Genomic DNA, 288,358 nt, shown 5'->3' with positions numbered 1-288,358 from the left:
GCTCCCTTGGTGCATCTCCCCACCTCCCTGATCTGTGATTATTGGAGGGCCTTGGGCTGGTGCCTCAGTCTCCTTCCTCCTTGTTGCCCTCACTGCCTACGCAGTCTCAGCATTGCTCTTCTACACGGATGGCTCCTGACTCCAGACCAAGATATCCCACCATCTGGCCAACATCTCCCCTCGTTTTGCTGACAGGCACTTTGGACTTAACTGGCCCAGAGCTGAGCTTCTGATTCCCTCCAGCCCTCACCTGCTCCCACTGCAGTCATCCTGAGAGCTGTTCTCAGTTTTTCCTTTTCTCTCACACTTTGCAGCGAATACTGCTTGCTGTCCTTTTGAAGATCTCCCCACCTGCACCCACTTTCTTTTCATCTTGAGATCTGGCCTTGTGTTTCCTACACCCCTAATATGACAAGCCTGCTCTCCCTTAGAGTTCTGTATCTGCTCTCAATCTGCCTGGGGTCCTTCCACAGGGATTGCCATGGCTAGTCCCTTGGGTCACTCACCCACTTTATGCAGGCTACGCCTGATGTTTCCTCATCAGAGGGGTGCCCATCTGACCCTCTTTATACCCCTCCCCCAATAAGTATCCCCCTCTGATCCCCATCTGCTCCTCTTGGAAACACTTATGGACACTGGGCATATCACACAAGGGTGCATTTACCATCTGTCTCCATGAGAAAGGGGCTTTGTTCACTGAGCATTGCTAGTGCTTCAAGCCCCACCCAGAACACAGGAGAATGTCTGTGGAATAAATGAATGAATGTAACTCTAATATCCCCTCTGAAGATTCAGTTTTCTGGGTTAAACCCCATAAATAATTCAAGCATAAGAATTCAAGTTAATTCACATGACTCAGATCCTGTCTGAAGGGGAACATGGTCAGCCTGCTATAGATCAGATCCTATTTCAAATGGGCTTCCATGTTCAAAAAACCCTCAATGGCCTGAGTGGCTAGTTATTCTGGGACTTACATTGGGCCACACTTGCAATTGGGAGCAGAGTGGTAGGTGATTGAGGGGAAGCTGGTGTCTGGGCAATGACAGAAACTTTTGCAGTGGAGGGAATTCCAGGTCTCACTCATTACAAAAATGGATTAGTAAAAGGTTTTTTACTGTTGTTGTTGTAGTTTCCATTCCTATTGTATTAGTCAGGGTTCTATAGAGAAACAGAGCCAATAATAGATTCTCTCTCTCTCTCTCTCTCTCTCTCTCTCTCTCTCTCTCTCTCTCTCAATCTATCATCTATCTATATCTGTATCTATGTATCTATGTATCTATGTATCTATGTATCTATGTATCTATGTATCTATGTATCTATCTACGTATCTATCTATGTATTTATCTATGTATCTATCTATGTATCTATCTATCTATGTATCTATCTATCTATGTATCTATCTATCTATCATCTATCTATCTGTCTATCTATCATCTATCTATCTGAGGTTTTTCATAGGAAATTGGCTCACGGGATTTTGGAAGATGAGAAGTCCTACCTTCTATCATTTGTAAGCTGGAGCTCCAGGAAAGTTGATAGTGTAAGTTCCATTCTGAAGACAGGAGAAGACCAGTGTATCAGCTCTCACAGTCAGAGAGAGTGCATTCTCTCTTCCCCACCTCTTTGTTCTATTCAGGTCCTCAGTGGATTGGGTGCTGCCCATCCACATTGGAACGGGCAATCTGCTTTATTCAGTCTATGGATTCAAATGTAAATTTCATGTGAAAACAACCTCACAGACACACCCAGAAAAAATGTTTGGCCAAATATTTGGACACCCTGTGACCCAGTCAAGTTGACACATAAAATTAGCTATTGCATATATTTTTCAAATTTGTATTTGTACTGTGTTCCAACAATATGCCCAACTTGTATGGATGCTGAAGATATAAAAATGAATAACAAATAGGACCTGCCTCGAAGGACACTGTAATTCACAGAAACAGATTTAGGTGGGGAATCCTTATAAATCTACATGTAAGTTCCTGGAAGTAATCAGAGGATGCTGATCAACCTAGGGGAGGCCTGGTGGGTGTGGCTTATTCAGAGATGATTTCCTTGAGAAGTAGGACATTCTGGAGCTGAGACTCAGTGACAGACTGTGGAGAAGCTGGTAGAAAGGGGTGGACAGGCCAGAAGGGACATGTGTGCCATGGGCCTTAGAAAGTGAGTTGATGGGATGCTCTGTTAGGCATGGTTTCAGTCTTGGGTGCCTGTTTCTCAGGTAGAGTCCTTCATAGGAACATCCTGTGAAGGGAAACACTAATTAACCTGCACCTGACTTTGCCCTCACAGTCACTGGCTTATTTTTAACCCTCTTACAGGGTTGTGGTCACTATGGCTTCCAACTGAAACATTAATAGTTGGGGAACTTCCTGACACTCATTTCTAGAGTCACTTCCTTCATGCAGGCCCACTCATCCTCCCGATGCCCTGGTAATTCGTCACCCTGTCCTCCCAAATCCCAAGCTTCCTTTTCCTTCTCTTTTTCTGGAGGAAAAAGTGCATGACTCTCGGTTATATACTTTAAATCTTGCTGCAATTGAGCCTACAACAATGAGGACTTCAAAATATACAAAATGCACCCATTTTAAACTTTGTTGACTATGTAAGTCTGAAGCTTGGTGACATGAGATGATGTTACCAAGGGTGCCTGTCTTTACTAAGCCAGGTCAGCCCACATGGAAACCAGAGGACCTGGCCATGTACCCATGAGTTCTTCAGTAAAACTCACCGCAGGGGCTGTCTCCCACCAAAGTAATCAACCCTACAGGTTCATGAGGAGAAGCTATTTGACATGCCCATTTCAAACCATCTTTAGTGTTTTATTTAAGCTGAATCCATGTTCTATTCATATTTTTATATTCAGACCATGTCTCTTTCATGTATGAGGTGCACAATAAATATTAATGGAACTAAATTAGAATACTATTTGAAGATCTTTAAAATTAAATAAGTTTAATATTTGCATAAAAGGCAGTGTTTTCTGACCATTGGATTGATGATTAATTGATTACTTCATTACTGATTCAATAAATATTTAGCAAGGATCTACTGTTTGTCAAGCATTATGTTATTTTTAAGACAGATGAGCCCTTGTTCTCATGGAGTTTACATTTGAATGTAAACAAATAAACAAACAATAAGAGGAGACACTCAGAAATGTTTGAAAGTTAATTCTACTTGGGCTGAACCATTCAAGATTGCTGCTATTTAATCACTGGGACTTACCTAACATGAAACTTCATGTAGTTCCACCTAATATTCAAGGATGGAAGTAAAATCAGAGTGGAATAGTAAAAACTAAAGGTTGAATGTGAGCATTTCCTTATTATTGCTTCATGATTTTCTTGGAACCAAATCACACATAGTTTATAAAAATATTTAATCATACTTTTAAAAATGTGTAGTATTCATTACCACAGAGAATGACAGTTAATATGTTACATCAATTACCAGGTGTGTCCAACTAAGCTGGTATCTCTTTAGGGGTAGACCTGTGTTCTAATCTTATGCATTGGTGTATTGTCAGGACTAGGACATGCCTGGAAGAGAGTCAGTGCTTAATCAATATTTTTTGAATAAATTAATAATTAATTGAATAAATCATGTAAATAAAGAATTAACACTATTTTTCTTCTTAAAAAATAATGTAATGTGTAGTATCGATATCTTAAACATACCATTAATTAGGAGTTTATTATTTGGGCAATTTCTTGGAGAAGGTGGATTGGGTAAACACTATGCCTGCTGTCTCCCAGGGTCACATTAAAGTTACAACTAAATAATAGAACAATCAACCTCAGAATGACATGAAGAGTAGCTGAATAGAACCTCTTTAACTAAGGATATAAAGAAGAGAGCACATTGAGATGAGCAGAAGTGGCAGAGATGTGAAATGGGCTGACCACAAACCCACAGGTAGTGGTGGAACACTGGGCAGGACACCTCAGTAGCAGGGGTTCCCCCTAAAGAAAGAGGGGTCCCAGCACCATAATGGACTTCCCAGCCCAAGGGTCCTGTACCAGAAAGAAAAGTTCTCACAATATCTGGCAGTGGAAAGAAGTGAGGAACCTGTCTACTAGTCTCAGTAAGATGGAAGGCAGCTGGAAACCCAGATGTCCTCTTAAAGGGCCTGCACATGGACTCATTCACTTGCAATCACTCACCTGGGCTCTGGTGGAAGGGTGGCAACTTGAAAGTCACCAGAGACATACGGAGAAAGATTGAGTTGTGTGGCTTCGAAGTGAGGGCTGGAGGGACAGCCACCATGGTCTCTGTGTAGAGGCTGTTTCATGTGTAGCCTACAGGAAGGAGGGCTCCATCTTTTCTATGTTGAATGCATCCCCCAAAGGGCCAAATCTGAGACTACTTGATCTGGAAAAAGCCATGCATGCACACCACCTTGCAGATACCTTGGGTCCCCTCCCCACCCAGCTAGTGCTGCATTGCTGGGGGGACTCTTTGTGCCTGCCCCACAATCTGAGAAACTATTTTGCAGCAGCAAATGGCCCATGACAACCTAGGGAACTTCCGGTGGTGAGCAGTCAGCCGCAACTTGTGCTGTAGCCTTCTTGTGCAATTCTCAGGAATCTGCGTGTGTGAGGTGAGAGGAGGCTGGTCTCAGTGTTCTCAGGGCATTTTCTGAAGTCATCACAGGCCCACAATTGGTACAAGAACTGAATCTGCATTAACTTTGCAGAAGCCACCAACCATGCCTTGTGACTCCCTGCGACCCTGCCCCACCCAGCTAGTGCTACATCTCTGGGGATACTCTCATCACTGGGTCAATCATCCCAGCCCATGTCCCTATGGAGGCTCTTTCAATACATGAGCATTATGGGCAGCCAGCAAGTGGCAACAGGTTTGGGGGCCTGGACCTTTTGCTAAGTTGTCCCAGGCCCAGTAATGATCAGCCAGCCGCAGTTCACAGCAAGGCCACCCCCACATGCCTCCATGTGCTATAAAAGCAGCAACCAACTGCATATAGCTTTGTAGCTCCAACCAGGTAGCCCTGACTAATTCACCCACAAGGATGAAATTGGCCTGCATGGGAGGCCCTCCCAAGAGATACCAGAAACAACACACCAAGAGGTCAGCTTCAGACCACATCAGAGCACTACTGAGTTAGCCCTGTAAGCAGCACACCCAAAGAGTCATCTCAAAAGACACAAGAGCCCACTGGGTGAATCCCTCTCTGAGGGATCAGATCCCCACATAGCAGCACATACACTGTGAGTGTAGCCAGTCCTCATAGCCAATCAGCCTGGGAGTCAATTCAACCCACTGATGTGCCAAAAGCAATCAAGACTCAACTACAACAGGAAAACACACACAATACACACAAGGGACACTCCTAAAACACACAAACAGGTGATCAGGGAGACTGTACCACTGGACCACACAGGACTCATACTACACCTGGCAAAGACTGAGAGACATAAAAGGTCTACTTAATACATGAAAGCAAATACAGAAAGGCAGCCAGAATGAGAAAACAAAGAATCATGTCCCAAATAAAAGAACAGGAGAAAACTCCAGTAGAAGAATTAAATGAAATGGAGACAACCAACCTACCAGAGACAGAGTTCAAAACACTGGTTGTAAGGACACTTAAGGAAGTTAGCAAAAACTTCACCTAAGAGATAGTATGCATAAAGAAGGACATAGTAGCCATAAGAAAGAACAAGTCAGGAAAGAAAAATACAATAACTGAAATGAAGAATACACTAGAAGGAATCAACAGCAGATTAGATGAAGTGGAGGATTGAATAAGTTATTTAAAAGACAAGGTAGTAGAAAACACCCAATCAGAACAACAGCAACAAAAAAGAATAAAAAATAGTGAAGACAGTTTTGGGACAAATGAAGTGTAACAACACTTGCATCATATGAGTACCAGAAGGAGAAAAGAGAAAGCAAGGGATCATGAACCTACTGAGGAAATAATTACTGAAACCTCCCTAACCTGGTGAAGGAAATAGACATACAAGTCCAGAAAGCACACAGAATCCCAAACAAGATGAACCCAAACAGGCCCACACAAAAATACATTATCATTAAAATGGGAAAGGTTAAAGACAAAGAGAGAATCCTAAAAGCAGCCACAGAAAGACAGCTAGTTAGTTAAACAAGAGCTCTCATAAGACTGTCAGCTGATTTCTCAACAGAAATTTTGCAGGTCAGAAATCATTGGCATGAAATATTCAAAGTGATGAAAAGCAAGGACCTACAATCAAGACTACTCTACACAGCAAGACTGTCATATAAAATTAACAAAGAAATGAAGAGCTTCTCAGACAAGAAAAAGCTAAAGGAATTCATTACTACCAAGCCAATATTACAAGAAATGTTGAAAGGACTTTTTTTTTAAGAAGAAGAAGGGGGAAAACAAACAAACAAAAGAAGGTCAAAAATATGTATAATAAGGGCCAGCCCAGTGGCTCAGGCGGTTAGAGCTCCATGCTCCTAACTCCGAAGGCTGCCGGTTCATTTCTCACATGGGCCAGTGGGCTCTCAACCACAAGGTTGCTGGTTTAACTCCTCGAGTCCCGCAAGGGATGGTGGGCTCCGCCCCCTGCAACTAAGATTGAACATGGCACCTTGAGCTGAGCTGCCTCCCGGATGGCTCAGTTGGTTGGAGTGCAGACTCTCAACCACAAGGTCGCCGGTTGGACTCCTGCAAGGGATGGTGGCCTGCACCCCCTGCAACTAACAACGGCAACTGGACCTGGAGCTGAGCTGCGCCCTCCAAAACTAAGACTGAAAGGACAACAACTTGAAGCTGAATGGCACCCTCCACAACTAAGATTGAAAGGACAACAATTTGACTTGGAAAAAAGTCCTGGAAGTACACACTGTTCCCCAATGAGGTCCTGTTTCACTTCCCCAATAAAATCTTTTTTTAAAAAATGTATAATAAAATGGCAATAACTATGTACCTATCAATAACTTTAAATGTAAATGATTTAAATGCTACAATCAAAAAACATAGAATGGTGTGGGGATGCGGCCCGCATCTGCGGCAGTGGAATCATGGGCGACATCCGTAGCTGCAGAGATGCAGGGGATCCCAGGACACAGCAGAGAACATAAAAGCCAGGAGGTGGGCATTTTCCCTGCTTCCCACAGCTGATCCCTCCCGCCGAGGAGGCAGCATATCCAGCATTTGAGGCAATAACCTCAGCTGATACCTCCAGTTAAGCCCTAGGCTGGACAAAGGACACAAACTCCATACCTGGGACCCTCTCCACACTCTTCCAATCCTACCCCCATCCTTCCAGAGACTTGAACTGGCCCCTGAACTGAGGAGCAGTGTCAGATTACAGAGGAGCCTTGGTGCTCGGGCTCTGGGAAGACTGGTGGGCAGCTCTGGCCCAGAGAGGAGGCCGGGAGGAGTGTAGATTTTGCTGGGCTAGGAGAGAGGGGACGCCTCTGCCCCCAGCCACCATATTTTCTGGCTTATGGGAAGAGTGTGACACAGCTGGGCTGGGAAAGAGAAGACCCCTCGATCCACAGCCCCCACCCTTTCTGGCCTGCCTAGGGCACAGCAATTACATCTGCGGAGGCACTCCCAGGGATCAGCAGTAAGCTGCAGAGGCAGCTCCCAGCTTTCAGCAGCTCAGAAATCTCCCGCCCGCCACACACACACACACACACACACACACACACACACGCGGAAGAAGTGCCCTAAGACTCAGGAGAATTGGACACAGGGCTGGTGGTGCTACTCTCAGTGTGCATATGTGCAGGCAAGGGCAGAAACTGCACTGACTTTGTAAAAACTACCATCCAGACCCCTCAGCCCCACACATCTAAATCTGCAGTCCCAACATCACTGTGGGCACCAGGTGACCTGCTCTGCCTGCACAATACGCAGGGGACTCTTTGGTACAGCAGAGGACAACCTGGAGATTACTTGGTGGGCTTAAGCCAAGACTGGCACTGCTTTCTGTTTTGTTTTGTTCTGTCTTTATACCTTTGATATCTTTGCCTGTGTTGAGTGGGGGTTGTCTAGTGTTTTTACATGTGAATGTATTTGATTTTTTAGTTGTTGTTGTTGTTGTTGTGCTTGGTGATTTGCTTTGTTCTGAAATTGCCCTACCACGGCCCAGCTTAAGAGGCACAAGATTCAACATACCCAGTGGACAACTCCAGACCAAACCAGAGTACTACCAGGCTTGACCTAAAAGTGACAAACCCAGAGGGAATTCTTTACAGGTACAAGAGCCCATAGAGGCCAAACCACATTTAAGCGGTTAACCCTCACGCAGCAGAACACCTTGCAGTGGACAGAGCCAAGTCTCACAACTAGTCAACCTAGGAGTTAACCCCACCTACTTACAAGCGAAAAACAAAGATATTCTTTAACAGAACAATATACACAACACAAGAGTCACCTTTGGAGCACACGCAGAGAAGAACGAAGTAGTGCAAGTCAAATATAAAGGACACATACTACATAAGATAAACCAGCAAGAACTAAGAACCCTAGGGGATCTACCTAATACATTGAAGCAAACACAGAGAGTCAGCCAGAATGTGGAAACAAAGAAACATGTCCCAAATAAAAGAACAGAAGAAACCTCCAGAAATGGAACCAAACGAAACAGAGGTAACCAACCTATCAGAGACAGAGTTCAGGACACTGATGATAAGAATGTTTAAGGAGCTTAGAGAGGACATCAAGAAGGATGTAGAAATCATAATGAACAACCAGTTAGAACTAAAGAACACAATTACCGAAATAAAGAACTCACTTGAAAGAATTAACAGCAGGTTAGATGAAGCAGAGGATTGAATCAGCGACTTAGAAGACAAGTTAGCAGAGATCACCCAAACAGAACAACAGAAAGAAAAAAGAATAAAAAACAAAGAAGATGGTTTAAGAGACCTATGGGATAACCAAGCGCAACAACATGCACATCATAGGAAAACCAGAAGGTGAAGAGAGGAAGCAAGGGATTGAGAACATATTTGAAGTAATAATGTCCGAAAACTTCCCTAATCTGATGAAGGAAACCAACATACAAGCCCAGGAAGTGCAGAGAGTTCCAACCAGAATAAACCCAAACAGCTCCACACCAAGACACGTTATAGTTAAAAAGGCAAAGGTTAAAGACAAAGAGAGAATCCTAAAAGCAGCAAGAGAAAGACAGAGGGTTACATACAAGGGAACTCCCATAAGACTATCAAATGACTTTTCTGCAGAAACATTGAAGGCCAGGAGGGAGTGGCAGGAGATACACAAAGTGATGGAAAACAAAGGCCTACAACCTAGGTTGCTTTATCCAGCAAGGTTATCATTTAAAGTTGGTGGAGAAATAAAGAGATTGCCAGAAAAGAATAAGCTAAAGGAATTTATTACCACCAAGCCAGCATTGCAAGAAATACTAAAAGGACTTCTGTAAATAGAAGAAAGATGAAAACAATTTAACTACAAATTTAAAAATGGCAATAACTATGTACCTATCAATAATCACTTTAAATGTAAATGGATTAAATGCTCCAATCAAGAGACATAGGGTGGCTGAGTGGATAACAAAGCAAGACCCTTGTATATGCTGTATACAAGAGACTCACCTCAGATAAAAAGACACACACAGGCTGATAGTGAAGGGTTGGAGTAAGATATTTCATGCAAATGGAAATGAGAAGAAAGCTGGAGTTGCAATACTTATTTCTGACAAAATAGACTTTAAAATGAAGAAAATATTAAAAGACAAAGATGGACACTATATAATAATAAAGGGATCAATTCGACAAGAGGACATAACCCTAGTAAACATTTATGCACCCAACATAGGAGCACCTAAATATATAAAACAGACATTGGCTGACATAAAGACAGAGATCAACAGTAACACTATCATAGTAGGGGACTTCAACACACTTCTGACTACAAGGGACAGGTCTTCCAGACAGAAAATCAATATGGAAACAACAGCCTTAAATGATACATTAGACCACTTGGATTTAATCAATATTTTCAGAGCATTTCACCCCAATGCTGCAGAGTACGCGTTCTTCTCAAGCGCACATGGAACATTTTCCAAGATAGACCATATGTTAGGCCACAAAACAAGTCTTGATAAATTTAAGAAAATTGAAATCATACCAATTGTCTTCTCTGACCACAGTGCTATGAAATTAGAAATGAACTACAGGAGAAAAACTAGAAGGCACACAAATTCATGGAGTCTGAATAACATGTTACTAAATAATGAATGGGTCAAGCAGGAGATCAAAGAAGAAATCAAAAGATATCTCGAGACAAACGAAAACGAAAACACGACGACCCAAAATCTATGGGATGCCGCAAAAGCAGTCCTAAGAGGGAATTTCATAGCATTGCAGGCCTACCTAAAGAAACAAGAAACATCACTAATCAACAGTTTATCTTTACACTTAAGTGATCTGGAAAAAGAACAACAAAATAAGCCCAAAGGGAGTACAAGGAAGGAGAGAATAAAGATCAGAGTGGAAATAAATGAAATAGAAACCAGAAAAACAATACAAAAGATCAAAGAATGCAAGAGTTGGTTCTTAGAGAAGATAAACAAAATTGACAAACCTTTAGCCAGACTCATTAATAAAAACAGAGAGAGGACACAAATTAATAAAATCATAAATGAAAGCACAACAGAGAAGTGACAACAGACACCAGAGAAATACAAAAAATTTTAAGAAATTATTATGAGCAACTATATGCCAACAAATTTGACAATCTGGAAGAAATGGACAATTTTCTAGCGGCGTACAACCTTCCAAGGCTAACTCAAGAAGAAACAGAAAACATGAATAGACTGATCACCACCAGGGAAATTGAATCAGTAATCAACAATCTCCCAACAAACAAAAGCCCTGGACCAGATGGCTTTGCAGGTGAATTTTACAAAACGTTCAAAAAAGAATTATCACCTATTCTCCTCAAGCTCTTCCAAAAAATCCAGAAGGAGGGAAGTCTCCCAAACACTTTTTACGAAGCCACTATCACCCTGATCCAAAAATCAGACGGACACCACAAAAAAAGAAAACTACAGGCCGATATCGCTAACGAACATAGATGTAAAAATCCTCAACAAAATATTAGCGAACAGAATTCAGCAATATATTAAAAGGATCATACACCATGATCAAGTGGGATTCATCCCTGGTATGCAAGTGTGGTTCACCATCTGCAAATCAATTAATGTGATACACCAGATTAATAAAATGAAAAATAAAAATCACACGATCATATAAATAGATGCAGAAAAAGCATTTGATAAAATCCAGTAGCCATTTATGATGAAAACCCTTAAGAAAGTGGGAATAGAGGGATCATATCTCAACATAATAAAGGCCATCTATGATAAACCCACAGCTAACATCATACTCAATGGGGAAAAGCTAAAACCATTCCCCTTAAGATCAGGAACAAGGCAAGGTTGCCCACTTTCTCCACTTCTATTCAACATAGTGCTGGAAGTTCTAGCCACAGCAATCAGACAAGAAAAAGAAATAAAAGGCATCCAAATCGGTAAGGAGGAAGTAAAATTTTTACTATATGCAGATGATATGATACTATATAGAGAGAACCCTAAAGACTCCACCAAGAAACTATTAGAGGTGATAGATGAATTTAGTAAAGTAGCAGGATACAAAATTAATATTCAGAAATCAGTTGCATTTGTATAAACCAATAATAAAACATCAGAAGGAGAAATTAAGAAAGCAATCCCATTTACAATTGTTCCAAAGACTATAAGATACCTGGGAATAAATTTAACCAAGGAAGTAAAAGATCTGTACTCAGAAAATTATAAGACACTGAAGAAAGAAATGAAAGAAGATACAAATAGATGGAAACACATACCATGTTCATGGATAGGAAGAATTAATATAGTTAAAATGTCCGTACTGCCTAAGGCAATATACATATTCAATGCAATTCCTATCAAACTACCAATGACGTTTTTCACAGAAATAGAACATATAATCCTAAAATTTATATGGGATCATAAAAGACCCCAGATAGCCTCAGCAATCTTGAGAAATAAGAACAAAGTGGGAGGTATAACAATACGTGACATCAAATTATACTACAAGGCTACAGTAATCCAAACAGCATGGTATTGGCATAAACAGACACATAGATCAATGGAATGGAATAGAGAGTCCAGAAATAAATCCATGACTATATGGCCATTTAATTTACGACAATGAAACAAGAATGTACGGTGGGGTAAAGACAGTCTTTTCAATAAATGGTGCTGGGAAACCTGGATAGACACATGCAAAAAAATGAATCTGGACCACCTCCTTACACCATATACAAAAATAAATTCAAAATGGCTTAAAGACTTAAATGTAAGATCTGAAACCATAAAGTTCCTAGAAGAAAATATAGGAATAAACTTCACAGACATTACCTGGAGTAAGAATTTTACTGATATATCCCCTTGCGCGAGGGAAGTTAGAGAAAAAATAAACATATGGGATTACATCAAACTAAAAAGTCTTTTCACAGCAAAGGAAACCATCAATAAAACAAAAACGGATCCTACTGAATGGGAAAAGATATTTGCCAATGATATATGGGATAAGGGGTTAATATCACAAATTTATAAAAAACTCACTCAACTCAACTCCAAAAAAACAAACAACCCAATTAAAAAATGGGCAGAGGACAAGAAGAGACATTTTTCTAAAAAGGACATACAGATGGCAAACAGACATATGAAGAAATGCTCAACCTCACTAACCATCAGAGAAATGCAAATAAAAACTACAATGAAATACCACCTCACCCGAGTCAAAATGGCTGTCATCAATAAATCAACAAACAACAAGTGCTGGTGCGGATGTGGAGAAAAGGGAACGCTTGTGCACTGTTGGTGGGAATGCAGATTGGTGCAGCCACTATGGAAAACAGTATGGAGGTATCTCAAATATCTGAAAATGGAACTACCTTATGATCCAGCAATTCCACACCTAGGTATCTATCCGGAGAAATCCAAAACTCCAATTCAAAAATCTTTATGCACTCCTATGTTTATTGTAGCACTACACACAATAGCCAAGACATGGAAACAACTGAAATGCCCATCAGTAGATGACTGGATTAAGAAACTGTGGTACATTTATACAAGGGAGTATTACGCAGCCATAAAGAAGAAAGAAATCTTACCATTTGCAACAACATGGATGGACCTAAAGAACATTATGTTAAGTGAAATAAGTCAGACAGAGAAAGACAAATACCATATGATCTCACTTTATATGCGGAATCTAAAGAAAAGAATAAGTGAATGAACTAATCAGAAACAGTTTTGGAGACATAGAGGAAAAACTGAGGGTTGCTAGCTGGGTTGGGGGGGTGGGGATAAGGGGGGAGGTGAGGGGTTTTGAAAATTGTCGGTAACCACAAGATGGCCACGGGGTTTTGAAAATTAATTTGGGGAATGTAATCAATAATGTAAAGGTTTTGTAGGGTATCCGATGGACACGTGTCCCATTTGGGAGACCACCTCAGGGGTGATGTAGATGCCTGATCTCTGCACTGTACACCTGAAGCTGAACAATAATGAATGCCAACTATAATTAGAAGGGGAGTACAGCATTAGGAATAGAGACAGTGGAAATGTAATGGCTGTGTGCGATGTCAGAGGGATAGTGGATGGGAGGAGGGGGGATCACACAGTGTGCGTGATATAAATGATAAATGTCTAAGTATTGCTTTGTCTTGTGCACCTGAAACTAATAAAAATTAAAAAAAATACAATTAGATAACAATAAAGTCACAGGATATAAATTTTTTTAAAAAAAGACAATAGTAAGTGTTGACAAAGATGTGGATAATTTGCATTTCTTATACACTGCTGGTGAAATGAAAAATGATGCAGCCACTTTGGAAAATAATTTGGCAATTTCTCAAAAAGTTAAACATAAAGTTACTATGTGTAACTTTGGTATGGTTATCCTAGGAATGTATCTATGAGAAATTAAAACATATGTCCACACAAAAATCTCGTACATGAATGTTCATAGCAGCATTATACCTGAGAACCAAAAGGTGTAAACAACCCAAGTGTTCATAGACCTGATGAATAGATAAACGAAAGGTGGGATAGCCATACACTGGAATATTATTCAGCCACAAAAAGGAATGAACCACTGACTCATGCTACAATATAAATGAACCTTGAACACATTATGCTAAGTGAAAATAGCCAGTTACCAAAGGCCATGTTGTATGATTCCATTTATACAAAATGTCCAGAATAGGCAAATTCATAGAGGCAGAAAATAGATTAGTGTTTTCCATGGGCTAAAGGCAGGATCCTGGTCATGGGAAGTGACTGCTAATGGTGTTTCTTCTGGGGGTGGTGAAAATGTTCTGGAACTAAATAATTAATGGTGATGGTTTCACAACCTTGTAAATATATTAAAAACCACCAAATGGTATGCTTTAAAAGAGTGAATTTTATGTGAATTATATCTCAATAAAAGACACTGTTGTGGAAAACAAACAAACAAACAAAACATAGAATGGAGGGGCTGGCCTGGTGGCTCAGGTGGTTGGAGCTCATACTGTTAATGCCGAAGGCTGCTGGTTCGATTACCACATGGGCCAGTGGGCTCTCAACCACAAGGTTGCTGGTTTGACTCCTGCAAGGGATGGTGGACTGCGCCCCCGGCAACTAACAACTGGCAACTGGACCTGGAGCTGAACTGTGCCCTCCACAACTAGGATTGTAAGGACAACAACTTGACTTGGAAAAAATCCTGAAAGTACACACTGTTCCCCAATACAGTCCTGTTCCCCTTTTGAAAAACAACAACAACAACAAAATGCAAAAACATAGAATGGCTAAATGGATAAGAAAACAAGACCCATATATGGGTTGTCTACAAGAGACCCACCTCAGATTGAAAGAAACACATAGACTGAAAATAAAGGGATGGAATAAGATACTTTATGCGAATGGAAAAGAGAAAAAAAGCTGGGGTAGCATTACTTATATTGGACAAAATAGACTTGAAAATGAAGATTATAATAAGAGACAAAAAAAGTCATTACATAATAATAAATGGATCAAACCAACAAGAGGACATAACCCTAGTAAATATTTATGCACCCAAAACAGGAGTGCCTAAATATATACAACAAATATTGACTGACATAAAGGCAGAGATCCATAGCAACACAACCATAGTAGGGGAATTTAACACCCCATCAACACAAATGGACAGATCTTCCAGACAGAAAATCAACATGGAAACAACGGCCTTAAATGCCACACTAAACCAGCTGAATTTGAGATTTTTAGAGCATTTAATCATAAAGTAGCAGAATATATATTCTTTTCAAGTGAACACGGAACATTTTCTGAGATAGAACACATGTTAAGCCACAAAATAAGTCTCAATAAATTTTAAAAGGTTTACATCATATCAAGTGTCTTCTCTGACCACAATGGTATGAAATTAGAAATCAGTTATAAGAAAAAACCTGAAAAACACAGAAACACATGGAGGCTAAGGAATATGCTACTAAATAAAGAATAGGCCAACAATAAGATCAAGGAAGAAATCAAACAATATCTTGACACAAATGAAAATGAGAACACAACAACCCAAAATCTATGGGATACAATGAAAGCAGTCCTAAGAGGGAAATTCATAGCAATGCAGGCTTCATACTTAAGGAAACATGAAAAATTTCAAATAAACAGTCAAAATTTATACCTAAGAGAACTAGAAAAATAAAAACAGCGAACAAAGCCCCAAGTGAGTACAAAAAAGAACATAATAAAGATCAGAGCGGAAATAAAGTGTATATATATATATATATATATATATATATATATATATATATATATACAGAGGGTATACAATATATGCAGTGGGTGCCAAAAAATGTATACACATTTTAAGAAATGAGAAAAACTGTATTAAAATTATGCTGACAGTAACCATTTTGAGCACCTCTTGTAACTGCATGAGTCAAATGTGACTTGTATTTATCTTTTGTTATCAGTGTATATTGAGTATTATAATTTTAATACTGCTTTTTCCTTTATTAAAATGTGTGTACCTTTTTGGGATATATATATATATATATATATATATATATATATATATATACACACACACATACACACATATATGTGTATATATATATATATATATAGCTATCACCATGGGATGTAAAGTACAGTATAGGGAATATAGTCAATGGTATTGTGACAGATATATATGATTTCAGAGGAGTTGGGGAGGGTTAAATGTCTAATCATTATGTTGTTTTGTACAACTAAAACTAATGTAATAAAAAATACAAAAGACAAATGAAATGAATAGCTGTTGTCTTTTGAACACATACACAAAATTGACAAACCTTTACCAGACTCAACAAGAAAAAAAGAGAGAGGACCAAAATAAATAAAATAAGAAAGGAAAGAAAAGTGACAACAGACACCACAGACATATGAACATTTTAAGAAAATATTAGAGCAATTATATGTCAACAGACTGGACAATCTGGAAGAAATGGATAAATTCCTAAAAGCATACAATCTTCCAAGGCTGAATCCAGAAGAAACAAAATTTGAACAGACTGATTATTACCAATGAAATTGAATTAGTAATCAAGAAGCTCCCAGCAAACAAAAGTCCTGGACAAGATTGCTTCACAGGTAAATTTAGCAAACACTCAAAAAAGAATAAACACCTATTCTTCTCAAAGTATGCCAAAAAAATCAAGAGGGGGGAAAGTTCCCAAGCTCGTTTTATGGCCACCATTACCCTGATTGCAAAACCAGTCAAAGACATTACCAAAAAAGAGAACTATAGGCCAAAATCCCTAAGGAACATATATGCAAAAATCCTCAACAAAATATTAGCAAACCAAATTCAGCAATACATTAAAAAGATCATACACCATGATCAAGTGGGATTCATTCCAGTTATGCAAGATTGGTTGAATATGTGCAAATCATTACTGTGATACACCACGTAAACAAAATAAAAATCATGTTATCATATCAAGAAATGCAAACAAAGCATTTGACAAAATTGAGCATCCATTTATGATAAAAACTTTCAGCAAAGTGGGGATAGAGGGAACATATCTCAACATAATAAAGGCCATATATGACAAACCTACAGCTAACATCATACTCAGAAGGGAAAAACTAAAAGAATACTCCTTAAGATCAGAAGAAGACAAAGATCTCCACTTTCACCACTTTTATTCAACATAGAACTGGAAGTCCTAGCCACAGCAACAAGACAAATAATAAATAAATAAATAAATAAATAAATAAATAAATAAATAAATAAATAAAGGCTCCCCAAATTGAAAAGGAAGACATAAAACTCTCATTATGTGCAGATATGATACTGTATATGGAGAACCACAAAAAACTACTAGAACTGTTAAATGATTTCAGCAAAGTAGGAGGATACAAATTAATTTTAGGAAATCTTTTGCATTTTTATCCCTTAATAATGAACTATGGGAAAGAGAAATTAAACAATTCCACTTACAATTGTATCAATAAATATAAAATGCCTAGGAATAAATTTAACCAAGGCAGTAAAAGACCTATACTTAGAAATGTATAAGACATTGAAGAGAGAAATTAAATAAGATAAAAAGAAATAAATGGAAACATGTACCATGCTAATTGATAGGAAGAATTAATATAATTAAAATGTTCATACTACCCAAGGCAGTATATCAATTCAATGCAATCACTATCAAAATACCAATGCCATTTTTCACAGAACTAGAACAAATAATCCTAAAATTTATATAGAACCATAAAAGACCCTGAATAGCTACAGGAATTCTGAGTAAGAAGAACAAAATTGGAGGCATCATGCTGCCTGACATCAAATTTTATCCCAAGGCCATAGTAATCAAACAGCACGATATTGTCATAAAAATAGACACATAGATCAATGAAACAGAATAGAGAGCCCAGAAATAAATCCATGCCTATATGGTCATTTAATCTATGACAAAGGTCACAAGAATTTACATTAGCGGTAAAGACAGTCTAGTCAATAAATGGTTCTGGGAAAACTGGACAGACACTTGCAAAAAATGGAACTGGATCACTTTCTTACTACAAGAATAAACTCAAAAGGGATTAAAGACTTAAATGTAAGACCTGAAACCATAAAACTCTTAGAAGAAAATATAGGCAGTAAACTCACAGACATTACCTTTAGTCATATTTTTACTCATATATCTATCGGGCAAAGGAAAGAAAAGAAAAAACAAACAAATGGGACTACATCAAACTAAAAAGTTTTTGCACAGCAAAGAAAACCATTAACAAAACAAAAAAACGTGCTACTGAATAGGAAAAGGTATTTGCCAATAATACATAGGATAAGGGGTTAATATCTAAAATATATATAGAAAAAACTTATACACCTCAACATTAAAAAAACAAACAATCCAATTAAAAAATGAGCAGAGGACACGAATAGACATTTCTCCAAAGAGGACATACAGATGGCCAATAAACATATAAAAAGCTGCTCAGTCTCTAATTGTCAGAGAAATGGAAATCACAACCACAATGAGATATCACTTCACACCTGTCAGAATAGCCAGCATCAATAAATCAACAGATAACTAGTGTTGGTGACGATGTGGAGAAAAGGGAACCCTTGTGCACTATTGGTGGGATTACAGATTGATGCAGCCTCTATAGAAAACAATATGGAGGTTCCTCAAAAAATTAAAAATCGGACTACCATAGGACCCAGCAATTCCACTCCTGGGTATTTATCTAAAGAAATCCAAAATACTAATTAGAAAAAATATATGCACCTTTATATTTACTGCACCATTATTCACAATAGACAAGATATGAAAACAACTGAAATGCATATCAATAGACAATTTGATAAAGAAATAGTGATACATATATACAATGGAGTATTACTCTGGCATAAAAAAGAATGAAATCTTACCATTAACAACAACATGGATGGATCTAGAGAATATTATGCTAAGTGAAATAAGTCATAATGTGAAAGACAAACACTATACAATCTCACTTATATGTGGAATCTAAAGAACAGAATAAATGAACAAACAAAACAGAAATACACTCAGAGATACAGAGAAAAAATTGATGGCTGCTAGATTGGAGATGGATTGGGGTTTGGGTGAGAAAGGTGAAGGGATTAGGAAGTACAAATTGGTAGTTTCAAAATAGTCATGGGGATGTGAAATACAGTATGGAAATATAGTCAATAATATTGTAAAAACTATAGGGTCAGATGGGTACTAATTGGTGGGGATCACTAATAAATACATAAATGCCTAACCACTATGTTTTACACCTAAAACTAATGTAAAATGATATTGGATGTCAACTATAATTCTAAAAAAATATGTAGTCATGTGACATAAAATATAGCATGGGGTCAATGCTATTGTAATAGCTATGTACGATGTCAGAGGGGTAGTAGACTTTGGGGTTATCACTTTGTGAGGGGTGTAAATGTCTAATCATTATGTTGTTTTGTACATGTAAAACCACTAAAAAATTTAATTTATGTGTTATATATATTTGGGCATTTTCTTGCTAAGCTTTTTATTTCTCAGCTATTCAATGGAGAATAAAAAATGTAACTTGAGTTAATTCCTTAGCCTCATATTCTTCTAAGTAGTACTCGTAACAGAGGAAGCAGCATAACCAAGCTCTTGACTCAGGTCTAACCTTTTACTTTCCTTGCAACACATGATTTGGAAGATAAGGACAAAGGTAAATGTCACTGGGCTGTTACAACTGTCTCAACATGGAGACCAGTGGTAGGGTCTCTGACACTGCTTGCTAGAACCTTCACACTGCAGTTCTTTTGCCTCCTGTCCCTCTTTTGATAACCTTTCTCAGCTTCTGCCCCTGAAGTACAGGTCTGCAGGATTTTCACATGGACAGTTGATGGTGTGGGGGGTACTTTCAAGATCTCTGAAATCTGGTTCTTTTTGCAGTTACTTGACACATGGAAAACTCTCACTTTCCTGTTCCCTAAACAGATGTAATGCACTTCACTGAGCTGCAGTCCACTCCACTGACCCTCTGCCTTGGAAATAGGCACCATCTCTGTGCCCACATGGGCCACCCCCATAGCTCTAGGGCACATAACTCAGGAGCTGCCACTAATTTGACTTTTTAACTATCCTTAAGTCCTGAAAATTTTCTCCTGTGATTTTTCTAAAATTTCATATTTTATATTTATGATCAATTTTGAGTTACGTTTGTTTTTGTTGTTTTTTTTTTTTTTTTTTTTAATAACATGAGGTTTAGATCAAGGTTCTTTTTTTTTTCTTTTGCCTATAATGTTCAATTATTCCAACATCATTTGTTGAAAAGCTATCATTTCTCCATTGAGTTGCTTCTGCATTTTTGTCAAAAACCAGTTGAGCATATTTGATGGGCCTATTAATGGGTTCTCTATTATTTTCCATTTGACTGTGTGTCTACCCCTCCTTCAAGACCACACAGTCTTTACTAGAACTATGTAATTCATCTTGAAATTGGGGTGAAATTGATTACTCTGCCTTAACCATTAACATTCCATTGCCTTTCCATATAAATGTTTGAATAATCTTGCCTATAGCTACAAAAAAAAGACTTGCTGGGATTTTTATAAGAACTGGGTTAAACAGATATATCAGTTTGGGGAGAACTGTCATCTTTACTGTTTTGGGTCTTCTAATTCATGAATGCCTTCCTTGATCTCATTGAGATCTTCTTTGATTCTTTCATCAATGTTTTGTAGTTTCCAGCATACAAGCTCTCTATATTTTTTGTTAGATGTAAGATGGAGTATTTTATTTCCTTGTTAGATTTACAGATTTAAATGGTTGTATTTTCCATTTCAGTACCCATGTGTACATTGCTAGTATGTACCAATACAATTTATTTTTGTAGGTTTATCTTGATTCCTATGATTTTGCTGAACTCACTTACTAGTTCTAGGTATTTACTTGTAGAATCCTTAAAATTTTCCATATAGATAATTATGTCATCTGCATATAGGGACAATTTTATTTCTTTATTTCCAATCTGTATGCCTTTTAATTCCTTTTCTCATCTTTTACAGTGGCTAGAATATCTAGCACCTTTTTGAATACAAGTAGTGCGAATAGACTAACTTTCCTTGTTTCTCAAGGGAAAAGCATCAAATTTTGCACCATTAAGGATTATGTTACCTGTAGGTTTTCTGTAAATGTTCTTTACCTATTTGAGTAATTTCTTTGCTCATAGTTTACTGAAAGCTTTGTTTCTTTGAGTCGTGAAAGAGTGTTGAACTTTATGAAATATTTTTTTCTGCATTGATATGATCATGTAATTTTTTCTTTAGCTTGTTAATATGTTGGATTACTTTGATTTTTAAATATTGACCAGTCTTTCATCTTTGGAACAAACCCTACTTTGTCGTGGTATATAATTCTTTTTATATATTGCTGAGTTCTATTCCTTAATATTTGATAAGAATATTTGCATCTATATTCATGAGAGATATGAGTCTACAGTTTTCTCCTTTCAATTGAGTTTGGTTTTGCAATCAGAATAATTGCTACCTTCAAAAAGTGAATTGAGAAGTGTTTCCTTCTCTTTTATAACCTGTAAGAAGTGGTATAGAATTGGAGTTAAGACTCTATAAGTTTCAGAAAGTTCCCCAGTGAAATTATCTAAGCTTAGAGATTTTTAAAAATATGTATATTTATATATATGTGTATATATATTTTTAAACTGAATCTTTTTTTTTTTTTTTTTTTCTAGTTGGGGAAGGAGAACAGGACTTTATTGGAGAACAGCGTGTACTTCCAGGCCTTTTTTCCAAGTCAAGGTGTTGTCCTTTCAATCTTAGTTATGGAGGGTGCCATTCAGCTTCAAGTTGTTGTCCTTTCAGTCTTAGCTGTGGAGGGTGCAGCTGAGCTCCAGGTCCAGTTGCCGTTGCTAGTTGCAGGGGGTGCAGCCCACCATCCCTTGTGGGAGTTGAACCGGCAACCTTGTGGTTGAGAGGACGCACTCCAACGAACTGAGCCATCCGGGAGCTCAGAGGCAGCTCAGCTCAAGGTACTGTGTTCAATTTTAGTTGCAGGGGGTGCTGCCCACCATCCCTTGCAGGACTCGAGGAATTGAACCGGCAACCTTGTGGTTGAGAGCCCACTGGCCGATGTAGGAATTGAACCGGCAGTCTTCGGAGTTGGGAGCACGGAGCTCTAACCGCCTGAGCCACTGGGGCGGCCTGAGCTTAGAGATTTTTGAGTGAAGTGTCCAGATCAAGAATTCAACTTGCTTAATAGTCATAGGGCTATTTATTCTATATATTTAATATTGGGTGAGTAGTGGCAGTTAGTGTTTTTTGAATAGTTGTCTAAGTTGTATATTTATGTGTGAGCAGTTGTTTGTAGCATTTTTTTGTTATCCCTTTAATGTTTGCAGGAACTGTGGTACTGTCTTCTGTTTCATTCCTGATATTAGTAATCTGTGTCTTCTTACATTTTTTGTTAGTCAGTCTTGCAATAAAAATGCCGCAAAAAAAAAAAAAAAGTTTTCCCAAAGAATAAGTTCTTTGTTTCATTGTTTTTTCCTATTATTTTTGTTTTCAATTTCATTGTAGTCTGCTCTATTTTGTTTCCTTCCTTCTGTTTGCTTAGGATGCACTTTGTTCTTTTTCTAAGTTCTTGAGATTAGAAAAATAGATTATTGATTTGTGATGTTTCCTCTTATCTAATGTGTGAATTTAATACTATAAATTTTCCTTGCAGCATTATTTTAGCTATGTCTCACAAATTTTACAGGTTGTATTTCCATTTTCTTCCAGTTTAGTGTATTTTAAAATTTTGTATTAATCTTTAACTATGGAGTACTTAGAAATGTGTTCTTAGTTTCCATGTGTTTGGAAACTATCCTGTTATTTCTTTTACTGATTCCTGGTGTGGTCAGAGAACACACTTTGTATGATTTCAATTTTTTAAAAAATTTCTGGTTGGTTTTATGGCCCCAGATAATGTCTACCTTAGTATGCATTCCATGTGCACTTGAAAAAAATTTATTCTCCTATCGTTGGGTTGAATGCTCTATAAGTGTTGATTAGATCTTCTTGGTTAAGTTTTTCTATATCCTTACTATTTTTCTGTTTAGTGTGCAATCAATTGACGAGAGAAGTATGTTAACATCTCTAACTATAATTGTGTATTCTTTATGTCTCCTTTTAGTTCATTCAGTTTTTGCTTTATATATTTTGCTTCTCTGTTGCTTGTGCATACACATTTAGGATTGCTATGTCATCTTGGCAGAATGGTCATTCATTTTATCATTAGATAATGTCCTTATCTGTCTCTGGTAATTTTCATTACTCTGAAGTCTGCTTTATTTGATAGTAACATAGCCATTCGTGTTTTCCTTTGATTAATATTTGTTTGATATATCTTTTTTTATATTCTTTTACTTTCAACCTGCCTACATCATAATATTTGAAGTGAGTTTCTTTCACACAGGATATAGATAGGTCATGTTTTAAAATCCACTCTTCTAATCTGGTTTTTCACTTGGTGTATTTAGATCATTTACATTCAATATAATTGTTAATACATTACGACATAAGCTTGTGCCCATTGAGATTCCCACAAGACTGGGATTTATGAGGTAAAAAGAAAAATTCAGTAAACTTTCCACCATATTACTTCTCAGGTCTGAGGTCCCTAGTCAGTCTCTCTCCTTCACTATACTTTCAGAATCTTCCTATGTTTTCTAAATAACAGTCAGGATTTTCAGTTTTTCTTAGGTAGACGAATAGGAAAAATATGTCTTTTGTCACATCCTAGATGTAAAATGTCCAATGTTAAATTATCCCTCTACTCCCAATTCTGCTCAGATTTATGTATCATATTTTTTCCTCATGCTGAGACTTCTTTAGCATCTGGAAAGGGTCCATTTTCTTTCATCAGCTCAAGTATGGGATGTCTTCAGCCAGGAAAATATGTCATTCCTTCAAAAATCCCAAAGTTGAATTGATCTGGCCCATGATCTCTGGCCTCATTTTATGATGAATATAAACAGTTAAAAGAATGTATATAAGTATCATAATATTGGCTTCACACCCAGAAAATGAAAGATAAAACAATATTCCTCAGCTCTTAGAAAGTTAACCCAGATAATGTTACTTAGAAAAAATGCCAGCTCCCAAACAACATGTGCCTAAAAATTCAATGGAGTTTGAAGGAAGGTGAGAAGGGGGTAAAATTTCCTTTGTTCTAGCCTCTCCTAATCCCTCTGTATTATATCTAGGGTTTATGACCTGTGCACCTAAACACAATTTGGATGAGTATGGACGAGTGTGAAGTACAATGGCCTAGATTTAAGGAAAAATTGTGATGTAACTCAATGAGAAGGATGGGGTTCTCTGAAGGTGAAAAAATAAGGGAGAGATGTGATGAGAGATATGAAAAGGCTAAATCACAATCTCACGTAAACCTGTATTAACAAATGATGTGTGAACGGTCAAGATGATGGACTAGGAGAATGCTGTGCTCACCAACTCCTATGACAACATCAAAATTACAACTAAATTATACAACAACCACCCTTGAAAAACACCCAAAGACTAACTGAACAGAACTCCTATAACTAAGGATATAAAGAAAAAGCCATGCGGTGACTGATAAGAGGGACAGAGATGCAAATGGGCCGTTCATATATTCATGTGTGGTGGTTAAGAATCAGAAGGGATATCTCAGTTGTGGAGGTAGCCCCTGAGGAGCAAGGGGTCCCAGCCCCACATGGGATGCACAGCCCAGAGCACAAGCATGAGGAAGATGAGTCCCCACAACATTTGGATGTGAAAATCATCAGGAATTCCACCTGGGTGAGATGGAGGGATGCTGGAGTCCCAGGCTTACTTCTTAAAGGGCACACAGATGGACCAACACGCTGACGGACTCTCTTGCTCTGAGTTCCAGCACTGGGGCAGCAGTTCAAAAAGCACTAAAGACATACGGGCTGGAAATGAGTTGTCTGGCTTCAGGGCGAGGGATGGAGGGGCCGCTCTCTCTGGCACTAAAAGTGCTGGCAGGCACCATTGTTCCGTTGTTGAGCCAACTCCCCACAGACCTGACAAGTGGGTTCCTTTGTTCCTTTGCTGATGCCTCTCCCCATCCAGCCTGCAGGCAGAATTGGACAACAAACTTGCCCCACACTGGTGATTCCCTAAGATCAAATCCCTCAATTCTCATACAGGCCAGAACCTCTTTCAGCAGCTGTTACTAGTGGCTTGCCTCAGTCAATGCTATGGACTTCCCTAAAATCTCTGAAATGTCCACAAGCTCCAAACAAGCATTGGCTGGTCTCACCATGCCCTGTACCACTTGCTAAGCAGCCCCTGACCTGGCACTAGTAACAATCAGTCTTGGTTGCAGCATAGCCTCCCTCAGGTACCTCCAAGCCCAGCAAAAACAGCTAACACAGATAATAACTACAACTGCAGATCACTCTGTAGCTCCTACTAGGTGGACCCAGGGAAGGCAAGGCAGTGGCCGACTTAGGCCTGCCCCAGAGCACCTCCCAAGGGCACCAAAACCAACACTCCCAGTGCTGACTTCAGACTATACCAGAGCACCACCCAATTAGCTCCACAAACAACACACACAAAGGGTAGACCCAGCAGACACCAGAGCTCCACTACAGTGAATCCCACTGTATGGGTCAGCCCCCACTCAATGGCTCACCCACTGTAGTCATGTCCAGTCCTCAGACCTAGTCAGCCTGAAAGTCAACCCCACCCACTGACATGGCAACAGCAACCAAGGTTCAACTATAATAGGAGGGCACACACAACACACACAAGGGACACACCTGGAGCACCCAGAGCAGGTTATCAGGGACACTGCACCACTGGGCCGCACAGGACACCTACTACCTAAGGCCACACTGCCGAGACTGGGAGCTATAGCTGATCTACAAAATACATGGAAACAAATACAGGGAGGCAGCCAAAATGAGATGAAGAAACAGGAAATAAAACTCCAGAAAAAGAACTAAATGAAATACACAAGCAAACAACCATATATAGAGTTCAAAAAACTGGTTACCTTCCCAGAGCTCACCTCTCCTCACTCTGTCAGAGCTCTCAGTGGGCCCAGCAGAAACTGTATCAGGGTGATGGAGAGCATCGAGTTAGAGAGCACACTATCTACAGCCCTGAGACTGAGAAGCAGAACTATTCCTCCCTGATGAGCAGGCACACACTGCAGCTAGTTCCAGTGACAAGGATAGAGATACAAAGGTGTAGCAGCTGAGGTCCGGCCACTATCATTACTGGGAGGAAACAAAGCCACAAAGACATAAACCAGCCTCTACCAGCCCAGGCTGACACCACCCATCACAGTGGAGCCCAGTGGAGGTACCTGGGATACCTCAGACAGTACAGCACTGCTTGCAGTATCTAGCTGCAGGAGGCATCACTGGTGTTTCATGGACCCATAACCCCATCACCCACCATACTCCCCCATGGGGGTGATGCCCTGAGACTGATGATTCATGGTCACAAATGAGACTCCAACCTCCTCAGGGAGTACAGGGCATTTTCCCACTGCCTCCCAGAGATCAGTGAAGGCCAAGAACTACAAGAGAAAATAAAAATGTTCACTTCAACGCCATCTACTGGAAACAAAAGAAAGACCTCTTCTTATCAACCTGTTAAATAGAGAAGCGCTAAACATTTTTTTAAAAAACAAATTTGGGGAGAGGAAAAATGGCAGCGTGAGGTGAACCTCTGTAAAGCTCCCCTGGAATTTACAACGAATCGAACAACAAAAACTCCACAAAGCAGACAGGCAAGACGAAGAGGCCGACTACCGAAATCACCTACAGGTGGGAGAATCACGCGAGCGGGGGAGGAGGAAAGGGAGAAGTGCGCGGAGACGGAGATGCGTGGGCACAGGACGCAGATCTAGCTCAGTGCTCCGAGCTCGCTGCTTCCCGGAACTACCGCAGCTGCGGGAGAGGGAAGAACTCGGACTGCTAGGGCTCCGCTTACGGCCCACAGGGCTGGGGGGACAGCATATAACATGGCTGAACCCAACGCTCACGGCAGAGACCTGGGAGCAAAGACTGAGGGAAGAAGGCTGAAAACGGTGGTTTAAGCCCGCACTGCTGAGCAGAGAACGGAAGCCTTAGGCACTGAGACTAGCCGCCCCCTCCCTCCCCTCCCAGAGCTCACCCTGCCCCCACCTGCCTGGTGCTAGAAGCGGAACAGTAGCAGTGTCAGATCAAAAGAATAGAATATTTGCTGTTCTGAGAACTGTGGACTGCAGACACAAATTCGCAGCCCAACTAGTTCCGGCAAAGGGGAGGGAGCTGTGGAAGCAGGACTGGCTGTGGTGGTGGTTGCCGCCATTGCTCTAGGCCACCTCTCACAGCTCACCCCGCCCCTGACCCCACCTATCTGGGCGGATCACTGCAGGAATAAACAGAACTGCTGAAACATACGGACTCTGAATCAGGAGCTGGAAGAGCTTTGGAACATCAAAAGCTCTCCGCATACCCACCGGGACACTGCGCCCTGTGACCTAGACGAACTATTAACAGAGGAGAAGCCTGTCTCCCAGGGAATCCCCCCATTGTGTGAGAAGTTGGAATAGTACAGAGAAAACATAGCACTACCGTGTGGGAGAAGAAAAATAAGCTGCAGTTGGAGAAAAAATAAAACATTCTACCGACAAGTACTGGAAAACAAAAGAAAAACCGCTTCATATCAACCTGTTGCAGAAGCCACTCCTGTAGATGTCTAGGAAGAGAAATAGTAAATCAGTAATTACCATGAATAACTAAGGCAACAAGATAGCTCAGAAAGAAAGTGAAAAATCTCCAGAATAAGCACTTAAATATACAGAAATATGTGACTTAAATGACAGAATTCAAGATTGCAGTTCTGAAAAAACTCAACGAGATGCAAGAAAACACAGATAGGCAGTTTAATGAACTCAGAAATAAAGTCAATGAACAAAGGGAGTATTTTACCAAAGAGACTGAAACTTTAAAAAAATAACCAAATAGAAAATCTGGAACTGAAGAACTCAATAAAAGAAATGAAGAATGAACTTGTGAGATTGGTAAACAGAGCTGACTAGATGGAGGAAAGAATTAGTGATATCAAAGATAGAAATCTAGAAATAATGCAAATAGAAGAAAAGATATTTGAGAGTAAAAACAGCAATAAAACTCTACAAGAACTATCTGACAACATCAGTACTAGCAATATAAGAATAATGGGTATACCAGAAGGAGAACAGATGGAGAAGGGAACAGAGAGCCTATTCAAACAAATAGTCAATGAGAACTTCCCAAACCTTTGAGGAAAGAGCCAAGAAGGAAACAGTACATTTAATTATCTCAGTTAAAAAAGGGTTCTCCAAGGCACATTATATTATATTTAAAAAATGTCAAAAATTAATGACAAAAAAAGGAATTCTCAAGGCAGCCATAAAAATGAAGACAGTAACCTATAAAGGAAACCCCATTAGAATATCATCAGATTTTTCAGCAGAAACCCTACAAGCTGGGAGTTAGTGGAATCAAATATTCAAACTATTGAAAGAAAGAAATTACCAGCCAAGAATATATATTCAATGAAGTTATATTTTAGATATGAAGGAGAAATAAAGACTTTTCTAGACATACAGAAGCTGAGGGAACCTACTACTGTAAGACCTTCATTACAGGAAATAGTGAAGGGGGTTAGTCTAACTGAAACAAACAGACAAAAGGATACAAAACTATGAGTAAAATGACTAACAGACAGACAGACACAGAAAATTGCAACTTCTATTCAGAATAGGGTATTATACACTCAAATATAACATAAAAGTTAGAGGAAGTAAAAACATTTAGAAAGAGAGAGAAGAAGAAGACAATAGCTACTGCATTTTGGAAATAAACTCACTGCATGAAAGGAATAATTTGTGACAACAAAACTTAAGAAGGGAAGGGGTAAAGGTCTGAATTTGCACAGGGAAATGGAGATAAGATGCATTCAGAAGAAAAACAGGCTACTATGTATATGGAACTTTCTTTTATATAAACTAAATGGTAACCACAAAAGAACTAGAACTGACACACAACGTTAAGAAAGAAGAAATGGAAGAAAAAAAATGTAGAATGCCACCAACTATAATAACAGGCAGAAACACAAGGAAAAAGAAAATGGAAACATGGAACTACCGCAAAACAAACGATAAAATGGCTATAGGATATCCTCATACATTAGTAATCACCATGATTGTAAATATACTGAAGTCACAAATAAAAAGGCACAGAGTAATGGATTGGATCAAAAAACAAAACCCAACCATACGCTACCTTCAGGAGACACATCTCAGTTATAAGGAGAAATACAGGAATACATAAAACAACAAGAATATATTGATAACCTTAACTAAATGGCAGTTAAATGAATTCCAGCTTAAATGTTCTATAGTGGATGAAGGAATGAAAAAAATAAAATAAAATAAAGGGGTGGGGGTTTGCCAGACAGCCTTGAAGAACTAAGTGGCCATCTTGGGTTTCCCATTGCCCCAACTATTCATTTAATTTAAAATTATTATTTACCCACAAAATATACCCTACAAGTTTATCATTATTTATTTTACAATGCTTCCCAAGCAATTTGACATGCCAAATACGCCTAATTAGTTTAAAATTTCTCTTTTGTAAGGAGAGAAAACTAATCTTTTGACATGTTCCAGGGGCTCTTCTGGAATCCTTAAAGTTATTCCTTGGTCAAGACTTTATAATTTGAATTTGGGCAAGTTTTTTGAAAATATGCCAAAAGGTTGGACATTTTACTAAGTAGGATAACTCATAATAAAACATTACTAATTATCAATTTAACCAAAGTAACAATAAAATATTTCAAAAAAATATATAGAAATTTACATAATTGTTAGCAAAATTTGGTTCTTACTATTGAGGAGATTCAATTTTCTTAAGTAATCAAGGAGCTGATTAAGACAACATAAAACACAGAAAAATATTTTGATAAAATACAGTATCTTTACTTTCTAGGCAGAAAACTTTTTCATAATATCTTATCAGTAGCAGACCAGTAGTCTAAGAAAATTTTGTCCTTTTATTAGAAAGAGAGAGAAGCAAACTCTAATTATGCATCAGCTTAGTTTTTTTTAATTAGTTTCAGGTGTACAGAACAATGTAATAGTTAAACATTTCACCCCTCACAAAGTGATAACGCCCCCCCAATCTATTACCTCTCTGACATCGTATATAGCTGTTAGAATTCCATTGACACTATTCCCTATGCTGTACTCCATATCCAGTGAATATATATATATATATATGTATATATATATATACATATATATAATGTCAACTATAATTGAATATGCACATATATATGAATATGTGCATATTCAATTATAGTTTACATTCAATATTATTCATCAGCTTACTTTTGATATTTAAATTGATTTACTTGATTAAATTGATTTCAAACTTATTCAGCTTGACCATAAATTAAGTTTTCTTTCTCCAGATTCCTTTTTTCATAAGATTTCTACAACTTTCAGTGTATTAACTTTTACTTTATCTCTTCTCTTACCCATTCAAAACTAATCACAAAATTACTTCATTTCCCTTAAAGGAAACACATATCTATCTTATACATTTTTTAAATCCAAAACATACGCTCTTTCTCTTGTCTACACAGTTGTTTTCCCTATCATGACAAGTTTTTGTAGCTTTTATTACATATATTAAAATTCTTAACCGTTAAAAACCTTAATTTCTGGTGAAAAGTATGAAGTAAGCAATTGTGAACTGTCTGTTACACCAGTATTCTTGATATTGACAAGTTTATAAACACATTTCATAATTTGTAGAAATATATATTTCATATATATATATATATATATATATTCAAAATACGTTTTTAATGTGGCACAAGATGTGTTTACTAAGAGACTGAGATGTCTTTAGTTCCTCTCTAATAACAAGCAAAAAGTAGATATGCCTATGTTAAGTAATCAATGTTTCACTATTTTATCTCATTTTGAAATGATCTAGATATTCAATGACTAGCCATCATTAAATTTTAGCTAGCAAAACTTTAAAGTTTAAGTTACCAGAGAGATTTAGGAAACCATTTTAAGTATATATATACAATATGGTTATTGTTAACAAGTTCAGCTAAAAAGAAACTTTTACCCGACTTACATTTAATTTATTTGCTCTTTAAAATTATGTTTAGATTATTTATGGAATTTCATCATACCAAGTTATTTTCTTGCTGACACATTTTGCAAAAGAGATAACATTAGTTTATTTGATAAATAAACTCATGAAGAATAAAAGTATTATACTTAATTCTGATGACTCCAGAGGCATGCCTATTTAAATAAAATGAAACTCAAACCAGCTTTATAGTAAATATTTTCCCAGAACATGTGATTCTGAAAAGCACTTGGGTTAGTTTCTGTTACATTTTTCAGAATTCTTATGTAAACAGTTGAACGTTCAATCCAATTTAACAGAGCTCTTTTATAAATTATCAATACTATCCAGAGGTAAAAAATACCACACAACACATATGAATACAGACAGACCAAACAAAGAGCTCCTAGCCTTCATTTTAAAATTGCTGCCATACAACAAGCATAATAATGTAACAGACGATAGTTTAGTGGTTCCCAGAGGGTAAGGGAGGAGGGGGTAGTAGAAGACTGTAAACGGGGTTAAATACATGTGTGGTGATGGAAGGAGAACTGACTCTGGGTGGTGAGCACACAATGTGCTATATAGATGATGTATTACAGAATTGTGCACCTGAAATCTATGTGACTTTACTAACAATTGTCACCCCAATAAACTTTAAAAAATAATAATAATAATAATAATAATGGATCTAAACTGCATTTCTGGCAAATGGAGTAAGGTAAGGTTACCTGCTTAGATGGCTAAAGCTTTTTTTGAATTAATATTTGTAGAGAAAACAATTAATATTGGCATTTGTCCCTGGCAAGAGAGCCTTGCAGCCAGAGAAGCATAGTCTGTGCTTTCAAAAGGCTCTCGTCTACTTTTTTTCCCCCTTCTTAGGAATTGGGGATGATAATGACAGGTGGGCTTTGAACTGCTCCTAGAGATGCATTTTTATTTCCCAAATATTTGTAAGATAAGAACAACTGCTCTCAATTTCTGAAAGGTTGGCCTTCTTGTCTAACTAGATAATCCCTAATTTGCTTTTTTCTCTCTGGGTGTGTATAGTTTTATTTTAGCTTGGGGGAAGATGTCTTTGAAACAATTCACATCAGATTCTTGAATCTTCAGCTTTCAAATTTTCCAAATTTCTGATAGAAAATCAATTCAAGCATCTTGCCAGATTTCAGCTGGGACAAACACCAAGTGTTTTTGGCAGTACTGAAAATTTCCATGGACTCAAGAGGGTGCAAAAGTCACTGCCTTCAGAGTCATTCTTTCTGATACCCCAATGAAAGAACTGAATGCCATCATGTCCCATGAGGGACAATATCTATTTCCACAATACAATCAGGTCAAAGAGAAGCAATCACTCCATATAAAGCCTATGCAAAATATACCAAGTCATCTGTAAGCTTTTACCTTGTCAACAGGTTTTGGTTTTATAGGACACAATATCCATTCCCATAAAACATTCAGGTATAGTTGACATAACTTTTCTTAACATAAAACCTGTTTCAACATTCCAATTTTCATAATCTTAGCAATACTTACATTTCTATGTTCTCTTAATCTAATTGTAGCTTGAGTCAGAGCTTCACCAGTGCACTTTGGTACCACAGTTTATGAATTCTCATATCAAGAAATTCTGGAAATTTCTCTTTCTGTCCCCTGACCATTTTAAACATTCTTGTACAAGAAGGTTTTTGGTCCCCAGTGAGGGGGGTCAAGTCAAGGGACCCTGGTCTGCTATCAATCGCTAACTTGATTTAAATGGCCTGACTGCTACTACGTAATTGCTGGTCAGATTTCTCATTGTAATCTCTGCCTCTCAAATTTCTTTTTTTTTTTTTTTTTTTTAATTTTATTTTATTAAATTTATTGCGGTGACAATTTTTAGTAAAATTACATAGATTTCAGGTGTACAATTCTGTATTACATCATCTACAAATCCCATTGTGTGTTCATCACCCAGAGTCAGTTCTCCTTCCATCACTATATATTCGATCCCCCTTACCCTCATCTCCCACCCCCCACCCCCCTTACCCTCTGGCAACCACTAAACTATTGTCTGTGTCTATGAGTTTCTGTTTCTCATTTGTTTGTCTTGTTCTTTTGTTGTTTTTGGTTTATATACCACGTATCAGTGAAATCACATGGTTCTCTGCTTTTTCTGTCTGACTTATTTCGCTCAGCATTACTCTCTCAAGATCCATCTATGTTGTCACAAATGTTCCTATATCATCTTTTCTTACCGCCGAACAGTATTCCACTGTGTATATATACCACAACTTCTTTATCCATTCATCTATCGAAGGACATTTTGGTTGTTTCCATGTCTTGGCCACAGTAAACAAAGCTGCAATGAACATTGGAGCACACGTGTCTTTATCTCTAAATGTTTTCAGATTTTTTGGGTAGATACCCAGGAGAGGGATTGCTGGGTCATATGGCAATTCTATTCGTAATTCTTCGAGGAACCTCCACACTGCCTTCCATAACGGCTGCACCAGTCTGCATTCCCACCAACAGTGTATGAGGGTTCCTGTTTCTCCACAGCCTCTCCAACATTTGTTACTATTTGTCTTGTTGATGATAGCCATTCTGACTGGGGTGAGGTGATATCTCATTGTGGTTTTGATTTGCATTTCTCTGATGATTAGTGATGTTGAGCATTTTTTCATATTTCTATTTGCCATTTGTATGTCCTCTTTGGAGAAATGCCTCTTCAGGTCCTCTGCCCATTTTTCAATTGGGTTGTTTGTTTTTTTGTTGTTGAGTTGCCTGAGTTCCTTGTCTATTCTGGATACTAGCCCCTTATCGGAGGCACTGTTTGCAAAAATCTTCTCCCATTCAGTTGGTGGCCTCTTTATTTTGTCAATGGTTTCTTTTGCTGTGCAGAAGCTTTTAAGTTTCATATAGTCCCATTCGTTTATTTTAGCTTTTACTTCCATTGCCTTTGGAGTCAAGTTCATAAAATGCTCTTTGAACCCAAGGTCCATAAGTTTAGTACCTATGTTTTCTTCTATGCAGTTTATTGTGTCAGGTCTTATGCTTAAGTCTTTGATGTATTTTGAATTAACTTTGGTTACTGGTGACAAATAGCAGTCCAGTTTCATTCTTTTGCACGTGGCTATCCAATTCTCCCAGCACCATTTATTGAAGAGGCTGTCTTTGCTCCACTGTATGTTTTTAGCTTCTTTGTCAAAAATGATCTGTCCATATTTATGTGGTTTTATTTCTGGGGTCTCAATTCTATTCCATTGGTCTATGTGTCTGTTTTTCTGCCAATACTATGCTGTTTTGATTATTGTAGCCCTGTAGTACAAGCCAAAGTCAGGAAGTGTGATACCTCCATTATTGTTCTTTTTTCTTAAGATTCCTTTGGCTCTTTGGGGTCTTTTGTGGTTCCAAACAAATCTGATGATTTTGTGTTCTATTTCTTTAAAATATGCCATTGGGATTTTGATGGGGATTGCATTGAATCTATATATTGCTTTGGGTAATATGGCCATTTTAACTATGTTGATGCTTCCAATCCATGAGCACGGAATGTCTTTCCATTTCTTTGTGTCTTCTTCAATTTCTTTCAAAAATGTCTTATAGTTTTCAGCATATAGGTCTTTCACATCCTTGGTTAAGTTTATTCCTAGGTATTTTATTCTTTTTGTTGCAATTGCAAAAGGAATTGTTTTTTGTATTTCTTTTTCTGAGATTTCATTGTTGGTATATAGGAAGGCAATGGACTTTTGTGCGTTGATTTTGTAGCCGGCAACTTTACTGTATTCATTCATTGTTTCTAATAGCTTTTTGGTGGAGTCTTTAGGGTTTTCTATATATAGCATCATGTCATCTGCAAAGAGTGATAATTTAACTTCTTCATTCCCAATTTGGATGCCTTTTATTTCTTTCTCTTGCCTGATTGCTCTGGCAAGGACTTCCAACACGATATTGAAAAGCAGAGGTGATAGGGGACATCCCTGTCGTGTTCCTGCACGTAGAGCAAAGGGCTTCAGTTTTTCTCCATTAATTATGAGATTAGCTGAGGGCTTGTCATATATGGCCTTTATTATGTTAAGGTATTTTCCTTCTATACCTATTTTATTAAGTGTTTTAATCATAAATGGATGTTGTATCTTGTCAAATGCTTTTTCTGCATCAATTGATATAATCATATGATTTTTGTCCTTTATTTTGTTTATGTGATGTATCTGCGTATGTTGAACCAACCTTGTGCCCCGGGGATGAACCCCACTTGGTCGTGATGAATAAGCTTTTTAATGCATTGTTGTATTCGATTTGCTAGAATTTTATTTAGGATTTTGCATCGGTATTCATTAGAGATATTGGTCTGTAGTTTTCTTTTTTTGTGCTGTCCTTACCAGGTTTTGGTATCAGGGTAATGTTGACCTCATAAAATGAGTTAGGGAGGACTGTCTCTTCTTCAATTTTTTGGAAGAGTTTGTGCAGGATTGGTATTAGATCCTCTTTGAAGGTTTGTTAGAATTCACTAGTGAAGCCATCTGGTCCCGGACTTTTGGTTGTGGAAAGATTTTGGATGACTGATTCAATTTCATTACTGGTGATCGGTCTGTTTAGATTTTCCAGTTCTTCATGGTTCAGCCTTGGAAGGCTATATGTTTCTAAGAACTTGTCCATTTCTTCTAGGTTGTTGAATTTGGTGGCATATAGTCCTTCATAGTATTCTTGGATGATCCTTTGTATTTCTGTGGTGTCCGTGATAACTTCCCCTTTTACGTTTCTGATTTTGTTAATCAGTGTCTTCTCTCTTTTTATCTTATTAAGTCTAGCCAAGGGTTTGTCAATTTTGTTAATCTTTTCAAAGAACCAGCTCTCTGTCACATTAATTTTTTCTATTGTCTTTTTGTTCTCTATTTCATTTAGTTCTGCTCTAATTTTTGTTATTTCCTTTCTTCTGCTGACCTTGGGTTTTACTTGTTCTTCTTTTCCTAGTTCTTTAAGGTGTAACATGAGGTTATTTATTTGGGAGTTTTCTTGTTTCTTGAGATAGGCCTGTAATGAGATAAATTTCCCTCTTAAAACTGCTTTCGCTGCATCCCAAAAATTTTGGTAGGATGTATTTTCATTGTCATTTGTTTCTGTGTATCTTTTGATCTCTCCTCTAACTTCTTCTTTATCCCAGTCCTTCTTTAAAAGTGTGTTGTTTAATCTCCATGTATTTGTGTTTTTTCCCGCTTTCTTTTTACAGTTGATGTCCAATTTCAAAGCCTTATGATCAGAGAATGTGCATGGTATGATTTCAATCTTCTTAAATTTGTTGAGACTGATTTTATGTCCCAATATATGGTCTATCCTTGAGAATGTTCCATGTACACTAGAAAAGAATGTATAGTCTGATGTTTTAGGATGAAGTGCTCTATAATGTCAATTATGTCCATTTCATCTAATGTGTCATTTAGGGCTACTATTTCGTTATTTATTTTCTGTTTGGATGATCTATCCATAGCTGTCAATGATGTATTTAAGTCCCCTAGTATAATTGTGTTTTGGTCAATTTCTCCCTTTAGTTCTGTTAGTAGTTGCTTGGTGTATTTCGGTGCTCCCTGATTGGGGGCATAAATATTGATGACTGTTATGTCTTCTTGTTGTACAGTCCCCTTCACCATTATGAAATGTCCATCTTTATCTCTTGTTATCTTTTTCACCTTGAAGTCTGTTTCATCTGATATCATTATGGCTACACCTGATTTTTTCTGGTTACCATTTGCTTGGAGTGTCAATTTCCACCCTTTCACTTTGAGTCTATGCTTGTCCTTGTAGCTGAGATGTGTCTCTTGGAGACAGCATATGGTTGGGTTTAGTTTTTTGATCCAATCTGCTACTCTGTGCCTTTTTATTGGTGAGTTCAGTCCATTCACATTTAGGGCTGATTATTGATATGTGAGGATTTCCTGTCATTGTATCTTTAGTTTTCTGGTAAGGCATTGTTTCTTTGCCTTTTTGTTGTTTTCTATTATTTCTGTGTGGTGGTATTCTATGATATTTCCCTCTGTTTCTTCTTTTTTTTCAGTATATATTTCAATTCTGGATTTATTTTGAGTGGTTACCCTTAAGTTTATGTAAAAGAAAGTTTGATATTTAGAGTATTCCATTTTCTTCAGCACGCTTACTTTCTCCATTCCCATATTTCGGTTCAGGCCTTTACTCTCCCCCTTTTTGAGTTTTGGTTGCCACAAATTGTCCCCGTTGATGGTGGTCGAATAGCCTCCTTTAGTATTTCTTGTAGTGCAGGTCATGTATTAGAAAATTCCCTCAGCTTCTGTATGTCTGGAAAGGTCTTTATTCCTCCTTCATATCTAAAGGATACCTTTGCTGGATATATTATTCTTGGCTCATGATTTCTCTCTTTCAATAGTTTGAATATTTGGTTCCACTCCCTCCTGGCTTGGAGAGTTTCTGCTGAAAAATCTGATGATAATCTAATGGGCTTTCCTTTGTAAGTTACCGTCTTCTTTTCCCTGGCTGCCTTGAGGATTCTTTCTTTGTCGTTGATTTTAGACAGCTTCAATACAATGTGCCTTGGAGAAGGCCTGTTGGGATTGAGGTAACTAGGTGTTCTATTTGCTTCTTGGATTTGAGGGTCCAGTTCTGTCCACAAATTTGGGAAGTTCTCATCGACAATTTGTTTGAATATATTCTCTGTTCCCTTCTCTCTTTGTTCTCCTTCTGGTATGCCCATTATTCTTATATTGCTCTTTCTGATGGAGTCAGAAAGTTCTTGTAGAGTTCTTTCATTTCTTTTAAGTCTCAAATCTCTTTCTTCTTCTATCTGTGTCATTTCCAGGTTTCTATCTTCGATGTCACTGATTCTTTCCTCCATCTGGTCAACTCTACTACCTAAGCTGGTTATTTCATTCTTAATTTCTTCTATTGAGTTCTTCATCTCCAGAAATTCTCTTTGGTTCTTTTTTGAAATTTCAATCTCTTTCGTAAAATGCTCATGTTGTTCTTTGATTGTGTTTCTGAGTTTATTAAACTGCCTTTCTGTGTTTTCTTGCACCTCATTGAGTTTTTTCAGAACTGCAATCTTGAATTCTCTGTCATTTAAGTCACATATTTCCATATCTTTAAGTTCCTTTTCTGGAGACTTTTCACTTTCTTTCTGAGCTATCTTGTTGCCCTGGTTATTCATGGTGATTACTGGTTTACTATTTCTCTTCCTAGACAACTACAGGAGTGACTTCTGCAACAGGTTGATAGGAAGAGGTCTTTCTTTTGTTTGCCAGTACTTGTTGGTAGAATGTTTTATTATTTCTCCAACTGCAGCTTATTTTTCTTCTCCCACACTCTAGTGCTATGTTTTCTCTGCACTATTCCAACATCTCACACAATGGGGGGATTCCCTGAGAGACGGGCTTCTCCTCTGTTAATAGTTCGTCTAGGTCACAGGGTGCATTGTCCCGGTGGGTATGCAGAGAGCTTTTGATGTTCCAAAGCTCTTCCAGCTCCTGATTCAGAGTCCGTATGTTTCAGCAGTTCTGTTTACTCCTGCAGGGATCCGCCCAGATAGGTGGGGTCAGGGGCGGGGTAAATTGTGAGAGGTGGCCCAGAGCAATGGCGGCGACCACCACCACAGCCGGTCCTACTTCCACAGCTCCCTCCCCTTTACCGGAACTAGTTGGGCTGTGACTTTTTGTCTGCGGTCCACAGTTCTCAAAATAGCAAATTTTCTGTTGTTTTGATCTGACACTGTGTCGTGTGGGAGACCCTGCTCGCTGCGCCATTTGTAATGCAGGGAGGCCTGCGGGGTTTCTGCTCCTGCTACCCACACAAGAACGCAGGATATGGTGAGGCCAAAAAGGAACATCCACGGAGCCATAGATAGGGGAGTCATACCACTATTTTCTCTCTGGCGGCACTATACTCTCTCTGGAGGCTGGATCCACACTGTCCGCAAACCGCCATCCACGCTTGCCAGCCCAGCCGCCATCTTCTTGCTAGCCCCCATTCTTTCTCTTTCTGCTAGCGTAGCCACAGCAGTTATATTAGTGGCCAATGGCTCACTGGTTACAGCTGACGGCCAACTAGCCACAGCTGATGGCCATGCAATCACAGTTGCTGGCCATTTACTACCTGAGCCAGCACCTGTCTATGTGAGGCCGAGAGCCTGGAAACTACTTTCTGGGGCTCTGCCCCCACACACTGCTACTGTTTCACTTCTAGCACCGGGCAGGTGGGGGCAGGGCGAGCTCTGGGAGGGGAGGGAGGGGGCGGCTAGTCTCAGTGCCTAAGGTTCCGTTCTCTGCTCAGCAGTGCGGGCTTAAACCACCGTTTTCAGCCTTCTTCCCTCAGTCTTTTCTCCGAGGTCTCTGCCGTGAGCGTTGGGTTCAGCCGTGTTATATGCTGTCCCCTCAGCCCTGTGGGCCATAAGCGGAGCCCTAGCAGTCCGAGTTCTTCCCTCTCCCGCAGCTGCGGTAGTTCCGGGAAGCAGTGAGCTCGGCGCACTGAGCTAGGTCTGCGTCCTGCGCACGCGCGGCTCCGTCTCCGCGTGCTTCTCCCTTTCCTCCTCCCTCCACTCGCGCGAATCTCCCACCTGTAGGTGATTTCAGTCAGTAGTGGGCCTCTTCATCTTGCCTGTGTGCTGTGCAGGGAGTCCTTTGTGGAGTTTTTGTTGTTCGATTCTTTGTAAATTCCAGGAGAGCTTTACAGAGGCTCACCTCACGCCACCATTTTTCCGGAACTCCCTCTCAACTTTCTAAATTTCTCTAAACTGAGGTTAATAGAGCCTTTTGGGGGCCTTTAATGTTGGGGGATCATCAGGGAGTTTGGCCCATCCACTCTTTAGTAGTGCTATATTAAAACTTTTGTTTTAACCCTATCTATGCCCATTTTATTTATCCCATTTTTTTATAACCATCTAAAGATTTCTACCCTGCTGGGATAAGTTCTGTGACTCCGTTCTCTTTGTTTCACATGTATCAATATTTTAAAGTAGATATATCATTCTGTTTATCATTTGGAAGCCATGAAGCCATACTTTTCAAGTACACTGTTAAATGATCTCATATAATTGGAACATTTCTCATAGCTGCCATTATAATTTTAGGTTATAACTTCCTTGAAGTCTGGCAGCCCACATTTTGTTTGTTTTGTTTGTTCATTTGTTGTTTTCTCTTTTATATCCCACATATGTGTAAAATCGTGTGGTTCTTGTCTGGCTATATACTGGGAGTGCCAAAAAAATGTATACAAGTGGACACTTTGGTCAACATTGATTAAGCAGTAATTCACCATAATCAGAAGTGTCTGGATGCTTCTGATGGTAACTACTTTGAGCACCTCTTATAATTGCAGAAGTTAAATGTGACTTGTATTCATCTTTTGTTATTGGTATATATTGAGTATTACAATTTTAATAGTTTTCCTTCCTTAAAATGTGCACACTTTTTTTTTTCTTTTTTTTTTTTTTTTTTTTTTTTGTAGATTGCAATATCTACAATGTGTTAATGGAAATTGTAAGGGATCTGAGTGGAGTTTGATTTTGGTTCTAATTTTTGTCCTTCATCTAATCAAAGAGATCTTTAAATTTTTTTGTTCTTTGTTTTATTGAATTTATTGGGGGTGACATTTGTTACTAACATTACATAAATTTCAAGTATACGATTCTATAATACATCATCATGTGCTTACCACCCAAAGTCAAGTGTCCCTCTAGTCACCATATGTTTGACCCCCTTTACCCTGTTTATCATCCCGCCACTCCCAGTCCCCTCTGTAACCACTACACTGTTTTCTGTATCTATCAGTTTGTTTGTTTTGTTTGTTCATTTGTTGTTTTCTCTTTTATATCCCACATATGAGTAAAATTGTGTGGTTCTTGTTCTTTTCCATCTGAGTTATTTTGCTTAGCATGATAATCTCAAGATGCATCCATGTTGTTGCAAATGGCAGTATTTTCACATTTTTTATGGTCAAGTAGTATTCCATTGTATATACGTACCACATCTTCTTTATCCAATTACCCATCAAAGAACACTTAAGTTGTTTCCATGTCTTGGCTACCATGTATAATGTCGCAATGAACAAAGGGGTAAATACATCTTTATGAGTAAATATTTTCAAAAATTTTGAGTAGATACCCAGTGGAGGGATTGCTGGGTCATATGGAAGCTCTATTCTTAATTATTTGAGGAACATCCACACTGTTTCCATATGTACCAATTTACATTCCCACCAGCAGTGTATGAGTGTTCCTTTTTTCCCACAACCTCGCCAAAGTGTATTATTTCTTGTTTCATTAATAATAGCCATTCTAACAGGTGGGAGGTGGTATCTCATTGAGGTTTTGATTTTCATTTTCTTTATAGCTAGTGAAATTCAGCATCTTTTCATATATCTGTTGGCCATTTCTATGTGTTCTTGGAAAAGTGTCTGTTCAGGTCCTCTACATTCCTTTTTTTTTTTTTTTTTTTTCAATCATCAAATGTATATGGAACTACAAAAGATCTCAAATAGCCAAATCAATTCTAAGAAAAAAGAACAAAGACAGAGGTATCACCCTCCCAGATTTCAAATTATACTACCAGGCTACTACAATCAAATCCCATTTTTAAAATAGGAATGCTATTTTTGTTTGTTTGTTTTTTTGTTTTTTGTTGTTTTTGAGCTGTATGAATTCTTTATATATATTTTGATATTAGCCTCTTATTGGAGGTATTGTTTGCAATATCTTCTCCCATCCAGTTGGTTGCCTTTTTGTAATGTGGGTGTTGATGTCTTCTTTTGCTATACAGAAGCTCTTATATTATAGTTTGATGTAGTCCCATTCACTTAGTTTTCTTTTCTTCCCTTTCCTTTGGGGTCAAATTGATAAATTCCTCTCTGACACTAAGATCCATAAATTAAATACATATGTTTTCTTCTATGTGTTTTACTGTTCTAAGGCTTATATTTAAGTCTTTAATCCATTTTGATTTAAGTTTAGTGCATGGTGTCAAATAGTAGTCGTTTCATTCTTTTGCATGTAGCTTTCCAATTTTTCCAACACCATTTATTGAAGAAGGTTTCTCTTTTTTTATTGTATATTTTTGGATTGTTTGTTAAAAATTATTTGCCCATATACATGTGGGTTTATTTCAGGGCTCTCAATTCTATTTCATTGGTCTATGTGCCTGTTTTTCTGCCAATACCACATTGTTTGATTATAATAGACTTGTATTATAGTTTGAAGTCAGGGAAGGTAATATCTCTGGCTTTGTTCTTTTTCACAGAATCGATTTGGCTATTTGAGATCTTTTGTAGTTCCATATACATTTGATGATTTTTGTTGTTGCTCTGTCTCTGAAATATGCCATTGGGATTTTGATGGGGATTGTATTAAATCTGTATATTGCTTTGGGTAATATGGCCATTTTAACTATGCTGATTCTTCTAATCCAAAAGCACAGAATATCTTTCCATTTCTTTGTGTCTTCTTCAATTTATTTTTAAAAATGTCTTGGAGTTTTTCAATGCTCAGTTTATTCCGTCCATTGCTAAGTTTATTCTGAGGTATTTTACTGTCAAAAATGAAAATGGAATTGTTTTTTTATTTCTTTTTCTGAAATTTCATTGTTAGTATATAGCAATGTAACAGATTTTTATACATTGACTTTGTATTCTGCAACAGTACTGTATTTGTTTCTAGTAGTTTTTTTGGTGGAGTCTTTAGAGTTTTCTATATATAGAATCATGTCTTGTGTAAAATGTGACAATACTTCTTCATTCCCAATTTGGATGACTTTTATTTCTTTATCTTCCCTAATTGCTCTGGTGAGGACCTCCAGTGCTACATTGAGTAACAGTGGTGAGAGTGGGCATCCTTGTCTTGCACCTAATCTTAGAGGGAAAGCTTTTCATTTTTCTCCATTGAGTATGTTAGCTGAGGGTTTGTCGATATGGCCTTTATTATGTTGAGGTACTTTTCTTCTATACCATTTTATTGAATGTTTTAATTATAAATGGATGTTGCATCTTTTCAAATGCCTTTTGTGCATCTATTGATATAATCAAATGCTTTTGTCTTTTATTTTGTTAATGTAGTGTATCACAATGATCAATTTGTATATGTTGAACAATCCTTGCACCCCTGGAATGAGCCCCACTTGATTGTGATGTATTATTTTTTAAAGTATATTATTGTACTTTATTTGCTCATATTTTTATTAAGGATTTTTGCATTTATATGCATCAGAGATATTGATCTGTAATTTTGTTATTTTGTGATATCTTTGCCAAGTTTTGGTATCAGGGTAACGTTGGCCTCATAAAATGAGTTAGGAAATATTGCCTCTTGTTCAATTTTTTTGAAGAGTTGTAAAAAATAAGACACTAAATCTTCTTTGAGTGTTTAGTAGAATTCACTAGTGAAGTCATCTGGTCTTGGACTTTAATTTTTTGGGAGGTTTTTGATGAGTGTTTTAATTTCCTTACTGTTGATTGGTCTATTTTGATTTTTGAATTCTTCATCACTCAGTCTAGGTTGATTATATGTGCGTAAGAACTTGTCCATTTCTTCTACATTATCGAATTTGGTGGTATATAGCCTTTTATAGTATTCCTGCATAGTCTTTTGTATTTTTGTGGTATCAATTGTAAATTCTCCTCTTTCATTTATGCTTTTGTTTATTTAAGTCTTTTCTCCTTTTTCTTTAGTGAGTTGAGCCAGAAGTTTGCCAATTTTTAATTTTTTTTCAAAGAACCAGCTCTTCATTGCATTAACTTTTCTATTGTCTTTTTGTTCTTTATTTCATTTAATTCTGCTTTAAATTTTATTATTCCCTTCCTTCTACTAGCTTTAGGCTTTGTTTGTTCCTCTTTTTTTTAGTACTTTAAATAAAATTTTAGGTGGTTTATTTGATGTTTTTGTTTCCTGGGGTAGGCCTGTAATGATATAAACTTTCCTCTTATTATTGCTTTTGCTGTATCCCCAAAGTCTTAACATATCATATTGTGATTCTCATTTGTCTTTATGTATCTTTTGATTTATTCTTTTAGTTTTTCTTTAACCCAGTCAATGTTTGGTAACATGTTGTTTGATCTCCATATATTTGTGGTTTGTCCAGCTTTCTTTTTGCGGTTGATTTCCAATTGCAAAACATTGTGATCAGAGAACATGCTTGGTATGATTTCAATCTTCTTGATTTTGTTGAGTCTAGTTTTGTGTCACAACATATGGTCTATCCTTGAGAATATTCCATGCGCACTAGAGAAAAATGTATAATCTGGTGTTCTGGAATGAAAGAGTATTTAAATATTGATTATGTCTGTTTAGTCTAATGTATCACTTAAAGCAGATATTTCATTATTGATTTTTTGTTTAGGTGATCTCTCTATTGCTGTCAATGGGTTATTTAGGTACCCTTCTATAATTGTATATTTTCTGTTTTTCCCTTTAGTTCTGCTATTAGTTGCTTTATATATTTTGGGGTTCCCAGTTTTGGTGCATATATAATTAATAAATGTTGTCTTCTTGATGCATTGTCTTCTTTATCATTATAGAATGTCTATATTTTTCTCTTGCTATCTTTTTTATCTTGAAGTCTTTCTTTTTTACTTTTTTTTTTTGTCCTATATAAGTGCAGCTATGCCCACTTTTCTCTGGATGCCATTTCCTTTGAGTATAATTTTCCACCCCGTCATTTTCAGTCTATATTGGTCTTTGTAATGAGATGTGTCTCGTGAGAACAGCATATATTTAGGCTTTAATTTTTAAGCCATCCCACTACTCTGTGTCTTTTAATTGATGATATCAGTCCACTTTTATTTAGGGTGATGACTGATATATGAAGATTTCCTATAGCCATTTTATCTTTTGTTTTCTGGTAGCTCCATAGTTTCTTCTCCCTTGTGTTTCTGTCTGATATTTTAGTTAGGTGGTATTCTATGATTTTTCCTAAGTTTACTCTTTTTTAATGTCATGTTTCTCTGTTCTAGATTTTTGTTTAGTGGTTACCACTAGGTTTATGCAATAAAAGTTTCATGCATACAATTGTTCTTTTTCTTCTGGTTGAATCTTATCTCCATTCATCTGTGTCAGATCAGTGTTTCTCCCCACCCCTTTTAAGCTTTTTTTGTCACAAATTATCCCTTTTAATGCTGTGCATTCTTTTCTAAATTGCTGTAGCTCTTGTCTTCTTCTTTTAAGCATTATTTTATCTCCTCTTTCCTTTATGCTATATTTACAAATTTAATACCCTATTCTGAACAAGAGTAGCATCCCTGCTTCTCTCTAGCTGTTAGCCATCTTTCTCACAGTTTTGCATCCTTTTGCCTTTGTGTTTCAGGTGGAAGACCTAACATTTCTTGTAATGCCGGACTTGTGGTGGTCAATTCTCTCAGCATCTGGATGTCTGGAAAAAACCTTTATTTCTCCTTCATATCTAAAGGAAAACTTTTCTGGATATATTATTTTTAGCTGAAGATTTCTCTTTCAACAATTTGAATATTTCATTCCAATCTCTCCTAGCTTGTAGGGTTTCTGTTGAAAATATGATGATATTCTAATGGGGTTTCCTTTATAGGTTACTGTCTTCTTTTCTCTGGCTGCCTTGAGGATTCTTCCTTTGTCATTAATTTTTGACAGCTTTAATATAATATGCCTTGGGGAAGGCCTTTTTAAATTGAGATAATTAGGTGTTCTGTTAGCTTCTTGGATTCAATTCTTTCTATAGTTTTGATAAATTCTTATCAATTATTTGTTTGAATAGGCTCTCTGTTCACTTCTGTTCTCCTTCTGGTATACCCATTATTCTTCTATTGCTCTTTCTAATGGAGTCAGCTAGTTCTCATAGATATCTTCCTCTTTTTTTTTTTTTTTTTAATTCTCAATTCTCTCGTCTTCCACCTGAGTCACTTCTAGATTGCTATCTTCAATATCATTAATTATTTCCTTCATCTGTTCTGCTTTATTTCCTAATCTCAGAGTTCATTCTTCATCTCATTTATTGATTTCCCCAGCTCCAGAATTTCTGGTTGGTTCTTTTTTATAGTTTCAGTCTTTTTAGTAAAGTATCTCTTTTGTTCATTGATTTCATTTCTGAGCTCATTGAATTCATGTTCTGAGTTTTCCTGTATGTTGTTGAGTTCTTTTTTCAGATTTGAAATCATGAATTCTCTGCCATTTAAATCATAGTCTTCCATGTTTTTATATTTATTTCCTGGGGTTTTTAAATTTTCTTTCTGAATTCTCTTTTTACTTGGTTATTCATTTTACTTGATACATTATTTCTCTGCCTGGATATTTGTGGGAATAAAATATGTTTTTCTCTCTTTTTAGAGTATTTGACTGTTCAGTAGGTTGATAAGAAAAGATTTTTCTTTGTTTTCCAATAAGTGATACTGAAGTGCAAGTTTTAATTTTCCCTTAGCTGCACTACTGGGCTTCTGTGATATCTGTAGGGTGGTGATCCAAGGGTATGGAAAATGCTGTGTATTTTGCCCTGAAGAGGTGGGCATCCTCTTTAACACTTGGTTGCCTAGGTCTTAGGACATCACCCCTATGGTGAAAGTGGAGAGCTATTGCCCTCCTCACCAGTGTGTTCCTGGTTCCATATTCTTGTAGCCAGAAGCTTCTGGCAAAGCCGTTCTGCCCGAGTTCACCTGATTGTGTCTCTTTGGTTCTGCCATGTTGGGTGAGGAAGGGGTAGGTGGATGGAGGGAAGTGGGTCCTTTCCAGTGGCTTTAACTGCAATGAATACAGACTATTCAGACTGGAATTTTTTCCTGCTCTTTCATGATCTACCAACTGAAAATTTTACTGCTGGACAGGCCACAGAAGATGGAGTAGGCAGGCTCCTGAGTCTGCAGAGTCCTTTGTCCAGTCATGTTAGGTTGTGAAATTATACCACCCTTAACACCACTTCTCTGCCCCTGACACTGGGCTCAGCCTCAGTGTGTTCTGGCCACCCAGGCCTAACTGCTGTTTCTGCCCCATGGCTTGCCCAGTGGGGTCTGCACCTGAACCCTTCACTGCTATTACCTCCACTGGGGTGATGCAAGCATCAGATTGCATCTGCAGCTCCTGTCTCTGTTCTTTCCCCACCCCATCTTCCCTGTTCTCTCCAATAAACCCACCTTCAGATGTCTCAATGCATGGCTCTCTCAGATTTGTTTGTTCATTGAGCAGGGAATTGTTTGTTGAATTATAGCTATAAAACTTGTTGTAAATTCAAGGGGAGAGTCCTGGAGTTCCTCTCATGCTGCCATGCTGTTGATGTCACAAAGAGAAACTTTATGACTAGCCATTATAAAAATATGAGAGCTAGCTAAGGAAAAAAAAAAATCTATGGTTCAGTTTAGAAATGTTTTTATTTCAAAAGATCCATTATCTTGTCTCGATGAACAGAATCTTAATAGTGACTCAAACCAATAAGCCTTTTATGGCTTAACTAAGGAAGAAATAAAATATTCATAGAAAGCAAATACTTTTTTTGCACAGGTGGAAAAGATAGTTTAGCTTCAGTCTTCCACAAAACTGTGAGTTTCTTCCAGCTGCAAACCCACTATTCATGGCACCAGGCAGGCAATGATAGAATGGGATTTTTCCAGCACAAACAAGCAACAAAGGTTGGCATGTCACAGGCCCATTATTGACTAGAACCCCTGATGACAAGCTCCCCTGAGAGTTGGCATGTACAGACAAAAATTAATAAGACTTTCATGGCTTAATCAAGGCTTGGAACTCCAGTCTATTCACTGGCCACCAAAAGCATCCCAGTAAGTATACCTTCCAGATGGTAGAGGTCTGAGAAAATAGTCTCACTGGTCATAAACGTCAAGCCAGCAGAACATATAAGAAGATGAAAGGAGAGACACCAAACAAACAAAATATCTTAGACACAAACAAGAGTTTAGTGGTTACCAGAGGGTAATGGGGGAGGGGAGGTGGTAGACGAGGGTAAAGGGGATCAAATATATGGTGATGGAAGGAGAACTGACTCTGGGTGGTGAGCATGCAATAAAATATATGGATGATGTATTAGAGAATTGTACACTTGAAACACATATAATTTTACTAACCAATGTCACTCTAATAAATTTAATGATTTTTTTAAAGGAGAGACATCAGACAAAGCAAAGAAAAAAAAAAAAAAAAACAGAATTAATCAAACCCATGAATACCAAATAACCAATGTTGCTAAGCCCAAGACACTAGTTTCACAAACATTTTCTCCTGCTAATCTAAATTTAAAAAAGGAAAAAAATAGGACTCTCACCACTCTGCATCCACCAAACTCTGTAGGAAGAAATCCAAGAGATTGACTTTGCAGGAATTCTTATCTTTGCCAGCATGTTATAGATCCCATGACCTTTGTACGGAAGCAGCCATGGGGTGAGCAGTGCCCAGCTGGTGAGGAACCTTGCTTGCTGTATCACCTGTGGGGAGGAAGATACCTTCCCTTACCCTGAAGTTTTTTGGCTAGTCTAATAATTAAATAAACATGAGACAGATTCGGAAGTGACAAAATTTAATTACATACATATTATGGAAACTCCATATACATCAGAAATTGAGACAGAAAGAGAAAATGAGGTATATATGACATTCTGAGCTAGGGGTAAGGTAAGGTACCTTGGGGCCTCAGAAGGCAAATACAGGGAGAGCACATGTTCACTAATCAGTAGTTTACCCTGCCCTATAGCTAGGTTATGTCTGATAATCTCTTAATGTAGGCAAGGCCTCTAAATCAAATTCCTGTAGATAGTTGAAGGAGAGGCAGAAGTTCCTCTTGAGCCCACAGGGTCTGTGCTATCTTTAGCTCAAAACAATTTGCATACCACTGAGGCACATGTTGGGGTGGCTTGTTCTGAACCTCTACAATAGAGTGCATGCAGACAAAAAATCAGGTTTTGTTTTGTGAGTCACTGTCAAACGAGAATCAAAAAAACTGAATGTTGCTGTCTGTAAAACTGAGCACATGCTTCTCAAAATAAAATCAGTCATTAGCTGTGCTTCTCTACCCTGGAAAAACATTGCTCTCAGTGTGAAGGTCTAGTGTTCTCTGGGCTGACACTAAATGCTTTGATTCAGCCCCTTGTACCTTTTCCTAGAAGATGGGTGTCCTGTACCTCAGCAGCCTCTGGTGCTCTTTGTTAAATAAAAGAGGTCAAGAAGGACCTATGAATTTCTCAGAGACTTGTCAGACAGAGTCTTTCTGCCAGGCAGAAAACCAAGAGGACCTCACAGGACGGGCTGAGTAGACAGGAAATCCTTTCAGAGGCCACTCCCCAAGGGTTCCAGCAGTTGGTAGACCAAAAGATCTGCCAGGTAAATATAGGGAACTCGTCACCTTACAGCAAGATGAGTGTGATAAGAGAATCTCAAATGGTGGCTACAGGTTAAAGGTTCAGACACACATAGGCAAACATATCAATACACAATTTGCCAACTATGTTTTTACTTATGTGAGCCTGTTTTTTCATACATAAAATTGATGTAAAAATAGGGCTGTCATGGCTATAAAATGAGACTATCTGTACAATATGCTCAGTAAAGCACCATGTACAGAGCAGCCCTTGGCCAGTGTTAAAAGCATAGATGGGGCGGAAGGCAGTATATTTTAATTCTGTGATCATGAACAAGTTCCTTGGGTGCGAGACTGGGGCTATGGGGATTAACAGCATTTTGATGGTGGAGGTAGAGAGGCAAGGCTGAGTTCAAATGTGACCTGACCAGAAGATCAATAATAAAAGCCACTCTTTATGAAGCTTGGACTCCATGGCCCTCCCGGGCACTGCACATACATTCTCTTCTCTCTCGAGGTAGGCAAAGGTCCCTTGCTAGGAAGCACTCACACTGATAACTGTGTTCATACTTGAGCCTGCCTTGTTTTCTTGTTTTCCACCAACTACAGTCCTGAGAAGGCCACTGGCCAAAGTCCGTGAGGCAGGCAATTCTTTGGGCAGACAGGGACGTTTCAGCACAGTTTCATGCTGCTTGGTGGGCACAGGCGCCCCATTCCCGTTATCGTGCTGACTTGAAGTCTCTGTTTCTCCGTGCCACTTCCCCACACTCTACTGATCCCTTTTTTCCTGCAAACATCTCAAGAGAGGTAAGCAGTGCAGAAGTGCCTGTGCTACTCCTCCTGTCTGAGGTTGCTCCAGGGGATACACAACCAACTGGGAGAAAAATACATTAATTTGGACAGTGTGTCTCTCGAAAAATTTTGGTTGCAAAAGGAGTTTGAATTAAACACTCATATATTCATCAATTCATTTATTGATTCACTCAGTCCACACGTACTTAGGAAGCATCAAACCCCGTGCAGGATGCTGAAAATGCCAAACCCAAAGGGAGCGCTATGTAATGCAGTAGAAAGTTCATAGGCCTTTGGCACCAAACCAACGTAGGTTTGAATTTGGATTCCATACTTACTGAGTGTCTGGAATAAGCCACTTAATGTGTCTGAGCCAATGTCTCTGAACCTCAGCTGCTGCATCTGTAAAACGAGAATGACAACAGCTACCGTCCAGGGTCTGTTACTATATGAATGTGTCAAATGCCTGGGGTTCAATAAATAGAAACTGCTATGATTATTAGCATCAGTATTATTGCTACTGTTCTAAAGAAATACTAGGCTGCCCTTAGGGAAGCCACAAACAAGTCAGAAGTGGCATTTGCTATTATAACCTATTATTTCACAGAACTCCCTTTCTAGAATGTGAGAGGGAGGGTTGTAAAAGCCAGGAGACATTCACAAGACAGAAACTCAGTACTTTTAGTACCATGCATGCGTGGCTTATCCTTTCTCTTATATCTGCCAGCAACTATCACCCTCAATATACTGTTTATTACTCAGCTTTGTGGGCCTGAACAAAGAAAATTTAATAGGCCTGTGGTAAATACCTCCATACGTATAGACAGGTAAAAAAGTGGCCTAGGTCAGAGTGTACCACAAACTGAGCATAAATAATCAAGTGAAACTGTGAATACAAAGGCAAATGTGCCCAGGGGGGTGTAAATGGGACATGTCTCTACTCCAGCAGGCCCTGAATTCAGCACACAAACACATTTTTAAAATAATGTCATTAATATACCAGGGAATTGAGATCATCTTTGAGTGCTCATTGTATGCCAGGCATTATACCAACATTTTAACTCTATTTTACTATGTAACACAACAGCCATTATCATCTTCATTTTACAATTGAGGGCACAGAAGGATCAGAGATGTTGAGCTACCTGCCTGAAGTCACACAGCTGGTGAAGTGAGTAATCATGCAGCTTTCTGACCCTACAGCAGGGTCTTTCTACTGACACACTGCTTCCTCATTGTGAACTCTTCCATGGATGGTGTGGGGACAGAGCCCCAGAGAGCAGTTTCCAGGCTCTTGGCCTCACGTGGAAAGGTGCTGGCTCGGGTAGTAGATGGCCGTCCGCTGTGCCTAGTTGGCCGTCAGCTGTAGCTGGTTAGCCAATTGGCCACTGATATAACTGCTGCGGCTGTGGTGGAAAGAGAGTCGTCGGTTGGTTGGCAGAAAAGCGGAGAGCAGGTCGCACGTTGTGTGAATCCAGCCTCCAGTGAGACTATAGTGGTATGACTCCCCTACCTATGGCTCCGTGGATGTTCCTTTTTGGCCTCACCATATCCTGTGTTCTTGTGTGGGGAGAGGGAGCTGAGACCCCGCAGGCCACCCTGCATGACAGATGGTCACTCTGTTTCACTGCGGGAGTGGGGAGGGGATATGCTTGGTACATTGTAAACACACTTCCTAACTTGAAAAAAAGAGGTGACCTCTCTTATACGAATTATTGGTACTATGATTCTGAACTTAGCAGTATTTGGGCAGCAGTGATTCTTAGAAAATGCTTCATAAACAGCTGTAGCCATTTGATATACGTAAAAAGACCTACTATTCTACTAATCCTGGTTGTTGCCTGAATTCCCTTTCTTTAATGATTTTTGTACTTCACTAGAAAGGATGAATTCCTAATCCTACTTAAAAGTGTTTAAAATTTTATGCTGCTGTATGCTACTGCCTGAGATAAATTGGTTACCTTCCAAGTTCGATGTGTGAACCAGCATTGTGCAAGCAAAAGGTGCACGCTCACTCACACTAGATCTGATTTAACTCGTACACAAATTCCCTGGAGCAGTCGCTGCCACTCCACTTTACAAATGAGCAAGTTGAGGCTTATAACAGTTGAACATTTTCCAAAGATCTCTCATTTCATTAAGTAATGCATTTGAATTTGAACCCCGGATGGACTGACTCGACTACCATACACCCTTCCTTCATACATACCTGTCACGTCCTGCACAAAAAGAGCTGTGGGAAGCAAGAAGGGCGGCACAGGGTTAAGAAAGACAGTAGCCAAGAATAAAGTGCAAGCGAAGCCAAGGGACTCAAGCCTCAAGGACTGAGCCCCAAATCACATACTGTGCCTTCACACACACACGCACAACCCCAGGGGATGGAGTCATTGTTCTGAAACCATCCATTAAAGGGGAGTGACCGATATCATTCCATCGGTCTCAGTTTGCTGAGACATCCCCTCAAGGAAGCTTTACTGATATCTCTCCATCCAGCCTCAGTTGCTGAGGCACTCCCTTGTGATATCCTGGGACAGCTGCGGGAGAACAAGCATTCGGCAGCTGTAAGACAACACATACCTATTATTTTTTTATCAGAAATTCCTGATAAAGGCCCAGGGTGTTGATGTTTTGTAAGTATCATTAAACTGGACCTAACTCATTATAAGTCTTGCATAGTCATGATGACAATGATCAATCTGGCCACCCTTACTGAGATACTTATGGTGAGGCCATGGTTGGGAGGTAGGTCCCATCTTACCTCATAGAACCTATGAGAAAACTAACTATGGAAATTTTACTTTTGCTAAAATCAAAGCAGTACTATATACAGCAGCACATTTTCCTACAGGCTGGGAACCCACAACACCTCTTATGACAAGGCCCTCTTTTCTTTGCTTCCCCCATAACAGTGTACAGAAGATTGTGCCCCAAGAGTAGAAAGACTTCCAACCTTACACTTCCTTCCCTCTTCCTTTAATTTTGGCTCAGTGTGGGGCAGAGTCTGGATGAGGCCACCTTGGTTATCTAGGATGCTTACAGTTACCACCACTTTGTGTTTCTGGGATATGGATTGATGTATATACACCAATTCTCATTTTCACAGGGCTCTGCTGAGGCATGGATCTGGGGATTCCTCTGCTGTGGTGGTTTATTTTCCAGAGCTGCCCAAGGAGACTGCGTGTCCCAGAGAACACTGACGTTTCGTTTGGTTAATTGAGTCCATATCTGCCTTCTTTGGTATCAGAGCCCATCTTGGCTAGCAAGTCCCCAGATTGCTATCCTCAAGCAATATGGTTTCTTTCAGAGTGAGAGGAAAACAAAATAAATGAGGTAATAACTTCACAGGCTGGGTCAGCAGGTGAAGGAATGAAGAGCCACTGGCAGGTCCCCTGACACATCAGGGACGCAAGGCCTGTGATGAGAACGGGCTGTGTGGTTGGACCCTCCATACATAAGGGATGTAGGTCATCCCACACTTTTCCCCTCCTGCAGACACAGATCTGTTTCCCGAATTCCAGGCCTTCTTCACCTTGCTCATGTTCCTGTCATCAACTCTCACCTTTTTTTTTTTTTTTTTTTTTTTTTTTTTAGGTAAAATCAATCCATTTGGTTTTATTTTCTGCCCATTCTCTCAAAAACAATAATTTCCCAATTAGTTGTTCTGCCATGATACACATACACAGGCAGTAAAAATTACGGGCTGTTTGGAATGGGCAGGTTCACTCTAGCTCCATCAACACTTATCAAGCAACTATGATAAGCCACGCTCTATCCTTTGCTTAGCTACACAGAGGAGGATTGGACACAACTACAGCCAAAAAAGCATATATGGACTAAGCTGGGTATCTTAGCCAGCATGGACTACTGTGATAAAATACCACAGGCTGTGTAGCTTAAATAAGAGAAACTTATTTCTCACAGTTATGGAGCCTGGAAGTCTGAGATCAGGTGCTAGCATGATCAGGTTCCAGTGGGACCTCTCTTCTTAGCTTGTAAATGACCATCTCCCCGCTGTGCTCTCACATGGTGGAGAGAGAGGTGAAGCTCTTTGGTATCTCTTTTTATAAGGGCACTAATCCCATCATGAGGGCCCCACCTTCATGACTTCATCTGATCCTAATGAACAAGATCTCATCTTCAAATACCATAGATTTGGGGTTAGAGTTTCAACATGGGTTTTGAGGGAACACAAACAGTTCATTACAATCCAGTCTTCCCCCGCCCACCCCATTCATGCTCTTCTCACATGCAAAAACACATTCATTCCATCCCAACAGCCCTCAAAGTTATCCCAGAATCAACTCTAAAATTCAAGGTCCAAAGTTTCATCTAAATACAGTCATGTGCTGCATAATGAAATTTTGGTCAATGGTGGACCAAATATACAACAGTGTTCCCATAAAATTACAATGGAACTTAATTTTTCCTGGAGCTTAATTTTTCCTGTGAGAAATGGAAGGGCATGTGATTCAGGAGGATTTCTTTTTCTCTGATAGGAGCAATACCTGTGGTGCTTGGCAGTAGATTCCCTGTCATTCACAGCAACTCAGTTTTGAGTGCATGGATTACATCAAAATCAGTCTAATCCCCCCAGTGCTACATATCCAGAGAGTGCTACAACCTTCTAGATCTAGCCTGATGGTCTTCAGAGTTGTGGCTGTAAATGCTTTGCTGAGGACCTCAGATCCTGCATGAGGACACAGGTCCACAGGAGCTATCCTAACTAGTATTGAGTGTCTCTGCCACTTTAGTGAAAACTTTCTGTGGTAGTGCAGAGCCAGCCTGTCGGAAATAGTTTCAGATTGTGGTGATGTAAAGCATAGATAAATTTTAGTTCTTCCATCAGTTCAATGTCAGAGAGAGCCCTCAATGGAACAAAAAACAAATTTCCAAAGTCAAAATATTGAGTCTTCAATTCTACAGCCTCTCCATATTAAACACCTTCTGTTTTTATGAATACTACAAAGTTATTTTTTTTCTAGTTGACCACTGCTCCAACATGCAGTTGCCAAAAACACATTGTAACACATAACAATCCCCTGTGGTCCTTCATCTATCTTTCCATCTTGATTTCTTATTCCTACTGATCCTCAGGCCATCTTTCACTCCCTCCTGACAGTTACTTTCATGGTAATCTATACGTTAGCCAGCCACTTTCTCCTCAGTATTTCCAATCAATTCAGCCCATATCTCTGTTCGTGGAGCAGCACTGACAGTTCGATGTTCTATTTCTACCAGGGGAAGATCTGTGGAACAATGTTTATAAAGCCAACAGTAGTGTACAGTAATATTCTGGGCCTTCACATTCACTCACCATTCTCTCACTGACTCACGCAGAGCAACTTCCAGTTCTGTAAGCTCCATTCGTGGTAAGTGTCCTATACAGATGTGCCATTAAGAAAAAATATTTTATACTGCATTTTACTGTATGTTTAAATATATTTAGATACACAAATGTCATGGTGTTACAATTGCCTATAGTATTCAGTACAGTAACATGCTATATAGGCTTGTAGCCTAGAAGCAGTAGGCTGTAACATATACCCTGAGTATGCGGTACGTTGTACCATTTAGGTATGTGTACATGCACTCTATGATGTTTGTATAACCACAAGTCATCTAATCACACGTTTCTCAGGATGCACATCCCCATTGCTAATGCATGACAATATCATCTAAATCAGATGTGGGTGACGCAAGGTGTGATTCGTCCTAAGGAAAAATTCCTCTCCAGCTGTAAACCTGTGAAACCAAACAAGTTGTGTGTGTCCAAAACATAATGGTGGGGCAGGCATAGAATAGACAGTCCTATTCCAAAAGGGAGAAACAGGAGAAAAGGAAGAGGTGAGAGTTCCCAAGCAAGTCCAGAACCCAGCAGGGACAACTTCATCAGCTCTTAAGTTTTGAGAACAATATTCTTTGGCTTAATGTTCTGTCCTCCAGGCCTACGTACGTTTTGTGCCAAATACAAAACTGCAGTGACCCAAATTTCAAAAAACAGGACCCCTTCAGTCAGTGACTGAGGGTATGGGGCTGCCAGCTCTTTGCCCTTCCTTGATCACAGTTGTTTCTGCACTATCCAACATGCACACATCACAAATCAATTGTATAAATCAAAAAGGAATAATTAGACCCATATCAAGATTGTTACCAATGTAGGGAGGACAATACCAACTGCTCAGGGACCAGCTCTGTTTAAGTGCAAATCCTCTTAGGAGGCTGCAGATGTCTGATAAAACAGAGAGAAGGAGGGTGAGAGAAGAGATTTTAAATCCTGTTCTCAATCAGTGGGCCTTGTTAGAATTGCACATCTCTGTGTCAACATAAGAAGTGTCCAAACCTGAAGAGAACTTTAATGAGTTTATTTGAGGCAAACTGACGACAATTACCAGGAAGCAAAATCTCAACGGATTGAGAAAAGGCTCTGGAGAATGGCAGTTTGCAGCTTATTTTATACATTAGAATCAAAGGAGGAGACATACAGGGAAAAGAGGTTTTGGAGCCTATGTTGTAAGGGCGTTATTGCAAAAAAAATTGTCTTCCCAGTCTCTGTGTCTAAGGGAGGGGAGACAGCAGAGAAGAGTAAGGTAAAGGATAGGGGGCAAAAGGAGGTCAAGTCTAGACCCTCTTAATCACCCAGATGACAAGGGAAAATGGCAGGGCATCCCGCTGTCTGTTTCCTCAGGTCTGGCGGAGGGAGAAGGTGCAGACCAGGGCAGGCGTCCCTGCCTACGGCTGACCCAGGGGCTTCGCCCCCAGATACAGTCAGGCCTAGCGTTCGGTTTTGTATCTGATGGCAAATCTGACCAAGTCGAAGGGTGAAGAGGGAAGCTTTACCTAACTAAGGGTAGCAAAATGGGCTGAGGAAAGTTGGAGTGTGTTGGTGGGGGGGGCGAGGGGGGCGCAGTGGAGGCGGGAAAGGGCAATCGGGAGGAGGGACGTGGATAGCAGGGGTCGTTTTCTGGCAGAGGTAAGCCAGGGGCCCTCCCAAATGGCTCCCTGACGGGTAACAGGCTCCGGAGAGCCCAGGAGTGTGGCCCTGCAGTGCCTCCCTATCAGCCTTGTTGTTACCAATGGCGACAAGGCCAGAGCCCCTTTGCTGGCCCCAGCAGTGTATAACGGAAATAAGGGGAAGAAGCAGCATGGAGAATCTTAAAAGGGTGCCCCTCTAGGGGACATAAGAGGGGTAGGGTAGCCATGGGGTGAGAAACTATCCCGTTGACCCCCATAATCCAGACGAGAGAGGGAGAGAGCTTGCCTGAAAATTCGGGGAGTGCCGAGTGAGTGGTCCACGTGTCTGGAAGGAAAGAAATGGGTTTATCAGCAACAAGGAGAGTTACCTGTGGTTCTGTCAGGCATATGGTGGACGTGGAGGCCTGTGAGGAGACCGGGCCCCTTCATTCTTCATCAGTGCCGAGGATCCCCAGGAAGGAAAGATTAGTTCCATCTGCTGGTGCCATGGCAGGTGTGGTGTTTGGCCGGGGCCAGAAAGTGGATGTTCCTGAGCTTTGATGGGCACCAAGGCAATCCGACTTCCAGTGACCACCACGGCTGCACAGTGGGGGAGGCTTAGTAGGAGGCCTTGCGTCAGGGCAGCTCCAGTGTCCCTGGAGGCCACGTTTAAAGCCGGCATCTGGTTGATTAGGCTGCGCAGAGGATTGGGGTCCTGGTTCTTTCCTTTGGGGCCGGTCCGGGCTAAAGGCCTGGGAAACTGCTGCGGCTGCCATCTGTAGGCCTGGGCATGGGCCTGTCTACTCTCCTCATCATGATTATTGAAGACCTTAAAAGCCAGTTCTAAAAGATCTGTCTGGGGGGTGTGAGGGCCCTTCTCTAGTTTCTGAAGCTTCTTGTGAATATCAGGGGCCAACTGGGAGATGCCTAGCTTAGATTCAATCTGACTCAGGTCCATCATTGAGAAAGGGACATGGACATTAACAGGGCCTTCGGCACCTGCCACTTCCCTGAGAGGCATCTGGGTGACTGGGGGTGCATAAGGCTGCCCGGATCAGGTGTGAGGAGGGGAAGAATGGTCAGAAGCAGGCGGAGCAGCAGTGGAGGGAGTATCGGATGGTGAAGCCGAGGCAGCGGGTTGATACGATGTGGGGAGTTGAACTAGCAGAGGTCAGGGAGGAGAGAAAAATCAGGGGGGTCCAGAGCAGAGGGAGAACAAGAGTTTGAAGCTAAACCTAAGAGGCGTGATTCACCCTTAGGTGGGAAATTTGTCCTTCCCCCATCACAACTCAAAGAAAGCCAGGAGGTAAGGGACCTCGCTCCATTTACCCTGCCAGCAGAGACAGTTGTCCAGATCTCGGAGAATGTCAAGGTCAAGAGTTCTGATAGGCAGCCAGGTTCGCCATTATCAAGTTTATATTGTGGCCAGGCCACAGTTGAAAAGGAAATAAGGTGTTTAGCCTCTAAAATGGGGAAGTCCTCTCTTAATGAGGCCCAAAAGGATCCCCAAAGGGGAGTCCCTGGGGTAAGAGGAGGAGCCGGAGCCCACTGTAATAAAGGAAGGGAATAGGGGGCAAAAATGGTAAAGTGGAAAAAAAGAAAAAAAGGAGGAGACATACAGAGGGTTACATGAAATCCATTGGTGGTAGATTAAGGGGGTAGGAGAAAGCAAAGCATGGAATCTCTGGGATTGGATAAAAAGTAAAATGGAGAGACACACACTTCTTTTATACTGCTGGACACAGGAGAGTAAACAGTTAACATTTTACAGCACATAGAGATGGTATTTGGAAAACAAGATAACAATGAAGGGTTTCATGGTTTCGTGCTCTGGTGGCTCTAGTGTGGTGGGTTGTACCCTGAGGGATCCAGAAAAAGGGGATTACTTTGACATTCCAAGGGTATGTTATCTCAGATGCAAAAAGACAATAAATCAGCTCACTTAAGGTAAAGATTGGTCTTTGTCAAGGAAGCTACAGGCCTAAGGTGTGACTATCCACCAAGACTCACTTTTAGTCAGGAATTTTTATGTTCTGACCATCCTATGTGGTCTCTGGGTTTGTAGGGCCTGCAAATACAGGCTTCCCCTTAGCTGGTCAGGTTTTGTATGTGGCCATTTTTCATAGACATCTGTATAGTTAACTTCCATGTTTAGCAGCCAGACCTGGGCACAATAAGGAAGGGGACCATGTCTTAATCACCCCTAAGTAACCATATTACCTGACAGAGACCCACAGCAATCCTCTTAGTTAGGAAATATTATTGGCATTTTGTGAATAAGGGTACTAAAGATAAGCAAGATTAAGAAGTAGTTCTGTTGGGAGGGTTTTTTCCTGCAGGCACGGTTAGGAGCTCCATCCCCCCTCTTCCGATACTAATCGGAGCTGCCTCTGGCATGCCCCGCTTGGAGCTCCATCCCCCTCCTCCTCCCATACCTTATTATCGGAGATGTCTCCGGTAGGCACCATAGTTAAAGGCCTCCCCGTCAAAACAATGTTAGCTATCACAGCTGCTAGGAATGGACCTCCCCAGCACCGCGGCCAGATTTCCCCCCAACCCGGAGGCCTAACCCTATAAAACAATGTGCCCGACCCCAGTAAGTGCTCAGTGTTTGGGAACAATCCTGCTGAGCCCACCGGCATAATAAAGCTGTGTTCTCCCTGATCTCTGTGTGCCGCCTGAGTCTCTCAGTCCTTGTAATTTTTCCACAACAGTTCAAGGTCACAGAGCCAATGAGTGGCTCAGCCACATTTCTCGTTCTTTGCATCCACTTTTCTAAAATATACTCTAGAGTACACTATCTGTCCTGTGAAAAGGGGCCTGTAGTTACTGAATCTCTTTCAATTAGCGTTCCAAGAAGGACATTAGCATAGAAAAGGCTCAAAGAAGGCCTGGAGGAAAGATCTCATTTACCTTTGTTTAACTCAGAATTGCTCCACTCCTGAACACAGAGATCTTTATCACATCAAACACACCTTGAAAGACTGAACCAACCTCCTGTGCTTCCCAAACACACCCAGCAAAAGGCTGTTTCTCTGGTCAACAAGCATGAGAAAAGCAACCCAAGAGTTAACTGCAGTAAAAGCCATGGAAAGAGTCTGGCAGATCCAAGCATCCATATGGAGGGGAGTGGGCTTAGGCCAGAGTCATTGACCACATGTACGTGTAAAAAATTAAGTTTAAATTCACTATAATTAACTAAAATTTTAAATTTCTGTTACCTTGTCAAATAGGACTTGGCTGCTTGTATGCTAGCCCAAAAATCAGAAGACAAGTTTGATGGAAAGAAAAGCAGGTTTATTCCAAAATGCCAACATTAAGGGGAGACAGTGGACTCCCTGTCATAAAGACTGCCTTCCTGCTCTTAATACGACCAAAAGGTTTTATAGACATGCAAGTTGGGGCAGAATAAAGGAAAGCAGACATTGGTCAGGCAATTCCTGAAAAAAAGAGTTTCCCAGAGACTGGTCTGATGAGGCAGAAAAAGAGTTAACAAAAAGCGAGCCTGAGGGGGATTAGCAGGAGATAATTAAATAAGTTCTTTGCACTGGCCTAGTCCAATCCCCAAGGATGCCTAGGCTCAGCCCCTAGAGATGTATTTTTCTGTTGAGACACCCCTAGAAAGTGGAGATAGGACCCCGACCAGAATTTTCTAGGTTTTGGCGCCTGCGCAGACCGCTAGAGTCTAGCCTTAGCTTGAACTCCGGCCTCATTATAATACAATTAGAATGAAATGAACATTATGGCTTGCTCCCCACTCCAAGGGTTTTTCTGTATGCATTCTGGGTAAGAACATGTGCCGAAAGAAACCAGTTATATAACCTGTGCATGTCAATCAAGTGACCTCAGTCAATACATCACATCCTGTGCTGTAAGAAAATTACCTATACTTTCCTCTATAGGAAAAGCAACCAGAAGATCGGTGCAGTTGTCTGCTCTATCTAGACAGCCCGGCAGTTTCTCTGCTGGTGCTTTTCTTCAAAATCAACTTTCTAACTTCTGTTCCTTTGTGCTCTGTGAATTCTTTCACAACCTGCTAGTGACCACAATATGGTCTGTTTCAGGGATGAGAGTGGATCTTATGCAGATGTAAAAACTTCTTTCAAGTCATTGTCCCGGAGGTTTCCTTGAGTAAACAGGGTCATTGAACCTCGTATGCATATGGTCTGGAGTAAACAGAACCATTGAAACTGGTATGGAGTAAACAGAATCGTTAAAATTGGCAGGAGCAGGGGGGCAAAGAAAAAAATCTTTTAAAATGTCCTGAAGTAAATTACATTGTTAAATTGAATTGCATTAGTGAAGCAAGGCCTGGTTGGGACCCATGTAGTAGAGGCTTCACAACATCCCTGGCCTCTAGTTTCCTTGACGTATAGTTTAACAATAGATCATCCCCCTGTGGCTTGAGCTTGGAATGTCCCCTGTCTCAGTTCCCTGTTTTAGAAAATTACCCCAAGTCTTATTGATCACAATCTCTATGGTCTAGGTTTCTTTCCAGGCTACTCTCATCATTGTTCCTGGGTTGCTGACATCCCCAAAGAACCACGGTGCCAAAGGGAATGCTGTGTGCAGACCCCACAACTGTCACATAGTCTCTGGAGGAACATCAGACTTTCCCTGTAGTACCCTAAGCCGGTCTGAGGATGTCAAGACAGTTTTTAGAGGTGTTAACCTGCTGCCTTCTCAGATCACCGGTGCTCTGACAATAAACGCTTATCCTATAGCCCGGCTCCTATGTGGGACTATTGGCTGAGCAGCGCAGGCAGCACGAGCCCCAGACTCTGTTGCCTGTCAGTTTCACTAGAAGATTAAATCTCAAATTAGAAGTTACAGTGTCACCCTTACATTCCTTAGCCATATTTCAAGTCTACGAAAGCCAGATATGGCTAGTGAGTGCCATATTTGACAGCTGAGATACAGAACATGAGCAAATGGCATAAGCTCTTTTGGACAGAGGAGCACATTTATGTGTGACCTAAGCATGGACACAGATGACTGCTTGGTAGAATTAGCTCTCTGGTTGGGTCATTAAGATTCCAGGTTCTGTCCTCAATGGCCGTTCTTAAGCATGGGAAAGGGCTTAAATGCTGGCTTATTTTTCCTCTCTGAAAATGGGACTATTGCCTGCGCTTTTTTACTTCTTATGGGTGATGGGAATAAAATGTAATGATATATACAGAATTTGGATTCGCATAACATATTTCTGGCTAAAACTTAAAGTATGTGCTTCTAAGCGCTATGCTGTGTCCATATTTAGAAATATACATATTCAGATATCTATGCAATCCCTTTTGAATGAAGACCTACATTTATATGACTTAAAAATATCCCACTACTTTTTATTGGCTCCATTATCAAAATGATGCTCTTATAGCTATCTTGCTTACCACTGCCAGAAAATTTTTCCTAAAATATTCATTTTCCATGCTCTCCCATGTTCAAAAACCACGAATGGCTCCCTCCTATGTTTAACTGTGATTCCTCATCATTCAGGACTTCCAGCCAGCAATGTGGCCCTCCCCCATTCCTGTCCCACTCCCTATCCTCACTCAACGTCACTGGCACTCATCAGTCAGCCTCTTTAATAAACAGCCCAGAAAAGCACAGAGTCATGGACTGTCTGCCCCTTGAGAGACACTAATGATTAAGAACAGCACCTCAGAAAATAGGAGGGGAAACCGAGGCCACATTTCCAACCCTTTAACTTTGTTCACAGCCCTCACACTTGGGACATTGTTCAAATTTATCAGGATCCACACAAAGTGGGTCTGGAAACAGGAAAGTCTGTAGGCAGCAAAACCGTTTTTCCCTGACTTTTCTTCCCCAAGTGTCTTATCAAATGTACAAGTTTGCTAAGCACCACCCTTCTCAGCCTTAAGAGGACTTGTGTCTGCATCTACTCTAAGCCATGCTTCCTGCACCTTTGGATCAAGACCCAGAACCTCTCTTTGCTCATGTCCTTTTTTCACATGTAATCCTTCAGTGAATTCTCTTGCCCTTCTGCGTAAAGTCTCAGACTCAGCCTGGCTTTCAAGGTCCTTCATTATCTGTCTCTTCAGTCTCATCTCCATTACTCCTTGTACCTGAAATTCCAGCAAGATTAGGGTGCTCACTGTCCTTCGGTGCATCCCAGTGCCATTACTTCTGTTTTTCCTCCAAAGCACACTGGGCATCCTTCTCTTTTGTATCTCTACCTCCAGCTTCAAGGCCTGTACTGACTTCCTTTTATACCCAGAATGAAATCCAAACTCCCCACTATGCCTGTAAAGCCCTCCTTGGGTGGGTCCCATGGGCTTCATCAGTCTCATCTTGTGCCCGTGTCATGTCATTCACTGTTCCCTTGATCATAAGACCACAGCCACACTGAGCTTTCAGTCCTTGACTGAGCTAAGCTGTTATGACCCCAGACCCTAAACATTTCCTGACAAGGAAGTTCTGTCCCACTCCCTCTCATTCACAGCACTGTGGTATACTTCACTTACAGAAGCATCACTGTTTGACATCATTCATTGTTTTATTTGTTCAGAGTGTGGGCCAACCCCAAGTCAAAGTGACAAGAGTCTGGGATGGGTCTATTGTGACCTTTGTTGTATCTTAGACCAGTGCCAGCACACAGTGAGTGCTCAATAAAGATGTGTTCAATAATTGAATGGGGCTTCCATGCAAGAAACAAAAAGCTCAGTTTTAAATTTTTATTTATTAGTTTGTTACATAATAATCAAGGATCCTCTATTTATCCCAAGTGTGACTGTCAGCATACCATGTATTAATTTGTGGACCTCATAGGCCATGAACCTACTACAGCTGAGACAGTATCCTGGTCATGTGTGCTTTCCTACAAACTGTGCATGCCTGACATGGAGGAGATGGATGTACATGAAAGTGAAAGTACCAAACACTGAAAATAATTGACATACTTCAAGGGTAATGTGGGAAAGAGAATGAAAAAGAAATAAACATAGCACATTACAGGTGTAAAACTTGATTTACTTATATGTTGCATTTTTCAAATATTGGAGTATCAATGAGCAAAACAAGTCAATCAGAAGATATCACTGTTGGGTTCCTTTTAATACAGTTCAAACTTAGGCAAAATTACGGTTAAAATCAGGATAGCCATTAACTTGGAAGCTGCTCCCACCGAGGAGGGAACGTTAGGAGGTTTTCTATGATGCTGATTGTGTTATGATTCTTGGTCTGAGTCCTGTTTACAAGTGTATTTATCCTCTGCAGATTCATCAATATGTATTCATGTTATACTCCAACTAATAGTGCAAGAAAAGGTGAATATGCAATTAACTAATTTCAAATGAAGAAAAGTGAATGTCTATGTTCCCAGCACATCTACACTAAAGGTGTTCTACAGTAGAAGAAAAATGTCTTACGATGGAAGCTCAGTTTATTTACTATCTTTCCTACATAACAAAGATAATATCTCAGTGGCTTACAATCACAGATATTTATTACACATCATCAGTGATGCGATAAGAAGGAACAGCCCTTATGAGGAACATGCTCATTCTATGGAAGAGGTGAAAAGCAAACTATGGAGCTGGTCTACACAATCACATATACAGCCTCTGCCCAAATATGGTATAATCACAACTGCTCATATTTCACTGGCCAAGACCAAAGGCAATAGTGTGGTTGTGAAGAATCATAAGCATCATGCAATTAATTACCTTCAGATGCAGAAGAGAAGGAAGAACAGTACTAAGGATAAATCTAAATGACTACCAACCAGTTAATACAAACAAAACTCCAAGTATCTTGTGACACATAACTACGTTATGGAAATGTAAATTCTCAAGAATTATATATGGGAAGTGGGTAGGAGTCTCCAAAGTCTTTGCACTGCCCACAAAATGAAAAGGACTAATTTTATTCAACTTTAATGTCAGAAATGAATATTGTGGTCTCTATGAAATTGCTCAAATAATAAGAATATATAGCTAAAAAGAACATAAGTGGAATATGTAACAGTAAAAATGAATGTAAAATAAGACAAAAAGAGAGGGAAAAAGGAACTGAGAGGAGGAGGGACAACTAGAGGTGAGAATAGAAAAAAATATATTAGCAATTATTTTAAATGTTAGTGGACTGAATATTCTAATTAAACACAAAGATTATTAGTGTGGATTAAAAACAGTAGCAATGCATTGTTTTATAAGAGATATAAACAATATATTTGTAAATAATATGAATGCAAAATAATTGAAAGGAAAAATAAAAAATACTAATCAAATTCAAATCAATGTGCTTGTATCATTATCAAGCAAAGTGGACTTTAAGGCAAGAAGCATTACTCAAGATAAACAGAGATAAAAACATATTTCAATTCATCAGGAATATATAACAAATGCAGACCCTGAATGCATACAAAAACATAGCCTCAAAATACATAAAGCAAAAACTGACAGACCTAAAAGTAGAAATAGAAAAATAAGTAATTATAATGGAAGATTTTAACACAATCTTCCCAATAATAGATTTTTAAAAACCATAAAAATATCAACAAGTATATGAAAAATTTCAATGTAATTACCAAACTTGATGTGATTCATAAACATGAATACTGAACCTAGAGTTTCATTCAAGTGTGCATAGAGCATTTACCAAAATCAACCATATATTGAGCCATAAACCTCACTATATTTCAGAGGATTGAAATCATAGAGTATCATCTCTGACATAAGTGGAATTAAAGTAAAATTCAGTTAAAAAAAGACATTAATGATTTGGAAATTAAGCAACATACTTTTAAAAATAATGTATTAGATAAATATTTAATAATGGAAACTAGAAGTTTTAATTTAATCTTAAATTACATGCCAATAAAATATATCATCAAAATGTGGAATGAAGTAAATTCATATTTAGAGGAAAATTTATAGTTTAATGTGTACCTTAAAAAAAAGAAGAAAAGCTGAGAATCAATGGTCTAAGAATCCACTCCAAGAAGTGGTAAAAAGAACAGCAAATTAAATCACAAGAAAACAGAAGGAAGGGAATTATAGTTCCTGATTAAGGTCTGTGTTCTAATTAACAGTATTGTACCAAAGCCAAATTACTGGTTTTGACACTACACTACCATTATTGAAGATATCACTTATTAAAGGAAGATGAGTGAAGGGTTCAAAGGATTCTATTATTTTTGTAACTTGCTTTGAATCTTCAATCATTCTAATAAATATATTTTTGTTAATTAAACTGATATCACCTAGAAAGACAGAAGTAGAAAATGTACAAATTACCATTATTAGAAGTAAGAAAAGTATATTAGTACAGATATTAAAGATATTTTTCAAAATTTGTAGAGGAGATTATGAACAACTTTAAGCCAATAAAATGTAAATTTGTAAGAAACTATCCTACAAAACCCCAACTCACCAAAACTGGCACAAGAAACAATTATTCTGATGATTTATGTATTAAGGAAAATAAATATGCAGTTAAAAAAACTTCCCATAAAGAAAAACATCAGAGCAGATAACTTCAAAAGTGAATTATCTAAATTTTAAGGGAAAAATAACACCAATCTTACACAAACTCTCAGAGAATAGAAAGAGAGAGAAAGAAACTACTGTCCAACTAATTCTATGAAAGAAGAATACTCTGGATGCCAAAAATTAACAAGGACATTAGGAAAAAAGAAAATAACAAGGCTATATCTCTCATATTGCAAGTCCAATAACACAGGTACAGAAGTTCTACACAATATATGTGTGGATCAAGTTCAATGAAACATAAAAAAAAAAAATCAAAACCAAGTTAATTTCATTCTAGAAATGCAAAATTCTCAAAGACAAAGTTGGTTCAACATACAAAAACGAATCAGTATAATTAACTACATCAACAAAATTAAAGAAAAATAATTATATGCTTTGTCAGTAGATGCAGCACTTGATTTGATAACGTTTATCATTTATGATAAAAATATCTTTACACATGTAAATATACAAAGGCAAGTATATCTCTCTATATCAGAAAAATAAAGGTATAAAATGAAATGTTAGAATGGTACCATAAAAATAGCATTAAAAGCATTAAATACATAGCTATAACTACAACAAAATATGTGCAAGTTCTATACACTGAAAATCAGAAAATATTATTGAGAGAAAAATTAAAAGGTTATGTCAGTCAGTGTTTGACTAGAAAAACAGAACTGGATGTACTAGATATATTACTAGGAATTAGGTTATGCATACGTGGGAGCTGGATAAGTAAGTCCAAAATCCATAGGGAAGACAATCAGGAAATGAAGTTCACGGCAGGGCTGAAGCTTTCATCACATTTTAAACTTCTTCATTCTTTCGGGGAAGTCTCAGTCCTGCTTTTAAAGCCGTCCAAGAGACTCAATAAAATGTACCCAGATTATCCAGAATAATGGCCCTTACTGTCTGTCACTTGGTTAGGAATTTTATTATATCTGCAAAATTCTTTCACAGTGACATCTAGATTACTGTTTGATTGAATAACTGAGGATTATAGCCCAGCCAAGTTAATATACCAATAAAGCTAGCAAAAAGGGCCAAATAAATGAGCCATTATACATTTATTAGAAAATTCTGTATATATATAAATTTTCCTCAAATATAGATCCAATGAAGTATTAATCAGTACCCTTGCAGGATTTTTGGAAAAATACAAGTTGATTCTAAAATGTATGTAGAACCTAAAATGACAAGTCCAGCTAAGACAATCTTGAAAAAGAATAAAATTGGAGAATTAAAACTACCAAATAGCCAGATTTACAATAAAGCTACAATATGTAATGCAGTATTATATATATAGACATGTTAATAGACCAATGGAACAGAATGAAGAATCAAGGACAAACTGACACATGGAAAACTGATGTATAATACACCTGGCAACAAAGAACACTGGAGAAATGCTAGGTTTTTTTTTCTTTCTTTCTTCCTTTCTATCTTTCTTTCTTTCTTTTTTTTAGTAAATGGTGATGGATCAATTGGATATCTATCCTCCTACCTCATACTCTACACAGAAATATTATAAATCTGAATGTAAATAACAGCATACAAAGGAAAATAGCTTCATGACCTTGGGGTAAGCAGAGAGTTTCTAAGGAAGATTCAAAAGTATTAACTATAATGGAAAAGACAGATAAAAGTGATTTCATTAAAACTAATTTGAGAAACCATTAAAAGAGTAAAAACTCAAGTCACAAAATGTAAGAAGACATTTGCAACATATATAACCAAAAACAGCCTGTGTACAGAATATACAAAGAATTCCTAAAATTTAGAAAATGCAGGTCAAATATATGATGATGGAAGGAGAACTGACTCTGGGTGGTGAGCACACAATGTTATATATAGATGATGTATTACAGAATTGTACACTGGAAATCTGTATAATTTTACTAAGTATTGTCACCCCAATAAATTTAATTCAAACAAGAAGAAAATGCAGGTAAATCTATGCTAGTGGTTAATAAACTTCTCTAAAGAAAATACTAAAAAGCTATAATGCACATGAAAAGTGCTCAATCTTATTTATTCTCAAGAAAAAGCAAATTAAAATCATTATGAGATGCCAATACAAACCTATTAGAAAGGCTAAAATTAAAAAAAAACTGATAACATCAAATATTAGCAAGTATGGAGAGCCACCAGAACTTTTAAACAAGTCTGTAAGGAGTATAAATCTGTACCACTTTGTAAAACTGGCAGTATCTATTAAAGTTGAATATACACGTACTTTATTACTCAGCGATTTCATTCCTAAGTATGCATTCACTGAAATGCACATATCTACTGACAGACATGTCAAGAATGATCATAGCAGCATTATTCCCAAATGCTCCAAACTGGAAATTACCATATAGCCATTAACAGTAGAATGGATAAACAAGCACTTAGATATTATAAATATGACTAAATTTGTTATTTTGAGACATTTCACTAATGCAATGTTGAGAAAAAGAAGCCAGAGACAAGTATGGCTTGATTGTTTCGTTTGTATGAAGTCCACAAAAGTTAAAACTAACCCACTTTATTAAAAATCAGGATAGCTGTTACCTGGATAAAAGGAGGAAGCAGAGATCAGGGAGGGGGCTGAGATCAGAATGGGTTATGAGGAGGGCATCCGAGGTGTTGGAAATACTGATTTCTTGGCCAGAGTATCTGTGGATTTGCTTTTAATTCATTGACAATTATATCGCAATGGTTATAAATTCACATGAATTTGTAAGACGTAATACAGAGAGATCCTATGTGTCCTTTATCCACTTTATCCCTAATGGCAACATCTTGCAAAACCATACTGCAATATAACAGCCTGGACACTGACAGGGTACAATCCCCCAATTCAGGTTTCCCCAGGTTATCAGTACATTTGTGTGTGTGTGCACGTGTGTGCTGTGTATTTAGTTCTGTACAACGTTATGACATCTGTAGGTTTGTTATCCACCACCTCAGTCAGCATACAGAACAGTTCCATGACCGCAGGATCATGCATGTTTCATAAGAGCCACTGCCCTCCCCAGTCCATACCTAGCCCCTGGCAAAATTAAGTCATTTTAAAAATGTTATATAAATGGAATGATATACCATGCAACCTTTTGAAGTTGGCTTTTTTTTTTTCTTTTTTGCATCATTCCTTTGAGATACGAAGTCGAAGTCGGACAAGTAAGTTCATGAACTAAGTTCAGGAACTCAATTGTCTGACCTTCATATATTCAAGTTAATGTGTATCAATAGTTTTCTTCCTCCCTCCCTCCCTCCCTTCCTTTTCTTCCTCTTCTTCTTCTCCTTCTTCTTCTCCTTCTTCTTCTTCTTCTTCTTCTTCTTCTTCTTCTTCTTCTTCTTCTTCTTCTTCTTCTTCTTCTTCTTCTTCTTCTTCTTCTTCTTCTCCTTCTTCTCCTTCTTCTCCTTCTTCTCCTTCTCCTCTCTCTTCCTCCTTGTCCTCTTCCTCTTCCTCCTCCTCCTCCTCCCTCCCCCACCCTTCCCCTTCCTCTCCTTGTACTTCTTGTAGTACCACAGTTTGCTTAACCAACCCATCTGTTGAAGGACATCTCAGTTGTTTCCAATTCTTGCTATTATGAGTAGAGCTGCCATGGACATTCATGCACAGATTTTTATGTGAACATCAGTTTTTACTTTAAAAATCTTCTAATCCTGCACAAACTCTTCCAAAAAATTGAAGAAGAGACAGTACTCCCTAACTCATTTTATGAGGCCAACATTACCCTGATACCAAAACCTGGTAAGGACAGCACAAAAAAAGAAAACTACAGACCAATATCTCTAATGAATACTGATGCAAAAATCCTAAATAAAATTCTAGCAAATCGAATACAACAATGCATTAAAAAGATTATTCATCACGACCAAGTGGGGTTCATCCCCGGGGCACAAGGATGGTTCAACATACGCAAATACATCACATAAACAAAATAAAGGACAAAATCATATGATTATATCAATTGATGCATAAAAAGCATTTGACAAGATACAACATCCATTTATGATTAAAACACTTAATCAAATGGGTATAGAAGGAAAATACCTTAACATAATAAAGGCCATATATGACAAGCCCTCAGCTAATCTCATAATTAATGGAGAAAAACTGAAGCCCTTTGCTCTACGTGCAGGAACACGACAGGGCTGTCCCCTATCACCTCTGCTTTTCAACATAGTGTTGGAAGTCCTTGCCAGAGCAATCAGGAAAGAGAAAGAAATAAAAGGCATCCAAATTGGGAATGAAGAAGTTAAATTATCACTCTTTGCAGATGACATGATGCTACATATAGAAAATCCTAAAGACTCCACCGAAAAGCTATTAGAAACAATCAACGAATACAGTAAAGTTGCTGGCTACAAAATCAACGCACAAAAGTCCATTGCCTTCCTATATACTAACAATGAAATCTCAGAAAAAGAAATACAAAAAACAATTCCTTCTGCAATTGCAGCAAAAAGAATAAAATACCTAGGAATAAACTTAACCAAGGATGTGAAAGACCTATATGCTGAAAACTATAAGACATTTTTGAAAGAAATTGAAGAAGACACAAAGAAATGGAAAGACATTCCGTGCTCATGGATTGGAAGAATCAACGTAGTTAAAATGGCCATATTACCCAAAGCAATATACAGATTCAATGCAATCCCCATCAAAATCCCAATGGCATATTTTAAAGAAATAGAACACAAAATCATCAGATTTGTTTGGAACCACAAAAGACCCCAAAGAGCCAAAGGAATCTTAAGGAAAAAGAACAATAATGGAGGTATCACACTTCCTGACTTTGGCTTGTACTACAGGGCTACAATCATCAAAACAGCATGGTATTGGCAGAAAAACAGACACATAGACCAATGGAATAGAATTGAGAACCCAGAAATAAAACCACATAAATATGGACAGATAATTTTTGATAAAGAAGCTAAAAACATACAATGGAGCAAAGACAGCCTCTTCAATAAATGGTGCTGGGAGAATTGGATAGCCACGTGCAAAAGAATGAAACTGGACTGCTATTTGTCACCAGTAACCAAAGTTAATTCAAAATACATCAAAGACTTAAGCATAAGACCTGACACAATAAACTGCATAGAAGAAAACATAGGTACTAAACTTATGGACCTTGGGTTCAAAGAGCATTTTATGAACTTGACTCCAAAGGCAATGGAAGTAAAAGCTAAAATAAACGAATGGGACTATATGAAACTTAAAAGCTTCTGCACAGCAAAAGAAACCATTGACAAAATAAAGAGGCCACCAACTGAATGGGAGAAGATTTTTGCAAACAGTGCCTCCGATAAGGGGCTAGTATCCAGAATAGACAAGGAACTCATGCAACTCAACAACAAAAAAACAAACAACCCAATTGAAAAATGGGCAGAGGACTTGAAGAGACATTTCTCCAAAAAGGACATACAAATGGCAAATAGACATATGAAAAAATGCTCAACATCACTAATCATCAGAGAAATGCAAATCAAAACCACAATGAGATATCACCTCACCCCAGTCAGAATGGCTATCATCAACAAGACAAATAGTAACAAATGTTGGAGAGGCTGTGGAGAAACAGGAACCCTCATACACTGTTGGTGGGAATGCAGACTGGTGAAGCCATTATGGAAGGCAGTGTGCAGGTTCCTCAAAGAATTACGAATAGAATTGCCATATGACCCAGCAATCCCTCTCCTGGGTATCTACCCAAAAAATCTGAAAACATTTAGAGATAAAGACACGTGTGCTCCAATGTTCATTGCAGCTTTGTTTACGGTGGCCAAGACATGGAAACAACCAAAATGTCCTTCGATAGATGAATGGATAAAGAAGTTGTGGTATATATACACATGGAATACTATTCGGCAGTAAGAAAAGATGATATAGGAACATTTGTGACAACATGGATGGATCTTGAGAGAGTAATGCTGAGCGAAATAAGTCAGACAGAAAAAGCAGAGAACCATGTGATTTCACTGATATGTGGTATATAAACCAAAACAACAAAAGAACAAGACAAACAAATGAGAAACAGAAACTAATAGACACAGACAATAGTTTAGTGGTTGCCAGAGGGTAAGGGGGGTGGGGGGTGGGGGGTGGGAGATGAGGGTAAGGGGGATCGAATATATAGTGATGGAAGGAGAACTGACTCTGGGTGATGAACACACAATGGGATTTATAGATGATGTAATATAGAATTGTACACCTGAAATCTATGTAATTTTACTAACAATTGTCACCCCAATACATTTAATAAAATAAAATTAAAAAAGAAATGTTCTACCACTTTTTGTGGGCCTCCACATTTTCAGATTAGATATGCACTTTCATTCAACTTTGTGTTGGTCTGAATGCAATGTATCCTTTCTCTCTGGCTGCTTTTAAGATTTTCCTTTGTCTTTAAAGTTTTGGAGTTTAATTATCATTTGAATAGTCATTTATTTTCTTGAGTTTATCTTCAGAGTTTGCTCAGCTTCTTAAATGTGTAGGCTGTGTCTTTCACTAAATTTGGGAAGTTTCAGACATCAGACCTTTCTTTATCTTCACTCTTTCTCCCTTCCTAGGACTTTTTAGGACCAAAAACAGATTGTTGTTGTTGTTGATGTTATTATTATTATACATTTCCCTGAGGCTGTTTATTTATTTCAGTCTGTTTCCTATATGTCATTCAAATTGAAAAAATTCTGTTGATGGGTATTCAAATTCATTGAATCTATACTCTCTCATTTCCGTTCTACAGTTAAGCCTAGTGAATGTTTTGTTTGAAACAGCTGTTTTTTTATTTTTGAATTTTTTCCAGCTTTATTGAAGTATAACTGAGAAATAAAATTTATATGTCTAAAGTATACAATGTGATCATTTCCACTTAGTAATTTTCTCATAGCTTCTATTTCTTCACTGAGACTTTCATTTGTTTCAAGAGAATATATTTTAAAGTCTTTTCATTATAGCTGTTTTTAAAATCTTGATCAGGTAATTCTCATATCTGATTCATAGAGTGTTGGCATCAGTGATTTTTCTACAAATGTTGCCATCGTGGGAGATTTTCTATTGTGTCCTAGACATGTTGACTATTATGTAGGAGACTGGATTCTATTTAAATCATGTGCTTTAGTAGGTCTTCACCCTGCTGAGGTTTAGCACAAAGGTCCTGGACTACTTCTGTGGGCTGTGGCTCCAATGATAATTTAATTATCAGAATGCTTGTGATGTTATTTTGGTCTGTCTGGTTTAAATGGGACCGTTGAGGCTCCCACTAAGTAGCCTGAGAGGGCAGAGAAGCATTTCTGCAGGAGAGGCCACGTGATGTACTGTGGTATGGGGAGTGGAATCTGAGGCTCACAATGACATCTTTCCTGGCTGGGTTTTTGTGGTGGTGGGTTTCCTTGCCTGCTGGGGAAGAGAGCCCCTTCTGGGTTGCGCACTTCATGTAGCAGATTTCCTGCCAGTGCTCCTTGGTTACCCTGGTGCTTCCGGGCAGTCGATTAAGGTTCTGATATGCTAACAACATCTAGTTAGTATACCCATTAATTAAGTACGAAACTTGCAGGTTAAACACAAGATATAGCCACGCAGGCACACTACTAATCACATCCGAATTTATGTGTCTGCTCATGTTGCTGGTGTCTTTTCTAGACATCTTTTTGAGAGTAGAACCTTGAAGCCAGCAAGACAAAGTGTGCCTTTCAGCACTGCTTAAGTGTGTCTTGTTGTTTCACTAAAATTGTGACTTCGTGGCAAACTGTTGAATTTGACAATACTCCACCACAATTTTATATACGTTTTTCTCTGAGTTGTGATAGAGTTTCCTCTTCAACTGAGATTCTTCACACAATATCATTCTTTAAGCAATAGTGGAAATAAAATACCTTCTCAGCCCTTATATCTCATAATATGCTAATATCAGCAGATATTGACCACTTACTATGTGTAACGCACTGTGTTATGCCTTGAAATATATGGATGACATCTCCTAGAAAACTGCACAGACCCAGATCTCTGTTATAAAGGGTGTGCTTTAGGGGTCAGAAGAAGAAGAAATCACATCAGGCCAGGTGGTCAGCTACCCTTCATGACAAGGACTGGACTTCAGCTAGATGCCAGCTCCAGTCTCTTTCTTTGGACCCATTTTTTTCGTTTTCACACTGTATTTGGAGAGACAAGTATACCCATCTTAGAGTTAAACAAAATTGTAAACTAGTATCTGTCAATCAAAAGTTCAGAAAGGAGCTGTAGTTTGGTTTTTGAACTATCCCTATGACAGACAGACAGAGAGACAATTTAGACACGGTGTGTAATGTGAACGTGCCTATTTAGTTAAACTCTATTATAAAGTATGTCCAGGTGTCATAAGCTGTTCTTAGTAGTGTCTGTGCCAAATTGATTCATACAAAGAAGGATCTGAGCAAAATCCCAGATTTGAGTTCGGTGGACCCAGGTTCACTGAGCCTGCCTCTTAATGACCACATGCTCTTGGAAAGTCATTCAATATCACTGGGCATCAATATCTTGACTTACGAACAGAAACATTAATTTAAAGTTTGTCAGTTTATCAAGGTGTTGGTGAGGAGTGCAGGTGCAGTCTCTCAATAAAGGATTAAGTACTCCTTTATTGAGATCCTTCATAAAGGATTGTAGTAATTCACCATTGCAATCTTCACACACCCGTTGCCAATATCATTGTGTCATTCTCTTGTATGTGCTTGCCTAGTTTTCTATGGAGGAAAAAGAAAGATTGACAATTTGAGGTCTGAATGCCATGTTTCTGTCTCCTCTGGCATTGATGAAAATATGTCTAGGTCACTATAAAAATAGACTGGGGACAATTTGAGATGCCTCCATGCATATGCAGCAATGCTAAGAGCCATGTAGCATAAATAGAGAAGGAAAAAATAGAAGAGAGACATTTCCAAGCATCCCTTTTTTCAAAGGACGAAATCATAAGGCCTGGATGACAGCTGTTGACCTTCTTAACACAGGAGTAGACCTTCTCTGCATACGAGGACTGACGATTAAGTTCGCAACCTTGCCACTGTATGCTTACATTGGCAGCACTGTACAAAGAGCTTGGTAAGGTTTCATAAACTTGGTATATAAGTGTCTCACAGCTGTGTTCATGTGAACATGTGGTGATGTCTTGCTGAGTGGTGTTCATTATTGTTGTTGCGTGTTTTTGTGTGCTGTCACGAGAATGTCTGAGGTTGAGTTAGAGCAAGGAACACACGTTAAATTTCTTGTTAAACTTGGCAAAACTGGAAGTGAAATCAGGGACATGTTGTCCAAGTTCATGAGGATAATGCCATGAAGAAAATGGCAGTGTACAAACGGATTAAACATTTTTTAGTGGGAAGAAAACGTATCACTGATGAAGAGAGGTCAGGACGGCCAGTAATGAGCAGAACTGATGAAAACATTGCAAAAATTTGTCAAATTGTGCATCAAATTTGTCAACTGACTGTGAGAAGCATAGCAGACCAAGTAAACACTGATAGAGAAGCAGTTAGGAAAATCTTAACTGAAAATCTTGATATGAGAAAGGGGTGTGCAAAAACGGTCCCCTGAAGGAGCTCACTGGTGAATGAAAGCAAAGAAGAGTCGAAGTTTGCCAAGACCTTTTGGAGAAGCAAATTATGTTTTGGGCCATGTTATCACTGGTGATGAAACATGGGTGTATCAATATGGCCCTGAAACAAAGTGTCAAAGTGCACAATGGAAGTCAGCCAATTCTCCACAAAAAAAAATTCTGTCAGTCCAAATCAAAAGTCAAAAAAAATGTTGCTAATCTTTTTTGACATCAGAGGGATGATTCATTATGAATTTGTACCAACTAGACAAAACAGTTAACCAACTTTACTATTTGGAAGTGTTGAAAAGGGTGCTTGAAAAAGACAAAAGCGATCTAAACTTTTTGCCAACAGTTCATGGCTCTTGCATCACGACAATACACCCCTCACATGGCATTGTCTGTAAGGGAGTTTTTAGCCAGTAAACAAATAACCGTATTGGAACGCCCTCTCTACTCACCTGACCTGGCTTCCAACGACTTCTTTCTTTACCCTAAAATAAAGGAAATATTGAAACGAAGACATTTTGATGACATTCAGGACATCAAGGGTAATAAGATGATTGCTCTGATGGCAATTCCACAAAAAGAGTTCCATAATTGCTTTGAAGGGTGGACTAGGTGCTATTATCAGTATATAACCTCCCGAGGGGAGTTCTTTGAAGGTGACCATAGTGGTATTCAGCAATGAGGTATGTAGTACTTTTCCTAGGATGAGTTTGTGAACTTAATTGTCAGACTTCATTATCTTGCTCAGTGTGTTATGAATCCAACCCAAATGATGCAAACCCATGATGCTCAGTATGGAAATAGTTCATTCATTCTCTGGGATTCCTTTGTCTCTAGGATGGTTTGGAATATGACATTACCTGTGGATGGTCTGGCAGTGCTCCACAAAACTTTCCATGAGGACGGAATGGCATCAAGACCTCTGAGTGCAAGAACTAGAACAAATAATCCTAAGATTTATACGGAACCATAAAAGACCTCAAATAGCCACGGCAATCTTGAGAAATAAGAACAAAGTGGGAGGTATCATGATACCTGACATCAAATTATACTACAAGGCTATAGTAATCAAAACAGCATGTTATTGGCAAAAAAACAGACACATAGATCAATGGAACAGAATAGAGAGTCCAGAAATGAATCCATGCTTATATGGCCATTTAATCTACGACAATGGAAGCAAGAACTTACATGGTAAAGACAGTCTATGTGATAAATGGTGCTGGGAAAACTGGACAGATACACGCAAAAAAAAAAAAAAAAAGAAATTGGACCACCTTTTTATACCATATACAAGAATAAATTCAAAATGGATTAAAGACTTAAATGTAAGACCCTAAATCATAAAATTCCTAGAAGAAAACATGGAAAGTAAATTCACAGGCATTACCTTTAGTCATTTTTTTTTACTAATATATCTCAGGCAAGGGAGGCAAAAGAAAAATTAAACATATGGGACTACATCAAACTAAAAAGCTTTTTCACACCAAAGGAAACCATTAATAAAACAAAAAGGCACCCTCTGAATGGGAGAAGATATTTGCCAATGATACATCTGATAAGGGGTTAATATCCAAAACTTGTTTAAAAATTCATATAACTCAACACCAAAAAAAGCCAAGCAACTCTATTAAAAAATGGGCAGAGGACATGAAGAGACATTTCTCTAAAGATGATCTATAGATGGCCAACAGAAATATGAAAAAAATGCTCAATGTCACTAATCAGTAGAGAAATGCAAATAAAAATCACAATGAGATATCACCTCACTCCTTTAAGAATCGCGATCATCAATAAATCAACAAACAACAAGTGTTGGTGAAGATGTGGAGAAAAGGGAACTCTCGTGCACTGTTGGTGGGATTGCAAATTTGTGCAGCCACTACGGAAAACAGTATGGGGATTCCTCAAAAAATTGAAAATGGAACTACTTTATGACCCAGCAATTCCACTCTTGGGTATATATAAAAAAAAAAAATCCAAAACACTAACTCGAAAAAATATATGCACCCCTTTGTTTCCTGCAGTGCTATTCACAATAGCCAAGATATGGAAACAACCAAAATGCCCATTGATAAATGATTGGGTAAAGAAACTGTGGTACATTTATGCAATGGAGTATTACTTAGCCATAAAAAGGAATGTAATCTTACCATTTGCAACCAGATGGATGGACCTTGAGAATATTATCCTAAGTGAATAAGTCGAACTGAAAAAGACAAATGACATATGATATCACTTAAATGTGGACTCTAAAGAACAGAGTAAATGAGCAAACAAAACAGAAAGAAAAAAAAGACCTGCGAGTGCATGCACTATCTTCACAACTGTGCCGGCTGTCTTGGCTGTGATCTGGGGACTAGCTGTGTGGCTGCGTGTGCTTCAGGGAAACCAGTAGCTGTTTCAGGCACTCGGGCAGAGAAGTGTGACTTTCTATGGCACCTCTTTCATTGTCTTTTAGAGCTCTGTTCAGAATCACCCAGGACCGTCATTTTATAGGATTCCTTTACAGTCCATTGGATCGCTTCTAAGAGCAAATCTGATAGAGTGATGTCTTACAACCCTGGTGCTTTCTGACTTGGACATGAAATGGAGTGCAGAGATAAACAGATGTAGGAAGGCCAGCCATGCCACACACAGACCTGCGGTGATAGGCGGGGTAGAGGGACTATGGGGACATTAGGCCCAAGCTCCTCAAATCAAGGCTTTGGGCAGAGCCAAATAGGTCTGTGAGTGGAGTGTAGTCAGCATGAGAAACGGACCCCAAGGACCCCAGGGAACAACTCTCCCTTTACCCTCCTTTTCAGGTATGTTCTGGTTCTACCATCTTGGCGTCTATCAGCACACCTATGATGTGCTGAGGACCTTCAAGGCACTTCCCAGTTCATTCAATATTCATGAAATATTTTGGTAAGGTTGGTTACCAACATGGTGGTAACTGGTATTATATCTGCCTTCTCTACTTATACATTTTCTATACTACAGGTATCTTACTGCACATATGTTGGGATGAAATGACCACTGTGGGCTGCACACAGACTTTCCCCTTCCACAAGCCCCTGTAAAAACATTAAAAATACCAGTCCAAATCCCCCCCCCCCCGCCAAGCCCCCGTTCCTTCCCCTGCCTCTGCCTTGTGAAGGACTCTTGCTGTTCAGCACCTATTGTGTAACTGGCTTGGAGGGTGGAGTAGATCAGCATCAGGGAGATGACCAGACAGGAAGCTACACTGAAGGAGGTGAGGTCAGTGTTCTCGCATGGAGCTTGGGGATGAAGGGGAGGACAGAAAGCAGGGGGCTCTGGGGTAGACAATAAGGAGATGGTTTTATTTTATATGGAGGTGGGTTTGGTGGGTGGAAGGCACTGGAAAGGATAAGGCACAACAATTAGAGAAATTTAAAAAAAGGGAGCATGGAAAATATCGCTAGTGTTCAGCTTTTCCTCCCCTTAATGCCTTTGAAGAGGGGCTGATGAGGAAGGTTAGCGCTGCTTTGGCTTACAGGCTGAGCCCATTGAACTAGACACCTCCCAGAACTGACACTGCAGGGTGCAGCCTCCTGTGTCTGTGTCAGATGTTAAAAATTATATCTCTTAGCCTGGCTACCGAGGGGTCACTCCTGGTCAGCATGAGCCACTCTGGGGGCAAAAGTGGCACTAAATTCCTTTTGGCGAGATAGATATTTTTTTCTTTTTTCTCTTTTTTTACCTTTTATCATTGGATGTATGTGGCATACAGGCTGAGATTATAGCCCAGGGAGAGAGAGAGAGTGTGTATGTGTGTGTGTGTGTGTGTGTGTGTGTGTGTGTGTGTGTGTCCCACAATTCAGCCATAAACTAATAATTAAAATTGTTATTTTTCTTTAGTCACTCAAGAGACAGTGCCACCTGGGACGTATACACAGTCTCCAGGACTCAGGCATGACTATGATGTTTTTTTTAAACCTGGCCTTCTAGGAGTCACCCTGCATCGAGCAGCTTACTAGTAAGTTCAGTGTTTCTCAGAGGTTGTGCTTTAAGCCCCTGGTGCAAATGAGGCGTCCACCCTTGCTGACTGATCTACATCTGGCATTGAGGGTCTTTTCACCTGTCACCCTTTTCTTCTCTGATTTCTCCTCACTGGGTGGCGCTTAGCACTTACAACAAGCTTCTAAGCACCCAGGATCCTCAGAGGGGGCTCTTCTTGGTCTTGGCTGTTTCTTTCCCTGGTTCTCTCAATGAAACTCAGGTTTCTCTGTATTTAGACTGTTGCTACTAGTATCATGGAGCTGAGTGTCTTCCTAACTGCTTTCCATCAAGACCTCCATCTTTTGTGTGTGTCGCAACACCTTTAAGGATACAATTCTCTACTCCTTCTTCCTTCCACATAAGGTCAGTCCTCCAAGACAGAGCTGTGTTGCACTTAGTCCTTATGCTTCCCCCCCACACACACACCCTCCACACACACACTCGGGGCAGAAATTCTGTACCCCTGTACAAGATCTGAGGTAGGGACAGTGGGATGGTACCCCTTCCCTATGAGCAGGCACCGCGGGTGAGGAGTGATAGCCACTGGACTTCTTGGTTTGCCTCTCCTGACATGGAACCTCTGCCCTGTGACACGTGATCTGGGCTGGAAGGCTCAGAATCCTTGCGCTTTCAGCTGTTGCACCTGCGGTAGAGCTTCTGTCCTGTGCAGAGAAGCCGGTTAGGGTAGGGAGCCTGTCTTCTCAGCGTTCGCTTGGAGCTTAGGCAATCAAAGGCTGGAGGAAGTGAGAACCATCAGCAGCCTGCTCCTCCCCGACTATGCAAACTGGGAGATGGAGAAGGAACCCCATCCTCTTGGCCTCATCGTCTGTGTGGAGTGACAAAGGTGGAGCCGGATAAGAGGGCTGGAAGGGATGTGCAGGGAGCTGGCATTGCCACAATAGCCACATACTGGGTTCTCACCAAGACACAGTAGATGTTGTTTAATAATATTTCTCCATTTACTGTACGTCCGTAGGACAATTTCCACAGCTTTTACATGATTGTTTTTTCATAAATTTCTCCAGTTTAACGATTATTTTGCTGGTGAGAAATTCCACTGCTTCATTTTTTCGTTCAAACTCCATTAAGAATCAGGATATTTCAGAAAGCTGTGTGTCTGTCAGAAAGTCTGTGAGGTGCTAGAACTTGCAGCCAAAAGTATTGGCTCCCTCCCCAAACTGCACTAGACTCAAATTCCTCATCATCCCTCCTGTGCTTGTATCCTAATTCCAGCTTGTCACAGACCTTCAGCACAGGGCCGAGCCCTCTGCTGGCAGCCTCCAGCCACGTCCCTGCTGTCTAACTTTGGGTACATAAGATAACTTCTCTGACTTTCAATGTTGTCCAGGTCTAAACGGCTATGATACTTGTCAGTGTCTGGAGGATTTAGAATGTTATGAACTCAAGCCCTGGACTCAAAGAGCTCCCCCTCTCTGCAGCACCACCTTTTCCTCCCTAGTTTTGTACAGCAAATGACACAAAGGAAGCATGGCTCTTCAGTGTGTGTCTTGAGAAGCACAGGCTAATCAGGGCCTGGACCCCTTGGCCCATCTCCTTTGTGAGTCACATCAAGGGTTCTAGTGCCACTCAAAAGTATGGTCCACTCCAAAGCGTTTCCTCACACAGGAAGCAGCAGCATCACAGGAGCCTGTGAGAGATGCACAGTCTGAGGCCCGAGCCCATACCTGCCGAATCAGAAACCCGGGGTGTGGGGCCCATGAACCTGGCTTTAGTAAGCCCTCTGGGTGATTCTCAAGTTTGAGAAGCGCTGGTTTATCATCCACTGAAAAGCAGAAATAATCCTTTCCTCGCTGAAATTAATTCTTCATTAATATTAACCCCTCTTAAAAGCCAGCACTGCCTAGAAAAGGAAAGCTTAAGGGAGAGAGGATGGGGACAAGTATGAAGGGCAAGAAACTCAGTAAAAATACAAGAAGCATTTTCCCTCCAATGCTTTAAGCTGTTAGGGCAAAAGCATCAGTGTTTAATCCCCTCTTTTGTGAAGCGGGCAGTGGAAGAATGTACTTTCCCTCCTGTTGTGCAGATCATCGCAGTCTGCCCAGCTCTGGCTCCATGACCCCAGGCTGCAGTGGCCACAGAGAGTCTGGCCAATATGAGGTCCCTCAGAGAGAGTGGAAGAGCAGAGTCCTCTGTGGCTGTGGGTTGGTTTGTGGCAGCCATGGCATGAGTATTTATGAAGGTTGCAGGGGCTGGGTGAATGGGGGCTGTTGTGTAAGGGCCAGTGGAATTCAGGTAATTACAGAAGTCCATGTTTGCCCAACACTGGGGAGTCTGGAGGAAGCCTGGGCTACTGGTGTCTTATCCCAATTAATTCTTAGTCAAGACCATCCTGTAAATTTTACTTTCTCAACTATGTTAGTTCATGAGGGTTGTCAAAACAAACTACCGCAGAATGGGGGGCTTAAGCAACAGCAATTTATTTCTCACAGTTCTGGAAGCTAGAAATGTGAGATCAAAATGTTGTCAGGGATGGTTCTTCCTCAGTCCTCTCTCCTTTGCTTGTAGCTAGCTGTCTTCTCCCTTAGTGTTCACATGGTCTTTCTTCTGTGTGTGTCTCTGTCCTAATGTCCTCTTCTTAGAAGGACAAAAGATATATTGGGTTAGTATCTACTAAATAGCCTCATTTTAACTTATCTACTTCTTTAAAGACCTTATCTCCAAATATATTCATATTCTGAGGTACTGAGGGTTAAGACTTCAACAGACGAATTTGGGGCAACACAATTCAGCCCATAACACCAACTTTTGTAATAACCTGAGGCTTTGAGTGACCGGTGTTTGTCAGCGTTTGGGCAGCTCGTGAAGGAGGATTTGAGCAGGCCCTCCAGTCTCCGCAGAGCGTGCTGTGTTCTCTCTTCCGAAGCTGCTATCCTCTGTGTCCCTCCAGGTTCCCCACCTTGCTGCTTGGAAGCCTCTGCTACTGCTGGTCCTATGGGGAATAAATGTAACCATTAGCTCCTAAAGCAGTGCAGAACCTGTCACTGTGCAGGCCACTTCAACTCCCAGTCAGAGCCCCATGGTGCTCCCCCGATGTCCCCAGGTGAGAGATAGAGCCCCAGGCCCTGGTGGAGAAAAGATCACCCAGGTCCCATGAGGTGCCATGATGTTCTCATAATTGCCTCCTCTAGCTTTGTTTGTTCTCCTCCCCCTCTCCCTCCAAATTCAGTAACCATGAATGCCATGTCCTGCCATCACCCTTGCGCATCAAATAGAACAATGACTAACCTTCCCACAGTGTCCTTAACAGGCTAGCTCTAGAAGAGATGGCCTTTCTGCCAGGCGTGTCCATCCGTGGTAGCCCCACACAGACGAGCATACAGATTGCAATTGTGTGGGCATTAGCAGTCCCACAACGAACAGACCTAATTCGCGGCCTCATGAATATTTGTAAAAGGAATTCCAAATCGAGGCGAGTCACATTCCAGCCTAATGCGAGTGAATGGCCAGAATGCTAATGATTTCAGGATATATATCCGTGCCTGTGTTGTGCTGTTATATCATTATCACCACATGACGTGTGTGATGGGCTGCAGGGAATTGTCCAGATGCAGCCAGGTGTGCTTACTGGTCCAAACAGGTTCATCTTCCCTTTGCTGTCTTTTGCTTTAAAAACAAGTATGGGAAAGTAATAGCAGAAAAGGAATTATGTTATAAGAACACACACAACGTTTTGCAATTTGATGGTGCAGTGCCCTTTGCTGGGGAGTAGGGCATCTCTCTTCTTCTCCTTTGGATCCTAAGATGACTTTGCCAAATGTGCTCATTTTACTGTGAGAAGTGAGGCTAGATGCCTGCCTGGGATTGCAACCTGCTTGACGTAAAGAGAGAAAGAAACACACTGAATGAGTCACTCCACTTGGGGATAAAGTGTCCAGTTGGTATTATTAAGACTTAATGAGTACATTTCAAGCAAATGTCTGGCAATTATTTTCTAGTGATGTATGACAACTTGCTGTTTGTACAGGCTTACAAAATGTTACAGCATTTCATTAATTTGCCCTTCATTAGCTATGTAATTTTGCTAATGATCCCATCTGCATCATATTCTGCCAGCTTACTGACAAAGCCTTGTGGAGAGCAGCAGGGTCTGCCCCTGTGCCCGTGATACATGAACACAGGACGCCCTGAGCCCCTCCCACTGCTTTTTTCACCTCTGCTTCAAAGTGGAGCAAATCTCATATTGACAAATGAACAACAAATCCACATATGAAATTGCACATTTATTGGAAAGGTAGAAATGTGAAATTAGCAAATCTGTTCATTGTGTGTGATTGCCCTAGGAGAACGAGGCTGTTCATCAACTGCGTTTCCTCCAGGCTGGTTTAAACACATCTGTGCTATCCACATGTAGGTTCTGCGCTCGCTCCATTCCCCAGCCACACCAGCAGGGAGCGGCTGCTCTGCCTGGGGGAGGAGCGGTGAGGGCAGGGAGCTGCGGCGGGGGAGGGGGGAATGGGGGATGGAGGGGTGAACGGGTGGTTGGGAGGGGCAGAGCACTGTGTGCAGCCGCGCGGCATCCTGGGGGAGTTCTGGCCCGCTGCAGAACATTGCAAGGCTCAGTTCGCCTCTGTGAACCTCTTTCCTCATTTGTGAAGTGGAGACAATGACCACACACTTCGTAGGGATGCTCAGAAGATTAAATGATGCACTCATGGAAGCTTCTTGGTAAATAGCAGAGAACCACAAGTAATAAGTCTCCTCTCTATCATTGAGCAGGAAAAAATTAATCCAGGCCCTGAAAGCAAGGAGCCAAGGGAGGCAGGGGCTGTTGAGGATGTGAGGTAAGCCTCTCATAAGCCTTTAAAGCAGAAACATAAATAAAAGCTAGTTTTTAAAGTGAGGAAAGTGCAAATGAGAGAACACAAGGTCAGCCCTGTTTGCAGCACCTTCACCTGTAGGCATGTGATTCTCATCAGGCCTTGGACACTGGCCTCTGAGATGGCGCCAGCTGACCGGCCCATAGATGAGAATGAGATGACATCCTTTTGTCATTTTCATTGACTGTACCTGAATCTAAGGAGTTTAAGCATCTTACTAGATGGGCCAGCTGGTTTTCTTTTCTGTGAGTTGCCTGCACATATCCTATCCCATTTACTTTGTTGTATTGTTTTTGTCTTGATTTATAGAAGTTCTTTCTGTATTCTGGTGACTATTATAGTTTTTCTTGGCAAATGTCTCCTCCAACCTAGTGTGTCTTCTTTTAATTTTGCTTATTTTGGATCATAAATATTTTATTCTAATGTATCAAATTTATCAATCTTTTATGTTCTGTGCTGTTTTGTCTTTTAAAAAAATATTTACCTACCATGATGTGATAAAAATGTATTTTCTTCTAAACTTTTGTGTTTTTATTGTTCATGTTGAAATCTTTAATCCACCAAGAATATACATTTTATTTATTTGTGAGCTAATTTTATGTTATTTTCCCATAAGCAGGTCAATTGTCCCAACACAGTAACTGAAGAGCCAATTTGTAATGCTGCATTTTTACATTCATTCTCCATATACCTGGCATGCTCTTCAAATTCAGGCTTCAGCTAAATTCACTTCCTTGAAGTGAGGAGAATGGAGAGACAGGGAAGGTAATAACAAGTTGAAGATAAGGCCCTCCATCCGCCATTTCTTTGATTAGAGTAACCACATTCCTAATTGTCATATGTCACAGGACTATCATGAAAATTTATAGCCTCTGTTTTCTTCCCTGTGAGGCAGGATCAGCTTATTCCCTTCTTTGCCCTCCAAGAAGGGAGTAGCTTTCTTCCTGAACTGATTGTTTTACCTTCTGTGAAATATAATTGAGAAGAAAAGAGAAGAGGAGGACAAAAGATGTGCCAGGCTATATTGACTGAGAAATGTTTCTGAGTTCGGAAGAAAGTATAAGGTGTTGAAAGTATAAGGGAGGAAAGGAAGGAGGACGTGAGGGGTGTTGCAGGATGAATGAACGACCTACCACCTAACATCCTCCAGGTGCAAGTGAAGAACAGACTTTTAAGATGATTTCATTATTTCATTTTGGTGGTGAACTGCACTCAAATGCAACAGTGCTTTGAGATAGAACTACATGGACATTGATTCCAGGAAAGATTTCATTTCAAAGTTGATGGTTAAAGTTCAAAGTTAAGATGGCAGTTTGAAATCACCGCATAGCAGTAAAACTGACCAAGAGCAAGCACAGATCACTGAGATTATAATATTACAACATGAATGCAAACAAAACAAAATAAAACTGTTGACTAATGAAGGAAATATACCATTCTGCGTAGGCACAGACTCAAATGTTAAATTTTGTTCTGACATCCCAGAACCTCATTAATCCTGAAAATGTGAACTAGTAACCCTAAAACCGAAGAGAAGCAAAGTGAATGGTTAACCTTCACATTTTCCTGTTGTTCTTAAAGCAAAGAGATAGTTGGAGCTGGGAGAAATAAGTGAGAATGAGAAGAGTACACAGCAGTTTTGTATATCTTAACATTGAGGCTTCATTATTCCCATTGAGTCAAGGAAATATCCAAAGCCCGAGGGTGCTCATGTCCCAGGCAAGGGAATTACGTATTAGTGTGATGGTGATGGGGTATAGGGGCTGGAGGAATTCTGGTGCAGAATATTAAAGCTTCTCACAGGACTAGCTGTACATGGGTCATCGCACTAAGGCTGCCGACAGAGGGACCCCAGACCCTCCAGGTGCTCACCATGTCCTCAGGCCACAAAGACCTACCAGAGTTCAAAGCACTCACCCCTGTCTTCCGATGATGACTAGAAAGAGGACAGCAGCTGGCTCCAGATACTGCGTGCTGAGAGGGAATGAGTCACTCACACTCCACCACAGAAATGTAGCTGCACTACCTAAGCCTGAATGGGAGGGAAAGAAAAAACATGGCAACTGTGAAAACTCACTGCCACAAAACAAATAATAATAATAAATGAATGATTGAATATAAAGACATGTAGTGTATCATGCCCAAGACATGCAAAAACTATAGGAAGAAAATAAACCTAAGTGGATAAATACAGGAAAATATATCAATATTCCTTTACAACATAGAATAGGTTAATAAGAACACAAATTTTAAAGCTCTAAGAAAAGGTAAAACACACACACACACACACACACACACACACACACACAAAATGAGACCAAAAGAAAGACTAACAATTTAAGGACACAAATTGGGGACCAAAACAACACTCAGACCCAGTGAAATATTAAAAACAGTGAAGAACTGAATAGTCAGTACTGGCAATTGAATTACCTGCAGAAAGCCTTGATTTAAAATAAGCAAAGCAGCACACCACCACTCTAGCGGAGCTCTTGGTCTGCTGCCCCACCCCCGCCCTTGCCTCCAGTGCATGTTCAAGATCCAACACCATAACTGACTCCAAGCACTTCACAACCAATAAAAAAGGAAGAATCTTTGAATTAAAGGCTGAGGTCAACAATGAAAAGAAAGAAGAGAGGAAGGAGGCCGTGAAGGAAGTAATTGTGAGACAGGTTAGTTAGCATGTTGCTAGGTAGACAGGGAGGTCGCTGGTGGAATAAACAAAGACAGCCATATCCTGAAACTTCAGGTTTTGAAATCATTCCTTTGTTCCAGGACATAATGTAACAAGGCCTTGAGGTTAATCATAAAATTCCTTTTGGCCTGACAAATGGAGCAGATCTGATAGATAAGAGTGGGTTATTTTCCTTCAGAATGGGCAAGCAGAACAAACCTGGTAGAAAAATTTTATTAGAAGGTACCAGTTCCCTTCCTCAAACAGCGCCCCTTCCCCAAACAGACGAGGGAAGGTATAAAAGAGCTTTTGCCTCAGTCACTGGGAACTCCCATTTGGGACCCCTTTCACTCAGGAGCTCTGACCCATGGCTTTCAATAAACTATCTTCTTTTTAAAACTCTTTGTGTTTCCTAGGTCCATGTTTCCATTCTTTGGTCTCACAAAACACAATCCTGACACTCACTCACTCACTCACTCCAAAGTCCCCTACATAATTTGGGGGCTCACACAGGCAAAATTCTCCTTCAATTGCTGCTATGACAGTGGGGGAGGATGTTAGCTCTCTCTTTTCAGATGTAGTGAACTGTGTGCAGACCAAAAACCTGGAATTAAAGAAGCTTGTGTATCTCTCCTTGATGAACTATGCCAAGAGTCAGCCAGGCATGGCCATCATGGCTGTCAACAGCCTTGTGAAGGGCTGTGACCATCCCAATCCTCTGATTCGGGCCTTGGCAGTCAGAACGCTGGGTTGCATACAGTGCTTGAAGGGTGAAGCTCCTTATGCATGGTAAAACTCCATGACATCAGTGCCCAAATGGTGGAAGATCAGGGATTTCTGGACTCTCTGTAGGATCTCAGAGCAGATTCAAATCCAACAGTGATGGCTAATGATATAGCAGCACTATCTAAAATCAGTGACTTTCACCCAAACAGATCTGAACCCACAGAACATTAACAAGCTGCTGACAGCCCTGAATGAGTGCACTAAATGGGGACAGATTTTCATCCTGGACTGCCTATCTAATTACAACCCTAAGGATGACCGGAGGTTCAGAGCATCTGTGAGTGGGTGACTCCCTGGGTATCTCATGCCAGCTTAGCAGTGGGGCTTTCAGCAGTAAAAGTCCTAATGAAATGTCTAGAGTTGTTACCCAAGGATTCTGACTACTACAACATACTGCTGAAGAAGCTGGCCCCTCCACTTGTCATTCGCTTCTGGGGAGCCAGAGGTACCCTGAGAAACATCGACTTAACTGTCCAGAAAAGGCCTGAAATCTTAAAGGCGGAAATCGAAGTCTTCTTTTTGAAGTACAATGATCCCACCTATGTTAAACTGGAGAAGTGGACATCATGATTCATCTGGCATCCCATGTCATTATTGCTCAGGTTCCGGCAGAACTGAAGGCAGGTGCCACAGAGGTGGATGCTGTGTTTGCAAAATAGTGCGGGCTATGCACCTCTGGTGTGCCATCAGGTGGGGCAATCTGCAGGACGCTGTGTAAGCGCATTGCATGGTCTCATGCAGACCAAAGCAAATCATGTGGCTGTATAGAGCATTAATTATGAACACAAAATGAACTCTAACAATTCTGATACCTATGTCAGTCACCAAGCGACAGTCATGCCAGAGCACCACGTGAAAGCTGTAACCAGTGAACGCCTTAACCAGAGAAATCCAGATGCAGGTGGAGTGTGACTATCTGGACGGCTTTATTGGATTGTAGATGAGCTTCATGGGACTACAGATGGGCGCACTGCACCGTCTTGAGCATAAGATCAGCGCTCTGACGGCTCATCACTCAGGCCTCACCTGACGAGTTGATAGCCACATCTGCATTCATCCCAGATGGAATGCTGGGAGCTTTGCCTCCTGACCATCTCACCAGCCTGGCCCGATGCCCGACACTATGAATCCCAGAGCCATGTGGACTCTTGGGGAACTCTGGACTCTCTCTTTCTCTCATCCTTCTTTCCTAAGACTCTTTGCCTTGCCTAACCCTATTGCTTGTGAGCCTCTTGTGTGAAACCGCTCTACCTTGACCATTGGAGGCTGTCCTCTTACTGGAGCCTTGGTTAATGCCCATGGTAAACTGAGTCAGTAGGTCTAGAGCCATGGCTTTAGTCTAATAAAGTGTGACATTGTGGAAAGACACAGACGTGTGTGAGACTGCTACTCTGATAGTCATGCGTCTCTCACAACAGTGGTCCAAGAGGTGATGGTTGTCATTAGGGACACTTCCGCAGGGACCCCCTAAGAGTGAAATATCATCACCACTCTGTGTGAGAACTTAGGCTCCAGCGGCTATGGTTTGGATCGTGGAAGACTATGCCGAAAGGATTGACAGTGCAGATGAGTGACTAGAGAGCTTCCTGGAGAGTTTTCATGATAAAAGCACCCTGGTGCAACTTGCTCTGCTTACTACCATAGTGAAGCTGTTTCTCAAGAAGCCATCAGAAACACAGGAGCAAGGACAGCAGGTCTTGAGTTTCGCAACACAGGATGCTGACAATTCTGACCTTCAAGATAGGGGCTATATTTATTGGTGCCTTCTTTCAATGGACCCTGTCACAGCCAAAGAAGTAGTCTTGTCTGAGAAACCACTCATCTCTGAGGAGACATATCTTATTGAGCCAACTCTGCTGGATGAGCTAATGTGCCGTATTGGTTCTTTGGATTCTGTGTACCACAAGCCTCCCAATACCTTTGTGGAAGGAAGTAATGGCACAGATAGGTGTGGCACCTGGTGGATATGTGGCTCCTAAGGCTGTATGACTGACAGCAGTAAAAGCTAGAGGCTTGGAGATTTCCGGGACATTTACTCCTTACCAAGGACACATCTATATGAAAATGAACTTCACCAACAAAGCTCTGCAGCACATGACAGACTTTGCAATACAGTTTAGCATGAATAGCTTTGGTGTCATTCCTCAGCACTCCTCTGGCCATCCATACACCTCCAATGCCAAACCAGAGAAGTGACGTCTCCCTGTCTGTCAATACCTTAGGCTCAGATGGAACCTGGGCCTAGTGATGAAGACGAAACCTCTGAATAAACTGCAGGTGGTTGTGAAAAATAATACAGATGTCTTCTAGTTCAGATGTTTCATCCCACTCAATGTGCTTTTTGTAGAAGATGGTAAAATGGAGCACCAGGTCTTCTTTGAAACATGGAAAGATATTCCCAGTGATAAGGAGCTTCAGTTCCAGATTAAGGAATGTCATTTAAATATGGATACTGTTTCTAGCAAATTGTAAAACAACATTTATACTACTGCCAAGAGGAATGTGGAAGGGTGTGACACGCTGTACCAGTCCCTGAAGTTCACTAATGGCATTTGGATCTCGGCTGAGCTTCATATCCAGCTCGGAAACCCCAATTATACACTGTCGCTGAAGTGCAGAGCTCCTGAAGTCTCTCAGTACATCTACCAGGCCTATGACAGCATTTTGAAAAATTAATAGACTGGTCTGGTGCCCTCTGGCCACCCTATGATTGGTGAAAGCCAAGAACTCTTAACTGGAAGAAATTGTATTGCTATGTAGAATCTGAACCCAAATACAAGGCCATCCTTCAAAGTACTGACTAGTCTAATGTGTGCTGATATTAGGGCACAACCTGTTGGATAGTTTTAGCTGCTTGTGAACATTTTAGCTGCTTGTGAACTGCTTAAATCACTTCCCACCTCTTATCACCTGCTGCTGCTGTCTGTCCTTACTTGTAGGCTTCTCTATATTGGCCGGCATTTTTTAGTGTAGTTTGATATTTTGTAACTGAGACCTCATTTAAAAAGCAGAAAAATATTAAAGTAAGGAAAAGTGTCAAAAATAAAATAAAGCAATTAGAGACAAGATGACATGGAAGAAAGACAAAGTTATCTAAAGATAACTAGGTCCCTGAAAAGGAGACCTTAGCAAAGGTAACAAAACACATATTCTTATACACAAGGAAAAACTTACCCCAAGAGGAAACTTCCTAATTCTGAAATTCAAAAGTACATATCAGATTCCAGGAAAATCAGGTAAACTAACCTCAAGTAGATCATGCATAGAATGGCATTTTGTGAGGGGGAAGGAGATGGCATCAGATTTTTCTTGGGCACTATTTGATGCCATAAAGACATGAAATTAGTTCTAAATATTCTAAGGGAAATAAAGTATTTTCAAGAATAGTGTACTAAACATTCAGATATTACAGCTCCAGGCTGATCATCTCAAAGGTGACAGATTTGAAGAAGCATAAGACCCTTAAGCTCAATTTGAAAACAAAAACAAATTGAAACAAATGAATAAACAAACAAAAGCCTACCAACAGTGAATGGCAGCCAGTGGAAGAACTTAGATATGGGAGAGCCAAAAGAGAGGGCAGTCAGGGCACCAAGCTTTGGACAAGTTTACACATTGTGACAAGGCTAAAAATCATAAAAAAAAAAGTGTTTATGTAATCAAATGTGAACATTATAAACATTGCCAATATAAAAATAATAATTGATTAATATGACCTGTAGGGAGGGAAGCTGAGAGGAATGGGGAAGCAATATTGTCCTTATATTTCAATAATGTCCTTATATTTCAGGTGCTAAGTTGAAACTATATAAAATCAAAACATGCAGTTTAAATTATTACAACCTCTTAGCATTTTATAACCTATTTTCTTATTGTTAAAAAGGTTTGTTCTATAATAAGATTTCTTATAGGGACAAAACTTATATTTGAAGCCCTATATTAAGATTACTAGCTAGAGCACAGAGACTGGAGCGGAGGGACCAATATGAAAGTGAGATGTGGGAAAGGATAACTGAAGAAAATGGGAAGGCAAGGCAGAAGCAGTGGGGAGGGGTCAGATGGATGTGACAGAGATTTGGAAGTAGAAGCAGGAGGATGTGGGGATACATTACAGAGTATGCATGGAAGGCTCACAAAGGCCCCAGGCATCTAGGTGGGGCCAGCCAGGAGCAGTGGTCAAAGTCTAAAGACAAGGCTGAAAGAGGCAGGGTCAAGTGGGAGAGTGAGAGAAGGAGACCTGTGCAGGAGCAGCCAGTGGTGATGGGCCATAGTCTGCTTCCTCCCCCATGATTATGTGCAGCAGTGTTCACCTGACTCCATTCATCTGACTCAAAGGCCATGCAAGTTCAAAAGTGTATGGCTGCACACAGCAACTCCGGACAGGTTCTAGTCCCAGCAAACATGAGCGTGCTGAGACTGACACAACTTCTAACACCATGACTCTGGAATCTCAATCAAATCGTGTTTTAACTTTTATATAAGCACAAACAACCCAAAAGCACTTTCTAGCCATTTAGCAGATGTCCTTGTCTATTCTACTCCTTCTACCTGGGGAAGGTGCCCCAGGTAGAAGGTCCATAAATGGGCACAGCTTCCCTACTGCTGAGTTGGCAGTAGCTGCTCCTGAGAGTCTGGCCCCTGGTGCAGGGAATGGACGCTTCATCTTGCTTTTTCAAAGGCTGCCAAACCCTGTTTGGGTGATTTGGCTGGGCATCCTCTAAGGCCCATGCTTTGTCAGGGCTAGCACAGTCTGAGCTCTTTGCGTGAGCTAACTTGTTTGCATGTCATGACACCCCTGATGTGGCAGATTATGCTTTGCAGATGTGACCACAACACTGCCACCATCCTATGGTTAATAGTAGCATGAGACTTTGATGCCCTCCAATGGTGATGGGTGTCTCCTTGAAAGTCAAGCTGTTTTGACTGTTCTGGTCAATAGCATATGGTGGAAGTGATACAGCAGAGTTAGCATGTCCCTAGGTAGACAGGGAGGTCCCTGGTAGAATAAACAAAGACAGTCATATCCTAAAACTTTGGGTTTTGAAATCATTTCTTTTCTCCAGGACATAATGTGACAAGGCCTTGAGGTTAATCATAAAATTCCTTTTGGCCTGACAAATGGAGCAGATCTGATAGATAAGAGTGGGTTCCTTTGCTAATTCCTTTAGGATGGGCAAGCAGAACAAACCTGGTAGACGGATTTCATTAGAAGGCGCCAGTTCCCTTCTTCAAACAGCTCCCCTTCCCCAAGCAGGCAAGGGAAGGTATAAAAGTAAGAGCTTTTGCCTCAGTCACAGGCACCCACATTCGGGACCCCTTCCCGCTCAGGAGCTGCAACCTCTTCTCCTGCCTCTAATAAACTATCCTCTTTTTAAAACATTTTGCCTCTCCCTGGTCCGTGTTTCCATTCTTTGTCTTCACGAGACACAATCCCGGCCCATACCCAGAAACTGCTAGCAGATCCAACATCACCTACATCAGAAGTGACACCAGATAACTTTGAAGGCTGGTTCATAGAAGATGCTGTAGCTCCCACTTTTCTAGATTACTCCTGGAGGCCTTCAGCACATTATAAGCAGTCCAACTGCCTCGAGGTTGCGGGATGCAAGAAAACCCAAACTAGTTCATTTGAAGAGAACACATGAGGAGAACCTTGGGCTGTGTGAGGAGAGAGATGTCTAGCCATCCACTGCTGCTTTATCCACAGACTCCAGCTCCAGCACCGGCCTCTGTATAACTGCCATGACTCCAGCAGAGATGCCGAACCAGATCTGTCCAACAAAACCCTTCCTGAATTGATGTCCACAAACACCTTGAGAGAAAACATGATTGCTGCTGTTTTAAACCACTAACTCTGGTGATTTATTTTGCAATAATAGACAACCAAATACCTATGACACAATAATTTTTTTAGACCCTCCATTTAATCAATAAGGAAACTGAGATACAAAAAATTAACTCCGCCAAATTTATGCAATTACTAATGGCAGAACCAGAATTTTAATCCCAAACTGTCTGGTTCCAGAATGCCTGCTCCTAACCAGTGTGCCAGGCTGCTTGTTGCAGAGACAAGACAGGAGAAAGGAAGTATTGGGAGTCGGCCGGGCTCATGCTGGGTGCAGGCCCCACTCAACTGCCCACATTCATCATGAAGCTGCCCCTCAGAGACCTCTGTGCTGTGGTGCCCATGACCAGTGATCCACATCTTGTCTCAAGTGTTCTTTTTGTTTGTTGAATGTTTTCCTTTCCCAGAGCTGTAGTGACTGTTTCCTTAAGGACAGAAGAAAGTATAAAAATCGGTCCAGTAAAATGTATGATCACATCGTGCTTCTTGAACAGACTCAATAATAATCAGCAGCAAATTAGAAAAAAGTAATCACAGGTGGAGGAGGTCCTTTTTTTTTGTCATCAAGGTCATTTCTGCCCAGAATTACTGGGAACCAGCAAAGAGCTGCTGATGGGAAACCAGAAGTTGATGTCTAAATTCCTGTGCAAAAAGGTGCATTGTCTTCTGGTTCCATCTAAAGGGCGGGCCTTTGTCATATCCTGGGGCCAGCAGCATTGTTCAGGCCCAGGTCAGCTGATATGTTGAGACAGCAGAGCTAGTGGTGGTAGCAACTGCTTTTTATTGTCCCCCCCTCCCCCACCCCATCTCCCCCACTGGCGAACAGCTTCTACAATATCTCCAACTTTACAATGGCAGTGTTGTGGAGATGTGACCACAACAATTCTTAGAATAAAAAATAAAAAAAAAGAGTGGTTTCGAAGATTACATATTTTTCTTCTTTTTGAATATGTGTAATAGGAAAAAAATATATTTATGATTAGCCCTGTGGTTTGGGAAAATGGATCACAAGGAAAATTCCTTTGTTTGCAGAGGGACCTGGAAGAAGAGGCATTTAACATTTAATTTGCCAATGGCAAGATCAGGGAGGGAGGAGGCTGGAGATAGCACAGTGAAACAGCATATGGAGAATCCTAGAGAGACAGGTAACCTGGGAATAGCAGGTTGTAAGAACACAATTCAGTTTTTCTGTGCATATAAATTCCTATGCATCTGCAAGGATACGCTTTCTCTGGCTTTTATAGAACCCTTCCACATGGCATGCTACTACGGCTGGAGGTGGAGTCAGGGCTTCTGTTGCTGGGCTATTTTAGTTGTGGTCAAATGTGGATGCAATAGAGTGCTGACTTTGGCCTCACTGTAGGTGTGGGAAGATAGATGATGCCCACAGAGCAGTCGCCTCCAGGTTACACTGATAAGCAAATGAACCTTTTTTGATGATGGTGAACAAATCACACCTCAATGACTTGTTTACTTCGTTGAACTTTCTTTTCTTCATTAGGAAATGTTGCACAATACATCATTGTTTAAGGTTTAATTGTAGGATCATTTTCCATACTGAAATAACTTGGCAAGTAAAACAAAAGTGTATTAATAGTTGTGTTAACACTACAGCGAGTAACAATGGTTTTTATAGCTACGAATGTCCTTATGTAAAAATTGTTGTTTTCCAAGATACATAGTATCCCCAGAAGAACTGTGCCACATATTTCAATTTCTATGTGAGAAAAACATTTCCATTGCAGAAATGCTGTGACAACTTGTTGAAGCTGATAGAAAATGTTTTTGGTCAGCATAATGTATGCAAACAGTATGCGACTCAGGGGTAAGAACAAAGGTACGGAAGGCCAGCAAATGAAAACGAGAAGGCTCACAGTCAGATACAATGACTCACACTTGAGTGGCATCAGGACCACCTAGAAGGCAGCACAAAGGAGGTGGCTGGGCTCTAGCCCAAAAGTTTAGGATTCAGTACGTCTGAGTCAGGACCCAAGTATTCTCATGTTTAACAAGTTCCCAGGTGATACTGACACTGTTGGTCCAGGTACCACACGTAGAAGACACTGGCATGATGGAAAACATGCTTTGAGTTTTTTTTTTTTTTTTCAATAGTAGTGCTTTTATTTTTTTATTTTTTATTTTTTTTTCAAATTTATTTATTTATTTTTTAATTAGTTTCAGGTGCACAAGACAAAGCAAAACTTAGACGTTTATCATTTATATCCCTCACACTGTGTGAACCCCCCTCCCCCCATCCACTATCCCTCTGTACGTTCCCCAAATTAATTTTCAAACCCCCATGACCATCTTGTGGTTACCGACTATTTTTCAAAACCTCTCACCTTCCCCTTATCCCCACCCCCCCGCCCCTCCAGCAACCCTCTGTTTTTCCTCCATGTTTCCAAAACTGTCCATGCTTTGAGTTTGAAGTCAACCAGTCATGGATTCAAATCCTTTCAGTACCATTTATTTTCAGGTCACCTTGGATATGTTATTTAATTTACTTATCTTTTCCCCTTCTTATTAAATAATAAAAATACAAAACCAGCTTTCAAGATGATTGTAGAGATTAAATGAGATTGTGTAAATGACAAAGTTGAAGGGCATCAGTGTAGGTATTTAATAAATAATAATGATTCTGCTTAATATTCATTGAAAATCTTATCTTTAATATTCACCTTTTTAAAGAAAGCTACGTAGGATAATAGAAGTCTCTCTCTTTTTTAATTAGTTTCAGGTGCACAAAACAATGTAATAGCTAGACATTTATCATTTATATCCCTCACACAGTGATAACCCCCCTCCCCCCATCTACTATCTTTCTGACATCGCACACAGCCATTACATTTCCACTGTCTCTATTCCTAATGCTGTACTCCACTTCATTCATATATATATATAAAATTATAGGTGGCATTCATTATTGTTCAGCTTCAGCTTCAGGTGTACAGTGCAGTGATCAGGCATCTACATCATCCCTGAAGTGTTCTCCCTAATAAGACAAGTGTCCATCAGATACCCTACAAAATCTTTACAACATTGTTGATTATATTCCCCAACCTGACTTTCGTATCCCCCTGGCCATCTTGTAGTTACTGACTGTGCTTTCTAATCCCCTCACCTTCCCCCTTATTCCCACCCCCCTCCCATCTAGCAACCTTCAGTTTTTCCTCTATGTCTCCAAAACTGTTTCTGATTAGGTCATTCACTTATTTTTTCTTTAGATTCCACATATAAATGAGATCATATGGTATTTGTCTTTCTCTGTCTTATTTCACTTAGCATAAAGTTCTCTAGGTCCACCCATATTGTTGCAAAAGGTAAGATTTCATTCTTCTTTATGGCTGCGTAATACTCCATTGTATAAATGTACCACAGTTTCTTAATCCAGTCATCTACTGATGGGCATTTTGGTTGTTTCCATGTCTTGGCTGTTGTGTATAGTGCTGCAATAAGCATAGAGATGCATAAATTTTTTTGAATTAGAGTTTTGGATTTCTCCAGATAGACACCTAGGAGTGGAATTCCTGGGTCATAATGTAGCTCCATTTCCAGGTTTTTGAGATATCTCCATACTGTTTTCCATAGTGGCTGCACCAATCTGCAATCCCACCAACAGTGCACAAGGGTTCCCTTTTCTCTGTATCCTCACCAGCATTTGTTGTTTGTTGATTTACTGATGATAACCATCTTGACTGGGGTGAGGTGGTATCTCATTGTGGTTTTTATTTTCATTTCTCTAATGATTAGTGTAGTTGAGCATTTTTTCCTATGTCTATTTGCCACCTGTATGCCTGTTTAGAAAAATGTCTCTTCATGTCGGAAAATAGAAGTCTCTTGACATAAAATATTTTATTTTTTTAGAGAAGCATTTAAGTGCTTACTGCATATCAGAATTTGGGCTAGTTCCTGGGATTCACTTTGTTATATAATTGTTTTACTAACTAGGCAGTAAACTTACCTTTTGAAAACCTCTTGCTTGGAAGAAGGCTAAACGACTAAATATCAATATGGAGACTCCCCATCTAGAGGAGGGGAACGGTGCACAGATACTGGAGTCCCAGATGCAAGCCCCCCGCTCCACCACTGAATATGAAATGGGAGAGTTTACTGATTAATGTTCTTGAGATGCTAGCCCAGGGCAGATCCAAGTTTATCTCCATACACTTTCCAGGTTCTCTAATGGGAGAAAGTTGTGGTTTCTCCACTTAGTAAATAATCAACTCAGAGATCAATACTTTCTTCACTGGGTAAACATGAATGTTTCTACCTTGTTTCACCGAAAATAAGACCTACCCTAAAAATAAGCCCCAGTTAAAATTGTCAGCCAGACGGACACATTTAGTACATTATGACGATGTTCCAGAAGAAGATGACATGACTGTATTTGAATAAATGTAGATTGTTGTACATGAAAAAATAAGACATACTTTGAAAATACGCCCTAATGCATATCTTGGAGCAAAAGAAATAATATAAGATGCAGTCTTATTTTCGGGGAAACTTGGTAAGCAGACATTGGACAGTCTGCTCTGCTTGAAGAGAATATTTTTGCTCATGGAAAGTCATCCAAATAAAAGTGATGATGCAGATGCTGTTGACTTGACATTTTGAGTCTGGCCCATCATTTTCTCTTGTGTGACTTTGAGAAAGAAGCTTGGCCTTATTTTCCTCTTAAAAAACATTAAGAAAATAACATTGAATTTGCAAGACTCTTATAAGTATGAGAAGTAATTTATATCAAAGACCTTTTTGAGACAAGATGTAGTTGTAGTATCTAAGATACACATGTGCTCCTTGATTTCAATCATTCCAAACCCAGGACTTTCTGCAGACCTCAGACTTCATTCATTTGTGTTTATCTTGAATTCTGGGGTCCCTACCCACTTCCTTTTCCAACTCTTTTAACAATGAGTTGTGTAAAAAAGTAAAATAAATTATTGTATCAGATGACTTTATAAGACAAGGCAAGACAAAAACATAGTCCTCCTACGTAAACGGGTCAATATTCATTAATAACTAAAATTCAGTGGTCCATTTAACCTGCAGAACAAGTTGTCTTTTTTCCTCCCCTTCCATTTCCACTTCCACATTATCTCCTCTGTTACCTCCCACTTTCACTTCAATTCAGCCAGAGCACTCATCCTACTGTACAGACAATGTGTGCAATGTGTGTATATCTCTGGGGCTGCTCTGTGCTTGTCAAGTTCCATCTAAGTAAAAAAGTTATAGGAATGGAAACAGAGATCCACTAATACTTTCCCCACATCTTGTCCAAGGTCATATAATGTTTTAGGAGGGTTCTCCAGAAGCAAAAGCTGAGAAAGAGTTAGGAATGTGAGGGGTTGGGAGGCAGATGTTAACTGGGAATAAAAAAGAGGGTGAGACATCAGGAGTGGTCAAAGTGAGCCTCACATCTCAATGACATCTGACAGTCTCAGCCAATCCAACTGGGAGCTCAGAGCAAAGATCGCCTGAGAGAGGAGCCCTGCGTTAAATGGGAATGGTCAGTTTCTGGTAGTTTAGCCATGCTTAGTCACTGGCTGGAGCTTTCCAGGAAGAGCAGCCTCAGCTCTGATGCTAAGACTGGATCCCAAAATTTCTAACAGCTGTGGGCTGTCAGCGAATACGCTCTTTGCAGGGTGACCTGGCCAGTGTTGCCATACCACTAGAGTAATAACACTGTCACCTGAATCCTGGGCTATCTGACTCCAAAGCTGACGCTTTTTCCATCATTTCACCCAAGTTATTTGCTGTACATGGGTCTGCTGAGAAGAGGGGTTTGGCTGCATTCTATAGGCACTTAGGATTCCAGAACCTCAGGAGGATGTCACCAAACATATTTCAGGGTACTCAACATCATCCATTCAGCTGATTCAAACAACAACCTCACCTGACAGGTGCGGAGGAGGTGGTTGGCCAAAACTACCTTCTCTAGTCTAACTTTCACTGGAGCCTGGTTTAAGGTTATAAACATTTGCCCAGATATTAATAAAAACCTCTAGTTTAATGCTATTGTTATATCACCCTTGCCTGGGAATTCAGAGGTAAATAAGGGATTTAGTAAGGTGGGATATGGGCACCAAAATATACACAACTCTTAAGTATGTAACATATTTTCCACTTGTTTTTAAATGATAACTTCTACAATTATTTCTTAAATTCGCACTACTTCTGATCATTCAACTCCATTTTCCTCTCTTTCTTACCTCTGTTTGGGTTATAGTAAAAACCCATAGGCTCATGCAGGGTGAACCAAATGGTAACAAACTATAAACAGACGCAGGCACTTGAGAGGAATCCCTTTCAAGTAGAAGTCCAGAAGCCATGCCTAAACACCAAAGTGAACTTAAAAATCTACTTTGTAATTTCCATTTTCAGTTATAATATGCAAAGAGCTTGGATAATAATTCTGATTCTTACTATAAGAAAACGCAGGAGACTGAAAATCAACTTTGCTTAGGCCCATCAGAAAACTGAGGTTTCAGGGCAAACTACCAATCCAAAATCTGGAGAAACCAGTATTTAGAGTAAGACACAGCTGAGATCTACAAACCTGGAGTAGAAGCTGCTGCAAACAAAACCTAGTGGAAACACATAAATGCTAATTTTGAAAAACTGCTGGAGGCTAAATGTGGACTAGTCTAGGACTGAAAAACTCCTAAAAATAACAATCTTATTTTTTGGGCCTCATCTCTAGGAAACCCTCTAGATCCTCATAGGGAACATCTAGAAAGGTACCTTCAGGGATTTAACAGGGAGGTGGGGAGTAACCCTTGTGAAATAAGCCTGGCAACTTCCCCATAACAAAGGCCTAATCTCCCAGGGGAAACACTTTGCCAGTAATTTATCCCAGGTGGGGAGAGGGAATTACTTCCACCCCAAATAATTATATTTCATGTCTCATCTAACAGAAAAAATAACCAGGATTTCAAGAAAACAAATTGTGAATTCTGTAGTCAGGGGATTGAATAGAGGATAGAGATCGAAAAAGCTGTATCAAAGGAGAAATATTTTTGGAGTTCACATCCCAGAAAAAAAATAAGATTTAGTGAGACAATTATTGAATAATATTGCTAACCCAAACATTACAATTACCCCCAAAATACCCCAATGTAATACAATAGCAGCAAAATAAAACTGAAAACATTACGAGGCACACATTCTCTCTGAGGGAAGCCCTAAAGTTAAATGGAAACAAAAACAAGGACACTAGAGGAATTTGAAGCCCCTGGTACCTATAGCTTCAGCAAACATTAAACATAATCCAACTACTAACCAGAGTAAAATAAATCCTCCTACTAAAGGCTTATTTATCTCAGTTTCTATTGCCAGGTTTGAATGACTGGATTTAAAAAAAAAAAAAAATTACAGTGCATGTCAAAGCCAAACAAAAACATACTTTGAAGAGAAAAAGCAGTATAAGAACCCAGGCTTAGATATGACACAGATGTTGAAATTATCAGAGAACATAAAAGAACTATGATCAAATTGTAAAGGGCTCTAATGGGAAATGTAGACAATACGAAAACAATATGGAAGTATATAAATGAATAAAAGTGCTAAGAAAGAATCAAAATCAAACACGAAGTCAGAAATACAATAATAACAATAAAGAATGCCTTCGTAGGCTCATCAATAAACTTGATACAGCCAAGGAAAGAATCAATGAGCTTGAATACAGGACTACAAAAACTTCTCAAAGTGCAAAGGAAAGATAAATAAAGAAAAAAGATCCATAACAGTAATACAGAACAAATCATTCAGGAAATCTAGGATGATATCAAAATGAGTAATAAATATACCAGAAAAAGAAATTACTTCACCAAAATGAGTGAATGGAGAAGAAATATTTAATATTATCATGGCCTAAAATTTTCCAAAATGTAAAATAAACACCAAACCATCATAGATCCAGAAAGCTCACAAAACATCAAGCAGAATAAATATGTCCTTCTCTCAAATACACCCACACATATTATTAAATTTGCAGAAAACTAAAGACAAAGAAAAAATAAATGAGCCAAAAGTGTGGGGAATGAAGGGGGTTACATATGGAGGAACAAGGATAATAATTACAGTGGATTTCTCATGAGAAACCATATAAGCAATAAGAGAGTGGAATAAAATATCTGAATTACAGAAAGAAAAAAGATCCACCAGCCTAGAATTCTATATTGAACAAAATATTGTTCAGATGTGAAGGAGAAATATTTTCTCAGACCAAAACAAACAGAAAAATCTGAGAAAATTCAACAGCAAATCTGCCCAGCAAGAAGTGTTGAAAGAAATTCTTCAGTAGAAAATACTGTAATTTGTATAAATTAGACATTAGGATTTACATAAAGTAAGAAAGATCATCATAAAATAAATAAATGACCCCTTCATTTATTTCAGTATCCATCCATGTTATTACAAATGCCAGTATTTCATCTTTTCTTATGGCTGAGTAATATTCCACTGTGTATAGTCGTATGTACCACATCTTCTTTATCCAATCATCTACTGAAAGACACTTTGGTTGTATCTATATTTTAGCCACCATGAATAATGAATGCTGCAGTGAACATAGGGGTACATGTATCATTCTGGATGAATGTTTTCAGGTTTTTTGGATAGACACCCAGAAGAGGGATTGTTGCGTTGGGTGGTAATTCTATTCTTAATTTTTTAGGAATATCCATACTATTTTCCACAGTGGCTGCACCAACTTACATTCCCACCAACAGTGTATGAGAGTTCCTTTTTCTCCACAGCCTCTCCAACAATTGTTACTACTTGTCTTGTTGATGAGAGCCATTGTAACAGGTGTGAGGTGTATCTCATTGTGGTTATGATGTGTGTTACCCTAATAGCTAGTGAAATTGAGCATCTTTTCAAATACCCCTTGGTCATTTGTATGTCTTCTTGGGAGAAATATCTATTCAGGTCCTCTGTCCATTTTTGAATTGGATTGTTTGTTCTTGAGTTCTATGAGTTCATTAAATATGTTGTATGTCAGTTCTGTATCAGAGGTATTGTTGGCAAATATCTTCTCCCATTCAGTTGGTTGCCTCTTTCTTTTGTTGATGGTTCCTTTTGCTGTGCAGAAGCTTTTTAGTTTGATATAGTCCCATTCATTTATTTTTGCTTGTACTTACCTTGCCTTTGAGGTAAAATTTATAAAAATCTTCTCTGAACTCAAGGTCTGTAAATTTAGTGCCTATGCTTTCTTCTATGCAATTTATTATTTCAGGTCTTATGTTTAGGTCTTTGATCAATTTTGGGTTAATTTTGGTACACGTGACAGATAACAGTCTAGTTTCAGTTTTTTTGCATGTGGCTTTCCAATTTTCCCAGCACCATATATTGAAGAGACTTTTTTCTGCATTTCATGTTTTTGGCTCCTTTGTTTAAAATCGTCTGCCAATATATGGGGGGGGGGGTGTATTTCTGGGTTCTCAATTTTATTCCATTGGTCTGTTTTTCTGCTAATACCATGTTGTTTTGATTATTGTTGCTTTTTAGTATAAATTGAAGTCAGGGAGTGTGATACCTCCATTATTGTTCTTTTTTCTTAAGATTGCTTTGGCTATTCGGGGTCTTTTGCGATTCCATACAAATCTGATATTTTTTTGTTCTGTTTCTTAAAAAAAAAAATACCTAGGAATAAACTTAACAAAGGATGTAAAGGACCTACACACTGAAAACTATAAGACATTTTTAGAAGGAATTGAAGAAGACACAAAGAATGGAAAGATATTCCATGTTCATGAATTGGAAGAATCAACATAGTTAAAGTAGCAATACTACCCAAAGAAATATACAGATTTAATGCAATCCTCATCAAAATCCCAATGGCATTCTTTTTAAATTGCAATTTCTAAAGGAATTGTTTTTTTCATTTCTTTTCTGAAGTTTCATTGTTAGTATATAGATATGCAATGGATTTTTGTACATTGATTTTGTATCCTGCAACTTCACTGTATTCATTCATTGTTTCTAATAGTTTTTGGTGGAGTCTTTAGGGTTTTCCATATAAAGAATCATGTTATCTGCAAAACGTGAAAATTTAAATTCTTCATTCCCATTTTAAATGGCTTTTATTTCTTTCTCTTACCTGATTGCTTTGGTTAGAACTTCCAAAACTACTGACTCCGGATGGTGAACACAGAATGCAATATATAGGTGATATGTTATAAACATGTATACTTGAAACCTATATAGTTTTACTAACCAATGTCACCCCAATAAATTTAATAAAATAAAATAAATAAATAAATAAATAAATAAATAAATAAATAAATAAATAATATCTTACTTTAATTCTTAATTGTACTGAAAGGTAACTGCTTGTTAAAACAATAATACTAACAATGTATTGTGTAATTATAACATGTATATATCTCTGGAATTCATGGCAGCGATATCCAGAAGGATGAGAGAGAGGAATATAGGGCACTCTGTTATAAGATACCTTCACTATATATGAAGTGTCATGCTGTTATTTAAAAGTAGAATTTTATTAGTTAAAAATGTGTATTGTAAACTCTAGGGCAACCATTATTTTTAAAAATAATTCTTGATGTGGTAAGAGAAAAGATAAAATCAACTTATAAAAGTGCTCAATTAAAACAAGAGAAGACAGAAAAAGGAGGAAAATAAGACAAGGAAAAATGCAATCAATAGAAAACAGTTACAAACATCAAAATTAGTTCATCTGTATTAATAATTATTTAAAATGTGAATGGTATAAATACATCAGTGAAAAGTCAAAAATTGTCAGAGTTGATTTTAAAAAAAGACTCAACTATAAGTTTCCTACAAAAAAATCCACTTTAAAAATGAAGACTCAAATAAGGTAAATATAAAGGAATGATGGAAAATATACCATGATAACAACAATCAAAAGAAAACTAGAGTAGCTATATTAATTTCTGACAAAGCAGACTTCAGAGCAAGGAATATTATCAGGGATAAAAAGGATATAATTATTACATAATTATAAGTAATTATGGGATTAATTCATTAAGAGATGGAAGAATCCTAAACATGTATATACCTAAAAAAAATTTTTCTTAAGTATAAAAATACGTGAGGTAAAAACTAATAATTCTGAAGGAGAAATGGACAATTCAACTATTATGGAGAGTTCAACATCTTTCTTAAGTAATTGATGGATGATGAAGGCAGAAAATCAGTAATCATATAGTTGCCACTGAGGACCTTAGCAGCCCGTGCAACAGCCATGGATTCTCCATGACTTTCACAGTAAAGGACCCAGTAGTGTTCATCAGTGTGTATCCCAACAGCTTGCTCCACTGTGAATATCAGCCACTCTTGCCACTGAGGAACAACAGCCCACACTCCAGAGTCTTGCTCTGTGGCTACTCCAGGAGCATCTGCATCTCAGATACCAGATGTACCACTGCTACGGGCTAACCAGTGTCTCAGACCACAAAGCCTCTCTCTCTTTATGTGCACCCACACTTTGGACCTTTGCCCTTGGCTCTTGGCTGCTAAAAGCACACCATGATCATACACACCAGAGCCACCACTGCTATGGACTATCCTGTGCTCCAGACCTTGGAGCTGCTGTCACTCCACAAATGTTCACACCCCAGTCCCTGCTTCCATAGCTTCACTGGAAACCCACGATTTAAGCAGTGGAGGCACTACTGCTACAGACCACCCAATGCCTCTGACTCCCACATGTTAGACACCTATGCCACCACCAGTATAAGGTCACTCACAAGCCAGAAGAGGTGACAAGCATTCACTCAGCCACAACATTCCCCATGGAAGAAAAAGAGATCAAGTAGTTTCCAGGAGCATTTGCCACTGTAGAAACTAACAGCCCTCACCAACATTGTAGACCACCTGCACTCTTGGCCATTGACAACCTCTGCAATCTTTGCCAAAGGCTAACCTCAGCTGACGAAGCTGCATGACTACGCATCTGGGCCTCCTTTGGAACTGTGACTGACACGCCCCACCCACCCTTTATTCTTGCACCCACCCACAAATGATAACTTTTTCCTATCAAACTAGTCTATAAAAATTGGAAGAGTTGGATGGTGCATCATATGCACAGACATCAATGCAAGACTACAAGAAATATGAAAAGTCAAGAAAAAATAAACACCATCAAAGGAACACAATAATTTTTTCAGTAACCAACCCCCCAAAAATAGAGACTACAAATTACCAGACAAAGAACTCAAAATAATTGTTTCAGGAATCTCAGCAAGGTATGAGAGAATACAGATGGGCAACTCAACAAATTCAGCAAAACAATGAACAAAGTGAGTTCAAGTAAGAAATCTAAATAAAAGTCCTGGAAATACACACTGTTCCCCAGTAAAGTCCTATTCCCCTTCCTCTATAAAATCTTAAAAAGAAACATAAATAGCTATTGTCTTTCTCTCTCTTTTTTGCTTTCTGTCTCTCTATCTCTGTCTTTCCCTGTTTCTGTCTGTCTGTCTCTCTCTCTGACTCTCTTTCTGTCTCTCTCTGTCTCTTTCTGCCTCCCTCTAGCTCTCATCTTCTTTCTCCCTCCCGCCTTGGCCAGGCCCATTCTCTTTCCAGAGAATGTATTACTAATACCAGCAGCCTAGACCCCTCTCTCCAACTTCAGATAGGCCTGCTCTCTTCCCTGAGGACATATCACTAATAAACCCTGCTTGCATACTAATCAGCTTACTGATCTTTGATTCTTCACTGAGTCTACAAGAAGAACCAATATTCCCTTAACATTTCTAATATATATTCATCACCCAACTTCAGAAAATTCAGGGGACAATAGAAATTTACCGATAATTATACCATGCAGAATCATTCAGTAATAACATTTAGATGATTTCCATTCAGCTTTTTTCTACATGCATTTTAATATACTTCAGATAATTTTAAACATATTATATCATATCTTACTTTTTAACTTATTATTTTTCCATTGAATTATAAAATTTTCATACGGTTCATTTAAAAGTTGCATAATAAATACTTTAAAAATAATAATGTATTAATTTCTATTTACAAATGTTACATATATTTATTTATTTATCCTCAGTCTTTTCTCTATACATATATATTCACATATATGTGGTTATATATCTTTGTTTCCTTTACAATATTGGGATCATATAACCTGTTAGGCAAGGCTGGAGGGATAAGTAGCGGGAGACCAAAATTGGTCTATTAGAATTTATTTAGCATGTTTGAGCTGCAGGAGGTCAGGCTAGAAAAGACCATAACCTCCCTGAGCAAAGAGGAGTATGGAGTTTTATAGGAGGGAGTAAACGAGGCTGTTCCCCCTTCAACGCTTCAGGGGGTTTTCATTTTATATATATATATATATATATATATATATATATATATATATATATATATATATATATATATAAATGATTCTGGAACTGAATGACTGAAATGAACAATGTAATGAGAATAAAGGCAGCAGACTTGATCAAGCAGTAGAAAGAGTCTGTGAACTCAAAGACATTTGAAATTATCCAGTCAGGAAAAAAAAAAGATTGAAGAAATTCTACATAAATTATGACATACTGTCAAATAAAATAATGTTTGACTAAAGGGAGTTCCAGTAGCAATGAGAAGGAGAAAGCGGTGGAAAGTTTATTTAAATAATGTTGAACTTTCCAAATCTGAGAGGAGCTAGGGACATCCAGATACATGAAGATTATAGGTCCCCACACAGATTCAACTCAAAGAAGACTTCGCAGAGACACATTATAATCAAACTATCAAAAATCAAAGACAAAGAGAAATCTTGAAAGCAACAAGAGGAAAAAGAAAATATCATACAAGGGAAACCATGAAGCCGTCAGTGGACTTCTCAGCAGAATACTTTTGGGCAAGGACAGTAGAATGATATATTCAAAGGGCTGAAAGAAAAAATAAGATTCCAAGCAAGAATATTATACTCGACAAAGTTGTACTTCAGAAATGGATAAAGATTTTCCCAGACAAACAAAAGTTGAGGGAAAAAAGTTGAGTTCATCACCACTTGACTTGCCTTACCCTGCCTTACCAAAAATGCTAAAGGGAATTCTTCAAGCTGAAATGAAAGGACGCTGCTAGTAAAATGAACATCTATTACAGTAGAAAACTCATTGATGAGGTATGTACATAGTCAAATTCATAATACTGTGATGGTGGTAATATAAATCACTTTAACTGTAGTATAAAAGTGAAAAAACAAAATTATTAAGTACAACTCTAACTACAATAATTTAATAGATATACAATATAAAAAAGATGCAAATTGTGACATCAAAAACATAAAATGTAGGGTAGGGAGTAAAAGGGTACAATTTTCATATATAATTGAAGTTAACTTATTATCAGCTTAAAACAGACTGCTATGATTATAAAATATTTTATGTAAGCTTAATGGTAATCACAAAGCAAACACCTATAGTAGATATAAAAAAGATAAAGAAAAAGGAACCAAAGGATAACACTATGGAAAGCATCATATCACAAAGAAAGACAGCAAGAGAGGAAGAAAGAAACAAAGGAACTAGAAAGCCTCTTGAAATCTCCCCTGGAATTTACAACAAATTGAACAACTATAATTCCACAAAGGACTACCTGCTCAACAGACAGGCAAGACTAAGAGGCATGCAATTGAAATCATCTAAAGGTGGGCAAATTGGGCGAGCAGGGGAGGACGGAAGCGAGAAGTGTGGGTCCATGTAGGCACAGGACGCAGAGCTAGCTCGGAATTCTGAGTTCCCTGCATTCCATAACTACTGCAGCCACAGGAGAGGAGAGAACTTGGACTGCTAGTGCCCTGCTTATGGCCCACAGTCCCGCCTGAGGGGTCAGCATATAACACGGCTTAACCCAATGCTCATGGCAGAGATCTCGGAGCAAAGACTGAGGGAACAAGGGTGAAAATGTCAGTTTAAGCCCTCACTGCTGAGCAGAGGATAGAAGGCATAGGCACAGAGCCTAGCTGCTCTCTACCCACCCTCCAAGCTCACCCCACCCTCACCCTCCCAGTGCTAGAAACGGAAGAGTAGCAGTGTCAGATCAAAAGAACAAAATATTCACAGTTCTGAGAACTGTGGCCAACAGCCGTGGACTCGGAGCCCAACTAGTTCTCGCAAAAGGGGAAGAAGCCTTGGGTGCAAGACCGGCTGTGGTGGTGGTCGCCGCCACTGCTCTGGGCCACCTCTCACAACACACCCTGCCCCTGTCCCTACCTATCTGGGAGGATCCCTGCAAAAGTAAACAGTGCCGCTGAAACACACAGGCACTGATTCCAGTGCAGGAAGAGCTTGGGAGCTTCAAAAGCTCTCCACATCCCCCCAAAAGAGGTGGTACCCTGTGATCCAGGTGAACTGTTCACAGAGGAGAAGACCACCTTCCAGGGAATTCCCCTGTTGTGTGAGAAGCCAGAACAGTGCAGAGAAAATATAACACTACAGTGTGAGAGAGAGTAAAAGTCTACAGTCAGAGAGAAAATAAAACATTCTACCAACAAAACAAAAAGAAAACAAATGAAAGACCTCTTTTTATCAACCTGTTGCAGAACCCACTCCTGTAGATGCCTAGGAAGAGAAATAATAATTCATTAATTGCCGTGAATAACCAAGATAACAAGACAGCTCAGAAAGAAAATGAAAAGTCTCCAGAAAATGAACTTAAAGACATGGAAATATGTGACTGAAATGAAAGAGAATTCAACAACGCAGTTTTTTAATTTTATTTTTTTAAAGATTTTATTGGGGAAGGGGAACAGGACTTTATTGTTATTGGGGAATACTGTGTACTTCCAGGGCTTTTTCCCAAGTCAAGTTGTTGTCCTTTCAATCTTAGTTGTGGAGGGTGCCATTCAGCTTCAAGTTGCTATCCTTTCAGTCTTAGTTGTGAAGGGCCCAGCTCAGCTCCAGGTCCAGTTGCCATTGCTAGTTGCAGGGGGCCGCAGCCCACCATCCCTTGTGGGACTCAAGGAATCATACTGGCAACCTTGTGGTTGAGAGCCCATGCTCCAACCAACTGAGCCACCCGGGAGGCAGCTCAGCTCAATGTGCTATGTTCAATGTTAGTTGCAGGGGGCAGAGCCCACCATCCCTTGCAGGACTCGAGGAATTGAACTGGCAACATTGTGGTTGAGAGCCCACTGGCCCATGTGGGAATCGAACCGGCAGCCTTCGGAGTTAGGAGCATAGAACTCTAACCGCCTGAGCCACTGGGCCGACCGCAAAACTCAACAAGATGCAAGAAAACACAGACAGGTAGATTAATGAACTCAGAAACTCAATCAAAGAACAAAATGAGCATTTTACCAAAGAGATTGCAATTTTAAAAAGGAACCAAATAGAATTTCTGGAGATTAAGAACTCAGTAAAAGAAATGAAGAATGAAATAACCAGTTTAGGTGGTAGAGTTGATCGGATGAAGGAAAGAATCAGTGACATCGAAGATAGAAATCTGGAAATGACATAGATGGAAGAAGAGAGAGACTTGAGAGTTAAAAGAAATGAAAGAATTCTACAAGAACTTTCTGACTCCATGTGAAAGAGCAATATAAGAATAATGGGCATGCCAGAAGGAAAAGAACGGGAGAAGGGAACGGAGAGTATATTCAAACAAAGAGTCAACAAGAACTTCCCAAACTTGTGGAAAGAACTGGACCCTCGAATCCAAGAAGCAAATAGGACACCTAATTACCTCAATCACAACTAGCCTTCTCCAAGGCACATTGTATTGAAGCTGTCAATAACTAACAACAAAGAAACAATCCTCAAGGCAGCCAGGGAAAAGACGGTAACCTACAAAGGAAAGCCCATTAGATTATCATCAGATTTTTCAGCAGAAACTACAAGGTATGAGGGACTGGAACCAAATATTCAAACTACTGAAAGAGAGAAATTATGAGCCAAGAATAATATATCCAGCAAAGATTTCCTTTAGATATGAAGGAGGAATAAAGACCTTTCCAGACATACAGAAGCTGAGGGAATTTTCTAATATATGACCTGCATTACAAGAAATACTGAAGGAGGCTATTCGACCAGCATAAATAGGGATAATTTGTGACAACAAAAACATAAAAGAGGGGGGAGTAAAGGCCTGAACTGGCATAAGGGAATGGAGAAAGTAAGCGTGCTGAAGAAAATGGAGTACTCTAAATATGAAACTTTCTTTTACGTACACTTAACGGTAACCACTCAAAAGAAAAAAAAAAAATCCAGAACTGAAATATATAACATAATAAAAGAAGAAACAGAGGGAAAAATCATAGAACGTCACCACACTGAAATAATAGACAGCAACAAAAAGGCAAAGAAACAATGGAGAAAACCAGAAAACCAAAGATAAAATGTTAGGAATTCCTCGTATATGAATAATCACCCTAAATGTAAATGGACCGAATTCACCAATAAAAAGGCACAGAGTAGCAGGTTGGATCAAAAAATAAATAAAAAATAAACCCAACCATATGCTGCCTCAAAGAGACATGTCTCCGCTACAAGTACAAGTGTATATTTATACACTCAAAGTGAAAGGGTGGAAATTGATACTCCAAGCAAATGGTATCTGGAGAAAATCAGGTATAACCATATTGATATCAGAAAAAACAGACTTCAGGATAAAAAAGGTAACAAGAGACAAAGATGGACATTTCATAATTGTAAAGGGGACTGTACAACAAGAAGACAAGAGTCATCAATATTTATGCCCCCAATCAGGGAGCACCGAAATACACCAGCAACTACTAACAGAACTAAAGGGAGAAATTGACCAAGACACAACTGTAGTAGAGGACATAAATACATCATTGACAGCTATAGATAGACCATCCAAACAGAAAATAAATAAATATCAGCCCTAAGTGACACATTAGATGAAATGGGCATATTGACATTTATAGAGCACTTCATCCTAGAACATCAGACTATACATTCTTTTCTACTGTACATGGACATTTTCAAGGATAGACCATATATTGGGACATAAATCGAGCCTCAAATCAAATTTAAGAAGAGTGAAATCATCCCTAGTATATTCTCTGATCATAAGTCTTTGAAATTGGATATCAACTGCAAAAAGAAATCAGGAAAAACCACAAATATGTGGAGATTAAACAACATACTTTTGAAGAATGATTAGGTCAAAGAAGAAATAAGGGGAGAGATAAAAAGATACATAGAAACAAACGACAATGAAAATACATCCTACCAACATTTCTAGGATGCAGTGAAAGCAGTATTAAGAGAGAAATTTAGGGGCCGGCCTGGTGGCTCAGCAGTTAGAGCTCCATGTTCCTAACTCCGAAGGCTGCCAGTTCGATTCCCACATGGGCCAGTGGGCTCTCAACCACAAAGCTGCCTGTTCAATTCCTCGAGTCACGCAAGGGAAAGTGGGCTCCACCTGCTGCAACTAAGATTGAACACGGCACCTTGAGCTGAGCTGGTGCTGAGCTCCCGGATGGCTCAGTTGGTTGGAGTATGTCCTCTCAACCACAACATTGCCGGTTCGAGTCTCGCAATGGATGGTGGGCTGTGCCCCCTGCAACTAGCAATGGCAACAGGATCTGGAACTGAGCTGCGCCTTCCATAACTAAGACTGAAAGGACAACAACTTGAAGCTGAACAGCACCCTCCACAATTAAGATCGAAAGGACAATAACTTGACTTGGAAAAAAAAGGCCTGGAAGTACACACTGTTCCCCAATAAAGTCCTGTTCCCCTTCCCCAATAAAATCTTTAAAAAATAAAAAAAAGAGAGAAATTTATATCATTACAGGTCTATCTCAAGAAACAAGAAAAATCTGAGATTAATAAAAACCAAAAAACTCATGTTACACTTTAAAGAACTAGAAAAAGAACAAATAAAACCCAAAGTCAGCAGAAGGAAGGAAATAATAAAAATCAGAGTAGAACTAAATGAAACAGAGAACAAAAAGAGAATAGAAACAATTAATATGACAAAGAACTGGTTCTTTGAAAAGATTAATAAAATTGACAAACCCTTGGCTAGACTCACTAATATAACAAGAGAAAAGACACTAATAAACAAAATCAGAAATGAAAGAGAGGAAGTTATCACGGATGCCACAGAAATACAAAGGATCATCCAAGAATATTATAAAGGACTATATATGACATCAAATTCAATAACCTAGAAAAAATGGACAAGTTCTTGCAAACATATAGCCTTCCTAGGCTGAATCACGAAGAATTGGAAAATCTAAATAGCTCCATCACCAGTAAGGAAATTGAATCAGTCATTCAAAACCTTCCCAAAAGCAAAAGTCCGGGACCAGATGGCTTCACTAATGAATTATACCAAACATTCAAAGAGGATCTAATACCTGTCCTTCTCAAACTCTTTTAAAAAATTGGAAAAGAGAGAATACTCCCTAACTCATTTTATGAGGCCAACATTGCCCTGATAATAAAACCTCATAAGGATAAAACAAAAAAAGCAAATTACAGACCAATATCTCTGATGAATACAGATACAAAAATCCTAAACAAAATTCTAGCAAATTGAATGCAAGAATGTATTAAAAAGATTATACATCATGACCAAATAGGTTTCATCCCAGGGGCACAAGGATGGTTCAACATATGCAAATCCATCAATGTGATACATCACATAAACAAAATAAAGGACAAAAATCATATGATTATATCATTTGATGTAGAAAAAGCATTTGACAAGATACAACAAGCATTTAAGATTAAAACACTTAGTAAATTAGGTATGGAAGGCAAATACCTTAACATAAATAATAAAGGCCATATTTGACAAACCCTCAGCTAATATCATAATTAACGGTGAAAAACTGAAGCCCTTTGCTCTACATTCAGGAATACGACAGGGCTGTCCCATATCATCTCTGCTTTTCAACATAGTATTGGAATTTCTAGCCAGAGCAATCAGGCAAGAGAAAGAAATAAAGGGCATCCAAATTGGGAATGAAGAAGTTAAATTGTCACTTTTTGCAGATAACATGATGGTATATGTAGAAAACCCTAAAGAATCCACCCAAAAGCTATTAGAAACAATAAACAAGTACAGCCAAGTTACCAGCTACAAAATCAATGTACAAAAGGACGTCCATTGCATTCCTATATACTTATAACGAAATATCAAAAAGGAAAAAAAAAAATCCTCTTGCAACTGCAGCAAAAAGAATAAAATACCTAGGAATAAACTTAACCAAGGATGTGAAAGACCTATATTCTGAAAACTATAAGATATTTTTTTTAAAAAATTGAAGAAGACACAAAGAAATTGAAAGGCATTCCATGTTTATGGATTGGAAGAATCAACATAGTTAAAATGGCCATATTACTCAAAGCAATATACAGATTTAATGTAATCCCATCAAAATCCCAATGGCATTAAAAAAAAAATAGAACAAAAAATCATCAGATTTGTTTGGAACCACAAAAGACCTTGAAGAGCAAAAACAATCTTAAGAAAAAAGAACAATGCTGGAGGTATCACACTCCCTGACTTTAGCTTGTACTACAGGGCTACAATAATCAAAACAGCATGGTATTGGCAGAAAAGCAGACACATAGACCAATGGAATAGAACTGAGAACCTAGAAATAAACCCCCATAAATATGGACAGATAATTTTTGACAAACAAGCCAAAAGCATAAAATGCAGAAAAGACAGCCTCTTCAATAAATGGTGCTGGCAGTGTTGGAAAGTCACGTGCACAAGAATGAAACTGGACTGCTATCTGACACCATGTACCAAAATTAATTCAAAATGGATCAAAGACCTAAACATAAGATCTGAAACAATAAACTGCATAGAAGAAAACATAGGTACTAAACTTATGGACCTTGGGTTCAAAGAGCATTTTATGAATTTGTCTCCAAAGGCAAAGGTAGTAAAAGTTAAAATAAATGAATAGGACTATATCAAACTAAAAAGCTTCTGCACAGCAAAAGAAACCTTCGACAAATTAAAGAGGCTATCAATCGAATGGGAGAAGATTTTTCCAAACAACACCTCTGATAAGGGGCTAATATCCAAAATATACAAGGAACTCATACAACTCTACAACAACAAAACAAACAATCCAATTAAAAAAATAGGCAGAGGACCTGAAGAGACATTTCTCCAAAGAGGACATACAAATGGCAAATAGACATAAAAAAAAAAAAAATGCTCAAAATCACTAATAATCAGAGAAATGCAAATAAAAACCACAATGAGATGTCACCTCACCCCAGTCAGAATGGCTATCATCAACAAGACAAATAGTAACAAGTGTTGAAGAGGCTGTGAAGAAACAGGAACACTCATACACTGTTGGTGGGAATGCAGACTGGTGCAGCCACTATGGAAGGGAGTGTGGAGGTTCCTCAAAAAATTAAGAACAGAATTACCATATGACCCAGCAATTTCTCTCCTGAGTATCTACCCAAAAAATCTGAAAACATTTATCCATAAAGACATGTGTGCTCCAATGTTCATTGCAACTTTATTTACGGTGGCCAAGACATGAAAACATCCAAAGTGCCCTTCAATAGATGAATAGATAAAGAAATTTTGGTATACATACACAGTGGAATACTATTCTGCCATAAGAAAAGATGAAATAGTACCTTTTGTGATAACAGGGTGGATCTTGAGAGTATAATGCTAAGCAAAGTAACTCAGACAGAAAAAGTAGAGAACCATATAATTTCCCTGATATGTGGTACATAAAACTGAAAATAACAAAAGAACAAGGCAAACAAATGAAGAAACAAAAACTCATAGACACAGACAATAGTTTATTGGTTAGCAGAGGGTAAGGGGGTGGGAGATTCTTGAAAAGGGAAAACGGTCAAACATATGGTGATGGAACGAGAACTGGCTCTGAGTGGTGAACACATAATGTGAGATATAGATGATGTATTACAGAATTGTATACCTGAAATCTCTGAAATCTATGTAACTTTACTAACAATTATCACCCCAATAAACTTTAAACAAAAAAAGAAAAGAAAAGGAACTACAAAATATTTACAAAACAATAAGATGGAATAGTAAGTTCTTACCTATCAATAATTACTTAAATTAAATAGGTTAAATTATCCAGTCACAAAATATAGAGTGAATGAATGGATTAAAACACACACACACACACACACACACACACACACTCACACAAGTACATGCTGCCTGCAAGATATTTTAGCTTTAACTTTAAAGGTCACACATAGACTGAAAGTGAACAGATAGAAAAAAGATGTGCTATGCAAATGGAAAACAAAAGAGCAGAGGTGGCTATCACTATGTCAGACAAAATAGACTGTAAGTAAAAAACTGTAATAAGTCAAAGAAGGTTATTATATAATGATAAAGGAATCAAATCATCAAGAGGATATCTAAGTATATATGCTCCCAACATCAGGGCACTGCACCATACTGAGCAAATATTAACACTTTGAGAAAAAAGAAATAGGGGTGGCCGGTTAGCTCAGTTGGTTAGAGTGTGGTGCTAATAACACTAATGTTGTGGGTTCAATCACCGCATGGGCCACTGTGAGATGTGCCCTCCTTAAAAAAAAGAAAAAAGAAAGAAATAGGCAGCAACACAATAAAAGCAGGGAATCAATACCCCACTTTCAACAATTAATAGATCATCCAGACTGAATACCAGTAAGGAAATATGGAGCTTTAACATATTGGACCAAATAAGGAATGTAAAGAACATTCAACACAACAGCAAAAGAATACACATTTTTCTCTAGTGCACACAGAACATTCTCCAGGATGGATTATATATTAGATCACAAAACAAGTCCTAATACATTTAAGAAGATTTGGATTCATATTGTGTTATAGCTGATCACAATGATATGAAACTAGAGGTCAATAATAGAAGGAAAACTGGAATATTTACAAATATGTGGAAATTAACACACTTCTGAACAACAAATGGGTCAAAGAAGGAATCAAAAGGGAGATCAAATACTATTTTGAGACACATGAATATGAAAATATACCAAAACTTATGGGATGCAAAAAAAGAATTTTTTTTTAAAGATTTTATTGGGGAACAGTATGTACTTCCAGGACTTTTTTCCAAGTCAAGTTGTTGTCCTTTCAGTCTTAGTTGTGGAGGTCGCAGCTCAGCTCCAGGTCCAGTTGCCATTGCTAGTTGCAAGGGGCACAGTTCACCATCCCTTGTGGGACTCGAGGAATTGAACTGGCAACCTTGTGGTTGAGAGCTCATTGGCCCGTGTGGGAATCGAACCAGCAGCCTTTGGAGTTAGAAGCATGGAGCTCTAACCACCTGAGCCACCGGGTCAGCCGCAAGAGAAGAATGTTAAGAGGGAAGTTTATAGTGGTAAAAGCCTACATTAAGAAAAAATAAATAACCTAACTTTTTACCTCAAGGAAATAAAAAAATAAGAACCAACTAAGCCTAAAGTTGGCAAAAGGAAGGAAATAACAAAGATCAGAGCAGAAAAAATGAAATAGAGACTAGAAACATAATAGAAAAGTCAATGAAACTAAGAGCTGTTTTGTATAAAAAGATAAGAAAAATTCTGCCATAAGACGAAATAGTGCCATTTGCGACAACATGGATGGATCTTGAGATGATTATGCTAAGCGAAATAAGTCAGACAGAAAAAGTCGAGAACCGTATGATTTCACTGACATGTGGGATATAAAACTGAAAGTAACAAAGGAACAAGACAAGCAAAGAAAGAAATAAACCTCATAGACACAGACAATAGTTTAGTGGTTACCAGAGGGTAACGGGGGTTGGAGGGGTGGTAGATGAGGGTAAACGGGATCAAATATATGGTGATCGAAGGAGAACTGAGTCTAGGTGGTGAGCACTATATGATATATAGATGCTGTATAACAGAATTGTATCCTTGAAACCTATGTAAATTTACTAACCATTGTCACCCCAATAAACTTTAATTTAAAAAAAAAGAAAAGAAAATATAAGATAAGCAAAATTGACAAACCTTTAATAAAAGAAAGGGAAAAAAGAGAAGACTCATAGCATATAAATGAATCATAAAAAACACTATAAACAATTGTATACCAACAAATTGCATAACCTAAAAAAAAAGGATAAATGTCTGTAAACACACAATATACCAAGATTAAATCATGAAGAAAATGAATAGATCTATAAATGGTAAAAGATTGATCAGTAATCGATATTCCCCCAAAATGAAATCACTAGGATAAAATAGTTTCATGGGTGAACTATTTAAAGAAAAATATTTAATACTTACCAAATAGTCAAAGAAGAATGAATGCATCCCTTCTCCAACTCTCCCAGAAAATTGAAGAGGGAGGAACACTTTCACACTCATTTTACAAACCATTAACATAATTAACCTAATAACTTAACTCATTAATCTAATAGTGAAGCCAGACAAAGACACCACAAGAGAAAAAAAAAAAATCACAGGCCAATATGTCTGATGAACATATATATAAAAATCCACAGCAAAATTCAAGCACTGGATTCAGCAGCATATTAAAATGATCATACACCAGATACAAGGTCCAAGATAGTGGATTAGGTAAATGCTATTGCCTCCCAGGATCACACCAAAATTACAAATAAATTATAGTGCAATCAACCTCAAGAATCATCCGAAGCCCAGCTGAACAGAACTCCTACAACTGGAGATCTGGGAAAGAGGCCACATCGAGACTGGTAGGAGGGGTGGAGACATGAAACAGGCTGACCCCAAACCTACATATAGTGATTGAACACTGGGAGGGACACTGCCTTGGTAAAGGTCCTCCCAAAGGAAAAAAGGGTCCCAGCCCCATGCTGGGCTTTCCAGCTCTGGGGTCCTATGCCAGGAAGTGGAATTCCCACAAAAACTTGCAGTGAAGATTAGCAAGGACTCTGTCCCTCACAGTGAGACAGAATATGGTTGGAAACCCAAATGCCCTCTAAAGGGGATTGTATGCAGACTTACTGGCTTGCAAACACTCATCTGGTTTCTGATGGAGGGACAACAACTCAAGAGGCACCAGAGACATGCAGGGAAAGACTGACTTGTGTGGTTTTGGGGCGAGGGGTGGGAGGACCAGCCATTGTTCCTGTGTAGAGCCTGCCTCACATGTAGACATTTTTCTGCATTGAATTGCCCCCTAAAGGCCAAATTTGAGACCGCATTGGTCTGGTAAAATTTGCACATGCCTACCGTACTGGTGACACCCTGGGCCCCAGCCCCACACACCTGGTGCTTCGTCGCTGGGGGCACTCTCGGCTACTGAGCAGCTGGCCACACCCCCTGAGCCTCAGACAGCCCTCAGTGACACAGGCAACTTCAGTTTGTGAGCAGCAAGCCACAACCTTCACCGCAGCCTCTTTTGGGTGGCTCTTGAAGACCTGTGAGCCTGAGGGAAGCAGTGGATGTCAACGATATTCTCAAGGTGTTTTTGTGAAGTGGCCCTGAGCCCAGCACCAATGCCAGAACTTAAACTGCATTAACTTTGTAAAAACCACCACCCATGCCTCGTAACTCCCTGGAACTCTGTTATGCCCACTTAAAGCTGCACTGCCAGGGGCCCTCTCAACACCTGGCCAACAGCCTGGCCCCAAGAACCTAAGGAGACTCTTTCAACAGCTGAACATTACGGGCAGCTGTCAGGTATCAACAGACAGACATAGGGGGGGGCCCTAGGCCTTTTGCTAAGCTGCCCCAAGCCTAATACTGGTGGTAGCTGGCCTTCATTCACAGAAAGGCCACTCACACATGCCTATAGGTCCAGTATAGGCAGGAGCCAACTACGTAGCTCCTACTGGGTAGTCCCAGCCCATCAAAGGCAAAGCTGAAATAGGTCTGCACAGGAGCTCCTCCCAAGAGACACGAAAAACAACATACCCAGAGCCTGGCTTCAGACCACACCAGAGCACTACCTGGTTAGCCCCACAAGCAGCACAACCAAAGAGTGGACTAAACAGGCATAAGAACCTGTGGGAGCAAACCCCACTCAGAAGGGTCAACCCCCACAGCACAACACATACACTGTGGGCATAGCCAACATTCACAGTCACAATCTTTACAGCCTGTGAGTCAACCCCACCCACTGATGTGCCAAATGCAATCTAAGCTCAAGTACAACAGGAGAATATACACAACACACACAAGGGACACTCCCAGAACACACACACAGGTGATCAGGGATATTGTGCATTGGACCACACAGGATACAAGCTACATAAGGCACCCAGCAAAAATTGAGACACATAGGAGACTGGCCTAATACATAGAAGCAAACATGGAGCAGCAGACAGAATAAAGAAACAGAGAAACATATCCCAAATAAAAGAACAGAAGGAATCTCCAGAAATAGAACTGAACAAAATGTAGGTAACCAACCTACCAGAGACAGAGTTTAATACACTGGTTATAAGAATGCTTAAAGAATTAAATGATAATTTCAACAAAAAGATAGTAAACATAAAGAAGGACATAGAAACCATAAAAAATAAATAAAATAAAAACCAGTCAGAAACAAAGAATACAATAATGGAAATGAAGAATACACTAGAAAAAAAATCAGCAGCAGATTAGATAAAGCAGAGGATCAAACTGATGATTTAGAAGACAAGGTAGTAGAAACCACCCAATCAGAACAGCAAAAAGAAAAAAAAGAATTAAAAATAAAAACCCTGAAGATAGTTTAATGGATTTTTGGGACAAAATCAAGCATAAAAACATTCACAGGATAGGAGTACCAGAAGGCGAAGAGAGGGAACGTATCGAGAATCTATAATATTTGAAGAAATAATGACTGAAAACTTCCCTAACCTGGTGAAGGAAATAGACATACAAGCCCAGGAAGCACAGAGAGTCCCAAACAAGATGAGTGCAAACAGGACCATACCAAGACACATCATAATTAAAATGGCAAAGCAGCAAGAGAAAAACAACTAGTTACTTACAAGGGAGCTCCCGTAAGACTGTATGCTGATATCTCAACAGAAACTTTACAGGCCAGAAGGTAGTGTCAGGAAATATTCAAAATGATGAAAAAAAAGGGCCTACAACCAAGACTACTGTACCCAGAAAGGCTATCATTTAAAATTGAAGGCTAGATAAAGAACTTCCCAGACAAGAAAAAGCTAAAGGAACATATTACCACCAAGCCAGTATTACAAGAAATGTTAAAAGGACTTCTTTAAGAAGAAGAAAAAATATTTTTTAAATGTGAATAATGAAATGGCAGTAACTGCATATCTACCAAACAATTACTTTCATTGTAAATGGAATAAATGCTTCAATCAAAGACATTGGACAGCTGAATAGATGAGAAAAAAAGACCCTTACATATACTACCTACAAGAGAGTAACTTCAGATCAAAAGACACACAGATTGAAAGTAAAGGGATGGAAAAAGATATTTCATGAAAATTGAAACAAACAAATAAAAGCTGGGGTAGCAATACACTTATACCAGATAAAATAGCCTTTAAAACAAAGATTATAAAAAGAAAGACAAAGAAGGACCCAGTAATCCCACTTCTGGGTACTTACCTGAAGAAAACCAGAATACTACTTTGAAGGGACATGTGCATCCATATGTTCACCCATATGTTCAATAGCAAAGATATAGAGGCAGCCTGGGTATCCATCAATGAATGAATGGATAAAGAAGAAGTGGTACATATATATAATGGAATATTACTCAGCCATTAGAAAGAATGAAATCTTGCCATCTATAACAAGATGGCCTTAGAAGGTATTGTTCTGAGTGGAGTAGGTCAGACAGAGAAAGACGAATGCCGTATGATTTCACTTATATTTGGAATCTAAAGACAAAATAAATAAACTGAACAGAAACAAACTCATAGATACAGAGAATATTTTGATGGTTGAGAGATGCGAGGGGGGTTCGGGATGAGTGAGAAAGGGGAAAGGATTAAGAAGTACAGATTTGTAGTTACAAAATAGTCATGGGGATGTAAGGTGTAGCATAAGGAATATAGTCAATAATATTGTAACAACTCTATATTGCGTCAGATGGGTACAAGATTTATTGTGATGATAATTTCATAAGTTTTGTAAGTGTCTAAGCACTATGTTTTACACCTAAAATTAATATAACATTGTATGCCAACAGTAATTGAAAGAAATTATTATTATTATTATTATTTCCTTTAGATTAGGAATTTTTTTTAATTTCTTTTTTTTTATTAGTTTCAGGTGCACAAGACAAAGCAAAACTTAGACGTTTATCATTTATATCCCTCACACTGTGTGAACCCCCTTCCCCCCATCCACTATCCCTCTGTACGTTCCCCAAATTAATTTTCAAACCCCCATGACCATTTTGTGGTTACCGACTATTTTTCAAAACCTCTCACCTTCCCCTTATCCCCACCCCCCCGCCCCTCTAGCAACCCTCTGTTTTTCCTCCATGTTTCCAAAACTGTCTCTGATTAGTTCATTCACTTATTCTTTTCTTTAGATTCCGCATATAAGTGAGATCATATAGTATTTGTCTTTCTCTTTCTGACTTATTTCACTTAACATAATGTTCTCTAGGTCCATCCATGTTGTTGCAAATGGTAAGATTTCTTTCTTCTTTATGGCTGCGTAATACTCCATTGTATAAATGTACCACAGTTTCTTAATCCAGTCATCTACTGATGGGCATTTCGGTTGTTTCCAGGTCTTGGCTATTGTGTATAGTGCTGCAATAAACATAGGAGTGCATAAAGATTTTTGAATTGGAGTTTTGGATTTCTCCGGATAGATACCTAGGAGTGGGATTGCTGGATCATAAGGTAGTTCCATTTTCAGGTTTTTGAGATACCTCCAAACTGTTTTCCATAGTGGCTGCACCAATCTGCATTCCCACCAACAGTGCACAAGCGTTCCCTTTTCTCCACATCCACGCCAGCACTTATTGTTTGTTGATTTATTGATGATAGCCATCTTGACTGGGGTGAGGTGGTATCTCATTGTGGTTTTTATTTGCATTTCTCTGATGGTTAGTGAGGTTGAACATTTCTTCATATGTCTGTTTGCCATCTGTATGTCCTTTTTAGAAAAATGTCTCTTCATGTCCTCTGCCCATTTTTTAATTGGGTTGTTTGTTTTTTTGGAGTTGAGATGAGTGAGTTTTTTATAAATTTGTGATATTAGCCCCTTATCAGATATATCATTGGCAAATATCTTTTCCCATTCAGTAGGATCCCTTTTTGTTTTATTGATGGTTTCCTTTGCTGTGAAAAAGCTTTTTAGTTTGATGTAATCCCACATGTTTATTTTTTCTCTTACTTCCCTCGCGCGAGGGGATATATCAGTAAAAATCTTACTCCAGGTAATGTCTGTGAAGTTTCTTCCTATAGTCTCTTCTAGGAATTTTATGGTTTCAGATCTTACATTTAAATCTTTAAGCCATTTTGAATTTATTTTTGTATGTGGTGTAAGGAGGTGATCCAGCTTCATCTTTTTGCATGTGTCTGTCCAATTTTCCCAGCACCATTTATTGAATAGACTGTCTTTATCCCACCATACATTCTTGCTTCAATTGTCATAGATTAAATGGCCATATAAGCATGGGTTTATTTCTGGACTCTCTATTCTGTTCCATTGATCTATGGGTCTGTTTTTATGCCAGTACCATGCTGTTTGGATTACTGTAGCCTTGTAGTATAATTTGAAGTCAGGTATAGTTATACCTCCCACTTTGTTCTTATTTCTCAAGATTGTTGAGGATATCCGGGGTCTTTTGTTATCCCATATAAATTTTAGGATTATATGTTCTATTTCTGTGAAAAATGTCATTGGTAGTTTGATAGGAATTGCATTGAATATGTATATTGCCTTAGGCAGTATGGACATTTTAACTATATTAATTCTTCCTATACATGAACATGGTATGTGTTTCCATCTATTTGTATCTTCTTTCATTTCTTTCTTCAGTGTCTTATAATTTCAGTGTCTTTGGTTAAATTTATTCCCAGGTATTTTATAGTCTTTGGAGCAATTGAAAATGGAATTGCTTTTTAAATTTCTCCTTCTGATGTTTTATTATTGGTATATACAAATGCAACTGATTTCTGAATATTAATTTTGTATCCTGCTACTTTACTAAATTCATCTATCACCTCTAATAGTTTCTTGGTGGAGTCTTTAGGGTTCTCTAAATATAGTATCATAGCATCTGCATATAATGACAGTTTTACTTCCTCCTTACCGATTTGGATGCCTTTTATTTCTTTTTCTTGTCTGATTGCTGTGGCTAGAACTTCCAGCACTATGTTGAATAGAAGTGGAGAAAGTGGGCAACCTTGCCTTGTTCCTGATTTTAAGGGGAATGGTTTTAGCTTTTCCCCATTGAGTATGATGTTAGCTGTGGGTCTATCATATATGGCCTTTATTATGTTGAGATATGATCCCTCTATTCCCACTTTCTTAAGGGTTTTTACCATGAATGGCTGCTGAATTTTATCAAATGCTTTTTCTGCGTCAAATGATATGATCATATGATTTTTATTTTTCATTTTGTTAATGTGGTGTATCACATTAATTGATTTGCGGATGTTGAACCACCCTTGCATACCAGGGATGAATCCCACTTGATCATGGTGTATGATCTTTTTAATGTATTGCTGAATTCTGTTCGCTAATATTTTGTTGAGGATTTTTGCATCTATGTTCATTAGCGATATCGGCCTATAGTTTTCTTTTTTGTGGTGTCTTTGTCTGATTTGGGGATCAGGGTGATAGTGGCTTCGTAAAAAGTGTTTGGGAGTCTTCCCTCCCTCTGGATTTTTTGGAAGAGTTTGAGGAGAATAGGTGACAATTCTTTTTTGAACGTTCTGCAAAATTCGCCTGTAAAGCCATCTGGTCTAGGGCTTTTGTTTGTTGGGAGATTGTTGATTACTGATTCAATTTCCTTGGTGGTAATCAGTCTATTCAGGTTTTCTGTCTCTTCTTGAGTTAGCCTTGGAAGGTTGTATGCATCTAGGAAATTGTCCATTTCTTCCAGGTTGTCAAATTTGTTGGCATACTGTTGCTCATAGTAATTTCTTAAAATTTTTTGTATCTCTGTGGTGTCTGTTGTCACTTCTCCTCTTTCATTACTGATTTTATTAATTTGGGTCCTCTCTCTCTTTTTTATAATGAGTCTGGCTAAAGGTTTGTCAATTTTGTTTATCTTCTCTAAGAACCAACTCTTGGATTCATTGATCTTTTGTATTGTTTTTCTGGTTTCTACTTCATTTATTTCCGCTCTGCTCTTTATTATCTCCTTCCTTGTACTCCCTTTGGGCTTATTTTGTTGTTCTTTTTCCAGATCCCTTAAGTGTGAAGATAAACTGTTGATTAGTGATGTTTCTTGTTTCTTTAGGTAGGCCTACAGTGCTATGAACTTCCCTCTTAGGACTGCTTTCGCGGCATCCCATATATTTTGGGTCGTTGTATTTTCATTTTCGTTTGTCTCGAGATATCTTTTGATTTCTTCCTTGATCTCCTGCTTGACCCATTCATTATTTAGTAACATATTATTCAGCCTCCATGAATTTGTGTGTCTTCCAGTTTTTTTCCTGTAGTTCATTTCTAATTTCATAGCACTGTGGTCAGAGAAGACAATTGGTATGATTTCAATTTTCTTAAATTTATCCAGACTTGATTTGTGGCCTAACATATGGTCTATCTTGGAGAATGTTCCATGTGCACTTGAGAAGAACGTGTATTCTGCAGCATTGGGGTGGAATGCTCTGAAAATATCGATTAAATCCAAGTGGTCCAATGTGTCATTTAAGGCTGTTGTTTCCGTATTGATTTTCTGTCTGGAAGACCTGTCCCTTGTTGTCAGAGGTGTGTTGAAGTCCCCTACTATGATAGTGTTACTGTTGATCTCTGTCTTTATGTCGGTCAATATATGTTCTATATATTTAGATGCTCCTATGTTGGGTGCATAGATGTTTACTAGGGTTATGTCCTCTTGTCGGATCAATCCCTTTATTATTATGTGGTGCCCATCTTTGTCTTTTATTATATTCTTCATTTTAAAGTCTATTTTGTCAGAGATAAGTATTGCAACTCCAGCTTTCTTCTCATTTCCATTTGCATGAAATATCTTACTCCAACCCTTCACTTTTAGCCTGTGTGTGTCTTTTGATATGAGGTGAGTCTCTTGTATACAGCATATGCAAGGGTCTTGCTTTCTTATCCACTCAGCCACCCTATGTCTCTTGATTGGAGCATTTAAACCATTTACATTTAAAGTGATTATTGATAAGTACATAGTTATTGCCATTTTTAAATTTGTGGTTAGATTGTTTTCATCTTTCTTCTATTTACAAAAGTCCTTTTAGTATTTCTTGCAACGCTGGCCTGGTGGTAATGAATTTTTTTAGCTTATTCTTTTCTGGGAAGCTTTTTATCTCTCCGTCAATTTTAAATGATAGCTTTGCTGGATAAAGCAACCTAGGTTTGTAGGCCTTTGTTTTCCATCACTTTGAGTATCTCTTGCCACTCCCTCCTGGCCTTCAATGTTTCTGCAGAAAAGTCATTTGATAGTCTTATGGGAGTTCCCTTGTATGTAACCCTCTGTCTTTTTCTTGTTGCTTTTAGGATTCTCTCTGTCTTTAATCTTTGCCATTTTAACTATAATGTGTCTTCGAGTGGACCTGTTTGGGTTTATCCTGGTTGGAACTCTCTGCACTTCCTGGGCTTGTATATTGGTTTCCTTCATCAGGTTAGGGAAATTTTCAGACATTATTACTTCAAATATTTTCTCAATCCCTTGTTTCTTCTCTTCACCTTCTGGTATTCCTATGATGCACATGTTGTTGCGCTTGATGTTATCCCATAGGTCTCTTAAACCATCTTCATTGTTTTTTATTCTTTTTTCTTTCTGTTGTTCTGTTTGGATGATCTCTGCTAACTTGTCTTCTAAGTCGCTGATTCGATCCTCTGCTTCATCTAACCTGCTGTTAATTCCTTCAAGTGAGTTCTTTATTTCGGTAACTGTGTTCTTTAGTTCTAACTGGTTGTTCGTTATGATTTCTACATCCTTCTTGATGTCCTCTCTAAGCTCCTTAAACATTCTTATCATAAGTATTCTGAACTCTGTCTCTGATAGTTTGGTTACCTCTGCTTCATTTAGTTCCATTTCTGGAGGTTTCTTCTGGTCTTTTATTTGGGATATGTTTCTTTGTTTCCTCATTCTGGCTGACTCTCTGTGTTTGCTTCGATGTATTAGGTAGATGCCCTGGAGCTCTTAGTTCTTGCTGGATTAGTATGTAATAAATGTCCTTTATATTTCACTTGCACTACTTCGTTCTTCTCCCCTGCGTGTGTTCCAAAAGTGACTCTTGTGTTGTGTATATTGTCCTATTAAAGAAGATCCTTAATTGCTTTTTGCTTGTGAGTAGGTGGGGTTAACTCCTAGGCTGAATAGTTGTGAGACTTGGCTCTGCCCACCGCAGGATGTTCTGCTGCGTGAGGGTTGACCGCTTAAATGTGGTTTGGCCTCTATGGGCTCTTGTGCCTGTAAAGAATCCCCTCTGGGTGTGTCACTTGTAGGTCAAGCCCGGTAGTACTCTGGTTTGGTCTGGAGTTGGCCTCTGGGTATGTTGAATCATGTGCCTCTTAAGCTGGGCACTGGTAGGGCAATTACAGAACAAAGCAAATAACCAAGCACAACAACAACAACAAAGAAAAAATCAAATACATTCACATGTAAAAAACAATCGACAACCCCCACTCGACACAGGCAAAGATGTCAAAGATATAAAGACAAATCAAAACAGAACAAAAAACAGCACCAGTTGTGGCTTAAGCCCACCAAGTAATCTCCAGGTTTTTTCTGCTGTAGCACAGAGTCCCCTGAGTATTGTGCAAGTAGAGCCGGTCACCTGGTGCCCAGAGTGACGTTGGGGTTGCAGCTTTAGATGCGTGGGGCTGAGGAGTCTGGACAGTAGTTTTTACAAAGCCAGTGCAGTTTCTGCCCTTGTCTGCACATATGCACACTGAGAGTAGCACCACCAGCCCTGTGTCCAGTTCTCCTGAGTCTTAGGGCACCTCTTCCCTGTGTGTGTGTGTGTGGCGGGAGGGAGATTCCTCAGCTGCTGAAAGCTGAGAGCTGCGTGTGCCACTTACTGCTGATCCCTGGGAGTGCCTCCACCGATGTAATTGCCCCACCCCAGGCAGGCCAGAAACGGTGGGGGCTGGGGATGGAAAGAGGGGTCTTCTCTTTCCCAGCCCAGCTGTGTCACACCCCACCCGCAGGCCAGAAACGGTGGTGGCTGGGGATGGAGGAGTCTCCCGTCTCCTAGGCCAGCGCAAGCCACACTCTTCTCAGCCTCTTCCCTGGGCCCGAGCTGCCCGCCAGTCTTCCCAGGGCCCAAACACCAAGGCTCCTCTGTAATCTGACACTGCTCTTCAGATCAGGAGCCAGTTCAAGTCTCTGGAAGGGTGGGGGTAGGACTGGAATAGCCGGGGGAGGGGCCCAGGTGTGGAGTTTGTGTCCTTTGTCCAGACTAAGGCCCAACTGGGGGTATCAGCTGAGGCTAATTGCCTCAAATGCTAGATATGCTGCTTCCACGGGGGGAGAGGTCCGCTGTGGGACGCAGAGCAAAGAGTCCGCCACCTGGCTTTTGCGTTCTCTCTTTTGTCCTGGGAACCCCCGCGTCTCTGCAGCTGGGGATGTGGTTGCCCCGCCCTAGGCAGGCCAGAAAGGGTGGGGGCTGGGGATGGAAGGAGAGGTCTTCTCTTTCCCAGCCCCGCTGTCTTACACTCTTCCTGCAGGCCAGAAAAGGCAGTGGCTGGGGACGGAAGACTCCCCCCTCTCCCAGTCCAGCTCCCAGCCTCCTCCCTGGGCCAGAGCCGCCCGCCCGCCCTCCCGGAGCCCGGGCACCAAGGCTCCTCCATAATCCGCCGCTGCTCCTTAGTGCAGAGGCTAGATCAAGTCTCTAGAAAGGAGGGGGTAGGGTCGGAAGAGCGGGGGGAGGCGCCCAGGCACGGAGTCTGTGTCCCTTGTCCGGCCCAAGGCCCAACTGAGGTTATTAACTGAAGTTATTGCCTCAAATGCTGGATATGCTGCCCCTGCAGCGGGAGAGGTCCACTGTGGGATGCAGGGCAAAGCGCCCACCTCCTGGCTTCCGCCCTCTCCTCCGTCCTGGGATATCCTGCGTATCTGTAGCCATGGGTGTGGGCTGGATTTTCACAGGCACAGGTGCGGAGCAGATTTCCACAACCCAAGGGTGGGGGCCGAATTTCTACAGCCACAGGTGTGGACCGCGATTCCAACCCATGTCCCACCACCGCCGCAGGTGCGGCGTGTCTCCGCTCCGCTCAAGAAATTATTTTTAAAAGTCAATTGCTTTCCTATGCACCATTAAAGAACAATTGAAATTTGAAATTTTAAAAATGTATCAATTATATCATTAAAAAAAATGAAGCATTTAGCTATAAATCTAACAAAATATGCAGAGTCTGAATGCAGAATGCTACAAACACAAAGGGAAGAAATCAACTATCTAAATAATTGAAGATACTTTTCAAGTTCATGGATTACAAGATGTCAGTGTTTCCCAAACTGACATATAGATTCTATGCAATATAAATCAAAATATTTGCAAGTTACTTTATAGATATTAATAAACTGATTATAAAATTTATATAGAAAGGAAAAAGACCAAAAACACAAATATGAGGGACCAAAAACAAAACTGAAGAACTCACTCTACACAATTTCAAGATATGTTGTAAAGGTACAATAATCAAGACAGTGCGGTATTAGTGAAAGCAGATTGGTATGTAGATCAATGAATTAGTATTATTTATAAATGGATCCACAACAATATAGTCAACTAATGTTTTAATAGGGCATGTATATAATTCAATGAAGAAAGGATAGTTTTTACAATAAATGGTACTGCAGTAATGTGATGTCATAAGGGTTTGATCACCTCATTCTCACTCTGTTGTTGAGTGAGGGATTCCCATACATCTTTTGGTATGGTCCAACACAATGTATCTGACACTAGACAGATGAGATTGACAGCAATTTATTAGTTACATATAAACAGACTGGGAGTAAAGGACTCTGAACTACGCAGTGCCACAAGAGTTGCAGTTTTCAAAAAAGCAGGGCTGTGGGAGGCAGGTTCTGTATAAGATAACCACTAGTGACCTCTGAAGCATATAATTGGTTTATTTGTATAATTCCTTTGGCTGGGAGTGAACTGAAGCCCACTACTTGGGGATATGCCTGTTTCCCATCAGAAACTTTTTTTGGCTGTGGGACCATAAACATGTGAGCAGATTCAGATGAGAATTTGCAGTTAGGCTATTCAATGCCTTCCTGATTTCATCAGATGTAAAGTACTGAATGGCATACGCATAGTATTGAATCTTAAATTAAAGACTTCTACCACAATATGCAATATAAATTATCTTACGCACAAATCTTATACTTTATACAAAAATTAACTCAAAATGTATAATAAATTTAATTGTGATAAGATGTATAGAAAAATAAATACCAGAAAATCTAGGTGACTTTTGTTTGATAATAACTTTTTAGATGTAACACCAAAAACACAGTCCATGAAAGAACAAATTGATGTTGTAACTTATTAAAAACAAAGCTTTTGGTCTGTGAAAGATTCAAATAAGATAATAAACATACAAATTATAAACTGTGACAAAATATTTGCAAAATCCACGTATCATAAAGAACTTGTACCAATATATACAAAAAAAAAAACCTCTTAAAAGTCACCAATAAGAAAACAGATGACTCGGTGATGAACACACAATGGGATTTATAGATGATGTAATACAGAATTGTACACCTGAAATCTATGTAATTTTACTAACAATTGTCACCCCAATAAATTTAATAAAATAAAATAAAATAAAATAAAAAAAGAAAACAGATGACATAATTAATACATTTCCCGAAGATCTCAACAGACACATCACTAAAGAAGATACACAGATTGGAAATAAGCATGTGAATAAGTCATCAACATTATTTGTCATTATGGAAATGCAAAACAATAATGAATTATCACTATACACTTAACAGAATGTCTAAATATTTTTTTAAATGAAAAAGAAAACAGAAACCTGATATTACTAATTTGCTGACTATGATGAGGAACAACAAAACCTATTTATTGCTGGCTGAAATACAAAATGGTACAGTCATGTTGGAAGAGGATTTGACAAATTCTGATAACTTGAAACATAGGTTTAACATATGTTTATTATAGATGATATAACAAATTTAGTGACTTAAAACAATGCAAATTCATTATTTACTGACTTAAAACAACACAACTTTCTTCTCTTACATTTCTGGAAACCATAAATTCAATGAATTTAACTGGGCTAAAGTCAAGATGTTGGCAGGCTTCCCTTCAGAGGTTCTAGAGGAAATTTTATTTCTTTGCCGTTTCCAGCTTCCAGATCTGCAGTCCTCGCATTCCTTGGCTCTTGATCCCTTCTTCTATTTTCAAAGTGAGTAGGATAACATCTTCATCTCTTTCTACTTTTTTCACATCATCTGCACTGTAGTCAATTTTCTCAGTCTGCCTCTTATTAAGACATTTGTAGTTACATTTATGGTTCATCCAGATAATCTAGGATAATCTCTTGAATTCAAGATTATTAACTTAATCACATCTGAAAAGTCCACTTTCCCCCCAAATATAGTAACATTTACAAGTTGTAAGGATTAGGACCTGGATATCTTTGGTGGCCATCATTCAGCTGACCACACAATAGAATCCAGTAATTGTGCACCTACATATTTACCCAATTGATTTGAAAACTGCTCACACAAAATCCGCAAGTTAATGTTTATAGTAACCTCATTCATAACTAGAAACACCCAATATTCAGTGAGAGAGTACATAGACAAATGGGGTATATCCATAAAAAGGAATACTATTCAGCAATGAAAAGAAATGAGCTATCGAGTCATGCAAAGACATGATACATCTAAATGCATATTGCTTAGTGAAAGAAGCTAGTTTGAGAAGGCTGCATAGCGGATGACTCTATTTATATGGCATTATGGAAAATATAAAACTACAGAGATGATGAACTGATCAGCAGTTTCTAGGGAGAAGAGTATTCAATTGGAGATTCACAGGAGATTTTTATTAGAATGGTGAAACTATTATGTACGGCGCTGTAATGATGACTACGACAGTAAGCCCCATAAAATTCTATATCTGGAGCATTAATAATTATATATGCAAATTAAAAAAATTAAAAGGTCAGCAGACCCCTGGATGGAATGCAAAATGTGACAAAATAATCCAACTTTTATTACTGAAGGGAATATGAGAAAATTTACTGACCTAAGTAACTTTTGAAATGTGGAGTATATAAACTAAAGATAAAAAGATCTGCACTGACAAAGTAGCTTCACATGGCTATGGATTAAACAATTTGTAACCACCATACCTGTGTACTGGAATTGAAAAATTAAATAAATATATAACAGATAGCGAGAGGCAAGTTTCTCACTGTTGGAGTGGAAGGTTACTGATAAGCAGGGGGAGGAGGCTAGAACAACCCATATAATAATGAACTGGAGTTGGAAACATCAGTATGAACTCATGTTTATTGTCATGTAGATATAGATTTTTTAAAAAGATCATTTATTGATATGTATGTACACATAGGTTAGCACACATGTTTTCTTTCTCTGTCAGCTGAAACAGTCCAGAAGCAATGATACCTCAGAAGCGATGAACAGACCTAGTCGCCAGATGTTAGTTTCTCTATTGAAAGGAACTAAGGATCCTTGGAAAAATGTCTGATTCTAGGACGGGATAAGGAAATATACAAGATGAGTATGAAGAAATCAGAAAATAAGGAAATGCTCAAACAAACAAACAAACCACAATGATAGGAATATCTCAAAAGGACATAGTAGCCAACAGAAGTGGTCCCAATGGTCAAAACTGGAATAAATTGAGCAAATAAAATAAAATAAGGTTGTTTTGGATTATAACCCTAAGCATAACATAAATATCCATGAGTCCATATTGACATAATTAAATAATTTAATAAATAAAAGGGGGAATATACCTAAATCTTTCAAGAAGAAGGATTCAAAATAATTTATATACTCATCGATACAATCAATGCCTTCAAGTAAGTAAAGCATAACGCCCCACCTTTTATGTGCAAACTACAAACAGTGACTTCCTTCCAAAGAGTATGGTATTGAAAGGGGGAAAATAGTTACTTTACAACCCTACTTCAGTCTGGCGATCAAAATTAATTTCAACAGTTACATCATGTTGATAGTATATACTGTTGATATGATGTGTTAAAAATGACACTTTACATCTATAGTTTTCCTCTCAGAATTTCATATCTCCCACTTCATTATGAGAAAAACACCTGAAAAACCCCAATTGACTGGTACATAGCAAGTACTCCTAATAATTCTCAAGTCATCACAAAGAAGGACAGTCTACTTTTTCTGTCTGACTTGTTTCGCTCAGCATTACTCTCTCAAGATCCATCCATGTTGTCACAAATGTTCCTATATCATCTTTTCTTACTGCCGAATAGTATTCCATTGTGTATATATACCACAACTTCTTTATCCATTCATCTATCGAAGGACATTTTGGTTGTTTCCATGTCTTGGCCACTGTAAACAAAGCTGCAATGAACATTGGAGCATATGTGTCTTTATCTCTAAATGTTTTCAGATTTTTTGGGTAGATACCCAGGAGAGGGATTACTGGGTCATATGGCAATTCTATTCGTAATTCTTTGAGGAACCTCCACACTGCCTTCCATAACGGCTGCACCAGTCTGCATTCCCACCAACAGTTTAAAAAAAAAAAAAAAAAAAAAGGACAGTCTAAAAATCTATCACAGTGAAGAGGAACCTTAAGTGACTTGATGACTATGTGTAATGTGTTATCCTCATGGGATCTGGAAGAGTTTATTAATTGTGAAATTTTGCCATGCTAATGTGAATATTAATAATACGGTAAAATGGATCTATATTATATGAAAAATCTATGTATATCTTGCAACTTTTTCTGTAAATCATAATCTATTATATATATATATATTATAAGTGAAAAATGTATGGTAGCCCTATTTTTAATTTCCCAAGTATCCCAAGTAACTCTGGACTATTCCTTTAAGGCCTGGGATAATTGCTTTTCCTGAAAATACCATGTTGGAATCCATATTTCTACAATTTCCCACTTGGATCTCCCAGCTGCTTTGAGCTCTAACTTTGCAATGAATATCCACATTCAGCAATCTTTTCTCTCCATGGAAAATCAAACCAACACCAAATCTAATTAAAAGTTCCCATACAAGGGACTCAGCATGAATTGAAGCAATGAGTATTTTATCATCTAGTGTCTAGGGTGACCATACAGAGAATAATATATTATCCTTGGGAATAAAAACTCACATATCCTGTTAGTTTCTAAAACACAGGCTGCTGTACATAAGCATGTACTGGGAAGTTTATTAAAGCTTGTGTTTTCCAGTAAATACTATAAAAACATTAAACATATATTATTTTTGAATAAAATAAAGAAAAATTATCTCCTCTTTTAATCATGATTATATATAAAGATAAATGAAGGGAACATATATTTTCCCAATTACCCATGTGCAATTTTACAATTAAATAATTAAACTGTGCTAAAAACTCAAGTTTGGAACAACAGAATTCAGAAATATTACAAAATGACATTATATTTGTGTATACTGGTTTCCCAAACTGTAAAATAAAAATAATTGATTTTGCTTATGGATATTAGCATAATAAGACACTAAATACACTTAAAATTTCCTACTACAAATATCTCGAAATGCTAGAAAACTATTTAATAAACATACATAGCTTACACAAAATAATGTGAGTAATGGAGAAATCCTCAGGTTCCAAGAGAAGAGAAATGAAACAAAGACCAATAAACATAAAAGTTTATGCAGAAACTACCCTAGTGGAAAGATAGGTTGACAGTCTTTGCAACCCAATAACTGCAATTTAATGCCTTCTTGAAGATAACAGACTATATCTAGGAGGAGCATTAGTTAGGAAATAATAAGCTAAGTTCATTATATAAATGTATCTGTATTTCAAGTGAAATAATTCACCTACCAGCATAAAATTAGAGAAAAAAAGCTTAGTTCATTTCATTTGAGCTCAGTGGAGAAGATAAAAGTATTACCTCCTAAGAATACATAGTATAAACTTCTTCACACTTGTGATTGGTGTGGACGGAAAAGGGGCCACATGTTAAACCTGACAAACTCAGGAGACTGAAAATAACCACATAGGATGGTGTGAATATAAAATTCCTAACTAAGGTGGGCCATGGTGGGAAGTCACATCCTTGACCTGTAGCTCCCTTGACAAAGGTCAAGCTTTACCTTAAGTGACTCTATCTGTTGTCTTTTTGCATCTAAGGTAACATGCCCTTGGAATGTCGGAGCAATCCCTTTTTCCGGAGACCCCCCCCCAGGGGGCACAACCCACCACACCAGAGCAGGAAACTACAAAATCCCTCATTGTTATCTTGTTCCCAAAATACCATCTCTATATGCTGTAAAATGCTGTTAACCATCCTGTACCCACCAATGTAAAATAATTATCTGTCTCTCCAATTTACTTTTATCCAATCCCAGAGATTTCCCCCTTTTGCTTTCTCCCATTCCTTAATCTACAACCAATGGATTTCATGTAACCCTCCTCCTTTGATTCTAATGTATAAAATAAGTTGCAAAACGGCCATTTGCTGGAGCATTTTCTCAATTCGTTGACTTTGCTTCCTGGCAATTGTCATCAGTTTGGCTCAGATCAACTCATAAGCTTTCTCTTAGTCTGGATGTTTTTTTCATTGACATTGGGATTTTAATTTACTCTATTAACATGGTCTGTGATAGGTAATTTTATATGTGAATTTGAGTGGGCCACAGGTTTCCAGATGTTTGGTAAAACATCATTCTGAATATTTTTGTGAGTATGTTTTTGGATAATATTAACATTTAAATCAATAGACGGAGTGAAGCAACTCCCTTCCATGATGTAGATAGACCTCATCCAATCATTTATAGGACTGAATAAAGTAAAAGGTGGACCTTCTCCCAAGTAAGAAAGAATTCTCTTACCTGATGACTTTAAAACTGGAATATTTGCTTTTTTCTACCTGATGGCTTTCAAACTATGACATCAGCTGTTCCTGGTTCTACAATAGCCCCATGGCTTGGACTCAAACTGGGATATCAGCTCTTTCTGTTTCTACAGTGACTTCTGGCTGCAGACTTAAACTAGAACATTGGCTCTACAAATTTTGGACAGCATTTGTAATTCCATTAATCAATTCCTTATAATAAATTTATTTATAGATGATAGAGAGGTAGATAGATAGGCGATGATAGATAAATAGATAGCTAGATAGATAGATATCTTATTGGTTCTGTTTCTTTGGAGGATTTGGAATAATGCATGGTCTCAAGATATTACCATAAAAATTGGTCTCAGGCCAGTGATGTTCCTAGAGTGACTTACAGAGCCAATTCAAAAGCTCATTGCTAGGAATGTCCTCAATGCAGGTGATGAATAATTTCCACAGATGAAGCACCATTTAAAAATGAGCTCACAATCCAAAGTAATGAAGTCCGTGAAAAAATAACCATACATGGTCTTCAGTGAGGATCAAAATAAATAGAATATTAAGACTCCCTCAGAATTTCAGATAATACAAGAGTATAAAATTAGTATATTTAAAATGATTAAACATATGCAATGAATCAAAACCATAAGAACAAAACAATAATAAAAATTACTTTCAGAAATTAAAAAAAAAAGAAATTTAAACAATTGCAGAGATATACAGGTATAGAGAGAAGTTAAGAGACTTAGAAGACACAAGGTCCAATTTATTTCTTATATGAATTCTTTAAATATAGAATAAAAGAGTAGCAATATTTGAAGAGAAAACCGCTTAAATTTCTCAAAGTTGATTAAAAACACGTTTTCTCATATTCAAGAAATGCAATGCTTACAAGTCAACTTAATAAAAAGAAGATGATATATAGGTACATTATAGTAAAATTTAAAAATACCAAAGGCACTGAGATCCTAAAAGTTGTCAAATAAAAAAAATATTATTAGCAATGGAATCATAATTAAATTGACATCAGACATGCCATCAATAGCAACAAAATCTGAAAGAGCATGATTACTTTCTTTAATGCACAGAGAAAACATAATGGTTAATGTGCAGTCATATACCCCTAAACTATTATTCAAGCGTATAGACAAAATCAAGACATCTTTAAACAGTTTTTGAGAGTTTACTACTCATAAACTCTAGTCAAAAGAATTATAGAATAACTAAATTTAGGGGAAAAAATTATCTCAAAAGAAAGAATGTAATGGGAAAAAGAATGATGAGTAAAAATATTGGCAAATAATTAGATATCCAACTAATTATTTATGAATAAATAATAACGACAATAATTCCTAATTTTAGAGATATAAAAGAGATGAAAATAATATACTAAACATGTATGTACGGCAGGAGAGGATAATAAGTATTGCAGGTAAGTCCTTGTTTTATTCAGGAAATTGTGGAGATTATTAATTAATGATAGAATTTCTTAGGTTAAATGTGAATGTTAAAAACACAGCAGTTGCTACGGAAGGCAATAAAGCAGAAAAGCAGTCAGGTCAGAAGATAGGAAAGGTAGACATGAGTTCAAAATTGGGTAAAGATTTTTAAAATTCTGATGAAAAAAATAATGACCAATGGAAAAAGAAAGAGGAGAAATAAATTAAAGGAGCCAAGGAATAATATAATAAATAGAAAGTAATCATAAAATCAAATCAAACCTAGTCATACAGGATGGTGAGTTCACACTTTAATCATTCCCTCTGCTTCTCTGCTCCAGGCACATAGAAAAGACAGAAAACGTCAGATTGATTAAAAACACACACACACACACACACACACACAGAGATTAAATAATAAGGAAGCCATTTTTATGGACTGGAACTACAATTGAAAAACAACTTTCGGTCCCACTTAGTGGGAGGCTGCCGCTGCAGAGGAATCACCCTAAGAGAAGCTGCAAAGATGCTGTCCGTGCGTTTCGCCGCCGCTGTGGCTCGCACCATATCTCAGCGAGCCGGGCTGGTCTCCAAAAATGTTTTGGAATCATCTTTCATTGCTGCAAGGAACCTCCAAGCCAACAACACTCGTCTTCAGAGGACTGGCACTGCCAAGACGTCCTCTATTCTTGAGGAGCGCATTCTTGGAGCTGATACCTCTGTTGACCTTGAAGAGACTGAGCGCGTCTTAAGTTTTGGTGACGGTATTGCCCCAGTACATGGGCTGAGGAATGTTCAAGCAGAAGAAATGGTAGAGTTTTCTTCAGGCATAAAGGGTATGTCCCTAAACTTGGAACCCGACAATGTTGGTGTTGTCGTGTTTGTAAACGATAAACCAATTAAGGAAGGAGATATTGTGAAGCGAACAGTTGCCATTGTGGACTTTCCAGAATTGACAGGAACTGTCGGGTCGTGTAGTAGATGACTTTGGAAATGTCATTGATGGAAACGGTCCAATTGGTTCCAAGACACGTGGGCGAGCCGGGCTGAAAGCACCTGGGATCATTTCTCGAATCTCTGTGCGGGAACCAATGCAGACTGGCATCAAGGCTGTGGATAGCTTGGTGCCAATTGTCATGTTCAGCGTGAGCTAATTATTGGTGACCGGCACACTGTCAAAGCATCAATTTCTATTGACACAATCATTAACCAGAAACGTTTCAATGAAGGAACTGATGAAAAGAAGAAGCCGTACTGTATCTATGTCACTATTGGTCAGAAGAGATCCACTGTTGTTCAGTTGGTGAAGAGACTTACAAATGCAGATGCCATGAAGTAACCATGTGGTTTCAGCTACTGCTTCTGATGCTGCCCCACTTCAGTACCTGGCTCCTTATTCTGGCTGTTCTATGGCAGAATATTTTAGGGATAATGGCAAACATGCTTTGATCATCTTTGACAACTTATACAAACAGGCTGTTGCTTATTGTCAAATGTCTCTGCTGCTCCACTGAAGCCCTGGTCGTGAGGCCTATGCTGGTGATGTGTTCTACCTACATGACGATCTGCTAGAGAGAGCAGCCAAAATGAACGAATCTTTTGGTGGTGGCTCATTGACTGCTTTACCAGTCATAGAAACACAAGCTGGTGATGTGTCTGCTTACATTCCAACAAATATCATTTCTATGCTTGGTAGACAGATATTCTTGGAAACAGAATTGATCTACAAAGGTATCCCCCTTGCCATTAACATTGGTTGCATGAGTTCTTTATATATTTTGGATATTAGCCCCTTATCGGAGGCACTGTTTGCAAAAATCTTCTCCCATTCAGTTGGTTGCCTCTTTATTTTGTCGATGGTTTCTTTGCTGTGCAGAAGCTTTTAAGTTTCATATAGTCCCATTCGTTTATTTTAGCTTTTACTTCCCTTGCCTTTGGAGTCAAATTCATAAAATGCTCTTTGAACCCAAGGTCTCATACACTGCTGGTGGGAATGCAGACTGGTGCAGCCACTATGGAAGGCAGTGTGAAGGTTCCTCAAAAAATTACAAATAGAATTACCATATGACCCAGCAATCCCTCTCCTGGGTATCTACCCAAATTATCTGAAAATATTTATACATAAAGACACGTGTGCTCCAATGTTCATTGCAGCTTTATTACAGTAGCCAAGACATGGAAACAACCAAAATGGCCTTTGATAGTGGAAAAAGAAGATGTGGTATATATACACAATGAAATACTATTCGGCAGTAGGAAAAGATGAAATAGGACCATTTGTGTCAACATGAATGGATCTTGAGATTATAATGCCAAGCAAAATAAGTCAGACAGAAAAAGCAGAGAACCATGTGATTTCACTGATATGTGGTATATGAACCAAAAACAACAAAAGAACAGGACAAACAAATGAGAAACAAAAACTCATAGACACAGACAATAGTTTAGTGGTTACCAGAGGGTAAGGGGGGAGGGGGTGGTAGATGAGGGTAAAGGGGATCAAATATATGGTGATGGAAGAAGAACTGACTCTGGGTGGTGAACACACAATGGGATTTATAGATGATGTAATGCAGAATTGTACACCTGAAATCTATGTAACTTTACTAACAACTGACTTAAACTTTAATTTTAAAAAAATTAACTAAAAAAAAGTCATTGGGATACAGAAAAAGTGATATTAAGAGGAAAATTTATATCATTACACGACCTCTCAACAAATAACATAAATCCCAAATAAACAAACTAACATTACATCTTAAAGAAGTAGAAAAAAGATGGACAAATAAAACTCAAAGTCACCAGAAGTAAGGAAATAATAAAAACAAGAGCAAAACTACATGAAATAGAGAACAAAGAGACAATAGAAGAAAACTAATGCAACAAAAAGCTGGTTCTTTGAAAAGATTAATAAAATTAACAAACCCTTGGCTAGACTCACTGAGAAAAAAAAACCCCACAAATAAACAAAAGCAGAAATGAAACAGGAGAAGTTACAGTGGATACCACAGAAATACAAAATATCATACAGAAACGCTATGCAGGACTACATGCCACTAAATTCAATAACCTAGAAGAAATGGACAAGTTCTTAGAAATACATAGCCTTCCTAGATTGAATCACAAAGAACCAGAAAATCTAAATAGATAAATCAACATTAAGGAAATTGAAACAATCACTTAAATCATGCCCAAAAGCAAAAGTCCAGGACCATATGGCTTCACTAGTGAATTCTACTAAACATTCAAAGAGGATCTAACACCTGTCCTACTCAAACTCTTCCCAAAAATTGAAGAAGAGACAATACTCCCTAACTCATTTTATGAGGCCAACATTACCCTGATACCAAACCTGGTAAGGATAACACAAAAAAGAAAATTGCAGACCAACATTTCTGAAGAATACAGATGTAAAAATCCTAAACAAAATTCTAGCAAATTGAATGCAGCAATGCAGTAAAAAGATTATTCATCACGATCAAGTGGGGTTCATCCCTGGGGCCCAAGGATGGTTCAACATACACAAATCCATCAATGTGATACATCACATAAACAAAATAAAGGACAAAAATCTTATGATTAGATCAATTGATGCAGAAAAAGCATTTGACAAGGTACAACATCCATTTATGATTAAAACACTTAATAAAGTAGGTATAGAAGGAAAATACCTTAACATAATAAAGGTCATATATGACAAACCCTCAGCTAATATCATAATTAACAGTAAAAACTGAAGCCTGATGCTCTATGTTCAGGACATGGCAGGGCTGTCCCCTATCACCTCAGCTCTTCAACATAGTGTTGGAAGTACTTGCCAGAGCAATCAGGAAAGAGAAATAAATAAAAGGCATCCAAATTGGGAATGAAGAAGTTAAATTGTGACTTGTTGCAGATGACATGATGCTGTATATAGAAAAACCTAAAGACTCCACCAAAAAGCTGCTAGAATCAATAAAAGAATACAGTAAAGTTGCCGGCTACAACAAATGTCCATTGCATTCCTATATACTAACAATGAAATCTCAGAAAAAGAAATAAAACAAAAAATCAATTTATTTCACAATTGCAACAAAAAGAATAAAATACCTAGGAATAAACTTAATCTAGGATGTGAAAGACCTATATGCTGAAAACTATAAGATATTTTTAAAAGAAATTGAAGAAGACACAAAGAAATGGAAAGACATTCTGTGCTCATGCATTGGAAGAATCAACATAATTAAAATGGCCATATTACCAAAGCAATATACAGAATTAATGCAATGCCCATCAAAATCACAATTGCATTTTTTAAAGAAATAGAACAAAAAAATCATCAGATTTGTTTGGAACCACAAAAGACCCCAATTAGCCAAAGCAATCCAAAGAAAAATGAACAATGCTGGAGGTATCACACTCCCTGACTTTAGCTTGTACTACAGGGCTACAATAATCAAAACAGCATGGTATTGGCAGAAAAACAGACACATAGACCAATGGAATAGAATTCAAAACCTAGAAATAAACCCACATAAATATGGACAGATAATTTTTGACAAAGAAGCAAAAAACATACAATGGAGAAAAGAAAAGACAGCCTCTTCAATAAATGGTGCTGGGAGAATTGGAAAGCCACAGGCACAAGAATGAGACTAGACTGCTATTTGTCACCATGTAACAAAATTAATTCAAAATGGATCAAAGACTTAAGCATAAGACCTGAAACAATAAACTGCATAAAAGAAAACATAGGTACTAAACTTATGGACCTTGGGTTCAGAAAGCATTTTATGACTTTGACTCCAGAGGCAAGGGAAGTAAAAGTTAAAATAAATTTTGGGTAGATACCCAGAAGAGGGATTGCTGGGTCATATGGCAATTCTATTCGTAATTCTTTGAGAAACCTCCACACTGCCTTCCATAACGGCTGCACCAGTCTGCATTCCCACCAACAGTGTATGAGGGTTCCTTTTTCTCCACAGCCTCTCCAACATTTGTTATTGTTTGTCTTGTTGATGATAGCCATTCTGACTGGGGTGAGGTGACTACCCAAAAAATCTGAAAACATTTAGAGATAAAGACACGTGTGCTCCAATGTTCATTGCAGCTTTGTTTACGGTGGCCAAGACATGGAAACAACCAAAATGTCCTTCGATAGATGAATGGATAAAGAAGTTGTGGTATATATACACAATGGAATACTATTCGGCAGTAAGAAAAGATGATATAGGAACATTTGTGACAACATGGATGGATCTTGAGAGAGTAATGCTGAGCGAAACAAGTCAGACAGAAAAAGCAGAGAACCATGTGATTTCACTGATATGTGGTATATAAACCAAAAACAACAAAAGAACAAAAGTTAAAATAAATTAATGGTACTGTATCAAACTTAAAAGCTTCTGCACAGGAAAAGAAACCATTGACAAAATAAAGAGGTAACCAGCTGAATGGGAGAAGATTTTTGCAAACAGTGCCTCCAATAAGGGGCTAATATCCAAAATATACAAGGAACTCATACAACTCTACAACAAAAAACAAACAACCCAATTGAAAAGTGGGCAGACGACCCGAAGAGACATTTCTCCAAAAAGGACATACAAATGGCAAATAGACATATGAAAAAATGCTCAACATCACTAATCATCAGAGAAATGCAAATAAAAACCACAATGATATATCACCTCACCCCAGTTAGAATGGCTATCATCAACAAGACAAACAGTAACAAATGTTGGAGAGGCTGTGGAGAAAAAGGAACCCTCATACACTGTTGGTGGGAATGCAGACTGGTGCAACCACTATGGAAGGCAGTGTGGAGGTTCCTCAAAAAGTTACGAATAGAATTGCCATATGACCCAGCAATCCCTCTCCTGGGTATCTACCAAAAAAAAATCTGAAAACATTTATCCATAAAGACATGTGTGCTCCAATGTTCATTGCAGCTTTATTTACAGTGGCCAAGACATGGCAACAACCAAAATGTCCTGCGAGAGATGAATGGATAAAGAATTTGTGGTATATATACACAATGGAATACTATTTGGCAGTAAGAAAAGATGATATAGGAACATTTGTGACAACATGGATGGATCTTGAGATTCTAATGTTAAGTGAAATAAGTCAGACAGAAAAAGTAGAGAACCATATGATTTCACTGATATGTGGTATATAAACCAAAAACAACAAAAAACAAGACAAACAAATGAAGAAACAAAAACTCATAGACATAGACAATAGTTTAGGGGTTACCAGAGAGAAATGGGGTGGGGGGCTCTAGAAGAGGGTAAACAGGGTCTAATATATGGTGATGGAAAGATAACTGACTCTGGGTGGTGAACACATTATATGAGCTATAGATAATGTATTACAGAATTGTACACCTGGAATCTATGTAACTTTACTAGCAATTGTCACCCCCAATAAACTTTAATTTAGATAGATAAATAAATAAAGAAATAAATAAAGAAATAAAGAAATAAATAAAGTACCAAAGAAAGCCAGAATTGGGGAATAGAAGAATAAAAAATGTATAGCACATATAGAAAAAAATAGCAAAATATCAGAAATTAATTTGTCCTCAGTAATTACTTTAAATGTAATGGATTAAGGTGGTTGGCTAGTTCAGTTGGTTAGAGTATGAGAGTGTGGTGCTAATAACACCAAGTTTGCTGGTTTGATCCCCACATGGGTTGCTGTGAGATGCACCCTTCTTTAATAAATAAATAAACAAATAAATAGCTAACTAAATAACTAGATACATAAATAAATAGATATAAATGTAATGGATTAAAACCTTCAACTCAAAGGCAGAGATAGGCAGTATGAATAAAATAACAGAATTCATCGAAATATTGTTTACAAGAATCTCGCTTTAAATCTAAAAATGCAAATAGGTTGAAAATAAAGTAAATGAAAAATATATTCCTTGAAAATAGAGACCAAATGAGAATGAGGGTGGCGACAACAGTATCAGACAAAATAGACTTTGATGCAAAAATTAAAGAAAATAGAGAAAGACTTTATATTGATTATGGATTCAACCAGTGAAGAAAATATAACTATTATAAACATATAAACACTTAACAGTCTCAACATATCTGAAACATTGACAGAAATGACAGTTGAAGACTTCAATACGCTACTTGCAGTAATGAATATAACAACTAGGCAAATATGTAAGAAAATAGAGAACTTGAAAACATTATAAACCAATTAGACCTAAAGACATGTACAGAACACTCCGTATAACAGAAACAAAATATACATTACTTTCATATGCACATGAAACATTGTCCAGGACAGAATACTATTAGGCCACAAAACAAAACTTAATAAATTAAAAAAGTCTAAAATCATGCAACATACCTTTCCAATCACAATGAAATTGAACTAGAAATCAATAGCAAAAGAAAACTGAAAATTCACAAATATGTAAAAATTTACACACTCTTAACAAAGAGGTCTATAAAGAAATCACAAGGGAAATTATAAAGTACTTCAAGACAAATAAAATGAAAATACAACATATGAAATTAACGGAAAGTAGTAAAAGCAGTGCATAAAGGAACTGTATTGCTGTGAATGTCTACACTTAAAAAAAAGAAAGATCACATCAGAATTCTAACTTTACACTTTAAAAAGTAAAAGAAGAAGAACAAAGTAAATCCAAAACTTTCAGGAGAAAAAGGAGAGTAAAGATAACAAAACAGAGAATACAAAAACCAGAGGGAAAAAAGTGGTTCTTTGAAAACATTAGCAAAGTTGACAAATCTTAATCTTGACTGATAATAAAAAAAGGAAGAACTTAAATTACTAAAACCAAAATATAATTAGGTTTATTACGACATGCCTTACAGAAATAAAAGAAATTAAGAGAATACTATGAACAATTGTATGGTTAAATAATAGCTAACCTAGTTGAAAAGGACATATTGCTAGAAACACAAAACTACCAAACCGGATAAAGAAATTGTGGTACATTTATACAAGGGAGCATTACTCTGCCATAAAAAAGCATGCAATCTCACCATTTCCAACAGGTCTTACCAACAATGTGGATGGACCTAGAGGGCATTATGTTAAGTGAAATAAGTCAGACTGAGAAAGACAAATACCATATGATCTCACTTATATGTTGAATTAAAGAATAAAGTAAACGAGCAAACAAAACAGAAATACACTCATAGATACAGAGGAAAAAACTGATGGTTACTAGATGAGTGGGTGTTTGGGGGATAGGTGAAAAGGTGAAGGGAATAGAAAATACAAATTGGTAGTTACAAAATCGTCACAGGGATGTGCAATACAGTACTGGAAATACAATCAATAATGTAAAGACTGTAGGGTGTCAGATGGATACTGGAGTTATCAGGAGAACACTTCATAGATTATATAAATGCATAACCACTGTGCTGTGCATCTGAAACTAATATAAAACAATACTGGATGTCAGCTGTAATTAATTTGCCACTGTGTTCTTACATTGGCAGCATTGGCAGCACTGCACAAACAGCTCAATAAGGTTTCATAACCTTGGAATATCAGTGTCTCACAGCTGTGTTCGTGTCGATGTGTGGCAGTGTCTTGCTGAGCGGCATTCATTATTGTTGTTGCATGTTTCTGTGTGCCATTGTGAGAATGTCTGAGCTTGAATTAGAACAATGAACAAACATTACATTTCTTGTTAAACTTGTCAAGAGTGGAAGTGAAATCAGGGACATGTTAGTCCAAGTTTATGGGGATAATGCCATGAAGAAAAGGTCAGTGTACAAATGGATTAAACATTTTTCTGAAAGGAGAGAACATGTCACTGATGAAAAAAAGTCAGGGCGACCAGGAACGAGCAGAACTGAAGAAAACATTGCAAAAGTTTGTTGAATTGTGTGTCAAAATCATTGGCTGATTGTGAGAAGCATAGCAGACCAAGTAAACATTGATAGAAAAACAGTTAGGAAAACCTTGGCATGAGAAAGGTGTGTGCAAAAATGGTCCCAAAGGAGCTCACCAATGACCACAAGTAAAAATGAAGCAAAGTTTGCCAAGACCTTTTGGAGAGGCAAGACGATGTTTTGGGTCACGTTATCACTAGTGATGAAACATCAATCTGACCCTGAAGAAAAGCGTCAAAGAGCCCAGTGGAAATCAGCCAAATCTCCATGACTAAATATGTTCCGCCAGTCCAAATCAAGAGTCAAAACAATGTTGCTAACCTTTTTTTGATATCAGAAGGATTATTCATTATGAATTTGTACCAACTGGGCAAACAGTTAACCAAGTTTATTATTTGGAAGTTCTTTAAAGGCTGCATAAAAAGTTAGACAAAAATGACCTGAACTTTTCTCCAACAATACATGGCTCTTGCATCATGACAATACACCAGCTTACACGACACTGTCTGTGAGGGAGTTTTTAGCCAGTAAACAAATAACTGTATTGGAACACCCTCCCTGCTCACCTGATCTGGCCCCCAATGACTTCTTTCTTTACCCAAATATAAAGGATATATTGAAAGGAAAACATTTTGATGACATTCAGGACATCAAGTGTAATAAGATGACAGCGCTGATGACCATTCTAGAAAAGGAGTTCCAAAATTGATTTGAAGACTGGACTAGGTGCTGGTTTCAGTGCATAACTTCCTAAGGGGAGTACTTTGAAGGTGACTGTAGTGATATTCAACAATGAGGTATGTAGCACTTTTTTCTAGGATGAGTTCGTGGACTTAATTGTCATTCTAAATTGTCATATATATATGACAGAGAGAGAGAGAGCCAAAAAAAGTATACACATTTTAAGAAAGAAAAAAAAACTATTAAAATTTTAATACTCAATATATACAAATAACAAAAGATGAATACAAGTCACGTTTGACTTCTGCAATTATAAGAGATGCACATAGTGGTTACGATCAGCATCCAGACACTTCTGATTTTGGCGAATACTGCTTGAGCAATGTATCCACTTATACACATTATTTTTTGTTTGCACTCCACAGCATAGGGAATATAGTCAATGGTATTAGGATAGGTATATACAATGCCAGAGGAGTAGTCGTAGACTTGGTGGGTTTATCACTTTGTGAGGGGTTTAAATGTCTAATCATTATGTTGTTTTGTACACCTGAAACTAACAAGAAAATTAAATTTAAAAATGTATCATGTTTCAAAGGCCATCGTATCCTTATAGAATTGTTGTTTACCACAATTTTTTATAAAAGATAAATATTTGGTTTTTTTTGTTTTGTTTTGTTTTTAATTAGTTTCAGGTGCACAAGACAAAGCAAAACTTAGACATTTATCATTTATATCCCTCACACTGTGTGAACCCCCCTCCCCCCATCCACTATCCCTCTGTACGTTCCCAAAACCTCTCACCTTCCCCTTATCCCCACCCCCCCGCCCCTCTAGCAACCCTCTGTTTTTTCCTCCATGTTTCCAAAACTGTTTCTGATTAGTTCATTCACTTATTCTTTTCTTTAGATTCCGCATATAAGTGAGATCATATGGTATTTGTCTTTCTCTTTCTGACTTATTTCACTTAACATAATGTTCTCTAGGTCCATCCATGTTGTTGCAAATGGTAAGATTTCTTTCTTCTTTATGGCTGTGTAATACTCCATTGTATAAATGTACCACAGTTTCTTAATCCAGTCATCTACTGATGGGCATTTCGGTTGTTTCCAGGTCTTGGCTATTGTATATAGTGCTGCAATAAACATAGGAGTGCATAAAGATTTTTGAATTGGAGTTTTGGATTTCTCCGGATAGATACCTAGGAGTGGGATTGCTGGATCAAAAGGTAGTTCCATTTTCAGATTTTTGAGATATCTCCAAACTGTTTTCCATAGTGGCTGCACCAATCTGCATTCCCACCAACAGTGCACCAGCGTTCCCTTTTCTCCGCATCCACGCCAGCACTTGTTGTTTGTTGATTTATTGATGATAGCCATCCTGACTGGGGTGAGGTGGTATCTCATTGTGGTTTTTATTTGCATTTCTCTAATGGTTAGTGAGGTTGAACATTTCTTCATATGTCTGTTTGCCATCTGTGTGTCCTTTTTAGAAAAATGTCTCTTCATGTCCTCTGCCCATTTTTTAATTGGGTTGTTTGTTTTTTTGGAGTTGAGTTGAGTGAGTTTTTTATAAATTTGTGATATTAACCCCTTATCAGATATATCATTGGCAAATATCTCTTCCCAATCAGTAGGATCCCTTTTTGTTTTATTGATGGTTTCCTTTGCTGTGAAAAAGCTTTTTAGTTTGATGTAATCCCACATGTTTATTTTTCCTCTTACTTCCCTCGCGCGAGGGGATATATCAGTAAAAATCTTACTCCGGGTAATGTCTGTGAAGTTTCTTCCTATATTTTCTTCTAGGAATTTTATGGTTTCAGATCTTACATTTAAATCTTTAAGCCATTTTGAATTTATTTTTGTATGTGGTGTAAGGAGGTGATCCAGCTTCATCTTTTTGCATGTGTCTGTCCAATTTTCCCAGCACCATTTATTGAATAGACTGTCTTTACCCCACCGTACATTCTTGCTTCCATTGTCATAGATTAAGTGGCCATATAGGCATGGATTTATTTCTGGACTCTCTATTCTGTTCCATTGATCTATGGGTCTGTTTTTATGCCAGTACCATGCTGTTTTGATTACTGTAGCCTTGTAGTATAATTTGAAGTCAGGTATTGTTATACCTCCCACTTTGTTCTTATTTCTCAAGATTGTTGAAGATATCCGGGGTCTTTTGTTATCCCATATAAATTTTAGGATTATATGTTCTATTTCTGTGAAAAATGTCGTTGGTAGTTTGATAGGAATTGCGTTGAATATATATATTGCCTTAGGCAGTATGGACATTTTAACTATATTAATTCTTCCTATCCATGAACATGGTATGTGTTTCCATCTATTTGTATCTTCTTTCATTTCTTTCTTCAGTGTCTTATAATTTTCTGAGTACAGATCTTTTACTTCTTTGGTTAAATTTATTCCCAGGTATTTTATAGTCTTTGGAGCAATTGTAAACGGAATTGCTTTTTTAATTTCTCCTTCTGATATTTTATTATTGGTATATACAAATGCAACTGATTTCTGAATATTAATTTTGTATCCTGCTACTTTACTAAATTCATCTATCAGCTCTAATAGTTTCTTGGTGGAGTCTTTAGGGTTCTCTAAATATAGTATCATATCATCTGCATATAATGACAGTTTTACTTCCTCCTTACCGATTTGGATGCCTTTTATTTCTTTTTCTTGTCTGATTGCTGTGGCTAGAACTTCCAGCACTATGTTGAATAGAAGTGGAGAAAGTGGGCAGCCTTGCCTTGTTCCTGATTTTAAGGGGAATGGTTTTAGTTTTTCCCCATTGAGTATGATGTTAGCTGTGGGTCTATCATATATGGCCTTTATTATGTTGAGATATGATCCCTCTATTCCCACTTTCTTAAGGGTTTTTATCATGAATGGCTGCTGAATTTTATCAAATGCTTTTTCTGCGTCAATTGATATGATCATATGATTTTTATTTTTCATTTTGTTAATGTGGTGTATCACATTAATTGATTTGCGGATGTTGAACCACCCTTGCATGCCAGGGATGAATCCCACTTGATCATGGTGTATAATCTTTTTAATATATTGCTGAATTCTGTTTGCTAGTATTTTGTTGAGGATTTTTGCATCTATGTTCATTAGCGATATCGGCCTGTAGTTTTCTTTTTTTGTGGTGTCTTTGTCTGATTTTGGGATCAGGGTGATAGTGGCTTCGTAAAAAGTGTTTGGGAGTCTTCCCTCTCTCTGGATTTTTTGGAAGAGTTTGAGGAGAATAGGTGACAATTCTTTTTGGAACGCTCTGTAAAATTCACCTGTAAAGCCATCTGGTCCAGGGTTTTGTTTGTTGGGAGATTGTTGATTACTGATTCAATTTCCTTGGTGGTAATCAGTCTATTCAGGTTTTCTGTCTCCTCTTGAGTTAGCCTTGGGAGGTTGTATGCATCTAGGAAATTGTCCATTTCTTCCAGGTTGTCAAATTTGTTGGCATACAGTTGCTCATAGAAATTTCTTAGGATTTTTTGTATCTCTGCGGTGTCTGTTGTCACTTCTCCTCTTTCATTACTGATTTTATTAATTTGGGTCCTCTCTCTCTTTTTTATAATGAGTCTGGCTAAAGGTTTGTCAATTTTGTTTATCTTCTCTAAGAACCAACTCTTGGATTCATTGATCTTTTGTATTGTTTTTCTGGTTTCTATTTCATTTATTTCCGTTCTGATCTTTATTATCTCCTTCCTTGTACTCCCTTTGGGCTTATTTTGTTGTTCTTTTTCCAGATCCCTTAAGTGTGAAGATAAACTGTTGATTAGTGATGTTTCTTGTTTCTTTAGGTAGGCCTGCAGTGCTATGAACTTCCCTCTTAGGACTGCTTTCGCTGCATCCCATAGATTTTGGGTCGTTGTATTTTCATTTTCGTTTGTCTCGAGATATCTTTTGATTTCTTCCTTGATCTCCTGTTTGACCCATTCATTGTTTAGTAACATATTATTCAGCCTCCATGAATTTGTGTGTCTTCCAGTCTTTTTCCTGTAGTTCATTTCTAATTTCATAGCACTGTGGTCAGAGAAGACAATTGGTATGATTTCAATTTTCTTAAATTTATCCAGACTTGCTTTGTGGCCTAACATATGGTCTATCTTGGAGAATGTTCCATGTGCACTTGAGAAGAACGTGTATTCTGCAGCATTGGGGTGGAATGCTCTGAAAATATCGGTTAAATCCAAGTGGTCCAATGTGTCATTTAAGGCTGTTGTTTCCGTATTGATTTTCTGTCTGGAAGACCTGTCCCTTGTTGTCAGAGGTGTGTTGAAGTCCCCTACTATGATAGTGTTACTGTTGATCTCCATCTTTATGTCAGTCAATATCTGTTTTATATATTTAGGTGCTCCTATGTTGGGTGCATAGATGTTTACTAGGGTTATATCCTCTTGTCGAATTGATCCCTTTATTATTATATAGTGTCCATCTTTGTCTTTTAATATTTTCTTCATTTTAAAGTCTATTTTGTCAGAGATAAGTATTGCAACTCCAGGTTTTTTCTCATTTCCATTTGCATGGAATATCTTACTCCAACCCTTCACTTTTAGCCTGTGTGTGTCTTTTGATCTGAGGTGAGTCTCTTGTATACAGCATATACAAGGGTCTTGCTTTCTTATCCATTCAGCCACCCTATGTCTCTTGATTGGAGCATTTAAACCATTTACATTTAAAGTGATTATTGATAAGTACATAGTTATTGCCATTTTTAAATTTGTGGATAAATTGTTATCGTCTTTCTTCTATTTACAGAAGTCCTTTTAGTATTTCTTGCAATGCTGGCTTGGTGGTAATGAATTCCTTTAGCTTATTCTTTTCTGGGAAGCTCTTTATCTCCCCGTCAATTTTAAATGATAACCTTGCTGGATAAAGCAACCTAGGTTGTAGGCCTTTGTTTTCCATCACTTTGAGTATCTCCGGCCACTCCCTCCTGGCCTTCAATGTTTCTGCAGAAAAGTCATTTGATAGTCTTATGGGAGTTCCCTTGTATGTAACCCTCTGTCTTTCTCTTGCTGCTTTTAGGATTCTCTCTTTGTCTTTAATCTTTGCCATTTTAGCTATAATGTGTCTTGGAGTGGACCTGTTTGGGTTTATCCTGGTTGGAACTCTCTGCACTTCCTGGACTTGTATGTTGGTTTCCTTCATCAGGTTAGGGAAATTTTCAGACATTATTACTTCAAATATTTTCTCAATCCCTTGTTTCTTCTCTTCACCTTCTGGTATTCCTATGATGCGCATGTTGTTGCGCTTGATGTTATCCCATAGGTCTCTTAAACCATCTTCATTGTTTTTTATTCTTTTTTCTTTCTGTTGTTCTGTTTGGGTGATCTCTGCTAACTTGTCTTCTAAGTCGCTGATTCGATCCTCTGCTTCATCTAACCTGCTGTTAATTCCTTCAAGTGAGTTCTTTATTTCGGTAACTGTGTTCTTTAGTTCTAACTGGTTGTTCGTTATGATTTCTACATCCTTCTTGATGTCCTCTCTAAGTTCCTTAATCATTCTTATCATCAGTATTCTGAACTCTGTCTCTGACAGTTTGGTTACCTCTGCTTCATTTAGTTCCATTTCTGAAGGTTTCTTCTGTTCTTTTATTTGGGATATGTTTCTTTGTTTCCTCATTCTGGCTGACTCTCTGTGTTTGCTTCGATGTATTAGATAGGTGCCCTGGAGTTCTTAGTTCTTGCTGGATTAGTATATAATAAATGTCCTTTATATTTGACTTGCACTACTTCGTTCTTCTCCCCTGCGTGTGCTCTAAAAGTGGCTCTTGTGTTGTGTATATTGTCCTGTTAAAGAAGATCCTTAATTGCTTTTCGCTTGTGAGTAGGTGGAGTTAACTCCTAGGCTGACTAGTTGTGAGACTTGGCTTTGCCCACGCAGGGTATTCTGCTGCGTGAGGATTGACCGCTTAGATGTGGTTTGCCCTTTGGCCTCTATGTGCCTGTAAAGAATCCCCTCTGAGTGTGTCACTTGTAGGTCAAACCCGGTAGTACTCTGGCTTGGTCTGGAGTTGGCTGCTGGGTATGTTGAATCTTGTGCCTCTTAAGCTGGGCACTGGTAGGGCAATTACAGAACAAAGCAAATCACCAAGCACAACAATAACAACAAGGAAAAAGTCAAATACATTCACATGTAAAAAAACAATCGACAACCCCCACTCGACATAGGCAAAGATGTCAGAAATATAAAGACAAATCAAAACAGAACAAAAAAAAAAACAGCGCCAGTTGTGGCTTAAGCCCACCAAGTAATCTCCAGGTTGTTCTCTGCTATAGCACAGAGTCCCCACTCGACACAGGCAAAGATGTCAAAAATATAAAGACAAATCAAAACAGAACAAAACAAGCAAACAAACAAACAAACAAACAAAAACCACAGCGCCAGTTGTGGCTTAAGCCCACCAAGTGATCTCCAGGTTGTTCTCTGCTATAGCATAGAGTCCCCACTCGACACAGGCAAAGATGTCAAAAATATAAAGACAAATCAGCACAGAACAAAAAACAAACAAACAAACAAAAAACAAACAAACAAACAAAAAACACAGCGCCAGTTGTGGCTTAAGCCCACCAAGTAATCTCCAAGTTGTTCTCTGCTGTAGCACAGAATCCCCACTCGACACAGGCAAAGATGTCAAAAATATAAAGACAAATCAAAACAGAAAGAAAAGAAAAAAAAAAAAAAAAAGACAGCGCCAGTTGTGGCTTAAGCCCACCAAGTAATCCCCTGCGTATTGTGCAGGTAGAGCCGGTCACCTGATGCCCAGAGTGACGCTGAGGCTGCAGCTTTAGATGCGTGGGGCTGAGGGGTCTGGACAGTAGGTTTTACAAAGTCAGTGCAGTTTCTGCCCTTGCCGGCACATATGCACACCGAGAATAGCACCACCAGCCCTGTGTCCAGCTCTCCTGAGTCTTAGGGCACCTCTTCCCTGTGTGTGTGTGTGGCCGGCAGGGAATTCCTCAGCTGCTGAAAGCTGAGTGCTGTATATGCCACTTACTGCTGATCCCTGGGAGTGCCTCCGCCGATGTAATTGCCACGCCCTAGGCAGGCCAGAAAGGGTGGGGGCTGGGGATGGAAAGAGGGGTCTTCTCTTTCCCAGCCCAGCTGTGTCACACCCCACCCACAGGCCAGAAACGGTATCTGGGGGTGGATGAGTCTTCTGTCTCCTAGTCCAGGGCAAACCACACTCTTCTCAGCCTCTTCCCTGGACCAAAGCCAGCGGCCAGTCTTCCCTTAGCCCAAACCCCAAGGCTCCTCTGTAATCTGACACTGCTCTTCAGATCAGGAGCCAGTTTAAGTCTCTGGAAGGGTGGGGGTAGGATTGGAAGAGCGGGGGGAGGGGCCCAGGTATGGAGTTTAATAGTCTCAAATGCTAGATATCCTCCCTCTGCGGGAGGGAGAGGTCTGCTGTGGGACGCAAAGTAGAGTCCGGCACTTGGCTTTTGTGTTCTCTCTTTTGTCCTGGGAACCCCTGCGTCTCTGCAGCTGGGGATGTGTTTGCCCCGCTCTAGGCTGGCTAGAAAGGGTGGGGGCTGGGGATGGAAGGAGGGGTCTTCTCTTTCCCAGCCCCGCTGTCTTAACACTCTTCCCGCAGGCCAGAAAAGGTGGTGGCTGGGGGCGGAAGATTCCCAGCTCCTAGCCTCCTCCCTGGGCCCACCTGTCTTCCCGGAGCCGGGGCTCCAAGGCGCCTCTGTAATCTGCCGCTGCTCCTTAGTGCAGGGGCTAGATCAAGTCTCTAGAAAGGCGGGGGCAGGGTCAGAAGAGCGGGGGAAGGTGCCCAGGCACGGAGTCTGTGTTCCTTGTCCGGCCCAAGGACCAACTGAGGTTATTAGCTGAAGTTAATGCTGGATATGCTGCGCCTGCAGCGGGAGAGGTCCGCTGTGGGACGCAGGGCAAAACGCCCACCTCGTGGCTTCCGGGCTCTCCTCCGTCCTGGGATATCCTGCGTATCTGTAGCCGTGGGTGTGGGCTGGAATTTCACAGGCACAGGTGCGGAGCAGATTTCCACAACCCGAGGGTGGGGGCCGAATTTCTACCGCCACAGGTGTGGACCGCGATCCCAACCCGCGTCCCCACCGCCGCCGCAGGTGCGGCGTGTCTCCGCTCCGCTCCCTTCCTTCTTCCCCTGCTCGCCCAATTTTTCCCCACCTGCAAGAAATCCCTGCGCGAGTCTCTTCGCTGTTCTGCGTGATGAGCAGAGAGTCCTTTGATGGGTTATAAGCTTCCCGTTTCTGATAAGATCCGACGGAGAACTCAAAAAGTGCGCCCCGCTGCCGCCATTGCTATGACGTCACCAAAAGATAAATATTTTTATTTGCTACTTAAAAAAACTACTCAAACTGACTAAAGATAACAGAGAATATCTGAATAGACATATAAGAAGTAAACAGATTAAATCAGTAATCAAAAACTTTATAATAAATGAAAGGCTAGGAACAGATGAAGGCACTGGTGAGTTCTACCAAACATTTAAATATGACTTAATATGATTTCTTCTCAAGTTGGTCACGTCCTGTGCTCACCTCCTCTCACAGCCACATCAAAATTACAACTAAACTATAGAATAACCATCATTGAAAACAAACTGAAGTTGAGCTGAATAGAAATCCTGTAACTCAGGACATACAGAAGAAGCCATGTTGAGATTGGGAGTAGGGGCAGAGTTGGAATGGACAAGCCCCACACCCACACTGTGGCAAGTAAGAAACAGGAGGGATATCTTGGCTGTAAAGTTCCACACCCCCCCCTCCATGAGGAGCTAGGGACCCAAGTCCTATCCTCAGCTATCCAGCCAACGGTTCTCATACTGGGAAAAGAAGTCCCCATAAATACTGGCTGTGAATACCCTTGGGCATATTGTTGAGTGAGACAGAGGGCTGCTGGAGTCCCAGACTTTTCCTTAAGGGGACTGTGCATGGATTTATTCCCTGATGGATTTGCTAGCGTTGAGCGCCAGTGCTGGGGCAGCACCTTGAAAAGTGACAGCAACATACAAAGAAGAACTAATTGTATCGTCTGGTTTCAGAGCGAGGGCTGGAGGGGCAGCTTTCTCTCAAAATGAAGTGCTGGCAGATGCCATTGTTTCTTTTTTGAGGCCTTGCCCTACACAGCCTACAGGAGGGTGTCACTGTTCCTTTGCTGAGCCCTCCTTCACTACACAGCTGGCAGACTAAGGTGAAAGACCTGGCAGGTGCCACTGTTCCTTCGTTGAGTGTTCCCTCACCCCTCCAGCCTACAGGCAGGCCCCTAGTCTGAGTATCCATCAACCTGGCTAACACCATTTTCCCCACACTAAGACCCCATCCCACCCAACTTGTTGGCCCATCCAACCTTTTCCTGTGGTTTTTCCATATAAAAGGCCTGTCTCTGCTTATGCTGTAAAATTTCCTAAAACCTCCCCAAGGTTCACAAATCCTAAACAACAGCATCTGGCCTCAGTGTGCCCCATTCCACTTGCTAATCAGCCCCAAGCCCAGCACTAGTAGCAGCCAGCCTCACTTTATAGCTTAGCCTCTCCAAGCCCAGCACAAGTGGTGACCATCCTCAGATCACTTTGCACCTCAAACCAGGTGGACCCAGGCCAGGCACAGGCAACAGCTGAACCTGGCCTGCACCAGAGCCTTTCCCAAGATGCTCCAGAAACAACACACATGGTTGCTGGCTGTAGACAATACCAGCACACCAACCTATCACCTCCACAAACAACAAACCCAAAAGATTGACTTGGCATGCACCAGAGACATGTTAAAGCAAATGCTGCTCTGTGAGGTTAGCCCCTACACAAGAGCTCCTCTGCTGGAGTCATGGACATTCCTCACAGCCAATCAACCTGAGTGTCAATTCCACCCACTGATGTTGCACCAGCCATCAAGTTTAAACTACAACAGGAGGGCACACAGAACCCACATGAGGGTCAGCTCTGGAACACTTGGCATGGGTGACCATGGAGCCTGCACCACTAGGTCACACAAAACACCCACTACCGAAGTCCACACTATGAAGATCGACCTAATACAAAAAAACAAAAACAGGGAGTCAGCCAAAATTAGGAGATGAAGAAACAAGTTCCAAATGAAAGAACAGGGGGAAACTCCAGATAAAATAGCTAAGCAAAATGGAGACAAGTAATCTACCAGATGCAGAGTTCAAAACATTGGTTATAACTATACTCAATAAACTTAAGGGAGGAATAGATGAATTATATTGAAACTCAGTGAAAACTTACACAAAAATTTGCATAAAAATGGAGATAGATAACATAAAATAGAACATGTCAGAAATGAAGACTACAATAACTGAAATGAAGAATACACTAGAGGAAATCAACAATAGATTAGATGAAGCAGAGGATCAAATCAGTCACTCATAAGACAAGACAGCAGAAAACAACCAATCAGAGCAGCAAAAAGAAAAAAAGAATTTAAAAAAATGAGGACACCTCTGGGACAACATCAAGTGTACCAACATTCACATCATATGGGTACCAGAAGGAGAAGAGAGAGAACAGGGGATTGAGAACCTATTTGAAGAAACAATGACTGAAAAGTTCCCTAAGCTGGTGAAGGAAATAGGCATACAAGCCCCAGAAGAGCAGAGAGTCCCAAACAAGATAATCCCAAAGAGGCCCACACCAAGACACATCATAAGTAAAATGGCAAAGGATAAAGACAAAGAAAGAATCTTAAAAGCAACAAGAGAAATGCTGTTAGTTACATACAAGGGAGCTCCTATAAGACTGTTAGCTGATTTCTCAACAAAATCTATATAGGCCAGAAGTGATTGGCACGAAGTATTCAAAGTAATGAAAAACAAGGACTTACAACCAAGATTACTCTGTTCAGCAGGGGAACATTTAGAATAAATGACCTACAAAGAGCTTGCCAGACAAGAATGTTAAAAGAGTTCATTACCACCAAACCAGTATTACAAGGAATCTTAGAGAGAATTCTTTAAGATGGAAAAACCAAAAGATCAAAAATATGAATAATAAAATGACAATAAGTACATACCATTAATTACTTTAAATGTAAATAAATTAAGTGTTCCAATCAAAAACATAGGGTGGCTGAATGGATAAGAAAATAAGACCTATACACATGCTGCCTACAAGAGCCCCTCTTCAGATTAAAAGACACACACTGACTGAAAGTAAATAGATTGGAAAGGGATGTTTCATGCAAATGGAAATGAAAAAAAAAAAAAAAAAAAAAAGCTGAGGTAGCAGTATTTATATTGGACAAAATAGATTTTAAAACAAAGTGTATGTCAAAAGACAAATTGGGCCAAGCCAATCCACCTCTCAGTATTTATCTGAAGTAGCCCAAAACACTAATTTGAAAAGTCTTATGCATCCCTATGTTCACCACAACATCATTTACAATATTCAAGATATGGAAGTAACCTAAGTGTCCATCAATAGATGAGTGGATAATGAAGTAATACATACATACAGTGGAATATTACTCAGCTACTAAAAGAGTGTAATCTTGCCAATTGCAACAACATGAATGAACCTAGATGGTATTATGCTAGGTGAAATAGGTCACACAGAGAAAGGCAAATACCGTATGATTTCACTTATATGTGGAATCTAAAGAACAAATTAAATGAACAAGCAAAGCAGAAACAAACTCATGGATACAGAGAACTGATCATTGCCAGATGAGAGAAGGCCTGGGGCAATGGGTGAAAAAGAAGGGATAAGATGTGTAAATTGCCCATGATAAAAACCGTCACAGGGATGTAAAGTACAGCATAGAAAATATAGTCAATAATATGTAATAACTATGTATGGTGTCAAATGGGTACTAGATTTATCAGGGTAATCACCTCATAAGTTATATCACTGTCTAATTACTGTGTTGTACACTTGAAACTAATATTGTATGTCAACTGTAATTGAAAAATAAAATATTATTTAAAAATAAAATTATAATCATAAATAAAGAAAGAAAGAAATAAGACAATGTGAGTACTTCTTTTCTAAAATATAGAAGAGGAAATAACCTTTCTTAACTCATTCTATAAGGTCAGCATAACCTGATACCAAAGACAAACAAAAATATCACATGAAAACTGCAGGCTTACATTGCTATGAAAATAGATGCAATATCTTTGATGAAATGCTAGTAAAATGAATACAGTAGAACATTAAAACCATTATACACAACGACAAAGTGGGTTATTTTAGGAATGCAAGGATGATCTAATATATGGAAATCAACCAATGTAATACACAACATTAATAGAATGAAGGACAAAAGCTACATAATAATCTCAATTAATGCAGGAAGAGCATTGGAGAAATTCAACACGCTTTCACAATAAAAACACTCAACCAACTAGTGAAAGAAGAGAATTTCTCAACATGAAAAGGGCATATATTAAAAACTCACAGCTAACATAATACTCAATAGTGAAAGACTTAAAGGTTGGTCTTAAAATTGGGATTATGACAAGGACATTTCCTTTGGCTGCTTCTTTCCAAGAAAATCTAGCCAGAGCAATCAGGTAGGAAAAAGAAATAATTAGCATTTGAACTGGAAAGTAAGAAGTAAAACTAACTTTATATGCAGATAACCTAATCTTCTATGTAGAAAATCCCAAAGAATACACCAAAAATACCTTTTGGAACTAATAAATAAATTCAGCAAAGTGTCAGAATAGATCAACATGGGAAAATCAGTTGTATTTCTACAAACTAACAGTAAAAAAAAAATCTTAAATAAGGAAATTAAGAAAACAAATTATGTACAATAGCATTTAAAAGAATAAAATACTTAGGAATAAATTTAACCAAAAAGACTAAGACTTTAAACTGCAAACATTATTGAAAGAAAATAAAGACCTAAATAAATGGAAAGACTTTGTGTTCATAAATCAAATAAATTTATAGTGTTTAGATAGAAAACTCCCCAAAGCAACCTACTGATCCAATGCAATCCTTGTCAAAATTCAAATGGCCTTTTATGAATAAATGAAAAGGCTGACACTAAAAATTCATATGAAATTGCAAGGGACTCCAAGTAGACAAAATAATTTAGAAAAAGTAGAACAAAGTTGCATGACTCACACTTCTCAATTTTAATCTTATTGAAAAGCTATAATAATCAATAAAGTATGATACTAGCACAAAGATAGATATAGGCCAATTAAATGGAATCAAGAGTCTGGAAGTAAACTTACACATCCCTGGCCAGTATGTGTAATTTACCACAATACACATGCAAAAAGGCAGTATCCAGAAAATACCAGCTAACGTTCACTTCCAGTTAGATATTACCCAGTGTGGAAATGATGACGATATATTAGAGAACCAATAGAGCAGAACAAAAGAAAAGGAATAGTTGAGATAATAACAGAAGTGCAGGAAAATTAAGGCGACAGCTACATACAAAAAAAAAAAAAAAAAGAAAAAAGAAGAATTCCAGACAGAACTTAAGTTGAGAAATGGGGAAAGTGACCTCAAATACTCCAACATTATGGTTCCTCTACTAATAAGTGACACAGGATGACCCATTTCATTTAATTATTAGTACAAAAAAAGTTATGTGCTTAAAAAGAGAGAATAATGTAAAATAATTTAAAAATCAGCATTTGTTATAAGCAAAGTTAAATTTACCAACAAATGTAGCCACAAAGCAGCTCACTGGCCCATGTGGGAATCGAACCAGTGACGTTGATGTTATGAGCACCGCGCTCTAACCAACTGAGCCATATGGCCACCCCAAGTGTACATTTCTATAATACATCATCTGTATATCACTTAGTCTGCTCACCCCCCAGAGTCAGTTCTCCATCCATCACCATATATTTGACTCCCTTTATCCTCTACTACCACCCCCTTACCCTCTGGTAACCACTAAACTGTTGTCTGTGTCTATGAGGTTTTGCTTATTTGTTTCTCTTGTTCATTTGTTGCTGTTGCTTTCAGTTTCACATCCTACATGAGTGAAGTCATATGGTTCTTGACTACTTCTGTCTGACTTATTTCACTTAGCACAATCATCTCAAGACCCATCCATGTTGTTGCAAATGGTAGTATTTCATCTTCTCTTATGGCCAAGTAATATTCCATTGTATATATGTACCACAACTTCTTTACCCAGTCATCTATTGAAGGACACTTTGGTTGTTACCATGTCTTGACCACCATGAATAATGCTGCAATGAACATAGGGGTACATATATCTCTTTGGCTAATGTTTTCAGATTTTTGGGGTAGACACCTAGAAGAGGGATTGCTGGGTCACATGGATATTCTATTCTTAGTGTTTTGAGTAGCCTCCGTACTGTTGTCCATAGCGGCTGTACCAATTTACAATCCCAGCAACAGTGTATGAGGGCTCCTTTTTCTCCACAGCCGCTCCAACACTTGCTATTACTTGTCTTGTTGATAATAGCCATTCTAACTGGTGTGAGGTGGTATCTCATTGTGGTTTTTATTTGCATTTCCCTAATAGCTAGAGAAGTTGATCATCTTTCAATATCTGTTGACCATTTATTTGTATGTCTTCTTGGGAGAAGTGTCTCTTCAGGTCCTCTGCCCAATTTTTAATTAGATTGTTTGTTTTCATATTGTTGAGTTCTATGAGTTCCTTATATATTTTGGATGTGAGTTCCTTATCAGAGGTGTTTGCAAATATTTTCTCCCATTCAGTTGGCTGCCTCTTCGTTTTGTTGGTTTCTTTTGCTGTGCAGAAGCCTTTTAGTTTGATATACTCCCATTCATTTATTTTTGCTTGCCTTTCCACAGAACATTTAGAAAGCCTAAGGATGTTATTCTTAAAATGGAAACCTGGATGACCAATTAAGAGGGCAGGGAACACATAGCTCCCAGATACTAGTGGTGAGGGGAGAGCAAAATACAAAGAAACAAAACAAAAATGACCCCCACCAGTGCAACCAGAAGTTCAGCATAAAGAAACAGAGAAAAAGAAAAAAGAAAGCCAGGAAGAGCTCTTCTAGAGTCACATTCAAACTTGCCATTCAGGATTCCTGTGTGCAAGTACGAGACTTCAATCAGAGTAGGTGTGAGGCAGACTTGAAAACATTCCTTAAGCTGCACACAGACGCATTAACAAATGGTGTACTTCTCACAGGCACTAGGGGCTTAGGCACAACTTCGGACTAAACACTGAACAGTGAACTACTCTCACCCAAAAGTAATGCCTAAGATACCAACCATAAAAGTAAAGTCACCATATATTTGATCGCTTTTACCCTCATCTACCACCCTCCTCCCCCTTCACCTGCTGGTTACCAGTAAACCATTGTCTGTGTCTATGAGGAGATGGGAGAAGAACTGACTCTGGGTGGTGAACACACAATGTGATTTATAGCTGATGTATTACAAAATTGTACACTTGAAACCTATGTAATTTAACTAACAATCATCACCCCAATAAACTTTAATTAAAAAAGTAAAAAAGTAAAAAAGTAAAAAAAGTAAAGTCACACTTGCAGTCTGGAAGACTGTGTGTGCATGCACAAGGCTGGACTCTCTCAGGAATAATCAGGAGAGAAAATCCAACCTGTTAGTCCCTGCTGAACATGGAGCAAAAGCATAAATTCAAGGAACTGTAATAGCAGTCTGCAAATCATATGTATATCCCATGATAAAATGAAAATATCAATCTACCAAGGGGGCTTTAACACAACCACTGACCAAAAGAGGCAGACTGACCAAGGGGAAGCCCCTACATAACCAGAGTAAAAGATAATGAAAATAGAAGTAATAAATTTTAGCAGAAATATGAGAGTCTGCACACTCAAGGATACCCCAGATAGGTTATAAAACAAGTCTCAAAAAATATTAAAAAACTGAAATCATACAAAGTTATTCTTCAATCACCAAAGCGTAAAATTAGAAAACAAGAAAAAGAAATTAACCACAACACTTAAAAATAACCAATGATAGCAATGGCGGCAGCGGGGCGCACTTTTTGAGTTCTCCGTCGGATCTTATCAGAAACGGGAAGCTTATAACCCATCAAAGGACTCTCTGCTCATCACGCAGAACAGCGAAGAGACTCGCGCAGGGATTTCTTGCAGGTGGGGAAAAATTGGGCGAGCAGGGGAAGAAGGAAGGGAGTGGAGCGGAGACACGCCGCACCTGCGGCGGCGGTGGGGACGCGGGTTGGGATCGCGGTCCACACCTGTGGCGGTAGAAATTCGGCCCCCACCCTCGGGTTGTGGAAATCTGCTCCGCACCTGTGCCTGTGAAATTCCAGCCCACACCCACGGCTACAGATACGCAGGATATCCCAGGACGGAGGAGAGCCCGGAAGCCACGAGGTGGGCGTTTTGCCCTGCGTCCCACAGCGGACCTCTCCCGCTGCAGGCGCAGCATATCCAGCATTAACTTCAGCTAATAACCTCAGTTGGTCCTTGGGCCGGACAAGGAACACAGACTCCGTGCCTGGGCACCTTCCCCCGCTCTTCTGACCCTGCCCCCGCCTTTCTAGAGACTTGATCTAGCCCCTGCACTAAGGAGCAGCGGCAGATTACAGAGGCGCCTTGGAGCCCCGGCTCCGGGAAGACAGGCGGGCCCAGGGAGGAGGCTAGGAGCTGGGAATCTTCCGCCCCCAGCCACCACCTTTTCTGGCCTGCGGGAAGAGTGTTAAGACAGCGGGGCTGGGAAAGAGAAGACCCCTCCTTCCATCCCCAGCCCCCACCCTTTCTAGCCAGCCTAGAGCGGGGCAAACACATCCCCAGCTGCAGAGACGCAGGGGTTCCCAGGACAAAAGAGAGAACACAAAAGCCAAGTGCCGGACTCTACTTTGCGTCCCACAGCAGACCTCTCCCTCCCGCAGAGGGAGGATATCTAGCATTTGAGACTATTAAACTCCATACCTGGGCCCCTCCCCCCGCTCTTCCAATCCTACCCCCACCCTTCCAGAGACTTAAACTGGCTCCTGATCTGAAGAGCAGTGTCAGATTACAGAGGAGCCTTGGGGTTTGGGCTAAGGGAAGACTGGCCGCTGGCTTTGGTCCAGGGAAGAGGCTGAGAAGAGTGTGGTTTGCCCTGGACTAGGAGACAGAAGACTCATCCACCCCCAGATACCGTTTCTGGCCTGTGGGTGGGGTGTGACACAGCTGGGCTGGGAAAGAGAAGACCCCTCTTTCCATCCCCAGCCCCCACCCTTTCTGGCCTGCCTAGGGCGTGGCAATTACATCGGCGGAGGCACTCCCAGGGATCAGCAGTAAGTGGCATATACAGCACTCAGCTTTCAGCAGCTGAGGAATTCCCTGCCGGCCACACACACACACAGGGAAGAGGTGCCCTAAGACTCAGGAGAGCTGGACACAGGGCTGGTGGTGCTATTCTCGGTGTGCATATGTGCCGGCAAGGGCAGAAACTGCACTGACTTTGTAAAACCTACTGTCCAGACCCCTCAGCCCCACGCATCTAAAGCTGCAGCCTCAGAGTCACTCTGGGCATCAGGTGACCGGCTCTACCTGCACAATACGCAGGGGATTACTTGGTGGGCTTAAGCCACAACTGGCGCTGTCTTTTTTTTTTTTTTTTTTTCTTTTTCTTTTTCTTTCTTTTCTTTCTGTTTTGATTTGTCTTTATATTTTTGACATCTTTGCCTGTGTCGAGTGGGGATTCTGTGCTACAGCAGAGAACAACTTGGAGATTACTTGGTGGGCTTAAGCCACAACTGGCGCTGTGTTTTTTGTTTGTTTGTTTGTTTTTTGTTTGTTTGTTTTTTGTTTGTTTGTTTGTTTTTGTTCTGTGTTGATTTGTCTTTATATTTTTGACATCTTTGCCTGTGTCGAGTGGGGATTCTGTGCTACAGCAGAGAACAACTTGGAGATCACTTGGTTGGCTTAAGCCACAACTGGCGCTGTGTTTTTTGTTTGTTTGTTTGTTTTTTGTTTGTTTGTTTTTTGTTTGTTTGTTTGTTTGTTTTTGTTCTGTGTTGATTTGTCTTTATATTTTTGACATCTTTGCCTGTGTCGAGTGGGGATTCTGTGCTACAGCAGAGAACAACTTGGAGATTACTTGGTGGGCTTAAGCCACAACTGGCGCTGTGTTTTTTGTTTGTTTGTTTGTTTTTTGTTTGTTTGTTTTTTGTTTGTTTGTTTGTTTTTGTTCGGTGTTGATTTGTCTTTATATTTTTGACAGCTTTGCCTATGTCGAGTGGGGGTTGTCGATTGTTTTTTTACATGTGAATGTATTTGACTTTTTCCTTGTTGTTATTGTTGTGCTTGGTGATTTGCTTTGTTCTGTAATTGCCCTACCAGTGCCCAGCTTAAGAGGCACAAGATTCAACATACCCAGCGGCCAACTCCAGACCAAGCCAGAGTACTACCGGGTTTGACCTACAAGTGACACACTCAGAGGGAATTCTTTACAGGCACATAGAGGCCAAAGGGCAAACCACATCTAAGCGGTCAATCCTCACGCAGCAGAATACCCTGCGTGGGCAAAGCCAAGTCTCACAACTAGTCAGCCTAGGAGTTAACTCCACCTACTCACAAGCGAAAAGCAATTAAGGATCTTCTTTAACAGGACAATATACACAACACAAGAGTCACTTTTAGAGCACACGCAGGGGAGAAGAACGAAGTAGTGCAAGTCAAATATAAAGGACATTTATTATATACTAATCCAGCAAGAACTAAGAACTCCAGGGCACCTATCTAATACATCGAAGCAAACACAGAGAGTCAGCCAGAATGAGGAAACAAAGAAACATATCCCAAATAAAAGAACAGAAGAAACCTTCAGAAATGGAACTAAATGAAGCAGAGGTAACCAAACTGTCAGAGACAGAGTTCAGAATACTGATGATAAGAATGTTTAAGGAACTTAGAGAGGACATCAAGAAGGATGTAGAAATCATAACGAACAACCAGTTAGAACTAAAGAACACAGTTACCGAAATAAAGAACTCACTTGAAGGAATTAACAGCAGGTTAGATGAAGCAGAGGATCGAATCAGCAACTTAGAAGACAAGTTAGCAGAGATCACCCAAACAGAACAACAGAAAGAAAAAAGAATAAAAAACAATGAAGATGGTTTAAGAGACCTATGGGATAACATCAAGCGCAACAACATGCGCATCATAGGAATACCAGAAGGTGAAGAGAAGAAACAAGGGATTGAGAACATATTTGAAGTAATAATGTCTGAAAATTTCCCTAACCTGATGAAGGAAACCAACATACAAGTCCAGGAAGTGCAGAGAGTTCCAACCAGGATAAACCCAAACAGGTCCACTCCAAGACACATTATAGCTAAAATGGCAAAGATTAAAGACAAAGAGAGAATCCTAAAAGCAGCAAGAGAAAGACAGAGGGTTACATACAAGGGAACTCCCATAAGACTATCAAATGACTTTTCTGCAGAAACATTGAAGGCCAGGAGGGAGTGGCAGGAGATACTCAAAGTGATGGAAAACAAAGGCCTACACCCTAGGTTGCTTTATCCAGCAAGGCTATCACTTAAAATTGATGGGGAGATAAAGAGCTTCCCAGAAAAGAATAAGCTAAAGGAATTCATTACCACCAAGCCAGCATTGCAAGAAATACTAAAAGGACTTCTGTAAATAGAAGAAAGACGAAAACAATTTATCCACAAATTTAAAAATAGCAATAACTATGTACTTATCAATAATCACTTTAAATGTAAATGGTTTAAATGCTCCAATCAAGAGACATAGGGTGGCTGAATGGATAAGAAAGCAAGACCCTTGTATATGCTGTATACAAGAGACTCACCTCAGATCAAAAGACACACACAGGCTAAAAGTGAAGGGTTGGAGTAAGATATTCCATGCAAATGGAAATGAGAAAAAAGCTGGAGTTGCAATACTTATCTCTGACAAAATAGACTTTAAAATGAAGAAAATATTAAAAGACAAAGATGGACACTATATAATAATAAAGGGATCAATTCGACAAGAGGATATAACTCTAGTAAACATCTATGCACCCAACATAGGAGCACCTAAATATATAAAACAGATATTGACTGACATAAAGATGGAGATCAACAGTAACACTATCATAGTAGGGGACTTCAACACACCTCTGACAACAAGGGACAGGTCTTCCAGACAGAAAATCAATACGGAAACAACAGCCTTAAATGACACATTGGACCACTTGGATTTAACCGATATTTTCAGAGCATTCCACCCCAATGCTGCAGAATACACGTTCTTCTCAAGCGCACATGGAACATTCTCCAAGATAGACCATATGTTAAGCCACAAAGCAAGTCTGGATAAATTTAAGAAAATTGAAATCATACCAATTGTCTTCTCTGACCACAGTGCTATGAAATTAGAAATGAACTACAGGAAAAAGACTGGAAGACACACAAATTCATGGAGGCTGAATAATATGTTACTAAACAATGAATGGGTCAAACAGGAGATCAAGGAAGAAATCAAAAGATATCTCGAGACAAACGAAAATGAAAATACAACGACCCAAAATCTATGGGATGCAGCGAAAGCAGTCCTAAGAGGGAAGTTCATAGCACTGCAGGCCTACTTAAAGAAACAAGAAACATCACTAATCAACAGTTTATCTTCACACTTAAGGGATCTGGAAAAAGAACAACAAAATAAGCCCAAAGGGAGTACAAGGAAGGAGATAATAAAGATCAGAGCGGAAATAAATGAAATAGAAACCAGAAAAACAATACAAAAGATCAATGAATCCAAGAGTTGGTTCTTAGAGAAGATAAACAAAATTGACAAACCTTTAGCCAGACTCATTAAAAAAAAGAGAGAGAGGACCCAAATTAATAAAATCAGTAATGAAAGAGGAGAAGTGACAACAGACACCGCAGAGATACAAAAAATCCTAAGAAATTTCTATGAGCAACTGTATGCCAACAAATTTGACAACCTGGAAGAAATGGACAATTTCCTAGATGCATACAACCTCCCAAGGCTAACTCAAGAGGAGACAGAAAACCTGAATAGACTGATTACCACCAAGGAAATTGAATCAGTAATCAACAATCTCCCAACAAACAAAAGCCCTGGACCAGATGGCTTTACAGGTGAATTTTACAGAGCGTTCCAAAAAGAATTGTCACCTATTCTCCTCAAACTCTTCCAAAAAATCCAGAGAGAGGGAAGACTCCCAAACACTTTTTACGAAGCCACTATCACCCTGATCCCAAAATCAGACAAAGACACCACAAAAAAAGAAAACTACAGGCCGATATCGCTAATGAACATAGATGCAAAAATCCTCAACAAAATACTAGCAAACAGAATTCAGCAATATATTAAAAAGATTATACACCATGATCAAGTGGGATTCATCCCTGGCATGCAAGGGTGGTTCAACATCCGCAAATCAATTAATGTGATACACCACATTAACAAAATGAAAAATAAAAATCATATGATCATATCAATTGACGCAGAAAAAGCATTTGATAAAATTCAGCAGCCATTCATGATAAAAACCCTTAAGAAAGTGGGAATAGAGGGATCATATCTCAACATAATAAAGGCCATATATGATAGACCCACAGCTAACATCATACTCAATGGGGAAAAACTAAAACCATTCCCCTTAAAATCAGGAACAAGGCAAGGCTGCCCACTTTCTCCACTTCTATTCAACATAGTGCTGGAAGTTCTAGCCACAGCAATCAGACAAGAAAAAGAAATAAAAGGCATCCAAATCGGTAAGGAGGAAGTAAAACTGTCATTATATGCAGATGATATGATACTATATTTAGAGAACCCTAAAGACTCCACCAAGAAACTATTAGAGCTGATAGATGAATTTAGTAAAGTAGCAGGATACAAAATTAATATTCAGAAATCAGTTGCATTTGTATATACCAATAATAAAACATCAGAAGGAGAAATTAAAAAAGCAATTCCATTTACAATTGCTCCAAAGACTATAAAATACCTGGGAATAAATTTAACCAAAGAAGTAAAAGATCTGTACTCAGAAAATTATAAGACACTGAAGAAAGAAATGAAAGAAGATACAAATAGATGGAAACACATACCATGTTCATGGATAGGAAGAATTAATATAGTTAAAATGTCCATACTGCCTAAGGCAATATATATATTCAACGCAATTCCTATCAAACTACCAACGACATTTTTCACATAAATAGAACATATAATCCTAAAATTTATATGGGATAACAAAAGACCCCGGATATCTTCAACAATCTTGAGAAATAAGAACAAAGTGGGAGGTATAACAATACCTGACTTCAAATTATACTACAAGGCTACAGTAATCAAAACAGCATGGTACTGGCATAAAAACAGACCCATAGATCAATGGAACAGAATAGAGAGTCCAGAAATAAATCCATGCCTATATGGCCACTTAATCTATGACAATGGAAGCAAGAATGTACGGTGGGGTAAAGACAGTCTATTCAATAAATGGTGCTGGGAAACTTGGACAGACACATGCAAAAAGATGAAGCTGGATCACCTCCTTACACCACATACAAAAATAAATTCAAAATGGCTTAAAGATTTAAATGTAAGATCTGAAACCATAAAATTCCTAGAAGAAAATATAGGAAGAAACTTCACAGACATTACCCGGAGTAAGATTTTTACTGATATATCCCCTCGCGCGAGGGAAGTAAGAGGAAAAATAAACATGTGGGATTACATCAAACTAAAAAGCTTTTTCACAGCAAAGGAAACCATCAATAAAACAAAAAGGGATCCTACTGATTGGGAAGAGATATTTGCCAATGATATATCTGATAAGGGGTTAATATCACAAATTTATAAAAAACTCACTCAACTCAACTCCAAAAAAACAAACAACCCAATTAAAAAATGGGCAGAGGACATGAAGAGACATTTTTCTAAAAAGGACACACAGATGGCAAACAGACATATGAAGAAATGTTCAACCTCACTAACCATTAGAGAAATGCAAATAAAAACCACAATGAGATACCACCTCACCCCAGTCAGGATGGCTATCATCAATAAATCAACAAACAACAAGTGCTGGCGTGGATGCGGAGAAAAAGGAACGCTGGTGCACTGTTGGTGGGAATGCAGATTGGTGCAGCCACTATGGAAAACAGTTTGGAGATATCTCAAAAATCTGAAAATGGAACTACCTTATGATCCAGCAATCCCACTCCTAGGTATCTATCCGGAGAAATCCAAAACTCCAATTCAAAAATCTAAATGCACTCCTATGTTTATTGCAGCACTATATACAATAGCCAAGACCTGGAAACAACCGAAATGCCCATCAGTAGATGACTGGATTAAGAAACTGTGGTACATTTATACAATGGAGTATTACGCAGCCATAAAGAAGAAAGAAATCTTACCATTTGCAACAACATGGATGGACCTAGAGAACATTATGTTAAGTGAAATAAGTCAGAAAGAGAAAGACAAATACCATATGATCTCACTTATATGCGGAATCTAAAGAAAATAATCAGTGAATGAACTAATCAGAAACAGTTTTGGAAACATGGAGGAAAAACAGAGGGTTGCTAGAGGGGCGGGGGGGTGGGGATAAGGGGAAGGTGAGAGGTTTTGGGAACGTACAGAGGGATAGTGGATGGGGGGAGGGGGGTTCACACAGTGTGAGGGATATAAATGATAAATGTCTAAGTTTTGCTTTGTCTTGTGCACCTGAAACTAATTAAAAAAAAAAAAAAATAACCAATGAATTGCAAGGAATGCACAGTGGAAATTAGGATATATTTTGAGATGAATAAAAATGAAAACACGACATATTAACATGTATGGGGTGCAGCTACCTGTAAATGCTTAAATTAAAAAGGAAGAAAGATCTCAAATCAATGACTTAAACTTCCATCTTAAGAAACTAGAAAAGAACAGCAATCTAAGCCCTAAACAAGCAGATCAAAGAAAATAATAAACATTATAGTAAAATAAATAAAACAAAGAATAGAAAAACAATAAGGAAAACTTTTTTAAAAAGCTTTTATATTTTTTAAATCGGGGTGACAATTGTTAGTAAAGTTACACAGTTTCTGTTTTTGTTTTCTTTGTTTTTATTTCTAATATCTCGTTTTTCTTTTTTTATAACATTTTTTATTAGTTTCACGTGCACAAAACAATGTAATAGCTAGATATTTATCATTTATATCCCTCACACAGTGATAACCCCCGTCCCCCCATCTACTACCCCTCTGACATGGCACACAGCCGTTACATTTCCACTGTCTCTATTCCTAATGCTGTACTCCACTTCTTGTAACCATATATATAATTGAAGTTGACATTCATTATTGTCCACCTTCAGCTTCAGGTGTACAGTGCAGTGATCAAGCAACTACACCATCCCTGAAGTGGTCTCCCTAAGGAGACAAGTATCCATCGGATACCCTACAAAGTCTTTACAACATTATTGATTACATTCCGCAAATTGACTTTTGTAACCCCATGGTAATCTTGTGGTTACTGACTGTGCTTTCTAATCCTCTCACCTTCTCCCTTATTCCCACCCCTTCTCCCATCTAGCAAACCTCAATTTTTCCTCTATGCCTCTGAGACTATTTCTGGTTAGTTCATTCATTTATTCTTTTCTTTAGATTCCACATATAAGTGAGATCATATGGTATTTGTCTTTCTCTGTCTGATTTATTTCACTTAACATAATGTTCTCTAGGTCCATCCATGTTATTGCAAATGGTAAAATTTCTTTCTTCTTTATGGCTGCGTAATACTCCATTGTATAAATGTACCACAGTTTCTTAATCCAGTCATCTACCGATGGGCATTTCGGTTGTTTCCAGGTCTTGGCTATTGAGTATAATGCTGCAATAAACATAGGGGTGCATAAATTTTTTTCGAATTAGAGTTTTGGATTTCTCCAGATAGATACCTAGGAGTGGAATTGCTGGATCATAAGTTAGTTCCATTTTCAGATTTTGGAGATATCTCCATACTGTTTTCTATAGAGGCTGCACCAATCTGCAATCCCACCAACAGTGCACAAGGGTTCCCTTTTCTCCACATCCTCGCCAGCATTTGTTGTTTGTTGATTTATTGATGATAGCCATTTTGACTGAGGTGAGGTGGTAGCTCATTGTGGTTTTTATTCGCGTTTCTCTAATGATTCATGAGGTTGAGCATTTTTTCATATGTCTGTTTGCCATCTGTATGTCCTCTTTAGAAAAATGTCTCTTCATGTCCTCTGCCCATTTTTCAATTGGGTTGTTTGTTTTTTGGAGTTGTGTGAGTTTTTATAAATTTGGGATATTAACCCCTTATCTGATATATCATTGGCAAATATCTTCTCCCATTCAGTAGGATCCTTTTTTGTTTTATTGATGGTTTCCTTTGCTGTGAAAAAACATTTTAGTTTGATGTAATCCTACATGTTTAGTTTTCATCTTACTTCCATGCCCGAGGGCATATATCAGTAAAAACCTTTCCCGGATAATGTCTGTAAACTCTTTTCCCATATTTTCTTCTAAGAGTTTTGTGGTTTCAGATCTTACATTTAAGTCTAATCCATTTTGATTTTATTCTTGTATATGGTGTAAGGAGGTGGTCCAGCTTCATTTTTTCTGCATGTGTCTGTCCAGGTTTCCCCCGCACAATTTACTGAATAGACTGTCTTTACCCCACCGTAAAGTCTCGCTTCCATTGTTGTAGATTAAATGACCACATAGGCATGGATATATATCTGGGCTCTCTATTCTGTTCCATTGATCTGTGTGTCTGTTTTTATGCCAGTAACATGCTGTTTTGATTACCATAGACTTGTAGTATAATTTGATGTCAGGTATCATTATACCTCCCACTTTGTTCTTATTTCTCAAGCATGCCAAGACAAAGAAAGAATCTTAATAGCAGCAGAATCTTAATAGCAGCAAAATCTTTTAAGAATCTTTTAAGAATCTTTAAAGAACCATAGGGGTCTTTTATGTTTCCATATAAATTTTAGGATTACACGTTCTGTTTCTGTGAAAAATGTCCTTGGTAGTTTGATAGGAATTGCGTTGAATCTGTATATTGCCTTAGGCAGTATGGACATTTTAACTATATTAACTCTTCCTATCCATGAACATGGTATGTGTTTCCATCTATTTGTATCTTTTTAATTTCTCTCTTCAGTGTCTTGTAATTTTCTGAGTACAGATCTTTTACTACCTTGGTTAAATTTATTTCCAGGTATTTTATAGTCTTTGAAGCAATTGGAAATGGGATTGTTTTCTTAATTTCTCCTTCTGATATTTTGTTATTGGTATATACAAATGCAACTGATTTCTGAATATTAATTTTGTATCCTGCTACTTTACTAAATTCATTTATCAGTTCTAATAGTTTTTTGGTGGAGTCTGTAGGGTTCTCTCTATATAGTATCATGTCATCTGCTTATAGTGAAAAATTTATTTCCTCCTTACTAATTTGGATCCCTTTTATTTATTTTTCCTGTTTGATTGCTGTGGCTAGAACTTCCAGCACTATGTTGAATAAAAGTCGAGAAAGTGGACAACATTGCCTTGTTCCTGATCTTAAGGGGAATGGCTTTAGCTTTTCCCACTGAGTATGACATTAGCTGTGGGTTTATCATATATGGCCTTTATTATGTTGAGATATGCTCCCTGTATTCCCACTTTCTTAAAGGTTTTTATCATAACTGGATGCTGGATTTTGTCCAATGCTTTTTCTGCATCTATTGATATGATCATATGATTTTTATTTTTCATTTTGTTAATGTGGTGTATCACATTCATTGATTTGCGGATGTTGAGCCACCCTTGCATACCAGGAATAAATCCCACTTGATCATGGTGTATTATCTTTTTAATGTATTGCTGAATTCTGTTCACTAATATTTTGTGAGGATTTTTGCATCTATGTTCATTAGAGATATTATCCTATAGTTTTCTTTCTTTGTAGTGTCTTTGTCTGATTTTGGGATCAGGGTGATAGTGGCCTCGTAAAAAGTGTCTGGGAATCTTCCCTCCTTCTGGATGTTTTGGAAGAGTTTGAGGAGAATAGGTGACAATTCTTTTCGAATGCTTTGTAAAATTCACCTGTGAAGCCATCTGGTCCAGGGCTTTTGTTTGTTGGGAGCTTGTTGATTACTGATTCAATTTCCCTGGTGGTAATCAACCTATAGTTTTCTTTTTTTGTAGTGTCTTTGTCTGATTTTGGGATCAGGGTGATAGTGGCCTCATAAAATGTGTTTGGGACCCTTCCCTCCTTCTGGATTTTTTGGAATAGCTTGAGGAGAAAGGTGATAATTCTGTTTTGAATGTTTTTTAAAATTCACCTGTGAAGCCATCTGCTCCAGGGCATTTGTTTGTTGGGAGCTTGTTGATTACTGATTCAAAATCCCTGGTGGTAATCAGTCTATTCAGGTTTTCTGTTTCTTCTTGAGTTAGACTTAGAAGGTTGTATACTTCTGGAAAATGTCCATTTCTTCCAGATTGTCTAATTTGTTGGCATACAATTGCTCATTTTAATTTCTTTTTTTTTTTTTTTTTTGTATTTCTGTGGTGTCTGTTGTCATTTCTCCTCTTTCATTTCTGATTTTATTAATTTGTGTCCTCTCTCCTTTTTTTTTTTTTTTTTTGATGAGTCTAGCTAAAGGTTTTTCAGTTTTGGTTATCTCTCTAGAAACCAACTCTTGGATTCATTGATCTTTTGTATTGCTTTTCTGGTTTCTATTCCATTTTTTTTCCTCTCTGGTCTTTATTATCTCCTTCCTTGTTCTCCCTTTCAGCTTATTTTGCTGTTCTTTTTCCAGATCCCTTAAGTGTGAAGATAAACTGTTGATTATTGATTTTTCTTGTTTCTTTAGGTAGGCCTACAATGCTATGAATTTCCCTCTTCGGACTGCTTTTGCTGCATCCCATAGATTTTGGGTCGTCGTGTTTTCATTTTCGTTAATCTCAAGATATCTTTTGATTTCTTCCTTGATCACATGGTTGATCTATTCATTTTTTAGTAACATATTATTCAGCCTCCATGAATTGGTGTGTCTTTCATTTTTTTTCCTGTAGTTAATTTCTATATTCATAGCACTGTGGTCAGAGAAGACAATTGGTATGATTTCAATTTTCTTAAATTTATCAAGACTTGTTTAGTGGCTTAACATGTGGTCTACCTTGGAAATGTTCCATGTGTGCTTCAGAAGAATGTGTATTCTGCAGCTTTGGGGTGTAATGCTCTGAAAATATCGATTAAATCCAAGTGGTCCAATGAGTCATTTAAGGCCATTGTTTCCATATTGATTTTCTGTCTGGAAGACCTGTCCCTTGTATCAGAGGGGTATTGAAGTCCCCTACTATGATAGAGTTACTGTTGATCTCTGTCTTTATGTCAGTCAATATCTGTTTTATATATTTAGGTGCTCCTATGTCGGGTGCATAGATGTTTACTAGGGTTATGTTCTCTTGTCCGATCTATTCCTTTATTATTTTGTGGTGCCCATCTTTGTCTCTTATTATATTCTTCATTTTAAAGTCTATTTTGTCAGATATAAGTATTGCAACTCCAGCTTTTTTCTCATTTCCATTTGCATGGAATATCTTACTCCAACCCTTTGCTTTCTGCCTGTGTGTGTCTTTTGATCTGAGGTGAATCTCTTGTATACAGCATATAGAAGGGTCTTGCTTTCTTATCCACTCAGCCACCCCATGTCTTTTGATTGGAGGATTTAATCCATTTACATTAAAAGTGTTTATTAATAGGTACATAGTTATTGCCATTTTTAAAATGTGTAGTTAGATTGTTTTTATCTTTCTTCTGTTTACAGAAGGGCTTTTAATATTTCCTGCAATGCTGGCTTGGTAGTAATAAATTCCTTTGTCTTATTCTTTTCTGGGAAGCTATTCATCTCTCCTTCAATTTTAAATGATAGCCTTGTTGGATAAAGAAATTTAGGTTTTAGGCCTTTGTTTTCCATCACTTTGAGTATCTCCTGCCACTCTCTCCGGGCCAGCAATGTTTCTGTAAAAAACTCGTTTGATAGTCTTATAGGAGTTCCCTTGTATGTAACCCACTGTGTTTCTCTTGCTGCTTTTAGGATTCCTTCTTTGTCTTTAACCTTTGCCATTTTAACTATAGTGTGTCTTGGTGTGGACCTGTTTGACTTTATCCTGTTTGGAACTCTCTGCACTTCCTGGGTTTGTATGTCGGTTTCCTTCACCAGGTTAGGAAAGTTTTCAGACATTGTTCCTTCAAATATGTTCTCGATCCCTTGCTCCCTCTCTTCGCCTTCTGGTTTTCCTATGATGCACATGTTGTTGCACTTGATGTGATCACAGAGGTCTCTTAAACCATCTTCATTGTTTTTTATTCTTTTTTTCTTTTTGTTGTTCTGTTTGGGTGATCTCTGCTAACTTGTCTTCTAAGTTGCTTATTCGATCCTCTGCTTCATCTAACCTTCTGGTAATTCCTTCAAGTGTGTTCTTTATTTCCGTTACCGTATTCTTTAGTTCTAACTGGTTGTTCATTATGATTTCTCTGTCCTTCTTTATGTCGTCACTAAGCTTCTTAAACATTCTTATCGTCAGTATTCTGAACTCTGTCTCTGATAGTTTGGTTACCTCTACTTCATTTTTTTCCAATTCTGGAGGTTTCTTCTGTTCTTTCATTTGGGACATGTTTCTTTGTTTCCCCATTCTGGCTGACTCTCTGTGTTTGCTTCGATGTATTAGGTAGATCCCCTAGGGTTCTTGATTTTTGCTAGGTTATCTTATGTAGTATGTGTCCTTTATATTTGACTTGCACCACTTCCTTCTTCTCCTGTGCTTGTGCTCCAAAGGTGACTCTTGTGTTGTGTATATTGTCCTGTTAAAGTTGATCTTTAATTGCTTTTGGCTTGTGAGTAGGTGGGATTGACTCCCAGGCTGACTGGGTGTGAGACTTGGCTCTGCCCACAATGGATGTTCTGCTGTGGGAGGGTTGACCACTTAAATGAGGCTTGGACACTATGGGCTCTTGTGTCTGTAGATAATTCCCTCTGGGTGTGTCACTTGTAGGTCAAACCTGGTAGTAGTCTGGTTTGGTCTGGAGTTGGTCTCTGGGTTTATTGAATCCTGTGCCTCTTGTGCTGGGCCCTGGTGTACGGAAATTTCAGAACAAAGCAAATCACCAAGCACAACAACAACAGCAAAGAAAACCAAATACACTCACATGTAAAAACAACTGATAACCCTCACTCAACACTGGCAAAAATATCAAAAATACAAAAACAAAACAAAACAAAAAAAGCAGTGCCAGTCTTGGATTAAGCCCACCAAGTAATCTCCAGGTTGTCCTCTGCTGTACCAAAGAGTCCTCTGCATATTGTGCAGGCAGAGCTGGTCACGTTGTGCCCAGAGTGACCCTGGGACTGCAGTTTTGGATGAGTGGGGCTATGGGGTCTGGATGGTAGATTTTACAAAGTCAGTGCAGTTTCTGCTCTTGCCTGCACATATGCACACTGAGAGTAACACAACCAGCCTTGTGCCCAGGTCTCCTGAGTCTTAGGGCACTTCTTCCATGTGTGTGTTTGTGTGTGTGTGTGAGTGTGTGTGTGTGTGTGTGTGTGTGTGTGTGTGTGGAGGGCGGAAGATTTCTGAGCTGCTTGTGCAACCTACTGCTGAACCCTGGGAGTGTCTCCAGGGTTGTAATTTCCCTTTCCTAGTTTGGCCAAAAAAGTGGGGGCTGCGGATGGAGGAGTGTTTTCTCTCCCAGCCCAGCAGTGTCACACTCTTCCCAGCCTCTTTCCTGGGTCAGAGCTGCAAGCCAGGTCTCCCAGATCCTGAGTGCTATGGCTCCTCTGTAATCTGACACTACTCCTCAGTTCATGGTCCAGCTTGAGTCTCTGGAAAGGTGAGTGTAGGATTGGGAGAGTGGGGGGGCGGCCCAGGTATGGAGTTTTCCTCCTTTGTCTGACCTAGGGCCCAGCTGGAGGTCTCAGTTGAGGTTGCTGCCTCAAAGACTGGATATGCTGCTCTCTCGGCAGGAAAGATCAGCTGTGGGACACAGGGAAAGAGCCCACCTCCTGGCTTTTGTGGTATGTTCTTTCCTGGGACCCTCTGCATCTCCGCAACCATGAATGAGGGCCGCATCTCCACTCCGCTCCCTTCCCTCTTCCCCTGCTCGCCCAACTTTCCCACCTTCAAGTAATCCTCCCATGAGTCTCTTAGCTGTTCTGTGTGATGAGCAGAGAGTTCTTGGATGGGCTATGGATGTTATATTTGTGGTAAGTTCCAGAGGAGAACTCAAGAAGTCTACCTCACTGCCGCCATTCCTATAACGTCACTCTGTTTTGTTTTTAAGATCAACACAATTGATAAACACTTAGCTACATGATAACAAAAAAAAAAAAAAAAAAGAAAGAAAGAAAGAAAGAAAAAGACAGGAAACTAACCTTCCAAAATCAAGAATGAGACTATATAACTACTGACTTTACCAAAATAATTGAATACTGTGAATAACCATAAAGTAACAATTTTGATAATTTAGATGAAATAAATTAATTCATAGAGAAACACAAACTACCAAAACTGTCTCAAGAAGAAATGAAAAATTTGAGTAGCCCTAAAACCTGTAAGATATTTAATTAGTAATTTTAAAATGTCCCACAAAGAAAAATCAAGTCCCAGATGATTTCAATAGTCGTTTTTACTAAACATTTGAAGAATAATTAATACTAATCCTTCACAATCTCTTTTAAAAAAGGAAGAAGGTGAGGGAATACCTCCAAACTCATTCTATGAAACCATTATTCTAATATAAAAAGCAAAGACATCATAAGAAAAATAAGCTAGAGAACAATGTCCCTTAGAAATATAGGTACAAAATTCTCTACAGTATACTAGACAATGAAATTGAGCAACACATATAATTATATACCATGAGCAGGTGGATTAGCTTATGGGGGGTGGGAGATGAGGGTAAGGGGGATCGAATATATGGTGATGAAAGGAGAACTGACTCTGGGTGATGAACACACAATGGGATTTATAGATGATGTAATACAGAATTGTACACCTGAAATCTATGTAATTTTACTAACAATTGTCACCCCAATAAATTTAAAAAAAAAGAAAAAAAAGAAAATCAATTAAAAATATAAAAGACAGAAATAAGATCATCTCAATGAACACAGAACATTTGCTAAAATCCATAGTCTTTCATGATTAAACAATCAAACAAATGAAAAAAACACTCAATAAGTAGGAAGAGAAGTGAACTCTTGGACCTGGTAAAGGATATCTACAAAAGCCCCACAGCTAGCATCACATTTGATAGTGAAAGACTCAATACTTTTTCTGTAGTTTAAGGGCTGGGAAGGATGCCTATTCTCACCATTTCTATTCATCATTGCACTGGATGTTTTAATCAGGGCAATAAAATAAGAAAAAGAAGCAAATATCATCTGTATGATCTTATTTATAGGAAATACTAAGGAATCTATGGAAAAACTAATGGAAATAATAATTGGGTTCAGCAATGTTGTAGCATACAAATTTATATACAAAAATCATTTGTATTTCTATATACAACAATAAATAATTTTAAAATGAAATTAAGAAAAATTCCATTTATAATAGCATAAAAAGAATAAAACATTTGGGAATAAAATATTTAGTAATAAAATATTTACAAAACAAATGTAAGATGTATGCTGAAAAGTAAAAAGCATATTTGTTCTGTTTGTTTGTTTGTTTATGTCTAAATATCTTTATTTCACATCAAACTGAAACAATGGCTTATCTGGGCGTAGAAATCTACAATGTTTCTATGTATTTTGAGCATATTGTTTCATTATCTTCCTTATTCAGTGTTGTTTAAAAGAAGTCTGATGGCAATCGGGTTTGCATTCTAAGAAATTTATACTCTGGAAAGTTTATGATTCTTTTCTGTACCTATTTTTTTAATGTATTCAAATTACATCATCATGGGTCCAAGTGTAGAATCCGAAAAATATATATATCATTTCAATCCTCAAATTTCTGTTTTTAATCTGGCTTCTAAGGATTTCAGCATTTCATTAGTTCTGGAAATTATTTTTGAATTATTTCTTTCAGTATTTAGTATTCTGTTTATCTCCTCCTTCTTTGTAAAACTTTTAACACTCTGAGACTTTTGTGCTTCATATTGGAAGAAATCCTTGGCTCACTTTCTTAGGTAATCAATTCAGCCTTTGCTTGTGAACATTCTGCTAACTCAGTTTTGTTTGTTTGTTTGATTGGTTTTTTTAAGATGAAAATTTTAATTTCCAGCGTGTCTGGTTAGTTTTTTGTAATGACGTCACTATCCTATAACATTTCTGAATCTATTTCACATTTATCTACATATTTAACATTTGACACTCTTCTTTCCTTAATATCCAAGTCATCATCTGATATAATTTCTCTTCACTAAAAGACGTTAACATTTCTTGTTCTACAGTTACACTTGCAAAAAATTCAGTTTTCTTTTATCTGAACATATTTTATTTCTTATTATTATTAGTTTTAGACATACAGAACAACATACTGTTTCCCCGAAAATAAGACCTAATTGTAAAATAAGCCCTAGCATGATTTTTTTCAGGATGACATCCCCTAAACATAAGCCCTAATGTGTCTTTTGGAGCAAAAATTAATATAAGACCCAATCTATTTTGGGGGGAAATGGTAGTGATTTACACCCCTCACAAAGTGATAACCCCAGCAAGTCTACTACCCACCCGACATTGTACATAGTTATTAGAACATTATTGACTATATTCCTGTCCTTTAACTATATTTTTTAAAAATTTATAGTTGACATTCAATATTATTTTATATTAGCTTCATGTGTACAGCATAGTGGTTAGACATTTACATAATTTATGAAGTGATTCCCCCAATAAGTCTACCACCCATCTGACCACTCACACATAGTAGTTTTTGCAATACTATTGACTCCATTCCCTGTACTGTATTTTACAGCCCCATGACTCTCCTGTAACTGTCAATTAGTACTTCTTAACATCTTCAACTTTCATACCCAACCCCCAGACCCCTCCCATCTAATAAATCTAATAACCATCAGTTTGTTCTCTGTATCTATAGGTCTGTTTCTGTTTTGTTTGTTCATTGATTTTGTTCTTTAGATTTCCACATATAAGTGAGATCACATAGTACCGTAGTTTGCTGTGTATAATGCACTACCATGTGTAATGTGCACCCACATTTTTGGCCCAAACTTTCAAGGAAAAATTCTTTGTTTTAATTTTTTAATTCAAATTTTTATTTGTTTACATTTAGGTACTTGTTTTTTGTATTATAAAGGAATTTTAGCATTTATTTTTTAACATATTACGGTACAAGAAGTTTTATGTAACAAATAATTACAAACACAAGAGCAGATACAAGGTACAAAAAATTTTATGTACCAGTAAAAAATTTACGATATTTACACATCATAGAAGACCAAGAACTCTTGATCGTTGCAAGTTCATCCTAAATTCAACAAAACTGATTATCGTATTCCAGGGTATTATTTTCCATATGGATATCAGATTTCATTACTGATTTCTAGAGTTATACTTTTAACTCATAAGCATAAATAAAACAATTAAAAACATTTATATAGATATGGAATTAGTACTACCCATGTATAATGTATATCCTTAGTTTTCCCTCACAATTTGGGCAAAAAAGTGCATTATACACAGCAAAATACAGTATTTGTCTTCCTCAGTCTGATTTATTTCACTAAGCATAATACCCTCTAGGTCCATCCATGTTGTTGCAAAGGGTAAGATTTCACTCTTTTTAATGCAGAGTAATATTCCATTGTATGTATTTGTTACATGATCTTTATCCAATCATCTATTGATCACCATTTTCATTGTTTCCATGTTTTGGCTACTGTAAATAGTGCTGTAGTGAATATAGGGGTGTATATATCATTTCAAATTACTGTTTTGGATTTCTTTGGATAAGTACCCAGGAGTAGAATTGCTGGGTCATAAGGTAGCTCTATTTTCAATTTTTTGAGGAAACTGAATGCTGTTTTCCATAGTGGCTGCACCAATTTGCAATCCAGCCAACAGTGCACAAGTGTTCTTTTTCTCCAAAAAATTGCCAATAATTGTTCATTTATTGATGATGGCCATTCTGACAGGTGTGAGGTGATAGCTTATTGTGGTTTTAATTTGCATTTCTCTGATGATTAGTAATATTGAGGACCATTTCATATGTCTATTGGCCATGTGTATGTCCTCTTTGGAGAAAAGTCTATTCAGGTCCTCTGTCCATTTTTTTAATTGGATTTTTTGTATTTTTTTGGTATTGAGCTGTATGAGTTTTTATACATATACTGGATGTTAACCCCTTATCAGATATATCACTGGCAAATATTGCCTCCCTTTCAGTAGGATGTCTTTTCATTTTGTTGGTTTCCTTTGCTGTGCAAAAACATTTTAATTTGATGTAGTCCCATTCATTTATTTTTTCTTTTGTTTCCCTTGACTGAGGACATATATCAGAAAAATATTACTAAGGGTAATATCTGAGAGTTTGCTGTCTATGTTTTCTTCCAGGAGTTATATGATTTTGGGTCTTACATTTAAGTCTTTAATACATTTTGAGTTTATTCTTGTATATGGAGTAAGAAGGTGATCCGGTTTCATTTTTTGTATGTGTCTGTCCAGTTTTCCCAGCACCGTCTATTGAATAGACTGTCTTTACCCAAATGTATATTCTTGCTTCCTTTGTCATAAATTAAATGACCATATGGGGGCATGGATTTATTCCTGGTTTCTCTATTCTATTCCATTGATCTATGTGTCTGTTTTTATGCCAATATCATGTTGTTTTGATCACTATGGTTTTGTAGTATAGTTTGATATTATATAGCATGATACCTCCAGCTTTGTTCTTCTTTCTTAAGATTGCCATGGTTATTTGGGATCTTTTATGGTTCCATATAAATGTTAGGATTATTTGTTCTTGTTTTGTGAAAATGCCATTGGTATTTTGATAGGGATTGCATTGAATTGATATGCTGCTTTGGGTAGTATGGACATTTTAACTATATCAATTCTTCCTATCCACAAGCATGGTATATGCTTTATTTGTATCTTCTTTAATTTCTCTCTTCAATGTCTTATAATTTTCTGGCTACAGGTCTTTTACTTCCTTGGTTAAATTTATTTGTAGTTTCCTTTTTTTACAATTAAAGTTTATTGGGGTGACAATGGTTAGTAAAGTTACATAGGTTTCAAGTGTACAATTCTATACAATTCTATAATATATCATCTATATTTCACATTGTGTGTTCAACACCCAGAGTCAGTTCTTCTCCCATCACCATATGTTTGATCCCATTTACACTGATCTACCACCCCCTACCCTCTGGTAACCATTAAACTATTGTCTGTATCTATGAATTTTTGTTTCTTTACTTGTCTGTCTCATTCCTTTCTTGTTTTCAGTTTTATATCCCACATATCAGTGAAATCATATGGTTCTTGACTTTTTTTGTCTGAGTCATTTTGCTTAGCCTAATAATCTCAAGATCCATCCATGTTGTTGCAAATGGCACTATTTCATCTTTTTAATGGCAGAATAATATTCCATTTTGCGTATATACCAAATACTCTCTATCTAATCAGCTATCGAAAAACACTTGGTTGTTTCCATGTCTTGGTCACTGTAAATAAAGCTGCAATGAATATCAGAGCACATATATATCTTTACAGATAAATGTTTTCAGATTTTTGGGGTAGATGCCCAGGAGAGGGATTGCTGGGTCATATGGTAATTCTATTCTTAATTTTTTGAAAAACCTCTATACTGCCTTCCATAGCAGCTGCAGCAATTGGCATTCCCACCAACAGTGTATGAGGGTTCCTTTTTCTCCACAGCCTCTCCAACACTTGTTATTATTTGTCTTGTTGGTGATAGCCATTCTGACTGGTTTGATGTGATTATCATTGTGGTTTTTATTTGCATTTCTCTGGTGATTAGTGATGTTGAGCATCTTTTCATATGTCTATTTGTCACCTGTATGTCCTCTTGGAGAAATGTCTATTCAGGTCCTCTGTCCTAGAATAAATTGACAAGTTCTTAGAAACATATAATCTTCCTAGGCTGAATTTCATAATTCACTGGAAAATCTAAATGGACTAATCAACAGGTAGGAAATTGAATTAATCATCTGAAACTTTCCCAAAAGCAAAAGTCCAGAACTAGATGGCTTTACTAGTGAATTCTATTGAGCATTCAAAGAGGATGTAATACTCGTCTTACTCAATCTCTTCCAAAAAATTGAAGAAGAGGCAAACCTCCCTAACTCATTGTGTGAGGTCAACATTACACTGATACTAAAATCTGGTAAGGATAACATACAAAAAATAAATTACAAATAAATATGTCTGATGAATACAGAAGAAAAACTCCTAAACAAAATCCTAGCAAATCAAATACAATAATTCATTAAAAACATTGTAATTATGACCAAGTGGGGTTCATCCCAGAGGCACAAGGATATTTCAACATAGGCAAATCGATCAATGTGATATACCACATAAACAAAATAAAGGACAAAAATCATATGACTATATCAATAGATGCAGAAAAAGCCTTTGACAAAGTACAACATCCATTTATGATTACAACACTTAATAAAAAGAGGATAGAAGGAAAATACCTTAAATAATAAAGGCCGTATATGACAAACCCTCAGCTAAAATCATAATTAACAGTGAAAAACTGAAGCCCTTTGCTCTATGTTCAGGAACAAGACAGGACTGCCCCCATCACCACTTCTTTTCAACATAGTATTGGAAGTTCTAGCCAGAGCAATCAGGCAAGAGAAAAACATTCGTAGATTTTTTTATGCAATTGTAAATGGAATTGTTTTCTTAATTTCCTTCTCCTATTGTTTGTTATTGGTGTACAAAATGTGACTGATTTCTGAATATTAATTTTGTATCCTGCTACTTTACTAAATTTATTTATAAATTTTAATCATTTTCTGGAGGTATCTTTGGGGTTCTCTATACATAGTATCATGTCATCTATAAATAATGACAGTTTTACTTCTTCCTTTCCAATTTAGATGCCTTGTATTTCTTTTCCTTGTCTGACAGCTGTGGCTAGGACTTCCAATACTCCGTTGAATAAAGGTGCTGAAAGTGGATATCTTTGTCTGTTTCTTGACCTTAAGGGAAATGCTTTTAGCTTTTCCCCATTGAGTATTATGTTAGCTGTCAGTTTATCATATGTGGCTTTTTTTATGTTGAGATATGTTGCCTCTTTGCTGAAAGTTACAAAGCATATTTGAAAGAAAGTAAGAAGATCTAAATAAGTGGAAAGTAGTCTCATGTTCACGTGTCAAAACTATTAATATCAAAATGGAAATACTTCCAAAATTGATGTACAGATTAAATAAAATGCCTTCACAAACCCATACTGCCTTTTTTTGGGCTATATTTGCAATGTGGTCCTTAAATTCATAAGGAAACACAAGGGACCAAAAATAGCCAACAATATTAAATAGGATAAATAAAGATGAAAGATTCATATTTTTTTAATTTCAGACTTGTTATAAAACTATACTAATCAAGATGGTGTGGTACTAGCATAAGAAGAGACATATCAATCAGCAGAATACAATTGAGATTTCAGAACTAAATTCATATATATATAGGATCAACTGAATTTTTCTCAAGGTGGACAAAACAAGTAAATTGAGTAAAGAATAATCTTTTCCATGAATGATACTAGAGCAACTGGATTTCTATTTGTAAAAAAATTAATTAGGCCTATTACTTGCACTATACACAAAAATTGACGTAAAATAAGTAACAGAGCTAAATGTTTGCTCTAAAATTATAAAATTCTAAAAAGAAAATTTAGGAGTAAAATTTACCATCTTGGTTCAGGCAATTTTTTGTAGATGTGACACTGAAAGCACAACAGAAAAAAAAAAGAAAAAAAAAAAAAAAAAAAAAAAATATATATATATATATATATATATATATATATATATTTGAGTACACTAAAATTTAAAAACTTTTGTGCTGAAAATAATACCAGCAAGAAAGGGAAGAAAAACAAAGTACAGCATAGAAAATATATTTCCAAATTCTATAATATATCTAATAAGGGATTTAAATCCAATTTCTTTTCAACTCAATATGAAAAACACAAAGAACCCAATATTTTAAATAGGCAATGAAATTCAATGTACATTCATCCAGAGAAAATGTGCAAATACCAAATAAGTACATGTAAACATGTAGATATTGTTACTATATTACCCAGCAAACCTGTAACTTTGTACATACTTGAATTCAAGATAAATGAAAGCATACTCCCATAAAAAACATGTACACTAATGTTTAAAGCAGCATAATTCATAATAGCCAAAAAGAGAAAACAACTCTGGTGTCCATCAAATTAGAAGTGAATAAACAATATATAATGTATACTCACATAATTAATTTTTATTTAGCAATAGAAATACATACTGGCACATGCCATGGCATGAATGGATCTTGAAAACATACTAAATGAAATAATTCATCCCAGAAATATAGTCTGTTACACTTAACCAAGTATTTGCTATTTATGATCTCCTTCATTTCTGTTTGAATTCCATTTAGCTGTCTCAACCCAGTGAAAGGTCCAAGTGACCCTTGGTATGATTTTCCTTTTTCCTGAAGAACTTCTTATAGCATTAATTTTAGAGTAGGTCTGCTTGTGATAATTTTTTTTTAGTTTCTTTTCATCTAAGAATGATTTTATTTTACATTCATTTCTGAAGAGTAATTTCACTGGATATAGAATTCCGGGCTAGCAATTTTATTATTTTAGTACTTTGAAAATGCTGTTACAGTGCCTTCTGGCTTCCATTGTTTCTGATGAGAAATTTGCATTCATAAAAATTGTTGTTCCCCAACAGTAATATTTTGGTACTTTTCTAAATGCATAAAGATTTCTGATTTTTCAGAAGTTTGGTTATAATGTGACTAGAAATGTTATTCTTTTTAACCGATTTAATGAGATATAATTTACATACCATAACTTTTATTCATTTACTACAATTCAGTGGATTTGTTTACATTCACAGAGTTGTGCAAACATTATCAAAGTAAATTATACACCTCTTTTATTACCCCAAAAAGAAACCCGACTCCCTTTAGCTGTTACTTCTCCAACTTCCCATCATTTCCAACCCTAGGCAACCACTACTCACTTTCTGTCTCTATAGATTTGCCTGTTCTGGACATCTTATATAAATTGAATCATAGAAATGTAGTCTTCTGTGATTGACTTCTTTCAGTTAGCATTTTTTCAGGGTTCATTCATGTTGTCACATGTCTCAGTACTTCGTATATTTTTATTGACAAATAATATTCCATTGTAAGAATATGCTACATTTTATTTATCTATTCATCAAGTCATGGACATGTGGATTATTTACACTTTTGGCTATTATCAGTAATGCTACTATGAACATTTGTGTATAATTTGTGTGTTTGTGTATGTGTGCATATGTTTTTATTTTTCTTGGTTATATATCTAAGAGTGGTATTGTTGGATCATATGGTAACTCTATGTTTAATTGACGAACTGCCAGACCATTTTCCAATGCATCTGCACAATTTTACATTCCCACCAGCAATTTATGAAGGTTCCAATTTCTCCACACCTTCACAAACACTTGTTAATTCTCTGTGCTTTTGATTATAGCCATTCTAATGAGTGTGAAGTGGTATCTTATTTTGCTTTTGATTTGCTTTCCACTAATGGCTAATGATGTTGAGCATCTTTTTACTGCTTATTGGCTATTTGTTTATCTTCTTTGCAGAACTGTCCATTAAAAAACAAACAAATAAAAAAACTAAATTTCCCCTTTTAAAAAAACCTAAAATTTGTATTTTTCCTCTTTAGTTTTGAATTGTAATAGTTATTTGTATGATCTGCGGACAAGTCTCATTTCAGGTATATGACTTGAAAACATTTTCTACTGTTTTGTGGGTTGTCTTTTATCTTTTTGATGTTGTCCTCTGAGGTACAAATGTTTTTATTTTGATGATGTGTAGTGTATTTTTCTTTTCTTTCGTTGGTTGCATTTTTGTTGTTATATCTAAGAAATAACTGCCTAATCCAAGGTTACAATTTTTTATTAAAGTTTATTGGGATGACAATTATTAGTAAAGTTACATAGATTTCAGGTGTACAATTCTGTATTACATCATCTATATATCACATTGTACATTCACCACCCAGAGTCAGTTCTCCTTCCATCACCATATATTTGATCCCTTTTACCCAATAAATTTTAATTTTAAAAAAGTTGAAATGGGAGAAAAGCCCAGATAATTTTAGAAATAAAGCCTTTAACCAAATAAGTAAGCCAAAAACTGGAATTCTAAAATTCGGTGGGAACATGCCAATATTGAAACACTTGGGCTAATATTTAGTGGCTTTAAATCAGCGCAGAAGTTATGGCCCAGGACTCACTCAAGCTGGAAAATACTGGTAGATGACATTTTAAACCTACTGGCTTAACCTTCATGGTAATTGCAAAACAAATCTTCCCCATGTCCCACTCCCTTTTATCCCAGGGAAGTATGGAAAAGACTGCCTTGGGAAGAACAGAGCAGAACAAGTAAAAGAAAATGTGAAGAAAAAAAGGAAAGAAAAGTAAAAGTCCTTGAGATGTTCTGGCATTTCCACATTTTCACTCTGGGAGAACATGACTTGAGTCTGCCAAGAAGCTTCAGGCTGCATGTTTGTTCTGAGGTTGTCCCCAACTGTGATGCTCACATATTTGGAAATAGCAAATACAGTACTCTTTGAAAGGGGGCACATATATCTTTGTCTTCAGGAAATCTCTACAAAACTTTTCAAGACAAACCAACATCAAGCATTGAGAAGCATTTTCCACATCAATAAAGTTGGCCACCTGAAGCAGTCTGACACATGGTGGACAGGTGCATCAATGTTTCTGCAGAGGGAGCTGGAAGAGTGGATACACTGACTGTCTCATCCTCCTCCTTCTGATCTTTCTTATTTTTTAAGCTTTACACTAGCCCAATCCAATCAGAAGCCCAACCATGGCGAACCTATCTATTTAGTCCATTTAGGTCAAGTTCTCAGGGTACTAATCAGGGTGGAAAGTAGAGGGAGGTATATTTGGAGGGACAAGTATAAGGTAATCAGCACACACAAATGCTTAAAAAATGCTGAAATCTCTCATCCAAGGAATTGCTATGCTCTGGTCTAAATTACCACATAGGCTACGAGCACATATTAAAGAAATTCAGGAATTATGTCAACAAATCTCTGGGTCTATATATGTATGTCCATGTAGAATGTCTGACAGAATAATTTGGCATTGTCATTCATCCTATCATACTTTAAAACATATTTGTCACTGGGATAAATTGCACTTAAATCACTAACAATCCATAGAGGGAAGAAAAAAGACATCACCATTCTCCTCATTCTCTCCTCACTCTTCCTTAAAATGAAAGAAACATTGACCTAATGAAGTCATGTTGTTTTGGGGCCACATTTGCTAACAAATAGGATTCTGTTTTAAAAGGAACGGAGTGGGTGTGAAGGTCTCTGTCACCCCACTGAGCGGAGCGCCAGGGGATGGCCTAGGCAGGCACAAGATAGTTGTTTTTACTTTACTTCATTCTGGAGCATTAAAGCTTCTTCTTCTTCTTCTTCTTCTTCTTCTTCTTCTTCTTCTTCTTATTATTATTATTATTATTATTATTTCTGGCTCTTGAGTTGGCTGGGTGGTAAAATTGGACACTGTAGGACTTGACATAAGCTATGTGCTTCATTCTAGTTAATATCAATCATGAGGATTAGAGGCACTCCACAAATTACTAAATCACGATCATGTCATGCATATGTACCTAGAATTTGATGAAGAAAGACTATTAGGAGTTAGATGTTCCAGAGGCCTATGGTCAAATATTATGAGTAGTTAGAAAATTACATCCCCATTTACATCAGATTCAATCAACTCTGATATTTGAATCTGATTTTGATGATTGTCTTGTTATTATCCCTACCAGGAACAACCTATTTTTGTCCCCATTTCATTATACTGCAAAGACTTGTCTTTACCACTAGACAGAAGTCAAGGACCCTGTCTTATTCATTCATGTATTTCAACATGTATCAGTGTCTGTTAAGTAGTAGGTCCTCATTCTTTCATTAATACTGTCATTCAAGCCACTGACAACAAGGGACAGATTCTCCTAAAATCAATATGGAAGCATCGGCCTTAAATGACACATTAGACCAGTTGGATTTAATCAATATTTTTAGAGCATTTCATCCCAAAGCTGCAGAATATAAAATTAAATTAGTAATCAACAGCCTCCAAGAAATAAAAGTCCTGGACCAGATGGCTTCACAGGTGAATTTTATCAAACATTCAAAACAAGAATTTACACCTATTCTCCTCAAACTATTCCAAAAATTCCAAAAGGAGGGAAGGTTTCTAAGCTCATTTTATGAGGTCACCTTTACCCTGATTCAAAAACCAAAGACATTACAAAAAAAGAGAAAACAATAGGCTGATAGTCCTAATGAAATAGATGCAAAAATCCTCAACAAAATATTAGCAAACTGAATGCAGCAATACATTAAAAAGATCATACACCACAATCAAGTGAAATTAATTTTTGGTATACAAGGTTGGTTCAATACCTACAATTCAATGAACATGATACACCACGTAAACAAAATGAAAAATAAAAATTGTATCGTCATATCAATAGATGCAGAAAAAGCATTTGACAAAATCCAGCATCCATTTATAATAAAAACTCTAGCAAAATGGAAATAGAGGGAACATATCTCAACATAATAAAGGCCATATATGACAAAGTCACAACAAACTCAACAGGGAGAAGTGAAAAGCATTTTCCTTAAGATCAGGAACAAGACAAAGATGCCCACTTTCACCACTTTTATTCAACATAGTTGTGGAAGCCCTAGCCACAGCAACCAGACAATAAAAAGAAAAGGCATCCAAATGGGCAAGTAAAAAGTAAAATTGTCATTATTTGCAGATGACATAATACCATATAGAGAGAACTCAAAAGATTCCACCAAAAAACTATTAGAACTGATAAATAAATTTAATGAAGTAGCAGGATACAAAATTAATATTCAGATATCAGTTGCATTTTTATACATCAATGACTAACTATCAGAAAAATAAATTAAGACAACAATTCCATTTATAATTGCATCAAACAAAAAAAGAAAAGAAAAGAAATACTTAGGCATAAATTTAAGCAAGGAAGTAAAAGACCTATACTCAGAAAATTATAAGACATTGAAGAGAGAAATTAAAGAAGATACAAATAAGTGAAAACACATACTATGCTCATGGATAGGAAGAATTAATATAGTTAAAATATCCATTCTATCTAAGGCAATATATAGATTCAGTGGAATTCCTATCAACTACCAAGGACATTTTTCACGGAAATAGAACATGTAATCCTAAAATTTATATGCAACCATAAAAGACCCCGAGTAGCCACAGCAACCTTGACAAATAAGAACAAAGTGGAAGGTATCATGATACCCTACATCAAATCACACTACAAGTCTATAGCAATCAAAGCAGGTACTGGCATAAAAACAGACATGTAGATCAATGGAACAGAATAGAGAGCCCAGAAATAAATCCACGCCTATATGGTCATTTAATCTATGACAATGAAAGTGAAAATTTACATTGGAGTAAAGACACGCTATTCAATAAATAGTGTTGGGATATCTGGGCAGACACATGCAAAAAAAAAAAAATGAAACTAGACCACAACCTTATGCCATATACAAGAATAAATTCAAAATGGATTAAAGACAAAATGTAAGATCTGAAATCATAAAACTCCTAGAAGAAAATACAGAAAGTAAATTTGCAGACATTATCCTTAGTAATATTTTTACTGATATATCCCCTCAGGCAAGAGAAGTAAGGGAGAAAATAAACATATGGGATTACATCAAACTAAAAATTTTTTTTCACAGCAAAGGAAATCATCAATAAAACAAAAAGTGATCCTAGTGAATGGGAGAAGATATTTGTCAATGATGCATCTGATCAGGGGTTAATATCCAAAATTTATAAAAATCTCATTCAGCTCAACACCAAAAAAACAAACAACCCAATTAAAAAATGGGCAGAGGACATGAAGGGACATTTTTCTAGAGAGGACATACAGATGGCAAACAGACATATGAAAAAAATGCTCAATCTCATGAATCATTAGAGAAACGCACATAAAAACCACAAAGAGCTACCACCTCACCTCAGTCAAAATGGCTATCATCAATAAATCAACAAACAACAAGTGCTGGTGTGGATGTGGAGAAAAGGGATCGCTCGTGCACTGTTGGTGGGGCTGCAGATTGGTGCAGCCTCTACGGAAAACAGTATGGAGGTATCTCAAAAAACTGGAAATAGAACTACCTTATGACCCAGCAATTCCATTCTTAGGAATCTATCCAAAGAAATCCAAAACCATAATTTGAAAAAATGTATGCACCTGTTTATTGCAGTGCTATTCACAGTAGCTAAGACATGGAAACAACCTAAATGCCCATCAGTAGATGACTGGATTAAGAAATTGTGGTACATTTATACAATGGAGTATTACTCAGCTATAGAGAAGAATGAAATCTTACCATTAGCAATGATATGGATGGACCTAGAGAACATTATGCTTGGTGAAATAAGTCAGATGGAGAAAGACAAATACCACACAATCTCACTTATATGTGAAATCTAAAGAATAGAATAAATGGACAAGCTAATCAGAAACAGTCTCAGAGACATAGAGAAAAAACTGATGGTTGCTAGATGGGAATGGTGTAGGGTAAGGGGGAAGGTGAGGGGATCAGAAAGCATAAATTTTAGTAACCACAAGATGGCCATGGGGAATTGGAAGACAGTTTGGGTAATATAATCAATAATGTTTTAAAGATTTTGTAGGGTATCCAATGGACACTTGTCTTATTAGGGTGATAACTTCATGGATGGTGTAGATGTCTGACCACTGCAGTGTACACGTGAAGCTGAAGCAATACTGAATGTCAACTATAATTTTATACATACATTTTCACAGGATGTGGAGTACAGCATAGGGAATAGTCAGTAGAATTGTAACAGCTATAAATGATGTCAGAGGGATAGTAGATTGGGGAGGGGGCGTTATCACTTTGTGACAGGTGTAAATATTTATCTATTACATTGTTTTGTACACCTGAAACTAAAAGAAAAAAGAATTACAAGATTAAAAAAAATATACTGTCATTCAGAAATTTTTTTGAGTACCTACTATGTGATAGGAACTATACTGGAAGCTAGGAAACACAGCACTGAACAAAGCAGTCAAAAAATATTGCCTATATGAAAATTATATTTTAATGGAAGAGACAGTTAATTTGAATTATATATAAATTAGAAATATGTATATTCAAGAATTAATACTAACAACAACACCAACAAGACAGAACAGAAAAGAACTCTAAACAGGGTACACTAGAGCTAGCTATACTGGCTTACAAAAGCAAATTGTTATATTTTCCGGAATTTTACAAGGGAGTTCTCATAACTTTGGTAGCTTAAAATTGGCCATTGTGAAAGTATTTGCATCATGAACATCACCGAGAACTACAGAGTGATTGGTCCTCTGTGTCCCCCGACAAAAAGCCAGCTGTTGAACATTTATCAGAATACCCAGGCACCATGGACTGCAGTGAGCTCCGAGCAGGGAGCGCTCGTCTGTTAGACAAAATAGCTAAAGAAAGTCTCACTGAGAAGGGAGCATTTGAGCAAAAGCTAAAGTGAGTCAGGGAGCTGAGCCACACAGCTATCATAGGGAAGAGTATTTTTGGCAGACGGCATAGAAAGTGCAAAAGGCACCAGGACAGCTGGAGTAAAAGGGGACAACAGTGGGTCACGAGGCCAGAGAAGCCATCCAGTCAGATTTCATTACCTGCAGATCAGGTAAGGACTTTGACTTTCTCTCTAAGTGAGATGCAGAGATCAGGATTTTGAGCAGTATGATAACATGGTTCAATTTACATTTTAATAGGTTCATTCTGGCAGATTGAACCAAAGTAGAAATAGACCAAAGTGGATGAGGATAGAAGATGCAGGGCTAGGAGGAAGTTAGTGCAGTAACCCGGTGGCCCAGGTGATGGAACAGTGGGTAGCACAGTGTGTCTAAATGCAAGTAGTTCTTTCACATTATTATAATAAAACCTACAAGATTTCCTGAAAGATTCGATGACTCCAAATTTTCTTGAGTGACTGAAAAGACTGAATCGCTATTCACCAAAATGAAGAAGACTGAGAGGGGCAGGTTTGGGGTGGAGTGTGGGGGTAGGGTAGATAAGTAGCTCAAAAACCAGACATGTTACATTATACATGGTTATTAGGCATGTAGTGAGTGGATGTATTCAATCTGAGACTTACTTTTGACTTCATACTGCTTCCTCTCATCTTTTCCACATGTTCCCTACCTGGAATAGTTGCTTGCAAACTACTAACTTCTCTGTGTGTTTGGAGCAACAAAGTGACACACCTCATTTTGTTACTGGTCAGCTGTCCATTTCTGTCTCTGAAGCCCTTTGCTCTGTCTTGAGTGACCTGGCCCTTGATAGGCATGGAACCATAGACTCAGTGGGTGAACCCAGGAAAACCACCCTTCAGTTGTCAAATATTAATTTGGTCCCAGGCCCTGGGAAAGTATGGGAGGATCAACTTGGGGACATGGAGTTCTGACTGATGACTCTGCAGTGACCTCCAGTCCTGGGATGTGCTCAGGAATCTCCCACCTATAGAACAGAAGTTGAAGGACACCAAATGAAAAAAATGGGGGTGGGGTGGGAGATTCTTGTCCACACTGAGAAAGTGTGAACCGACCAACATCTTATGGAGAGTCAAATGGCAAGCCTCCGTTTGCACATGTGGCCTGTGTCCCCAAGCAGCATCCGCGTCTCTTTCAACCCAGTTTTTAACCTTGGGGCAGCACAGGATGAAAGGAGAACATTAACATGTGGCTGGATTATATATCTTCATTCTGTGTCTCAATTAATCAAAGATTTGTCGTAAAACTTAACCGGCAGTGCTCCACACCAAGACAAGTGATAAAATATGAGCTGATTAATTTCCTTCTAATTTGTACGACAACTAAAATTCTAACTGTTAATTCTGCTAATTGTCCTCCCATGGGAGGCTGATTGGGCTTTCCTAATGCACTCTGTGACCGTCCTCTTCCCACAGGGTGGTTTGGTTGCCTTTATGGCACAAGATTCCCTGCCATTCATCAAAGCCCAAAGAGAAATGTGTGCTTATCATTCCAGCCCATCCCGACATGAGCAAGCAAGGAGCCAAGGCTGTACCCATAAATCAAACACTGAAAGTCATTTGGTATTTTATCAGGATGTTGGGCCATCTCTGTCAATGTCCCTATCTCTTAATGAACAATTAACTTGCTAAATTCAATAAGGCCCTAAATACATCTGAGCCACACAGGCCATGGTTGAGCACGTCCGGGATGAACCAGGAGGCGGCGTTCACATCATCATGCACCAAGGAAGTCCAAGTGTACATGTGCTGTGTTGATGACAAGCTCTAAAGGGTAAAGATATCTGTCCAGATCCTGCCTCAGAGAAAAGAGAAAAAAAGGAAAAGAGAAAGGAATTATCAGAAGCCAGTTTCTCTGCAAAACATTATATCGCAGGGCTTTTTTTTCTTACTCCAGAATTGCATAGTAAATTCACAAATTACATATTCCAGGAGAGATTTTATTAACCTTCTTTGCATTTAAGGAAACTGAGACACAGTGAGATTAAGTGAAACACTAAGGTCATAGACCATACGTGACAAGATTTGAATGAACTCTATATGACCTCCAAGGCCTTAAACTACTGGACATCCCAACTATGCGTAAAAAATTCCTAACTTATTGAGTACCTATTGTCTGCCAGGTGTAATTCTGGAATCTTTACATATATTATTTCTGATCTTTATTATAGCCCTCAGACCTGGATCAAAGCATCAAATCTACTGAGAAAAAAGAGCTTCCCTGTGGTCACATAATCTGTCTAAGCCATCCAGCTGATAGAAGGCAGAGCTGAGGTTCTGAGAGTGTCCAGCTGATGTCAGAGTGCCTTTCACCCCCTCAGGCGGCAGCGCATGGCATGCCTGTACTTGCCAGCGTGAGCTGTGAAGATGAACGTATACTTGCCTACACATACATAGAAACCTGACCATCAGTACATAGGTCCTTGCCTACCTGAAGTGGACTTTACCGAAAATAATTTTTGCCAGCAGGCACATAAGTTAGGCTGAGAGCACAGGCAAGATCAGAGCTGGTAGAGAAGAGAGGGAAGATGCTAGAAGAAGCAAAATGATAGGCGTTTATCTATATGGTAACTGATAGAACAAATTGTTATAAAAATTGATATGTGGAATGCTTGTACAGTGTGCCAGGCATTACGTTAGCAAGAACACACCAGTGAGCACTGCTTAACCTAATTCTCCAGAATGTGCAGGCCAATGGGGGAAACCAAAACCATAAGCAGGTAATTAATTCTACAGTTGTGAAGCAAATGTGGTAATAAGGTTGAATCTGGAACATATTGGGAAGGTCTCTACTAAGCTGCAGAGTCAGGACAGGTTCTCAGAGGAATTTATGCTTGGCAGCTGTTCTAGTGGTACAGTTTTAGTTATTCCACTTTTTTCTTACTCTCTTTTCTAATTTAATTGAAGTACTTTAGCTCTCAACATCTGATACTATATTGCAGGTTTCTTTTACTCCAGACTTGCATAAATTCACAAAGTATGTAAAAATGAGACTACTCTTGTGTTATTTTTGTAATTTGTTAAGATTTCTTTATCCTTGACCTGGAGTCTCCTTCTAACTACTGCCCAATCCTCAATCTCTTCCCTCCCTTTCTAATCCAAACATTTCCCGCATGCATTTCTCTACTTCCTGACCATATTAAAGTTCCACAAATACAGCTTCTTTCTCCAACATTTTAATAACATTCTTCTAATTAAGGTCACCATTTAATACTTACTGTTAAAATACAAAGAGTAAGTTTTTCTTTCTTTTTTAAATTAGTTTCAGGTGTACAAAACAAGGTAATAGTTAGACAATTATCATTTATATCCCTCACACAGTGATAACCCCATCCCTGCATCTACTACTACTCTGACATCACATACAGCCATTACATTTCCACTGTCTCTATTCCTAATGCTGTACTCCACTTCTTGTACATATATATATATATATATATATATATATATATATATATATATGCAATTGTAGTTGACATTCCTTATTGTTCAGCTTCAGCTTCAGGTGTACAGTGCAGTGATCAGGCATCTACATCATCTCTGAGATGGTCTCCCTAATGAGACAAGTGCCCATTGGATACTGTACAAAATCTTTACAACATTATTGATTATATTCCACAAATTGACTTTCATATCCCCGTGGCAATCTTGTGGTTACTAATTGTGCTTTCTAATCCCCTCACCTTCCTCCTTATCCCCACATCCCCTCCCATCTAGCAACCCTCAGTTTTTCCTCTATGTCTTTGAGACTGTTTATGATTAGTTCATTCATTTATTCTTTGCTTTAGATTCCACATATAAGTGAGATCATATGGTATTTGTCTGACTTATTTCACTTAGCATAATGTTCTCTAGGCCCATCTATATTGTTGCAAATGGTAAGATTTCATTCTTCTTTAAGGCTGTGTAATACTCCATTGTATAAATATACCACAGTTTCTTAATTCAGTCATCTACCGATGGGCATTTCAGTTGTTTCCATGTCTTGGTTATTGTGTATAGTGCTGCAGTAAACATAGGGGTGCATAAATTTTTTCAAATTAGAGATTTGGATTTCTCTGGATAGATACCTAGGGGTGAATTGCTGAGTCATAAGGTAGATCCATTTTCAGATTATTGAGATAATTCCATACTGTTTTCCATAGAAGCTGCACCAATCTGCAATCCCACCAACAGTGCATGAGGGTTCGCTTTTCTCCACATCCTCGCCAGCGGTTGTTGTTTGTTGATTTATTGATGATAGCCCTTTTGACTGGGGTGAGGTGGTATCTCACTGTGGTTTTATTTACATTTCTCTAATGATTAGTGAGGTTGAGCATTTTTTCATATGTCTGTTTCCATCTGTATGTCCTCTTTAGAAAAATGTCACTTCGATTTTTACGTCACAAAATGGCGGCATGAGGAGAGCCTCTGTAAAGCTCCCCTGGAATTTACAACTAATTGAACAGCAATAGCTCCACAAAGGACTCCCTGCACAGCAGACAGGCAGGACGAGGAGGCCCATGACTGAATTCACCTAGAGGTGGGCGAATCGTGCAAGCAGGGAAGGAGGGAAGAGAGAAGTGCAGAGACGGAGCCGCGCGGGCACATGACAAAGACCTAGCTCGGTGCTCCGAGCTCACTGAAACTCAGAACTACCGCAGCTGTGGGAGAGGGAAGAACTCGGACTGCTAGGGCTCCGCTTATTGCCCACGGGGCTGAGGGGGCAGCATGTAGCACGGCTGAACCCAACGCTCACGGCAGAGACATCGGAGCAAAGACTTAGGGAAGAAGGCTGAAAATGGTGGTTTGAGCCCTAACTGCTGAGCACAGAATGGAAGCCTTGGGCACCGAAACTAGCCACCCCCTCCCTACCATCCCAGGGCTCCTCCTGCCCCCACACGCCCGGTACTGGGGGCGGAACAGTAGTAGTGTCAGATCAAAATAACAGAATATTTACTGTTCTGAGAACTGTGGACAACAGACACAGATTCGCAGACCAGCTGGTTCCGGCAGGGGGGAGGGAGCTGTGAAGGCGGGACCAGCTGTGGTTGTGGTCGCCACCATTGCTATGGGCTACCTCTCACAGCTCACCCTGCCTTGGCCCCACCTATCTGGGTGGATCCCTACAGGAGTAAAGAGAACTGCTGAAACATATGGGCTATGAATCTGGTGCAGGAAGAGCTTTGGAACTTCAAAACTCTCCACATACTCACAGGGACACTGTGCCCTGTGACCCAGGTGAACCATTAACAGAAGAGAAGCCCATCTCCCAAGAAAACCCCCATTGTGTGAGAAGCTGGAATAGTGCAGAGAAAATATAGCACTACAGTCTGAGAGAAAAAAAAGGCTGCAGTCGGAGAGAAAATAAAACATTCTACCAACAAGTACTAGAAAACAAAAGAAAGACCTCTTCCTTTCAACCTATTGCAGAAGCCACTCCTGTAGATGTCTAGGAAGAGAAATAATAAATCAGTAACTGCCAAAAATAACCAAGGCAACAAGACAGCTCAGAAAGAAAGTGAAAAGTCTCCAGAAAAGGAACTTAAAGATATGGAAATGTGTGACTTAAATGACAGAGATTAAGATTGCAGTGCTGAAATAACTCAGCAAGATGCAAGAAAAAACAGAAAAGCAGTATAATAAACTCAGAAACACAACCAAAGAACAACATGAGCAATTTACGAAAGAGATCAAAATTTAAAAAAAGAACCAAATAGAATTTCTGGAGATTAAGAACTCAATAGAAGAAATTAAGAATGAAATAACCAGCTTAGATAGTAGAGTTGACCACATGGAGGAAAGAATCAGTGACATCGAAAATAGAAACCTGGAAATGACACAAATAGAAGAAGAAAGAGACTTGAGACTTAAAAGAAATGAAAGAACTCTACAAGAACTTTCTGACTCCATCAGAAAGAGCAATATAAGAATAATGGGCATACCAGAAGGAGAAGAAAGAGAGAAGAGAACAGATAATATATTCACAAAAATTGTTGATGAGAACTTCCCAAACTTGTGGACAGAACTGGATCCTCAAATCCAAGAAGCAAATAGAACACCTAGTTACCTCAATCCCAACAGGCCTTCTCCAAGGTGCATTGTATTGAAGCTGTCTAAAATCAAGGACAAAGAAAGAATCCTCAAGGCAGCCAGGGAAAAGAAGACGGTAACCTACAAAGGAAAGCCCATTAGATTATTGTCAGATTTTTCAGCAGAAACTCTACAAGCTAGGAGAGAGAGGAACCAAATATTCAAACTTTGAAAGAGAGAAATTTTGAGCCAAGAATAATATATCCAGCAAAGATATCCTTTAGATATGAAGGAGGAATAAAGACCTTTCCAGACATACAGAAGATGAGGGAATTTTCTAATACACGACCTGCACTACAAGAAATACTAAAGGAGGCTATTCGACCACCATCAACAGGGACAATTTGTGGCAACCAAAACATAAAAAGGGGGAGAGAAAAGGCCTTAACTGGAATATGGGAATGGAGAAAGTAAGCATGCTGAAGAAAATGGAATACTCTAAATATCAAACTTTCTCTTACATAAACTTAAGGGTAACCACTCAAAAAAAATCCAGAATGGAAATATATACTGTAATAAAAGAAGAAACAGAGGGAAACATCATAGAATACCACCACACAAAAATAATAGACAACAATAAAAAGGCAAAGAAACAATGGAAGGAAACACAGCCTTCCCAGAAAACTAAAGATAGAATGACAGAAAATCCTCACATATCAATAATCACCCTAAATGTAAATGGACTGAACTCACCAATAAAAAGGCACAGAGTAGCAGATTGGATTAAAAAACAAAACCCAACCATATGCTGTCTCCAAGAAACAAATCTCAGATGCAAAGACAAGCATAGACTCAAAGTGAAAGGGTGGAAATTGACACTCCAAGCAAATGGTACCCAGAGAAAATTGGGTGTGGCTATAATAATATCAGATGACAGACCTCAGGGTGAAAAAGATAACAAGAGACAAAGATGAACATTTCATAAAGTTAAAGGGGACTATACAACAAGAAGAAATAACAGACATCAATATTTATGCCCCCAATCAGGGAGCACCGAAACATACCAAGCAACTACTAACAGAACTAAAGGGAGATATTGACCAAAACACAATTATGCTAAGGGACTTAAATACATCATTGACAACTATGGATAGATCATCCAAACAGAAAATAAATAATGAAACAGCAGCCCTAAATGACACGTTAGATGAAATGGACATAATGGACATGTATAGATCACTTCATCCTAAAACTTCAGACTATACATTCTTTTCCAGTATACATGGAAAATTCTCAAGGATAGACCATATATTGGGACATAAAATCAGCCTCAGCAAATTTAAGAAGATTGAATCATACCAAGCATATTCTCTGATCACAAGGCTTTGAAATTGGATAGCAACTGCAAAAAGAAAGCAGGAAAAAACACAAATACATGGAGATTAAATAAAATACTTTTAAAGAACGACTCAGTCAAAAAAGAAATTAGAGGAGAGATCAAAAGACACATAGGAACAAAAGACAATGAAAATACATCCTACCAAAATTTGGGGGATGCAGCGAAAACAGTTTTAAGAGGGAAATTCATATCATTACAGACCTGTATCAAGAAACAAGAAAAATCCCAAATAAATAACCGCATGTTACACCTAAAAGAACTAGAAAAAGAAGAACAAGTGAAACCCAAGGTCAGCAGAAGAAAGGAAATAACAAAAATCAGAGCAGAACTAAATGAAATAGAGAATAAAAGAGGATAGAAAAAATTAATGTGACAAAGAGCTGATTCTTTGAAAACATTAACAAAATTGACAATCCTTTGGCTAGACTCACTGAGATAAAAAGAGAGAAGACACTAATTAACAAAATCAGAAATGAAAAAGGGGAAGTTATCACAGACGCCACAGAAATACAAAGGATCATCCAAGAATACTATGAAGGACTATATGCCCCCAAATTCAATAACCTAGAAGAAATGGACAAGTTCTTAGACATATACAGCCATCCAAGGCTGAACCATGAAGAACTGGAAAATCTAAACAGACTGATCACCAGTAACGAAATTGAATCAGTCTTCCAAAACCTTCCCAAAAGCAAAAGTCCGGGACCAGATGGCTTCACTAGTGAATTCTACCAAACCTTCAAAGAGAATCTAATACCTATCCTGCTCAAACTCTCCCAAACAATTGAAGAAGAGACAGTACTCCCTAACTCATTTTATGAGGCCAACATTACCCTGATACCAAAACCTGGTAAGGACAACACAAAAAAGAACACTACAGACCAATATCTCTAATGAATACCGATGCAAAAATCCTAAATAAAATTCTAGCAAATTGTATACAACAATGCATTAAAAAGATTATTCATCATGACCAGTGGGGTTCATCCCCGGGGCACAAGGATGGTTCAACATCCGCAAATCCATCAATGGGATACATCACATAAACAAAATAAAGGACAAAAATCATATGATTATATCAATTGATGCAGAAACAACATTTGACAAGATACAGCATCCATTTATGATTAAAACACTTAATAAAATAAGTACAGAAGGAAAATACCTAAACATAATAAAGGCCATATATGATAAGTCCCCAGCTAAGCTCATAATTAATGGTGAAAAACTGAAGCCCTTTGCTCTACATTCAGGAACATGACAGGGATGTCCCATATAACCTCTGCTTTTCAACATAGTGTTGGAAGTCCTTGCCAGAGCAATCAGTCAAGAGAAAGAAATAAACGGTATCCAAATTGGGAATGAAGAAGTTAAATTATCTATCACTCTTTGCAGATGACATGATGCTATATATAGAAAACCCTAAAGACTCCACCAAAAAGCTATTAGAAACAATCAACGAAGACAGTAAAGTTGCTGGCTACAAAATCAACATACAAAAGTCCATTGCATTCCTATAACTAACAATGAAATCTCAGAAAAAGAAATACAAAAAACAATTCCTTTTGCAATTGCAGCAAAAAGAATAAAATACCTAGGAATAAACTTAACCAAGGATGTGAAAGACTTATATGCTGAAAACTATGACATTTTTGAAAGAAATTGAAGAAGACACAAAGAAATGGAAAGACATTCCATGCTCATGGATTGGAAGAATCAACATAGTAAAAATGGCCATATTACCCAAAGCAGTATACAGATTTAATGCAATCCCCATCAAAATCCCAATGGCATTTTTTAAAGAAATAGAACAAAAAATCATCGGATTTGTTTGGAACCACAAAAGACCCCGAATAGCCAAAGCAATCTTAAGAAAAAAGAACAATACTGGAGGTATCACACTTCCTGACTTTAGCTTGTACTACAGGGCTACAATCATCAAAACAGCATGGTATTGGCAGAAAATCAGACACATAGACCAATGGAATAGAATTGAGAACCCAGAAATAAAACCACATAAATATGGACAGATAATTTTTGACAAAGAAGCTAAAAACATACAATGGAGCAAAGACAGCCTCTTCAATAAATGGTGCTGGGAGAATTGGATAGCCACGTGCAAAAGAATGAAACTGGACTGCTATCTGTCACCATGTACCAAAATTAATTCAAAATGGATCTAAGACTGAAGCATAAGACCTGAAATAATAAACTGCATAGAAGAAAACATAGGTACTGAACCTATGGACCTTGGGTTCAAAGAGCATTTTATGAACTTGACTCCAAAGGTAATGGAAGTAAAAGCTAAAATAAATGAATGGGACTATATGAAACTTAAAAACTTCTGCACAGCAAAAGAAACCATGGACAAAATAAAGAGGCCACCAACTGAATGGGAGAAGATTTTTGCAAATAGTGCCTCCGATAAGGGGCTAATATCCAAAATATACAAGGAACTCTTGAAACTCAACAACGAAAAAACAAACAACCCAATTGAAAAATGGGCAGAGGACCTGAAGAGACATTTCTCCAAAGAGGACATACAAATGGCAAATAGACATATGAATAAATGCTCAACATCACTAATCATCAGAAAAATGCAAATAAAAACCACAATGAGATATCACCTCACCCCAGTTAGAATGGCTGTCATCAACAAGACAAATAGTAACAAGTTTGAAGATGCTGTGGAGAAGAAGTAGCCCTCATATACTGTTGGTGGGAATGCAGACTGGTGCAGCCATTATGGAAGGCAGTGTGGAGGTTCCCAAAAAATTACGAATAGAATTAACATATGACCCAGCAATTCCTCTCCTGGGTATCTACCCAAAAAATCTGAAAACATTTATGCATAAAGACACGTGTGCTCCAGTGTTCATTGCAGCTTTGTTTACGGTGGCCAAGACATGGAAACAACCAAAATGTCCTTCGATAGATGAATGGATAAAGAAGTTGTATATATACTCCATGGAATACTATTCGGTGGTAAGAGAAGATGATATAGGAACATTTGTGACAACAGGGATGGATCTTGAGAGTATAATGCTGAGCGAAATAAGTCAGACAGAAAAAGTAGACAACCACATGATTTCACTGATATATGGTATGTAAACCAAAAACAACAATAGAACAAGACCAACAAATGAGAAACAAAAACTCATAGACACAGACAATAGTTTAGTGGTTACCAGAGGGTAAGGGGGTTGGGGGTGGGAAATGAGGGTAAAGGGATCAAATATATAGTGATGGAAGGAGAACTGACTCTGGGTGGTGAACACAGAATGGGATTTATAGATGATGTAATACAGAATTGTACACCTGAAATCTGTGTAATTTCACTAACAATTGTCACCCCATAAATTTAAAAAAAAAAAGGAAAGAAAAATGTCCCTTCATGTCCTGTGTCCATTTTTTAATTGGGTTGTTTGTTTTTGTGGAGTTGAGTTGAGAGAGTACTTTATACATTTGGGATATTAACCCCTTATCGGATACATCATTGGCAAATATTTTCTCCCATTCAGTAGGATCCCTTTTTGTTTTATTGATGGTTTCCTTTGCTGCGAAAAGACTTTTTAGTTTTATGTAATCCCCCATGTTTATTGTTTCTCTTATTTCTTTACCGGAGGGGATATATCAGTAAAAATCTTACTCTGGGTAAAGTCTGTAAAGTTTCTTCCTATATTTTCTTCTAGGAGTTTTATAGTTGTAGATCTTATATTTAAGTCCTTAATCCATTTTGAATTTATTCTTGTATATGGTGTAAGCAGGTGGTCCATCTTCATATTTTTTGCATGTGTCTGGCAAGATTTCTCAGCACCATTTATTGAATAAACTATCTTTACCCACCGTGAAGTCTTGCTTCCATTGTGGTTGATTAAATGACCATATAGGCATGGATTTATTTCTGGGCTCTCTATTCTGTTCCATTGATCTATGTGTCTGTTTTTTATGCCAGTACCATGCTGTTTGGTTACTGTAGCCTTGTAGTATAATTTGATGTCAGGTATCGCATACCTCCCAATTTGTTCTTGTTTCTCAAGATTGCCAAGATTATCGGGTCTTGTATGAGTCCATATAAGTTTAGGTTTATACGTTCTAGTTCTGTGAAAAATGTCCTTGGTAGCTTGATAGGAATTGCATTGAATCTGTATATTGCCTTAGGGAGTATGGTCCTTTTAACTATATTAATTTTTCGTATCCATGAGCATGGCATGTGTTTTCATCTATTTGTATCTTTTTAATTTCTCTCTTCAGTGTCTTATAATTTTCTGAGTATGGAGCTTTTACTATTTTGGTTAAATTTATTCCCAGGTATTTTAGAGTTTTTGAAGCAATTGTAAATGGGATTGTTTTCTTTATTTCTCCTTCTGATTGTTTATTATTGGTATATATAAATGCAACTGATTTCTGAATATTAATTTTGTATCCTGCTACTTTACTAAATTAATTTACCAGTTCTAATATTTGTTTAGTGGAGTCTTTGAGGTTCTCTATCTGTACTATCATGTCATCTGCACACAGTTACACTTTTACTTCCTACTTACCAGTTTGGATGCCTTTTATTTCTTTTTCTTGTCTGATTGCTGTGGCTAGAACTTCCAGCACTATGTTGAATAGAAGTGGAGAAAGTGGGCAACCTTGCCTTGTTCATGATCTTAATGGGAATGGTTTTATCTTTTCCCCATTGAGTTTGATGTTAGCTGTGGGTTTATCATACGTGACCTTTATTATGTTGAGATATGGTCCCTCTATTCCCACTTTCTTAAGAGTTTTTGTCATAAATCGATGCTGGATTTTGTCAAATGCTTTTTCTGCATCTATTGATACGATCATATGATTTTTATTTTTCATTTTGTTAATGTGGTATATCACATTCATTGATTTGCGGATGTTGAGCCACCCTCGCATGCCTGGAATGAATCCCACTTGATCATGGTGTATGTTCTTTTTAATGTATTGCTGAATTCTATTCGCTAATATTTTGTTGAGGGTTTTTGCATCGATTTTCATTAGGGATATCGGCCTCTAGTTGTCTTTTTTAGTAATGTCTGATTTTTGAATCAGGGTGATAGTGGACTCATAAGAAGTGTTTGGGAGCCTTTTCTCCTTCTGGATTATTTGGAATAGTTTGAGGATAACAGGTGATAATTCTTTTTTGAATGTTTTGTAAAATTCACCTGTGAAGCCATCTGGTCTAGGGCTTTTGTTTGTTGGGAGCTTATCGATTACTGATTCAATTTCCCTGGTGGTAATCAGTCTATTCAGGTTTTCTGTTTCTTCTTTAGTTAGCATTGGAAGTTTGTATGCTTCTAGAAAATTGTCCATTTCTTCCAGATTGTCTAATTTGTTGGCATATAGTTTCTCATACTAATTGCTTAAATTTTTTTGTATTTCTGTGATGTCTGTTGTCACTTCTCCACTTTCATTTCTGATTTCATTATTTTGGATCCTCTCTCTCTCTCTTTTTGATGAATCTGGCTAAAGGTTTGTCAATTTTGTTTATCTTCTCTGAAAACCAGCTCTAGGATTCATTGGTATTTTGTAATTTTCTTTTTATCTTTATTGCATTTATTTCCGCTCTGATCTGTACTAGCTCCTTCCTTGCACTCCCTTTGGGCTTGTTTTGTTTTTCTTTTTCCAGATCCTTTAAGTGTGAAGGTAAAGTGTTGATTAGTGATTTTTCTTGTTTCTTTAGGTAGGTCTACATTGCTGTGAATTTCCCTCTTAAGACTGCTTTCACTGCATCCCATAGATTTTGTGTCATCACATTTTCATTTTCATTTGTGTCAAGATATCTTTTGATTTCTTCCTTGATTTCATGGTTGACCTATTCATTATTTAGTAACATGGTATTCAGCCTCCATGTATTTGTGTGTGTTGCAGTTTTTTTTTCTTGTAGTTCATTTCTAATTTCATAGCACTGTGGTCAGAGAAGACAATTGGTATGATTTCAATTTTCTTAAATTTATCAAGACTTGTTTACTGGCCTAACATGTGGTCTACTTTGGAAAATGTTCCATGTGCACTTGAGAAGAATGTGTGTATTCTGCTGCTTTGGTGTGAAATGTTCTGAAACTATTGATTAAATTCAACTGTTCCAATATGTCATTTAAAGCCATTATTTCCATATTGATTTTCTGTCTGGAAGACCTGTCCCTTGTTGTCAGAGAGGTGTGTTGGAGTCCCCTACTATGATGGTGTTACTGTTGATCTCCGTCTTTATGACAGTCAACATCTGTTTTATATAATTAGGTGCACCTATTTTGCATGCATAGATGTTTACTAGGGCTATGTCTTCTTGTAAGATCGATGCCTTTATTATTATGTAGTGCCCATCTTTTTCTTTTAATGTAGTCTTCATTTTAAAGTCTGTTTTGCAAGATATAAGTATTGCAACTCCAGCTTTGTTCTCATTTCCATCTGCATGGAATATCTTACTCCAACCTTTGCTTTCTGCCTGTGTGTGTCTTTTGATCTGAGGTGAATCTCTTGTATACAGCATATAGAAGGGTCTTGCTTTCTTATCCACTCAGCCACCCCATGTCTTTTGATTGGAGGATTTATCCATTTACATTTAAAGTGATTATTAATAGGTACATAGTTATTGCCATTTTTAAAATGTGTAGTTAGATTGTTTTTATCTTTCTTCTGTTTACAGAAGGGCTTTTAATATTTCCTGCAATGCTGGCTTGGTAGTAATAAATTCCTTTGTCTTATTCTTTTCTGGGAAGCTCTTCATCTCTCCTTCAATTTTAAATGATAGCCTTGTTGGATAAAGAAATTTAGGTTGTAGGCCTTTGTTTTCCATCACTTTGAGTATCTCCTGCCACTCTCTCCAGGCCAGCAATGTTTCTGTAAAAAACTTGTTTGATAGTCTTATAGGAGTTCCCTTGTATGTAACCCACCGTGTTTCTCTTGCTCCTTTTAGGATTCTCTCTTTGTCTTTAACCTTTGCCATTTTAACTATAGTGTGTCTTGGTGTGGACCTGTTTGACTTTATCTTGGTTGGAACTCTCTGCACTTCCTGGGTTTGTATGTCGGTTTCCTTCACCAGGTTAGGAAAGTTTTTAGACATTATTCCTTCAAATATGTTCTCGATCCCTTGCTCCCTCTCTTCGCCTTCTGGTATTCCTATGATGCGCATGTTGTTGCACTTGATGTGATCCCAGAGGTCTCTTAAACCAACTTCATTGTTTTTATTCTTTTTTCTATTTGTTGTTCTGTTTGGGTGATCTCTGCTAACTTGTCTTCTAAGTTGCTGATTCGATCCTCTTCTTCATCTAACCTTCTGGTAATTCCTTCAAGTGTGTTCTTTATTTCAGTTATTGTATTCTTTAGTTCTACCTGGTTGTTCATTATGATTTCTCTGTCCTTCTTTATGTTGTCACTAAGCTCCTTAAACATTCTTATTATCGGTATTCTTAACTCTGTATCTGATGGGTTGGTTACCTCTACTTCATTTGGTTCCAATTCTGGAGGTTTCTTCTGTTCTTTTATTTGGAACATGTTTCTTCGTTTCCCCATTTTGGCTGACTCTCTGTGTTTGCTTCGATGTATTAGGTAGATCACTTAGGGTTCTTGGTTTTTGCTAGGTTATCCTATGTAGTTTGTGTCCCTTGTATTTGACTTGCACCACTTCCTTCTTCTCCTGTGCTTGTGCTCCAAAGGTGACTCTTGTGTTGTGTATATTGTCCTGTTAAAGTTGATCTTTAATTGCTTTTGGCTTGTCAGTAGGTGGAATTGACTCCTAGGCTGACTGGGTGTGAGACTTGGCTCTGCCCACAGTGGATGATCTGTTGCGTGAGGGTTGACCGCTCAAATGAGGCTTGGCCCTTATGGAGTTTTGTGCCTGCAAAGAATTCCCTCTGGGTGTGTCACTGATAGGTCAGACCCCATAATACTCTGGTTTGGTCTGGAGTTTGGCTCTGGGTGTATTGAATCTTGTGCCTCTTGGGCTGGGCCCTGGTGTAGGGTAATTTCAGAACAAAGCAAATCACCAAGCACAACAACAACAACAACAGGAAAAAACAAATACACTCACACGTAAAAACAACCGACAACCCCCACTCAACACAGGCAAAAATATCAAAAACACAAAAACAAAACAAAACAATAAAAGCAGTACCAGTCTTGGCTTAAGCCCAGCAAGTAAGTACCAGGTTGTCCTATGCTGTATTATAGAGTTCTCTGCGTATTGTGCAGGCAGAGCCGGTCACTTGGTGCCCAGAATTACCCTGGGACTGGAGTTCTAGATAAGTGGGGCTATGGGGACTGGATGGTAGTTTTTACAAAGTCAGTGCAGTTTCTGCTCTTGCCTGTACATATGCGCACTGAGAGTAACACAGCCAGCCCTGTGACCAGGTCTCCTGAGTCTTAGGGCACTTCTTCCGTGTGTGTGTGTTTTTGTGTGTGTGTGTGTGTTTTTGTGTGTGTGTGTTTGTGGAGGGCGTGAGATTTCTGAGCTGCTGAAAGCCCCGAGCTGTGTCTGCTACCTGCTGTTGACCCCTGGGTGTGTCTCTGCAGTTCTCATTGCCCTGTCCTAGGTTGGCCAGAAAGGGTGGGGATTGGGGATGGAAGAGTATTCTCTCTCCCAGCCCAGCCATGTCACACTCTTCCCAGCTTCTTGCTTGGGTCACAGCTGCAAACCAGGTCCTCCCAGAGCCTGAGGCTACTGCTCCTCTGTAATCTGACATTACTCCTCAATTCAGGGGCTTTCTTGAGTCTCTGGAAGTGTGGGAGTAGGATTGGGAGAGTTGGGGGAGGGGCTTAGGTATAGTGTTTATGTCCTTTGTCCAACCTAGCGCCCAGCTGGAGGTCTCAGCTGAGGTTACTGCCTCAAAGGAACATTTGTGAAAACAGGGATGCCTCAAAGGAGAGATCAGCTGTGGGATGCAGGGAAAGAGCCCACCTCTTGGCTCTTGTGGTCTGTGTTCTTTCCTGGGGCCCCCTGCATCTCCGCAGCCCTGGGTGCGGGTCGCATCTCCACTCCACTCCCTTCCTTCTTCCACTGTTCGCCTAGTTTGCCCACCTTCAAGTAATCCACATCTGAATCTCTTAGCTGTTCTGTGTGATGAGCAGAGAGTCCTTTGATGGGTTATAGATGTTCAATTTGTGGTAAGTTCTGGAGGAGAACTCAAGAAGACCACCTCACTGCTGCCATTCCCATGACATCACCCCAAAGAGTACTTTTTTCAAATTTTTCCTTCTTGGAGACCACTGGTATATTTATTCTCTTTTGTTGCTGTAACAAATTACCATAACTTAGTGGCTTAAAACAACAGAAATTTACTATCTCACAGTTCTAAAGGTCAGAAGTCTGTCATGGTTCTTACTGGGATAAAATCAATGTCATCAGAGCTGCAGTCCTTATAGAAATGCAATGGAAGAATTCATTTCCTTGATTTTTCTAGATTCTACAGGGTGTCTGCATTCCTTGATCATTACTCTACAGAGGTGCCAAAAAAATGTATACACATTTTAAGAAAGAAAAAAAGTGTATTAAAATTTTAATACTCGATATATACCGCTAACAAAAGATAACTACAAGTCAGTTGTATGAGTTATTTTTGTCACCACCAATATTTTCAGATCATTTTGACCCCCTCTTCTGTCTCTTTCTCCCACTTTTAAGGAACCTTGTGATTACACTGGACCCACCTGAATAATTCAGGTAATCACTGTATATCAAAGCCCTTAATTTAATCACATCAGCAAAGTCCCCTTTACTCTGTAAAGTAGCTCATTACATGGTAGAGGGTAACACATTATAGTGTTTCTGGAGATTAGGATGTGGACATCTTTGGCAAGCCCCTATGCTGCCAGGCACAACTGGTAATTATTTTGCTTGAAACTATCTTTTCTATTGGTTTGTGTGACTCCATCTTCGCCTGCTTCTCCTCCTATCACTTTAACTATTTCTTCCATGTCTCCTTCCTTCATTCCTCATATTTTCCCACCATTAACAGTTGTAAATAAAGGTGAATACCTTCTATGCTTTCCTGATAACCTCAACAAGATTGCTGCTGCTAAAGAAAAGAGTGGGTGTGTGAATTGTCCTATGAACAGTAATTTCTCCCTCACTGTTGAGGTCTATTATATCCTTATTCATCAACAGGTAACATGAGAGCTAGTTTAGATTCCTCATTTTCCCTCATCATACCATACAATCGTTAGCCTCAAAGTAGATTTCATTTTAAGTCCAGTGCATGCTCTAAGAATGGCAGTTTTCTAGAATTTTAAGATTAGACAAAGTTGAAGTCCACCAAAACTGTTAAAGCCTGCAAATGAATTCAGCAAAGTTGCAACATACAAAATCAGCCTACAAAAATCAGTAGCATTTTTATACACTAACAACAAATCCAAACCGGTAATTAAGATAACAATTCCATTTATGATAGCACCAAAAGGAAGAAAATACTTAGCAATAAACTTAACCAAGGAAATGAAAGATTTGTACACTAATAAAATTAAAGTAGGCACAAAGGATTGGAAAGACAGCTCATGTTCATGTATTGGAAGAATTAATATTGTTAAAATGTTCATCATATTCAAAGTGATCTACAGAATCAATGTAATATCAAAATTTCAATGGGATTTTTCCACAGAAATAGAAAAAAAGTTCTCTAAAATTCATATGAGATCACAAAAGACACCAAATAGCCAAAGCGACTTGAGCAAGAAGAACAAAGCTAGAGGCATCACTCTTCCTATAAAAATACATTGCAAAAATACAGTTCAGCACACACAAAGCAATGGAACAGAATAGAGAGCCCCAAAATAAACTCACACATACATGGTCAACTGATATTTGACAAGGGTTCCAAGAATAGAAAATTGAGAAAAACAGTCTCTTCAAAAGTGGTGTTGGGGAAAAAATGTATATACACCTGCAAAAGAATGAAATTGGACCCTGACATTATACCATAAATAAAATCAACTCAAAATGGAGTGAAGAACTAATTGTGAAATGTGAAACAATAAAAGACCTAGAAGAAAACATAGGGAAAACACTTCTAGACATTGGCCTTAGCAATAAATTTTTAGATATGACATCCAAAATACAGGCAACTAAAGCAAAAATAGACAAATGGGATTATGTCAAACCAAAAATCTTATGCACAACAAAGAAAACGATCAACAAAATAAAAAGACAACATTTTTATTTTGTTGATTGTTTTCTTTGTTGTGTATATGGAATGGGAGAAAATATTTGCAAACTATGCATATTAAAAAATATAAGGGACTCTTACAACTTAATTACAAACTTTTTAAAAAGTTACATGGGCAAAGAACTCGAATAAACTTGTTTCCAAGAAAGACATATAATAGACCAATAGATAAATGAAAGGTGCTCAACATCACTAATTATCAGCAAAATGTAATTCAAAACTCACCTCTTTCTTGAGTGTCTTTACCTCATCCTCCATCATGGCAATGCTCTGTGTCACACATTGCTTCTGGTATGGCCATTTCTGTCAAATAAAAACATTACAGTGTGTCCTCATCTACCTTATTCACCAGATCTGGCACCGTGTGACTTCTGGCTCTTCCCCAAAGTAAAAACGACCATGAAAGGTAAACGTTTTGAATTGATTCAGGACATCGAGGCAGCATTGACAGCTTAACTAAAGACACTCACAAAAGAGGACTTCCAGATCTGCTTCAGAAAGTGGCAAGAATGATGGAATAAGTATGTTTTCCTTAAGACAAGAATGTTCACTTCATCAGTTTCATTCAGCACAGTACTGGAAGTCCTAGCCACAGCAATCAGACAAGAAAAATAAATAAAAAACTTCCAAATTGGAAAGCAAGAAGTAAAACAATCATTATTTTCAGATAACATGATACTATATACAAAGAATACTAAAGATTCCATCAATAAATAATTAGAACTGATAAATGAATTCAGTAAATTAGCAAGATACAAAGTATATAGTGTTCTACATGATGTGGGGGTTGCCATTTCCTGCTTCTATCTGACTGTTCGTAATACTGCTCATGGTTTTGTATTCTTTTGCTTTTTTGTTTCAGGTTGAATAGCCTCATTCAGTATTTCTTGTAGTGCAGTGTGTTAGAAAATTCCCTCAGCTTCTATATGTCTGGAAAGGCCTTTATTCCTCCTTCATATCTAAAGGATATCTTTGCTGGATATATTATCTTTGGCTCATAACTTCTGTCTTTCAATAGTTTGAATATTTGATTTCACTCCTTCCTGGCTTGTAGAATATCTGTTGGAAAATCTGATGATAATCTCATGGGCTTTCCTTTGTAGGATACCATCTTCTTTTCCCTGGTTGCTTTGAGGATTCTTTCTTTGTTGTTAATTTTTGACAGCTTCAATACAATGTGCCTTGGAGAAAGCCTGTTGGGATTGAGGTAATTAGATGTTCTATTTTACTTCTTGGATTCGAGGATCCAGTTCTTTCCACAAATTCGGGAAGTTCTCATCAACTCTGCATTTGTTTGAATATACTCTCTCTTCCCTTCTCCCTTTCTTCTCCTTCTGATATGCCCATTATTCTTATATTGCCCTTTCTGATGGAGTGGGAAAGTTCTTCTAGAGTTCCTTTATTTCTTTTAATTCTCAGGTCCCTCTTCTCTCTTCTTCCATCTGTGTTATTTCCAGATTTCTATCTTCGATGTCACTTATTCTTTCCTCCATCTAGTCAGCTCTGTTTACCAATCTCACAAGTTCATTCTTCATTTCTTTTATTGAGTTCTTACTCTCCAGAAATTCTACTTGGTTCTTTTTAAAAATTTCATTTCTCTGGTAAAATGTTCATTTTGTTCTTTTTTTAATTTATTGGGTTGACAATTGTTACTAACATTACATAGATTTCAGATGTACAATTCTTTATTACATCATCTATAAATCACATTGTGTGTTCACCACTCAGAGTCAGTTCTCCTTCCATCACCATATATTTGATACCATTTACCCTCATCTCCCACCCCCCACACCCCTTATCCTCTGGTAACCACTAAACTATTGTCTGTGTCTATGAGTTTTTGTTTCTCATTTGTTTCTCTTGTTTTTTGTTGTTGTTTTTGGTTTATATACCACATATCAGTGAAATCATATGGTTCTCTGCTTTTTCTGTCTGACTTATTTCGCTCAGCATTACACTCTCAAGATCCATCCATGTTGTAACAAATGTTCCTATATCATCTTTTCTTACCGCCAAATAGTATTCCATGGTGTATATATACCACAATTTGTTTATCAATTCATCTATCGAAGGACACTTTGGTTGTTTCCATGTCTTGGCCACCGTAAACAAAGCTGCAACGAACATTGGAGCACACGTGTCTTTATCTCTAAATGTTTTCAGATTTTTTCGGTACATACACAGGAGAGGGTTTGCTGGGTCATATGTTAATTCTATTCGAAATTTTTTGAGAAACCTTCACACTGCCTTCCATAATGGCTGCACCAGTCTGCATTCCCACCAACAGTGTATGAGGGTCCCTTTTTCTCCACAGCCTCTCCAAAACTTGTTACTATTTGTCTTGTTGATGATAGCCATTCTGACTGGGGTGAGGTGGTATCTCATTGTGGTTTTGATTTGCATTTCTCTGATGATTAGTGATGTTGAGCATTTTTTCATATTTCTATTTGCCATTTGTATGTCCTCTTTGGAGAAATGTCTCTTCAGGTCCTCTGCCCATTTTTCAATTGGGTTTTTTGTTTTTTTGTTGTTGAGTTTCAAGAGTTCCTTGTATATTTTGGATATTAGCCCCTTATTGGAGGCACTATTTGCAAAAATCTTCTCCCATTCAGTTGATGGCCTCTTTATTTTGTCCATGGTGTCTTTTGCTGTGCAGAATCTTTTAATTTTCATATAGCCCCATTCATTTATTTTAGCTTTTACTTCCATTGCCTTTGGAGTCAAATTCATAAAATGTTCTTTGAACCCAAGGTCCATGAGTTCAGTACCTATGTTTTCTTCTATGCAGCTTATTGTGTCAGGTCTTATTCTTAAGTCTTTAATCCATTTTGAATTAGTTCTGGTACATTGTGACAGATAGCAGTCCAGTTTCATTCTTTTGCACGTGGCTATCCAATTCTCCCAGCACCATTTATTGAAGAGGCTGTCTTTCTCCATTGTATGTTTTTTGCTTCCTTGTCAAAAATTATTTGTCCATATTTATATGGTTTTATTTCTAGGTTCTCAATTCTATTCCATTGGTCTATGTGTCTGATTTTCTGCCAATACCATGCTGTTTTGATGATTGTAGCCCTGTAGTACAAGCTAAAGTCAGGGAGTGTGATACCTCCAGTATTGTTCTTTTTTCTTAAGATTGCTTTGGCTATTCGGGGTCTTTTGTGGTTCCAAACAAATCTGATGATTTTTTGTTCTATTTCTTTAAAAAATGCCATTGGGATTTTGATGGGGATTGCATTAAATCTGTATATTGCTTTGGGTAATACGGCCATTTTTACTATGTTGAGTCTTCCAATCCATGAGCATGGAATGTCATTCCATTTCTTTGTGTCTTCTTCAATTTCTTTCAAAAATGTCTTATAGTTTTCAGCATATAAGTCTTTCAAATCCTTGGTTAAGTTTATTCCTAGGTATTTTATTCTTTTTGCTGCAATTGCAAAAGGAATTGTTTTTTGCATTTCTTGTTCTGAGATTTCATTGTTAGTATTTAGGAAAGTAATGGACTTTTGTATGTTGATTTTGTAGCCAGCAACTTTACTATATTCGTTTATTGTTTCTAATAGCTTTTTGGTGGAGTCTTTAGGGTTTTCTATATCTGCAAAGAATGATAATTTAACTTCTTCATTCCCAATTTGGATGCCTTTTATTTCTTTCTCTTGCCTGATTGCTCTGGCAAGGACTTCCAACACTATGTTGAAAAGCAGAGGTGATAGGGGACAGCCCTGTCATGTTCCTGAACATAGAGTAAAGGGCTTCAGTTTTTCACCATTAATTATGAGATTAGCTGAGGGCTGTCATATATGGCCTTTATTATGTTAAGGTATTTTCCTGCTATACCTATTTTATTAAGTGTTTTAATCATAAATGGATGTTGTATCTTGTCAAATGCTTTTTCTGCATCAATTGATATAATCATATGATTCTTGTCCTTTATTTTGTTTATGTGATATATCACATTAATGGATTTGCATATCTTGAACCATCCTTGTGCCCCGGGGATGAACCCCACTTGGTCATGATGAATAATCTTTTTAATGCATTGTTGCATTCGATTTGTTAGAATGTTATTTAGGATTTTTGCATCGGTATTCATCAGAGATATTGGTCTGTAGCTTTCTGTTTTTGTGTTGTCCTAACCAGGTTTTGGTATCAGGGTAATGTTGGCCTCATAAAATGAGTTGGGGAGTACAGTCTCATCTTCAATTTTTTGGAAGAGTTATAGCAGAATTTGTATTAGATCCTTTTTAGAGGTTTGGTGGAATTCACTAGTGAAGCCATCTGTCCTGGACGTTTGCTTTTGGGAAGGTTTTGGATGACTGATTCAATTTCGTTACTGGTGATCGGTCTGTTTCGATTTTGCAGTTCTTCATGGTTCAGCCTTTGAAGGCTATATATTTCTAAGAACTTATCCATTTCTTCTAGGTTATTGAATCTGGTGGCATATAGTCCTTCATAATATTTTTGGATGATCCTTTGTATTACTGTGGTGTCCGTGATAACTTCCACGTTTTCATTTCTGATTTTGTGAATTAGTGTCTTCTCTCTTTTTATCTTAGTGAGTCTAGCCAAGGGTTTATCAATTTCGTTAATATTTTCAAAGAACCAGCTCTTTGTCACACTAATGTTTTCTATCCTCTTTTTGTTCTCTATTTCATTTAGTTCTGCTCTGATTTTTGTGATTTCCTTTCTTCTGCTGACCTTGGGTTTTACTTGTTCTTCTTTTTCTAGTTCTTTAAGGTGTGATATGTGGTTATTTATTTGGGAGTTTTCTTGTTTCTTGAGATAGGCCTGCAATGGTATAAATTTCCCTCTTAAGAGTGTTTTTGCTGCATCCCAAAAATTTTGGTAGGATATATTTTCATTGTCATTTGTTTCTATGTATCGTTTGATCTCTCCTCTAATTTCTTCTTTGACCCAGTCGTTATTTAAAAGTATGTTGTTTAATCTCCGTGTATTTGTGTTTTTTCCTGTTTTCTCTTTGCAGTTGGTATCCAATTTCAAAGTCTTGTGATCAGAGAATATGCTTGGTATGATTTATTTCTTCTTAAATTTGCTGAGGTGATTTTTTGTCCCAATATATGGTCTATCCTTGAGAATGTTCCATGTACCCTGGAAAAGAATGCAGTCTGATGATTTAGGGTGAAGTGCTCTTACATATGTCAATTATGTCCATTTCATCTAATGTGTCATTTAAGGCTGCTATTTCGTTATTTATTTTCTGCTTGGATGATCTATCCATAACTGTCAATAATGTATTTAAGTCCCCTAGTATAATTGTGTTTTGGTCAATTTCTCCCTTGAGTTCTGTTAGTAGTTGTTTGGTATATTTCGGTACTCCCTGATTGAGGGCATAAATATTGATGACTGTTATGTCTTCTTGTTGTATACTCCCCTTTACCATTATGAAATGTCCATTTTGTCTCTTGTTATCTTTTTCACCCTGAAGTCTGTTTCATCTGATATCATTATTGCTACACCTGATTTTCTCTGGGTACCATTTGCTTAGAGTGTCAATTTCCACCCTTTCACTTTGAATCTATGCTTGTCCTTGTAGCTGAGATGTGTCTCTTGGAGACAGCATATGGTTCGGTTTAATTTTTTGATCCAATCTGCTACTCTGTGCCTGTTTGTTGGTGAGTTCAGTCCATTTACATTTACGGTGATTATTGATATGTGAGGATTTCCTGTCATTCTATCTTTAGTTTTCTGGTAAGGCTGTATCTCCATTGTTTCTTTGCCTTTTTGTTGTTGTTTTCTATTATTTCTGTGGGGCGGTATTCTATGATGTTTCCCTCTGTTTCTTCGTTTATTACAGTATATATTTCAGTTCTGGATTTTTTTTTTTTTTTTTTTTGAGTGGTTACCCTTAAGATTATGTAAAAGAAAGTTCAATATTTAGAGTATTCCATTTTTTTTTAGCATGCTTACTTTCTCCATTCCCATATTCCGGCTCAGGCCTTTCCTCTCTCCCTCTTTATGTTTGGTTGCCACCAATTGTCCCTGTTGATGGTGCTCAAATAGCCTTCTTTAGTATTTCTTATAGTGCAGGTCGTGTATTAGAAAATTCTCTCAGCTTCTGTATGTCTGGAAAGGTCTTATTCCTCCTTCATATCTAAAGGATATCTTTGCTGGATATATTATTCTTGGCTCAAAATTTCTCTCTTTCAAAGTTTGAATATTTGGTTCCTCTCTCTCCTAGCTTGTAGAGTTTCTGCTGAAAAATCTGATGATAATCTAATGGGCTTTCCTTTGTAAGTTACCGTCTTCTTTTCCCTGGCTGCCTTGAGGATTCTTTCTTTGTCGTTGATTTTAGACAGCTTCAATACAATGCACCTTGGAGAAGGCCTGTTGGGATTGAGGTAACTAGGTGTTCTATTTGCTTCTTGGATTCGAGGATCCAGTTCTGTCCACAAGTTTGGGAAGTTCTCATCAACAATTTGTTTGAATATATTCTCTGTTCCCTTCTGTCTTTCTCCTCCTTCTGGTATGCCCATTATTCTTATATTGCTCTTTCTGATGGAGTCAGAAAGTTCTTGTAGAGTTCTTTCATTTATTTTAAGTCTCAAGTCTCTTTCTTCTTCCATCTTTGTAATTTCCAGGTTTCTATTTTTGATGTCACTGATTCTTTCCTCCATGTGGTCAACACTACTACCTAAGCTGGCTATTTCATTTTTAATTTCTTCTATTGAGTTCTTAATCTCCAGAAATTCTATTTGGTTCTTTTTTAAAATTTCGATCTCTTTTGTAAAATGCTCATGTTGTTCTTTGATTGTGTTTCTGAGTTCATTAAACTGTCTTTCTGTGTTTTCTTGCATCTTGTTGAGTTTTTTCAGAACAGCAATCTTGAATTCTCTGTCATTTAAGTCACATATATCCATATATTTAAGTTCCTTTTCTGGAGAATTTTCACTTTCTTTCTTAGCTGTCTTGTTGCCTTGGTTATTCATTGCAATTACTGATTTATCATTTCTCTTCCTAGACATCTACTGGAGTGGCTTTCGCAACTGGTCGATAGCAACAGGTCTTTCTTTTGTTTTCTAGTATTTGCTGGTAGAATGCTTTATTTTCTCTCCGACTGCAGCCTTTTTTTTCTCTCTCACACTGTAGTGCTATGTTTTCTCTGCACTATTCCAGCTTCTCACACAATGGGGGGATTCCCTGGGAGACAGGTTTCTCCTCTGTTAATAGTTTGCCTGGGTAACAGGACGCAGTGTCCGTGTGGGTATGCAGAGTGCTTTTGAAGTTCCACAGCTCTTCCTGTACAAGATTCAGAGCCCGTATGTTTCAGACATTCTGTTTACTCCTGCAGGGATCCGCCCAGATAGGTGGGGTCAGGGGCGGGGTGAGTTGTGAGAGGTGGCCCAGAGCAATGGCGGCCACCACCACCACAGCCGGTCCTGCTTCCACAGCTTCTTCCCTTTTGCCGGAACTAGTTGGGCTGTGAATCTGTGTTTGTGGTCCACTGTTCTCAGAACAGCAAATATTCTGTTCTTTAGATCCGACACTGCCACTGCTCCACCTCCAGCACTGGGCAGGTGGGGGCAGGGCCAGCTCCGGGAGGGTAGGGAGGGGGCGGCTAGTCTCAGTACCTAAGGCTTCCATTCTCTTATAGGCAGTGAGGGCTTAAACTACTGTTTTCAGCCTTCTTCCCTCAGTCTTTTCCCCGAGGTCTCTGCCATGAGCATTGGGTTCAGCCATGTTATATGCTTCCCCCTCAGCCCTGTGGGCCATAAGCAGAGCCCCAGCAGTCTTAGTTCTTCCCTCTCCCACAGTTGCAGCTGCTCCAGGATGCAGTGAGCTCGGAGCACTGAGTTAGGTATGTATCCTGCACTGGCGCGGCTCTGTCTCCACACTTCTCCCTTCCCTTCTCCCCAGCTCATGCGATTTGCCCACCTTTAGGTGAATTCAGTAGTGGGCCTCTTCTTCTTGCCTGTCTGCTGTGCAGGGAGTCCTTTTTGGAGTTATTGTCATTCAACCAGTTGCAAATTCCAGGGGAGATTTACAGAGGCTCACCTCACACTGCCATTTTGATGACATCTCTCATTTTGTTCTTTGGCTGTGTTTCTGAGTTCATTATACTGCTTGTCTGCACTTTTTTTTTTCATCTAGTTGAGTTGTTTCAAAAATGCAATCTTGAATTCTCTGTCATTTAAGTCACGTATTTCCATGTCTTTAAGTTCACTTTCTTGAGACTTTATTTTCTTTCTGAGCTTTTTTGTTCTGAGCTGCTCACCTTGGTTATTCATGGTAATTAATGAATTATTATTTCTCTTCCTAGACATCTACAGGAGTGGATTCCACAACAATTTGATAGGAAGAGGTTTTTCTTTTGTTTTCCAGTAGGTGTTGGTAGAATGTTTTATTTTTTCTCTGACTGCAGTCTTTTGTCCTCTCTCACATTGTAGTGTTATATTTTCTCTGCACTGTTCTGGCTTCTCACACAGTGGGGGAGGGCATTCCCTATAAGGTGGGCTTCTCTTCTGCGAGCAGGTCACATGGATCACAGGGCACTACCTCCATGGGTGCGTGGGGGGAATGTGAAGAGCTTCTGAAGTCTCAAAGCTCTTCCTGCACCAGTTTCAGAGCCTGTGTGTTTCAACAGCTCTGTTTACCCTTGCAGGGATCTTCCCAAATAGGTGGAACAGGATCAAGTAGGGTTGTGAGTGGTGGCTCTGAGCAATGGCAGCGACCAGCAGCACAGCCTGTCCTGCACTCAGGACTCCCTCCCCTTCACTGGTACTAGTTGGGTTGAGAGTCCATGGCTGCAGGGCTGCAGTTCTCAGAACTGCAAATATTATGTTCTTTTGATGTGACCTGCTACTCTTCCACTTCTAGCATTGGGAGGGTGAGTTGGGGAGAGCTCTGGGAGGCTGCAGTGGAGTCACCTAGGCTCTGTGCCTATGTCTTCTGTCCTCTGCTTGGCAGTGAGGGCTTAAACCATCATTTTCATCCTTCTTCCTTCAGCCTTTGCTCTGAGGTTTCTACTGTGAGCATTGGGTTCAGCTGTGTTATATACTTATTCCTCAGGTGGGACTGTGCACCATAAAAGGAGTGCTAGCAGTCCAAGAGTTTCCCTCACTCATGACTGTGGTAGTTCTGGCATTCAGGGAGCTCTGAGCTCCAGTCTGTCTCCTGCAATAGCCCCCACGCAGCCCATGTCTCTGCCCTTCCCCCATTCCTCCCCCCCCCACCCAGTTTTCCCACACTGAGATGATTTCCAGCATATCTCTTAGTCTTGCCTGTCTGCTGTGCAGGGAGGTTTTTGGAGAATTATTGTTGTAAATTCCAGTGGAGATTTTAAGAGACTCATGCCACCATTTCTGTGATGTAATCTGGACAAACTGCTTCTAAAGTTCATTTGGAAAAGTATCATGTCTTGAAATGCCAAGACTTCTCTGAAGAAGAAAAATGTTGGAGAAGTGACACTATCAGATACAAAGATTTAATACAGAGCTACAGTAATTATAATCAACATAGTGTACTATTGGCATAAAAATACACAAATAAATCAATGGAAAAAATAGTATAATCCAGAAATAGTACCACACATATGTCTACAACTTATATTTGACAAAGGTGCAAAGGAAATATAGTATAAAAATGATAGACTTCAAAAAATGCTGTTGGAACAACGGAACATCCATATGCAAAATAAAAAATTTAATAAATTAATAAACTATAAAGCTTTGATTTATGGCACTCCCTATCTACTAGTTAACTCAAGAGGAGTTACAGAACTAAATTCAAAATCTAAAACTAAAGCATCCAGAAATAAACATAAGAGAAACAGTTTTATGAATTTGGGTTAAGCAAATAATTTCTAGATATGAAACCAAAAGAATATTCCATAAAAAAACACAAATTGATAAATTGCATGTCATCAAAATTAGAAACTCTCGCTCTCTTAAATATATTGTTAAAAATTAAAAAAATAAGTCAAAGAGTAGAGTGCATATTTTCAAAGCATATAGCTAATAAAAAACATGTGTCCAGAAAATATAAAGAACACAATGTTCAATAATAAAGAGACAATAAAACTCAATGTTTCAAATAGGCAAAAAACTTAACAGATGGCTCACCAAGAACATAACACAGATGGCCAAAAACATGAGAAAACATGTTCACCTTAAAAGTCATTAGGAAAATACAAATTAAAAGTACAATGCAATACCACTACACATTTACTATTGTAGTTAAAAATTTAAAAGGCTGTAAGACATATTAAAGGATTTTGTGTCATAGCCAAGCGATATTTATTCCTGGAATGCAAGGATAGTTCAAGATATGAAAATCAATTTACATAGTACAACACTTTAACAGAGTGAAGGGGGTAGAACTCACATGATTATCTCAATTGATACAGAAAAGCACTTGAGTATATTTAACACCATTCATGATTATAAAAAGTAACAAAATTGTAATAGAAGGACATTTACAAAAAATATTAAAGGATATATGTCCCACAGCTACCATGATACTCAATGGTAAAGACTGGAAGCTTTCCCCCTAAAATCAGGAATAAGTCAAAGATGTCCACTTTTGCCACTTCTATTTAATACAGTGTTGGAAGTTCAGGATGGAGCAATTAGGAAAAAAAGAACAGAAATAAAATGCATCCAAATTAGAAAGGAAGAAATAAACTATGTTGGTTTGCAGATGACATGGCCTTTTATGAAAAAAAAGAAAGAAAGAGAGAGAGAAAGAAAGAAAGAAAGAAAGAAAGAAAGAAAGAAAGAAAGAAAGAAAGAAAGAAAGAAAAACACATAAAGATCATACACACACACACACACACACACACACACACTGTAAAACACAATAAATAAATATGGCAAAGTTACAGGCTACAAGATCAGTGATGTTTCTATACACTAACAATGAATAGTCTGAAAAGAAAATTAAGAAACAGTTCCATTTAAAATAGAATCAAAAAGAATAAAATGCTTAGGAATAAACTTGACCAAGGAGGTAAATAACTTATATACTAAATATTATACAATATTGCTGAAAGAAATTAAAGAAGACATAAATAATGGAAAGATCCTATATTCATCTATTAAAAGACTTAAAATTGTTCAGCTCAATACTATGGAAAGTGATAGTATTTACACATTCAATGAAATCCCTATCAAAATTCCAATTACATTTTTTTTTTTTTTAGAAACAGAAACAATCAAAAATTCATATGGCGTATCAAGCATTCTGAATAACAAAAAACAATCTTGAAAAAGAAAAATGTTAGATATCTCATGCTTCTTGATTTCAAAACTGACTACAAAGCTACAGTAATTAAAACCATATGGTACTAGAATAAAGACAAACAAATGGAATAGAATAGAGAGTCCACAAATAAATTCACACATATACATACAGTCAACTGATCCTTTACCATAGGGTGACAAGTATCCAAAACCATTCACTAGGGAAAGAAGTCTTTCAACAAATGGTGGGAAAACTGGATATCTACATGTGGGAAAAAAAATACTACATTTTTACCTCACATCCTATATTAAAATTCACTCAAAAAGGAAACAGAGGGAGAAGATTTGTGACGTTGGATTTATCAATGACTTCTTGGATATGACACCAAAACACAGGCAACAACAACAACAAAATATAAAAATAGTATTTCATCAAAATGGATAATTTTTGTGCATTAAAGGACACTATCAACAAAATGAAAAAGCAACTCACAGTATAAGAGAACATATTTACAAACCATATATCTGATAATGGATTACTACCCAGAATATATAAATAACTTTAAAAATTCAATAACAAAACAAAACTATTCAAAAATGGACAAAGACTTGAATAGAATTTTCTCCAAATAAGATATACAAATGGTCAACAAGAACATGAAAAGATGCTCAACTTCAACAGTCATTAGGGTAATGCAAATCCAAACTGCAGTAACATACCACTTCATACCAATTAAGATGGAAATTAATATAATAATAATAATAATAATAACAATAACGTATTGGTGAGGATGTGGAGAAATGAAAACCCTTGTGCATTGCTGGAGGAAATCTGAAATAGTGCAACCACTATGAAAGGCAGTTTGGAAGTTCTTCAAAAAGTTAGAATTACCATATGACCCAGCAACTGCACTTGTAAGTATATACTCATAAAAATGGAAAATATCTTTGTCTTCAATTTCTTTTAATGATGTCTTGTAGTTTTCAGTGTTTAGGTCCTTCACATCCTTGGTTAAGTTTATTCCTAAGTGTTTTATTCTTTCCATTATAATTGCAAAATGAATGTTTTTCATTTCTTTTTCTGAAATTTCATTGTTAGTTTATAGGAACACAATGGATTGTTGTATATTGATTTTGTATCCTGCAACTTCATTGTATTTGTTTATTGTTTCTAATAGTTTTTTGGTGGAGTCTTCTGGGTTTTCTATATAAAGAATCATGTCATCTGAAAAAAGTGATAATTTGACTTCTTCATTCCCAATTCGGATGACTTTTATATCTTTCTCTTGCCTGACTGCTCTGTAAGACTTCCAGTATTATGCTAAATAGCAGCAGTGATAGTGGACACCCTTGTCCTATTGCTGATCTTGAAAAAAAAGCTTTGAGTTGTTCACCATTGAGTATATTAGTTGAGGGTTTGTCATATATGACTTTTATATTGAGGTTTCTTTTGTTGTATACCTGTTTTATTGAGGGTTATAATCACAAATGGATGTTGTATTTTCTTGAATGCTTTTCCTGCATTTATTGGTATGATCACATGATTTTTATAGTTTTCTTTATTAATGTGGTGTATTACAATGATTGATTTGTGTATGTTAAACCATCCTTGCATCCCTGGAATGAACACCACTTGATTGTGATGTATTATCCTTTTAATGCGTTGTTGTATTCAATTAGTTAGTATTTTGTTTAGGATTTTTATATCTGTATTCATCAGAGATATTGATTAGTAGTTTTCTTTTTTGTGTTTGTTGTCTTTGCCAGGTTTTGGTATCAGAGTAATGTTGGCCTCATAAATAAGTTAGAAAGTGTTGCCTCTTCTTCAATTTTTGGAAGAACTTGGGAATGATAGGTATTAAATCTTAAATCTTATTTGAATGTTTGGCAGAATTCACTAGTAAGGTCAACTGATCCTGGACTTTTACTTTCAGGGAAGTTTTTGATAATTGTTTCAATTTCCTTACTGTTGATTAGTTTATTTAGATTTTTCAGTTCTTTGCAATTCAGTCTAGGAAGGTTATTTATTTCTAAGAACTTGTCCATTTTTTCTAGGTTATTGAATTTCATGGCATATAGTCTTTCATATTGTCCATTGTAACCTCTCTTACTTCATTTCTGATTTTGTTATTTGAATCTTTCCTCTTTTTTGCTTTTTTTAGTCTAGTCAGAGGTTGTCTATTTTATTAATCTTTTCAAAGAATGGCATAACAAATATCCAACAGATATATGAAAAGATGCTCAACTTCACTAGCTATTAGGGGAATGCAGATAAAAACCACAATTAGATACCACCTCACACCTGTTAGAATGGCTATTATCAACAAGACAAGTAATAACAAGTCTGAGAGACTGTAGAGAAAAAGGAACTCTCATACACTGCTGGTAGGAATGTAAATTGGTGCAGCCACTATGGAAAACTGTATGAAAGTTCCTCAAAATATTAAGAATAGACTTAGCATATGACTCAACAATCCCCCTTCTGGGTATCTACCCCCAAAATTTGAAAAATTTATTCATAAATGTATATGTATCCCTATGTTCATTGCAGCATTATTCACGGTGGCCAAGACATGGAAACAACCAAAGTATCCTTTGATAGATGATGGACAAAGAAGATGTGGTACACACATACAATGGAATATTACTCTTCCATAAGAAAAGGTGAAATACTGCCATTTGCAACAGCGTGAATGGATCTTGAGAATATCATGCTAAACATAGTAAGTCAGACAGAAAAAGTAACTCATGTGGGATAAGAGAACTGAAAGCAAGAAGGAACAAACAAGAAAATAAACAAAAACTCATAGACACAGACAGCAGAATGGGGCTTATCAGATAGAAAGTGGGGTGGGGAGAAGTAGAAAAGTTTAAAAGTTGTCAAATATATGGTGATGGAAGGAGACTTTGGGTGATGAACACACAATGTAATATATAGATGATATATTATAGAATTGTACACTTGAAACCTATACAATTTTATTAACTAATGCCAACCCAATAAATGTAGTAAGTTTTTTTAAAAAGAATGGAAAACAATGTCTTGAACTGATATTTATACACCAGTGATCAGAGCAGCATTATTCACAATACTCACAAGTTGGAAACACCTCAAAAGTTCATATACAGATGATTGGATAAACAAAATGTAGTATGTATATATATATATATATAATAGAATATTATTCAGACTTAAAAGGAAGGAGATTCTGACACACGTTATAACATGGATAAGTCTTCAAGACATTAAGGTAAGTGAAATAAACCAGTCACAAGAAGACAATACACACACAATATAACTCCACTTATACAAGTTATCTAGAGTAGTCTAATTCTTAGTAACCAAAACTAGAACAGTGATTGCCAGGGGCTGAAGGCAAGGGAAATGAAAAGTTAGTGTTTAGTGAGCACAGATTTCAGTTTGGGAATATGAAAACTGTGAAGATGGATAGTGGTTCTAGTTGTTCAACAAAATGAATGGACTTAATACCACTCACTATGGACTAAATTGTGTCCTCCCCAAATTCATATCTTGAAACTCTAATCCCCAATGTGACGGTAGTTAATCTGTTAATTAGGTTTAAATGAGGTCATGAGGGTTGAGTTCCCATGATGGAAGTAGTGTCCTTATAAGAAAAGTAAAAGAAAAATACCAGAGCACTCTCTCCTCCCACCCCTACAAGTGTGGACACAGCATGAAGCTGGCTGCAAGCCAGAAAGAGCTCTCTCCCTGAGGGACTGAAGTGTCTGGCACCTTGATGTTGGACTTTCCAGTGTCCAGAACTGTGAAAAATTAATTCCAGTTGTTTAAATTACCTAGTCTATGGCATTCAGTTATAGTATCCCAAACAAACTAATAGAACACTGAACAGCACACTTAAAAATGGTAAAAATGGTAAATTTTGTTATGTATATTTTACCACAATAAAAAAAAAGAAAAGGAGTGAAGCAACTGGAATTCTTCCACAATTTTATACTACTACTTTGGGAAATAGTTTGACAGTTTTAAAAATAACTAACCACACATCTACCATTTGATCCAGCTATTACATTCCCCCCCTAAAAAAAAACAGCATATATCTTTATAAACAAATATTCACAGCAGCTTTATTTTTAATAGCCAAAAATTCGAAATAATCCAAAAACCCATAAACAGGTGACTAGTTAAGCAAATTGAGATATTTTCATATGGTGCAATATTACTTGGCAATAAAAAGGAATGAAATAATGATACGACAACATGAATGAATCTCAAAATAATTATTCTAAGTGAAAGAAGACAGACTAAAAGAGAATGTATATAATAATAGTCCTTTTATATAAAAACATGGAAAGTAAAGTTAATGAATAGTGACAAAACAGATAAGTTGTTGTCTGGAGAAGAGGATGCATGGAGGGATACACAGTTTACCATGAAAAACAGGAAACTTTGGGAGGTAATAAATACCTTTATTCTCTTGATGGTGAGGTGGTGTTTTTAGTGTGTGCACTGGTCAAAAGAAATCCAATTGTACAGTTTACGTATGTTCAGATTATTGCACGTCAATTATACCCACACATACCTGTTAAAATGCTATCAGAGGCATGTTCATCTTTCTCTTTCACACGAGTCTTCATACTATTTTTCCAACTCACCATGAACAGTTTTGCTTCAGGCCCTTTGCATCTACATGACTCACATGTTTGCTTCCTTCAGGCATTTACTCATATTTTACTTCCTCCTTGAGCCCTCCTATGTTTCCTGTTCATGTTGTAAAAAATCACTTAGTGGCTTAAAAACATCACAAACTTATTCTTCTACAGTTCTGGAGGTCAGAAATCCAAAATGAGTTTAAGGGGCTAAATAAAGTCAAGGTGTTAGCAGTGCTGGTTACTTCTGGAGGCTCCAGGGGAGAATCTGCTCCTTGACTCTTCCAGCTTCTAGAGGCTCTCAGTGTTCTTTGACCCTGGATACATGTCTTCATTTTCTGCTCCCATCATCACATTGCCACCTTCTCCTCCATTCGTCCTCTTACCTCCCTCTTATAAAAGGACCTTTGTGATTGCATTTATTGCCCACTCAGGTAATCAAGGATGATCTCCCCCATGTCAAGGTCTGCAGAGTCCTCTTTGCCAAAGAAAGCAGCATATCCCCAGGTTCCATGCATTAAGATGTGGACATCTTTTATTTTTTTTTGGGGGGGATGCATTATGCAGCCTCCTATGCGTCCTTGTGCACCCTATCCAGAATCTTAATACCCTTCAAACATTATATCTTCCTATATCTGCTAGAATTTTTACTGTTTTCCTTTGGCATTTTCAACTATCTAAAATATAATGTATTTTACTCATTTATTATGTGTCTTTCCTAGTAAACTCTAAACTCTGTGAAGGCAATGATTTGTTTTGTCCACTACTGTATTTCCTAGTGCCTGGAAAAAAATGTACATATTCAATAAATGATCATTGAATAAGAGATGTCTCAGTGAACATCACACATGCCTTGCTTCCCATATTTCCTCTATCCACTCAGAATATCAAAGAGTGGGTACTCTTGCTGATTAAAATCTGTATGGAGACACTAGTCATTGACCCAGAGACTGTTGAGGGTAATTTAGAAAATAGGGTAATTTAGTTATCTCCCAAATTATAATACTTTTATGCCAGCATCATGAGGATAATCACGTCATGTGATATTTTGAAAAATGTGGGGTCTGAAAAGTGACAGTGCCATTAATTACAGCAGTGGTTGGAATTAACTCCAAGTATTGCCTCAAACGCCCCCTCATACCCCAACTTGACCAGAAGCTTTCAGAGGGTGAGACCTCATGTTTGCTTTTCTTTGACACTGTTTTTCTGTAAGAGTTCAGTGAACACTGAATGAATGGAATCAAATTCAACTCTAAATCCCTTGCTCATTCTTCATTCTAATAGGATAGATTTATGTTTAAATTTTAATGTTGTCTTTTTAAATAGATTTAACATTTTATGAGAACTTTGCAAACAAAAGACTGCGCAAGTTACAAATGATGTTTTTGGATTTTTCCCTAACAGATTGGGCCATATTATTGATATAAAAGTATATTTTCACCCCAAAATTGGTTAAAAAAAACTAGTAACCAAAATTTTAACCCAAGGTTTTAGAGCGGATAGTCTCCTACGTTCCTCAAGGTTAAATGCAAACTTATCCCCAAAAAGGCTTACTGGGGAAGGGTACTAAAATGCAAACAAAACTAGATTTTCAGAATGAAGAAATGGTGTCTAAAATTTAGTATTTATGGAGCACTTACATGCACCAAACCTTCTGCAAAGCACTTCACACACTTAATCTCTTTTTGCTATTAAGAAAGCTGAGGTTCAGAGTGGTAATGTACACAGCCCACTGGACCCCCAAACCATGCTATTTCCACCATCTCATAATGACACCAAAAGTGAGGAAAAGCCCTTGGGAAACAGCAAAGGATTATGAATTGTTAGTTGTGATGAGGATGATAATAATGAAAATAATAATAATGTGAAGAAGTCCTCATAAAGCTGCCTTCTCATTTCCACTGAGTCATGCCACTGAATCAGTTTCCTATCTAAATTTGTAACTTCATCTTTGTCTTATTTATTGACTCCTTCATCAGTGGATAATCACTTAGCTACAGAATAACGTTGACAATGCACAATATGGATGCTAGCTGCCATCCCCCAGAAGGCCTCCTCCCCTACAAGGCCTACTTCCAAAAGTAAGCACTCAGGGCTATTCCTGTGGAGTCTTCCCATCACTTGTGATGTGTCAGCCCTACTTTCTTTCCATGCACTATAGATATTGCTTCTTGCTGGAATTATGGAAGATATGAAAATGAAATGGTGTATATAAATGAATCAGGAACTGGAAGGTTGGCCCTGTCCTTTCCTATCTTCTCAGAATATAACTAATTATCAGTATTTGAAAATGTTAAGCTCAGTGGTAGAATACTCCCAAGCCCAGAGCTCTGAGATAGCCAGTGAGCAAAAGCTCTGTGCAGCCCCACCACTGACTCCTTTCTCTACCTACCATATCCATAACCACATTAAAAGCTAGCATAAAGCACCACTCCCTCACTGCTAACCTGGCTCCTCTGTAAATCTGCTCTTTCTGAAGATATCCAGAGGCATGAAGAGTAATCAATCAGCATTACTCCAAAGGCCCCAAGAACAGTAGTCTGCTATAAGTAAGAAGGAGAAAGTAGGCTCATGATGTCAGGACCAGAAAATTATTAAGTCCAAAGAAGTTGTTCAGACTAAAGAAGAACCTCAAAGTACCAAAGAATCAGCTTAGTGAGGAAGGGGCAGAGCCTAGTAACCAAACTGCCCATTAGACAAGCAAGAAGGTCTTAGAATCTCTCATCAAAGAGAAGAGTCTTGAATTCTGCCCATTCTCTTTCATACTACCTGATGAGAGTGAGTGAGTTTCGTCTCAGGCACCATGTAGCCATGAAGGGGTTAGAGGCCCACAGGAAGCCCTTATACCTGGCTAAGTCACTGTTACGGGATTCCTTTTCTTAAGAGTCTGGGAAATTAGAGGTTTTGCTTCAGATCTCTTTCTCAAGAGGTTGAGTGATACAATGAAAGAATCAAGGACTCTGGAGTCAGCCAGACCTTATTCCAAGTGTTGATTATTATGCAAATTTGGACCAGGTAGCTACTTAACACCTTGGTTCACTTTCCTCATTTGTTAAAAGAGATCCATTTTGTACTTTATTCACTCTCTCTCGTTTTCCATTTTATTTATTTATTTTGACATTCAATGTTATTTTATACTAATTTCAGGTGTGCAGCATAGTGGTTAGACATTTATATAATTTAAGAAGTGATCCCACTGACTAGTCTAGAACTCACCTGGCACTGTACATAGTCATTACCATATTATTGACTGTATTCTCTATGCTGTACTTTCCATCCCCACAGCTGTTGTGTAACTATCAATTTGTACTTCTTAATGCCGTCACCTTTTTACCCTGCCCCCCAAACTCCCTCCCATCTATCACCCCGATAAATCTAGTACTAATCTGACACCATACATTGTTATTACAATGTTATTGATATATTCCTTATATGTCCTGCATCCTCCTATGAGTAATTAATGTGAAACAACCAATTTGTTTCACATTAATTACCCATTAGTTACTCAACTTCTTAATCCCTCCCTTTTTCACCCAACCCTCAACCCAGCTCCCATCTGCCAGCCATCAAAATGTTCTCTGTATCTATGAATTCGTTTTTGTTTAATTTATTTTATTCCTTAAATTTCATATATAAGCTGAATTACATTGTATCTCTCTTTCTCTGTCTAACATACTCCACTCAGCACAATACCCTCAAGGTCCATCCATGCTGCCGCAGGTGGCAAGAACCCATTTCCATATTCCAAGAATATTGCTATGGCTGAGCAATATTCCATTGTATATATGTACCACCTATTCATTATCCATTCTATTGCAGACACCCAGGCTGCCTCCATGTCTTGGCCATTGTAAACAATGCTGTAATGAACATATGGATGCACACGTCCCCTCAAAGTAGTATTTGGGTTTCTTTGGATAAATATCCAGAGGTGGGATTACTGGATTCTTATTTGTCTCTTGTTATAGCCTTTGTATCTGGTATAAGTATTGTTTCCACAACTTTTCTATTTTTTCCATTTTCATGTAATATCTTTTACCCATCCCTTTATTTCAAGTGTGCCTTTTGATCTGAAGTGAGTCTCTTGCAGGCAGCATATGTAAGGGTCTCGTTTTCTTACCCATTCAGCCTCTCTATCTTTTGACTGGAGCATTTAATTCGTTTACATTTAAAGTAATTGTTGATAGGTATGTAATTATTGCCATTTTATTATTCATATTTTTTATCTTTTTTATTCTCTTAATCTTAAAGAAGTCCCTCTAAGATTCCTTGTAATACTGGTTTGGTGTTGATGAACTCCTTTAGCTTTCACTTATCTGGGAAGCTCTTTATCTGTTTTTCAATTCTAAATAATAGCTTTGTTAGGTAGAGTAATCCTGGTTGTAAGTCCTTCATTTTCATCACCTTGAATATTTTCTGCCAATCCCTTGGCCTGCAAAGTTTCTGTTGAAAAATGAGTTGACAGTTTTATGGGAGCTCCCTTGTAGGTAACTAATTGCTTTTCTCTTGCTGCTTTTAAGGTTCTCTTTGTCTTTAACCTTTGGCATTTTAATTGTGATGTGACTTGGTGTGGGCCTTTTTGAGTCATCTTCTTTGAGACTCTTTGCTTCCTACGCTTGCATATTTATTTCCTTCACCAGGTTAGGAAAGTTTTCTGTCATTATTTCATCAAATAGGTTTTCAGTTCCTTGCTGTCTCTCTTCTTCTTCTGGTAGCCCTATGATGCAAATGTGGGTACACTGATGTTGTCCCAGAGGCCCCTTAGACTCCCCTTATTTTTTTGTTTTATTCTTTATTGTTTTGCTGTTTTGCTTGGGTGTTTTCTATTACCTTATCTTCTAAATCACTGACTTGATCCTTGGCTTCATCTAATCTATTGTTGATTTCCTCTAATGTATTCTTCATTTCAGTTATTTTATTCTTTATTTCTGATCGGTTCTTTTATGTTTTCCATTGCCATTTTTTTGTTTTCCTGTTTAGCAACTATTGATTCCCTTTCTTTCTTTTCTTTTTTTAATTAACATTCACTGGGGTGACAATGGTTAGTAAAATTACATAGGTTTCAAGTGTACAATTCTGTAACACATCATCTATATATCACATTGTGTGTTTACTACCCAGAGTTAATTCTTCTTCCATCACCATATATTTGATCCCATTTCCCCTATATACCCTCCTCCCTGCTTACCCTCTGGTAACCACTAAACAATTGTCTGTGCCTATTGTTTTTTCTTCTTCTTTTGTTTGTCTTGCCCCTTTGTTGCTTTCAGTTTTGTATACCACATATCAGTGAAATCATATGATTTTCGACTTTTTCTGTGTGACTTATTTCACTTAGCATAATAATCTCAAGATCAATCCATGTTGTCGTGAATGGCAGTATTTCATCTTTTCTTATGGGAGAGTAGATTTCCATTGTGTATACATACCACATCTTCTTTATCCAATCATCTATCAAAGGATATTTTGTTTGTTTCCATGTCTTGGCCACCATAAATAAAGCTGCTTTTATCCTTCTCCATTTTTATATTTCCTATGTCTTTGTTGAATTTCTCCTTGAGACCATTGAGCATCCTTATAACTAATGTTATGAACTCTGCATCTGGTAGATTGCTTGTCTCCATTTTGTTTAGTTCATTTTCTGGAGCTTAATTCTGTTCTTTTATTTTGGACATGTTTGTTTCCCCATTTTGGCTGTCTCCCTGTGTTTGTTCTATGTATTAGGTAGGGCTGGTATGCCTCCAGGGTCTTCCAGGTGTGTCCCTTGTGTGGGTTGTTTGTTCCTTCCTACTGTACCTGAGTTTTGATTTCTGTTTGCACATAATGGGAGGGATTGACCCTCAGACTGATTGGTTGTGAAGATTGCCTGTGACTCCAGTGGAAGAGTTGTGATGCAAGGACTCACCCTACAGAACAGGGTTCATTTTAGCAGGGTTCTGGTACTTGCCCAATGTGCCCTTTGGGTGTTTTCTCCTTGTAGGAAATTCAGTGATGCTCCAAAACTGGCCACCAGTCATGTCAGTCCTAGGACCTCCTGGGAGGCGATCCACTGCAGGTCAAATTTAGTCACCTCTGCTCTGCCTGTGGATCACATGGTATGATCCACAAAGCAATATACAGATGGCCACTGTCCATGGTGGGCTTGGAGATGCCTGAAGTAGCCATTCTGTGAACTGAGGCTAGCTGTCACTAGTGCCAGGCGTAGGGCTGCTCAGCCAGTGCCTGGGACATACTGAAGCCAGATTATGCTTGTTTGGGTTCAGTGAACCTTTGAGAGATTTTAGGAAAGCCCATGTATCAGTTAAGTGAGACTGTACAGAAAAGCCACTGGAAGAGGTTTGGGTGTGCCTGAAAGTTGGGTGGAGCAAGGTCTCAGGAAATCACTAAGGCAGAATAGACAAAAGGTGATAGCAGTTTGATGATGACTCAGATATGGCATCTTCCTGTGTCTGCATGCAGGGATGAGGATGGCCCAACAAAGAAACAATGGCTTCTTCCAGTTCTCCCCTGGCAGAAAGCTGCCCCTCCAGTACTCACCCTGAGGCCAGATGGTTTAGTTCCTCCCCGTATGTCCCTGGTGACATTCCTGCAGCTCTCCCTGTGCTGAAGCTCAGAGTGAGTCCTTCAGTGAGTAAGTCCATGTGAGTGGTCCCTTTAAGAGGAGTACCTGGGACTACAGCTACCCTCTGGCTCACTTTGCCACAATGTCTACTGACTTTCACAGCTAGAAGTTATAATTACTTCTCTTCCTGGCACTGGAACCCTGGTATGGGGAGGCTGGTATGGGGCTGGGACCCCTCGCTCCTCCGCAGCCAAAATATATGCCTCCTGATTTTTAATGGTCACACATGGGTGTGGGACAAGATCGTTCCCAGTCTCCACCCCTCCTACCAGTCTTGAGGTGACTTCTGTATGTCTGTAGTTGTAGGGCTTCAGTTCAGCTAGACTTCAGGAGATTCTCAAGAATAGTTTTTCTGTAGTTTAGTTGTAATTGATGTGGTTTTAAGAAGAGATGAGCGTAGCATTTACCTATTCCACCATCTTGACCAAAACCCAGTACTTTATTATCGTCTAACAGAAAGTCTGCTGCCAACACACAGAAATATTTATTCTGGAAAGAGCTGGTAATCAAAGTTTCATTATAAAGGCAAGAGAAGACTATGCTAATGTTGACAATGAAATTAAGTAAACCAAGCAAGTAGTAATGCCAGAAAAATCTGTTGAAAGCTAGTGTATCAAATAACAAGCTAGAATCTGGCTCTTCTTGTGTTTCTTCCTGTCTCTGGGCTCCCTTCTTTTGATTAACCCCACCAACTGAGGAAACCTGGGCATATCTCTGCCCATGATGACTTGAGACGACCCAAGTCCAGCAAGAACACACATGGCAAATTTAGATAAGATGCTGCCCAAAAGGAGGCTTTTCCCATGGCCATCACAGGCAGATGGACCCCCCCCCCCAATGGCCTCAAATAGTCTGTTCACAGACTTCCCAGTTTTTTTCCAGTTGCTCTCTTCATCCACCCCTGTTGCGTCCGAAAAGCCCATCAGTTTTTCAAAGTCAATCCCAACCTTCTGACTACATCTGGCTTTTCCAGCTCCACAGTCTCCCCTTTGACCTCTCATAACGTTTATGGTACACACCACATGCAGTGACAACTCTATCCTGCCATATCAGCCATTTTTAACTATTTCATGTCCATTTTGTCTCTAATTAGATTTTTGTAATGAATTATATTTGTTTCTGAGACTAAATCAATATAGTCATATTACATATTTTTGAACTTAGAAAAACAGGTAAAAAAAGAAAATAAAAGTCACTCTAACCCTGTCACTCAGAAATAATTACTGTTAATATTCTGTTGTATGTTTTCTGGCCTGTTTTCTAATTGTTGGGGATGTGTTAGTGCAACCAATTCCTCACACAAACTCCAAAGCACGGTTTGGTTTTTTTCTCATGTGGTCTTTAGAATCTAACATGGTGGTATGTATCTCACAATAAAGGTTAGTTATTATCAATATTAATAAAAATCCAAGGGCAAAATAAATTGGCAGAAAGAGAAAAGGCTTTGGAACCAGCTATATCTGTATTCGAACTTCAGACTTGCCCCTGCAATCCTGAGTAATGTTTGGTTAACTTTTTGAGCCTGCGAGTTTTCATTTGTAAAATGGAAGCAACAATTTCTTCCTTATATTTTGAACTTAAAGGAAAAGCAAATACACACTGCTTGCCTTTTGGTAAGTGATAATAATTATTAATAATAATGTTGAAATAGTAAAAAAAACATGAATGCCATGAAAACAAGATAAAGACAGAAGAATCCTTCTGCTATTCCAGTGGCTGAACTGTAGAATTTTTCTTCAAATATTTTTTTAATTAAAGTTTATTGGAGTGACAACTGTTAGTAAAGTTACATATGTTTCAAGTGTACAATTCTGTAATACATCATCTATCTATCACATTGTGTGTTCACCACCCAGAGTCAACTGAACTGTAGAATTTAATGTAACACACACACACACACACACACACACAAGAATATTCCTAAACAAATGTGTATTTTACTTATTGTCATAAGACATCTGCTGACTTTTAATTAGAAACAAAAATATGGTGGCAAACTATACCCTTTAGTCATAGGAAAGGTGTATAAACATTTGTGAAGAAAATGGAAGACAAAATTCAATACAAGAGTGTTAATATTCTAGAAATGTTGGTGATGTTTTAGTATATTCCAGCATAAGACTTAGCACAAGTTCTAGCCAAATCATTAACTTTCATGCATTCATTTCTGGTCTCCTGTCCTGTACTAAAAGGTCTATGTCAGACACAGTGGGCTACTTTACCGAAAACACCAGCCCCATCAACAACAAAATGACCAAAAAGGTTGGATTGGTCAAAAGATTTTTTGGCGAGTGTGTCTTAGAAGATGAGTCAGAGTTTACTAGAAGTGATGGAGGAGAAAATCAATGACGTGTACAGGCATTCCATCTCAGCATGTGAGGAAATGACCCCTGGTTTCTAGCTCCCAAGTGGAACTAAAAGTTGCTAAGATGAGGGAGTGTTGGGGGGCAATCCCCAAGGCTGATGACTCTGGAAGCAATCTTTTTCAGCCTTGGCTGCCAGTAGAATCACCTCGGGGTGGCAGGGACTTTAAAAGTCATGGTTCACAGACCATATTGTAGACAAGTTGAATCAACATTTCTGGTAATGGGACTTAGGCATCAATATTTTATACATATGCCCAGAGGATTGCAACTCTCCTTGCTAGGATGTGATTGAAGGTTGGCTTAATGTATTATCACCACCCTCCACATCAGAGAAGCCTGGCTCCTGTCTGTGCCTGCTCACAGTGTCCATGGTATATACAAGTGATCAGTGATGCAGCAGTGGCCATACTCTGCGGGCTCACTACCACCTCTGACAGGGAGCACTGCTGGCCCTATAGATATTGTCACACCACCATCCCAAGGCACTGCCCACCAGCCAGGACCAAAGTATGTTCATGGATCTGTTTAGGCTTATACCAAATATTTCTACACCTACAAGTATCCAATTCCCTCCTTCCTGTATGGTAGAAGTAACCAAAAAAGTATTCTATGAAGTCTGGTTAAAGTTCATATTACCCAACAGTTAAAATATAAGACCACTCGAAGTTCCCCCCACATGATCTCAAGGCCTGCAGTAATTTGGGGAAAAACCAATGCCTCCCGATGCCCAGCAGCTCCTCTCCAACCCTTAGCATTCTGACAAGGGGTAGGCCTCCTTCTCTTTCTAATCTTGGGGGGCCTTTTCTCAGTGTCCCTAATGCCTTGCTGCTCATGCAGGCTATCCAGAAACTTGTGAAGAGTCTGTGTTTTGAACAAGCTGACTCTGTAAGTTGGCTATCACAGTGTAGGGAAGAAAATATGCCTGGAGTGGCCTCCCCCAGTCCCTCCTGCACCTGAGCATCACCCATGTGGGTAAATGGATGTGCCACTTCCCTACAGTGGGAGGCCTGCTGTGTGCACACAGACCAAGGCCGGCTGATCCAGCCAGTGAAGGTACAACAAAACGCTTTTAGATTCAGTTTATTACTGATATGCACAGCACAGGGAAGAGTGGCCAAAGTGTCAGCTCTCATGTCTTCTCTCACACCGTAACAGGAGGGGCTGGGTGCCTGAGTGAGTGGGCACCCGTTCCTGAGCAGCCTGTCTGGACTCCAGCTAAGGGCTTTCATAGGCTGCAGCTATACCTTGAGGTGGCAAGCAAAAAGCCCCCTGTGTTATCAGAACTGGAGGTGATGAAAAACAGTGCCATGACAGCCTCCCATCGGGACAAGTAGGAGAGGGCCTCTGAGCACATCCTCACAGCCCTCCATCCTCTTCTGTTCCAAGAGGATCACAAGGTCTCCTGCCAAGATTCTGAGAAGTTGGAGTTCAAGTTTTTGGCTACATGACTTATGAGGGCAGTGGTAGGTCACCAGGGCACCATGGTGGAGCCATCCCTGCCATGCCCACATACCACCATATGACACTCTGCCTTTTCCTCAGGAGCCATGCTCATCTGTTGGGCAGAGGTCTTTGGCTCCCTGCCCTGCCAGGGGCAGAGTTGTGATGCAGACACAGGGGGCTCTGAAGACTTAGAGATCTAATTTGCTGGACCTGGCTCCAGTGTGGAGAAGGAATGGAAGGGGCAGGGACAGCACTGAGGCTTGTTCCATTAATCCAGAGAGAGATGAAGGTAACCAGAACCAGAGTGGGCTGTAAGGGAGAGAAGTAGGCATAGATTCCAGATAGGTCTGGAGGCAGGATGGAAATGTGCCTCTTGGTCATGGCATGTGGAGAAAATGGGGAATGAAAAAGCCAAACCCATGCTCAGGCCTTCAGCTTGGGTGCTGCCATTCCTGAGTGAGTCAATGCTGGCAGAAGTGCATCCTAGAGGAAGGTGTCTAGCTCTGACCTAGGCTATCTGCACTCAAGGTCAAGGGCATCAACAGCAATGGGCCAGGATATGTAAGCCAGCACTTCATGATTTTGTTATCCAAAGGCTCAAAGGATGCACATTCAGGAAGGATGCCCAGACAGTGCAGCAAGGTGAGGGTGGCAGAAAGGACAAATAGACAGTGACCCACGATTAAGACAGGAGCTCAGGGCCCATGGGAGTAGACAGGAGAGCCATCTGAGCCAGTGGGAGGTGCCAACTGCGAGCTGAGCTGTGAAGGAGAAACAAGATGTATTTCACAAATGAGATCCGGTGGGAGAAAGTGTATCTGAGGAACAAAGCAGCTGGTAAGTCCCCAGAATCAGGTGTGACACCAGGATGTGCTCAGGAGCTCACAAGCGATCGTGGCAGAGGAACAGTGATCCAGACTGACAGGACACACACGAGGTCAACGAAAGTTCCCAGGATTGTGTGTCCAGTTGCCTCACCCACAGGCATGTCTGCTCCCAGGCTGACTGGGCCATCGTCTGGGGAGATGGTGCCAACTCTGTCCCCAAATAGCAGCACTTAAGCTGTGGGGAGTCTGAGACTGGAAATATTCTCCAGGAAGGAGGTGATGGTGCAGTGATGGCACCGGGTAGGCATCTGTGCACTTCAGTTGTGGGGCTTTACATGTCAGTTCTGTACCTCAGAGGGAAACTACTTCTGACCATGGATTGGGATAATGGAGAAAGGAAGAGAAATAAATTCAATGTCAGCTCAGCAATGACAAGTGGATTTTCCCCATTTACTGAAGTGAATCAGGATTCCTAAGAACATTTAAACTTAAGACATAAAAGAAAAAAGGATTCTTTTTTTGTTTTAATTAAAGTTTATTGGGGTGACAATTGTAAGTATAGTTACATAGATTTCAGGTTCTCAACAATTTCAGTGGCACTAAAATTAGTGAATCTAGACAAAGACTTTCCTCTGCCTCTTATTCTACTTTAAATCCTACCACGGGTTTCTTACAGCTTAGTGTTTTGTCATCTGGATTCAAGTGTCCTCAGGACACAGGTTTGTCCCAATTGTCCATCAACTCTGCAGACTGTGACCTCCCTTCTCCAGGGGACTCCAGGACCTAAGAAGAGTTTCCACAGTTTGCACTGCTGGGTCTGGTTCCTGAAATTTCCTACAATGGGCTATCAGGGGCAGCACACACACTTTACATTTGCATGAGGCCCTGCAGTGCATTTGCAGCACTTTACTTGCTAAGCACCCTTCAAGATTAATCACCTCACACTTTCAATCAATCAATAAATTCACATTGTTTTGTTACAAATCATATGTGTGCCTAGAAATTTTGCCTTGTCCTCTCTATACAATCATGCTCTTGTTTAGTATTTTTTACTATAAAACTAATGAATATTCATTACTTTTACTTTGGGAAACACAAAAGCATGAAGTGGAATGATATACAAATATAGGGTTAAAACAAAATCCAATGTCTTTCAGGTCTATCACCCAAGTTCAGAGCCATGCCTCCTGCAATCTCACACAGCCCCCATGAAGCCCCGAGTCCTGCTTCTGCCCTTGTCACGGCCTAGCAGCCTCTTCCTGTAGCCTCCTCTGCATTTCCTAAACCTTCTGGATGAACCTGTCACCCAGCACAGCTTCTCCCCATGCCCTTAGAGATTCCCAGTGCACAGTGTGCTTTCTTTCGATTCACCTTTAATTTCCACTGAAGGCAAAGTTTCTGGGATTCCTGAGGAGGCACCACAAGTGAGACTGCTTCTACGACCTAAGGAGGAGGATCTCACGCCTGGCCAGGATGCATGTCGGGTGAATATCTACCATTCAGGGTTTCCAAGAAGCTGATGGACAACTGTCTGCCCTGGCAGGACATTTGGCCTGTCCTGAACATCCGTGGAGACATCTGGTTCACGTCAAAAGATCCTACATACCAAGGTCTGACAATTAAGTTCGCAAACTTGTTGCTAACGTTTTTTGATATCAGAGAGATTATTCATTATGAATTTGTACCAACTAGACAAACAGTTAACCAAGTTTTCTATCTGAAGTGCTGAAAAGGCTGGTGAAAAAGTTAGACTACTTGAATTTTTTGCCAACAGTTCATGGCTTTGCATCACGACAATGCACCAGCTTACATGGCACTGCGTGTGAGGGAGTTTTTAGCCAGGAAACAAATAACTGCATTGGAACACCCTCCCTACTCACCTATCTGGCCCCCAATGACTTCGTTCTTTACCCAAAGATAAAGGAAATATTGGAAGGAAGACATTTTGATGACATTCAGGACATCAAGGGTAATGTGACTACAGCTGTGATGGCCATTCCAGAAAAAGAGTTCCAAAATTGCTTTGAAGGGTGGACTAGGCGCTGGCATCAGTGCATAGCTTCCCAAGGGGAACACTTCAAAGGTGACCGTAGTGATATTCAGCCATGAGACATGTAGTACTTTTTCTAGGATGAGTTCACAAACTTAATTGTCATACCTTGCATTTAGTCCTGTCCAAAACTTCCAGAGACATTTGGTTCCATGCCAACCCATTTATATAACCCATGTGCCATTGCCAGTTAGGTTACTAAGGCGAGAAGGGCTATTATTGGCAATACAGCCTCAACTCAACTATTGGACTGATAAAACATGATAGTATTTTTTATGTATTAATACTGTAAATCAAGCTTTCACTCTACTGCTGAGTTATACCTCTGCCTTAATCTGGTAAAGTAAAAATATGACTAAAATTGTGGGCTCTTTGAACCCAGGATGTTTCATTAGCGTGGACGTATTTAACATGCTGAATCAAGGAAATTCAGCACGTCAGAGCCCAACCCCCTTACCCCACTCCATCCCCACGCCCCACAAAAGCCCAATGCCAGGACATACTGACAAAGTCCAAGTTATAGCATTTAGAGTATGTAGAACCAACGCAAGGGGGAAAGGTGTGTGTGTGTGTTTGTGTGTGTGTGTGTACACGCGCTTCACTTCCTCTGTCTGAATCTTATCTGCTATTATTTATATTTAGAGCAAAATGGATTGGAAAAGTAAGGTCATTATCCACCTGATCTGCAATAGAAAAAAAAAAAGCCAACTGCTATTACTGACAAATAAATTTTAAAGCCAGAATCATCCATATGTTCTCTGTTGACCAAATCCAAAAGACACAGCAGCCAGCCTGAAAATGGTTCCGTATGGTTTAATTGAAAAATCGCAGGCTTTAGCATTGGATGAACCTGCCCCAAATGCAGCTCCACCATGAACTGGCTGAGAGACATTTCATGTCACTATGCCTCAATATTCTCCTCTATAAATTGAATATAAAAATACGTACTTGAGAGAATTAAATAAAAAACCCAAGGAAAGAACTTCACACTAGGAAATGCCCTCCTATGAGAGGAGCCCTCGGCTGCTCACTGGTTCTAGCAGCATGGACTGCAGAACACACTCAAGCCTCTCTGAACTTGCCACCAGCACAGTGGTGTCCACACTCAGGTTCAGTGCCCTCTTTTAGCATTGTGCTTATTGATCCATTTATAATTCGCTGTGAGAGACAGCTGCTGGTACCGCCATGGGCACAGGCCCTGTTCTATCAGCAGGGAATGTGAAGACAAATGTGCATAGCCTCTGCCTTCATACATCGTGCTCCTATCGAGGAATGTCCCTGAGTCTGCCTGGTGGTCAGTCCTGTACTCTGTGCTAAGGGAACCCCTCTATGCTCTTGTTTGTGGGCAGACTTTATAAGTATGGGCTGTGGACACTGCTGTGTCCTTTCTGTTTTCCCTTATTTCCGGAAATCTAGAAACTACTGAAAACCAAATAGCCAACTTTAACTTCTCCAGATAGAAACTTACCCTAGATACTAGTATGGACGAGCCAAAGAAAGGGAGATAAGCCAAAACTTAAGAAACATTATTGAAAATTAACCTCCAATGGGAAAAACTGCATCTGTGCACTTTTTCTGAAAATGGGGAAGGTATAATCTCAGGGTCCCTTTCTCAGCTTGCTCACCCAGCTGCAACAGGAGCAGCACTGATCTAACTCCACAGCACACATTCCAGATGTTGTTGAAAACTAACCAAAGAGGTTTTTAATGATGTAAATGTATGGCTCTTTCTTTAGCAGCTGTAGCCTTACAGATGCTTTCTCTCCTCTTAATTATGCAGCACCTATGACACTCAATACCAAATAAATAGTGAGAATGAGGTCATTCTACACTCAGGTGCCCAAGTACATGCATGTACATGCAGAGGGTTGAAAAGGCCACCACCTCCTCCCTGCTCCCCCCAGTTCATGTTTTTTCTTAACCCAATCAATTAAAAATACTGATCCTGGAAAGAGACATTTTCTAAGTACACACTTGAGACTAGTTAATGGACACCACATTTCTGGTGGAGCAGCTCCTTACTCAGAATCCTCAGCTTTAGGAGTGCCTACCGGGGCTAACATAAGGGGCCAGCGAACTACAAAAGAAAGTTCTAGTGCTATTGAAAAGTCAGTTTGACTTACCACTCACCCTTAAAATGTGGTGTTGAACATGGTGTCTGAAAGGGAGCAGTTACTCAAGGAAATATTAGTATTATCTCTGACTAATGCTAGAAGTTTGTACCTTGATCTAGACCCTTTCATAACAATAATAGTAACATTCATTTTGACACTGATGATGGTATTGATGAAATATTTTCTATCTATAAAAGAATATAACATCTTTCAGTTATAAAAAATAAAATTAACACCTGTGTATTTACCACCAGGCTCTTTTGATGCCTAGTCCCAATTATATATCCCTGTCCCTTTGCTAAAGTTAATGTTTGTCATTCCCTCTCTTTTCATTAAGCTGGGCAACATATATAAGTATCCCTAGATAATATATTGTTAAATATCAAGCGCTTCACAATTTTGTGTAAATTAAGCACCATTTTGTCTAGCCCTCTAACCTGCCTTTTCACCCACCAGTAAGTTCTGGAGATCTGTTCATGCTGCTGTATGTAGCAGCAGTCCCTTCCTTTTCTCTGCTCCAGAGTATTCCACTGCACAAGCATAGCCTTTGGATGGACATTTGCCTCATTTCCAGGTTTTGCTATAAAAACCTTTATGCTATAAATCTTTTGTGCCTGTTCCTGCTGCTTATGTGTCAGATGTTCTATAGGACAGAGTTTTCTGGTAGGCACAGAATTGCTTCAAAATGAGATGCATGTGTTCAATGTTCCAAGATAGTGTCATTTGTTTTCCAAGAGAATTGTGCCCATTTCTACCAGCAACAGATAAGGGCGTCTTTTGCTTCATATTTTCACTAAAATTTAGTGTTGTCCTATTTTTGGCCAATCTAATGCTAAACACTACATGATCTTGTTTTAATTTGTATCTCCATGATTACTAATAAGGTTGAGCACATTTATATATGCCTCAATCTTTCATGTTTCCTCTAGGAAATGCCTACTTGGGTGTTTTGTCCATCATATCTATGGTACTGTTAGGACTGTCCTTAAAAAACATTTAGTTTTTAATATATTCTAGATTGCTACTCTTTTATATATTATTAATATAAATGTCTTCTCTCAGTTTGCTGCTTTTTTTTTTCTCTTTTTTGTGGTGAACATTAGTTTTTAGTGAACAGAGGTTTGTTTTTGTTTTAATTTTAATGTGTTTAAGAGTATCAGTCTTTTTCATTATGGTTTTTGCTTAAATGGTTTTGGAGAAAACTCTTTCTACCTCAAAGCCATAACAACTTTTCCAGATTTTCTTATTTTTAAAAAATGTTTGCTTTTCTTTTTTGATTGTTAAACATGCCTTTATAAATTAGGAAATTTCCCTTTATTTCTTATGAGTTTATATTTTCATTATGGATTGTTGGTGTATTTTATAAAAACTTTGCATCTATTGAGATGATAATTTTTTATTTATTCTGTTAATATATTGGATAATATTAATTGATTTTTTTAATTATTGGTTTCAGGTGTACAAAACAATGTAATAGTTAGACATTTATACTCCTCACAAAGTGATAACCTCCCTCCCCCAATCTACTACCTCTCTGACATCACATGCAGCCATTACATTTCCACTGTCTCTATTCCTAATGCTGTACTCCGCTTCTTGTGACTATATATATAATTTATACTATATATATATATATTATATATATATATATATATAATACACATATATATATACATATATATGTGTGTGTGTGTATATATATATATATATATATATATATATATATATATATATAAAATTGTAGTTGACAATCATTATTATTTAGCTTCAGCTTCAGGTGTACAGCACAATGATCAGGGATCTACACCATCACTGAAGTGTTCTTCCTAATAAGACAAGTGTCCATCTGATACCCTACAAAATCTTAACAACATTACTGATTACATTCCCCAAACTGTCTTTCGTAACCCCGTGGCAATTTTGTGGTTACTGACTGGGCTTTCTAACCCCCTCACCCTCTCCCTCCTCTCCACCCCCATCTAGCAGCCCTCAGTTCCTCAGTTTTTTCTATATCTCTGAGACTATGTCTGATTAGCCTGTTCATTTATTCTATTCTTTGGATTCCACATATAAGTGAGATCATATGGTATTTGTCTTTCTCTGTCTGACTTATTTCACTTAACATAATGTTCTCTAGGTCCATCTATATTGTTGCAAATGGCAAGATTTCATTCTTATTTATGGCTGAGTAATATTCCATTGTATAAATGTACCACAGTTTCTTAATCCAGTCATCTACTGATGGGCATTTCGGTTGTTTCCATGTCTTGGCTACTGTGAATAGCGCTGCAATAAACATAGGGGAGCATACATTTTTTTGAACGCGTCTTTTGGATTTCTTTGGATAGATACCTAGGAGTGGAATTGCTAGGTCAAAAGGTAGTTCCATTTCCAGTTTTTTGAGATACCTCCACACTGATTTCCATAGTGACTGCACCAATCTGCAATCCCACCAACAGTGCACAAGGGTTCCCTTTTCTCCACATCCTCGCCAGCACTTGTTGTTTGTTGATTTATTGATGATAACCATTCTGACTGGAGTGAGGTGGTATCTCATTGTGGATTTTATTTGCATTTGTATATTGATTAGTGTTAAGCCATATTTAGGCCAGGAGCACAAACCTCATCTTAAAAGCAATCTTGTCTTGATCATGTCTTGCTCTATCTCCTAGGGAGCTGTGATCAGCAGGCCTGGAGAGGTCTGGGCGGTCTGGACAGAGACCTGGGGCCAGATTGTGGAGCTGCAGGGCTTGGTCATGCCGTGAAACTCTTTTCCAATGAAAACCCCCTGAAGCGTTGAAGGCGGAACAGCCTCGTAATCCCCTCCTATAAAACTCCACACCCCTGTTTGCTTGGGGAGGTTATGGTCTTTTCTAGCCTGACTTCCCCCAGCTCAAACACACCAAATAAATTCTATTAGACCAATTTTGTTCCCCCGCGACTCATTACTCTGGCTGTGCATAATAATTAGTGAGGTTGAGTATTTTTTCATATGTCTGTTTGCCATCTGTATGTCCTCTTTAGAAAAATGTCTCTTCATATCCTCAATCTATTTTTTAATTGAGTTGTTTGTTTTTTTGGTGTTGAGTTGAATGAGTTTTTTAATGAATTTTGGATATTAACCCCTTATCAGATATATCATTGACAAATATCTTCTCCTATTCAGTAGGATCCCTTTTTGTTTTATTGATGGTTTCCTTTGCTGTGAAAAAACTTTTCAGTTTGACGTAATCCCATGTTTATTTTTTCTCTTACTTACCTTGCCTGAGCAGATATATCAGTGAAAATATTATTAAGGGTAATGTCTGCAAACTTTCCTCTATATTTTCTTCTAGGAGTTTTATGGTTTCAGATCTTACATTTAAGTCTTTAATCAATTTTGAATTTATTCTTGTATATGGTGTAAGGAAGTGGTCCAGCTTCATTTTTTTGTATGTGTCTATCCAGGTTTCCCAGAACCATTTATTGAATACAGTATCTGTACCCCAATGTAAACTCTTGCTTCCACTGTCATAGATTAAATGACCATATAGGTATGGATTTATTTCTGGGCTCTCTATTCTGTTCCATTAATCAATGTCTGTTTTTATGGCAGTAACATGCTGTTTCTATTACTATAGCCTTGTAGTATAATTTGATGTCAGGTATCGTTATACCTTCCACTTTGTTCTTGTTTCTCAAGGTTGCCAAGGCTATCAGGGTTTTCCTTTTTTTTTTTTTTTTTTTTTTATGGTTCCATATAAATTTTAGGATTATATGTTCTATCTCTGAAAAATGTCCTTGGTGGTTTGATAGGAATTGCATTGAATCTGTACATTGCCTTAGGGAGTATGGACCTTTTAACTATTATTAATTCTTCCTATCCATGAACATGGTATGTGGTTCCATCTATTTGTATCTTCTTTCATTTCTCTCTTCAGTGTCTTATAATTTTCTGAGTACAGATCTTTTACTTCTTTAATTAAATTTATTCCCAGGTATTTTATAGTCTTTGAAGCAACTGTAAATGGGATTGTTTTTAAATTTCTCCTTCTGATAGTTTATTATTGGTATATACAAATGCAACTGATTTCTAATATTAATATTGAGTCCTGCTACTTTACTAAATTCCTTTACCAGTTCTAATAGTTGTTTGGTGGAGTTTTTGAGGTTCTCTATCTGTACTATCATGTCATCTACACACAGTTACACTTTTACTTCCTCCTTACCAGTTTGGATGCCTTTTACTTCTTTTTCTTGTCTGATTGCTGTGGCTAGAACTTCCAGCACTATGTTGAATAGAAGTGGAGAAAGTGGACAGCCTTGTTCCTGATCTTAAGGGGAATGGTTTTAGCTTTTCCCCATTCAGTGTGATGTTAGCTGTGGGTTTATCATATGTGACTTTGTTATGTTGAGATATGGTTCCTCTATTCCCATTTTCTTTTTTTTTCTTCTTTTTTTTTTAAATTTTATTTTATTAAATTTATTGGGGTGACAATTGTTAGTAAAATTACATAGATTTCAGGTGTACAATTCTGTATTACATCATCTATAAATCCCATTGTGTGTTCATCACCCAGAGTCAGTTCTCCTTCCATCACCATATATTCGATCCCCCTTACCCTCATCTCCCACACCCAACCCCCGCCCCCCTTACCCTCTGGCAACCACTCAACTATTGTCTGTGTCTATGAGTTTCTGTTTCTCATTTGTTTGTCTTGTTCTTTTGTTGTTTTTGGTTTATATACCACAAATCAGTGAAATCACATGGTTCTCTGCTTTTTCTGTCTGACTTGTTTCGCTCAGCGTTACTCTCTCAAGATCCATCCATGTTGTCACAAATGTTCCTATATCATCTTTTCTTACTGCCGAATAGTATTCCATTGTGTATATATACCACAACTTGTTTATCAATTCATCTATCGAAGGACACTTTGGTTGTTTCCATGTCTTGGCCACCGTAAACAAAGCTGCAATGAACATTGGAGCACACGTGTCTTTATCTCTAAATGTTTTCAGATTTTTTGGGTAGATACCCAGGAGAGGGATTGCTGGGTCATATGGCAATTCTATTCGTAATTCTTTGAGGAACCTCCACACTGCCTTCCATAACGGCTGCACCAGTCTGCATTCCCACCAACAGTGTATGAGGGTTCCTGTTTCTCCACAGCCTCTCCAACATTTGTTATTATTTGTCTTCTTGATGATAGCCATTCTGACTGGGGTGAGGTGATATCTCATTGTGGTTTTGATTTGCATTTCTCTGATGATTAGTGATGTTGAGCATTTTTCATATGTCTATTTGCCATTTGTATGTCCTCTTTGGAGAAATGTCTTTTCAAGTCCTCTGCCCATTTTTCAATTGGGTTGTTTGTTTTTTTGTTGTTGAGTTGCATGAGTTCCTTGTATATTCTGGATACTAGCCCCTTATCGGAGGCACTGTTTGCAAAAATCTTCTCCCATTCAGTTGGTGGCCTCTTTATTTTGTCAATGGTTTCTTTTGCTGTGCAGAAGCTTTTAAGTTTCATATAGTCCCATTCGTTTATTTTAGCTTTTACTTCCATTGCCTTTGGAGTCAAGTTCATAAAATGCTCTTTGAACCCAAGGTCCATAAGTTTAGTACCTATGTTTTCTTCTATGCAGTTTACTGTGTCAGGTCTTATGCTTAAGTCTTTGATCCATTTTGAATTAACTTTGGTACACGGTGACAAATAGCAGTGCAGTTTCATTCTTTTGCACGTGGCTATCCAATTCTCCCAGCACCATTTATTGAAGAGGCTGTCTTTGCTCCATTGTATGTTTTTAGCTTCTTTGTCAAAAATTATCTGTCCATATTTATGTGGTTTTATTTCTGGGTTCTCAATTCTATTCCATTGGTCTATGTGTCTGTTTTTCAGCCAATACCATGCTGTTTTGAATATTGTAGCCCTGTAGTACAAGCCAAAGTCAGGAAGTGTGATACTTCCAGTATGTTTCTTTTTTCTTAAGATTGCTTTGGCTATTCGGGGTCTTTTGTGGTTCCAAACAAATCTGATGATTTTTTGTTCTATTTCTTTAAAATATGCCATTGGGATTTTGATGGGGATTGCATTGAATCTGTACATTGCTTTGGGTAATATGGCCATTTTAACTATGTTGATTCTTCCAATCCATGAGCACGGAATGTCTTTCCATTTCTTTGTGTCTTCTTCAATTTCTTTCAAAAATGTCTTATAGTTTTCAGCATATAGGTCTTTCACATCCTTGGTTAAGTTTATTCCAAGGTATTTTATTCTTTTTGCTGCAATTGCAAAAGGAATTGTGTTTTTTATAATTTCTTTTTCTGAGATTTCATTGTTAGTATATAGGAGGGCAATGGACTTTTGTGCGTTGATTTTGTAGCCGGCAACTTTACTGTATTCGTTGATTGTTTCTAATAGCTTTTTGGTGGAGTCTTAGGGTTTTCTATATATAGCATCATGTCATCTGCAAAGAGTGATAATTTAACTTCTTCATTCCCAATTTGGATGCCTTTTATTTATTTCTCTTGCCTGATTACTCTGGCAAGGACTTCCAACACTATGTTGAAAAGCAGAGGTGATAGGGGACATCCCTGTCATGTTCCTGAACGTAGAGCAAAGGGCTTCAGTTTTTCTCTATTAATTATGAGATTAGCAGAGGGCTTGTCATATATGGCCTTTATTATGTTAAGGTATTTTCCTTCTATACCCATTTTATTAAGTGTTTTAACCATAATTGGATGTTGTATCTTGTCAAATGCTTTTTCTGCATCAATTGATATAATCATATGATTTTATCCTTTATTTTGTTTATGTGATGTATCACATTGATGGATTTGCATATGTTGAACCATCCTTGTGCCCCGGGGATGAACCCCACTTGGTCGTGATGAATAATCTTTTTAATGCATTGTTGTATTCGATTTGCTAGAATTTTGTTTAGGATTTTTGCATCGGTATTCATTAGAGAGATTGGTCTGTAGTTTTCTTTTTTTGTGCTGTCCTTACCAGGTTTTGGTATCAGGGTAATGTTGGCCTCATAAAATGAGTTAGGGAGTACTGTCTCTTCTTCAATTTTTTGGAAGAGTTTGTGCAGAATTGGTATTAGATCCTCTTTGAAGGTTTGGTAGAATTCACTAGTGAAGCCATCTGGTCCCGGACTTTTGCTTTTGGGAAGGTTTTGGATGACTGATTCAATTTTGTTACTGGTGATCGGTCTGTTTAGATTTTCCACTTCTTCATGGTTCAGCCTTGGAAGGCTATATGTTTCTAAGAACTTGTCCATTTCTTCTAGATTGTTGAATTTGGTGGCATATAGTCCTTCATAGTACTCTTGGATGATCCTTTGTATTTCTGTGGTGTCTGTGATAACTTCCCCTTTTACGTTTCTGATTTTGTTAATCAGTGTCTTCTCTCTTTTTATCTTAGTAAGTCTAGCCAAGGGTTTGTCAATTTTGTTAATCTTTTCAAAGAACCAGTTCTTTGTCACATTAATTTTTTCTATTCTCTTTTTGTTCTCTATTTCATTTAGTTCTGCTCTGATTTTTGTTATTTCCTTTCTTCTGCTGACCTTGGGTTTTACTTGTTTTTCTTTTTCTAGTTCTTTAAGGTGTAACATGAGGTTATTTATTTGGGAGTTTTCTTGTTTCTTGAGATAGGCCTGTAATGAGATAAATTTCCCTCTTAAAACTGCTTTCGCTGCATCCCAAAACTTTTAGTAGGATGTATTTTCATTGTCATTTGTTTCTGTTTATCTTTTGATCTCTCCTCTAATTTCTTCTTTGACCCAGTCCTTCTTTAAAGTATGTTATTTAATCTCCATGTATTTGTGTTTTTTCTGCTTTCTTTTTACAGTTGATATCCAATTTCAAAGCCTTGTGATCAGAGAAAATGCATGGTATGATTTCAATCTTCTTAAATTTGTTGAGACTGGTTTTATGTCCCAATATATGGTCTATCCTTGAGAATGTTCCATGTACACTAGAAAAGAATGTATGTCTGATGTTTTAGGATGAAGTGCTCTATAAATGTCAATTATGTCCATTTCATCTAATGTGTCATTTAGGGCTACTATTTCGTTATTTATTTTCTGTTTGGATGATCTATCCATAGCTGTCAATGATGTATTTAAGTCCACCAGGAAAACTGTGTTTTGGTCAATTTCTCCCTTTAGTTCTGTTACTAGTTGCTTGGTGTATTTCGGTGCTCCCAGATTGGGGGCATAAATATTGATGACTGTTATGTCTTCTTGTTGTACAGTCCCCTTCACCATTATGAAATGTCCATCTTTGTCTCTTGTTATCTTTTTCACCTTGAAGTCTGTTTCATCTGATATCATTATGGCTACACCTGATTTTCTCTGGGCACCATTTGCTTGGAGTGTCAATTTCCACCCTTTCACTTTGAGTCTATGCTTGTCCTTGTAGCTGAGATGTGTCTCTTGGAGACAGCATATGGTTGGGTTTAGTTTTTTGATCCAATCTGCTACTCTGTGCCTTTTTATTGGTGAGTTCAGTCCATTTACATTTAGGTGATTATTGATATGTGAGGATTTCCTGTCATTCTATCTTTAGTTTTCTGGTAAGGCTGTGTCTCCATTGTTTCTTTGCCTTTTTGTTGTTGTCTATTATTGCTGTGTGGTGGTATTCTATGATGTTTCCCTCTGTTTCTTCTGTTATTTCAGTATATATTTCAGTTCTGGATTTATTTTGAGTGGTTACCCTTAAGTTTATGTAAAAGAAAATTTGATATTTAGAGTATTCCGTTTTCTTCAGCACGCTTACTTTCTCCATTCCCATATTCCGGTTCAGGCCTTTACTCTCCCCCTTTTTGAGTTGTGGTTGCCACAAATTGTCCCTGTTGATGGTGGTCGAATAGCCTCCTTTAGTATTTCTTGTAGTGCAGGTCGTGTATTAGAAAATTCCCTCAGCTTCTGTATGTCTGGAAAGGTCTTTATTCCTCCTTCATATCTAAAGGATATCTTTGCTGGATATATTAATCCTTGCTCATGGTTTCTCTGTTTCAATAGTTTGAATATTTGGTTCCACTCCCTCCTGGCTTGGAGAGTTTCTGCTGAAAAATCTGATGATAATCGAATGGGCTTTCCTTTGTAAGTTACCGTCTTCTTTTCCCTGGCTGCCTTGAGGATTCTTTCTTTGTCGTTGATTTTAGACATCTTCAATACAATGTGCCTTGGAGAAGGTCTGTTGGGATTGAGGTAACTAGGTGTTCTATTTGCTTCTTGGATTCGAGGGTCCAGTTCTGTCCACAAATTTGGGAAGTTCTCATCGACAATTTGTTTGAATATATTCTCTGTTCCCTTCTCTCTTTCTTCTCCTTCTGGTATGCCCATTATTCTTATATTGCTCTTTCTGATGGAGTCAGAAAGTTCTTGTAGAGTTCTTTCATTTCTTTTAAGTCTCAAATCTCTTTCTTCTTCTATTTGTGTCATTTCCAGGTTTCTATCTTCGATGTCACTGATTCTTTGCTCCATCTGGTCAACTCTACTACCTAAGCTGGTTATTTCATTCTTAATTTCTTCTATTGAGTTCTTAATCTCCAGAAATTCTATTTGGTTCTTTTTTAAGATTTCAATCTCTTTCGTAAAATGCTCATGCTGTTCTTTGATTGAGTTTCTGAGTTCATTTAACTGCCTATCTGTGTTTTCTTGTATCTCGTTGAGTTTTTTCAGAACTGCAATCTTGAATTCTCTGTCATTTAAGTCACATATTTCTGTATCTTTAAGTGCCTTCTCTGGAGATTTTTCACTTTCTTTCTGAGCTATCTTGTTGCCTTGGTTCGTCTAGGTCACAGGGCGCAGTGTCCCGGTGGGTATGCGGAGAGCTTTTGATGTTTCAAAGCTCTTCCAGCTCCTGATTCAGAGCCCGTATATTTCAGTTTTTCTGTTTACTCCTGCAGGGATCCGCCCAGATAGGAGGGGCCAGGGGTGGGGTGAGCTGTGAGAGGTGGCCCAGAGCAATGGCGGCGACCACCACTACAGCCAGTCCTGCTTCCATAGCTCTCTACCCTTTGCTGGAACTAGTTGGGCTGTGAATTTGTGTTTGCGGTCCACAGTTCTCAAAACAGCAAATTTTGTTGTTTTGATCTGACACTGCTACTGTTTCGCTTCTAGCACCGGGCAGGTGGGGGCGGGGCGAGCTCTGGGAGGGGAGAGAGGGGGCGGCTAGTCTCAGTGCCTAAGGCTCCGTTCTCTGCTCAGCAGTGCGGGCTTAAACCACCGTTTTCAGCCTTTTTCCCTCAGTCTTTTCTCCGAGGTCTCTGCCGTGAGCGTTGGGTTCAGCCGTGTTATATGCGGCCCCCTCAGCCCTGTGGGCCCTAAGCAGAGCCCTAGCAGTCCGAGTTCTTACCTCTCCCGCAGCTGCGGTAGTTTCGGGAAGAAGCGAGCTTGGCACACTGAGCTAGGTCTGCGTCCTGCGCCCTCGCGGCTCCGTCTCCACGCACTTCTCCCTTTCCTCCTCCCTCCACTTGCGCAAATCTCCCACCTGTAGGTGATTTCAGTCGGTAGTGGGCCTCTTCGTGTTGCCTGTCTGCTGTGCAGGGAGTCCTTTATGGAGTTTTTGTTGTTCGATTCTTTGTAAATTCCAGAGGAGCTTTACAGAGGCTCACCTCACGCCGCCATTTTTCCGGAAGTCTATTCCATTTTCTTAAGAGTTTTTGTCATAAATCAATGCTGGATTTGTCAAGTGCTTTTTCTGCATCTGTTGATATGATCATATGATTTTTTTTCATTTTGTTAATGTGGTGTATCACATTAATTGATTTTCGAATGTTGAGCCACCCTTGCATACCAGGAATGAATCCCACTTGGTCATGGTGTATGATCTTTTTAATGTATTGTTGAATTCTGTTTGCTAATATTTTGTTGAGGATTTTTGCATCTATGTTTTATTAGGGATATTGGCCTGCAGTTTCTTTTTTTGTAATGTCTTTGTCTGATTTGGGTATCAGGGTGATAGTCGCCTCGTAAAATGTGTTGGGAGCCTTCCTTTCCTCTCAATTTTTTGGAATAGTTTGAGGAGAATAGGTGATAATTCTTTTTTTGAATGTTTTGTAAAATTCACCTGTATAGACATTTGACCCACGGCTTTTGCTTGTTGGAAACTTATTGATTACTGATTCAATATCCCTAGTAGTAATCAGTCTATTCAGGTTTTTTGTTTCTTCAAGTTAGCCTTGGAAGGTTGTATGCTTCTAGAAATTTATCCATTTCTTCCAGATTACCTAATTTGTTGGTGTATAGTTGCTCATAGTAATTTCTTAAATTATTTTTTATTTCTGTGGTGTCTGTTATTACTTCTCCTCTTCCATTTCTGATTTTATTAATTAGGGTCCCTCTCTCTTTTTCTTGCTGAGTCTAGTTAAAGTATTTATCTTCTTGAAAAACCAGCTCTTGGTTTCATTGATCTTTTTTTTTTTTTCCTCTGTTTTACTTATTTTGGCTCTGATCTTTATTATCTCCTTCCTTGTACTCCCTTTGGGCTTATGTTGTTGTTCTTTTTCCAGATCCTTTAAGTGTAAGGTTAAACTGTTGGTTTGTGATTTTTCTTGTTTCTTTAAGTAGGCCTGCATTGCTATGAGTTTCCCTCTTAGGACTGCTTTTGCTGCATCTCATAGATTTTGGGTCATTGTTTTCATTTTTGTTTGTCTCGATATATCTTTTGATTTCTTCCTTGATCTCATTGTTGACCCATTCATTGTTTAGCAACATGTTATTCAGTCTCCTATTTGTGTGTCTTCCAGTTTTTTTCTTGTAATTGATTTCCTATTTCATAGCTCTCTGGTTAGAGAAGGCACTAGATATTATCTCAATTTTGTTAAATTTATTGAGACTTGTTTTGTGGGCTAACATGTGGTCTATCTTGGAAATTGTTCTATGTGCATTTGAAAAGAATGTATATTCTGCAGCTTTGGTGTTAAAGGCTCTGAAAATATCGATTAAATCAAACTGGTCTAATGTGTCATTTAAGGCTGCTGTTTCCATATTGATTTTTCTGCCCAGAGGACCTGTCCCTTGTTGTCAGTGGTGTGTTGAAGTCCCCTACTATGATAGTGTTACTGCTGATCTCTGTTTTTATGTCAGTCAATATCTGTTTTATATATTTTGGAAGCATAATGTTTACTAGAATTATGTCTTCTTGTTGGATCGATCCTTTTATTATTATGTAGTGCCCATCTTTGTCTTTTAATATATTCTTCATTTTAAAGCCTATTTTGTCAGATATAAGTATTGCAACTCCAGCTTTTTTCTCATTTGCATTTGCCTGAAATATCTTACTCCAACCCTTCACTTTCAGCCTGTGTGTGTCTTTTGATCTGAGGGGAGCTTCTCGTATACAGCATATGCAAGGGTCTTGTTTTCTTATCCACTCAGCCACCCTAGGTCTTTTAATTGGAGCATTTAATCCATTTACATTTAAAGTGATTATTGATAGGTACACAGTTATTGCCATTTTGTTATTTGTATTTTTGGTCTTCATTAGTTAGATTGTTTTCATCTTTCTTCTGTTTACAGAAGCCCTTTTAACATTTCCTGTATTGCTGGCTTGGTGGCAATGAATTCCTTTAGCTTATTCTTTTCTGGGAAGCTCTTTATCTCTCCTTCAATTTTAAATAATAGCCTTGCTAGATAAAGCAATCTAGGTTGCAGGCCTTTGTTTTTCATCACTTTGAATACATCCTGCCACTCCCTTCTGGCCTGCAAAGTTTCTGTAGAAAAGTCATTACTGGAGTTCCCTTGTATGTAACCCGCTGTATTTCTCTTGCTGCTTTTAGGATTCTCTCTTTGTCTTTAACATTTGCCATTTTAACTATAATGTGTCTTAGTGTGGACCTGTTCGGGTTCATCTTGGTTGGAACTCTCTGCACTTCCTGGGCTTGTATGTTGATTTTCTTTACCAGGTTAGGGAAGTTTTTGGTCATTATTACTTCAAGTATGTTCTTGAACCCTTGCTCCCTCTCTTCACCTTCTGGTATTCCTATGATGCGCATGTTGTTGCACTTGATGTTATCCGATTGGTCTCTTAAATAATTTTCATTATTTTTCATTCTTTTATTCTTTTTGTTTTCCATTTGGGTGATCTCTGCTCACTTGTGTTCTAAGTCACTGATTCAATCCTCTGCCTCATCTAACCTGCCAGTAATTCCTTTAAGTGTGTTCTTTATTTCAGTTATGGTGTTCTTTAGTTCTAACTGGTTGTTCTTTATGATTTCTCCATCCTTCCTTATGTCGTCACTAAGCTCCTTAAAGATTCTTATCATCAGTGTTGTAAACTCTGTCTCTGGTAGATTAGTTACCTCTATTTCATTTGGTTCCAATTCTGGAGTTTTCTTCTGTTCTTTTATTTGTTTCCCCATTCTGGCTGACTCTCTGTGTTTGCTTGATGTATTAGGTAGATCCCCTAGAGTTCTTAGTTCTTGCTGGGTTATCTTATGTAGTATGTGTCCTTTATATTTGAATTGCACTGCTTCCCTCTTCTCCTGTGCATGTGCTCTAGAGGTGACCCTTGTGTTCTGTGTGTTCTCCCGTTAAAGTTGAGCTTTAATTGTTTTTGGCTTGTCAGTAGGGGGGATTGACTCCTAGGTTGACTAGTTGTGAGAATTGTCTATGCCCACAGTGGATGAGCTGCTGTGTGAGGGTTGACCCTCTCAGATGAGGCTTGCCCTGATAGGCTCTTGTGCCTGTAGAGAACTCCCTCTGGGTGTGTCACTTGTAGGTCAAACCGGGTAATACTCTGGTTTTGTCTGGAGTTGTCCTCTGCGTGTGCTGAATCTTTTGCCTCATGGTGTGGGCCCTGGTGTAGGGCAATTTCAGAGCAAAACAAATCAACAAGCACAACAACAACAACAACAACAACAACAACAAAACCTCAAATATACTGACATGTAAAAACAACCAACAACCAACACTCAACACAGACAAAAAAAAAAAAAATCAACACAGAAAAATGGAAAGAGGGAGGAAAAGTAGGGCAAGAAAAAGAAAAAAGATGAGAGAGAGAATGGGGAATATATATATACACATATATACTAAAAATGATAATACTTAAAAAAAAAAAAATGAAGGAAGATTAAACAAAAGCAGTGCCAGTCTTTGCTTGAGCCCACCAAGCTGCCTCCAGTTTGTCCTCTGCTGTACAGACTCCTCTGCATCTTGTGGAAGGAGAGCCACCACCTGGCGTCCAGAGTGACCCTGGGACTGCAGTTCTAGAGGAGCGGGGCTATGGGGTGTGGTTGGTAGTTTTTACAAAGTCAGTGCAGTTTCTGGTCTTGCCTGCACAAACACGCTGAGAGCACAACATCCAGCCACTGGGAGGTGGGCTTATTCCCTGTGCCCAGGTTTCCTGAGTCCTGGGGCATTTCTTCCATTGGGGGTTGTGGAGGATGCGAGATTTCTGAGCTGCTGACAGCCCAGAGCTGCCTCTGCCACCTGTTGCTGACCCCTGGGTGTGTCTCCACCTGAAATTTCCCTACAGCAAGCAGGTCAGAAAAGGTGGGGGCTCGGGAAGGAGGAGTCTTCTGTCTCTCAGCCCAGCTTCTTCCCTAGGTCACAGCTACAAACTGGCTTTTCCTGATCCTGAGCTCTATGGCTCCTCTGTAATCTGACACTACTCTTCAGTTCAAGGAGCAACTTGAGACTCTGGAAGGGCTGGGGTGGGAGAGCTGTGGGACAGTGGGGGGAGGGGCCCAGGTATGGAGTTTGCTTTTTGTCTGACCTAGGGCCCAACTGGAAATCTCAGTTGAGGTTACTGCCTCAAATGCTGGAAACACTGCTCTCTCGGCAGGAGAGATCAGTCCTGGACGTAGGGAAAGAGCCCACCTCATGGCTCTTGTGATCTCTGGTCTACGTCCTGCGGCCCCCGTGTCCCTGCAGCTACAGATGCGGGCCGCATCTCTGTACTGCTCCCTTCCCTCTTCCCCGGCTCACCCTGTTTGCCCACCTTCAAGTAATCCTCATTTGAGTCTTTTAGCTGTTCTCTGTGATGAGCAGAGAGTTCTTAGATGGGTTATAGATATTCAATTTGTGGTTAAGTTTTAGATGAGAACTCACCTTGCTGCCACCATTCCTATGACATCACTCCTAAAAATGTTTGCATTTTAATTGAAGTCTTTAAACCAACTGTAATTAAATTTTATCTATATAGACAATTTCAGTTTTTTCATCAAGATAACCACCAATTGAATAATGTATACTTTCCTCATCATCTGAGAGGCAGATATGTCATATCAGGTCTGTGTATATATGTGGGTCTGTTTCTGTCTTAAAACTCTATCCCTGATAGAGTACTATGCTTCCTTAATAAGTATAGCTTCACTAAAGAGTCTTGCATCTAATACAGCAAGTTTCCTTATCTTGTTCTTCTTTGAGAGTATCTTAGATATTACAGGGCTCTTCTTCATTCTGATACATTTTACAGCCAGCTCATCCAGTTCCTCAATAACTAAGGATAAAATTTAGAAGAAGTGGTATATCTACCCATTTATATGTGTTTACTGTGATGTCTGAAAAATTTTAGTTTCCTCTATAATGAGATTACAGTTTTTGTCAGATTAGTCTTGGTTCATTCTTTTTGTTGCTGAGTAATATTCCATGGCATGAGTATTTCACAATGTGTTTTTCCTTCACCTATTGCTGGAGATTTACTATGAATACTTGTCTGCAAGTGATTTTATGGACATATTCCTTCATTTGTCTTCAAAGATTTTTAAAAGTTGAATGGCTGGATCACATGATAGACATATGTTTAAATTTTTAACAACCTTCCAAACAGTTTTCCAGAGTGGTGAAATTCTTTTACATGTCCACCAGCAGTACATGAGAGTTGCAGTTCCTTCACAGTCTCTGCAATACTCAGTGGGTTTAATTGACCACATTTTAGCTGTACTCATAGGTATATATTCATACCTCATCATGGTTCTTTTCCAATCTGTGTTATTGAAGTATAATGGGCATTTAATAAAATACACATAATTAAGTTGTACAATTGAATAAATCTTGACATATGTACAAGGTGTGATCAAAAGTATGGTGAATGTTTAAATAAAAACATTTATTACAGTAAAAGACACATTGCCATTAATCCCTCTCAAAATACTCTCCCTTGAATCAAACACACTTTTTCCATCATTCTTGCCAATTTCTGAAGCAGTTCTGGAAGTCCTGAGTTTCATGAGTGTCTTTAGTTGTGCTGTTGTGGCTGCCTCGATGTCCTGAATGGATTCAAAATGTTTACCTTTCATGGTCCTTTTGACTTTGGGGAAGAATCAGAAGTTGTGTGGTGCCAGATTGGGTGAATAAGGGAGATGAGGACACACCATAATGTTTTTATTTGAAAGAAATTACTGTACCAGAAGGGATGTATGGCACAGCATTGTCATGATTGAGGATGATTTATGGCACACTTTAAAACACACCTTCTCTCAACTGTAGCTCACACCCAACTGATTGAACTGAACAAGTTGAAACTTGTCACATACTGTCACTAAGGTTCAATGCACCGCTTCCCATATTGAAAATCCTGCCTTTCCATTGGATGGCACTCAGCAGGAGCATTCAGTATATTATTCAATCATAATGGAAAGGCACACATTGCTTCTGGTACAGCAATTTCTGTCAAATAAAAACATTATAGTGTGTCCTCATCCACTTATTCACTGGATCTGGCACTGTGCAACATCTGGCTCTTCCCCAAAGTCAAAAGGATCATGAAAGGTAAATGTTTGGAATCCATTCAGGACATTGAGGCAGCCACAAAAGCACAACTAAAGTAACTCACGAAAGAGGACTGCTTCAGAAATTGGCAAGAATGATGGGAAAAGTGTGTTCGAAGCAAGTAGGACTATTTTGAGGGGAATTAATGGCAATGTGTCTTTTACTGTAATAAATTTTTTTATTTAAATATTCACTGTATTGTTTGATCACACCTCGTACTTTGATTTTAATGAAAGACTTACATTAGTACCTGTTTCTTCTAACCAAAAGAAATAAAAAAAGGATTTTGGCTTTTTTTTTTTTTTTTTTTTTTTAAGATTTTATTGGGAAATGCAAACAGGACTTTATTGGGGAACAGTGTGCACTTCCAGGACTGTTTCCAAGTCTTTTCAATCTTAGTTTTGGAGGGTGCCGTTCAGCTCCAGATCCAGTTGCTGTTGTTAGTTGCAGGGGGTGCAGCCCACAATCTCTTGCAGAAATCAAACCAGCAACTTTGTTGTTGAGAGGACGTGCTCCAACAAACTGAGCCATCCAGAATCTCAGCGGCAGCTCAGCTCAAGGTTCCGTGTTCAATCTTAGTTGAAAGGGATGGAGCCCACCATCCCTTGCAGGAGTCGAGGAGTCGAACCAACAACCTTGTGGTTGAGAGCCTACTGGACCATGTGGAATCAAACTGGCAGCCTTTGGAGTTAGGAGCACGGAGCGCCAACCACCTGAGCCACCGGGCTGGCCCAGGATTTTTGCTTTTAAGTTAATGGTAATTGCTTCTTCATTTTACATCATTTTGGCTCATGAAAGGCTTTATAGAAATGCTCTAATTTTGGATAGTGGGTGAGATCTGCACCTCTAGTGACGTTTTTATTTCAATTGCTGTACTTCTCATCTCCAGAATTTATTTTTGGTTCCTTTTTGTGTTTTCTATCCCTTTATTGATGTTTCCGTTTTGTTCATAAATTGTTTTCTTGGCTTTCTCTACATCTTCTATTAGCTCTTTGAGCATCATTAAGACAATAGTTTTAAAGTCTTTGTCTAGTAAGTCCACCACCTGGTCTTTCTCAAGGACATTTCTATTGACATTTTTCTTTCTTTTTTTTTTTAACTAAAGTTTATTGGGGTAACAATTGTTAGTAAAGTTACATAGATTTCTGGTGTAAAATTCTGTAATACCTTATCTATGACTTTTTTCCCTTTAAATGGACGATATTTTTCTGTTACTTTGTATATCTTGTAATTTTTTTGAAAACTGGATATTTGGATCTTATAATATGGTGGCTTTTGAAATGAGATACTCCCCTTTTTACATTTTCTGTTTTGTTGTTGCTATTGTTGTTTTGTTTTTTAAGTGTTGTAGAGTGTCTATATGCCAAGGATTAGCCTGAGATGTAAACTTCAATTTTTATGAGGTCTTTTCTGATCATGTGCTTTTTCCCCTCTTCAAGTAAAATGACTTTCTAAATTCCACTATACATGAAATTCCCTCTGAATGTCAGAGTCTTGAAATATCTGGTTTCCAAAAAGCAAAAAGGAAAAAAAAGCACAAATGGGTAAAAGAAGGTTCTGACAATTTAAATAGCCAGCCAGTAGGGGTTGCAACAGTGGCAGCTCACTTATGTATCTGGACCTCCAAAATCAGAAGCAGTAATCAGTGATCAGTACATAGATAACCAATATTTGAACAAAAAGGTCCTTATTGCTCATGCTTGCTACAGCAAATCAACCCAAGCTGCTCCTCAAATGAGGCCACGACTGCCTCGTTTGGGGTGTGGGGTAAGAGATGGATAGCCACACTGCATTAAAGCTGAAATTGACTGAAATTACTTGCAATTTATCATAAACTTTTGCATGGAACCTGGAAGCCTTCAGAAAAATCCCACCGCTCAGCATATTAGGTGATATTTAAAGTGGATTCACTTGGCTTTCTCTAATGACTAATGATGTTTTATTTGCCTATGTGCCATCCATATACCTTCTTCACTACAATTTCTGTTCAAGTCTTTTGCCAATCTTTTTTTAAGGTTACCTTTTTTTATGGAGTTTTGAGAGTTCTTTATAAATCTGAATATATGTTGCTTATTAGATATAAGCTTTCAAAATAGTTTTCCCAGCTTGTGTCTTCAATTTTTTATTGTCTCAATAGTGTCTTTTCACAAGCAGATGTTTTTCATTTTGCTGAAATCCTATTTATCCATTTGTTATTTTATGGATAGTACTTTTAGTGTCATACCTAAGCAATTGTTGCCTAAAATATAGGGTTTTTCTCTTACATTTTCTTTTAAAGATTTACAGTTTAGGTTGTGCATTTAGGTTTGTGATTCATTTTATATGGTACATGGGAAGAGTTAATTTGTATATGGTACACGGGAAGAACCAAAGCTCATTTTTGTTTTTTTGCATGTGGATATAGAATTTTTCAATGGTATTTATTGAAATGACCACACTTTTTCTACTGAATTGCTGTGGTGCTTTACTGAAAATAAGTTGTCTATATATGAGTGGACTTAGTTCTAGAATCTGTACTGTGCTATTGACTTATACATATATTTTTATGACAATATTACAATATCTTAATTACAATATTTTTATGAGGCATGACAATTAAGTTCGCAAACTTGTTGCAACGATGTTGCTAACCTTTTCTGATATCAGAGAAATTGTTCATTATGAATTTGTAACAACTGGACAAACAGTTAACCAAATTTTTCTATTTGGAAGTGCTGAAAAGGATGTGTGAAAAAGTTAGACGACCTGAACTTTTCACCAACAATTCATGGCTCTTGCATCACGACAATGCACCAGCTCACATGGCACTGTCTGTGAGGGAGTTTTTATCCAGTAAACAAATAACTGTATTGGAACACCCTTCCTACTCACGTGATCTGGCCCCCAATGACTTCTTTCTTTACCCAAAGATAAAGGAAGACATTTTAATGACATTCAGGACATCAAGGGTAATAAGATGACAGTGTTGGCCATTCCAGAAAAAGAATTCCAAAATTGCTTTGAAGGGTGAACTAGGCACTGGCATGGGTGCATAGCTTCTCAAGGGAAGTACTTCAAAAGTGACCATAGTGATATTCAGCAATGAGGTATATAGCACGTTTTCTAGGATGAGTTCTCAAACTTAATTGTCAGACCTCGTATGTGTTTGTGTATGTGTGTTAAATATTAAGAAAACTATTATAACTAATGAACAAATTCAGCAAAATTGAAATATACAAAATCAACACACATAAAGCAATTGCATTTCTATACAGTAACAATAAACTATCTAAAAAAACAAGTTAAGAAAAAATTGATTTGTAGTAAAATCAAAAAGACTAAAATACTTAGGTAATTAACTTAACCAAGGAATTTAAAGATATACACTAAAAACAATAAAATGTTGCTGAAAATAATTAAACAATACACACATAAATGGAAAAACATCTTGTGTTCACAAATTGGAAGAGAATATTGTTAAGCTGTCAATACTACCAAATACTACCAATACACCATCTGCTATGTACATATTTAATGCAATCTTTATCAAAATCTTAATGGTTTTTTTGCAGAAATAATAAAAAAAGTACATTCTAGAATTCATGTTGCATATGAAGATACCTTGAATAGTAAAAACAATCTTGAAAAAGTAGGACAAATTTGATGGTCTTACATTTCTTGATTTCAAAACTTATTACAAAGCTACAGTAATCAAAACAGCTTGGTATTGGTATAAAAACAGATAGACTTATGTGAAAGAATAGAGAGCTCAGAAATAAACTCTCACGTATGTGGTCAAGTGATATTTTATACATGATATTCTACAAAAGTTCCAAGACTGCTCAGTGGGGAAAGAACAGGCTTCACAAAGTGATGTTGGGGAAACTGGATATCCATATATAAAATAATGAAATTACAACCTTACCTTGTACCATGTACAAAAAGCAACTCAAAGTGAATCAAAGATCCAAACGTAAGAGCTAAAACAATAAAATTATTGGAACAAAAAATATAGAAGGAAAGCTTCATTATATTGAACTTGGCAATAATTTGTTGGATATAACACCAAAAGTACAGTCAATAAAAGAAAAAAATAGATTGTACTACATCAAAACTTAAACTTTTGTGCATTCAAGGACACAATCAACAAAGGCAAGAGACAACTTCTGGAATGGGAAAAAATATTTACAAATTATATATCTGATAATTACTAACTATTCAGAATACGTAAAAAATTTATACAACTCTACAACAGCAAAAACCTCAATTTAAAAATGGGCAAAAGACTTAAATAGACACTTCCCCCAAAATATATCAAAATGGTCAATAGTTACATGAAAAGATGCTCAACATCACTAATCATTAAAGAAATGCAAATCAAAACCACAATGATATGAAATCTCAGAAACATTAGGGTAGCAATTAAAATAATAACAACTGCTGGTAAGAACATAAAGAAATTGGAATCCTTGCAACTGTTGGTGGGAATGTAAAATGGTGCTGCAACTATAAAAAACAATATGGCAGTTCTTTAAAAACTTAAAATTAGAATTATTATATGATATATCCATAAGAATTGAAATCAGGATCTTGACAAGATAATCGTACACCCATGTTCATAGCAGTATTATTCACAATAGCTAAGAAGTAAAGCAATCCACGTGCCCATTGCCAGAACAATGTATAAACAAAATCTGGTATATACATATAATGGAATATTATTCAGCCTTAAAATGGAAGGAAATTCTGACACATGCTGTAACTTAGATGAACACTGAGGACATGAGATAAGTAAAATAAGCCAGTCACAAAAAGACAAATACACAAACTATGATTCCATTTATATAACGTACCTGGAGTACTCAAACTGATGGAGACAGAACATAGATAAGGTGTTGGCAGGACCTGAGGGTAAGGAGAATGGGATCTGCTGTTTAATAAGTGTACAATTTCAATTTCATAAGATGAAAAGAGTTCTGTAGATTGGGTGTACAAAATGTGATCATACTTAAGACTACTGAACTTTACACTTAATGATCAAGATGGTAAATTTTATGTTATATATGTTATTTGGGTTTTTTTTCTAGTTATGTAAATACCGATATAATATCCTCAATTTTTTCCTCTTCATCCAAACCTTAAAATGTTTACTATCTGGTCCTTTATAGAAAAAGTTTGCTGACCTCTGGTATAATCCAAAATCCAGAGATTTTTTTTTATTTGTTTCTAGAAATTTTATAGTTTTAGGTTTTACATTTATATCTATGATCCATTTTAAGTTAATTTTTGTATATATTGCAAGGTATGGATCCAAATTCATTTTCGTCTATGAGGTCTGAAAATTAAGCTTATGAACTTATTCTAGAAAAATTGCTGAACATCACAGTGGTCACCTTCGAAGTACTCCCCTTGGGAAGCTATGCACTGACACCAGTGCCTAGTCCACACTTCAAAGCATTTTGAATTCTTTTCCTGGAATGGTCATCAGAGTTGTCATCATAGTCCCTTGATGTCTTGAAAGTCATCAAAATGTTTTCCTTTCAATATTTTCTTCATCTTTGGGTAAAGAAAGAAGTCATTGGAGGCCATATCAGGTGAATGGTGAGGGGTGGAAGCGTTCCAATACAGTTATTTGTTTACTGGCTAGAATCTCCCTCACAGACAGTGCCATGTGAGCTGGTGCATTGTGATGCAAGAGCTCCTTTGGTACCGTTTTTGCACACACCTTTCTCACGCCAAGATTTTCAGTTAAGATTTTCCTAACTGTTTCTCTATCGATGTTTACTTGGTCTGCTATCCTTCTCACAGTCACCTCATGATTTTGATGCACAACTCAATGAATTTTTGCAGTGTTTTCATCAATTCTGCTCGTTACTGGCCACCCTGACCTCTCTTCATCAGTGACGCATTCTTTCCCCTCAGAAAAACGTTTAATCCATTTGTACACTGCCGTTTTCTTCATGGCATTATCCTCATAAACTTGGACTAACATTGTCCCTGATTTCACTTCCACTCTTGCCAAGTTTAACAAGAAATTTAATGTTTGTTCATTGCTCTACTTAAGCTCAGACATTCTCACGACAGTACACAAAAACACCAACAACAATAATGAACGCTACTCAGCAAGACACTGCCACATGTCGACATGAACACAGCTGTGAGACACTGATAGACCAAGGTTATGAAACTTTATCGAGCTGTTTGTACAGTGCTGCCAATGTAAGTGCACGGTGGCAAGTTCATGAACTTAATTGTCATACCTTGTACATGGATATGCAATTACTTCATCACAATTTGTTTAAAGGGCTGTCTTTCTCTACTACATTGCTTTTCAATCTTTCTCAAAAATCAGTTTTATATACAGAGTGTGCCAAAAAAAATGTATACTCATTTATGAAAGGAAAAAATGTATTAAAATTATGCTGATGATAACCACTTTGAGCACCTCTTGTAATTGTAGAAGTCAGCTGTGACTTGTATCCATGTTTTGTTATCAGTATATATTATTACAAATTTAATACAGTTTTTTCTTTTCTTAAAGTTTGTATATATTCTTTGGCTCTCTCTCTCTCTCTCTCTCTCTCTCTATCTCTCTCTCTCTCTCTCTCTCTCTCTCTCTCTCTCTCTCTCTCTCTCTATATATATATATATATATATATATATATATATATATATATATGATATTATGATATATGGGTTTATTTCTGGGACTCTTTTCCATTAATCTATATGTCTTATCTTTATGCCAATATTATGCTATTTTGATTACTTTAATTTTATAAAAATTCTTGAAATCAGGTAGTAAATTCTTCAACTTCATTACTTTTTTTCCAGAATTGTTTGGCTAGTCTAGTTCTTTAAAATTTCCACGTGAAATTTTGATTTAGCTTTTCAATTTCTACAAGAAAGCCTTGCTGAGATTTCATTTTCAGGAGAGTTGACATCTTAACAATACTGAGTCTTTGGACTTATGAACAAGGATTTTATGTTATGTATACTTCACCATTTAAAAAATTACTAAATATTTTAATCTCCCTGCTTAATAATACAAACACCTAAAAAAATTGTAACCTGTCAACCCTCTCCTGTCTTAATGTTGGTTTTGGCCTGTTATTTAGTTTTAACTCATTTTTTTCACCCCACAAGCTAGACATCATTTTTTGGTGGTTATTTTAAAATACCAAATATATTATATTTAAGATATGTATTTCATATTCAGTTAAAATATTCCTTAACTATATCTGAATCCTTTTGGTCTAAATCAATTTTATTATTGATGTTATTTTGATGCTAAATTCCACATGCGATGATTTGTTTACTCTAATTGTGGTAATTTTTATGAGCTAACATTTAATTGAACTTCACATTTGGAAATACAAAAGGGCCTGAATTAAGGTGTATTTTCTCAAGTGAGGATTTGTGTTTGCTTCTGCAGAATTCCAGGAGATAGGCAACTGAGGATCACTTAAAGTTCTCAGCTTTGAGATTGACTTATTGCATGAATATAGTAAATTTGAAACTCAAACTGAAAAAGGACAGACCTACTGGTACATACTGCTTAGGGATATGATGATGATGACGGTGATGATGATGATGACGGTGATGATGATGATTGTGGTGGTGGTGGTGGTGGCAATTACTATTTTATCAATTTTTTTTCCACCAGGAGCCAGTTGTTTCTTCATGGTTGCCTTTGCCGGTAGGCAGAGATTCCTTCTCTAACTGAAGATTTAGCCATATAGGTGTCCCATCTTTCTAGAAAGGTCTTGGCTTCAGCTCTCCCACTATAATTGGTCCCAAGTAACAGTGTTCAGTTCCTCTGATCAGGCAATTACTCCTCAGAGCTTAAAGTTTGCATAAGAAATTGTATTCCATGCAGTTTAGCTTTAGTTCTCTTTCCCCTCTATTTTCAAATCACTTTTTAAGTTAAGTATTTTAGGGCCTTCCCTTGCATTCTTGGAAGCTAAGCAAAGTGCTTAAAATTTTGTTCATTATAATTCATACATGTGTTATAAGGAGAGAACAGTCCATAATATCAAGTCTAATGTACTTGGAGCATACATTTTAATTTAAAGCTCTATACCCTGATGAAATGTGCCTATCCTGAGAGTGAATATATATTATTAGAAAGTGGGCTCACATGTGCCCAGTATGTCTCTGGGGCCAAGTGGATGAGCTATTCAGATGTCTATTTGCATGAGACACCTAGTAGCATCATGGGAAGTTCATCCTGACAGAAATGGGAGTAAAAGGAAAAAACAATGAATGTTTTCTCCCCTTCCACAAAGGTGTGAGATGGATTTGAATACAGCAAAAAGGTGTGCATACTGTCATCAGCCCTTCCGCCACCACCATAACACAATCCACCCTTAGTAGGAAGAACCTAACAACCTGTTTTTAAAGCTACTTTGCGTGTATGTTGAGAGGTGCCTAATGAAACAAAGGCATCCCTGGCAAGGCCCAGAAGCGGTTCTGGCTGGAGGAGCAGAGATACTCCACTCACTATTGTGAGACCTGACTGTGCAGGGGACAGAATCCTTGCAGGTGGCTATACTGCTCTGCTGACCTTCTATGCCCTTCCTGGTCTCCTCTAATGCACATCCTAAGCTGGTCACATTATTCCCATGCCTCAGACTTGCCTGCGGTTCCTGTCGCTCTTCAGATAGCATGATCTTTGCTTTTTTCCCCATGCATTGAGAGATGAGTCTCTGTCTTCTGTCTCCTGCTTGTTTTCTCTGGCCCATTTCAATAAATTAAATCATGGTTACATACTTTTATTGGCCTGGCTTTTTCAACATGGTGTGTTCTTTTTTTTGTCAACTGCAATCATTTTGGAGAATTACTATCTTCTCCTCCTAATTCAACCATCTCACCAACCAAATCATTGGAAGGACCATCTCTGCTCCACTTATATTCTCAGGCCAATGTCCAGTGTCTGGCACAGAGCAGGTACAGATGCATGTTTCTTAATGAAAGTATGACTAAAGATGGAGACAGTTTGAAGACATTTCAATTTAGTTCAAAGTATAGGGGTCTGAAAATGGAACTGATAGGAATGGACTTGCCTCATGCCCTTTGTCCTATCACCATGAGTCCCTCCCATCCCCAAATACTGGGCTTTCATAATTACTGTCTTGTTTGATAAAGCTATTGCAATTCTGTAAGGCACAGATATGATTACCACTTTAAGCAACAAAAATAATGTTAGTCACTTTTATTCATCATTTATCATGAAAGATTTATTTTATTTTTCCTCATTCTTCAGACAACCCTACAAAGAAATTATATTTAACTGTCTTATTCAGGTAATTTGGTTATCTATGTCTGTGTAACAAACTTCCTCAAAACTTAGTGGCTTGAAACAACCACCACTTTATTATTGCTCATGATTTATGTGTCAGACTTTCAGGTGGGGCCTGGCTAGTGAATGTTCTGCTCCTTGATGAGGCATCCACAGAGGTAACTGGTGATATTTAGGTCGTGGATGAGATGGTCTGGAGGGTCCAAGATAGCTTTATTCTTGCTTATGTCTTGGGCTTTGGTGGAGATAGCTGTGGGCTGGATGGACCCAATTGAGACTGAAGACCAAGAAGCAGATATGTGCCCTTCTCAGATGATGGTTTCATGATAGTCAGTCTCCTTACACAGTGACTCGAGGCTCCCAAAGACCATTCTAAGAGCCTGAGATAGAAGTTTGAAGGCTTCAAATGATGTATCTTTGATAGTCACAAAACTTCACTTTTTCTGCAATCTACGGGTCAGGAAAATCATCTCAGCCCAGCTCAGATGCAGGGGAAGACACTGTCCCTCCATGGGGGAAGCAGCACAGATTTTGCACCAATCTTGACTCCACCATAGAGGCCAATGTCTGTCTGGCCTGGGGGTGAACCAGAGGCTACAGGTTGTCCACTACTGCCAAGCACTCTTTTGGGGGCTATAAATTTACTTTCTGTAAGTGAACCAAATTTTTTATTTTTTAGAGAAAAAGATATTTAAGATAAAATTACTTTACTTTCCCCTCATAGAAATTAGGGCAGAGAGGAGAAATGTTTCAAAGATGCCAGAAGGAACCAGTTGATTCCCTGCTCTGGGATTCTCTGCTGGGCCTACCTGCAGCTATGGCAGCAGTTCCAGCCAGGCATGGGTGCTTGGCTAGAGAAGCTACTGGAAAGAGAACATGCATCATTATAATTGACATATTCCTGAAATCCCAAAACAAGCCAACATTGAAAAATTGAAATTAATTTACTCTGTTCTTTTTCAGGTGATATGCTTTGTCCTTTGTTTTCCTAGTGTAAATAATACCTGGGAAATTTTCTTAATTGGCCTCACCATGAGACACACATGTTCCTTACGAGAACATCCTTCATGGGCTGATGAAACATTCCCGATAACTTACTTCCCTCCTGGTTACATGTTTTTGGATGCTTATTTTCTTCTGAATGCTTTGAAAACTCTGATAGATTTTAAATCCGGAATGTCCAGCTTTTCAAAAATTATTTAAGTGTGTTCTTCTATCTTGACTACCAAGAAGGAAGAGGCTGTAGTCATTTTACTCTACAAGGAAGGATTGTCAAGAGGTAGGATTTGTCACCTACCCTCCCTCTTCACATAACTACTCAGTTTTGTATCCTTTTGAACCTTTTACTTTTTATCTCTATTAATATCTATTTTCAAATATGAGCCTGAGGTATGAGCAAACTCCAGAAAACTTCTGATCTGGGTGGATCCCAATTACAGTTGTCACTGAACTCTGAATGTCTGAGTTATCTTTTCCTAGTGGTCCCCAGTTTTGCTGAATTGCATTTGAAAGGATGGAGAAAGTCCCTCTAGACAAATAAGTAATAGACTTATGATCTCAGAACTCTGGAAATCCTACAACATCCAAACTCTTGGATATTTAGAATAATGAAGACTTAAGGAATCTAAACAATCACTTGGTCCTGGAATGTTTCACTCTTTGCTCAGTGGGAGCTTTGGGGATTATATGCTGCTCCTTTAGGGGCTCGAAACTGGCATGGAGAGAACAAACAACCAGAGGTCTGCACTGCCCAACAGAGCAGCTCCACTTTTAGCTACTTACTTAATGGTCCCTGCAATACTGATTTTGAAGAGCAAGTTCTTTGGGGAAAAAAGTGTGAAACCACAAATATAGGACAATCCAGAGACTACTAGTCTCTTCAATAGTGATGAAGCATTCAAGTGGCCACATGCTCAGGGCAATGCTGGGAATGTCAGAGAGAGAAAAGTGAACAGAGGTGGGCTTGGAAGGTGGAGGGGGTCATAAAGATCTCAGGGAATCTACTCAATGATGGCCCATAGAGTTCAGAGATGAGGGCTCACAGCTCATGTGGGCGCCAAAGAGGGTAAGTCCCATTATGGGTATAGAGTCCAGAGGCAGCTGTGTTGCCTGGTGACTGAGGAAATGTTTCAAGCAGACATGGCTTTTGATTGAGCTCCTGAGGACACAGGGCAAGTGCCCCTGGGATGGACCAGGTGGAAGAGGTGCTCCAGACAGAAGGATCAGCAAGAAAAAGGACCTAAGATGGCAAGACCTAGAAAGGAAAGTTTATGTAGACTGGGTAGGTCTCCTGGAAAAGGTTTGAACTGTGGTACCAGAGAACAGTGTACGATTTCTATCTTTGCTGTTTAACTGTGTTGCAATTATGAACAAGTTCGGGAGCCTTGCAGAGCCTCTGTATCCTTGTCTATCAAATATAGTGCCTAACAAAAGGGAAAATCTGAGGAGTAGCTGAGAGCAAGCACCACCACCGCACTGGTCCATGGAGGGGCTCAGGAAGTCATGCAGTTATGCTTATGATTTTCTCACACATGAAACTGAGATTCTAATATTTCAATTAATGTTCATTAATATTGATTAGAATTCATTGGAATGCATTAGACCTCTGTTTTGCATAAACACTAATAGTATAATTTGCTTGTGTATGTATTCATGAGGTATTATTTGTTTTTTTATTTTTCAATTACAGTTGACATTCAATAATATTTTACATTAGTTTCAGGTGTACAGCAGAGTGGTTAGACATTTATATAATTTACAAAGTGATCACTCGATAAATCTAGTACATAGTTATTACAACATGATTGACTATATTTCCCAATGTTATCCTTTACATGCCTGTGTTATTTGTCTTTAATTACCTTCCACAAGTTTTAGTTCCTGGAAGCCTCAAAAAATAAAACACTTCATGGAGACTCCAACCCTACATTTAGTTTCATGGAGTTTGAGCGATGACCTCTCTCAGAGTCATGAGGTTTATGGACCCACCAGTCAAACATTACACCAGAGAATTCATGATGACCCTTGCAGTATAGGTAACTACAAACTCTTGTTAACTTAAAAAATACAACTCAGCCATTTACAGATTGTCCACTAGATATATCACTTAATTAGCATTTTATGAGTATTGTTTATTAAGGATGAGAACCCAGGTTGTTGGAATGGCCTTCTTTCCCTTTTGATTTTATGAGGGGGTTAGAAAAAGATGTGAACTCTTTGATTAGCAAATCATATTCTTACTTAAAATATTATAGTAAGTGGTCCCCAGGGACTATAGAGGTGCTTCAAGTATTTTGGAGTTGACTACTTTTATAGCACAGACACCCTTACAAATGTATAAGTACACAAAATGCAAAGTTATCAATGCCATATTTGTTCACCTGAGTTCTATAAATAAAAGAACTTGCCTGAAATTATTTATGAAATTAAGAATGTACAGATAAAGAAAACAGTGTCTTCCCCTTCCAGTTAACCCAGTTTGTCCACCCATTTGAAAATTCCACCAAGTTCTAACCATGTATCAGCACTGGGATGATTGCTGGGGATTCAACCATTAACAAAACAGCTAAGGCAATGTTTTGGCTTTTGGTGCAATGGGAGAGTCAGACAATTATCAAGTAATTACACAGACAAACAGGGGCCAGCGTAATAAGAAGCAGACAGCCTGATCTGATCTGATCTAATCAGGTCAGGAAAAAGGTATCTGAGAAGTGACACTTGAGATAATATTGAAAAGTCAGTGCAGTTGTTTAGAAAATAGGCAGAGCTTCCCAGAAGGAAATGACCAATATAAAGGCTTAAATTCTGAGGACCAAAAGAAGGTTCATAGTGCAGAGAAGTTTACAGAGGTAAAGAGAAACAAACAGGGCTCTCAGAAGATGGAGAAGTTCAGGGATGAGACCATAGCCTTCTAGATATTAGGCGGATGGTCTACAAGCACATCCTAAACCAATCAAGAGGGATTTGTTTGCTCAGTGTGCTCTAGGAAGCAGGCACTAGACAGAGTTAGATGTGTAAACCATTTATTGGGTATAATACCCCTGGATTATAAGGGAAAGAAAGCAAGAGTAGACAGGGAAACATTTCACAACAGGATGTGATTCTGATACCTGGAAAGAAGACCCTCACAGAAGTGCAGCGCTGAGAAAATCCTGGCCAGTTCAAAGGGACAGTATAAAGATAGTCCAAACAGGAATCCTGCTCTGGCCAGAAGTGGTGAACAACAGAAGCACATGGTTCTTAGTCACCAGCCAGCAAGCTGAGGCAGCAATGGAAGTACCAAAACTGGAAGCTGTCAGCTAATGGCACCTCCTCAAACAGGTGCTCTTGAAGGAGATTTGAGTAGCACACTTCCATGGCTAGCAGCCCAGTGAAGAATGTTAAGTACAAAAGTAAAATTATGCAGAGAAGTTTGGATTTTCAGTCAAGATAGTGGAGTAGGCAAACACCACTCACAAAGTGGAATAAGGTTGCTGTGATTGGCTTAGATCAGTCTCAAATCATTCCTTTGGGCTGAGCACATGGACACATGAGAGAATTTGGTTTCTACTGGCAGGTACTAAGAAAGGACTAGCTTCTTCATCAGGTAACAAATAGGTACTTCCACCACATGGACTACCATCATTCTCCTTCTCCCATTTGTGTGCTTTACTGCCAAATGAAGAGTCCTCAAAGCCCATCTGGCTTCTGCATGCAGCTCAAAGTTTAGGTCATTGGGATTTACGCACTCCTCTTTATCAGGTTTAGCTGTGACTCCTAGTCCAGGTAACTCAAGCTAAAAGACTTCATGTCTACCCAATAGGCATTGGTGTAGAAGATACTAAAGTAAAGTAGAAGGTACTAAAGTAAAAACTCCTCATTGATGAAAGGGAAACTGGGTGATGCACAGTGGCATAGCACATATCTTAGCTGGCCAGGGGATTAGTGTTGACCCCCTGTCCCTAGGTCCCAGTTCTACTCTCTGGGAGTGTCTGCCTCATCTGCTCTTCTCCATGGCTCAACGGAACTGGACACTGGAGAGTGTGCCTCTCTTTGGGAAGTGTCCAGGCATCTATGTTTCTTGATTGCAGGTCCCATGGCTCCAGGTTACAGAATCATGCATGGAATAGGGACAGGGGTGGGGTCATGGGTAATACAGTATCATAAAAGCATAGTTGGCACTACACAGGGCTCTGAATAGACTGTTTCTCCTTGCCCCTCCATACCAATCACAACTATAAACCATGGAAGTTATAGAGAAAACAACTAAAGCCAAACTCTAAAAGGTGAAAGAGGAAGCCAAGCTGGTTTAAGGCCTAGGAGTAAAGGAACAGCACAGCAGCATGAAGAAGAAGGAGAAGGAGGAGGAGAAGGAAGGAGGAGGAGGAGAAGGAGGAGGAGGAGGAGAAGGAGGAGGAGAAGGAGGAGGAGGAGGAGAAGGAAGGAGGAGGAGGAGAAGGAAGGAGGAGGAGGAGGAGGAGAAGGAGGAGGAGGAGGAGGAGGAGGAGGAGAAGGAGAAGGAGGAGGAGAAGGAAGGAGGAGGAGGAGAAGGAGGAGGAGAAGGAGAAGGAGCAGGAGAAGGAGAAGTCCTGAGAAAATGTTTTAAGATATAATCCTATAGTCGACAACATTCTAAATTTGGTGAAAAACACAAACCTAGAGACCTAATAAATGCAGCAAACTCCAAATAATATACAAACAAAGAAATCCATGCCAAGACAAATCATAATTCAACTTTTGAAACCTAAAGAGAAAGAAAAAACCTTGAAAGCAGTCAGAGAGAAATGAGGCATTACATATGGGAGAACACCAATTTGAATGACAGCACATTTTTTATCTGAAACCATGGAGGCCATAAAGAAATGGCACAATATTTTTCGAGTACTGAAACAAAAGATCTCTCAACAACAAATTCTGTATCTGGTGAAATCATCTTTCAGGAATGAGAAGGAAATACAAACATTCTCAGATGAAAGCAAACTGAAAGAATTTACTACTAGTAGACCTACCTTTAAAGAATGACGAAAATTAACTCTTCAAACAGAAAGATAATTATACAAGAAGGAATTTGGAGCATCAAAAAGGCAGAGGGAATAATAGAAAGAGCATACCAATTTGTACAAATAATATACTGTATTTTCTCCTAAGTTTTACAAAACTTTCTCCTAAGTTTTACAAAATTTGGTGATCAAACAAAAATTATAACAATATCTGATACAAAAGATAATTACATTTAAAATTGAGGAAGGAAAGCAGACCTAAATTGAAATGAGATTTTTGGACTTTACACCAAATAGTAAAATGTTGATACCAGTAAACCATTATAAGTCATATGTAAATTATAATAATAAGCCACTAAGAAAATTGAACAAAAAAGTATTCTTAAAAACACTATAAATAAATCAAGATGTAATCCTAAAAATATTTTCAAGTAACCCTCCGTAAAGCTAGAAAAGTGAAATAATAATGAAAACAAGAGGCAAATAAAAAACAAATAATAAAATGGGAGATGTAAATTATAACATCTTAATAATTAACTTAAATGTAAATACTCTAAGTACACCCAAAAAAAACAACAACAAAACAAAACAAAAAAAACACAGATTTTCAGAATAGATGATAAACATGACCCAATAGTATATTTCTAAAAAGAAACTCACCATCAATGACAAAGGTAAGTTGAAAGTAAAACGATGGAAAATGATATGCCATGAAAAATTAATCAAAATAAAGCAGAGCAAAAATAATGATGTTAATCGGTTAAAGCCAAATTCAAAGCAAAAAAAAGTTGTTGGTTTTTTTTTCTAGAAACAAAGAGGAGCCATATATAGTAATAAAAGGGTCAGTCTACCAGGAAGACATAACAATCCTAAATCTGAGCAAACTAGTATAGAGCACAAAATAGTTTGATGGATAGAGATAAAACGAGAAATATACAAATATATTACTAGACTTGGAGAATTTAACACTTTTCAGCAACTGCTAGAACTGCTAGACAGAAAATCATCAAAGACAGAATACCTGAACAACAAAATCAAAAGCAAAGAGATACCACTGACATAGAGCATTACACCGAAGAAAAGCAGAAAACACATTTCTTTTTTTCAAGTACTCATGAAACATTCACCAAGAAAAACCAAGCCTTAAACATAAAACAAACATCAACAAATTTAAAATAATTGATATTGTCTTCTTCCAGTTAAAATGGAGGAGTAGGTAAATGCTATGCACACCTCCTCCCATGACAACATCAAAATTACAACGAAGTTACAGAACAACCCTCATTGAGAACTACCTGAAGACTAGTTGAACAAAATTCCCATAGCTAAAGATATAAAGAAGAAGCCACTTCAAGACTAGGAGGAGAGGCAGAGACTCTGAACAGGCAGGTCCCACACCCATGGTGTGATGGGTTAGAAATAGGAGAGATATCTCTGCTGCAGAGGTCCCCTCTGAGAAGTAAGGGATCCCAGCCCTACATAAGTTCCCCAGCCCAGGGCTCCAGTGATAAAAAGAGATGTCCCTATAACACCTGGCTGTGAAACACAGTGGGGATTGTGGCTAAGTGAGATGGTAGACTGCTAGAGACTTAGGCACTGCAGGTCTTATGGGGACTGTGCACAGGCTCACTCACTCACAAACTCACTTACTGAGGGACAGCAGCTCAAAAACTGCTGGGGTCATACAAGGAGGATCTGCTAGCTTCACTGTGAGGGCTGGAGGGACAGCTCTGTTCCAGACTGAAGTGGTGGTCCTTTCCCTACCCAGCTGGCAGGCACAGGTGGGTGTTAAATCTAAATGCTCTACAACTTGGCTAATATGACTTGCACTGCATAGGTGATTCCCTGAGACCTTGCCCCACCAAATTCCAAAAGGCAGGAAACCTTTTTTTATCAGTGGTTCCACACAAACAGCTGACCACAGCTCACGTTGTAGAATTTCCTAAAATATCTCAAAGTTCCCAAAACCTAAACAAGAAACCTCTGGCATCAGTGTGTCCCATACCTCTTGAGAAGCAACCCTAAGCCCCGCACTATTGGCAGCTAGTCTTGGGTCACAGCTTAGCCTCTCCAAGGAACCTCCAAGACCAACAGAAATGACAACAATCTGAAGATTCCTTTGTAGCTCTTACCAGGTGGCCCCTCTCTGGGCACACCCACAAACTGATATCGGCCTGCACCACAGCCCCTTCCCAAGAGGCTCCAGAACCAACACAGACCACACCATACCACTGCCCAAAAATCTCCACAAATGATACATCCAAAGGATACACCTGGCAGCCAACAAAACTCAGCTAAAATGAATCTGGCTCCATGGGGTCAGTCCCTGCAAAACAGCTGATCCACTATAGTCACAGCAAGTCAACCTGAGGGTCAATCACTCCCACTGAAATCACAACATCAATAAAGGCTCAACTACAACAAAAAGCACACACAATCCACAAAAGGGACACCCCTGAAGCACCCAGCTCAGATGATCAGGAAGACTGCCACTCGGTCCTGCAAAAAACCTACTACATAAGGCCACTGTGCCAAGAATGGGAGGTATAGCATATGTATCTAGTACATAAAAACAAACACAGGGAGGCAACCAAAATAAGGAGACAAAGAAATATATCCCAAAATGAAAGAACAAGAAAAAACTCCAGGAAAAAAAAAAAAAGAAAAAAACAACTAAATGATATGGAGACAAACAATTTACCAGATGCAGAATTCAAAACATTGTTTTGAATGGTTTGAGGTTATAAGAAAGCTCAATGAACTTAGAGAAAGAGAAGATAAACTCAGAGAGATTTTCAACAAAGAGATAAGAAACATAAAAATGGAACCAGAAAACATAAAAAAGAACCAGCTGGAAATGAAGAATACAAAAACTGACATGAAGAAATCTAGAGTAAATTAGAAGGAGAAGACTGGATCAGCTATTTGAAAGACAAGGTAGCAGAAAATGTCAAAGCAGAACAGCAGAAAAATTTTAAAAATTAAATGAGGATAGTTTTAGGGACCTCTGGGATAACATCAAGTGTACCAACATTCACAACATTGGGGTACCACAAGGAGAAGAAAAACACCCAGGGATGAAAACTTGTTTAAGAAAATAATAATGGAAAACTTCCTTAACCTGGTGAAGAACATAGATATACAAGTACAGGAGGTGCAGAGAGTCCCAAACAAGATGAACCCAAAGAGGCTCACTCCAAGACACATCATAATTAAAATGCCAAAGTTTAAAGATAAAGTGAGAATCTTAAAAGCAGCAAGAGAAAAGCAGTTAGTTACCTACAAGGAGCTCGCATAAGACTGCAGATTTCTCAACAGGGACTTTGTAGGCTAGAAGGGAATGGCAGGAAATACTCAGTGATGAAAAGCAAGGGCCTACAACCAAGATTATTCTACCCAGCAAGACTATAATTTAAAATTGAAGGACAGATAAAGAGCTTCACAGACAAGTAAAAGTTAAAGGCATCATCTCCACCATACATAGTATTATAAAAAATGTTAAAGTGTTTACTTTAAGAAGAGGAAAAAAAAATGAAAAATAATAACAAAATGACAATAACTACATACCTATCAGTAATTAAATATAAATATGTAAAATGCTCCAATAAAAAGACATAGGGAGGCTGAATGGATTAAAAAAAAAGACTCATACATATGCTGTCTACAAAGTTTCAACCCACTTCAGATTGAAAGAAATATCAATACTGAGAGTAAAACTATAGAAAAGGCTTTTCATGCAAATGCAAACAAAACAAAAAGCTGGGGTAGTAATCAGACACAATACACATTACAACCATAACTATACTAAGAAACATGAAAGACACTTCATAATGATAAAGGGATGAATCCAACAAGAGAATATGACCCTTGTGAACATTTACAAACCCAATGAAGGAGCTCCTAATATATAAAACAAATATTAATAAACATAAATGGAAAGATCAACAGTAATAATGTGATAGTAGGGAAGTTTAACACCCCATTGACACCAATGGATAGATCATCCAGAAAGAAAATCAACAAAAAAACAGCAGTCTTAAATGACAGATTAGACCACATGGATTTAATTGGTACTTTTAGAACATTTCACCCTAAAGAAGCTGAACATACATTATCTTCAAAGGCAATGCTAGATTTTCCAGGCTAGATCGCATGTTAGGCCACAAACAAGTCTCAATAAATTTAAAAAGATTGAAATCATACAAGCATCTTCTCTGATGATAGTGATATGAAACTAGAAATCAATTACAAAAAGAAAACTGAAAGCACACAACCACATTGAGGTAAATAACATTCTGCCTAACAATGAACGGATTAACGGTGAGATCAAGGAAGAAATCAAAAGCTATCCTGAGATAAATAATAATAATGACACAAACAAATCTGTAGGACACAGCCAAAGCACTTCTAAGAGGGAATTTCATACAGGCTTACCTCAAAAACAAAAAATTCTCAAATGAACATTCTCACCTTACACCTAAATGAAGTAGAAAGAGAAGAACAAACAAAGTAAGTAGAAGGATGGAAATGATAAAGATAAAAGTGAAGATAAATGAGAGTCTAAAAAACAATAGAAACCATCAATGAAATCACTAGTTGATTCTTTAAAAAGATAAATGAGATTGATAAACATTTAGCCAGATATAACAACAAAAAAACAAAAGAGGATCCATCTAAATAAAATCAGAAATGAAAGAGCAGAAGTGGCAATTGACTCCACAGTAATACATAGGATTAAAAAAAAAATACTATGAACAATTATGTGCCAACAAATTGGACAACCTAGAAGAAATAGATAAATTCTTAGAAATATAGAATCTTCCAAGATTGATTGAATAAGAAACAGAAAAACTAAACAGACTAATACTAATAACTAAATTGAATCATAATAAACAAAAAACAAAAACCTCTCAACAAACATCCCTGGAACAGATGGCTTCACAGTTGTATTTTACCACATATTAAAATAAGAATGAACACCTATCTTTCTCAAACTATTCCAAAAGATATTGAAGAGGAGAGCAGTCTCCCAAATTCATTTTACGAGGCCAACATTATCCTGATTTTAAAAACAGACAAAGACGCTAGAAAAAAAGACAATTATAGGCCAATATTCCTGATAAACATCATAGATTCAAAATCCTCAACAATATGTTAGCAAACTGAATTTTAAAAATATCATACATCAGGATCAAGAGGGATTTATTCCTGGGATGCAAGGTTGGTTCAATTAATATAAACACACAAAAATAAAATGCAGAATAAAAAATATATGGTTATATTAATAGATTAAGGAAAAGCACTTATAACAAGAGCTCTCAGCAAAGAAGGAATAGAGGGAACATACCTCAACATAATAGAAGCCATGTATGACAAATCCACAGCTAGCATTGTACTCAATGAGGAAAAGCTAAAAACATTTTCCTTAGACAAGGAAAAAGGAAAGAATTTCCACTTTCACCACTTTTATTAAACATAGTATTGGAAATCCTAGCCACAGCAATCAGACAAGAAAAATAAATAAAAAGTTTCCAAGTTAGAAAGGAAGAAATAAAACTCATCATTTGTGGAGGATATACTATATAGAGAGAACCCTAAAGAATCCAACAAAAACTATGATAACTAATAAGTGAATTCAGTAAATTAAGAGGATATATAATTAATATTCAGAAATAGTTTGCAGTTTTATACACCAATAATGAACTATCAGAAAGAAAAATTAGAGTGACGTTATAAAAATGACGGTATGAGGTGAGCCTCTTGAAATCTCCCATAGAATTTACAACAAATGAAACAACTATAAATCCACAAAGGACTTCCTGCACAGCAGACAGGCAAGATGAAGAGGCTCACTACCGAAATAACCTAAAAATGAGCAAATTGTGCGAGTGGGGGGGAGGGAAGGGAGAAGTGTGGAGAGGAGGCCATGTGGGCGCAGGATGCAGAGCTAGCTCAGTGGTCTGAGCTCCCTGCATCCCAAAACTACCGCAGCTGAGTGAAAGGGAAGAAATCAGACTGCTAGGGCTCCGTTTATGGCCCACAGGGCTGAGGGGAAAGCATAGAAGATGGCTGAACCCAACGCTCACAGCAGAGACCGTGGAGCAAAGACTGAAGGAAGAAGGCTAAAAACGGTGCTTTAAGCCCTCACTGCCACAAAGAACGGAAGCCTTAGGCACTGAGACTAGCTTCCCCCTCTCTACCCTCCGAGAGCTCACCCCGCCTCCAGTTGCCCAGTGCTAGAAGCGGAACAGTAGCAGGGTCAGATCAAAAGAACACGATATTTGCAGTTTTGAGAAATGTGGTCTGCAGACACAGATCCGCAGTCCAACTAGTTATGGCAAAGGGGAGGGAGCATTGGAAGGAGGACTAGCAGAGGTGGTGGTCACCGGCATTGCTCTGGGCCACCTCTCACAACCAACCTTGCTCCTGCTGCCCCCTCCTATCTGGGCGGATCCCTGCAGGAGTTAACAGAACTGCTGAAACACATGGGCTCTGATCTGGTACAGAAAGAGCTTTGGAACTTCAAAAGCTCTCTGTATCCCCACAGGGACACGGCGCCCTATGACCCAGGCGAACTGTTCACAAAAGAGAGGCCCGCCTTCAATGGAATATCCTCCTTGTGTGAGAAGCTGAAATAGTGCAGAGAAAACATAACACTACAGAGTGAGAGAGAATAAAAGGCCGCAGTCGAAGGGAAAATAAAACATTCTACCAACACCTACTGGAAAACAAAAGAAAGACCTCTTCCTATTAAACTGTTGCAGAAACCACTCCAGTAGATGTCTATGAAGAGAAATAATAAATCATTAATTACCATGAATAACCAATGTAACAAGACACCTCAGATAGAAACTGAAAAGTCTCAAAAAAATGAACTTAAAGATATGGAAATATGTGACTTAAATGACAAAGAATTCAAGATTGCAGATCTGAAAAAATCAACAAGATGCAAGAAAACACAGAAAGGCAGTTTGATGAACTCAGAAACACAATCAAAGAACAAAATGAACATTTTAGCAAAGAGATTGAAATTTAAAAAAAACAACAACACAGAATTTCTGGAGATTAAGGACTCAACAGCAGAAATAAAGAATTAAATAGCCAACTTAGGTATTAGACTTGACCAGACGGAGGAAAGAATCAGTGACATCAAAGATAGAAACTTGGAAATGACACGGCTGGAAGAAGAAAGAGACTTGAGATTTAAAAGAAATGAAAGGACTCTACAAGAACGTTCTGACTCCTTCAAAAAGAGCAATATAAGAATCATGGCATACCAGAAGGAGAAGAAAAAAAGAAAGGAACAGAGAGTATATTCAAATGAATAGTTGATGAGAACTTTCTAAACTTGTGGAAAGAACTGGATCCTCAAATCCAAGAAGCAAATAGAACATCTAATTACCACAACCCGAACAGGCCTTCTCCAAGGCTCATTGTATTGAAGCTGTCAAAAATCAATGACAAAGAAAGAATCCTCAAGGCAGCCAGGGAAAAGAAAACAGTGACCTATAAAGGAAAGCCCATTAGAATATCGTCAGATTTTTCAGCAGAAACTCTACAAGCCAGGAGGGAGTGGAACCAAATATTCAAACTACTGAAAGAGAGAAATTATGAGCCAAGAATAATATACCCAGCAAAGATATCCTTTAGATGTGAAGGAGGAATAAAGACCTTTCCAGACATACAGAAGCTGAGGGAATTTTCTAACATACAACGTTCACTACAAGGAATACTAAAGGAGGCTATTCAACCACCATCAACAGGGACAATTTGTGGCAATCAAAACATAAAAAGGGGGAGAGTAAAGGCCTGAACGGGAATATGGGAATGGAGAAAGTATGCATGTAGAAGAAAATGGAATACTCTAAATATCAAATTTTCTTTTACATAAACTAAATGGTAACCACTCAAAAAAATCCATAATTGAAATATATACTGTAATAAAAAGAAAAGGAAGAAAAAAATTATAGAATACCACCACACAGAAATAACAGAAACAAAAAAGGCAAAGAAGCAATGGAAACACAGTCTTACCAGAAAACTAAAGATAGAATGATAGGAAATCCTCACATATCAATAATCACCCTAAAGGTCAATGGATTGAACTCACCAATAAAAAGGCACAGAGTGGCAGATTGGATCAAAAAACTAAACTCAACCATATGCTGTCTCCAAGAGACACATCACAGCTACAAAGACAAATATAGACTCAAAGTAAAACGGTGGAAATTGACACTTCAAGCATATGGTATTCAGAGAAAATCAGATTTAGCCGTACTGATATCAGACGAAACAGACTTCAGGGTATAAAAGGTAACATGAGACAAAGATGGACATTTCATAATGGTAAAGGGGAGTGTACAACAAGAACACATAACAGTCATCAATATTTATTCCCCCAATTAGGGAGAACCGAAATATACCAAGCAACTAACAGAACTAAAGGGAGAAATTGACAAAAACACAATTATACTAGGGGACTTAAATACATCATTGACAGCTATGGATAGATCATCCTAACAGAAAATAAAGAAAGAAATAGCAGCCCTAAATGACACATTAGATGAAATGGACGTAATTGACATTTATAGAGCACTTCATCCTAAAACATCAGACTATACATTTTTTTCTAGTGTACATAGAACATTCTCAAGGATAGACCATATATTGGGACATAAAACTAGCCTCACCAAATTTAAGAAGATTGAAATCATACCAAGCATATTCTCTGATCACAAGGCTTGGAAATCGGACATCAACTGCAAAAAGAAAGTAGGGAAGACCACAAATACATGGAGATTAAACAAAACACTTTTAAAGAACGACTGGGTCAAAGTAGAAATTAGAGGAGAGATCAAAAGATACATAGAAACAAATGAGAATGAAAATACATCCTACCAAAATTTTTGGGATGCAGCAAAAGCAGTTTTAAGAGGGAAATTTATATCATTGCAGGTCTATATCAAGAAACAAGAAAAATCCCAAAGAAATAACCTCATGTTACACCTTGAGAAAAAGAAGAACAAATGAAACCCTAGGTGAGCAGAAGAAAGGAAATAACAAAAATCAGAGCAGAACTAAATGAAATAGAGAACAAAAAGACATTAGAAAAAATTAATGTGACAAAGAGCTGGTTCTTTAAAACAATTAACAAAATTGACAAACCCTTCGCTAAACTCACTAAGATCAAAAGAGAAAAGACACTAATAAACAAAACCAGAAATGAAAGAGGGGAAGTTATCATGGATGCCACAGAAATACAAAGGATCATCTAAGAATACTATGAAGGACTATATGCCACCAAATTCAATAACCTAGAAGAAATGGACAAGTTCTTAGAAACACATAGCCTTCCTAGCTGAACCATGAAAAACTGGAAAATCTAAGTAGACTGATTACCAGTGACAAAATTGAATCTGTCATCCAAAACCTTCCCAAAAGCAAAAGTCCGGGACCAGATGGCTTCACTAGCGAATTGTACCAAACCTTCAAAGAGGATCTAATACCAGTCCTTCTCAAACTGTTTCAAAAAATTGAAGAAGAGACAGTACTCCCTAACTCACTTTATGAGGCCAACATTATCTTGATACCAAAACCTGATAAGGATAACACAAAAAAAGAAAATTATAGACCAATATCTCTGATGAGTACAGGTGCAAAAATCCTAAGTAAAATTCTAGCAAATCTAATGCAACGATACATTAAAAAGATTATTCATCACGACCAAGTGGGGTTCATCCCCGGGGCACAAGGATGGTTCAACATACGCAAATCCATCAATGTGATACATCACAGAAACATAACAAAGGACAAAAATCATAAGATTGTATCAATTGATGCAGAAAAAGCATTTGACAAGATACAACATCCATTTATAATTAAAACACTTAATAAAATTGGTACAGAAGGCAAATACTTTAACATAATAAAGGCCATATATGACAAGCCCTCTGCTAATCTCATAATTAACGGTGAAAAACTGAAGCCCTTTGCTCTACATTTAGGAACACGACAGAGCTGTCCAGTATCACCTCTGCTTTTCAACATAGTGTTGGAAATCCTCGCCAGAGCAATCAGGCAAGAGTCAGAAATAAATGGCATCCAAATTCAGAATGAAGAGGTTAAATTGTCATTCTTTGCAAATGACATGATGCTATATATAGAAAACCTTAAAGACTCCTCCAAAAAGCTATTAGAAACAATCAAAGAATACAATGAAGTTGCTGGATAGAAAGTCAACGTACAAAAATCCATTGCATTCCTATATACTAACAATGAAATCTCAGAAAAAGAAGTTAAAAGAACAATTCGTTTTGCAATTGTAGCAAAAAGAATAAAATACCTAGGAATAAACTTAACAAAGGATGTGAAAGACCTATATGCTAAAAAGTATAAGACATTTTTGAAAGAAATTGAAGAAGACACAAAGAAATGGAAAGACATTCCGTGCTCATGGATTGGAAGAATCAACATAGTTAAAATGGCCATATTACCCAAAGCAATATACAGATAATAATGCAATCCCCATCAAAATCCCAATGGCATTTTTTTTAAAGAAATAGAACAAAAGATCAGATTTGTGTGGAACCACAAAAAATCCTGAATAGCCAAAGCAGTCTCAAGAAAAAAGAACAATGCTGGAGGTATCACACTCCCTGACTTTAGCTTGTACTACAGGGAACAATAATCAAAACAACATGGTATTGGCAGAAAAGCAGATACATAGACAAAATAATAGAATTGAGAACCCAGAAATAAACCCACAGAAATATGCACAGACAATTATTGACAAAGAAGCAAAAAACATACGATGGAGAACAGACAGCCTCTTAAATAAATTGTGCTGGCAGAATTGGAAAGCCACGTGCAAAAGAATGAAACTGGATTGCTATCTGTCACCATGCACCAAAATTAATTCAAAATGGATCAAAAACTTAAGCATAAGACCTGACACAATAAAATGCATAGAAGAAAACATAGGTACTAAACCTATGGACCTTGGGTTCAAAGAGCATTTTATGAATTTGACTCCAAAGGCACGGGAAGTAAAAGCTAAAATAAATGAGTGGGACTATATCAAACTTAAAAGCTTCTGCACAGCAAAAGAAACCATTGACAAATTAAAGAGGCTATCAATCGAATGGGAGAAGATTTTTCCAAACAACACCTCCGATAAGGGGCTAATATCCAAAATATACCAGGAACTCATGCAACTCAACAACAAAAAAACAAACAACCCAATTGAAAAATGGGCAGAGGACCTGAAGAGACATTTCTCCAAAGAGGACATACAAATGGCAAATAGACATATGAAAAAATGCTCAACATCACTAATCAACAGAGAAACGCAAATAAAAATCACAATAAGATAGTACCTCAACCCAGTTAGAACGGCTATCATCAACAAGACAAATAGTAACAAGTGTTGGAAAGGCTGTGGAGAAAAAGGAACCCTCATACACTGTTGGTGGGAATGCAGATTTGTGCAGCCACTATGGAAGGCAGTGTGGAGATTCCTCAAAAAATTATGAACAGAATTACCATATGACCCAGCAACCCCTCTCCCGGGTATCTACCCAGAAAATCTGAAAATATTTATACGTAAAGACAAGTGTACTCCAATGTTCATTGCAGTTTTATTTACGGTGGTCAAGACATGGAAACAACCAAAATTTCCTTTGCTAGATGAATGGATAAAGAAGTTGTGGTATATATACACAACGGAATACTATTCAGCAGTAAGAAAAGATGAAATAGGACCATTTGTCACAACATGGATGGATCTTGAGATTATACAGCTAAGCGAAATAAGGCAGACAGAAAAAATAGAGAACCATATGATTTCACTAATATGTGGGATATAAAACTGAAAACAACAAAAGAATAAGACAAACAAATGAAGAAAGAAAAACTCATAGACACGGATAATAGTTTAGTGGTTATCAGATGGTAAGGGGTGGGGGTGGTAGATGAGGGTAAAGGGGATCAAATATATGGTGATGGAAAGAGAACTGACTCCGGGTGGTGAGCACAAAATGTGATTTATAGGTGATGTATACAGAAATGTACACCTGAAATCTATGTAACTTTACTAACAATTGTCACCACAATAAACTTTAATTAGAAAAAAACACGAAAGAAAAATTTGAAAAACA

The 288,358-nt window shown here is 38.2% G+C and overlaps 2 pseudogenes; both read left to right on the top strand.

Moving 5' to 3' along the window:
* Nucleotides 1-83,363: 83,363 nt before the first annotated feature.
* On the top strand, nucleotides 83,364-91,286 carry LOC109460514 (AP-2 complex subunit beta-like; annotated as a pseudogene).
* Nucleotides 91,287-138,535: 47,249 nt separating this feature from the next.
* LOC109460515 (ATP synthase F(1) complex subunit alpha, mitochondrial-like) lies at nucleotides 138,536-247,038 on the top strand (annotated as a pseudogene).
* The last annotated feature ends 41,320 nt before the right edge of the window (nucleotides 247,039-288,358 follow it).

Source organism: Rhinolophus sinicus, chromosome 17, assembly GCF_057876585.1.
Source record: "Rhinolophus sinicus isolate RSI-liver-muscle chromosome 17, RSI-T2T, whole genome shotgun sequence".
NCBI lineage: Eukaryota > Metazoa > Chordata > Mammalia > Chiroptera > Rhinolophidae > Rhinolophus > Rhinolophus sinicus.
This window is presented reverse-complemented; position numbering and strand designations above follow the sequence as displayed.